The sequence below is a fragment of the Chaetodon trifascialis genome, chromosome 17 (genome assembly GCF_039877785.1).
Source record: "Chaetodon trifascialis isolate fChaTrf1 chromosome 17, fChaTrf1.hap1, whole genome shotgun sequence".
In the NCBI taxonomy this organism is placed as follows: Eukaryota; Metazoa; Chordata; class Actinopteri; order Chaetodontiformes; family Chaetodontidae; genus Chaetodon; species Chaetodon trifascialis.
This window is the reverse complement of record NC_092072.1, coordinates 24,461,438-24,713,773: the sequence shown is the minus strand read 5'-3', so window position 1 is coordinate 24,713,773 and position 252,336 is coordinate 24,461,438. Positions and strand designations below refer to the sequence as shown.

The window sequence follows — 252,336 nt, the reverse complement described above, 5'->3', positions numbered from 1 at the left end:
CACCATTGGCACCGAAGGCATGGTGGAGGACACGCCACCAGCGCCCACAGCAGGATTCAACCCGGGAGCTTCTAGCTGTGAGGCTACCACTTGTTCCACCGTGCCACCCATTCATGCATTTATTAATCTTGAATCGCTGTATTGATTGTGTTAGTTCATAATTATTCATTGATTTGTATAGTAATAGTTGTTAGTTGTGTGTGTAATCAGTAAAGAAACCTTCCATTTATAAAGAACTGGTTATATGAGTATTATGGTCACTACAGGAGTCAAGAACTTTTTCATTTATTTATTTTATTTTAACTCAATGACATTGAGATAGAGACCTTATTTACAATATAGTAAGGTGAAAAATTAAGAGAAAGTCCATTCTTGGTACCAAGGAACACAAAACTTTGATAAAAATAAAAGTAATTCAATAAAAAGTAAATAACAGCCAAATTAGTAAAATAATAAAACCATAAGAATACATAATGCAATGAAAATGTAAAGCAAATTAATCAATTAAAACAAGTGCAGCTTGAAATAAAAATGAATTCAATTCAATTCAATATTCCTTTATTAGTCCCACGAGGGGAAATTCCAATTTACAGCAGCATCAATAATGTGTATAGAGTATTAGAACAAGTGCAATGCAAATTCAAAAAAGTATATGTACAAAAGAGTGGGATAAAAGAATAACGTCATCCTTAGAAATTCTAAATAGTATTTAATAATATGTATACCATAGTATACATATTATTATACTGATTACTTGGAGCAGTTTCTGTTGTACAGTCTGACGGCTGCAGGAAGGAATGACCTGCGATACCGCTCCTTCACACACTTTGGCTGTAGCATCCTATCACTAATGGAGCTCCTCAGTGCAGTGAGTGTGTGTTGGAGGGGGTGTGAGTCATTGTCTGTCATGGAGGACAGTTTGGCTGTCATCCTCCTCTCCCCCACCTCCTCCACCTGTTCCAGAGGGCATCCCAGGACAGAGCTGGCCTTTCTGATGAGTTCGTCCAGCCTCTTCCTGTCAGCTGCTGTGATGCTGCTCCCCCAGCAGACTACTCCGCAGAATAAGGCAGAGGCCACAACAGAGTCATAAAAGACCTCAGCCTCCTGAGCAGATAGAGTCTGCTCTTTTTATAAAGTGCAGTGGTGTTATGAGTCCAGTCTAGTTTGTTGTTCAGATGAACACCCAGGTACTTATAAGATGTGACCATCTCAATGTCCCTTCCCTGGATGTTCACTGGTGATGGGGGAGAGTGCGGGCGGCGGCAGCGGAAGTCCACAACCAGCTCCTTGGTTTTATCCGCATTAATCAGCAGGTGGTTCTGCTGACACCAGTCCACAAAATCCTGAATGAGTCCTCTGTATGACCTATCGTCCCCATCTGTGATGAGGCCGACAATGGCAGAGTCATCAGAGAACTTCTGCAGGTGGCAAGTGAGTGACAGGTGGGAAAAGTCAGCTGTGTAAAGGGTGAAGAGGAACGGTGCCAGCACCGTTCTTTGGGGGGCCCCCACACTGCAGAGGACAGTCCCTGACACACAGTCCCATGTCCTCACATACTGTGGGCGGTTGGAAAGGTAGTCCACTATCCAGCATGTGAGGTGTTGTTCCACTCCTGAAAGCTCCAGCTTGTTTCTCAGGATGGCTGGCCTGATGGTGTACTGCTGAGATCCAGGAAAAGGACCCGAACAGAGCTCCCCAGCAACTCCAGGTGAGACAGCGCTCGATGGAGGAGGAAGATGAGGGCATCGTCCACTCCGATGCCAGGCTGGTACGCGAACTGCAGCGGGTCCATGGACGAGCTCACCAGGGGACACAGGTGGGTAAGGACCAGGGCCTTCATGAGGTGCAATGTTAGTGCTACCAGCCTATAGCAGCTAGGGTCCTTGGGATGTGGGGTCTTTGGCTCAGGTACCACGCAGGACGTCTTCCAGAGTCGCGGCACCTTTCCCAGTCTCAGACTCAGGTTGAACAGATGTCCAATAATCCCGCTCAGCTGATCAGAGCAGGATCTGAGGAGTCTGGGACTGAGGCCGTCTGGTCCTGCAGCCTTCCTGGTCTTTAACCTCCTCAGCTGATTTCTCACCTGGAGAGGTGTGAGAGACAAGTTGGAGCATGGGGGCTGAGTGTCATGTGAAGTGGACGGGGGGCTGGGAGGAACAGTGGGGGTGGCGTTGGAGGTGGTGAGCTGAATACTGCGGGGGGGGGGGGGGGGGGGGGGGGGGGGGGGGGGGGGGGGGGGGGTACTTGGGCCGAGTGCTGGCAGAACAAAGGAGGGCTGCTGCAGTGCTGGTACAGCTGGGGGAGAGGCAGATGTTTCCTCAAACCTGCAGAAGTAGGTGTTCAGTTCATCTGCCCACTTTGAATCCCCGGCTGCCTGAGAGTTTGGCTTCTGGTGGCCTGAAATGGTTTTCTGGCCTCTCCAGACTCCCCTGGTGTTGTTCTCCTGCAGCTGTTCCTCTGTTCTCCTCCTGTATCTGTCCTTCCCCTCCCTGATTTTCCTTCTGAGCTCCCTCTGAACAGTTTTCAGCTCCTCTTTGTTTCCTGACTTGAAGGCCCTCTTCTCCTTTAAAAGAGCCTTAATGTCAGGATTAATCCAGGGTTTGTTGTTGCCGTACAGTTCTGGTGGGTACAGTGGTCTCCACACAAAAGTTTATGTAGTCCGTGATGTTGTCTGTCAGACTGTCGATGTCCTCCTCATGAGAGTCACAGAATATATCCCACACGGTTGTCTCGAAGCAGTCCTTCAGAGCCTCTTCAGGCTCCTCAGACCACCTCTTCACTCTGCACAGCTGGTTGCCTGTTAACAAGGGGCTTGTAGACAGGCAGGAGATGAACCAGGTTGTTATCAGCTCTTCCCTGAGGAGGGAGGGGTGATGATTCGTATGCCTCCTTGGTGTTGGCATAGAATAAGTCCAATGTTTTATTGTCTCTGGTGGCACGTGACATACTGGATGAATTTGGGCAGAGTGGAGGACAGAGAGGCATGATTAAAATCCCTAGAGAACAGTAAGAGAGCCTGTGGTTTCTGAGTCTGCAGCCTGCTGATCACTGAGTTGCTGACGTCACAGGCTGCTTTGGCGTTAGCAGAGGGAGGAATATACACAGCCACCCCTATGGCGTGTGAGAACTCCCGCGGCAGATAATATGGCCTCAGTCTATCGTTCACAAACACTGCCAGCCCTCCTCCTTTCCTCTTACTGCTCTTGTAGCGTCTGTGTGCTGCATTCCCAGCCAAGTCTCTGTGAACAGTGGCAAACTGCACCGTCGGTAATCCTGTTCATGTTGGGTCAGTGCTGCCAGCTCATCCATCTTGTTGGGGAGAGATCGTATGTTCACCATGATGATGGATGGGAGAGTCGGTCTGTAAGCTCTCCTCCTGACGCGACGTTTAATCCCTGCGCGGCACCCCTGCATCCTCCTCCGTGAGAGACAATGGGAGCCATTGTCTCTCACAGACCCACAGACGCGGCGAAAGTTGCACAGGTTGTAAAAGTGGTCTCAAAGTAGCGCCAGAGTTGCCGTGTTTAGCGTCTCTGATGCGCCAGATATTTACAAACACGTAGAACTAAAAGAATAAAAAAAGACGCACAAGAAAAACAGAAACATAAGAAAAACTCCTAAGAGTCTAGTGAGCTGCTGTAAAAGGCTGCCGCTTGTACGGCGCCGGAAGTTAAGGTAAGGTAAGTTTAAGACTGTTCTGCATGTTATTCCAGGTTCCAGGTATTTTTGTGCACTGCGCCGCCACTGGCGCATCTCCTCCCCCTTCTTATCTCAGTCCCACCCAGCGGTGCAACTCGGAAAGAGGGAGGGGAGAAGGCGTGGAGTGGGTTTGACACAGCTGAGTCAAATTTTCACCAGTCATAGCAGCTCCTCGCCTCACCTTTAAGAACGCTGCTGCCAAGGTGCATGGCAAGTTTCGAGGATGACTGAGACCGCACAGGAAAGTGTGATCCGTTTGTATTACTTTGCACATGCATTTGTATATACTGTTTATTTTTTCTCAGTATATATATATTGTTTTATATTCTGTTCTATATTTTGTGGTCTATTTTGTTTATATATACAGTTGTGTTCAAAAAAAGGTGAGTAAACGTCAAAATTCTTCAAATAAATTGTATTTTAATGAACACAAATGCGTTGGGGACCCTACACATTCTATTTCAAAGCAAGAAAACTGGAAAAAGTAATTGAATTTGATAATATTTTACAGAAAGTCAAGAAATATAATGTTCAAAAAAATAGCAGTGTTGACATCTGTCTTTACAAACTCAAAAATATACTGTATAAACTAAGAAATGCTTGAAGATTCAACTTTCCTGAGAATCATAAATTAATATTGAGTTGCATAACCACAGTTCCTGATAACTGCTTCACATCCGTGGTGCATGGAGTCGACCAACTTCTGGCACAGGTATTGCAGCTCAGGACAATTGTACTACATTCCACAATTCCTCTGCATTTCTTGGTTTTGCCTCATGAACAGCATTTTTTATGTCAGCCCACAAGTTTTCTATGGGATTAAGGTCCGGGGATTGTGCTGGCCACTCCATTACTTGAATGCTGTTTGTCTGGAACCATGATTTTGCTCGCTTGCTGGTGTGTTTAGGGTCATTGTCTTGTTGAAACATCCATTTCAAAGGCATTTCCTGTTCAGCATACGGCAACATGACTTCTTCCAGTATTCTGATGTCCTTAGATCTTCTTTGATCCTCCTGGAGCTGATCATTGGCTGAGCCTTTGCCAGTTTGGTTATTCTCCGATCCGATTCTTAATCAAAGAACGCTCTCTTCTGAACAGTGTCTTGAATGACCCATTTTACTCTGTTTTTCAAGGACAAATGCACAGCCAGCATATGCAGCTTCAGTTGCCTTGATCCTTAAATAAGGGCCACCTGTTTAACACCTATTTTTTTCACAGAATCAATGACCTCATTAAGTGAACTCAGCACTGCTATTTTTTTGAACATGCCCCTTTCAGTTAATGATTCAGTTTCACAGAATCAGCAGCATGCACATCATGCCTGTTGGGTCTGTTGGTTTTCTATACCTTTACTAAACCTTCTAGAAACTTACTTGCAGTGTAGAAGTTGAAATTCTAACAAAAACAGTGATTTATCTTTCTAGTGATGTGGGACTGCTATTATTTTGAACACAACTGTATATTCGCAATATAAATATTTTGTTTTTGAAAGAAAGAAAGAAAGAAAGAAAGAAAGAAAGAAAGAAAGAAAGAAAGAAAGAAAGAAAGAAAGAAAGAAAGAAACGTACTTTATTGATCACATCACACAGTGAGTTAGTTGCACACTCCACCCCATGCTTCTCGTGAAATTATATATCTGCATTTGACCCATCCTTGGACTGTCGGATCCTCCGCGGCAGACCAGGAGCGGTGGGCTGCCAGCTGCCAGCCGATGCCGGTGCCCCGGGGACCCATCTTTTTTCGTCACCATTGGTCAGGTGGTGATCTCCTTGCATGTTTTTTTAGTGGGGGTTATTACGGAGGAAACCCCGGGTGAACACGGGGAGAACATGCAAACTCCACACAGAAAGGCCCCCTTTATTCCTCGAGCAGCAGCACCAGAGGCATGGTGGAGGACATGCCACCAGCGCCACAGCGGGAATCGAACCGGGGACCTTCTAGCTGTGAATTGTGGCTGTTGCTAATTATTGATCGCAGTGTGCGTTCGATGACTGACCAAGCACTGCTGAAAACACCGTTAAAACCACGCTGCGGTCTTGTTGACAGTGTGATATATGGCGTCATCAACCATGTTTTCAGTGGATAGCCGTTATTACCTAGCAGCCACCCATCAAGAGGGGTGTCCCCCTGAAAGACTGTAGGGATGCTAGAATTCGCCAGGATGAACGAGTCATGTGCTGACCCGGGGACACAGATCACCAGACATCCCTGTTTCACCTGTGTACATTTGGTTAGATTGAGTGACCATTATGCGCACCGAACATGTTTGCAATGTGGTCAGATGAGATATGGATCAAAATATATAAATTTAGGTCTGACTGTATGTGCTGACTCAGATAGTTGCATTGAATCATGGCTGTTGCTACTTATTGATCGCCAGTGAAATGCCAGACACTGTGGAAACCTGACTGTGAGGTGTTGGTGATGTGAGCACACGAATTCGCCGGTTTATGAAAATCCAGTTGCCCGGCGGTGCGCCGCTGGCGTACAGAGTTGACCAGGTCTGGGGTGGCGAGCATTCAGCGCATTTTTACAGCGCCGGCGCAGACCGAAATGGTCAAAAATCCCAATGCGCTTGTGATTATGCCGACACCTCCCCCCTATTGCGCCGCAACGCCCATCCTGGCGCACCTCTGTACACCTCGGTTTACCAAAATACCAAGTGCGCCGTGTGCCTGCCTGTGCTGCTCGAAAATACCACTGCGCCAGCGGCGCAGCCTGCGCCGTGCCAGCAGCAGAGTCGAAAATAGAGCCCATTGTGTCTGACAATTAACTTTCGACTGACACTTCTGATGCCTCTGAAGTAGAGGTAAGTATTCTTTGATCCATCATTTCCGAAACAATGTGGACATGTTGTAAACTTGTTAGGGCCACGGGGCAATCGCACTGAGGTCTGTGCTGTAAGGGCTTTGCCCCGAGCCCTATTGTTGTACTGTGTGTTTTTTCTTTATTATTATTATTAGGGCCACGAGGTGGAGCCTCGAGCCCTATTGTTATACTGCGTGTTTTTTCTTATTAGGGCCACAAGGTGAAGCCTCGAGCCCTATTGTTATACTGGGTGTTTTTTTCTTTTTATTCGGGCCACAAGGTGAAGCCTCGAGCCCTATTGTTATACTGCATGTTTTTTCTTTTTATTAGGGCCACGGGGCAATCGCACTGAGCCCTGTGCCAGTGCTAGGGGCATTGCTAGGGGCAATAGGGCTTGGGGCAAATTGAGATCGGGGCAAATTGACATCTTTTCAATGTGTTATTTGACATGCTAATGTTAACCTGAGGTCCTATGAAGTTGTTGGTGCATACAGGTTTGACTCTTGATATCAGGTTGCTGTGTTAATATGCTAATGATTAGCATGCTAATGTTAACATGCTAACCTACGGTAAAATGATTCTTAAATGCATTCTAATGGTGTTTCAGATCTTTTTCATGTGTTATTTGACATGCTAATGTTAGCTTGGCATTAGCCGCTGTTAGCATTGTCATAATGTACACACTCTGGCTGTAGCCCCCATGGCCCTTTCAAAATTTCCCCAGGGGAAATTGTCTAGTTTCAATCTGCAATAAGCATATGTCCTCCTGAAACTGTCCTGGGGCCCGTTGCACAAAAGTAGGATTAAGACATCCAGGATAAGTGACTGAGCTGAGTTCAACCAATCCAAAACATGAGCATCCAGGCTTAATCGGTTGCACAAAGACCAAGCCAGGATGAGCAGACACGGATTCAGCAAGCCAGGTGAAACCTATCCTGGATAAGTATGTGCACGCGGCTTCCTTAAATAGACCCCGCCATTGCAACCATGGCACCATGGCAAGTGGAGTGGCGTACTTTTCCCCGTCTGAGGCAGAAGTCCTCATGGAGGCTTACGAGGAGGTGAAGGACCAAATTAAAAAGAAAGGCAACACCGCCACAGTTATAAAACAACGAGAGAAAACGTGGCAAAGTATTGCAGACTGCCTTAATGTGTAAGTAGCACATAAATACCCACTCACTGCTCCGCTGAAACCATCACAATTACAATCCAAATAGTTGATTAACATCTCTGAAAACATAGTTGTACTCTGATTATGAATCAGTTGAAATTGTAAGTAAAATTGTGTAAATGTAACTCCATCAGACTGTGTAACTCCTTGTTATACCATGGTCTGGGTGAATACTCGATTCTGATTGGCTGCAGGGTGTCCGTTAAAAAGTGTTATAGGACACCTATAAAAAAGTTCCGGTCAAATAGCCTGATTGTTCTAAATTATTGCGCTGACTCAAATGCTAGTCGGTAACCGTGGCAACAGACACTCAGAACATATGTTAACATATGTTATTTCACAGTTTATTTATCACAATGGAAAGACATTCATGATCAACGGCAATGTTGCATTTAATTTTAAATAGTTTGTTGCCTGTCTTTCTGTCTTGCTTATTTTACTTACTTGCTTGATACAGATTGAATGGTGGATAATATTTATAAAAACAATTTAGGATAGACATACTTGCTTGATACACATTTAATGATCAGAGTCAATGGTGGATAATATTTCTTGCAATAAAAACGATTTAGGAAACTATCTGTGGACTTTGATTCTTTGAAACAAAATTTCACATCATCCTATGGACACACACAAGTGGTCAGAGGTGTGTTCTGGTGTGCCAATAGATTTCCCTGCCTAAACTAGCATAAGCATTCAAATGAACAGTTGGAAAATGACTACAGTTCCACAATAATAATTTAATTTCACAATTTTCAGTTTTACAGAAAAAGTAACAACAGTAACAATACAATCAAGGGATGAATTCACAACAAGGGTATGATTTCAGCTGAATCTATACAAATCAACAGTGTGAGTGAGTGAGTGAGTGAGTGAGTGAGTGAGTGAGTGAGTGAGTGAGTGAGTGAGTGGAGGGGGGAAGTGTCTAAGGTGAGTGTGGGTTGAGTTATTATATGAAGAGACAATGAAACAACATTTCCTATTAAAATGTAACATATACAAATAATTGAGAACCAAGTTCAAAAATTAAACCTAAACAGATGATTTTAATACCCTCTCCAATCAAGAAAAATGCAACATTTACTTGGAGAAAACAGCATCACTGCCATAGAAGCAACAAAATTTGTCATTGCATGTCACAGCCTAAGAGAAACAACAAAGCAGTCTCCACAACTATATTATTATTATATATAATACTATGTATGTAATAATAATATCACCTTGTGTTGGAACTGGTGCTAGAGTGTGGCATCCACTCCCTCTGGCCATACTTTTGCAGTTTTCACTGACAACTTCACATGTTTGATTTGAGTTTGAGTCGTGTGTACTTGGGGAGTAAGAACAATGAGAGGTGATCAGAATATCCCAGGTGGAGGAGGGGGGTGGCTTTATCAGCCTCAGGAATGTTTGGATAGACATGGTCCAGGGTTTTGTCTCCTCTGGTGGGGCAGGAGACATTCTGGTGAAATTTGGAGAGAACAGTCCTCAACTTGGAGTGGTTGAAGTCTCCAGCAACAATAAAGGTTCAACAATCAAGGTGTGCAGTTTGTTGTTAATGGATAGCAGCAGATAGATGTGGTGGCATTTGCATTTCCTATGCAGTGGTCTGCTGGGGTTGTGGGACCTCTGAGAGGGACAGAAAAGGACTGAACAAACTGGTGTTGAGAGTTGGCTGTGTCCTTGATTGTCCTCTAGACACAATCAAGGAGGTGGGTGAGAGCATGGATAACCCCTTTCACCCCCGGCATGAGATGGTTGGGGCTTCAAGCAGCTCTTTAGCTCTCTAGCTATCATTTAATCTGTTTCCAGGGAGATGCCAATCCTTTCTTCCAGATCCATACCAGATAAAGGTGTTAAAACATCAGGATTGACAATTAACAGGTCTCAAGAGGTCAAGAGCTCAAGAACCAGATAACACTAACAAGTTGTAAATCAGACATTCTTGTAGCAAACTGTTTTGTGTGTCTGTGTTTCTTCTTTTCTACCACATCAGATTAATACATATATATACATATATTTTTTCCCACTCTTTTTTTAGTTTTCTGTTCTGTCTTTTTAGTTCTTCTTTCAGTCTTCTTGTAACTTCATTTTCATTTCCACCTATTGGTCACGTTATTGTAATCTTTTGTCTACTTTTACTTGCCTGAACTCTTCTTTTCTCTAACCATTAAGGCAATCACGTAATAATATTTTTGTAGATATTTTCGATATTGGAAATATTTTCTACTTTATTAGTAACCACAAAGTTTTGCTATACGATCATAAACCTCTTTTGACCAAAATCCTGCAGCCTGCCTCAACCTATCTGTCTAGGTCAAATAGTCACAGAAAGAGCTGCTCCTCTTCTGTTACCAGTACCAAAGAACCAGCCCCTGAAACATCTCTGTCCAATATTGGCTCAGTGCAGATCAGAGCAACCAGTGACAGCAGGGGTCCATTAGGGTCAGTTTGGGACAGTCTGTCATTGGAGTGCCGCTGCCACAGAAGTAGGCATCCTCCATGCTGCATTTGATACGAGTTGGTGTCATAGGCTATAACAATCTCAATTCTCATTAGACTCGCTTAGTCATTTATTCAGGAAATTAACACTACATTCGTGTCCTCATTCTCTTCAAAACTACTTCTCACTATCACCAAACTCATTCATTGTATTATTCTTCTGTAGCTTCTTAATTCAGTTGTTTGTATTACATCATATAATCCATAACATTCATCATATCATTCTTTATAAATATCCATTCTCATTATTGTGCCAAATAAATAATACTTTTCACTTAAGTTGTTGTCAGACAGTGTCCTTTTGAGCTGGAGATAGTAATAATAATTTATTAATTATTACTAAATAAGCAGAAAAAAAGAATCAATAAAATCCTTCTGATCTGACGAAGGTTGGTGCCCCTTTCTATATTAACAAGTGTAATATTTTGCATGATATCCATATATGTGTTGTCAAGATTGTTAATTTCATTAACATGCAACGCTATGAGGAAAGATGGTCAACAACCTTTTCCATGACAAGATGGCATGTATGTCATTAAACACCAGCGGTGACTGTATCAACATGCAATATTGTTGCTGAAAAAAAATTATAGTAGTGTATCTGGAAAAATAATAAAAAGGCGGAGATACAATATTATAGACCTCTGTATAGCCGGCTAAACCTTTTTACATGATTGGCGCCAATCATGGCCGCCGTTTCGCTGAGCGCCCACGTCAACCCCTCGTAGATACCCTTCCCAGTCGCTCACCACCAAGTTTGTCACCTTTACCGACTTTTTCTATTTTTGACAAATTTCCACTCACCCACTGGGAACGACACATCTGGGAGGGTGGGTTTTGGGAGGAACCCGACATTGGCCCTTTATTCAAATTAGCCATGCGATCGGGAAAACATGGTGCCCTTTCCCCTCTCTGTCCTGTCTGCAGGTTCTTTGTTGTAATTTATTTGACTGACTGAACGCAAATAAATACATGTATAAATAAATGAACAATGAGTGAATAAATGACTTTCTTGGGTTTTGAAAAGGTTTTAATCACAATGACTGACTTTTCTGTTTTTAAAAGGCTTTTGAACATTCAAACATTTTTAACAAACATTCAAACACTTTAAACAAACATTCAAACATTTTAAACACTCAAACATTTTAGTCCCACATACACACACACAGTCACTCCTTCTCATCCTCTTTCTCCTCCTCATCCTCCTGTTTTTGTCTCTTCTCTGCCAGCCACAGATCAATGGTCTTACCCTCATAGAGAGCACAAATGCTCTTCTTTTTGTGAGGACTTCTGAGCTGGCTGTGGCCATAGTCCTTTTGTGCTGGCTGACCACAGCGGTGGCAGATCCTCAACTTGTGAGGCTTCCGCTTTTTTGGCTTCTCTCCGCCGCCACCGCTGCCACCCTCCTCCTCCTCCTTCTCATGCTTCCTCTTCATCCTCCACACAGTCGTTTGAGGTATGACCTCTTTGGGCCTGAGCTCCTTCATCCACTGGTGCAGTGTTTGTCCACCAGGCCCGTCGTCCAGGGAACAGAAAAATTGTGCTCTGTAAAATGCGTGCCCGCTGTCCAGATGTCTGGGTCCACCGCAGATGTCACAGGGGTCCCCGGGCTTCCCCTGCATGCTGCCCTGTGCCTTGGACAGGACTTCCCTGTCTTTCTACTCCCTCTTCTTCCTTCTGTACACCGTGCACCTGGTCGGTCCTGTGAACGCACTGGAGGTGGAGGCAGAAGTGGAGGCAGAGGTGGTAGTAGAAATGGAGGAGGGCAGCGTTTCAGTTTTGGCCTCCTTCTCCAGGTGCCTACTTTTGGCCTTTGCCTTTTTGTGCTCCATCCTGCACAGAAAGAAAGAGACACAAGCAAAAATCAACTTTCAGTTTCAGTCAGAGTGTACAGTAAAATACAGCACAGTGACACTGAGAGAAAGTCTGGCATCAAACACTAACCTTAGAAAAGATGATGTTGGTTGTGCTGTAGATCTCTGTGACAATGAAGAAGTCCAGACATCAGGCCGCTTCTTTATAGCTGATGTTTGATGTCACCAGTTTTAACCAGCACAAGGCCCCGGTGAGAACAGTGAAGAGATGCTACCTAACTTCTGAAGTGGCTGCAAATTTTATTGACATTTTACAGAGTACTCCTGCTGAAATTTTACCTGCATCCCGTGATTTTAACCTTGATATTTTTAACAGCAAACTGAATTCCAATCTCGACTCAGTAGCTCCACTTTTAACCAAAACAATCACAAGAAAACCTACACCCCCGTGGAGAAAAAAGGACGAAATACACAAACTGAAAAGACAATGCAGGAGTACTGAGAGGAGATGAAGGAAGTCTAAATTAACAGTCCAACTCGAAGCTCTACAGCAACAATTAAAAATCTACAATAAAGCAGTTAAACAGGCAAGAATTTCTCATTTTTCACAACTCATCATAGAACACAAAAACAACCCCTGGTTCCTCTTCTCCACCTTTGATATTTAAACTAGCACAGATTTTAATAAACTTCTTAACATGCCATCTGACACTCTTTGTGAGAACTTTGCAGACCACTTCAGAACCAAGATCAAGGACATCAGATCCAGCCTTTTATCCCTACAAGTTTTATCTGTTAACACACTGGAATTGTTGTCCTTGCCTGAGGAAACAGTGGAGAGTTTTGCCCTGGTTGATGCGAGGACACTTGGTGGAGTATTCTCCAAAGTAAACCCAACAACCATCCTCTTCGAGGAACAGCTTGAATTGCTCTCTGCAGACGAGCATCTTCCCCACCGCTTTTAAAACAGCTGTGGTGAAGCCCCTAAGCCCCTAAGGTCTAAGCCACTTTAGACCCCAACGTTCGTAATAACTACTGCCCTGTATCCAACTTACCCTTTTTAAGTAAAATTTTAAAAACTGGTTTTTAACCAACTCAGTGACTTTTTAAACAGAAACAATATCTTTGAGAGACATCAGTCTGGCTTTAGAATGAACCACAGCCCTGAGACAGCACTTTTAAAAATTTTGAACGACATCAGGTGGAACTTAGATAACAAGAAACTTACAGTATTGGTTCAACTGGATCTTTGATCTTTGATACAGTAGACCATCACATTTTATTAAATAGATTCAGACACCTGGTTGGCCTCTCTGGTACTGTTTTTAAATGGTTCCACTCCTATCTCACAGACAGATGTTTTTATGTAAGTATGGATACTTGTTCCTCAGGAACCCATGAAATTAGGTGTAGGCTCAATTTTAGGTCCAATTCTTTTTTTTTCTTTACATGCTTCCTCTTAGAGACGTCATCAGGAGACATGGCATTAGTTTCCATAGCTACGCTGATGATGCATAGCTTTACATTGCCATGTCTCCTGATGACATAGGGCCTATCGATACCCTTTTAAACTGTATTTTAGACATTAAGTCATGGATGGCAGAGAACTTCCTACAGCTCAACCAGGACAGTTATTGGTTATTGGTTAGTTATTGGTCCTGAAGGCATGAGAGAGAAACTTTTACCAAAACTACAAGGTTTTACACCCTCACAATCTGTTAAGAACCTGGATGTCATTTTTGACTCTGAGCTTAGTTTTATTCCTCATATTAAGAATGCAACAAAGAGGTTTTTACCATCTTAAAAATATAGCCAGAGTCCACCCGTTTCTCTCCCAGGCTAACACAGAGGTACTGATGCATGCATTTATCTCCTGCCATCTAGATCAGTGGTTTTCAAAGTGGGCCCCCCTGGGGGGCCACCAGGGGGCGCTAGGAGGGCCTCAGAAAATTGGAGGGAAGCTAAGAAAGAAAAGCAAAAAAGCAAAAAGCAAAACATGTTAGTTAATAATATTCTTATGCTAAACAAGAGGTTTGATTTCTTTTGTTTGATTTCTTGTCTGTCAACTGTTTGTTGAAAAGTTCATTATTCAGTGGGAATATAATACAGTATTGAAAACATGTTCATTAATATTCTTATGCTAAACAAATGTAATAATTATTGAATAGTGAATAGAAGTAGCAAAATCATTCTAAAAGTTGATGTTTCTTTACATATTTTGTAGCATTGTCGGTGGGTTTGCAAAGGGGGTCCCCGGCCACAAGCTAATGCTATTTGGGGGGCCATGGCATGGAAAAGTTTGGGAACCCCTGGTCTAGATTATTGTAATGCCCTGCTCTCTGGTCTTCCCAAAAAGACTATATCTTACAATTACTCCAGGACTCAGCCGCATGTGTGCTGACAAGGACCAGAGGGCGGGAGCACATTACATCAGTTTTAGAAACCCCGTGTGTTTCAGGATCGACTTTAAGGTGCTTTTATTAGTTTTATTAGTGTCTTAACGGTCTTGGGCCATCTTATTTATCTGACCTGTTTTTATGTTATCAGCCCTCATGGATCCTGAGGTCCTCTCACTGCATGAAAAACCACATTTTCGACCCGTAAATCCCCGCGAAGTTCGTTGATTTACGGCGATTTACGGCAAGTTTACGGGGAACTTCGCCGGCTCCGAATATCCTTGGAAACGAACCATCTGTCGGCGGGTTAATCGTGCCTTCATGAAGGTGCAAATAGCTCTAATTAGCACATGAATGCTACCAACATTGATCTACTCAGGCTGGCCTGCTGACTTCACAAACAACCATTGGATGATTCCACAGGCATTTTAAATGGACACCATCATGTGATTGGATAGCAACTCCAATCACATGAGTGAACGATCATGTGATTGGATGACAACTCTGCTGCTATTGGTCACCTGTGCGCCACAAATAATAATAATAAATACATATTAAATTAAATACTATATAATAAATTAATGTATTAAAAATCATTATTATATTGTTATATTTATGTATATATAAAATATAGATGATATATATATTTTATTTGATTGATGATTCATTGATTTATTTGGCAATCCACCCTCTACACTACCACACAGTAGAACACAAAGAACACACTTGACAGAAACATTTTGAAAAAAGTCTTTAATGAAACTGTGCCAGACACATTAACAAGGGAAGGAAAAAAAAGAAAGGAAATGTGGGGGTTCACACAGTCTCTGGGTTGGGCCATGCCACTGTTCTACGGTGCATGCCAAAGGCCTCTGAAAATGCCTTTTTGCTGCCTCTGGGTCATACACAGTTGGTGCCGGTCACTTTGATGGGGACTCAATGCAAAGCCTCTTGCGGTGTGTCGCCACATATTTTGCGTCGCTCTCCAGCCGCTCTTGAAGTGTCTGGCAGAGTCGGGAGAGCCTCTGACTGCGGAAAGATGGAGGCTTTATGACCCACCCAGCTTCCCCTTCCAAGGTGTCATCCTCCTCATCAGACATCATGTCAACAGTGACCCCCTGCCAAAAATCTATTTCCTGCTGGGTGGACACTCCTTCTTGCTTCCAGAAGCTGTAAATACAGGTATTAATATAATATTAGTACAGCAAAGAAACAATAACATGTGATAACATATGTGACAATGTTTCTCAAAAACAATGCAGCTAATAAATAAAATTCAGCCCATTTATACATTGTTGTGAAAATAAAGTGGCATTCATGTAACTCTTACCTGCTTCCCTCTTTGTCTGCTGCAAGCTGAAATCTTCACATCTGCTGTCTGACCTGTAAGAGCTGGCTGGGCATACCTGAAGCTCCTCCGCACTGTCTCATAATATGTCTTACAGGCCGCTGGAAGAAAATATATATTGTTTGAAATAATTAAGACTGGCTTCAGGAAAGTAAAAACAACAACAACAACAACAACAACAACAACAAGAAACAACAGAAAGGAGTTAAATAATAATAAAAAAAAACTTCCATCAAATATGACGTCACCGTTTCGTTGTGGGGCGAGTTTAGTCTGTAAAACACAAAAAGTACAAACAGGTCATGCAACGTTTACATTTACTTATATTCTGCAGAATATTTCCTGTGTATTTAATTAATTTACCCATGCTCAGGTTCATATCGCCTGTTGTTTCCGTCACTAAGGTGCAGATGTCGCACCTTTTTCTTTAAAATACAAAATACATTGTAATGTTAAATGTAACGTGAACGGTTACCAAACATTTGGAACGTAGTACAATAAGAATAATAAAGGTTTGGCGCCCTAAAAACTGCACAATGTAGTACTAAATGCTGATGTTACTTACTGCAACTTATGCACCCATCTCTTTGTCTCCACAGCTGCAGTTCGGTCGGGGCTGCTCCTCCAGAGTGAGCAGTCTGGCTTTTATCTTGGTCATTCTCCTCACCAATTGTGCGATCAGCTGTGTTAGCAGCCGAGACAATCCACTGAAGGCGCTCAGCAGTTTCTTCTCTAAATTGTTTGGACTTTCTGGATATGGTCGCTCCACAGCCAGGCCGTCCACTCGTCGCAGAGGAGTACCTTCTGGTGTGAACTGTCGACGACGTCCGGCCATTGTATGAACAGTTAAAGTCGATTCGCGTTCACAGACGCGCCAAGGTCGTTTTCTGAGAGTCAGGACACTTATCCTGTATGTACCCTATAAAATTATTTGCACACACTTTTAAATCCTCATGAAAAAAAAATAAATCTTTGTATTCTGTAGGCACAGAACACACACACACACACACACACACACACACACACAATCCCAATTTGCATTTGTATAGCTTGCAGCATTCACATTTGCATTTTAACACCTCATGGTCACAGGGGCTGAGAGAGAACTTCCACGGCAATGTACAGTGACGGAAATGTTGCTTTTCATGCAGTGTCTGGCACCAGCCTTTTGATTGTTCCAAGGGTTCGGACCAAAGCCCATGGGGAGGCGGCATTCAGCCATTATGGTCCAAAGCTTTGGAACAGCCTGCCAGTGTGCATCAGGACCGCCACAGAGACCGTTGGTGTTTTTGAAAGGAGGCTCAAGACTCACCTTTTTAGTTTGGCTTTCAATTGATTTCTTATTCTCTTTTAATTCAGACATGTTTTACCCTAGCCCATTGTCTTTTAGCTTTTAGGTTCTTTTATTTTATTCAATTTTAGGTTTTAGGTCTTGTATTCTATTGTCTTTTAGGTTTTAGGTCTTTTTATTTTATTGCCTTTTAGGTTTTAGTTCCAATGTTTCCTCATGGGGGGCCTCCACGCTGGGAGGTGTGTCTGCCCGCTGGGGCATCGTCCTGGGGACTGCCCTGTGTGTGGAGTCCACCCTGGTCTGCCCGGGTCAGGGGACTGGGGGGTCCACACCAGTTTATTAGGGTCATGGGTCTCTGTTGCGGCGGTGCTCTCTGTGGCTATGGGCCATGATCCATCGCAGTGTGGATGAGCTCCCCATAGGTGGTTTTCTTTTTCTTTTTCCTCTCATGATTCCTCAGTGCCCTGCCATGTTATTACACCGACAGTTTCGTTGGGGTGGGTGTGTGTGGGTATGTGTGTGTGGTTGTGTGTGGATGTGTATGTGGGTGTGTGCATGATGTAGTTCTGCGGGTGTGATGGGGGGGGTGCTATTATATTACTATTTTATTTGTGTTGCATTTTTATGTATGAAAGGTGCTATAATAAAGTTTGATTAATTGAAAAAAGACACACACACACACACACACACACACACACACACACACACACACACACACACACACACACACACACACACACACACAGCATTCCCACCACTGACCAAATGCCAAGTGTTTCACATTTTCCTGTCTTTTACAATAAAATGTGCAAATGCTTTGTTTGTTATCATGTGATCATCATGACATCAGAATGTGGAGATTCATCCAGAGACAAAGTTGACAGTTTGGAACAGGCAGCCTGGTTTTATTTTAAGAATCTAAAGCTCATCAGTCCCTACAGGCTGGGACAGTCAGAGCAACAATATTTACAATATTTATTGATACATTTATAATATTTACATAATAAAATATATGAAAATTCTTAATATATGTAGTACTATATATATATATATATATATATATATATATATATATATATATATATATATATATATATATATATATATATATATATATAATGAGTATATATTAATATTACAATTATTGCTTGCTGGCAGGCTGTTTGGCAGGCTGTGGGGCAGGCCGTGGGGCAGGCTGTGGAGCAGGCTGAGGCACAGGCCGAGGGACAGGCCATGTGGCAGGCTGAGGGAAGGGCCGAGCGACAGGCTGAGGGAAGGGCTGTGGGGCAGGCTGACGGACAGCCTGAGGGACAGGCTGTGGAACAAGCCGTGTGGCAGGCTGAGGGATAGGCCGAGCGACAGGCTGAGGGAAGAGCCGTGTGGCAGGCTGAGGGACAGCCTGAGGGACAGGCTGTGGGGCAGGCTGTGGGGTAGGCAGGATGGCAGCCTGGGTGGTGGCTTGAGTCTGCAGAGTAAGACACGGCTGTCAGAAACAGGTGACCTCTCAAATGTAACAGAAACACACAACAGCAATCATGTTATCACAGTGACATTAAATTGATGTGTGAAACATGACATGAGGTCACTGACCTTTTGGGGTCCTTCTCTCTCTTCTCTGCCAGCCACTCCTCCACCGAGCGGCCCTTGCCCTGGGAGCAGAAGTGCTCTCCTCTGTAGCGGCTGTGGCCAAATTCTTTAGTCTTTGGCTGGCCACAGCACTTGCACAAGAAGTGCTCAAAAGTCTTCCTTGTGGGTCTCTGGAGAGCACCCAACTCCTGGGTCTGTCGCTGCTGCACCTCCCTGAGCTTCCTCTGCCAGGCTGTGGAGCGGGGCACATTGGGGCTGGCATAGTGGGGGTGGAGGAGGAGGAGGAGGAGGAGGAAGAGGAGGAGCCTGTAGCGGCACTGGTGGTGGCAATTCTGTACAGGCCTGGTGCCAGGGGTCCACAGTGAGTGACAGCCAGACCGGAGGCATCCCCAGGGACAGGGAATGTAAAATGCTGGTCAGGCCGCAAATGCTCCTTCCACAGAGCCCTGGCTGTTGGCAGCGGCTCTGCTGTGGTCTGCTCAGTGCTGGTCCCCGGCACCTTCAGGCATGGGCTGCTCATCAGCATCGCCTTGCTCCTCTGGTTGTGCCTGGTGGCCGGAGATTGACAGATCAATGTCACGCTGTTAAAAATCCACTGCTGTAGTATAATTTTTTTTTCTACGCAGACATTTGATGACTGAACACAAGAAGATTTTTTCTGAACAACTGAACACGGTTGAAACTTTGATTTTGGTTTCAATACACCACACTGTCCACCGCTGACATTCTTACAGTCACTGCATTACATGACATGAAACACAGAGTCTTACCACTGCAGGAGGGTTCGTCGGTTGATGCTGTACAGCTGCAGGGGGGCAGCTGCCATGAGGTCCTTGCAGTTGTACACGTTATCTTGAATTTGGCTGTAGTCCCTCATGACAGACCCCCAGCAGCTGATCCGGACCCTGGCGATGGCACGGCCCTCATAGTGAATGCAGCACAGCTCCAAAAATATGGCCTCCACCATCGTGCTGGCTTTAGGAGAATGTGCCACACCTGCACCCTACCCAAGGAAAAAACTGCACAGAAACAGACAGCATCAGGACTGGAAGACATCTGGCTTGTCGATCTCAAACTACACAGAGCAACAGCAAGTGACAGATTGTGTCAGGAGAGGAACTCACAGCTCACACAAAGAAGAATGCATCTGACATGTCAGCGCACACACCACACTTACCACTTCACACTGTCCATGCCTGGTGTGTGGGCACATCTGGGGTAGCTGGCCTTACAGTAGCCCTTGACCAAATGCTGCTGATGGCGCGGGGGGAAGGAGATAGATGCCTTGTCCTTGTCTGACAGCTTCTGCCAGAGTGTGGCTAGCTCCCTCACCTGCTTCTGCGTCACAAAGGCACGGTGACACAGTTCTACGAGGGCCAGGGCCAGATTGACCGCGTGCCAGTGCAATCTCTGACCGTCTGGTGCATGTATGTCCTGACAAGGAGAGGAGAGGGAAGGAGGGAGGTCTTCATTACACAAAGCAGCTCCCCAGGGAGTCTTCGCAGCGAGCGCGCACGCTTACCTCTTCCTCCTCCTCCTCCTCCTCCTCAACCTCCACAGGCTCCACTGAGGCCGGGCCCGGCTTGGAAGACGAGGTGGTGGCGACACTGGCGGTGACGGTGGATGCGGCGGCAGGTTGAGGCTGCGTGGAACGGAGGAGACTGTTGAGGTCATGGGCAAACCTCATGTCTGCCAGCCCCTCCTGGAACCCCTCATCGTCGTCGCTGCCATCCTCTCCTTCTCTGCACTCAGCTTCCACCCCGTCTGTCCCATCCGGAGTGTCAGGATCCCGGCCGAGATCCTGCTGCAGCACAGCGCCTGTCTGGGAGTACAGGGACTCCACCCCGATGAGCTCCCCTGAACAAAGCGTACGAAAAAAAAATGCGATGACTGAGTTCGGCATTTGTGGTCGTCCACCAGCCTGCACACATGAGCTCTTCCCTGACAGCTTACCTGTGTACTCCCCAGGCTGGGCGTAATTTTCAACCAGCGTCAGACTCAGGATCTCTTGGGTGAGCTGGTTGAAGCTGTGCTGCAGCTGGGCACTGTAGCACAGCAGTGTCTTCCCCTGGCTGTCCTCCACTGCTGCCCTAGCCCGGTTTTCATTCCACCTCACCAGGCCATCCAGCAGGTACACCTGGAAGTGGAGGGCGCTGGCATGTGCCTGTGGCAGAAAATACAGGGATGGGAAGCATGAGCTGAAGACACGCACACACACACTCACTCACACACAAACACACACGCACACACATACACACACCCCTCAGGCTGAACACACTTGTGTACATTTATACTCTGACCATCACTTCATTTGGAAAGTAACAGAAGAAAACCAAATCAAACAACAAAAACAACAATATAGCTCACCTGGAATGAAGCGGCACTGGTGGAGGTGGAACGACTCCAGGGATGTGGAGCCTCTGGCACAGCAGAAGACGGGGAGTCTGACCCCACCCTGGGTCACCTCCCAGGGTGTTGAGCTCCGCTCCCGGCGGGTCCTGAATGCAGTGGAGGTGACGACGCTGGGTGCTCCAAATCTCCTCCATCCTGGTGTGGTAGATGAGCTGGACGCCCGTGGTGTCCACCGCCTCTCAAAAGGAGCCCAACACCTCCTGGATGAGCCACTCCATCTCCTGCTGGCCTCGGGTGTGACGGCGGCAGTGACGGGCAAGCTCCCTGGCAGACAGCTCAATGCCGACGTCCCTCCCCTCCTCGGACTGTTTGGCCTCCGTCAGCCTATCCATGTCGCTGCATCCCCACTTGAAAATGGACAGCCTTGCCATGAAGTGGCCGTACAGCTGGTGAGTGTCGGTGGTGACGCCCATAGTGAAGCATCGCATGAGGTGCCACATGTCCAGGCGCACCACCAGCTGCTCCCACTCACCGAACATGGTGGCAACCTGATGAGAGAATTTCAATTCAATTCAATTCAATTCAATTCAATTCAATTCAATTCAATTCAATTCAATTCAATTCAATTCAATTTTATTTGTATAGCGCCAAATCACAACAGAAGTTGTCTCAGGACACTTTCCATATAGAGCTGGTACAGACCAAGCTCTTTTATCTACAAAGAAACCAATAATTCCCCCATGAGCAAGCACTTGGCGACAGTGGCAAGGAAAAACTTCCTTTTAACAGGCAGAAACCTCGGGCAGAACCAGACTCTGGGTGGGCGGCCATCTGCCTCGACCGGTTGGGTAAGAGAGGAAGAGCAAGAGAGGGAGAGGGAGACAGACAGACAGACAGACAGACAGACAGACAGACAGACAGACAGACAGACATAAATGCAGTCAGAGAGAGACAGAGAGACAGACATGCAATCACAGTAACAGTGACAGTGGATGTAATAACAGTAGTAGCAGTTGCAGTGGATGTCAGGCAGGGCCAAGGCAGGAGACGCAGCTGCAATCCACAATCCAGATTCAGCCACTGTCCATGGGAACCTGCAAGACGACAAAGCACAGAGACTCCGGGGAAGGAGCTAAGTTAGTAACACGCCGAAGTAGGACATGAAAGTGTGCGGATGGAGAGGGACAGAAGGACAGAGGAGCTCGGTGTATCTTTGGATATCCCCCGACAGTCTAATCCTATAGCAGCATAACTAGGGGCTGGTCCAGGACAAGCCTGAGCCAGCCCTAACTATAAGCTTTATCAAAAAGGAAAGTTTAAAGCCTACTCTTAAATGTAGAGACAGTGTCTGCCTCCCGGACAAAGACTGGAAGATGGTTCCACAGGAGAGGTGCTTGAAAGCTAAATGCTCTGACTCCTGTTCTGCTTTTTGAGACTTTAGGAACCATAAGTAGACCTGCATTCTGGGAATGCAGTGTTCGAGTGGGGCAATAAGGTACTATGAGCTCTTTAAGATAAGAAGGTGCCTGGCCATTTATGGCTTTGTAAGTAAGGAGGAGAATTTTAAACTCTATTCTAAACTTTACAGGGAGCCAGTGCAAAGTGGCGAGTATTGGAGAAATATGATCTTGCTTCCTGGTTTTTGTCAGGACACGTGCTGCAGCGTTCTGGAGCAACTGGAGAATATTCAGCAACGAATTTGGGCAGCCTGATAGTAAGGAATTGCAATAATCCAGCCTGGAAGTTACGAATGCATGGACTAGTTTTTCTGCATCATTTTGAGACAAAATATGCCTGATTTTTGCGATATTACGTAGGTGAAAAAAGGCAGACCTCGAAATTTGTTTTAGATCGGAGTGAAAGAACATGTCTTGGTTAAAGATGACTCCCAGATTCTTTACAGTGGTGCTGGAGGCCAGCGCAATGCCATCCATAGCTGCTATGTCATCAGAAAGTGACTTTCTAAGATGTTTAGGGCCTACTACTATAACTTCAGTTTTGTCTGAGTTTAGCATCAGAAAATTGCAGGTCATCCAGGTCTTTATGTCATGAAGACATGCTTGTGGTCTAGTTAACTGACTGGTTTCTTCCGGCTTCATTGATAAATATAGCTGGGTATCATCTGCATAGCAATGAAAATTTATTGAGTGCTTCCTGATAATCTTACCTAAAGGAAGCATATATAAGGTGAATAGAATTGGTCCAAGCACAGAACCCTGCGGAACTCCATAGCTGACTTCAGTGAGCACAGAGGAGTCATCATTAACGCGTACAGAATGAAACACATCTCTATAATCCACCTCCACTATCCAAGCGGGAATGAAAGAATGTGTTTTGAATTGACACGCAGTACTGTACCTTGTACTGTCTGGTGATGGCACAGCAGTCCCGGTCCACGTACAAAACCTGAAGGTCTTTCCAGCGTCTCTGTACTGCTGCATCAGTCCAGCCGCCATGGGCAACAGTCCGTCCCCCTCGGAGTCAGTGAGGATGGACATGAGCACCTGCCCATGTTCCATGTTGCCCACATTGGTGACCCAGGCGGCTGAGCCGGCAGCATCTCCTGTATCTGTACAGGAAAAGAAAGACACGTGACACAATCAAAACAACAATGAAAACAACAATCACATGGCATTGTCAGGCTCGCTATCATTTACGCAGAACAATGACAAAAGCTTTCCTTCTTTGTGGAGTCCATCTTCAAGATGTCCCCAAAGATGGATGTGACCCTGGCTTTGTCTCCGCCAGCTGAGGGAGGGCCTCCCTCACATAGACCAACAGCAGCCAGGGAATGCTGGGGACCGGGTGCATGGGTGGGATGGACACCTGCCCCTGCTGTGCCACACCCAGTGCACAAAGCTTGCGAACCACAGAGAGGTAGCTCATCGACCGCACCATCCATTCTCTGGTGTGCTGCTCCACCATTGCAAATAAAGATTCAAACTGACGTTGTGTGCTCTGTTTTAGATTAAGGTAGTACATTAGTATGACGTAGAAGGAGTTAATGAGGCTGAAATGCCTGTCATGAACTAACTATCCATGTAACCTGACAGTGACTTTGTGTTATGAACTCTGTCCTTGTAACCTCACTGTGATCTTGATGTAATCCTAAGCACACTTGTATAAAACTATTATTTTTAAAAAATATCATAAGCAACAGCCAAGAAATAATGGTGTCTGGAACTAGGAATAACTTGCTAAGGTCAGCCTCAGCAATGGCTGTCTGTCGTCATGAATTTCATGCTAATATTGGTTAGCAAAATGCTGCTTTACTCACCTTTGCTTCTCCATTGAAAGATGCATGAAATGTCAGGAGTCGTGATGCCTGAGGGTCCAATAAAGAGCAAGAGGTTGAAAGTAGAAAGAAGAAGAAAGAAAATTGTGAGCCACTGATTGGACCTTGGCCAAAGTAAGACAGGCCAATGAGGAGCCGTAGAAAGTAGGACGAAAGTAGGACAGCGATCAGCGAGGAAAGTTCATTGCTGGGACTCGGTGAGTGTATGTTTGTGCATGTTTCAGCTAGATCACAAGTTCATTTAAAGCAGCAGTTGGAGCTTCAGTCTAAAACCAGCGAGCTAACTTGCTAAAAGCCACATGAACGGCCTTTTGATCATAAACAACAACCTTGTCTGCACCTAACACCTGAGTAGCTATCTTATTAACTAAATGTATTTTGTCATATGTTTGTTGACATGAAATGCTGTGTTTATTTGTTTGTCACATTACCATCAAAATATATTTGATCTGGAATCAAAATTAATCTGGATGTTTTAGTTAAATTGATACCATTAGACCACAAAACCAGACACTTGCATTCTTCAACATGGAGTTAGATAAAAGGCTTTAGCTAGATGACTGAAATTGACTGAAATTATTAATATAATCTGATGACTACAGAAAGACAAACATTTGAACAGTTTTCATTGAATAAAAAGATACTAAATAAAAGAATACAATTTTTTGTGTATATGATGATATATGATACTACTGTTAATTTTTATCATTAGGGTGCAAAAGAAATTACATTAAATGTCAATGGATATATTACTAGAACAACATTACACCACTGAAATGTTATGTCCAACCAAACAATAAAATACATTTCTATAGATGACTCTTTGTAGCCTGTGACTACAACTGACAATCAATTATACAACCCTCCTCTGTATAATCGTAATAGACATAACCAGAAAAGAGGACAAAATTCAGACAATTACTAAAAAGTCTACAGACACTAGGACAGGTGCAACAAGTATTATAAAGCCACATAGTCTGCCACATCAAGATAAAATGCAACCAGAGCAGACAACACAGATATATATAAATATAAAAGAAACAGCGATTTTGGGCAACAAACACAGGGTTTTTGATGTCATCTTGTGATAAAAATAGTGCTGTTAATTGATTCAAATATTAATCACGATTAATCTCATGGGGCTGCACAGTGGCATAGCAGGTAGTGCGCATGCCTCACAGCAACAAGGTCGCCGGTTCGGATTCCCGTGCATCCTGCATGCATGTACTCCGGCTTCCTCCCACAGACCAAAAACATGCTCATTAGGTTGACTAGTGACTCTAAATTGCCCCTAGGTGTGAGTGTGAGTGTAAATGGTTGCGTGTTTGTGCCCTGCGATCGGCTGGTGACCGGTCCAGGGTGTACCCCCTGGTGCACCCCGCCTCCCGCCCGTTGACAGCTGAGATAGGATGGATGGATTCATGAGATTAATCCATCCATCTTCTATGCTGCTTATCCCTTTTGGGGTCGCGGGGGGGCTGGAGCCTAGCACTTGGCGACAGCAGCGAGGAAAAACTTCCTATTAACAGGCAGAAACATCAGGAAGAACCAGGCTCTGGGTGGGCGGCCATCTGCCTCGAGAGCAAGAGAGAGTGAGACAGACAGAGAGAGACAGACAGAATACAGAGACTCCAGGGAAGGAGCTAAATTAGTAACACACCGTGGTAGGACATGAAAACGTGCAGATGGAGAGGGAGAGAAGGACAGAGGAGCTCGGTGTATCTTTGGAGGTCCCCCGACAGTCTAATGTTATAGCAGCATAACTAGGGGCTGGTCCAGGATGAGCCTGAGCCAACCCTAACTATAAGCTTTATGAAAAAGGAAAGTTTTAAGCCTACTCTTAAATGTAGAGACAGTGTCTGCCGCCCGGACAAAGACTGGAAGATGGTTCCAGAGGAGAGGAGCTTGATAGCTAAATGCTCTGGCTCCTGGTTCTGTTTTTGGAGACTTTAGGAACCATGAGTAGGGCTGCATTCTGGGAACGCAGTGTTCGAGTCGGGTAAGAAGGTACTATGAGCTCTTTAAGATAAGAAGGTGCCTGACCATTTATGGCTTTGTAAGTAAGGAGGAGAATTTTAAATTCTATTCTAAACTTTACAGGGAGCCAGAGTGGCTAATATTGGAGAAATATGATCTCTCTTCCTGGTTTTTGTCAGAACACGTGCTGCAGCGTTCTGAATCAACTGGAGAATATTCCTCAAATCCTCAAATAAACTATTTTTGTGTAGAAAGTCACACAGCTGATTAGGAACTGCTTTCTCAAGAGTTTTTGAGAGAAAGGGAAGGTTGGATACTGTATTGGTCTATAGTTGGCTAAAACCCCTGGATTAAGAGTAGGCTTTTTAAGTAGAGGTTTTATTACAGCTACTTTAAAGGACTCTGGTACATAGCCTGTTGATAAAGACAGATTGATCATGTCTAATACGGAGTCAATTAAAGGTAGAACTTCTTCAAGCAGCTTGGTTGGGATGGGGTCTAAAATACAGGTTGATGATTTTGATGATGAAATTATAGGGAGGGACTAAGGTTAGCGTAGGAAAATCTAATGTAGCCTGCTGTGTTCACTGTATAGCATGTATATGGGCACTTGAGGGTGACTGGCAACATACCATCAACATGTTAAGATATCTATGTTTCAGTGCTCTGAGATAATACCCCATTCATTCCAATAAAAACTGTTCAAATAGCACATCTGACATCTGTGTTTTGTGGGCCAATAAAACATTAACATTAAAGTCCTTCCTGCTGACTCTGCAAAACATTAAGGGCATTGAACTAATACATCTCTCAAAGACTTCTCAAATTTTACTGGACCAAATAAATGACATTCTGATTATGGATTACTCATTTGTGTTTGTGATGCTCTGCATCATTCACAGTCCTTTTAAAAATGTGATTGTGTACAGTAAAATGTCTTTTTGGGCTCTGGTGCATCTCGTGAACCTGCAATAGTAATTGTGCCGACTATGCCAAAATCACTGTCATCCCTAGTGTTGTGCTGACTGACATGATACGAACACACTTGAGTGTTTGAATGACCAAGAGCAGTTGTGTTAGACAAAGATAGATAGAGATAAACAATTACATATTTTCCCATAAAGCTGCCTGACATATTTTGTGACTTTTGGATCTACACTACAACTTTAGACAAAATTCTGTGAAATTTTACTATGCTTGGCAGCACAGCATGAGTTATCATGTTGTTTAACCAAGCATGTTGCTTCAGTCCAGTTACTGAAATCTTTTTCTTGCTCCCTTCAACACCAGACATCATCATCTACGCAAACACAAACTGGTCTACAGACTGGAGGTACACTGTAGTGAGGGGAGGGAGACATATGGTGGGGTGTTGGTGTTGGATTGTAGTGTTCTCTCTGCTCTCCTCTGGGGAGATACTGTGCTCCATGCTGTCACTTCACCTCAGCAGACAATCTGGCTCAGCACCTGCTCTGCACACTTGGGGGAGGGGGAGGCTGATAGTGTTAGGGGGGATGCAAGGGCAAAGGGTAGCCTTTTGTGTGGTGATGGGGGAAGGAATGTCTGTATGAATATGTGAGGAGATCTGACTGTACAGACTGTTGATGCAGGGAGTGTTGTACTGAACAGACTGCTTCTCATACAAAAGCACAAAAAGTGGCTTAGATATGCCAATTATAGCCATGCTGGTGTAACCATAGGTACCCACTTCATATATCTGTGTACTGATTTGCGACTTGGCTGGTAGTTGTTGGCAAGGATGAAAAGGAAGGGTCTTTTCCATTTTGTGTGCGTATATAAATTGATAATAATTTACTTACATAAGATTTTTTTGTCTTAAAACAAGACTTTTCAAGAACTTCTGAAAATAAAAAACATAGTCTTCTCAAAACACTTTCTTCCAACTGTAAATGAAAAGTTAATTTATAAGGACTAAAACACCCCCTTGCTGAATTGAATACACTTTAGGGTGTCACAGCCACAGCCTTACTTTGTCTGGTATAACCAAAAGCTGATGGTGGCTAATGTTAGCAAACTTAAAATTCCCCATTGGCCACTGTTCAGCAAAAGTTACATTGGCCATTAGTTTTGTGCACATCTCCAGTAATTGCTGTTAGTGGCCAAAGGTTTTGGTTTCCTACAGGTAATACCAAACATTAACAAACTTACTATGATGAAAAGTCTTCAGGAAGCTGTGCACAGTCTCTACACCTAACTGTTGTCTAACAAAAAATAGCTCCAGATAACTGCCCCTTAAGCGACAGTGGCGAGGAAAAACTTCCTTTTAACAGGCAGAAACCTCGGGCAGAACCAGACTCTGGGTGGGCGCCCATCTGCCTCGACCGGTTGGGTGAGAGAGGAAGAGCAAGAGAGGGAGAGTGAGACAGACAGACAGACAGACAGACAGACAGACAGACAGACAGACAGACAGAAATGCAGTCAGAGAGAGAGAGAGAGAGAGACAGAGAGACAGAGAGACAGAGAGACAGACATGCAGAGACAGAGAGACAGACATGCAAACTACAGACAAACTAGCCACAAACTATTGTCTTCTGTTCTTTTTGGGTATGCAATAAACACATGAGATACATGTAAATAATGAGCTTTAGAGGTGTTGGTTGGTGTATATTTTAACTTTGGATGGAGCCAGGCTTCCAATCTTTGCACTAAGCTAGGCCAACAATGCACTAATTCCAGGTCCGTACAAACACACATACATGAAACAAATCATTTTTTCATCTCACTCTCAGAAAGAAAGCAAATAAACACATTTCACAAAATGAAAATCAAAACTATTCTTTTAAGAATTTTAATAATTTCCACCTCTGCAGTATGTTGTGTATTGTGTTGTAACTGTAAGCAAGAGCCTCTCCGGCTCTTTACAATTATGAAAATCATCCATCCATCCATTATCTATACCGCCTATCCCTTTCGGGGTTGCGGGGGGCTGGAGCCTATCCCAGCTACAATGGGCGAGAGACGGGGTACACCCTGAACCGGTCGCCAGCCGATTGCAGGGCCATTATGAAGATCACTTTATTGTTATTTAGTATATAGAGGAGTAATGCCAGATCTGATCAAAGTACCTTGTTTCAAATGCACCCAGAATGTAGGCCTACTACAGTGTATTATGTAACAAATAGTGTCCAGACACGTGTGGGATTGTATCTACAATCCTCTCAGCACTCTGTACTTGCTGTTAGAAAAGAAAATGTCTGAATGCACATTTTTATTAATTAATTCAAATAACCTCAGCCAAAATGCTCTCCTCTTTCACTGATACATTATTTCCAATTGCTTAGTGAAAATGAATTCATTGATTTTTATGGCATTTGAAACCTTGGTTACTGATGCCAGAGCTCTGCCATGAACAGCAGCTCTGAGAGCTATGATAGGAGCAGGCTGATCCCAGCATTGCTGCCATTGGCTGCCTCCACAAATATACTTGCCTCATTACATACAAAAGTCCACCCTCCTGTGCAAAGGAGGGGGAGCCAAAGGGTGATAGGTAGGTGTAAGCCCTATGTTCTGTCTTACAGGATGGATGTTTCAATGAGTCTGTTCAGCCTGGTTATTTTGTTTCCTTTAGAGCTGCCTTTTATATTTTGATATACATAAACATAAATATTTTGATATACATACATGTAAAATATATGTGTGCAGACTGACAGTGAGGTGGTGTCAGACACAGACACTGATGCCCAAGCCTTGTGGACATCAAACTGGGGAACAGGTGAAACATTTTCAGTGTATGCATAGTGGTGGAGCAGCTTTTTTAATGATAAATGGATCATGTTTTGATGTATAATATAATATATCCATGCGAAGCTATACACTTAAGTTTACAGTTTACGTGAAAACTTATTTGATTCTAGAAGTATACTAGCAGCCTACAATGGTAAAATACTAAGCTAATAATCTTACCATAATATATGTGTTGTACATTACTATAATGCTAACCAGTAAGAGGTCATTTGAAGGGTCAGTGCAAAGAATTTGGGTGAAAAACGAAGTATCATATGTTTGAAAGTTCCTGATGTAAATAATCTATATAATCTATACAGTGATCTACATACATATGTGTATATGTTGGGATCTTGTAGGAGTGGATTTCTTTATTAGCAGGTATTAAGCGTAGATATTGATACCTATAGCTTCATCAATATCAATTACATTCTACTTACAAATGACTAATAATGGGCATCACCCTGAGATCAGAAACCAATAACCAAACAGCGGATACAGTCTCATGAAAGCGCTGCTTACTTAAAATGCCAATATTTGAAATATCATTGCATCAGGTGAATAATGAAGGGTTGAAATTGAACACAGACACTCACAACTAGCTGTTGCCACAACAAATATACACAAATAATCACAGACAACTGCTTTTTAAATGTAGAATAGAGTTTATTTAACTCCAGCAATATGAATAACAATCATTCAATCAATAAGCATCCATTGTCCATCTACAACTATAACAGGGATAGCCATAATACACCTACATTAACAAGCGTAAAGGCAACAAGCAAGCATGTTGCACACCACATCAGTGGCTTCATCATGCAAGGTTCGAGACCATCAAGTTTGACAAAAATATATGAGAAATACAATGATGGACATGTTGACATGCCTCTAACAACAAGATGGCGGTAAGTCCATCTGAGTTATGCTACCGCTATCTACACCTTTAAGGATGCATGTGAAAGCCTGTAAAGGCACGTGAATGTGTGCATGATTAGTAAAAGAGAGAGGGAAATACACACAAAGCAAAGCAGATTGAATCCTAATTGCCACGGAGAGAGCCTGGCACTGGTCTTTGGGTCTTTGATAAAGTGCGGTTTACTGGCTTTACTGCAGTGGCAGAAAACTATCACCATATAAAGCAAATGACGACGTGGAACACTTAACTAGTGTAACATGCTTAACACATAGACACAAGCAGCAAGCAAAATGATTGAGGTACCTCAAACAGCAACAAGAGGACTCGGTGGTCAGTTAATTTCAAAACAATACAGTATAGCTAACAATGAAGACAGTAACACATTAAGCTGTCTCCCAGACAATAGTATCTTGCTTGATATCACTTCAAGACTGATTAACTCAAGTTTCAGTCCATCTGGTGTATCTAGAAGCATTTCTTCAATCTCAGATGGTGACAGGTTTTTCTATCCCCCTTTTTTTTTTTTTTAGCAGTTTACAGCAGATGAACCAGGGGAGAGTCAAATGAACTTGAAGTAACATAAATCTGAAACTTCCCTCTGCAGATAACATATGTGAGATTGCTGGCAACACAAAGCTGATCTTTTGAGGATCCAAACAGGTTCAGTAAATAGTTTAATTATCCATCCATCCATTATCTATACCGCCTATCCCTTTCGGGGTTGCGGGGGGCTGGAGCCTATCCCAGCTACAATGGGCGAGAGGCGGGGTACACCCTGAGCCGGTCGCCAGCCGATTGCAGGGCCACATGCAAGGACAAACAAACATTCACACTCACACTCACACCTACGGACAATTTAGAGTCACCAATTAACCTAATGAGCATGTTTTTGGTCTGTGGGAGGAAGCCGGAGTACCCGGAGAGAACCCACACATGCACGGGAAGAACATGCAAACTTCACACAGAAAGGCCCCACCTGACCCGGGGATCGAACCGGCAACCTTCTTGCTGTGAGGCACGCGCACTACCTGCTGCGCCACCGTGCAGCCCTAGTTTAATTATGATAATCTAAAATATTAAAAGCCAAGACTTGATTTAATTTTTAAGTGACATGCTGCTCACAGGTCTCCAAATTGAGGACAGCCATCTAAAAGTCATAATGTAATGGAATATAATTTAAGAGGAAACATAATCGAACGCCTGAGTAATGACAAAACCAAAACATTTTTTTCTTATTCAAATTAAATTTAAGATTCCATTTTAATTTGAAATATACAGTATAATGGAATAAGATTATTGAATGACAAATTTAATTCTTATATCTTTATTTAACATTTCTTAATGTGTCAATGTCAAATGTAAATGTAATGTATCCATTTAAAACAGACTTTTCAATTACAATCCATTTGTTTTTTCTAATTAACAAAAGGCACGTCTGAAAGTTCAGCTAATTCTTGGCCTTGAAATTAGTATAACAAAATAAACAAATAATAATAATCAGAACAATTATAAGAAGAATAAGAATAAAAATAATTTAAAGTTTTTTTTTGTAATGCTTTTAACCGTTCATAGTCTTATCCCATCTGAAGAAGAAAACGGCATACACAAATGTCTAAGGAGGCATCATACATGTGTCGCCACTTCTGCCTGTCAGACAACACCGAGGGAACACTAGACCCAGCGCCATTTGCTACTGGTACCTAAATACATTGTTAACAGTCGGTTGATAACGCTCATGGATTACCACTTTGTTTATCTGATACTTGTGAGGAAAAGTCACCGGTGAGCATCAACTTTAACACAGAATATTTTATTCTGCTGGATTGTCTGAACAGAGCGAGGTGAGTGATTTTCATGTCATCTCATTGTGCGTTGATGAGAAAGAATTTGTTAACATTTTTTCACATTCAGCGCCATTTGCAGACAGGTATTCCTAGCGCCCCCCTTATTATTCCCACTTTCAAACGCAGTGGTTTCGATAGGAAAGAACGTTGCAGGAAAGCCGGGAATTTTGTGAATAGAGTGTTTGAATTAATCTTTCTTGCTTAAATGTAATGCTGTGAATAAACGGACGCTGCAATGTGAACCAGAGCACATGCGATGTAAACAGCGATAAATTACGTATTTTTTGTTACAGAATTAACGTATTGAAAAGATAACATGTACCGACTTCTGTAAATGATTTGGTCTTTTAGTCATCCAAATCATCACCGCGTTTTCATAATGCCCGTAGCGGCCGTAATCAGTCTCCATGTTATGCAGCAATGATACAGTAGGAGCACTCGTGAGTCGGTTTCATCTGTTTTTCCAGAAGGCTATGGCACTAGCATTGAGAATCTTAATTTTGTACAACAAGCAGGGGCGGTTCTAGGGTCAGAGGAGATCTGGGGCTTTGTCCAGAAACCTGAAGCATGCATCATGCTTTGATCGATAAAAAGGCGTATTGCAAAGCAGATAAGATGTTATGTGTGTAACAAAAAAAAAAAATAAATATAAGTATATATATATATATATATATATATATATATATATATATATATATATATATATATATATATATATACACACACACACACACACACACACACACACACACACACACTCACTTATATATATATAAGTGAGTGTGTGTGTGTGTGTGTGTGTGTGTGTGTGTGTGTGTGTGTGCAAACAAAACAGGAAAAGAAGAGAAACAGGCTAACAAGCAAGCCACCAAAATAGGCTCAGGTCTAAACTAATCAGAGGCCTGTGCTGTCAAGCAGGATTTGGAGTTAGAGAGGTAACTTCAGCTTACCCCTGTGTTTTCAGAGTTACAACGCTGGTTCACCTCTTACCGGGGTACATCACCTTGGTAACTTATGCTGCACACGGAACCTGCTCCTGAGCAGGTTATGTTTGAGATAACAGATCAAAGTGTATAAAAGCACATTATTGACCTATCAGTTCTCTTGGACAATTACATCACCATTCATAGAATATCCAGTGGAACTTGGTGTGTGGATTGTGTGAGGGTCTCTCGGGAGGGCAAGCATGTTCAGAAACTGGAATTGCCCTTTGGCTTTCCCTGCTGATTTTTTATTACAGATATAGCTTTTGTGAACTACAAGTCACTCAGAATTGCTGCCCCCAGCTGGAGGTTTTTTGGCTGTCAGTTGGCTGGGATTCAGTTCCCAGAGTCCACTCTCCTCCACCTCCTGCAAAAAATCTAGATTCCACTGTAAACACGTAAAATTCATCCAGTTGCGAGGTGTCACCATGATATGGCACTTTCATCACAAAAACACATTCACACATACGTCTGAGGCTCATAGTACACTGCAGAATTACGTTTCTTTATTTCGGCCATGATTTGGACAGTATGTCTCCCAAACTTGCAATAGGTGCTGGAACTTTAGTACAGTTTTCTACCCGCCTAGCAGTCAATAGTTATTATTGATATTTAATAGCACAAACCCTGAAATTTGCCCTCATATCTTCACCTTAATGACTGTGAAGTTCAGGATATCATTTTAGACACACATCCCCAAAATGCAGCAATATTACTCTCAATATATTCCCAACTACCAGTATTCATTTATCATCACATTGTTGTAGTTGTTGTTGTTTTCAATAATACTGTATCAACAATGACAGTGAAATGGGTTTAGATTCTCCATTCACAAAACACAATTTTTCTGAAGTGGGTTTGTGTTAGGTTTGGGAGTTGTGGAGGAGGGGAACCTGTCAAAATGACACAACACCCATTAAGTGCAAACAAAAAGTGCTAATATGTTTGGGAATGTGAGAAATAACAGGCAAATTAAGTAAGACTATTTTTTAATCTTACTTTTACCAACATGCTGTTTACTGGCAATTCAGGAAAATGGATGCTCTCTTCCTTGGAGCGTGTTGACTTGAAGTCAGATGTACTAGCACACAGCAAATAATCCAGTCCAGTTTTATATTTTGCTCCCAAGTCCAGTTGACACTGTCAGGGTTGCAGCGCAAAGAATAAAGCTTAAATTGTCATACACGCCAGAAGAATACATCGAAGCAACACATTGATTTAATGGAACACACAATAGTGATCATGGTCAGATGTACCTGTGCCCTAAACAATTGATAGTGATATTATAAGCCTATTAAATTACACATTCACACAGTTGCCGGCTTTTTTTTCCAGCTGTCCTTCCTGCAGTTGGCAGCAGCAACTTTGTTGCTTTTAGCCTGGACTATGTGTTTAATTTATTCGTACTTGTCTATTGTACTTTGCTCTTCATTTGTAAAATATGCTACTCTGCTGCCCGTACACCTATCCCTGTTTGTAATTACTGCAAATACTGCCCCTTTAATTGAACACGCTCTTGGCTATACTGGGTAAACCTGGCTTTACTTACCAAGTTGATAAACACCGTCATTTGACCACTTGTTGTGATTGATGTTGTAGGTTTAGTGAAGCCAGTTAATGACAAGAGTATATTGAACTTGTTTCAACAGTCCAGAGGTGCAAGAAGTTTCCCGATCCTCCCTCCAACACCGCCCAGTAGCTCCTAAGACAGGAAGCAAGCAGAGGGCAGAGAGAAGGATGTCTAAAAATGTAAAAATATTACAACAGTTTAACTGTTGAGGATACAATTCTGATAAAAGATCTATCAACCTGCTTTTTTTGAATGCATTGTCAAATGTTTGTGAAATTTGTGTAAAATTAAATGAAGTACAAAATATTGTGCATACAGTACAAATTACTGCAAGATATCATCGCGGCCAGCGGGTGATATCTAGCCAACCACAGTCCCATTAGGCCGCAGAATATTAATGAATTCGGAAAATGCGCATTGCTTGTTACTCTATATACTACCACATGGAAAGTGAAAAGTGACAACTTTTGCCAACCCCTAGCTACGAGCCAAAAATCTGTATTTCAAAATTCCTCCACTTTAGGGATAATCACAGAGAATCACAAAGCTTGTCTATTAGACGCAAGAGACATTACTTGGGTTTATTTTCTGTTGTTCTGTTGTAAACTGTTGTATTGAGTCTCAAAGTATTTTTGTTGCATCCTGGGATGCTGAAGAGGAGTTTTTGTTGAGATAAGGACTCATTCAGTGGTAGCTGAATTGTGGGTTTATGTATTGAGAAACGTTCCCAATTAATAGCTCCTGTTCTACAGAAATGGATACTCACAGAGAATCACAAAGCATGTCTGTTAGATGCAAGAGGACTCCCCTGGTGGATTGTTTTTTGTTGAGATAAGGATTTATTTGTAGTTGAAATGTCGGTTTTTTACTGAGCAATGAGTGCATCCTTGGCATAACATTAATTTCAAAAGAAATTGGAATTATTAAACAGCAATAGGCTAATTAGCCCTATTTAAAAAAAAAAAAAAAAAAAAGTCTGGCCCCCATAGAAAAACTCTTGCCCTTCGACAAGTAGTTGAGGACCCCTGTCATACCTTGCGTTATGAAAAGGCTACAATATCTTGTAATACGAAGCGTAGCACATATAACATGCACACCCCCTCCAACTCAATGCCTTCGTGGCTCCCACCCCCCTCCCTCTCTTTGTCGCAGTGTAGCATGGAGGGTTGTTGCGAAGTGCCCAAATGTGGCTGCATGCACCCCCCCCCCAGTGTCTGTGCTGCAACACCTCCCCTCCCCAACTCCCCCCCCCAACACATGTGCAAGTCTTCGAGTTTTGTTGTAATGTCTTATTATGTTGCTTGTGTGCTTTTTTTCCCCTCTTCCTTCCTCTTGTTCTCCTTTATTCTCATCTAAGTAAACGGGGCGCTGCTTGTGTGAGATTTGTGCGACCCACAGTTCTCCCGCTCCTGTCCTCCCCATGTTATGTGTCACTATCTTTTTTATGTTTCTTGGATGGGATGTAACTGAAAGGCAATTTTCTCTCCGGGGGACCAATAAAGGCATTCATCAATAAATTGTTTGTGACATTAAATATAAAGTGTAGCTGGAGATCATTCCCAGTAATCCTGTCCCCAGATCAATGTGGTTTTATTATTAGCTTGTTGCCATATTGTTGACATCGTTGTCATGGTGACTAGGGATGCAGCGATCCGCTTTTTTCACCTCCAATACTGATACCAATATGTGAGCACTTAATTACCTAACAAATGGTATCTGTCATTGTGTGGAAAAGACTGGGATCATTCTTTTGTGCATCAGACTTGACTTAAACATTTCTTTCCTATTTTTTAAACAGGGAGGGGGGTCTGATCTCATAAATAACACATAAATTCGTACAAATAAAAATATTTATTTTTTTCAGTATTTCTTAGTGCAGGTGTGTGTGTGCGTGTGTGTGTGTGTGCATGCGTGTGTACGCGCGTTGTGTCTGTAACCCCCACCCCTCCCCCTCCTGCTCAGTACGTACACACAGAAGCCGTCACACATGTAGTTGACCAGACGTGTGGCTTGAACAGAAAAAAAGTTGAGAAAAAAAATTATAAAAAAAGTAAAAAACAAAGCGACTCCCTCTGGCTCCCAGACAGGAGCCGGCTCTGATTGTTCACTACAAAGAGCAGGCTCTAAGAGCAGTTTCATCTGCGACCGACACATCACTAATTCCTCTACCTGTTCCACTGTTATAAAAAATAGCGGCACAACTTGGTGGCCGTTATCCTGGTAATTTCTCTGCCTGAGAAATCCAAGGTGTGGCGTGTGAGCGGGTTGAAATGTGTGTGTCTCACGCCTAATGCGTGAGGCTTGAGAGCTTTGTGGTTGTGTTATAATTTGACATTTTACCATCACCTCTCAGAACATTTACTGCGCAGGTATTGCAAGTAGCCGTCGAGTTTGTAGGCTGAGATAGTGAGAAAAAGTTCCAGATAGCCGATCCTTTCGCTCGCTTCACTTTGAAAACAATGTGGTCCACATCATGTGCGCTTCAGCACTGCTTGTTATTTGTGCATGACACCACTCACAGCACCTATAGTATAGCGTTAGACTGAATAGATCGGCCCCTTTGTATCGGACCCATTGTCACTGTTACCCGATCTAGAATTTTCTTCAATATCGGGCCCGATACAGATACCAATATTGGATCGGTGCATCCCTAATGGTGACGTTAACTGCTGGAGTGCAGAGTGTTATGTGTTGTTGCTGTTACATTAGCATTACACTGGGGAATTTGCTGTCAGCAATAAATAGTGTTAATGTAGCTGTAAGAATATGTGAGAAAGTCAGAAATAAATATGGACTAACTGCAGAAGCCTTGTTTGCCTTGGTTTTTTCCTGGCCCAATCGCAAGACATGATGCTAATTAATTTATTAGATATTATTTGGTTATCACCAATCATATTGTACGTCTGACCTTGAATCAAACCCAGAGGCAGACTTTTGAGTAAGAAGTTTGAGAACCGCTGATCTAGAGTGTCTGTCAATTCTAGATGATATGATGATATGAATGAAGACTTGTTGAGATATAGATGTTAATAGACTTACAATGACAGACTTCTGAACTGACCATAGGTTGCTGTCAGGTAAACTTCTGTCAAAATTTGTTGGATGTGCTGAAAAAGTTTCAGCTCTGTGGGGTGTAAATTCGGAATGTGAAATATCTAGAAATTTAGAGCCACACCCACTTTAGTCTGTTATTACCAAACTTTATGCATGGACTGAGTCATGTCCCTAGATTGTACAAACCAATTTTCGTATGTTATGGACATTCATTTTCCTCTCAGAATGAATTGCAATAAACTTGTGATGCCCTGACTTTTGACGTTGGGCCACCATTAGGTCAGCATTTCAATTTGTCCAATACTTTGTTTTATGACCAGTACCTGCAAAACTAGTGACATTCCCATCAGTCTCAGCTGCACTAAAAAAGCTATGCCTAAATACAGACACAGAGTTGCTAACAAGGCTGTAGATGCTAAGTCATGTTTGATATGGCATATGTTTTGTTATAATTATTATTTTTTTAAGAGTAGCTCATGAAGTAAAGTACCATGACTTTTCAACACATTATAGATTTGCAGCAAGAACACACAACAGGTGTACATATCAACTCTGAACATCCTTGGAAATGTGATGAAATTAGGAAATAAGACTTTCGAAATTACAAATTTTGGTATTCTCTTCATGACATGGCTGCAATCAGCCAGTCAATGTGGATGTTTGTCATTACAATACTTTAATGCTGATTTAGATACAAATTAAAAATTGGAATACTTTTCATAATGAAAAGAACACATTCCGAGGATAGTGCAGCCTCTAAAAAGTGCTTTGTAGTTAACTGTGGCAAATGCGATTGTTGTAGTATTTTTTTCTGTCCAATTTCAAAATGTAAGCCTCAACTGTAATTGTATTTTTTCTTTAATTTGCTATATCTCAAACACACGCTGTCTGCTGTGTAGTGTCTTGACATTGCCTCCATCACTATCACAAATGCCTCACTGACTCCAGCATCAGTATCTGTCAAGCCTAGTTAGCATTGTGACCCTTTACTGGCTGCTCCCCACACAGATGCTCTGTTAGGGTTCAGCTGTGTTTAAGGTTTTTGTTTCTTCACTAATGTCTTTCAACAAATATTCCCTGCCTCTGATTTAATCTAGGCCAGGCAGACTGGCTCAGGCGGGATTGTTTCCAGAGCTTGTGCCAGCTGACCGGCCCTGGTTTTAATCCCACACAGGCCCGATTAATTTTAAAGCCGCTTTCAGTCCTTAAGCTCACTTTCACCGCTGTGACACACACTACCACGCAGTCAGAAAAACAGATACCTTTAAGTATGTTTTTGCTGTTACTTTTCACAAATGCTTTTCAGTTTAACCTTTGAACCATACCATTCTGTGTCCAAATCTTAAATCTATTGTGTCTTGCTACCACACACATACAAAGTGTGAAATAAGACCGTCCATGCTTTTTTGAGTGAGATACAGATTTCTGAAAGCACCCTGCCTGCAGCTTCCAAACAAGCCGATTGAATTCGGGGAGTACTGTTACGTAACAAGCCCGGGCCTTTGCTTGCTCCCACCTACCAGCCACCACCCCCTACTCCTCTCCCTGGTGTCTCTCCACCCACCAGATACAACGCTACCTTCTCAGCGATCCGCCACTTCGCTATCGAAAGCGAAGGAATCATCATGTCGAGCCGCCATACCCAGTGTTCTGTTGTTGGCTGTAAATACGAGCACAAATTGCTCCATCGGCTCCCACCTGCAGAAGACAGAAGAGCGGTGTGAATTGAATTTTTGAAGGCAACGGCCCTGCTACAGTTGGCAAAAACCTGTTGGTGTGTGCTAACCACTTCGAGGTTGTTTCTCCAACCTTGGTCAGTACGAGGCAGGATTAGCCAGGAGACTTTCTCTAAAGGAGGGCTCACCTCCAGCTTTGTGTGGAATACGTGCAGATGAGGGACATGTAAGTATACAAATAATTAGCTGTGTGTTTCTTTTGTAGATTAGCGCAAAGTCTTGCGTGTTGTAGCGTGTATATTTTGCCATTGGGAACGATGTGAGGCTAACCACTAGCTTCGAGACTACAACTTCAGCCATCAAAGGTTAGCTCACTGCTACCGTAGCTTTTGGTGCGTCACATCATGTTTCTGGTTTTGCAAATGATTTATTACATGGTTGAGGTAGATACCAGCATTCACAAATATTAAACTGTGTTCATTTTGCAGTTTTAAAACGAACTAAGCAAGAAGTGTCTTACGACATAGCACAAGCTAACACTAACCGCTAGCTTCTAGTTAGCAATCAGCATGGTCTCCATATGCAAACCCAGCGACACGGTCGGTCAACTGATACATACACAGACGCTCTGCAGGGTCTAAGCTTTGGGAATTTGAGAAAATAATTCATTTGGAAACATTTCCAAACTGGAGTATGTTAGAAAAGCCCAGGGCAAACGAGTGTATGGTTGAGACTGCTACATCACAGCACAATTTACACTCCAAGTGTTTTTTCTCTGGAGTGTATTTATGAGTGATTCTTTTTTATGCTGTATGTAGCGGTTAGCATAGCTATATATGTAAGATAAAGTTGATGTCACTTCTCTCTTTTTATATAGGCCAGTGCATCACAGCTACCTGCTGTTGATCAAGTGTAGCAGTGAGCTGTTGCAGGCTTTAGTGCTTGAATTTACACTGTAACAGTATTGTCATGTTTTACTCCTAAGTACGCCCTGTTATCATAACAATATACTTTTGTTACAGCTGTCCAGGCTACTGTGTCCTGCAAGGACTACTTTTGTTATGCACTGCATTACAACGAGAATGCTGATAGAGGACAAGCCACCGCATCATCAAGGGATCCTCTTTTCAAACTGAGCTTTCCACAGTTCATGAAGGGAGAGTGCAGAGCCAAACCAATGAAGACTGAGGGCACACTTGTAAGTGTTAACTTCTTTTTTCCACTCAAAAAACTAAAATTTACAGTGTTTCCTTTAGGATTTTTTTCAGCGGTGTGGGCAGGCTCTCCAGGGAGCTGTGGTGGTGTAAACAAATGACACTTGACCAGATTTTATTTTTACAACCTATTTATTGAATGGCCAGTTGAAAATTGCTTTTTAAAGGGTGAATGTGTCTGTGTGTGTGTGCGCGCCTGCGTGTGCTATGTCTGTAACCCCTGCTCCTCTTCCTCCTGCTCAGTGCGTACACACTGAAGCCACCACACATCATGTAGTTGACCAATCACATGCGGCTTGAATGGAAAAAAAGTTGAGAAAAAAAAAACAAAGCAGCTCCCACTCCAGCTCCCAGGCAGGAGCCAGCTCCGACCGTTCACTTCAAGAGCCGTTTCGTTCACAACGGACACATCACTACTGACTAGCATCATCTTCGTCAGCTGTCTTTTTATTCTTAGAGAAATATTTGAACATGCTCATCTGAAAATGCAGTCAGCAGTTACATCATGGCGTGTAGATATTAGATTAATGCTATCAATTAGTAACAGTGTAATGAGTAACAGTGACACTGAGTTGGCACCGGGCCCAATTAACCTAAGCCTAAGCTACCCATATGTTACGTAAATTACCTGGCCATCAATATTTTGCGAAAGTCTATTTAACTATATAACTAACTTATAACTAAAATCTATTATGAGTTATCTTAAGCTAATAAGTCAATCTTTTCTCCAGTAAGTCGCTGCCCTATTTTCCAAGACGACACTCCTCTGACTCTCTGACCTGGTGGCTGGGTGCTTGACGTGATGTCACTTTCAAGGCCGCGCTCTCATGAGTAATTAACGTCGGACACTGCTGTGAAGGTGGAGACATGCGGTGGTGGTGTATTTGCAACCAAAAAAAAAAAAAAGAAATTTGAAGGAGTGGCGGCTAGGATTTAGCAATGGCGGCCCGCCACTCCTAAATTAATGTGGAGGAAACACTGATTTATATTGTACATGACACAAAGTACCACAACTCGGTACTTTCAACCCAATAAATAACCAAAAATATAAACACTTAAATACCTGAGAAACTACAGAATTCAAAGTGAAAAATGTCACTATATTAACAGTTGAATAATATAGTAAATGATACTAATGAGTCACTTTTTTCTGTGTGTCGGTGTATTGCACAGGGTCGTGTCTTCATAATAGATAAGGAGTAGGTCATCGCCAGCTACGAGTCAAGATTAAATTGGGGGGGGGGGGTCTTCCCTGGCCGTCAGAAAACTCACAACGTATCTGAAGTACTACGCAGGATGGGATGACTACATGAATCTTCTGAGTTCCAGTACATTATGTTAGTCAACAGGTTCTATAATGTCAAAATCTGTATTCACATTTTTCTAATAAGGATTCAGTGAATCCTTCACTTGTACTATATTTCCATTCATGACTGCAGTCAATAAATATTTATTGTATATCTGTAAAATGTTTCATGTGAATATATGTGTCATATACAGTATTTGCTAAGGAAAAACTTGGCTATATGTTCAAGAAAAAAATATGACTGACTTTATTTTGTTTATTATGGTGTGTGAACAGTGAAGTTGGTTATTATAGATGAAACTCACTGCTCTGTCCCCCATAGCTGTAAAGGACCGTAGTCAGCCCTGTAAGTGTTGTATGCTCGTTTAGGCAAACAGGTTCTAAACATGGATGGTCGATCATGCATGTAGGCCTTTCATCCAGCTGCTGCAGCCGTCTTGCAACCTATTACGCATAACATAAGGTGAGTATCTGCAGTGGTATGTTATCTGCAATCATACACTGCGATCATCCTGTAAGTGTAGGTAAAGATAATGTGACCCGTGGCACCTCCTGGCAGCATATGTTCTCAGGCTCTGACTGCATTGTTGCACAATTTCCACATGTGCACTAATACAAACAATTAAAAAAATGCACATATAAAGCTAAAGAAATAAGAAACCTTGCAAAGCAGCATTTTCAACCCATAACAGCACCCATGTTTTACATTTGAATGTGTGTGCTCTAGCTAGCTACTTTTCCTCAGCCTGAGGTGAATGGTCAGTAGTCCTGGTCAGCAGTGTCGTCTGTGTGCTCTGCCTATTCATGTGTAAATGATGAGGAGCGCTGAAACTAACAGCACAGTTAGAATGTCATCAATGTCTCAGCAACCCAGTGATTGCTAGAAACCCCCTCCTCTTTATGTAAACAACCAGGACCTTCAGACGCTCTGCTTTCATATGATACCAGGCTTGTGTGGTTTGCATGCCGTGGTGAAATCAGCAGACGCGCTTAAGTGGACATACGCTATTTCCGTGTTTTCGTGACATGTGCATATAATTTCTTGGGGTATGAATTATGTTTCATTTGGGTGGCAATGCTTGGTATAGGCTTTTATCTGAGTTGCTCCCCATCATTCTGGTATTCTACAAGTTAGGATTGGTGCTTCCTAGCCTGAGCATTGACTGTCTGAACTGCGGGCCTCTCATGCTGCCCCCTGTACAGTGAGCGAGTGGAGGGGGGAAGCGTCTAAGGTGAGAGTGGGTTGAGTTATTATATGAAGAGAGAATGAAACAGAAGAATTGAGAACCGAGTTCAAAAATTAAACATAAACAGATGATTTTAATACCCTCTCTAATCAAGAAAAAATGCAACATTTACTTGGAGAAAACAGCATCAGTGCCATAGAAGCAGCAAAATTTGTCATTGCATGTCACAGCCTGAGAGAAACAACAAAGCAGTCTGCACAACTATATTATTATTACATACGTTTTTTATCTACCTCTTCATTGTGCCTTCTTACAGCAATACAGTGCCCATCATCTAGCTGCGTTGCTATGCTAATTTTTCCGAACACAGCTAGCTTTACGCAGTTTTCCATGCAAACTTTGGATCTCTCATGTTTCTTGATCCGTTCGGAGAGGTGCTCTAAGTTAGTTAGTCCAGTCTTTGTCCAAGTTGAATCACATTTGTCACTTCTGAAGAGGATACAGGGGAAACAGAAAAGTGCATAGGCTGCACCACAACCTGCCAGCCACGTCTTATGCTTGAACCAGCTCTGACAAAAACTCTGTTTGTACAATTTATCTTTCTCCTTGGTTTGCTGGGAAATGTTGATTTCAGGCTTGTCAGGTCCCAGCTCCTTAACAAGAAGTTTTTCCTCCGTCGTCCGTCTGCAAATGGGTACATTAATAATGTATGAAATTTGGTGGTGGAAGCTGCTCTTGAACTCCAGTTGGTAGCGCCATCACCATCGCCATCATCTCTCTTCCTCGTCGCCGGATTTTTTTTCCCACCGTAGGACTAGGAAAAAAAGCCTATTGCTGGCTCCTCACGTAGCTCTAGCAATCCTAAACCTTCACACATTTTACGTAGCAGACGTCAATAGGCCAATTATTCATAATTTTTCCTTAGCAACCATAACCAGATTGGCTATTTAGCTGCAAGTCAGGGGTGCTTTGCCGAGCGCCCCATGAGACAATGATAGTGTCAGTTGGTGGAAATGTTGTTTAATGGTTTAAATTGCATGTAGGCACACACACAGACGCACACACACGCACGCACTATTAAGTAAAACTGACATTGATTGAACACAGCTGGTGGGGCGGAGCCCCAGCGCCCCCTGTGGGCCAGCCGCTGCTGGTTGAACTACTGAAGAACTCCGTCTGTTCACTGCCACCATGTCCGCTACTTTCACACGGGTAGTGCTATGTAAATCTAAGCTCTCCCCGTTACCACGGTAACATGGGTGGGACAGCAGCAACTCATTTGCATTTAAAGCTACAGACACCAGAAACAGCACATTCTGAAAGGGACTGAAACAGAGGGAAAGAGAGGGGGGCGAGAATCTTTTCCTGAAAGCTATTTCCAGCAAACAGCTTCAAAAACATGTTTTATGGAAATCATAGACCTATGTAACTTATTGAACAAGCTTCATAATATGTCACCTTTAAAACTGGTTGCCCTACATCAAAGAATTTATTTACATCATTCCTTTATTTTGACCCCAGAAATCAAGTCAAGGTTTTGGATGTCTTGGTGCTCAGTGTTGAATGATATTTTCCATCACTTGAACTTCAGAAAAGTCTGAATATTAATAGTATGTTGGTTTCTTTGTAGATAAAAGAGCTTGGTCTGTACCAGCTCTATATGGAAAGTGTCTTGAGACAACTTCTGTTGTGATTTGGCGCTATACAAATAAAATTGAAATTGAAATTGAAATTGAAATTGAATTGAAATTGTATGGTCTTTGGTGTGTGAAGGTCATGTGCTCTGGTAGATGGGTAGAATCTTTAATGTTCTGACCAGACAGCAGCAGCATAAAGATATTTTTGACCTTTTGATTGTTCTGTATAGTGGAGCAGCAGGCTGCTAACCATTCTTGGCAATGAAATACAAATGAGGATTTGTATCTACTAACAACAGAGTCTCTGAATCAAAATCAGAATCAACTTTATTGCCCAAGTATCTGTTCACATACACACACAAGGAATTTATATGTTATTTGTAATTTCTGTCCAAAAACATAGTTGGTCAGTTTCTGTCTTTCTTTATCTCCAGATATCTGGACAAGATTCCTAGATTGCCATGTAATTTGGCTATGAATTGATGGTCCCCAGAGGAGAGTTACTTTGATTTTGGTTACTCATTTTCCTCTAGACTAAGAATAGCAAAGTTGTCAGTATGCTGTGTGTTACACATTTATATGTTGTGTAGTGTTGTTATGATACTGGAATTTCTGTTCCAATCTTATTTTTGATATCATAGGGAAAAGTTGACACAAAATTGTGGGAAAAAGAGACTTTTATTTACCGATAAATATGATACATTGTCAGCCCTGTAAGTAATTTTGTAACACATTGAAACCCCATATTTAATTAATATCAGAAAGACAACATATGTTGCAGGGCTCTCAAGTTTTGAACTGAGTTCAGAGTGAGATTTTGGCAGTGGCGGGGGTGGGGGCTGGGTTGGGGACGACACATAAATTCATACAAATACAAATATTTATTTAATTCACCATTTCTTGCAAGTGTGTGTGTGTGTGTGTGTGTGTGTACGTGTGCGCACTGTCTGTAACCCCCACCCCTCCTGCTCAGTGCGTACACACAGAAGCCACCACACATCATGTAGTTGGAACAGAACAGAAAAAAAGTTGAGAAACCCCCCCCCCCCCCAGAATAAAAAACAAAGCGGCTCCCACTCCGGCTCCCAGGCAGGAGTTGACTCCAGTCATTCACTTTCCAGTTCACAGCTCACAGCTGGCTCTAAGAGCCGTTTTGTTCGCGACTGACACATCACTAAATCCTCTACCTGTTCCATCCATCCATCCATCCATTATCTATACCGCCTATCCCTTTCGGGGTTGCGGGGGGCTGGAGCCTATCCCAGCTACAATGGGCGAGAGGCGGGGTACACCCTGAACCGGTCGCCAGCCGATTGCAGGGCCACATGCAAAGACAGACAAACATTCACACTCACACTCACACCTACGGACAATTTTTTAGAGTCATCAATTAACCTAATGAGCATGTTTTTGGTCTGTGGGAGGAAGCCGGAGTACCCGGAGAGAACCCACGCATGCACGGGAAGAACATGCAAACTTCACACAGAAAGGCCCCGCCTGACCCGGGGATCGAACCGGCAACCTTCTTGCTGTGAGGCACACGCACTACCTGCTGCGCCACCGTGCAGCCTACCTGTTCCACTGTTATGGAAAATAGTGGCACAACTTGTTGGGCGTTATCCTGGTAATTTTTCTGCATGAGCAATACAAGGTGTGGCGTGTGAGCGTGTGAACGGGTTGAAATGCTTTTTTCAACATAAACATGTTTTTTAAAAGATCTGTGTAGCTACACATACAACAGAAACAAATGTCCTGTACTGTGTTGTTGAGGTATTCATTTGTATCAGCTACATTTCCTTTTTAATCAATGAAAATGACGTTGTGTACAGAGTTTCCAATTGGTGCTGGTCCATGTGTCCTGGAAGATTTCAACGTCACGGACTAAAGGAAGAAACTGCTCTCAAATATTATCTGTTTGTGTCTGTGGATGTCCAATGTAAGCAACACTTTTTGAGATTGGTCCAGTATTGAATGAGAATGCTGCAGTCAGGATGAAATGAATTACAATGTGTGTCTGTACATGTTCAATGTACTTCCACTAAAAGTGCTTGTTTTTTGCCACTGACAGGCTCAGATTGGCTCTGACAACATTGTGGAGATGATCCCTACAGAGATATACCTTTTTATTTATCCAAAAACAGCAGCTGTACTGCTCTCAACGAAGCCACCAGACGAAACACACTTGTAAAACACACTTCATTCTGAGATTGAAATATGCTTGAGTCTTTGATCAAGTAAAATAGTTGTTGTCAGTGCCCTAACTGTACTAATTAGTGCATCCTTAAAAGTTAGAGAGGCAGTTTACTTGTCATAAGCAGCACTAAAGTTGTAAAGAAAATATATACATGTACAATTTCTCTGGATGAAGCTTGTAGGGGGCCTGAGAGAATAACTGAAGTCATATCATCAGCGTTATTTCTGCTTTGGCTTGGAGAATTCAGATTTTTAATCAGTAGAATGTGTTTACAAACTGGGGTCATGGACTTGGATATCTGCTGCTTCCACTTTGACATTTTTTTTTTCTAAATCTGTCTTGTATGAATCCTCCAACTTCATGAAAGTATAATATTAATGGACTGGAGTACACCTTTAAAACAATTGAAAGCTTAAAATTAAAATGTCAGACTCAAAAAGACAGTTCAGTTGAAAATATGGTTTCATGTTCAGTTTTCAGATTCAACATTGTTGCTCACTTGACTAGACTATGTTTTATTAATATCTTTCCAGACTCCAAGCTTGGGCAGACAGACCAATAACAATAAACCAATAATACAACTAATAATGAAACCAATAATAAACAAATTAATATAGCAGTCAAAGACCCAATTTTCACCTGTTATTAATGTGATCTGATTCTGTCCTCTATCGCCACAGCTGTTGCCATGACAACAGACGAGGCAGAGAGTCACCAGACAAAGGCGAAACAACAGGAGGAAGCCGATCAGGACGGCAGGACACCCTCGCCAGAGGAGGAGCAGCTCCAGCCTCACAACCGAAATTCTGCTGGCCGTGGCCTCTCCCGTCTCTTCTCCTTCCTGAAGAGGCGCTCACAGTGTGAGAGTGAGGCTGGAGACAAGGAGGAAAAGGAAGAAGATGAGGCTAAAGCCCCCATTGCTGACCCTGAGCCTGAACTGAGGACAGAGGGAGAGGTCGCCCTGGATCAACACTCAGTAAGCAGTACCGAGGTACAGGTCAGCCTGCATGCTGCATAGTTGTGCCGACAGTGAATCAACACACTTTTTAGACATGGGATAAAATACATTGTTGAAGTTGTTGAAGTAATGACTACTTGTCATTAAGTCCAGGGAGCCCATATCAGACAGCTATCCTTACATCTGGAAAGCCTAAACTACCCCCTAACATTTGTGAGCTACAAAGCTGCATGGCTTCACTCTTAGAAAAAAAAAAACTATCCTTTTCTATACTCTGCATGGTCACTCAGTAGCTTTATCAATTTGGGAGTCTGTCTGGGGAGTAATAAATCATTCCTTTTATGTCAACATCTTGCCTCATGGTTACAGCTAGGGGTTCCAGAGCCAAGCCAAATTACTATGGGCCTAGTACCCTGTTCAATACTAAGATTACTTGAACCTTTATTAATTATAGTGAAGAGACACCCCCAGTCCAAATTTATGAAGCATTGGATAAAGGTACGGCCATTCCAGCCAATAAAAAGCTTTCTCTGCATCAAGAGAAACCACCAAAGCCTTGAAACTGTTGACTTAGGAATGCTGAATGGCAGTGAGTAGTCTTACATTGTAAGAAAGATACCACTCTCAAATAAAGAACATCCTTCTTGCAATTTAGAAATGGAGGGAGGGCTTGTACCAGGATTGCAGCATTTTAAATAATGAGTTTGATTAGAATGGTGTCAAACTTCTTCTTAAGATTCTACATTGAAACCATCAGGGCATGGTGTTTTGTTCTTAGGGAGTAATTTGAACAGCTCACTATGAGTTAATGGCCCACATAAGATTCTCTCTGCTCTTCTCCTCTTTTCTCTCAATGTGTCCTTGGAATTTGAGAGTGTGACTCTTGTAATGGACTAATGGAGGACCCAATTGCAGTGCCGGCTGATATACTGAGAACACGGAACAACGGATAACCAGAGCAACACTGTGCTGTAATGAGCAGAGAGCCGGCTCAGAAGGAGTTAGTGTGAGAAGAGTGGATCGAGCACGGAAATCATTGACAGATTTCGGCGAGGTCGAAAACACTCTCGGAGGAGGAACGTGTTCTTTGTAACCACTGAGGCGGTAAGATCTGCACACCCGCAGACACAGGGCTAGGATGGAAAGGAGTAGTCGGGAACAGGCAAGGTCGGATACCGAAGATCAATCTGGAGAATACCACTGGAGAGTCTAGCATGACGCAAAGACAATCTGGCAACTGGGAAGAATGACAGCGTGGCTTAAATACCCTCCAGATGAACCTAATAGGCTAGGTGTGTAGATGGGCAGGTATGGGGCGTGGCTGGAGAGCTGCAGCACAGGTAAGTGCTAAGAAGGACTGTGACAGAACCCCCCCCCCCCAAGGGACGGCTCCTGACGTCCCAAACACAGACCAGGGTGGGGGCTCAGACCTCCTCAGACACCATCCCATTGTCCTCCTCGAGCAGGTGGTGGGTGGGTGGGGGATTGGATGGAGAGGGGTTCACCAGGTCTGCTTCTTCACTGTCTGATGGTTCTGGGGACTGCACTCTTCTGCCTCTCCTCCGGATCCCAGAAATGGAGGGTTGATCAGGGTGGCGTGGGTGGAAGTCCTTGATGAGGTCGGGATCCAGACTCCTCGACCTTGTAGGCGAGAGCGCAGTAGTCTTTTGACTGTGTAGGCTGGACTTTCTTCAATGATGTGCGGTGGTGGTGGAGCAGGTGTTGCAGGGGCCAAGGGACTGTTCTTACATGGTCTCAGGTGAGAGACATGGAATGTGGGGTGAATGCGCATGGACTGGGGTAGGTTGAGTCGTACTGCAGTGGGGTTGATGACCCGTTGGATGGAAAAAGGTCCGATGAATCATGGTGCCAGCTTGTGAGACTCAACCAGGAGGGGTAGGTCCTTGGTCGACAGCCAGACCTTCTGCCCCACCTGGTACTCTGGTGCAGAGGAGCGACAGCGGTTGGCGTGGACAGAGTAACGCTCAACAGCTTGAAGCAGGGCATTGCGGGCCTGGGATCAGATACGTTTGCAGCGCTGGACGAATGACTGGGCTGATGGGCAGCAGGCCTCCCGTTCTTCACTGGGGAACAACGGAGGCCGATAGCCATAGACACACTGGAAAGGGGACATCCTGGTGGCCAAGCTGACCAGGGAGTTGTGCGCATACTCCACCCACAGGATTTTTTGGGACCATGATGAAGGGTTGAGAGACGCCACACAGCGAAGAGCCTCCTCCATCTCTTGGTTGATGCGCTCTGATTGGCTGTTGGTCTGGGGGTGGAACCCGGAGGAGAGGCTGGCCGTCGCTCCCAACAGGTTGCAGAATTCCGTCCAGAAAATGGAGCTGAACTGGGGGCCCTGGTTCGACACCACATCCCTGGGGAGACCGTGTAGGCGGAAGACATGGTGCAGCATCAGCTCAGCGGTCTCCTTGGCCGATGGGTACTTGGCCAAGGGGACGAAGTGTGCCATCTTGCTGAATCCGTCCACCACCGTCAGCACTACTGTGTTGCCACTGGAGGGGGGCAATCCTGTGACAAAGTCTAAAGAGACGTGGGACCAGGGTTGATGAGGAATGGGGAGAGGACGGAGGTGGCCAGAAGGTGCCTGATGCAAAGGTTTGTTCTGATTGCATGCCTGGACATACTGACGAGTGTCCTGCTCCAGAGTAGGCCACCAAAACCTTAAACGGACTGCCTCACATGTCCTGTAAGCTCCTGGGTGGCAAGACAGATTAGAGGCGTGGCCCTACTGTAGTACTTCTGGCTTCAGCACGGGGGGAACGAACAGGAGCCCAGGAGGGCAAGTACTAGGACCTGGCTGGTCTTCGCTGGTGGCCCGAACTCTTGAGGTGGACCGGTTTTTCAGGGTCTGGAATGCCTTAGCCGCCTCTGGAGTCCGCTGGAACCCCACCTTCACCGACATCAGGGCAATCAGGGAAGCTGCCACGGAGCTGTAGTTCCTGATGAACCGGCGGTAGAAATTGGCAAAGCCCAGGAAACGTTGTAGCTCCTTACAAGAGGTGGGGACAGGCCAGGACGTCACGGCAGAGACTTTAGCAGGATCCATCTGGATGCTCCCAGGGGAAATGATGTACCCCAGGAAGGTGACAGGGTGAGTGGAACTCACATTTCTCAGCCTTGACAAAGAGCGAGTTCTCCAGCAGGCGTTGGGGAACCACTCGGACGTGGTGCACATGCTCATCGCGGGTCCGGGAGAAGATGAGAATGTCATCCAAATAAACAAAGACGAATCTGTTCAGCATGTCTCTCAGAACGTCATTGACAAGGGCTTGGAAAGCAGCCGGGGCGTTAAGCAAATCAAATCAAATCAAACTTTATTTATATGGCACTTTTCATACATAATAAAATGCAACACAAAGTGCTTCACAGGAGTTAAAAAACAATATAAATCAATATAAAGCGACAATAAAAACCCATCCCTCCCACCCTCCGTATAACACCCACCCTCAACTACATGCATACACACATGCACACGTGCGCGCACACACACACACACACACGCACGCACGCACGCACGCACGCACGCACGCACGCACACACACACACACACACACACACACACACACACACACACATTCTTACTGCAGACAATAGCAGGGGTAACGAGACATGGCAGGGCACTAAGAATCTAAGAAGAAAAGTTCATAAGATAATAAGCAAAGTAAATAAAATAGGGTACAATAATACAACATATAAAACATGAGCATTGAATGAAATGAGATGAGTGAACGAAATAAATAGTAAATAAACTATAAATGAAAATGATAGATAAACTATAAATAAAATTAGTAAATGAAATAAATAGTAAATAAACATGTCATTAAAACATACAGCTAAAATATGATAAGATAAGAAGCCTGATTAAAGGAATTAGATAAATCAAACATATCATTGAAAGCCTGATTAAAAAAGTGAGTCTTGAGCATCTTTTTAAAAACATCAACAGTCTCTGCGACCCTGAGGTTCTCCGGCAGGCTGTTCCACAGTCGGGGGACATAATGACTAAAAGTCGCCTCCCCGTGTGTTTTGGTTCTTACTTTTGGTATGGTTAAGAGGCCAGAGCCGGAGGACCTCAGGGTCCGTGAGGGTTGATATGATAAAAGAAGGTCAGATAAAAAAGAAGGCCCGAGACCATTAAGATATTTGAAAACTAATAAAAGAACCTTAAAGTGAGGCCAAATGCCATCACTAGGTACTCGTAGTGCCCCGTGGGTGTGTTGAAGGCTGTTTTCATCATTCATCTCCCTCCCGGATCCTGACAGGTGGTAGGCGTTGCAGAGATCCAGCTTGGTGGACATGGCGGCCCCCTGCAAGACTTCGAAGGCTGATGAGATCAAAGGAAGGGGGTACTGGTTCTTTACTGTTTTCTCATTGAGTCCACGGAAGTCGATGCAGGGTCTCAGGGAACCATCCTTCTTGCCCACAAAGAAGATCCACGCCCCCGCCGGTGAAGACGATGGCCGAATGACCCCTGCCCCCAAGGAGTCATTGATGTAGGCCTCCATGGCCTCCCTCTCAGGGCCGGACAGGAAGTACAGCTTACCCTTGGGTGGGGCTGTGCCTGGGCGTAACTCAATAGCACATTCGTATGGGCGGTGCGGCGGCAGGGAGGTGGCTTTGGCCTTACTGAACACTTCTCTTAAGTCGTGATACTCAGCTGGGACGTTCGAGATGCCCAGGGCTTCAGGTGGGGGTGAGGCTCCCTGCAGAAAGCTGGCTTCCTTTAAACAGACCTGGTGACAGACCCGTCTCCCAGTCAGTATGGGGGTTATGTCTTTTGAGCCAGGGGTAACCTACAATAAGGGGAATCTATGGTGAGGACAGGATGTGAAACTGTAGTGTTTCATGATGGTTACCTGAAAGCAAGATATGTAAAGGTATTGTTTGATGGGTTACTTGCCCAAGTATGTGGCCATCCAAGGCACTGGCAGTGATGGCTTTGGCTAGAGGCTTGAGCTCCACCCATGTCCATCAGGCTGGCGTCAGCCCCAGAGTCCACGAATGTAGCCAAAGTGTGGCTGGAGCCTGGCAGCAGGAGTCGCGTCTGGAGCAGTGGCCGTGACGAAAAGGAGGAGGATGATGCAGAGGCGCGGCTCACCAGTACTGCCCCCTCTACTGGTGAGCCCTGTCTTTTGCTGGGCATCGGGCTACAAAATGTCCTGCCTCCCCACAGTACAAGCAGAGGTACCCCTGGCGACGACGCTGTCTCTCCTCAGCTGCATAGGCTCTGGAAGGGGGACGGCGAAGTGACGAAAGTGGAAGTGGGGGCAGAGCTGGCGGACCCTCCCCCGGAGCACGGAGGGCTGCAGTGCGTCGCGGCAGTCTGGCGTCTCTCCTGACGACGAGCCTGAACTCTGTTGTCAATCCGAGCCGGCAGTTCGATGATGCCATCAAGAGTCGCTGGCAGGTCATAGGAGATGAGCTCATCCGCTGTACTCTGCTAACCCATGAAGGAAAGCATCCCATAAGGCCGCCGGATTCCAGTCACTCAGACGACCCTGAGTGCGGAAGTCGATGGAGTAGTCGGCAACGGATTGTGCGCCCTGGCGCAAATTTAGGAGCGTGGGAACTGTGTCGGCGGAGCGGGACCCCTGGCCGAACACTTTGCGTAGCTTGTCAGCGAAGGCTTGGAAAGACTCGCAGGCAGGTGTGTTCCGCTCCCACTCTGCTGTACCCCATAGACGCGCCCTCCCGGTCAGCTGATTCACCACGAACGCCACCCGGGTCCGTTCGGCGGCAACTGTCTGAGGCTGCAGCGAGAAGAAAATCGAGCAACTGGTGATGACGGCATTGCAGGTCTCAGGATCCCCGTCATAACGCTCAGGAGGGTTAACTCTGGGCTCGAGACCGACAGTCACAGCGGCAGCAGCGGTGGCCCGCAACAATGCCCCCGTCATCGCCAGGCGCTCAAGCACTTCCACCAGCCACTGAATCTGGGCCACGAAGACCCCCATCGTCTGCTCATGTGACGCAGAGGTGGCTGCCATCATGGCCTCGTGCCGCTGGATTGCGCTCTCTATCCAATCCAAGCGGCTTTCAGTAGGGACCGATTGTGCTGGGTCCATGTCTGGCCAGATTGACCCAATTGCAGTGCCGGCCGATATACTGAGAACATGGAACAACGGACAACTGGAGCAACACTGCCGTACTGAGCAGAGAGTTAGTGTGAGAAGAGCGGATCGAGCGCGGAAATCACTGACAGATTTCGGCGAGGTCGAAAACACTCTCAGAGGAGGGACCTGCTTTTTGTAACCACCGAGGCGGTAAGATCTGCACACCCGCAGACACAGGGCTAGGACGGAAGGAGTAGTCGGATACAGGTGAGGTCGGATACTGGAGATCAATCTGGAGAATACCACTGGAGAGTCTGGAGGTAATCTGTGTCAAGTGCAGCTATTTTGGAAGAAGGAACCTCTAATTTCTTAAAAACTCTGTCAATCTTTTTGTTGAAGGAGGCTTCAACAACTCTGATTATTTCAGTTAATTAGCTATTCTTTTGACCAAACAGTCAGCCTCCACATGACTCAGAAGTGGAGGTATCTTGTCCATCATGCTGGCTTGACTGTTTTGGAGGGAATTAACTTCTCCAGCCATAGCAGACTTCATTGTGTGGGTGATCTTTCTCTGAGTGCTTGGCATTATCCTTCTTCTGTGTGCTTCTGGCCCCTGATTCCTGTTCCCCTATGCTGTCCTATGTCTGATAAAAAGACCAAAAACAGTAGGGCCCGGACGACAAGTTACTCAAACGTTTGTATCACATGACTCCCATCAATTTCACTCGTTTGACGTTATTAGAGCACAAACCACTGAATGACAGGATGTTAAGATGGGACTCTCGTAGGCCACTGAGCACTCAGGTCTCCAAGGCCAGTGTCTGGCACATAAGGTCCAAGGAACTTATTGTTTTTGTAGAGATTATTATTATGTTTCTGCTGTGGAAATATATTTTCAGGTAGTTGAGATGTTTGAAAATGCACGAAACTTGGCACACACATCAGAATTGGTGAAAATGAAAAAGTTCTGCAGTGACTGGGCTTAAGCATGGCCAGCGGGCTCCACAGTGCCCCCAGCTGCACACCAGGGTTGGGATAAAGTTACTTTGATGGGATTTGGTGGAATAATTGCTCTCATCATTATGAAGGTAAAGTAAAGGTTTCAATTTGATAGTGTAATTGGGCTTGGACATGTCACTGCACTGTAGCATCCTCTAATGTCTTTCAATCTTCAAACACTCTCAACCTCATGAAACTTGGCACACATGTCAGAAACTGTAAACAAGAATGAGAATGTTTGTAAGAACATACAGCAGTTGGTCATGTGAGTGTTTAGCAGGCTCCATAACGCCCCTAATCCATGGCAGGCCATCATTAGAAAAAAAGTTGCTTTGATATTCACCAAATTTGGTACACACATTACTCTCATCATTATGCTTACTTGCGAAGCTTTTAAGCTTTCCTGGAATGTTGATGATGTTTTGCATGGAAACAAGATGCTGTTGTAGCTTCACTGTACATTGTCCAATATCCAAACTTAACCTATTTTGTAGTCCAGGCCTTATACATGTCAGTATCGAGTCATATTCATAGTGCAACCTGCTGATAACAGGAAACAGCCATATGTGAAAAACATTATTTGATCTACAGTTGAGGTCAAAATTATTAGCTCCCCATGAAATCTGAAGTTTCTTCAAGATTTTCCCATGTACTTTTTTAACAGAGCAAGGAATTTTCAACGTGGCATTTCTGAACATACCAGTTTTCTTTAGAAGGTGCAAATTATTTATATTTGCACACCAAAAGAGAATTATTTAAGAAAAAACTAAAATGACCAGGGGCATTATTATTAGCCCCCTTTAAGAAATGACCATTTATTCAGTCATTGCTCAAACCACTTTTGTGCAATGATGTGCTTCAACTTCACAGGTGATGGGCTTAAAGGTGATCAGGTGAATCAGGTGATTTCACTCAACAATTAAGTTGAAACGTGGTATAAAAGCCTCAGTATGGGTCATTGAGCTGTCAGTTCAGAAAGCACCATGCCGAAAACTAAAGAAATCAGTTTGGACTTCAGAAAAAGAATAATTGATGCACAAGCAGGAGAAGAATATACAAAGCTATCCAAGCATTTCCAAGTGTCAGGAAGTGGAGTGAGAAGTATAATCCAGAAATTCAAAGACAGCCACACAGTACAAAACAAGGCTGGCAGAGGTAGGAAGTGAAAGATTTTAAAGACCCTGGAAGAAAATTAGTCAGAGATGTGTTTAAAGACCCCAGAACAACTGCCAAGACACTGGTGAATGACTTGGCTACATCAGAAATTGTAGTCTCTAAGAAGACAATCATTAGTGCTCTGTACAAGAATGGACTGCGAGGTTGCAGACCAAGAAAAACTCCACTTTTGAAGAAGAGACACCTTCAAGCCAGACTTAAGTGTGCTCAGGACAACCTGAAGAAAGATTTTACATACTGGAAGCGTGTCCTATGGTCTGATGAGACTAGAGCTCTTTGGCCATTGAGACAATGCTTATGTTTGGAGAAATAAAGGAAAGGCATATAACCCAAAGAACACCCTCCCCACAATGAAACACGGTAGTGGGAGTATTATGCTGTGGGGATGCCTCAGTGCATCTGGAATTGCAAATCTTGTCAAAGTGGAAGGAATCATGAACAAAGAAAGATATGTGGAGATTTTGAAAGAAAACCTTAAGCAGTCAGCAGTAAAACTGGGTCTGGGTCGTTCATCTTCCAACATGACAGCGATCCAAAACATATGTCTCCCTTGGTGAAGAACTATCTCCAGAAGACCAAAGTGAATGTAATTGAGTGGCCTGCACAAAGCCCTGACCTAAATCCCATTGAAAATATGTGGGGTGACCTAAAGTCGAACGTCCAAGCCAGAAGGCCATCAAATCTGGAGGAGCTTGAGAAATATGGCAAAGAAGAATGGGCTGGGATTCCTCAAAAGAAGTGTCAGAGACTTGTTGAAAACTATAACACAAAAACTACTACAACTACAAAACTACAAGGACTGCAGGCTGTTATCCAGCAAAAAGGATACACAATTGACTATTAAGATCCGGGGGGCTAATAATTTTGACCCTGGTAGTTTTTGTTTTTTGTGGAATATTTTAATTTCTGTGTGCAAACTAAAATGTAAGCATCCAAAATAAAACTAGGATGTCTAAAAAAGCTGTGTTAAAAATGTGTTGCTCTGCTTAAAAGCACTTGGGAAATACTTTTAAAACAATGACATTTCTGTAGGGGGGCTAATCATTTTGTCTTCAACTGCACATTAAATGTATATTGTGTGGTCTAAACTATATATGCAGCCCCTCTTTTCACCACATCACCCCCCTCCTTCTGCAACTCCAAATTCAGCATTGAATTCAATATCCTCTGTGTGCATTCAAAGCCATCCACAACCTCGCCCCTCCCTATCTGTCAGATCTCCTCCATGTCGCCATCCCCTCCCGCTCCCTCAGGTCCACCTTACTGTGCTCCCTGCCTGCCTCAGCACCATGGGCTCAGCTCTGCTCCCCAACTCTGGAACTCATCGGACATCTGTAACTTCGACTCTCTTCCTCACTTCAAATGCAGACTCAAAACCTACCTGTTCAAGAAAGCATACTCTCTCTGATTGCACTGTCCAAATATTAGCTTTTAATTTCTATTTGCTGACCTACAAATTGAATAAATGTAGGAAGAGATTGTTGTCAGAATATTACAAGGGTAAAAATCAATGGGTTTATTTATTGCTATTTTATTTGTTTATTGAACTGATTCTATTGTCTTTACTATAAATTAAGATATTAGAGATAAGGCAGTAAGATAAGTCAGAGATTTCTCACTCTTTCTCTCTGCATGTTGTTGTTGTGCAGTTTTTATGTTAATCAGATGCCATTCAATTCAGACAATTGCCACATTGAAAGTGGTATGGAAATGTTTTAAGTCCAACCTAATAAAACTGCCTTTATGAATTTAATGTGACAGTCACCAGGGGGATTATTTAGATATTGAGATTTTTAGATAGATAATGGCAAGTTAAATTGCCATCAGGTTTATGCAAAGAATGAACGTCTGAGAGGAGCTTTACTTTATTAACCAGAAGTGATGACATGAAGATATCTGTGGCTTTGTGGTGTATTGGAACCGAAGTCCCAAGCCACATGGACCAAAATCAAAAGTTTCAGCTGTGTTCAATTGTTCAGAAAAATCTTCTTGATGATGTTCAGTAACATCAGCAGGAGTCAGGATTCTGGATAGTGAAGACTTTAGCGCCAGGCAAGAAAGGAGAACCTGCTCAAAATGCACACAAAGGCAAACCAGAAGAGTTTTGATTCAAAATGGCTGGTTGTCTGTCTTTTATACAATTTGGAACTGGTTTTCCACACCTCTAGAACCTCCCCGAAGTGTTTTCCAAAGTCCTTGATGCAATACAACATTTGGTTATTTCTTGGCCGCTGTTCTTCTTTGGTTTTCCCCTATTTTCCCTGTCTGATGCTTTATCAGCATGAGGTCATCCTTGGGGCATGCCCTTTTTTATTTTCTCACTTTCTGTTTCAAATTACACCATTATTTCGTAGCCATTGTCTGTGATGTTTTTTTTTTTAAGAATAATAAAAGCATAATAAGAATAATATTTTCATTAAGTGCACTCTAGGATTACATTATGGTTATTGTGAGGTTATGTGAACAATCAGTTCATTGATAGTTATAGTTAAACACATGATTATTAGTTGTAAAAGAATACATGATTGTGAGTTGTTGTTTCAAACAGTGCTCAACATATGACCAGTGTATATATTTTCACAGGAAATTTCTTCATTTTCATCACATATCTGCTAGAAAAATTATACTACAGCTTCAGCTCATTAAATCCAGTTGGTGCATGATGTCAGTAATTTGTTCTTCCAATGCAGTATTTCATTGTATCTGCAATCACTTGGTTGTACTGGTCAGGTAGATATACATTCGATGGTTAAAAAAAAAAACAACGACATGTCGACAGCACAGTGGAGGCAGTTTCAGTCCTACTGTTAGTGTCACACTGGATGCATTCAGTCTCCTGTGGAAACAAGGTATAAGGGAAACACTGCAGAGGTTGAGGCGTCTTTAGGATGGTTGATGCAGCACCTGTTGCATCAAGATACTTATGCGGCATTCACAAAATTGTTTCCATTTGATTTCGGCTCACGATATTTACATATCCTTAACCCTAATATCCTTTGTTAAAATGGTATACATATCTATGCGTTTACCTATGCCACTGGAACTATTTAACTTGATTGTAAATAGATAGATGTCTTTAGTTAAGATGAAGTTTGCTGCAAGGACATATAAAGGGAGTGTAGATCACATTGTAATTGTCTTTGTCAGGCTGTCCAGGTACAGAAGAAAGAAGCTGAGGTGGAGGAGGCTGGAAACGGCAAAGAGAACAACAAGAAGAGAGGGGAGCAGGCTGCCCTGGAAAAAGAGGAGAAGGAGGAGCTGAAGGAGTCTGGTCTTGAAGAAGGCAGTAAGGAAGACAAGGTGGAGAAAATGGCCGAGGAGGAGGCAAAAGCTCCTAGAGCTCCACGCCGACCCAAGACCATGCAGATCAAAGTCAGCTTGCTGGATAACACTCTATATGAGTGTGAGCTGGATGTAAGAGCCTTTTTCATTTTAATTTCTTCATCCATCATGCGCACCCAAAATGAAAATTACATTTCATTGGGTTAAATTATTTCATTTTAATACAGGCAGCCAGGCTTCTGTTGAAAGTATCAGAGCATAACCATTTAAAAGTATTAACGTGTCATAAATACTGTTATATACAGACTATAAAGCAATTATTGTCGTATTAGACTTATTTTCAAGTACGTTTCATTTTTATTGGAGCTGCAGGTTTTGATTATTTTCGTTATTTATTCAATTCAATTCAATTTTATTTGTATGGTACCAAATCACAACAGAAGTTATCTCAGGACACTTTCCATATTGAGTTGGTACAGGGCGAGCTCTTTTATCTACAGAGATCCAACAATTCCCTAATGAGCAAGAACTTGGTGACAGTGGCAAGGAAAAACTTCCTTTTAACAGGCAGAAACCTCAGGCAGAACCAGGCTCTGGGTGGACTGCCATCTGCCTCAACCGAGACAGAATCAGAGAGGGAGAGAGAGCAAGAGAGAGAGAGTGGGACAGACAGACAGAGAGAGACTGATAGAAATGCAATCACAGTAACAGTGACAGTGGATGTAATAATCGTAGTAGCAGTTGCAGTGGATGTCAGGCAGGGCCATGGTGGGAGACATAGCTGTAATCTACAATCCAGATTCAGCCACTATCCATGGGAACCTGCGAGACGACAAAGCACAGAGACTCCAGGAAAGAAGCTAAGTTAGTAACATGCCGTGGTAAGACATGAAAGTGTGCAGATGGAGAGGGAGAGAAGGACAGAGGTGCTCGGTGTATCTTTGGAGGTCCCACGACAGTCTAATGCTATAGCAGCATAACTAAGGGCTGGTCCAGGATGAGCCTGAGCCAGCCCTAACTATAAACTTTATCAAAAAGGAAAGTTTTAAGCCTACTCTTACATGTAGAGACAGTGTCTGCCTCCTGGACAAGGACTGGAAGATGATTCCGCAGGAGAGGAGCTCGATCGCTAAATGCTCTGGCTCCTGTTCTGCTTTTGGAGACTTTAGGAACCATAAGTAAGCCTGTATTCTGGGAACGCAGTGTTCTAGTGGGGTAATAAGGTACTATGAGTTCTTTAAGATAAGCTTTATGGCTTTGTAAGTCAGGAGGAAGATTTTAAATTCTATTTTGATTTTACCAGGACCCAGTGCAGAGTGGTTAATATCGGAGAAATATGATCTCTCTTCTTCGTTTTTGTCAGAACATGTGCTGCAGCATTCTGGAGCAACTAGAGAATATTCAGCAACGAATTTGGGCAGCCTGATATTAAGGAATTGCAATTGCAAGAATTATCCAACCTGGAAATTACGAATGCTTGGACTAATTTTTCTGCATCATTTTGAGACAGGATGTGCCTGATTTTTGCAATGTTACATAGGTGAAAAAAGGCAGTTGTTGAAATTTCTTTTACATGGGAGTGAAAGGACATGTTCTGATCAACGATAACTCCCAGATTCTTTACAGCGGCGCTGGAGGCCAGCGCAATGCCATCCATATCTGCTATGTCATCAGAAAGTGAGTTCTAAGGTGTAGATGGCCTAGTACTATAACTATATATAACTATATGTAACTATAACAGTTTTGTCCGAGTTTAGCATCAGAAAATTGCAGGTCATCCAGGCCTTTATGTCCTGAAGACACACTTGTAGTCTAATTAACTGATTAGTTTCTTCTGGTTTCATTGATATGTATGTATATATATAGCTGGGTATCATCTGCATAGCAATGAAAATTTATTGAGTGCTTCCTGATAATGTTCCCTAAAGGAAGCATATATAAGGTGAATAGAATTGGTCCAAGCTCAGAACCCTGCAGTACTCCGTAGCTGACTTTAGCGAGCACAGTGGAGTCATCATTAACGTGTACAAACTGAGAGCAATCTGAAAAGTAGGATTTAAACCAGTTTAGCGCAGTTCCCTTGGTCACCATGGTCAATGGTGTCAAGTGCAGCACTAAGATCTAATAAGACTAGTACAGAGACAAGTCTTTTATCTGATGCAATTAGAAGGTCATTTGAAACTTTAACCAGTGCTGTCTCTGTGCTATGATGCACCCTAAATCCTGGCTGGAAATCCTCAAGAAAACTATTGTTGTGTCGAAAGTCACATAGCCGATTAGCAACTTAACTAATTGACTTGTTAATGGATTATTTGTTTAGTCTACAAAATTGTTAATATATAGTCTAAAATATCACACTTGAGAAGCTGGAACCCAAATGTACACTTTTAATTCCCATTAATTAATTTACCTGGTTTGCGAGGGTTCAGAATTTTATCACCAATGGTTGAATTCTTGTCAATGTTTTGTAAAAAAGGGGACTGCCTCTCCATCCTTGCCTCTTCCCACATCATTTGAAGTGTCACACAGAGTCAAAGTAACAAAGACATCAGGGATTTGCTTACCCTGAGTTCAATCCATCCAGTTACTGCTAGCATAGACATTGATTATTTTAACATAAAAAATTATTTAACAGTTTCTAAACATCCTCCACCAAACTAATGAGAGCAAATTTCACAAGTTCATTTAAACAAGAGACAGCAAAATAACATGTTTGGTTGGGGGATTAATAAAGTGTTATCTTAAATCAGAATCTTGGAAAATTAATACATTATATTCCTCAAAACAGTCATTTGATTTTGTACAGACTGGTTCTCTGTTCAAATTGGTACAGTGGTTTGAAGACTATTGATATACACATGTCCACCTCTTAAAGTGAATACCTAGAATAGACCTTCAGAAGTGAAAATGTGTGCAGTTTAGAACAATTTGAATAACAAACCAACTTAAAGATCTGTTAAAATGGCACAGTTAAAAAACTCTTTTATCAGTTATTAAGTTGAAAAAACATTATAAACTTTATGAAATGACATTCAGTATGTTATTAATGATGTGTGCCTTCTTGTTAAATCATCAAATGTAATATGCGAGTAATAAGACATTGTCCAACTGCATGTAGGTTATTCCATGTGTAGTTGTGTTCAAAATAATAGCAGTCCCACATCACTAGAAAGATAAATCACTGTTTTTGTTAGAATTTCAACTTCTACACTGCAAGTAAGTTTCTAGAAGGTTTAGTAAAGGTATAGAAAACCAACAGACCCAACAGGCATGACGTGCATGCTGCTGATTCTGTGAAACTGAATCATTAACTGAAAGGGGCATGTTCAAAAAAATAGCAGTGCTGAGTTCACTTAGTGAGGTCATTGATTCTGTGAAAAAACAGGTGGCCCTTATTTAAGGATCAAGGCAACTGACGCTGCATATGCTGGCTGTGCATTTGTCCTTGAAAAACAGAGTAAAATGGGTCGTTCAAGACACTGTTCAGAAGAAGAGCGTTCTTTGATTAAGAAATTAATAAAAGAGGGGAAAACCTATAAAGAAGTGCAGAAAATGATAGGCTGTTCAGCTAAAATGATATCAAACGCTTTAAAATGGCAGCCAAAACCGGAAAAACGGCTATTCGAATGGATCGGAGAATGACCAAACTGGCAAAGGCTCAGCCAATGATCAGCTCCATGAGGATCAAAGAAGATCTAAGGTTGCCTGTGAGTACTGTTACAATCAGATGACGTCTATGTGAAGCCAAGCTACCAGCAAGAAGTCCCAAAGTTAATAAAAAGACATGTGCTGAAGCAGTTACAATTTGCCAAAGAACACATTGACTGGCCTAAAAAGAAATGGCGTAATATTTTGTGGACTGATGAGAGTAAGATTGTTCCTTTGGGGTCTAAGGGCCACAGACAGTTTGTCAGACGTCCTGCAAACACTGAATTCAAGCCACAGTACACAGTGAAGACAGTGAAGCATGGTGGTGCAAGCATCATGATATGGGGATGTTTCTCATACTGTGGTGTTGGTCCTATTTATCGCAAACCAGGGATCATGGATCAGTTTGAGTACATCAGAATACTGGAAGAAGTCATGTTGCCATATGCTGAAGAGGAAATGCCTTTGAAATGGGTGTTTCAAGAAGACAATGACCCCAAACACACCAGCAAGCAAGCAAAATCATGGTTCCAGACAAACAGCATTCAAGTAATGGAGTGGCAAGCACAATCCCCGGACCTTAATCCCATAGAAAACTTGCGGGCTGACATAAAAAATGCTGTTCATGAGGCAAAACCAAGAAATGCAGAGGAATTGTGGAATGTAGTACAATTGTCCTGGGCTGCAATACCTGTTGACCGGTGCCAGAAGTTGGTCGACTCCATGCACCACAGATGTGAAGCAGTTATCAAGAACTGTGGTTATGCAACTAAATATTAATTAATGATTCTCAGGAAAGTTGAATCTTCAAGCATTTCTTAGTTTATACAGTATATTTTTGAGTTTGTAAAGACAGATGTCAACACTGCTATTTTTTTGAACATTATATTTCTTGACTTTCTGTAAAATATTATCAAATTCAATTACTTTTTCCAGTTTTCTTGCTTTGAAATAGAATGTGTAGGGTCCCCAATGCATTTGTGTTCATTAAAATACAATTTATTTGAAGAATTTTGAAGTTTACTCACCTTTTTAAACACATGCTATTATTTTGAACACAACTGTATATATAAATGATATGCCTTGGTGAAAGCACATAAAGTCAGCTACACAGATACTTGCAGGGTGCACACTTACTTATTTCTTGCACTAAATCCTTGCCCCACTATATTTATGTACTTTTGTGAAATAACTAATCTATTGAAAAATAAGGTATAATCACCATATCCCCAATGTCAAACAAGAAGCCTTCCATACAGAATCAGACAATAGCACTGCTAGCACTGCAAGGTAAGTGTGAAACTACTGGAATTCAATTGATTCGTTGAAGATATCCTGTGACTGACTGCATAGTTCAGGAAAGGTTTATTGTTGTTCAGATCTCATTTCAGATCACCCCCTGCTCTGTTGAGTCCCTGCTTCAGTTTGAACCTGAAAGCTGTTAAACAGTCCTGTCGCAGAAGCGACTGCTCTCTCTGAGTCTCTGCACTATTCTCACTATCTGCTGAGTCATGTTCAGCACATTACTGAATACATTGTCTTGTATGTGATGTCAGGTCTGTTACATTAGAAGGTAAATGTTTAGTTGTGTCTTGTTCCCTTTGTGTATGTGTATGTGTATGTGTATGTGTATGTGTGTGTATCAGAAACATGCTAAAGGTCAGGAGCTGTTCATGAAGGTGTGTGACCACCTCAACCTTCTGGAGAAGGACTACTATGCCCTGGCCATCTGGGAGACGCCCACCATGAAGGTGAGTCACTGACTGTAACTAGTTAGTGTCAATCCAACAATCCCCGCCTCAGTATTCCATAAAACAAGAAAAACGATGTAAATGTAATCATGGTTAGATTAACCTGTTACCCTCAGTGCTTAAGGATTAAATGATATCAAACATCATGATACATCCCTCATTTTCTTTATCAGACTTGGATGAACCTAACCAAGGAGATCCGCAGGCAGGTAGAAGGTGAGCAGTACACCTTCTGTTATCATTTTCTTTTGTAACATGTTTCTGATACATGCTCACAGTTATTTCATCTTAGTCTCGTTTTCATTCTTAAGGTGCCAACTATAATTTCACCTTCAATGTGAAATTCTATCCACCGGACCCGGCCCAGCTGTCTGAAGACATAACAAGGTACTGTGTGGATTCCAGGGATTTGTTAACTGCTTCCTACAAAGCTTCAGGGCATTCAATCAATCGCAACTGGACTTTGTCAGTTTGTCTTGGAAGATGTTTCACCTCTCATCCGAGCAGGCTTCATCATTTATGCGCACCAGACTAGATAGGACAGCTCTAGTCTAATGAAATGGTGTTAGGTTCAAGTATTTATCCTCTGAGTGAGGCCAACCCCCAAAAACCAAGGATGGTATCACTCTATTGTGAGGCAAACGATCCCCCATTAAGGCGGGGTAGGGTGCGACCCTTGGGTGTCAACGACAGTCATCTGCCTCGTTAGTGTCCCATTCTTGAAATTGGGAGGCTCCTTGAGCCATGTGTGAAACAACAATGTCTTTGTTGTTTATTTTCAGAGGCTAAGTTTTTTAATCTCTTTGGAAGAGATGAAAGGACAGCATTGTATGTGGGAGATAGGTGGTGTCTCAGACCTCCCCCTCTGTTCAGAGATGGTTTTTCAACCTTGACATGGATGGCTTCTCTCAATATGACACCCAAAATCAAACACAACTTTAAAATGTCAAAAAAAGTCCAAGATCCTTGACCTGTAAAGAATTAAGATGCAGATGATGAAGATGTCCAATTATATTACCAGCAATATCATAACTGCCAGAATTGTCATGAATAAAGTCAACCATTAAAACAATAGATGTGTGCAATTCATGCAACACATAAGCTGGTATGGATGGTAAGCTTATACTTTCATGCCTGTTGCCATAATTTGACCATCTTTTTAAAATATGATTTATAGTTATTGCATATTATTTTGTTATGTAAAAGTAACTTATTCCAATTCCTGGCACCAGAGCCCAGAAGGAACAAGTTCCCATCTTGGTGTTAAACCTCTACAAGCTTTGGGCATCTGGTGGGCATGAGATGAAATACAGTGTATCTAGAGCAGTTAATTAATGTGGACAGGCTCCTCCAGGTTAAAGAAAGTTAAAAAATTAAATAGAAAATAAGCTTTATGAATCAAACATATTGTGATCGCTGTCTGGGCCTTGCAGGTACTACTTGTGTCTCCAGCTGCGGAAGGACATCCTGCAGGGCCGACTTCCCTGTTCCTTCGTCACCCTGGCCCTGCTGGGCTCCTACGCCCTGCAGTCGGAGCTGGGTGAGTACGACCCTGAGGTGCACGGCAATGATTACGCTAAGGACATGAAAATGGCCCAGGGTCAGACCAAGGAGCTGGAGGACAAAATGATGGAGCTGCACCATACGTACAGGTCAGAACACTGCCTCAATCAACCAGTGGTGGAAGAAGTGTTCACATTCATTACATAAATGAAATTGTCAGTTGGGGATATCAGTTTCAGTTAAATTTGCTTTCAATAGCCCAGCACCCATTAACCAGTAACTGGTTAAATTTGAGCTGAGGAGCACACTGGACTCTACCCAGTCAGGGTTTCTGTGAGAAACAATTGGTTCTGGTCAAGTGTCCCGGATGAATAGGAGAAATTCCAGTCATATATCATTATGTGTTTATGGACACGCTTTTCCCATTTTTCCATGTTTTTTGTCCAAGTGACTATGGGGATACAATTTTAAAACTGGTCCAGCAAGAGCACTGGATTTGGCAGCTGCAAAACATGCTGCAATGTATTTCCACTGTGCGTTTGCGCACCGTACATCTACTAAAATTGCTTGGTTGTGCCACAGGCTCAGATTGTTGTCTGACAACATCATGGAAATCCCTAAAGTGACAGACCTTTTTGTTAAAAAGTAAGATCCTTTTGTTTAACCAGCAACAGCTGCTATATCTGTCTTGTCAAAGCGTCCAGACTCCATTTACAGAAACAGTGATTTTCTCATAATGAAACCATAGACTGTATTAAGCATGGATGTAGTCTCCATGACATCACTCATAGGTTTCTGAAGAGCCATCTTGAATCTCAGTGTGGTGGCTTGCTGTCCAACCTACTCTAAAACCCACAAAGTTGTGACATTTTGACCAAACTTGTACAGTATCACCTCAGTAATGCCAGTAACACCTCCTGATTGTAGTTGTTTCACCTTGTGTGTAACAGTTATCCTACTGCCCCTGAAAAGAGTGCAATACACTCTGGGAAAGGTGAGGCACTGGGACAGTTTAGAAAGAGGCGGCGGGGGGAACAGATAAACCATGGTCAGATGGTTGGGGAATTGGAAACAGGACACAGGCGGAGTGAAGTTAGCTGCAAATGGGCATTTATTGATACTTTCAAGTTTATTTTCTTTACTGTTCAGTGGACAGGAAATTAGTTTGCAGGTATGTGTGTGTGGTTTCAAAGACGCATGCAGGATTATATCCGCAGGCCAGGATATAGGAGAAGTGTTGGGGTCTCAGGCAAACTGTCTGGATGCAAAAACGTGGCGCATTGCACCCAGGAATGTTATATGCGTCTCTAATCAGCTGATCATCATCAGGTGTGTGCATTACACTGTGAGAGTGATGGTCTGGTTGCATGAGTGTGTGTGGTTCTAAGACGTTTTGCCCCTTATCCAAAAGGCTTCTTCAGTTCTAACTGACTGGATAGGAGTCTCAGGTATTTATCCTCTTGCAGGATCACACCTCCATGCAACATCATGCAAGCCGTTAGAGTCACATGAGTCAGGGTGTGGCTGACACAATAAGTGTTGATGGGTGATAATGGTTGGGTCATTCACCCATCATGTGGCGCAATAGGGTCATGTGAGTCTTGGTGGGAATGGTTGTTGTGGTGCCTGGGGAGAGATCTCAGGACTGCATTGTAGATGGCTGATAAGTAGTGTCGTAGCCCACGTCCTGGTCTTTCCAGTTTGACATGGATGGCTTCTTTCACCCCTCTTTCAAACCATTTGTCTTCTCTGCCCAAAATATGTAAGTTATGATCCTCAAAGGAATGTCCCTTGTCCTTGAGATGTAGGTGACTGCTAGGACTGCTAAGAGGCGAAACGTTTTCTAGAACCACAAACAAGACCAGTTGCCTTTGGAAGCACATATTAATCTATTCTGATCTAATTTATCTTGACATGCACTTTGCCACAGGTCCCAGCAATCTCCACCTTGCACTTGAACTGGGTGTAAACATTTATCTCAAACTGAATGTTTCGCTTACAGCCTGCATGTGAGTACAAACATGTTAAAAATGATCACGACACAAGATCTACAACATGAACATTTGGATGATTTATTGATGTTTGAAGCATTTTCAACAACACTGTCACTCTCTATAATCCTAAAATTGTGCACAAACTAGATTCCGAAGAATATACATAAATAAACAGTACAGTACATACAGTAACTTCTATAGATGTTTTTGAGGGGGATTTTTTTTTACATCTGCATCAAACAAGACGGGGAATATCCATCCATCCATTATCTATACCACCTATCCCTTTCGGGGTTGCGGGGGGCTGGAGCTTATCCCAGCTACAATGGGCGAGAGGCGGGGTACACCCTGAACCGGTTGCCAGCCGATTGCAGGACCACATTCAAGGACAAACAAACATTCACACTCACACTCACACTCACACTCACACTCACACTCACACTCACACTCACACCCACACCTACGGACAATTTAGAGTCATCAATTAACCTAATGAGCATGTTTTTGGTCTGTGGGAGGAAGCCGGAGTACCCGGAGAGAACCCACGCATGCACGGGAAGAACATGCAAACTTCACACAGAAAGGCCCCGCCTGACCCGGGGATCTAACCGGCAACCTTCTTACTGTGAGGCACGCGCACTACCTGCTGCGCCACCGTGCAGCCTCAAGACAGGGAATATCACCAGTTAATTCAAACTGCAATTAATCGGTTCATGTTGCTTTACACCAGGGCTGTCATGGGTCTCAGGATGCAAGGAGGCAAATACAGCCAGTATTTGTACAATATGTTGGAAAGCTTTATATTGTATGGTTACAATATATACCACAATTCACTCCTGTTCAGGTTTGACAATTGTGAACCATTTACCAATGTGACTCCTCTCTTTCCTTGATTTCTTTGTGGCATACTTGTGAGTGTATCAGCAGAAACCATGCAGTTAGCATTTATGTGCAATTTTGGCCACTAGTTTGAAAAGTGGCGCTGCTGAGCCAAACACACACATGGCATTTGGTAGCGCCGAAGAAGAAGGAGTTTTTGTGAATTTGTGAATATTCTTTTGCATTAATTCAAATGATGATTTATAAAACACAAATTAAGAGGTCTTTGCATGTGGATAGTAAAAATATTTGTGGATTATACTTTTTGTGTTTGTTTATTTTTGATAGAAATCTATCTCCATAAGTAAGTGTCACATTTTTGAAATATTTGTGGATTATAACTTTTTGTGTTTGTTTATTTTGTGTGCCCCATATACTGAGGCTGTCAGTCCACTGCAGTAGCTGCAGGTTGGGTGCCCACCTGGGGCTCATTTGCTGCACATCGTCCCCTCTTCCCTGTCATGTCTTCAGCTGTCTTTGTCACAATAAAGGCAAAAAGCCCATGAAGTAATCTTTAAAAAAAAAAAAAAAAAAGAAGAAGAAAAGAAGCATGAGAAAATATAAAATAATTAGTATAATTACAGTATATTAAATATACTTAAAATTGTCCCATTTTAGCACAGTTAAGTATACTTGATGCAACTTCTGTTGGACTCTTGTACAACTTAAATACTATGTAAGTGTAGTGAGTACAAAATTAGTTGTTCCAATTTAACCCACTTTAAGTGCACAGTTTAATAGTCTGGATGCTAGTACACTTTAGTATGCTCATTATACTAATATTTAAGATTTTTTTTTTCTTTTTTTTCACTAGCATGGCCATTTTGTTATTGGGGTCTGTGGTGATTGACTTGCTTTTGGAAGCAGCTTCAAGCAGCCATTTAAGGAACTGCAGATTTGGCACTTCAGCCTTGTTGGCTTCATTTTGCAGACCCAGAGGTTGTGTATGCATAAACTAAACAAGTAGTAACTAAAGATTTTGTTCAATTCCTGCTGTGGTGTTGTGGCAGGTCAATGAGTCCAGCCCAAGCAGACCTAATGTTCCTGGAGAATGCCAAGAAACTCTCGATGTACGGAGTGGACCTCCACCAGGCCAAGGTGAGCACGGGAGGAGTCATCCTTGTTGTCCATGGTGACTTTTGATCCAAGTATCCTTCATACAGCAAATAAAACCTGCAACACACTTGCAACCTGGGTCTCAGTGTGATTTAGCGCATCAGTGCTTTATGAAAACAAACAGAACAGATATAAAGAGAAAAAAAAAAGACACATTGTGTTTGCAGCTTTGTCTGTTAGTATTTTTAATATTATGCATCACAAAAGCATGCATGCCAAGCCTGAACCACAGAGAGAACATGTAACATGTCAGGTTTTACTCCAGAAATCAGAAAAAGAGATGGACTTTTAGAACACTGTACTACCACCCTGTGGATGATGGTGAGCAGTGCTACTGCAAATACAGTAGAATACATTTTTTCTACTTACATGGATCATCATTGGTAGGAGTACATACAATAGTAGACATTTCAAACAGAATGTGTATGCTAGAAATCATGATCAATAAAACTCTGAGAAAGTCTTATAGGATAAAGAATAAACTGCTCAAATGTAGAATGAATAGATAAAGAATAAGCAGCAGTTTTAATATGCACTGTAATCACAACTGGAAAAGTATTAAAATTTGCATCGTACACTCCTAGGGAAGGAATTTTATAGCATTTTATAGAAATTATATCAAGTATCAAATCAGGTACTGGATGTAGAAATTGATTTTGATTTCAAAGGAATCAAAACCCCTTTAAAACCTGTAACCGATCTGACACCATTTGCAGGTGACAAAACTGAACTAAAATTGTAAATCAATTAATTCCCACAAACACACATTAAGTGCCTCATTAAGATGGAAGAAGTTTTAAAGGTACAGTGGTGAGGTCCTACCTATCAACATTGAGATTTAAAAATAGTAATAAATAAGAAAATTTTCAGTGGCCCACTCTGGGTAGTCTCATTACACTTACGACTATCCACCTTCGTTACATTTAGACAAATGTACACACAGTGAAACCTAAAATCACCACTAGGCAAACAGTTCCTTTAAAATATGAGAGCAACAAGGATTAGGTTAAATAGTTCCTACTTTAAGTAAGTTGCTACAATGAGGTGGTCAGAATCAGATACCTGTTTGATACTGCATATAAATTCAGCACAAAGGCTACTGGCAAGTGAGACAATTGGTAGGAGAGGTTGCATGATTATCATCAGTGTTCTTCATTATGTGTGGGTAAGCCTCCTCCCAGTGGGTGAGATACATGCACAAGCTTTTAGCCTTTTTAGCAGGTTCTCTATCCCCCACATGTTGATCCTTTCTGTTCTTTTTCTTCTTCTTGTTTTATTGGCAGTTGCCTTTTTAGTGAATGACTTCTCATTTCTAGATGTTACAGCAAATGTTCTACATACTGTCTGTATTTGCCACATCCAATATTTGAATGTGGCAAATACATCAAATAGGTGATTATGCCTCCCAACAATGTTACAGCTCACCTTTTTATTTATGGGAAAACATTTAAATGAGAAGCCAGCAGGAGAAAATGGTAAAATATAGGACAATCCCAGGAAAAATGGGAAGGTTGGCAGGTCTGAGCCAGGAAGTGCCGATCGAGGGAGAAATTGTGAAAAAAATGTTATTTTTCTGATGTCAACCTGTGATGACATGTACAGAGCTATCTGCCACCATGATCAAAACATTATTTAGAGCAACACTGGTTATCGCTCCAATGTACTTCTAGACACTGAAGACTGACTGAAGTTGTTTTGGCTTGTTAACACGTTAAGAAACTTCCTTTCATCTGTGACTCATTTACTATCTTTCTTATCTTTGCTGTTCACTCCAGGTTCCTTAGCTCTCTGAACTTTGCATATCCTGTTGACAGTTAATGGAAATCTTTTTGTCTCTCTGGATGTCTCTGCCAGGATCTGGATGGTGTCGACATTATGTTGGGGGTTTGCTCCAGTGGTCTGATGGTTTACAAAGACAAACTGAGGATCAACCGTTTCCCCTGGCCCAAAGTCCTCAAAGTCTCATACAAACATAGCAGCTTCTTCATCAAAATAAGACCATCTGAGGTTGAGTATTTTCATATAAACACACATTCATCAACCTGTAAAATCTGTTGTTTCTTGTTTATCACTGAACTCTAACCATGAATGAAACCATAATGCTAACTTTATTACATTAGTCTTGTTCTTAGCAGATTTGGATATCTTGTTTAAACAGGTGGAACAGTATGAGAGTGCAATTGGCTTCAAATTACCCAACTACAAGGCAGCTAAGAAACTGTGGAAAGTGTGTGTAGAACATCACACCTTCTTCAGGTAGGGTATCACATTCTTTAAGGCGGTTTGCCTACATGGCATGCCTACATGCAGTGGACATACTAAATATGCTTGCTAGCCACCAGACCCAGGGTCAGTTCAGAATGTCCGTATCAATGTTTTTTGTGGTTAGGCTGACCTCCACTGAGATGGCCACCACTCCTAGGAAGTTCTTGGCGTTGGGCTCTAAGTTTCGCTACAGTGGTCGGACTCAGGCTCAGACCAGACAGGCAAGCTCTCTGATTGACAGACCAGCTCCTCTGTTCCAGCGCTCCTCTAGCAAGAGGAACTCACGCAGCCTGGATGGAGGTACTGTACCATAGGGTGTGTGTGTGTGTGTGTGTGTGTGTGTGTGTGTGTGTGTGTGTGTGTGTGTGTGTGTGAGTGAGTGAGTGAGTGCACATGCATGTGCGCATTTGTCATACCCATACACAATGTCACCTAGTACAATGCTGGTTACTGAGGTCTGAAAGTAAGAGTGCTGGTATTCTTGCTTTTAACTATAATGCACATAATGGCTACCCTTTGTATCTTGTGCATGTCCTCAGAAATTGATGCTCCATGTCTGCAGTCAAATGACATGTAGGTTTATAGTGGGTGTTAAATTTTGTCAGCAAACCTACATGCAAATACAAGGATGAATCCCTTTGCCACAAGGAAATACTGTGGAAATAGGAGGATGGTGTTTTTTTTGGAAAAAACTCAATTTGTAAACTCCACTGCCCTGGATATTTATTAAGGTAAACATGCATTATATGTGGAACTGATAATGAGGTTATGAAGCATTACCAATATCCGACGATTTCAAAATGTTTGAATGCATGGGTCAGAGTTTCCACTAGTGCACAATGTTACATCAAGTCTGTTTTTAGAAATTCCATTTTCCCATAGAAATTAATAAATCAAAATGGAAATTGATAAATAAATGCCCTGATTTGTGTGCATTGTTACAAAAGAGGACCCAGGTAATTTGGCAAGATGGGAATGTCTGATTGCATGTTTTGAACGTTTGGAGAATGGCAAGGAATGGAAAGATAAGACTGAAGGCAGGGACAATGACACATGTATGACGACGTAATACGTCATACAACGTCACATGCAACTCATGGTGGGATCATGATGTGCTTGGCTTCACAGACTCAGATTTCATCAAAAATTTCAGGATGTCAATGCTATTTTTTAGCTACATCTGTCAGCTTCTCTCTACAAGAAATAAACAGACAAGCCATTAAAATGTCCAAGGTTTGTGAAAAAGGCAAACATTGATTATTTAGTGTTGGCCTGTGCTGTGGTTGTATGTGCTACTGTATCTGTGTATCTGACTGTGCTATCTGTATTCTGAAAGGTGATGATAAGAGATAAGATAGGACTTTACTGATCCCACACTGGGGAAATAGGGTCCAGGGGGCATCCGATAAAGATGCCCGAGCCACCTCAGCTGACTCCTCTCGATGTGGAGGAGCAGCCACTCTACTCTGAGCTCCTGCCGGGTGACAGAGCTCCTCACCCTATCTCTAAGGGAGCGCCCTGCCACCGTGCGGAGGAAACTCATTTCAGCCACTGGTATCCGGGACCTTGTTCTTTCGGTCATGACCCAAAGTTCATGACCATAGGTGAGGGTAGGAATGTAGATTGACCGGTAAATCGAGAGCTTCGCCTTTCGGCTCAGCTCCTTCTTCACCACGACAGACCAGTACAGTGACCACATTACTGCAGCCGCTGCACCGATCCGCCTGTCAATCTCACGCTCCATCCTTCCCTCACTCGTGAACAGGATCCCAAGATACTTAAACTCCTCCACTTGAGGCAGGAACTCTCCCCCAACCTGAAGGGAGCAAGCCACCTTTTTCCAGTCGAGAACCATGGCCTCGGACTTGGAGGTGCTGACTCTCATCCCAGCTGCTTCACACTCGGCTGCGAACCGCCCCAGTGCATGCTGAAGGTCCTGGCTCGAGGGAGCCAACAAGACAACATCATCTGCAAAAAGCAGAGACGAAATCTGGCGGCTCCCGAACCGAACCCCCTCCGGCCCCTGGCTGCGCCTAGAAATTCTGTCCATAAAAATGATGAACAGAACCGGTGACAAAGGGCAGCCCTGCTGGAGTCCAACATGCACCGGGAACAGGTCCGACTTACTGCCGGCAATGCGGACCAAGCGCCTGCTCCGGTTGTACAGGGACTGTACAGCCCTCAATAGAGGGCCTCCAACCCCATACTCCCGGAGCACCTCCCACAGAATGACGTGAGGGACACGGTCGAATGCCTTCTCCAAGTCCACAAAACACATGTGGACTGTTTGGGCAAACTCCCATGAACCCTCAAGCACCCTGTGGAGGGTATAGAGCTGGTCCAGTGTTCCACGGCCAGGACGAAAACCGCATTGTTCCTCCTGAATCCGAGGTTCGACTATCGGCCGGATTCTCTTCTCCAGTACCCTGGAATAGACTTTCCCAGGGAGGCTGAGGAGTGTGATCCCCCGATAGTTGGAACACACCCTCCGGTCCCCCTCTTTAAAAAGAGGGACCACCACCCCAGTCTGCCAGTCCAGAGGCACTGTCCCCATCTGCCACGCGATATTGCAGAGGCGTGTCAACCAAGACAAGCCTACAACATCCAGAGACTTGAGGTACTCAGGGCGGATCTCATCCACCCCTGGTGCTTTGCCACTGAGGAGCTTGCGAACTACCTCAGTGACTTCAGCCCCAGTGATGGACAAATCGACCTCCAAGTCCCCAGTCTCTGCTTCCTCTACGGAAGACATGACAGTGGGATTGAGGAGATCCTCGAAGTATTTCTTCCACCGCCCGACAATATCCCCAGTCGAGGTCAACAGCTCCCCATCTCCACTGTAAACAGTGTTGACAGAAAGCTGCTTCCCCTTCCTGAGGCGCCGAATGGTTGGCCAGAATTTCCTCAAGGCCGACCGGTAGTCCTCCTCCATGGCCTCCTGAACTCCTCCCAGACCCGAGTTTTTGCTTCTAAAACCGCCCGAGCTGCCGCGCGCTTGGCCTGCCGGTACCCATCAGCTGCCTCAGGAGTCCTATGAGCCAGCCAGGCCCGATAGGACTCCTTCTTCAGCTTGAAGGCATCCCTTACTTCCGGTGTCCACCACCAGGTTTGGGGGTTGCTGCCACGACAGGCTCCGCCGACTTTACGGCCACAGCTACGGACGGCTGCATCAACAACGGAAGTGGAGAACATTCGGACTCAATGTCTCCAACCTCCCTCGGAATCTGGTCAAAGCTCTCCCGGAGGTGGGAGTTGAAAACCTCCCTGACAGCGGGTTCCGCCAGACGTTCCCAACAGACCCTCACGGTACGTTTTGGTCTGCCAAGTCTGTCCCGCTTCCTCCTCTGCCAGCGAATCCAACTCACCACCAGGTGGTGATTAGTTGACAGCTCAGCCCCTCTCTTTACCAGAGTGTCCAAGACATACTGCCGAAGGTCAGATGATACGACTACAAAGTCGATCACTGACCTCCGGCCTAGGGTGTCCTGGTGCCACGTGCACTGATGGGCACCCTTATGCTTGAACATGGTGTTTGTTATGGACAAACTGTGACCACCACAGAAATCCAATAACAGAACACCGCTCGGGTTCAGATCGGGGAGGCCGTTCCTCCCAATCACACCCCTTCAGGTATCACTGTTGCTACCCATGTGAGCATTGAAGTCCCCCAGCAGAACAATGGAGTCCCCGGTTGGAGCACTTTCCAGTACCCCTCCCAGGGACTCCAAGAAGGCCAGGTACTCTGCACTGCTGTTCGGCCCATAGGCCGAAACAACAGTGAGAGATCTATCCTCAACCCGAAGGCGCAGGGAAGTGACCCTCTCGCTCAGTGACCCTCTCGCTCAGAACTCCAACACAGGGCGGCTGAGCTGGGGGGCTATAAGCAAGCCCACACCAGCTCGCCGCCTCTCACCGTGGGCAACTCCAGAGTAGAAGAGAGTCCAGCCTCTCTCAAGGAGTTGGGTTCCAGAGCGCAGACTGTGCGTGGAGGTGAGCCCGACTATCCCTAGTCGGTACCGCTCAACCTCCCGCACTAGCTCAGGCTCTTTCCCCCACGGTGAGGTGACATTCCATGTCCCCATAGCCAGAGTCTCTGTCCAGGGTTTGGGTCATCGGGGCCCCCGCCCACGACTGCCACCCATATCACATAGCACCGGCCCCTTCTGATCCTTCCTGCGGGTGATGGGCCTACGGGAAGGCGGGCCCACGTCGCTCCTTTGGGCTGTGCCCGGCCGGGACCCGGCCACCAGGCGCTTGCCAGCGAGCCCCAACCCCAGGCCTGGCTCCAGGGTGGGGCCCCGGTGATGCCAATCCGGGTGACGTACGCTTCCTTTGTTTTTTCTCTGTCATAAGGGGCTTTTGAACCGCTCTTAGTCTGACCCGTCACCTTTTGCCTTGGGAGACCCTACCAGGGGCATTAAGCCCCGGACAACATAGCCTCTAGGATCATTCGGGTGATCAAACTCCTCCACCACGATAAGGTGTCGGTTCAAGGAGGAGAGATATGAACTAAGCATTACAAAATAATTCATTGATACAATACCTCTCTGCTGTCAAGTAACCACCATTATCTACTCTATAGTCCTCAAGTCACAGTTTTTCAGAAATCCTCATTAAAGATTAATTAATTATCAGATTGTTCCTGATTCATTCCTCACTCATTTCTTTCTACTTACATTTTTGTGTATTGTATTGAAAAAAGAGATGTGCACCTTTCGCGTGTCTTGGAAATGTTAATTGCTGCGCCTAGGGAAGGTCTCGGACAGACACGATGTAAACTATCCAACAAACTGTCAAGCTTTGGTTTACAGAAGCATTGATTGTGGCTGCAGGAGTTTGTTTTCCCTCAAAAGACTGGTTTGTCATCTCTTGTCTGTTTCACATTTCCACAGCACGGTATAAAAATCATTCCCATAATTATTTCTGTTTCCATTTCTTTTCACTCTGTATGCCTCAGCCTCTCAATATGATTCTGACATGGACAAGAAGGGTGAGATTCACAAGGCTAAAACTATCATTGGTCAAAACATGAAGATGTTTGAATCAGAGAGTAGCAGGAGGTCACTTAACAAACTGCTCTCCATCAAGGACAGTTCATCCCACCCACTCCATGACACAGTACAGAGACTCATCAGAGCTCATTTTCCAACAGACTCCTTCAGTCGCCATGACTTCACTGGGCACTGCCGAGTCACCTGGAGAGTTGGAAGAACTGCTAAAAATAGCACACAAAAAGATTGCTGACCTTCTGGAAGACAAAAAACAAATATTGGGCGAGCTGCTGAGGAAGGATTCCCTGCTGTCCACTCTCGGGTCTCGTCTCCCGGTGGTGACCAGCTGGCTAGCGTCCACACAGACCAGTGAGTCTGCGCCGAAAAACGCCACCTCTGCTCTTGGTCACACAGTTCTCTGGGAACCGTCCTCCTCCTGTCATTGACCCGTCTGCTCCACTCCAAGCAAGATGACCCCCTGAACCGAAGTGGTCGTCCGAAGGCGGAAGAGGGCTCCGAGCGGGACCCATGGCGGGGCTCCTTCTCCCCCGAGCCTGCCGCTCTCCAATAAGCATGCGGCCTTATCTGTGAGCGAGAAGCCGGCGGCCCGGGACTGGCACCAGGAAACTGCACCTGTTTCTGTGGCCTCTGCCATCATGCCCCCGTTGACGGACACCATAGCCTTCCCTCCACTCACGGCTAGCCCTGTCCAGCAGAGGGGTGCCCTGCATCAGGTAGATGTCCAACAAGGGGCCGTTTGCCTCCACTGTCCCACTCCTCATCCTCATCCCAGCGCAGGCGGCTGGTTAAGGACACGGTGCGCTGGCTCCTCACGTTCCCCCCAGGTGAGAGATCACACCCGGGGTCCTGGTGTGGGTGGATGGCTGAGCTGGCTTGCGCCCCTGAAGATCAAGCGGACGCTCCTACAACCCTCGTCATCGGGACTGCATTGTGAGGCATGTCCGCATGAGGGGGGCGTCCACCCTGTCATTCCCAGCGCCACCATTATGGACATAATGGGGAAAATCCCGGACATCCTCAGCTCGCATCCGCGGGCGAAAAGGATTATTATCCACGCAGGAGTGAACGACATCGCCAAGCAGCAGTCCGAACTTATAAAGCGGGACTTCACCCACCTTTTCAACACCATGTCACAGTCCCAGGTGAGTGTTTTCATCTCCAGCCCTACCCCCACCTGTGGCAGAGGGATAGGCAGCTTCAGCAGGCTGCCTGCACACCTGGCTCTCCTCTACCTGTAACTCTCACCATGTTGGCTTCATTGATAACTTTGATGTCTTTTCGGAGAGACGGCATCTCTTCGGTCCAGACGGACTCCACCTGAACACAGCAGGTGCCCGCATGCTGTCTGCCAACCTGGCATATGGTGTGCAGCATGCCAGTCTCCCCAAACCAACACCAGCTGTTCTATCCACGGTACAATCACACCTACGTGATTGACTGCCTGCACGTCACACACACACACCCCACACCCCCCCTCAGCCCACAGAAGTACCGGACAGCACCATCCACACCATTACCATCATCTTCCACAGAACACACAAACCAAGGAATGTTTTCAGACCACATACACAGACTATCATTCAATCGTTTCACTACGATGAGCGCACATTTGGCACAAACATTAATGTGGCAATGCTGAACGTGCGCTCTCTTTTAAACAAGACCTTTTTAATGAATGATGTGATTTTAGATTATAAGTTAGACTGCCTTCTTTTAACATGGCTTGGCACTGACGCACCTGTTGTTCTCACCAAGGCTTCCCCACCAAATTTTAACTTTTCATTTTCTAAAAAAGGGGTAGAAAAGGAGGTGGAACTGCGTCAATCGTAAATAACGCACTGACTTCTACTGCAGTGTCTTTTAACAGTTTCACATCATTTGAGCACCACTCCACTCTCGACTCGGTAGCTCCACTTTTAACTAAAACAGTCACAAGAAAACCTACACCTGTGGAGAAACAACGATGAAATACATAAACTGAAAAGACAATGCAGGAGTACCGAGAGGAGATGGAGGAAGTCTAAACTAACAGTCCACCTCGAGACTCGACGGCAACAACTCAAAACCAACAATAATGCAGTTAAACAGGCAAGAATTTCTCATTTTTCACATCTTATCATAGACCACAGAAATAATCCCTGGTTCCTCTTCTCCATCTTTGATATTTTAACTAGCACAAATTTTAATAAACTTTTAACATGCCATCTGATGTTCATTGTGAGAACTTTGCAGACCACTTCAAAACTAAAATCAAGGACATCAGATCCAGCCTTTTATCCCAACAAGTTTTATCTGTTAAGACGCTGGAATTACTTTTAAAATCATTTTATGGATTCTTTGAGGAACAGTTTTTAAACATTATGAATTGCTCCCTTCAGACGGGTGTCTTCCCCACCGCTTTTAAAACAGCTGTGGTGAAGCCCCTTCTGAAGAAGAGCACTTTAGACCCCAACGTTCTTAATAACTACCGACCTGTATCTGACTTACCCTTTTTGACACGTCTCCTCAACATTGCATGGAAGTCTGGGACAGTGCCTTGGGAGTGGCAAATTGGGGTGGTGGTCCCCTTGTATAAAAAATGGGGACCAGAGAGTGTGTGCCAATTATAGGGGTATCACATTACTCAGCCTCCCTGCTAAAGTCTACTCCAAGGTGTTGGAAAGGAGGGTTTGGCCGATAGTTGAACCTCAGATTGAAGAGGAACAATGAGGATTCCATCCTGGCCGTGGAACAATGGACCAGGGGTCTCATTTATAAAACATTGCGTGGAATCCATACTAAAAGTGTGCGTACGCCCAAAAGTTGGAAATGGCGTACGCCAAAAAAATACTTGGATTTATAAAACCGTGCATACTCACACCTGCACACAATTTTCCCTTTATAAATCACACTCCACCTGGAAGATTGCGCAGGTGGATTCATCTCACATCCCGCCCCCAACAGACCCACATTTTACCATGAATGGTCAATGCAAAGTACCTCATAAATGTCTTTGCATATAAATATGCCTGCTGATCAATGGCACTTTACGTTCGATCATGGCAGAAAAAAGAAAAAGAAATTTTATGGAGGGTGAAATCGAGGTGCTTGTGGGTGAGGTGGAGAAAAGATATTTTGTTTGGTGGTCACAGTAGTCACGTCACGAATAAAATAAAAATAAATAAAATTAAAAAGAAGTGGTCGGATTTGAAGGTGGAGGCCAAGAAGAAAGTGGCATGGCACCGTCGAAGCGCATCTGCTACTGGTGGGGGCAAGGGCGCACCCGCTGGACACCAAGATAGCCTCGATCCTTGGTACAGCCAGCGTGTATGGCATAGTGTCAGAGAAGGAAGGAGACACCGATTTGGCAGAGACCACAGAGGAGACTGGTAAAGTACAGTTTTATCTGTTTATTAAAGTAAATATTTTAAGACTTGTGAAAAGGTAGTTGACTTCTTTGTGTCCCCAGTCATTGTGCAGTTGGAAGCGATGGGTGATGAGGAGGTTCCAGGCACGGCGTGTCCTGGCACCGTGGCTGAAGGCCTGGCTGTCCCCAGCACCTAGAAGTGGTCGGATCCTGACAGACGCTGTCCTTCAAACACAAAGGGACACCATCAGTGCCATTAATGAAGTCCGTGACGAGCTCCAGCAAATACGCACAGTGATGGGCAACATGTGTGAGGTCATGTCTGACATTGCCAGCTCCATTAAAGATCTTGTTAAAAAATGAAACATATTTGCCGTCTTATTTAAAACGCCGCATGACACCTTCACGGAGCCTTGCTCCCTGCTGAAATTCCTCATGTCGGGGAGGTGGTTGTGGATCCGGGTCCTCGTGGTGTGGGGGAGGGAGGCCACGCGGGAGGGGAACAGCATTCCCCAGTGCCACATTGTGCAGAACTCCACAAGCCATTATTATTTTACAAACTTCTCTCCATCCTGATCCTACCATTTGCGTGATCTTCCAGCAGTGGCTTCAATTCACCACCTCACCATCTGCACCGCCAGTTCCCCCCGTCTCCAAAATGTTCGTAAGCAAGCATCAAAGTTGGCGTACTGGTGCGCACATTCTCATGCTAAGTTTATTTTTATAAATCACAACCTTCGCGTAGGAAGTTGTGTACGCAACTTTTATGCCCCGTTTTGTGCATAAGCAAGTTTTATAAATGAGACCCCAGCTCTTTACTCTCACAAGGATCCTGGAGGGGTCCTGGGAGTACGCCCATCCGGTCTACATGTGTTTTGTGGACTTGGAGAAGGCATATGACCTGTTCCACCAGGAGATCTTGTGGGAGGTGCTTGCGGGCGTATGGGGTGAGGGGGCCACTTCTCAGGGCCATCCAATCTTTATATGCCCAAAGCAAGAGCTGTGTTCGGGTACTTGACAGTAAGTTGGGCTTGTTTCTGGTGGGGGTTGGCCTCCGCCAGGGCTGTAGGGAATGAGTCCTTGCCCCAAGTGAAGGAGTTCAAGTACCTCGGGGTCTTGTTCATGAGTGAGGGGACAACGGAACGTGAGATTGGTCAGAGAACGGGAGCAGCGGGGACGGTATTGCGTTTGCTCTACTGCACCGTTGTGGTGAAAAGAGAGCTGAGCCAGAAGGCAAAGCTCTTGATCTACCGGTCAATCTTCGTTCTGCCTCACCTATGGTCATGAGGGCTGGATCATGACCGACAGAACTAGATCGCGGGTACAAGCTGTCAAAATGGGTTTCCTCAGAAGGGTGGCTGGCGTCTCCTTTAGAGATAGGGTGAGAAGCTCAGTCATTTGGAGGGACTAGGAGTAGAGCCGCAACTCCTTTATGTTGAAAGGAGCCAGTTGAGGTGGTTTGGGCATCTGGTAAGGATGCCCCCTGGGTACCATCCGTAGGGATGTGTCTCCCAGCTGGGAGGAGACCACGGGGAAGACCCAGGACTCGGTGGAGAGATTATATCTCCACACTGGCCTGGGAATGCCTCGGGATCCCCCAGTTCAAAGCTGGTTAATGTGGCCTGGGAAAGGGAAGTTTGGGGTCCCCTGCTGGAGCTGTTGCCCCCGCGACCCGACTCCAGATAAGCGATGGAAGATGAGTGATTAGTGAGTGAGTGAAAACTGGTTTTGTAACCGTCGATGACTTTTTAAACAGAAACAACATCTTTGAGAGACATCAGTCTGGTTTTAGGATGAACCACAGTACAGAGACAGCACATTTAAAGATTTTAAATGACAGTGGACAGGTGGAACTTAGATAACAAGAAACTCACAGTCTTGGTTCTACTGGATCTAAGCGCCGCTCGATACAGTAGACCATCACATTTTATTAAATAGACTCAGACACCTGGTTGGCCTCTGTGGTACTGTATTTAAATGGTTCTACTCCTATCTCACAGACCGGTGTTTTTATGTAAGTATGTATAATTGTTCCTCAGGAACCCATGAAATTAAGTGTGGGGTTCCCCAAGGCTCAATTTTAGCTCCAATTCTTTTTAATCTTTACATGCTTCCTCTTGGAGATGTCATCAGGAGACACAGCATCAGTTTCCATAACTATGCTGATGATACACAGCTGTATATTGCCATATCTCCTGATGACACAGGGCCAATTAATACCCTTTTTAACAGCATTTTAGATATCAAGTAATGGATGGCAGGAATTTCCTACAGCTCAACCAGGACAAAACAGAGGTTTTAGTTATAGGTCCTGAATGGCAGACTGATAAACTTTTGCCAAAACTACAAGATTTTAAACCAACACAATCTGTAAAAAACCTGGGTGTGATTTTTGACTCTGAGCTGACTTTTATCCCACATATCAAAAATATAACAAAAATAGGCTTTTATCATCTTAAGAACATAGCCAGAGTCCACCGTTTCTCTCTCAGGCCAGCACAGAAATGCCCCCGATGCTGTGAATGCTTTGGACATATGTCACTTTGGATAAAAGTGTCTGCCAAATGACTAATTGTAATTGTAATTGTAATCTTCAGCCTGAGGCTCAGGGTGGCTCAGGCGAGTTCCAGTCATGTGAAAAATGTCTGGTCTAGTTCCAGTTCCAAAGACTGTGACCCAGAGATCCCAACCACTTCAGGCCAGTAGCCTTAAATTCTCACCTGATGAAGACCATGGAGAGGCAGCGTTATGAACAAGTGTGCATAAGACTGTTACAAACATATTTTGACACTATGCTGGCAACTGCAGTTTTCTGTGCAGTGTTCTGCTGGGGCTGTGGGAGCTCTGTGGGAGGACAGAAAAAGGCTCAACAAACAGGTCAGGAGAGCTTCCTCTGTCCTGGACTCCTCTCTGGACTGCTGCGTCCACTGTGTAAGAAGGACAGCTACTGCAGGTCTTTCATTCTTGCGGTTGTTTTACTCCAACATGTATATTTAACTACCAACATCATTTAACATAGCACATGACAAACCTACTGTCTGCACTACTGTTATTTATGTTCAACATTAGTTAATATACATTTCATCTGTGCAAATATCTTGTACAATATTACATATTTTTTACATGACTTATTCTTTTTCCTCTGTGTTACATATTACTGTATTTTATTGTTCGTGTCTTACCATGTGCAATTCAAATACCATGTACAATGCAAATATTCAAGGCAATATTGTTTTCATACTCTTTTGTATATATTGTACATATATATATATAATTGATTTTTTGTTCAATCAATAACGATATATCTTATCATATCTTATCATGAGCAGCATGTACAGCCAGAATATTTTCTCACACAACTCACACGACTTATTTTCATTATGACCAGAGAGACTTAAACATGTCAGACCTCAACAGATTTTCTGCATTATGAAAAAAAGAAATTACAATTTGAATGTGTATTTGAATCTATTGGATTTTATTAGGTAGAAGGATACTCCCTTCAAGATGGCGGTGCATGCACAATGCAAGGCTCAGCGTCTCACTAGAATTCACAATATAGTTATTATTTTCCTACTGGTTTCAAGCCTGTTCGCTTATTACAGCTTTGTGAACACTTCCTACACCACACAACAACTTTTTTATTTAAGATTTAGATGCACAAGCAGTGTATTCGACAAACTTCAGCTCCCCCAAGAGATGGCCAGGACAGTGAGACCGAGCGACTCAGCTTTGCCGACAGGAAGCGACTTACTCCAGTAAGACCAGAAGCGGAGGACTGTGTATTTACGTGAACAAAACTTGGTGTACAGACTCTGTTATCACTGGGAGCCACTGTTCTGCTAATGTGGAATATCTGATGATCAAGTGGGATCAAGCAGCAGTCCCCACATGCCTCAAGACCACAACCATCATGCCGGTACCAAAGCAGTCAGCTGCAGTGGGCCTTAATAACTTTCACCCCGTTGCACTCACCCCCATCATCACTAAGTGCTTCAAGAGGCTGGTCTTGGCCCACCTCAAATGCTGTCTTCCCCCCACACTGGACCCCATGGAGGATGCCATCTCCACGGCACTGCACTCCACCCTGACGCACTTGGACAACAACAACACCTACGCAAAGATGTTGTTCATTGACTTTGTCTCAGCATTCAGTCATCCCCTCCAAGCTGGTCAACAAATTCAGTGACCTTGGCATCAGAACCTTCCTCTGTAACTGGACCCTGGACTTCCTGACCAACAGACCCCAGTCTGTTAGGTTAGACAACCACACCTCCGCCACCCTGACTGTGGACACCGGCGTCCCACAGGGCTGTGTGCTGAGCCCTCTCCTCTACTCCCTCTTCTTGCCTGACTGTGCATTGCTCCAACTCCATCATCAGGTTCGCAGACAACACCATGGTGATAGGCCTGATCAACAACAATGATGAGTCAGCCTACAGGATGAGATTCAGTAGCTGGTGATGTGGTGCGCCGACAACAACCTGACCCCCAACACCAAGAAGACCAAGGAGCTCATTGTGGACTACAGGAAAACTAAAGACTGCAGACTGCAGTCACACCCCCCATTCACATCGATAAGGCTGAGGTTGAACGTGTCTCCAACTTCAAGTTCCTGGGCGTCCATATCTCTGAGGACCTCTCTTGGTCCCTCAATTCCTCCACCTTGATAAAGAAAGCCCAGCATTGCCTCTACTTCCTGAGGAGACTGAGAAAAGTTAACCTGGCTTGTCAGATCCTGGTCAACTTCTGCACTATTGAAAGCATCCTGATCAACTGCATCTTAGTATGGTACAGCAGCTTTACAGCCTCCAAGCGGAAGGCCCTGCAACAGGTGGTGAAAACCGCCTAGTACATCACCGGTGCTCAGCTCACTGCCATTGAGGACCTCCAGTGCAAACTGTCTAAGAAGGGCACACAGCATCAGCAGTAACAGCTTCCAACCCAACCATGGACTGTATGTCCCCCTACCATCTGGTAGGAGGTTCAGGAGCCTCTGTTCCCACACATCAGCTGGCACAGGAACAGCTTCTTCCCCCCAGATGTTACCCTGCTGAACTCTGTCCAACAGCAGAGTCAAAAATGTTACACCCACTGCAGGTCACTAGCACCAGAAATGACGATCAGCCATGAGGTACGAAAAAGTATTCATTTATTACCAGGAAACTCGGCTTTACAATTATATTCAATAAGCCATTATCCCACTTAACCTCCTTGCGGTTAACCTCCAGTCAGACTAACCCGGGCAGGGGCTGGAATATGTGAAAACACACCATTTCACTCTGTTAACAAGACTTTTACACAAAGTAAATACACTCCAATCCTAAGCTGAAAATCGAAGATTTACACACGTGCAAGAAAAACAGTTACACTGCAAAAGGGTAAACACACCTTAAGCCTGCCGCGACCACCTGACTGGGATCGACCTATTGAGGATAAATGTTTGAATGGGGGAAACAAGCCGAACAAAACAAATCAGACAAACAAACAAAAAACAAAGAAAAAATAAAGAGCTAGTCCGCCCCAGGGGCAATACCCAGCTCTTTTGCCCACTACCGGCACACTTGCCGAGGCAGACTAGACAGAACAAAAAACCCCCCAAAAAGAAAATGAAAATAACAAAAACCGTCTCACAGCAAGAGCAGCAAGTGGACCACTGATGCCCTGAAAACATCACAAACAAAAATCACCAATCAACAATTTATTAACAAGACAAAAATACATATTTAATTTCGACCATGTGTTAAAAACTATAACTAAAATTTTAAAATACCTGGTATGTCGATCTCTTTCAACATCCACTACCAGCCGCCTTTAACCCAGCAGGGATTGAAACAGTTCTGAAATACACAGACACAGTAAATACAACACATGTTCAAGCTAAACAATATAAGACCTATAAAAAACACAGAAAGAAAAGCCTACCACTTATTCCTGCACGCCCGCTTTCCCTGCATACCGGCGTGGAATGAGGTGTGCACCAGCCTCACTCCACCAGCCTGAACACCTGCTGCCACCTGTGTTCCTCCTGCAGATATATCCTATATCCCTGGCGTGACTAATTGGCACACCTCCCCCTTTCCTACTCTGTGCCACCCACCACACCAAAGAGAAATTATGTAAGGGATAATGCCCGACGAGGTGTCCATTATCAGAAATGAATGGACGACGCGGAGGCGTGAACCGTCCAACGCGAAGCTCCGCTTATACCATGGTCACTTACGAAAGAAATAAATATTAAATTAGTAATTAATACGTTAATGTTGTTTTTTACCGTTAAAATCGTAAGTTTTTCCACAAGAAGTGGACTATTTAATATCACTCGTTGTGACGCGTTGCCAAGGTTACCGGCTCTGGCCACAGAACCTGCAGCTCGGTTGGCCGCAGCTGTTATATTAGGCCTAATCAGTGGAGGGAAGTGAGATGATTGCTTAACGTTATTGTGCAGTGAGTGTTTTGGGTGTAATGTGCTCTTTAGAGTGACGTAACGTTTGTATTGCATACTGGGAGATAAATAAAGAAACGCGCCAGATCAGCTACAGAGTCGGAGTCCATGTGCCCAGTGTATTTTGAGACAAACTAACATTACAGTAATATAACAGTTATGTTACGTGATACAAAGTATCATTTCAGAGGGCAAGTGCACCTCTTACCACTTGTGTGTGTCCAGATGATGCGAAATTTTGTTTCAAAGAATCAAAGTCCACAAATAGTTTCCTAAATCATTTTTATTGCAAGAAATATCCACCATCGACTGTGATCATTAAATGTGTATCAAGCAAGTAAGTCTATCCTAAATCGTTTTTCTAAATATTATCCACCATTCACTCTGTATAAAGCAATTAAGTAAGTAAGATAAGCAAGACAGTTTCTGTTGCCACGGTTACCAACTAGCGTTTGAGCCAGCGCAATAATTTAGAACAATCCGGCTATTTGACTGGAACTTTTTTATAGGTGTCCACAACACTTTTTAACGGACACCCTGCAGCCAATCAGAATCGACTTGTTATACCATGGTCACCCAGACCATGGTATAACAAGGAGTTATACAGTCTGACGGAGTTACATTTACACAATTTCACTTACGATTTCAACCGATTCATCTACGTTGTCGGAGATGTTAATCAACTATTTGGATTGTAATTGTGATGGTTTCAGCAGAGCAGTGAGTGGGTATTTGTGCACTACTTATGCATTCAGGCAGTCTGCAATACTTTGCCACGCTTTCTCTCGTTGTTTTATAACTGTGGCGGTGTTGCCTTTCTTTTTAATTTGGTCCTTCACCTCCTCGTAAGCCTCCATGAGGACTTTTGCCTCCGACGTGGGAAAGTATGCCGCTCTCGTTGCCATGGTAAATCGGTGAATCTGTGATTGATGGTGGGGTCTACTTTAGGAAGCCGCGTGCACATACTTATCCAGGATAGGTTTCACCTGGCTTGTTGAATCCGTGTCTGCTCATCCTGGCTTGGTCTTTGTGCAACCGATTAAGCCTGGATGCTCATGTTTTGGATTGGTTGAACTCAGCTCAATCACTTATCATGGATCGCTTAATCCTAGTTTTGTGCAACGGCCCAGTGGCGTTAGTAAATCATTCCCCCAAAACAATGACCATTTAAGCATTGCATTCATCCTTTTTCCTACGCTTTATACCATACCATAAATTCCTCAGGCACAATGAATTGCATCCTAAATTGTCCCCCTTATCCTGTTTCCCTCATCGAATGTCCTTCTGTCCTCTCCTTCACCTTAAAAAGTATGTTAAAATATGTTAAAATAAACAGCAGAATAATTATGGTATACAGTATGTAAAATAACAGTGTGTAGAATAAACAGTTGGAATTTACATTATGTTAAAAAATAGCAAGCAAGTAGGTGAATAAAAAAAAGCAGCACAAATATATATTGAGTTAATTTTAAAGTGCATTTGAGAAGAATGAACTGAGGTGTCAACAGTGGTGCAAAAGATACTCATTTAGAGTTCAGCAGTCTGATGGCCTGGGGGAAAAAGCTGTTACAGAACCTGGTAGTCCTGCACCAGATGCTGCAGAACCTCTTTCCAGAGTCCAGCAGGGAGAACAGACCGTGAAATTATTTGCTCTCATTCATTTCACCACATAAAGCTGTATTTTCAACTCATGCATGACCATGCAAGAGCCCTGTTGGACTCAAAAATTGGAATTTGGAATTTCCCCTTGTGGGACTAATAAAGGTATATTGAATTGAATTGAAAAATCTATCTGCAATTTGTGATTGAAAATCATATGAATCAGGAGAGATCAGTAAAGGAAGTGAAGACGGATGAGGTGTGATAATTAGTCTTTGGCACTTGGATTCCGCAGGGATACTATTTAATCGAGGGCCATTTGCCCTGAACCCCAGCACAAATGTACAAAGGCAGAGAGAGAATCACATTTCAAAATGCTATTGATTGATGTGACCAGATGATGAACACAGCTGATACCTCAAGAGACAGCCCCAGACAATGACAGCAAGGAAATTATGAGTGATCATGTGTGAGAGGAGTGAATGACGATATGGGAAACACATAATACAGGCCTGTGCTTGCAAAAGAATTTCATCTGGACTGAATTTTTGCTAGAGTGTCTGTGAAACATGGCACTGCCATTTGCGATCTGCATGCAGGCAATGCTTATAATCAATTTTGTGAAAAGGTCCCTGGAGGACATGGCTGGTGAGAGGGACATCTGGGCTACCTTGTGTACAGTGGCCCAGAAACAGATAAGTGGCAGAAACTTAATGGATGAATGAAAATATATCAACATCATGATCAGTCGATAGTGTTTAGAGAGGGCATGCTGGAAAATACAGAGGCCAAACATACATAATGGAGTTAACTTATTGAGTTTAACCTTTAGGTTAAACCTTTTTACCTAAAGGTTAAACTCCAATATTTATAAAACATTGTGGATACCACATTAACACACAAGTTTTCATTTGTTTTATATTGTTTTTAAAGTAATGCCATTGTCTCCTCTCTGTTTCTACAGCCACGGTATCCACACCTGACAATAAATCCACTCGTCCGGTCAGTGCCCCTATTATGTTGCCATTATCTCCTGGGGAGGCAACCCCGTCACTGCTGCTACCCACCCTGCCTCACTCTGACCATCATGACGACTCTGCACCTGAAGGCCACTGCTGTTTTGACAGGAAGACAGAGGTAAAGACGGAGAGTAAGCCAGCTGAGTACACAAAGAGCCACAGCCCCAGACCAGAGTCCACTTCGGAAATCAAGGTAGTGGATACTGTCCTTTACATCACCATATTTGTTTTAGATACCATCCAGCAGTCACTCTGTTCATTATTGAACAAAAAAGGGAGGTTTTAGGGCACCTACAATCAAAGGTCACGGAAGAGGAAGCCATAGAGAAGTGGTTACTCATAAAGAAATATTATGACTTTTTTTGTAGATAGTTCCACTGGTCACATTAGCAGGTGATGAAAGATGTACAATAATCCTTTGAATGCCCATTGTATGAGTAACATACTGTACATGCACAGTAATTTTGAAGAAGCGTAAATGGCACTACTAGAGTGACTGAGTTAGTAAAACCTTCATAATTATAACAATGTTAAGGCTCAATACATCAGTAGTCACTGATCAGTCCTCAGAGCTACTGACTCTGAGGAATGGATGTGAATTCTTAGATGAAATGTACTATATACAATAAGTTAAATAAACTTCACAATAAGGAGTAGTATGATAACAGCAAAAAAGTCATAAACGCCATGAGAGGGAAATTTTGTGATTTTGCCTGTGTAAAGTAAAGCTACTATTTAAGCCACTTTTAAGTGTTTGTTTTAGCTGTTTATGGAAGAAGAAGGTGTTTAGCCTTGGTTGTGCTTGGAAATGATCCTGATGCGTGAGCTTTGTCTGTGCTACCAGACAATGGCCAGGAGAGAACGGAGGCACTCTCCCTCTGTGACCACCACGAATGGGGAAAGAGACAAAAAGAGCCAGGTTTGTTTGCTTGATGCATGAACAGACTGAACCGGTGTTGGAACCAGTTGAAACAGTATGTAAATAAGGAAATTTAAAATCTGTATGTGAATATATGCGCTTTGTACAATATTAAAAAAAAAAAAAAATTGAGTAATGTGGAGAAAAATATAGGTAGAATGTAGTGAGCAAGGATATTTGGCAAAATATGGATACAAAACAGCAAGCACTGTTCATCTTTGATGATAGACAAGAAGAAAAGAGAAAAACTATATTCATTCATTGTTCATTATTCATATGTTCATAAGAATATTGGCAATAGTATTTTTATGGGCAGTAGTATTTTAATGCCATTTAGTATTTTTCTAATCTGTACATAATGAGCATATACATATTTGATTTTTTATTTTATAGCCTTTTTAACAACTTAATTTCCCCAGTGTGGGGTCAATACAGTCTGATCTTATCTTAACATAAACTATGTATATGTATCATAAATTTTGACACTGTGGCCATTATTTAATCAAATGCAGAAACAGGCCTTTATTTGAAAAAGCTATGGGAAATATAAGAAATAGGCCATTTACTGTTTAGAAAATATAAAATATATTGTTCGCTGATATATTTTCATCATATCATAGTTTAGTAAGAAGTCTCTGTTCTGATCTACCACTGTTTTAATTTGCTGTTGATGCAAAATCAACACTTCTTCCATGTTTACTTCTTGTGTTGATAAGTTCAGTCTACGTCTTCACAGCAGCAATTCCAAAAGTACAACAGAACCTGTCATACGTAGATCATTTCCAGTTGCTTTTATTTTCCTGGATTTTTTAAATAGCTGTTAAGATACCATCTTTTTTTTTTTTTTTTCACATTAAAAGCCTTCCAGTGGCTCAAAGGGCATAAATTGTCCCTGCAGAGTCAGCAATATGAATATAATCCTCTCTTACTGTTGTGCTCTTGGCTAATCCAGCAAATTTCATACCTGAAGAATGAAAGTGCTAACTTGCAGTTATATAAAAAAGCTGAATATAAATATCTTGTATTGCCAAAAATCTCTCCTGATTATCAATTAGCATTACTGTAATTGTAGAAAACAGACAAATGTATAGTATCTCATGGCAGCAGAAAATTTTTAATGTGAAACATCTGCAGGAAGCGAGTTTCATTGACAGTATCTTCACACCAATCGAAAAAATGAAATAGTAGAAGTTACCAGAATTAATTTGTGACTTGAACCAGTATTTTAAACCAGTAAAGAGAAAGGTGTTACAGTACATATGATTCTGAAAAAGTTGGGACACTGTGTAAAATGTTAACAAAAACAGAATGTAATTAGTTGCAAATGAACTGTGTTCACTGACAATGGTTTTACCAAGTGTCCTGGAACCCATGAAGTAATATCATGTATGTAATCATGTTTCACAAGGTGGTGAACCTCGCCCCATCCTTGCTTGTGAATGACTGAGCCTTTCGAAGATGCCTCTTTCATACTCAATCATGATGCTATCACCTGTTACCAATAAAACCTGTTTACCTGTGGAATGTTCCAAACAGGTATTTTTGGAGCATTCCACAACTTTCCCAGTCTTTTGTTGCTCCTGTACCAACTTGTTTGAAACACTGTAGTTTTGTACTGTATCACAAATGAGGACTTTAACATATCGTTACTATGTCTTTCCTTTGATGGGGGAGCAGCACTCTCCTCGGGCCAAAACAAAGACGGAGATAGTGCGAGTGAGGAAGGTTAGCATGTTTGATGAGTGTTAGCATGAGTTTGTTCCTCCTCACTAACCAATCTCATCCTTACATTAGTTAAACATTAATTTGCTTTTCTGTTGTCTGACAATGCTATTTTGTGTCAGAGTGCTTTAATCTCTTGATTGTTTTATCATTTTTTATCTTATTGTCTTTCTTTGAGGGCTTGTACATGTCCTCTCAGCTGCACAAGAACTTGTTGGAACAAGAAGCAATCAATCCAGCGTGCAAGCTATTATTTAGTGTGCAGCTGTTTGATAAAAAGGTTTTTTTCTTGTATAAAACTTAGTTCTTAGCTCTTCATCCAGAAATAAACATGCAGGCATAGTGGTTTATAAAAAAATGTTTGTTAGAGGACACCTTTGGTTGTTACACATACTCAAATGTACATTTCTATTTAGTAAAAGCATGATTGATTGATTGATTGATTCACTCCATCCAGCATTTCACATAGCTTTCACTAACCTCCTGACATCGCCCACAGAGCTGTTTGTCTGAGCGGCAGCCAGCAGCATGAGCGGAGGGAGGGGGCGGTTTGGAGCGTGTGATGCAATTGTAAGTGTGTGAGAGTAGTGATTGACAGATGTCAGACACTCCCTCAGACACTCTTCTGGCTCCGATCAATTGTTTTGTATCAGGCACAGTGGATTCTTGCAAATTGCAATAGGAGCACTACAGATGCAGCAGCCTCGAAATTCCCCTCCAAGCCAGAGGCCATCCAGCTCCAAGCCGGCTCCCAGCCGGCTACCAGTCCCCCCCTCCTCTTGGGGGTGTGCCCAGAATCCACTATAAACACGCCTCTTCATTCAATTGCAGGGTGTCACCAGGAGATGGCGTGTCCCTCACAGGAACACATCTCAAGGGCAAAGATTTTTACTCCACTACATTCATCTGCTTTATTAGGCTTATTTGTAGTTAGGCAGTCACAGTTACTCAACTATTTTACGTTGATTATTTAAATCAACTTAGAAAAATATTTCTCGCACAAAGTCTTAAAAAAGTCATAAATGTGTGTTTCCATCAGCCTGTTTTAATGCATATTTTCGATTTGCAAACAGGAAATTCCTAAGTTTTTCTCTTACAATATACTGTATGAATTTTTTTGTGATTGTTGCGATCAAAAAAAAACAAACTCGTGTAAAAAAGTTGTATATAATCACTTCCTATATGATAATAACCATACTTCACATTACAGAACCAGTCGAAAAGATTCAGTTCCCATCTTTAAAAAAAAAAACAAAAAAAAAACAGTTTTAACTTGAGAATGAGAAGCATTAGCTCAAAATTACAAAATCACATGGTGGATATTTGGTGCAGTTGGTAGAGCGTCTGCCCCATGTATGAAGTTCTCTGCAGCGGCTATGGGTTCGATTCCAGCTTTCAGCACTTTGTTGCATATTATCTTCTTCGGAAAAAAAAAGTTACAAAATCATTCCTGAGTCATAAAAGTGATGTAGCTTTACAAAACAGCCTGTGACTCCAAGAATAAACAGGCTCCATCTGTTTACATAGAGTTTGCTTTTGATAATTAGCAACAAAAATGATGACCTAATTTTATTTTACATGCGCTGGAACAGAGACAGAGCTGCAGGAGCAGAGCGCGTTATCTGGAGATTCCAGGGCTGCCTATGTTTTCCGCAACAGGCGCGCGGCTCTCGGCAAAAATAGACCAGGAAGCGGCTAGTAGACAGTCATATTAGTATTGGTTGAATATGCGCTAATTTTTGCGATCGCAAGATTTCCTGGTCGGACTGATAATATAGCTAGTCTGTGGGACAGTGGGGGCTGGGAGCCTGTTTGGCTGGCGACCATCCATTGAGTTAGAACAAAGGATACACTGTAATGCATGACTTTTCAGCCAACAACGCGGCCGGCTCGACACTACACATGCCTGACAGAGTGACAGACAGGAGAACATCATGACGCCCGTGGTGATGATGCGCGATGTGTCAGTGAAACTACAGGTTTACTCAGCTCTGAAACGTGCCGGGAGTTAATCGCTTCAAATGCACAAATGCAGTGAAGTTCACAAACCACCAACAGTTTATAGAATAGGATGGACTGTCTATCAGTGGCCATTAGAGCAGCTCTCTAATAATTAAAATAGATGTCACACTGTGCGGAAGAGCTTAATAAGTTAACAAGAGATTTGGCCACGACAGCTGAAACAATGAAACAATTGGATTTATACTTTATCCAAAATCGGGGTGAAATATTGCATGCCACGGATTAGATAGATACAGAAATCATCATCTGAGAAATACTCATGATACTGATTTCACTGTTTATTGGCCGTTTTCATGTGTGTGTGTTAACTGATTGGCCAATAAAAACAAGTAGATTGGCCCATCTACATCGGCCCATTGGCCCTTTATGCCCCACAACATTGTTTTTTTTCATTGGTCTGATTGGCCCATTAGGATTATTCATGATTGAATGTAGGTGTCCGGCGGGGGATGAGGCTCGCTGGCTGCGGAGGGAGAGTTGATGTTGTAGTAAGAACCTGTCTGCCTGGTCTAACATGATGAAATCATGTTGAACATTTCCGTTTCCCAAAAAAACATTTATTTGAGGTGCAGCGGCACAATATTAATATCAAACACGCGCACAACGCCTGACGTAAAAAATGCATTCTTGGTGTGCTTCTGAGTACTATGTTTACCCGTGACTTTTTTTTTAATAGTTACTGTTTATATTCATTGCGTGAACAGTCTGAAAAAAGAGACAGAGACACAGAGAGGAGGACACAGACAGTCACACAGACAGAGTGATGAAAAAGATCAGTGATAATTAACTACAGTATATTAAGCCTATGATGTTGAACTTCGCATTGCGCAGTGCGAGCCGTCTGCGGCGCTCCGCAGCCGCCTGTGAAGGCGAACAAAATCTGGAACCTTTCAGCTCAATGACGTGACTTGTTTTAACGAATTTCGTTAGATTAAAATATGTAGAACTGTAAAATATCACTTCCATGAGGCTGTTCAGTCAGACATTAACAGATCACAGGCTGAAATTGGCATTTCATCCTCCCGTCCCTCCCTCTTCAGCGCACTGTAAATGATTTCTGTCCAGTAATATACTGTACACACACATACAGGACTCTGCGTATTGCTGGTCACCGCATCAAATAGCAACCCGCAAATCTAAAATGCGCTACAAACAGGAAACCCACCAACTGAAAAGCAGTGTGGCTCCGTGAATCAGGCAGAGTATTAAACATTTAACTGTTTAGCAGTTCAGAATGCTAGAAAAATGCGACGCACAACTTCTGTTATTCATGATTAATTTTCTGGGCACAAATCACTCGGCACGCGGAGATGCGCTGGGAGCCTCTCCAAAGGTGGAGAGAGATGTGGAGGACAACGCAGGATGGGCAGATGAGCAGATCCAAGAAGTTTGTGAACGAGCACTAGAATAATGTGGATGATTAAGCATAATTATACTTAAAAAACTGCACAGGGTGCTCTACTAGACAAGCAGTTTTTCTTACAGCAGTGGAGGCTAGGTGCAGATCTAATGAACGACTCAGCAAAGCTGACACGGTAATAATTACTGCTCCTCCTGGTGGACTGATCGAGCGAGTGCAGGTAGTTTCCGCAAATGGAGCTTAGGGGCGTTACGAGTTGGCCCCGCACCGATGATGTCATCGCGGGGGATCTCATTACAGTCACGAACCCGCCTACTGCAGAGCAGGGACCTTTCACGGACCCGCCAGGGCCCCAGCATGAAATTAGGGGAATTTCGAGGCCGCTACATCTGTAGGTGGGACCAATGGGGCCATTTTTTTTTCACAGATTACAAGTTTCATGTACTGCTGTCTGGGCATACGGACAGTTTTAGCAAATATGACAAAAAAAATAACTTTTATATAAGTTACCTACTGCAGCTTTAAAGTGTGAAGTAGTTTGTGGCTTTGTGGGGAAATCAAAGAAAAAAATTGCAAAAAAAAAAAAAAAATCCAATAAAACTAGAAGACAAGGCAATAACTGATTTGCTTGTAAGTATGACACAAAGTAAACAAACTCAGTAGTAATATGCAAGAATTTTTAATTCTGGTAACAATATATCCATGGATGTTTTTTTTCTAACATAAACCCAAAAATAAATCAGGTTTTTGAAGTTGAAGTTTGAAGTTTTGAAGTGTTGGTTCGTATGTTGTAGTTTATGTACTGGAAATGTATTGTCCTTTATACAGTTAACTATTTACAGATTTTGTTGTTTGCACAGTTATTATTTACATATTAACATGTTTAAATCTTCTGATGTTTAACTCAGTCAGTGTGAGTCAGAACAAGGAAATGCTGTGAAGCTGATTGTGTAGAACAGTAAAGTGCTGCTTATCCATTTCCATCCTTCTGCTTCTTCTTGTTAAGAGAATCCTCCATCCACCACATGTTAAACACTCACATTGCATAAATATGATAAGGAACCCTTAAATTTTATTATTTGGCTTTATTTAGTTATTTTAATTAAAATATGTCTTGGGCAAGGCATTTTACAGTTGAAAAATAAATTAATTAGTGCTCTCTAGTAGACACGCTCATCAACATATACAACATAACAAGAATAAAATTATTTTCAAAATAACTGACAAAATATTAAGAGTTTGTGTTAATTTTGTGTCATAGTAAATAGATGACCTGATTTCACTGCACAGATTGTAGAAAATTGAATAAAACCACAGAGATAATGTGTAAGTCTGTAACTAGATGTGTTCCAGAGCAGTGTCTGTTCTCTATCGTATCAAGATCTCTCCACCTATTATATATTCATATGTATGGGGAATTGACCTACTGGATCGTGTAATGTGGGTACTCTAATCACACTGCTTATGGAGGATGGGCACGACAAGTGCATGGCATGTCTGGGTTTCCAGCATGACCAGTCCCTGGCTGCCCTTGTGGTCACCAAAGGGGTCAGCTTTAGGACCAACCAGCAAGAACTGTAGGACAGTTGATGGTGTTTTGCTTAGAACACACAGTGCAGTGGCAGTTCAGACAAAACTAGCCAACACTACAGCTATCCTTTCACTCTACCTGCAACATCTCTCTTGTGTGGCAGGGACCACAATAGAGGAAATGCAGCTCATCTCCTCTCTCCTTTCACTAGCTGTAAAGGAGCAGGCTGTAGCAGCAGGAAAGGTGATTGCTTCACTTTGGGTGGCAAGAAGGTAGCTGTACCTGTAGCTGGCACAGTCCCGCTTCCAGCCAGCTGACCGTAGCTCTCTCACAGGGCTGGCAATTGAACCTGCTGCCGTGTATGGGTCAGGGGCATCAACAATGCTTCAACAGGCCCAGTAAGTCAGGCGCTGTGCCAGTGAGCTCTCAAGCCGATTAGTCTGCTTGCAAAGGAGCCATTGCCCTCGGGCCCCTTTACATCAAGCATTGCCACCACAGCCTGGTTGGGGCCCAGGAGACCTTAGGCAGCAGCCGGTTTGCCGATGTAAACATGCATTCCAGCAACAGGGCAGCGAGCCCCTGCTTCCCAGGCCCCCATTCAAAGCCTGGGCAGCAGTAGGGGCCAACCCATGGGTCTTTTCCACCATGACCCAAGGGTACCGACTGCAATTTTTCCACAAACCTGCACTGTCAACATCCTGTCCTCAGCCCTCAGTACAAGACGAGCGGCACAGAAAGATACTGGAGGAAGAGGTAGTAACACTCCTCTCCCAAGGCACCATCAGGGAAGTGGAGAAGGCCAACCATCAGGCAGGCTTCTTCTCACACTATTTTCTGAGTCTTAAACTTAAGAGGCCTGAACCAGTATCTGCGACCCCTCCGGTGCAAAATGCTCACAGTCCCAAGAGTACGCCAGGCCATAATTCAAGGCAACTGGTTTGCCACAGTTGAGCTCGAAGATGGCAACTTTCAAATACCAATTTGGAGAGGGCATTGGCGCTTCCTTCGGTTCCAATCTGGGGGCAATACCTCCGAGTTCATTGTCATCCTTTTCAGAATCTCTCCGGCACCCCACACATTCATAAGGTACATGGATGCGGTTCTCGGACCCCTTTGTCGACAAGGCCTCAGGGTCCTCAATTATCTGGACGACTGGTTGGTATGTGTGCAGACACAACAGATGTGCCACGACCATGTTTCCAGGCTGCTGCACATCAAGAATTTGGGGCCACAGATAAACAAGAAGAAGAGCAAACTGGAACCATCACAGGTCACTCAGTTCCTGGGTATGACTCTGGACTCCAGTACAGCATCAATTTCCCTGACCACACAGCGGAAAGAGCTGCAGGCTGTGTCTAACTGGGCAGTGCCTGATGACAGCCACTGTCCAGTTAGTCCCACTCAGCCTTTTGCACATGCGACCAGTGCAGCAATGTCTGCTGAGCCTGGGTTTTAGCCCCCAGACTCCTCTGTCGACCAAACATTGCGTGACACGACGATTTGCCTCATAGGTAGGTTGGGGAGCTGTATATGCAGGCCTAGGTGTCCGAGCTGCCTGGACCGGCAGACAGTTGAACCTACATATCAATGCTCTCGAGCCCTGGGCAATTCACCTTGCACTTCTACAATTCCTCCCATGCCTGCAGGGTGGACTGGGCTCTCCCCACTTAGGGCAGCTGGCCCACGAATTATGGACATGGGTATATCCATGGTTCGTCTTTCTGAGAGCTACCTACCTGCCGGGCCTTCTGAACACCGCTTGAACTTGTTGTTCAGGGGAGGCCCTCAGCCTGGAGAGTGGAGGCTCCATCCAGAGGTTGTTGCGCAGATCAGGCACCGCTTTGGGATGGCAGTAGCCGATCTGTTTTCCTCCAAGGAGACGGCTCATAGTCAGATGTACTTCTCCCTGAGGAGGGACAACCCACCACTGGGGATGGATGCTCTGGCTCACCAGTGGCCTCAAGGCCTGCTGTATGCCTTTCCCTGGCTCGAATGTGATTGTGACCCTGGTGGCCCCAAATTGGCCCCACATGTCATGGTTCTCAGAGATCGCATCACTCCTGAACAGAACTTTTTTGGTGCCTGTTCAGAGAGACCTATTGTTGCAGGCACGAGGTGCCTTGTTTCACCCCTTTCAGGGAATGCTGGAGTTACCCTGCGGCCTAATCCTGCCTTCCTTCTAAAAGTATTCTCCAACGCCAACCTGAACCAAACCATCAAGCTCCACCCATCGCCTCCCACTCAGGAGGATGATGGAACTGTGCATCAGGCCTCTGCCCTATGCCCTGTCAGAGCACTGTTGTCTTATTTGAAGCTCACAAACTCAGTGCGCAAGACAGACCAGCTGTTTGTATGTTTTAAGACATAGCACTTAGGCGAAGCACTGTCAAAGTCAAGACTGTTCAGATGGGTTGTAGAGGCCACCCAACAGGCCTACACAGAGACAGACCAGCCAACGCTACCAGGGCTCCGTGCTCACTCAACAAGGGGCATGGCAACCTCATGAGCGCTTTGGCGAGGTGCTTCCTTAAGGGAGATCTGTGAAGCAGCCACTTGGTCAATGCCCTTGATCTTCGCAAAATATTACTCTCTTAATATAGCAGCTAGGCCTTCTTTTGGAGAGCGGGTGCTAGCTGCACCCTGGCCCTGAAATGGAGCCTTACTTTTTTGTTACTCTTGCTCCCAACACTGAAGCCCAAGGGGCTTTCAGTTCATCCCTTGTTTCAACTCAACTAGCCTTGCATCTGACAGGCAGGTCTGAGTCTCCCTCAACCCCCTGCTACTCCCTTGCGGGGTTGGCAGGCCCGGGTTAGCGACTGGCAACTGAGCCGGAGGTTGTTTTACCTTGCCTTCTAAACACTGAGGCCCAAAGGGCTCTCAGTTAATCTTTTGTTCAACTCATGCAGACTTGCATCTGGCAGGCAGATCTGAGTTTCTTTCACCCCTCCTCTAAACTCTTGCATCTTGCGGGGTTGGTGGGCCCAGTTTGGCGACTTGCCACTGGGCTTAAGGCAGGAGGACTTGGACTGGCAGTGCCATCAGGCCTGGGGGTTTGTAAATAGTATAAATAGTTCATTTATCTATCTAACTAGCTGTCTATTTGCACTTGTGCTTGGTCCACACGGTCTCCTCACAAGGTGTCTTGCAGAGGTTCCCCATACATATGGAATATGTAATGAGTAGAGAGAAAGTCTTGATACAATAGAGAACATTCAGTTATGGGTGTAACCTTTGTTCTCTGAGTGAAGAGAATATCTCTCCACTCTGAGACATGTGTTTTTTGTTTTGTTTTTTTGCCAGACAGCTGAGCCAAAGAGCTCACAGACACAAACTCATGTTCATTGCACCAGAAAATATTAGAACTCAGCAGACTTCAAGACTCTCTGGACATGCTATGAAAGACAGTCAAACTGACTCATAGTAGCAATCTGTGCATTGAGTGACCATAAATGCTCTGTTGTCAAAGTATAACATACACACTTCTCTAAATATAACAAGAATTTACCGTACATAATTCTTATAATATCAGGTCTTTTTGTTATAAAATCACAACTTTTTTTTTTGTTTTGTTTTTCTGAAATTATTCTAACTTAATTCTCATAATCCAAGATTTTTGCAAATGTTTTACATTCACCAGGTGGCTAGAAACACATCTCCAAATGAATGCTGATGTTGCTCTGTAACTGCTGGATGTGTAAATAAGAGACTTGAGTTGAGCCAAATTTGCCATATCAACTTAAAAGATGATCATTCCCCAATGTTCTGTCCATAACTGGAATCTGCTGCCCCTAGGTGGGCACTGGTGACAATTTTAAATTATTATCAACCATATTGGTCAGGCTTTATACGAAACCCACTAAAAAGTGCACAGCCCACTACCAATCACATTACTTTGCTCACTAGTTGTAGATGAAGATGTATCTGAGGATGTGATGAATGAAGATGAACTAAGATTTAGTCAAGGGTAATCCGTGTGGTTTTTTTAGGTTGTAGTCTTACCATTTTGGCTGTCCATACACCCAATTTGAATTTGTTTGCTGCCAGCCAGCCAGAGTGAGGGATGCATTGAACGTCCTCCTCCTGCACATGGCATTGTACTGCAGCCGCCTTTGCATGCACAGCATGTGACTTCTACTCCAAGCTGTGAGTGAGTGGCGTCTCATACACACAATTGATGTGTGTGTAACTGAATTCTTCACACGTTCTCCACTGGGCTGGACTCAATGAGAACTGCAACACATGCTCTGTGTTTCTGCAACCCCATAGCACTTTTATTTTTTTTATTCATGTCATCACCTTGGTCAGTGCTGCTCATTGAATTCCATTGCAAATCAAATATTGAAATGTTTGAATGAATTCTGCATTATTTCCAACTCGGTCTTCCTTTTTCCTTATTTTCCACAGAAAAGAGCTAAGAAACTTGAGGGTGAAACTATTTATATCAGACATAGCAATTTAATGTTGGAGGTTTGTATCTTCAGTCTTCAGACATCTGTCTTGGCTGATTGCTGTCACGTTTCTCTGTCTGCATGGACATGTTGATTTTCTTTTTTGCTTTGACACCCCTGTTTCTCTTACTTTTTTTTTTTGCCTTGTTTTCAGCTTAACCCAAAAGGCTTGGCATGTACAATTTTCCTCTCTGACTCTCATGCAAGTAGCTTCACTTCACTTTGTCATTGTCTTTGTCATTTCACATTTTAATTTCTATGAAATATATGATTGGGAAAAGTCTTTAATTTAAACTACCACTGCAACTTGACCTTTGTTGCTGAAACAAACAACACACAAATTAAATTATGTGAGACACAATATATCATTTTATTGACTCAACTTGCACTTGTTGAAGTCAAAGAGGTATGTCTGTTAAAGACGTGGATCTTCAAGAAAAACAGATATGAGAAAAAAAAATACTTTTTTTGTTTTTTTCCCAGTCATATACAGTATGTCTCAGTGATGTCACTCACAGATTCTGGACACAGCTGTGTTTCTGATGGTTACTGAAGACTTCCAGTCTCTTTTCATTTTATTAATGAACTACTGTACATGCTATGGCCCTAACTCCCTGGCAATACACTGTACAGTCTGTGAACTTCTGTTGCACTTGATTACTGTGATCAGAGGGGTGACATGTTACATTACTGCAACGTGGAAACACTAATGTTGGTGAATTCCCATTAATTAATATATAATATATTCCATAATATTAATATTCCACTAATTTAACATTCCATTAACATCTAAGTAATGTTAACATGTTATCACATTAACATTTCGTTAATATATTTTAAATTGTCATCAAATCAAAAAACTACATGTAGTATAAAAACTGACAGATAATTAGTAATCTCTGCAGATGTACTAGTTTTTTGGCCTCTTCAAGCTCAGAGTTTTGTTTTGTACAGCCTTACCAAACCTGGGTTCTAGGTACAACCTCAATCTGCTACTAGTGTGACATGTCACACCTGTCTTCATGTGACATCACTTGTGTTTGCATCTCTGATTCAGCCTGCCACCTATTCAGCATGCCGTCATTTAAATATGCAGTAAATCTATCGACTTCTTGGTGGCCACTATCATACTGTCATTTCACATGGCTGTACATGATTAAAGAAGCAGTCGGACATTTTGAGAAATGGTTTGTTAACCATCAAACCCTGAAGAGCAGAAAAGTTTTGTCTCTACACTAGCTCTATACTAGTCGTGCTTCCAAGCTTAAAGACTGCAAGTGGAGCATTTAATATTTGTTCAGCTATTTGATCTTGAAGGAACGTCCTGAACAAGGCAGTTGTCTTAACAGTATATATACTGTTAATTCATGACCCTGGAAAAAAACAGTTTGTAGAAAATTTGTACAGTGTTTTTCTACATTAATAGTCTAAGGTCTAAGCCACTAAATTTCTTTCACTCTTTCGTAATTTTTTTTTTTTTGGGGGGGGGGGGGGGGGGGGGGGCTTGCAGTATTCAGTGTATGGAGTACCTCTCCTTTTCTTTTGTATGCTGCCTTTGTCCTACAGTTGTACCCAACTGAGATTGGATGTGCACATCATTCATTTTGCTTAGCTTCTATCAGACCTGCTCTCCATATGCAGTTTTGCCACAAACATAACACCTCCTATGTTATTTGTCGTTATATATATTCTCTTGCTGGCACTGATGAAAGCCGTGGTCTGCAAACCATTAATCATGAGTCATACTCTGCACATCTGCTGCTTTATTTTTGTTATTGTGACCCACATGAGGGAGTCTAGAAATGGCTGTAAACTTTATGTCTTAGTGACTGCTGCTGGGCTGAAATATGGATCACGAATCACTGGAGAGATGACTCTTGACTCTGAATGCAGTCTGCATATCTTCTCCCATAAGCTCAACATGTTACTGGGAAAAGGCAGGCTCAATCCAAGTATCTTTTTTTTTTTGAAAAAGCCAAACTGAATCAAGGAATAATTTATAGCTTTTTTTTTCCCAATCTGAGTGATTCATTATTTTTGTCTATTTGTCTCCTCTCTCCACTCATCTAAACATTTATTTTACATACATTGTATGTTCTTTTCACTTCAGTCACTGTTCATTGTTTCCCTTGCATCTATCTATTCTGACATTTACGTTCTTATTGAAGGATGTGGATAAGACCCAAACTGAGATCATGCGTCACCACACTAGCATCAGTGAGCTGAAGAGGAGTTTCATGGAGTCTGTACCGGAGCCTCGGCCCAGTGAGTGGGACAAGCGTCTTTCCACCAACTCACCATTCCGCACAGCAAGCATAAACGGCCAGCTGCAGCCAGCGGTGAGTCCAGCAATCTGGGCCGAGACACACTGTAGACACAATGTAGATTATTCTCAAGGAGACATAATTTCATCCACAGTGTCAGATCATCCATACAGATTTTCTCAGTATAAAGCTTGCAAGTTGATACAATTTGTGGTTGTTGTTTTTTTTGTTTAGTTTTTTTTTTTTTCATGTGATGTCACTGTTGTAGCAGCTTCCCCTGCTTGGGCTAAGCTAAAGACATCCCAGTTTAATCTCTGTACTGGCCCACAAAGCGATGGCATTCTTCCATTTCACTCTTGGGAATGTGTCAAATAAGACAATCTTTCTAAAACATATCTTTACTGCATAACTGTCTGAGTTGTACCTTGAGTAACAGATAGCTCAGTAAACCTGAACAAATGTTTAACTTTGTTTGCTAGCTAACTAATTGGCAGGCTATTCACTCCTATTGGTAGCTTCAGCTGTATTTTCAGGATAAAAAAACACTTGGAGTAGGGCAGTGATTAATTTAGATCAAGCCCATAGTATGAGCCAGTGCCAATTTTTGAAAAAATATATACGTTTGACACCCATTATTAGTCTGTGCTTTTAGTTTATAATTATAATTCTTGACTTTTATGTCTATCCTCTGCTAAACTGTGAGGTCAGTTTAGAAGTCCTTTTGCATGGTTGCTCACTGTAATCTTCTTCACAGTAAAATTCAGTTACCTGTGCTCAGAGCCCCCCCCCCCCCCCCCCCCCCCCCCCCTTTTTTTTTAAATCCCGGTGGCCATAGCATCTGCTTGATAAGATAAATGCCTGGTGATTGATAATTTAAGAAATGAATCTAATGTATTTCCATTAGACCATAACATGTACATCTTGGAAATACTTTCTCAGTGATCTTTATCTTATTTTTAAAAGAAAAGGGAAGCCGAGCTCAGTGACTTATTAGATTACAATTATCTGATGTTTTTTTTCCAAAGCAACTTGCAGTGAGGTCATTTCGACTCAACAGGAACAAGAGCCTGATTTTGTGGTAGTTGCCAGAAAATATGAAGTGCAAATCTTAATATACAGGAGAAGCAGACACAGACTGTAGTCTGATTTACACTTCTGTGTTAAATCTATGGGCTTGGAATTGTGTAGCCACATACCCCATAACATAGCCTACACCATAGAGGACTGGTTATAATGGGACAGAGGGGCTGAGAGGCTTGGTCATTGTGTGAAAGAGAGGCTTAGAGGACTGATTATAATGGGACAGAGTGGCTGAGTGTACTGGCTTTATTATGAAGTGGTCAAACACAGAAGTTGAACCAAGAGCAGATTGTTGAGGGCTTTGCAGATGCACAAGGCTCACAGAATGACATTCAGACAGGTGAGTACAAATACAGAGACATCAACAACTACTGCTGTGTATCAACATAACATTGTGTCTACTTGGTATGTGGTGTGTAACAACTGTACAGCTATCTTTGCTTTAACCCCCCTGCTGTCTTTGTGGTCAGATTTGACGATTGACAATTTTTCTCTCTAAATTATGTAGTTAATTTCATGTTTGTCATAAGATTACTTGACTTTGTTCACACATGGCATCTGAACACACAAAATGAATTTTGAGATTTTTTTTTTGATTTTTATTTTATTTAACTTATGTTCCCGGTCAGAAATTACTTGTCATTAAAAATGAATTTGTAAGATTACAATTAGTGTATAAAATAGAGTTTCCCCACAAGTGACAAAAACACAAAGTGTGTGTGTGTGTGTGTGTGTGTGTGTGTGTGTGTGTGTGTTCTGGTATTTATCACATTCTAGGGACAAAAATCTGTTTAAACAGTCACATTGTGGGGACTCACCTGCCTTATGGGGACAAAATGCAGACTGACTGAGGATAGGGTTACGGGTTAGGTAAGGTTAGGTTAGGTATAGGGTTAGGAATAGGCAAATAGTGGTTATGGTTAGGGTTAGGGTAAGGCTCCAGGAAATGAATGTAAGTCTATGTAATGTCCCCACAAGTCATAAAAACACTACGTGTGTGTGTGTGTGTGTGTGTGTGTGTGTGTGTGTGTGTGTGTGTGTGTGTGTGTGTGTGTGTGTGTGTGTGCGTGCGTGTGTGTGCGTGTGTGTGTAAATTTCTGTGGCAGCACAATGGCTGAGGCTTCAGATTATTTCTTTGACAATGACACTGATGAGGAGGGGAGAGGGGAGGAAAATGACATTGAAGATGCTTCTGAAGAGGAGGTGACAGAAGATGAGGATGACATAGAATATGATCCAGACAAAGAGACCACTGATAGGGAACAATCCAGTGATGAAGAGGATGCTCCTTCTGTGGTTGCATTCCAGAAAGGGACTTTGTCCTGGTGTTCATCCCCACCTGAGAGGAGAGGTCAGCTGTCAGCAGAAAATGTCATCAAGAAGACTCCAGGGTCAAGGTATGTCATATCCTGGGTGGATGACATAAAGTCCTGCTTCAGACTGTTCCAGACAGAGGAACTCCAAACAATAGTCATGAACAAGACCAACTTGGAGGAGAGATGGGTGTGCAAAGACGCCTGGGAGGAGGTAGACCAAATGGAAATTTAAGCCTACGTAGGTATCTTGATTCTGTCCAGTGTCTACGGAACCAAGAATGAATCCACTGTCAGCCAATGGCATAAAGAATCTGTAAGTAGGAGTCTGCAATCTTTTGAGCCACAATGCCCCTGAAGACTTTTCACTGTCCCGGGTGTTGCATTTCAATGACCGGGACACAAGAGAGTGAGAAATGTTCAAGCATCAGAAGCAAGCGCCACCGGGAAGAGGAAGAGGTGCAAAATGTGTGCACCAAGAGATGTCAAAACCAGCCTTGTGTGCCACAAATGTGGTGCATTTATTTGCAAGGCAAACGCCAAAATGACAGATTGTAAAGATTTTTTGTAATTATCTTGTTTTTGCTTTTCATTTTTTCAAAAGGACCCAGAGAAACAGAGAATATTTGTTTTTTGTTCAGGCTTGATTTCGTTCATATGCTTTTGTTCTTTACTACATAAATCATACGAGTTAGTTTTGATTGGGAACATGGTATTTTATGTTACTATTGTCACAGTCTGCTCTCCCCCTCTCCTGCTCTGCTGCTCAGCCACACCCCTCATCAGCTTTACTGCTTCCACCTGCTGCTGTCACCTGCTCATCATCTCCAATCAAGCCAGTTTATATGCAGCTTCACTCCACTCACTCTTTGCCAGATTGTCTTCGTTGTCATGCCTGACTCTCCAGCACTTGTTCCCAGACTGCTTACCTGGTATCAACCTGACTCGCCTCCGACCTTTGCTTCACGTCTCAGCCCTGGTAAATACACCAGCCTTCTGTCCCTGACTACGAGTATTGCCTACCTGCTTTCTGTTCCTCGTGTGCCTGTGGCTGGTTGGCACTCAGCCTGTTCCTGCTCAGCCTGTACACCCACTGCGTCAGCTTCACCTCACCAGTCCCTCTCCTCTGGTGCCATCTCATCTGAACCACCTTCCAGGAAAATATCCTACTGCAGTGAGTTTGTGCTATTTTGCCCTGAGCCTTTTGAGAACTGTGAACAATTACCTGCTCACGAGTCCCTCTGCATTCCCTGCCTGCCCTGTTGATCTAGTGGTAACTTGACTGCCCGCTACATGGAAGACCTGGGTTTGAATCCTGCCATACCTGCCTGCTCTATGCTCTTATGCATCTTGTGGTTAACTGTGTCCTGCATTTACCTGCTTAATAAAGACTGTTAATACTACTACCTGGTTCATTTGTGCTGCAATTGGGTTCACTCTACACCCGTTACAACTATCTAATCATTTTCAATGATTTCAAAACAAAAGTCCTTGTTAGACATTGAAACTGGGTAATCTGTGAAAAATAGCACAATATGTCTAATCTAATATATATATATATATATATACAGTATAATACTCATTTACCACAAATTGGCGTGGGTGGGTGGGCGTGGTGGGTCAATGTCAGGCCATAAATAGCAATTTATGGCCGATATGGCCGATTTTGAACTTCGATGAAACACAAAATTAGGTGATAATAAATAAATATATATATATATATATATATATACATATGGCTAGAAGGGAATGGTCCAGGAAGACAAAAATAGTTAACAGAAAACAAAGACAACAGGAGGGTTATTACATGTGTTTGTGTCTGCAGCCACTGTGGAGTTTATATTCTTTACACATCTCTGTGTTGTCTGCTTTAGTGGTGTTTTCTATTAAGGGGCACTTATTTCATTTATGTAACCTAAAATTGCTTGCTGCAACTGCCCTTGGTATTCATAGCTCTTTTTATTTATTGTTGCACATTTATGTTTAATTTTGTCCTCTTTTCTAGTAAACGCTAGTGTAACTATACAGACAAAGGCACTTGTATATTTATAATTAATAATCAGTTGTATACACGGGATGCAACATTTATATATAATTGGAAGTTATTGTTGGTTTGGCCATTGTGGCACAGTAGTGTGATGTGATGTTGTTCCAATAGTGTTATTGGGTTGACATTGAATTTCAATTTCAAAAATGTAACACAGTAACATTTACATTTTAACTGATGTATATTTTTACGGGCCACGACATTAACTTGAGTAAAATATTCTAGTAGCCGACTTTTCCTCGTCTCTGTCTAAAAGTAATTTGAAAAGGATAGCGAAGACATCAAATGAAAATCACTGCATTGCCTAAAGACTAGCCCCCTTAAAAAAACATTGACAGGGGAGTAATTCTTTGAGGACTGTGGCTGGATGGGGGACAGAATTTTTTCTTTACTCTCTCATGGGAGTGGATCAACTGTATCAAAGGCAGCACTGAGATCTAATAATACTAAGACTGAGGTTTTGGAAGCATCATTGAGTACAGTCTCAGTGCTGTGGTGTGGACAAAATCCAGACTGAAATGCATTGAAGAGATTGTTCTGCACCATGAAAGCATGCGTTTGTTGAAAAACAACCCTTTCAATAATTTTTCCTAGAAAGGGAAGATTTGATATTGGCCTGTAGTTACTTATTACTGAAGCATCCAGATTAGTCTTTTTTAGGAGAGGTTTTATTACTGCAGTTTTCAAGGCCTGGGGAAACTGACTGGACTGAAGAGAATTATTTATTATCTGCAACACATCTGGAGCTATGCAATTAAATTTTTTTTTAAAAGGTTTGTTGGCAGAGTATCAAGGCAGCATGTTGTGGATTTTAACTGTGATACAGTTTCTGTCAGCCTTGTATGATCTAGAAGGTTAAAATGTGCTAGATTAACTGGAGAACAAGAAGGCACAGATGGACTTATCATTTTGCCTGAGTTGGAGCTGCACACTGTTTGTCTTATCCTTGAAATTTTATCTGTAAAAAAGGCTGAAAAATCATTGCATGACTTGTTGGACAGCAGCTCAGGAGGGACTGATGCTGTGGGGTTTGTCAGTCTGCCCACAACAGAAAATAAAGTGCGGGCATTATTACAGTTTCTGTTGATAATCTCTGAGAAGAATGCTTGCCTTACCTTCTTTAATTCATGGTTATAGGTGTGGAGACTATTTTTGTAAATTTCATAATGAACCTGGAGTTTGGTTTTTCGCCACCTGCGTTCTGCCTGTCTGCAGACTCTTTTCTGGACTTTGACCAGTGTGGTGTTTCTCCAAGGTGCCTTTTTCCTTCCTGACAAAACTTTGGTCTTAATTGGAGCGATGGAGTCAATAATAGTCATAACTTTGGAACTGAAATCATTTACAAGGTCATCAGTTGACGCTGAAGGCAGTGTTGTTGATGGTGTAAAAGACTGAGTGAAGACTGCACAGGTGTTATCATTAATATAATGCTTTTTGATTACCTCTGTTCCACTTTTGTTACGAATAGCAGGTGTGGCCATTTTAAATGACACACAGTAATGATCAGAAAGAGCAACATCCGTCACCATAACCTCAGAGATATTAAGCCCTTTGGAGATAACCAAATCTAATATATGCCCTTTGTTATGTGTTGAATGTGTTACGTGCTGAGATAGGCCAAAATGATCCAGGATGTTTAGAAGTTCTTTAGCACATCCATCTTTGAGATTATCAACATGAATGTTGAAGTCACCCACTAACACAACACAGTCAAAATCAATACAAACAACAGACAGTAGATTGGCAAACTCATCAGAAAACTTTGCATTGTATTTTGGGGGCTTGTAGATGGTTATGAAGACTGATCGACAGGGAGACTTTGATTGAGTGGCAACATATTCAAAAGATTCAAAATGACCATAAGAGACTCTCTTGCATTGAATGCTATCATTAAACAAAATGGCGACTCCACCTCCTCTCTTATGCATTCTTACTTCACTTATGAAACTGAAATTCGGAGGGGCTGACTCATTGAGAACTGCTGTGGTGTTATCTTGTCCTAACCAAGTTTCAGTTAAAAACATAAAATCAAGCTTATGCTTGATGATAAAGTCATTGATTAAGAATGATTCGCCTGCCAAAGACCTAACATTTAAAAGAGCTAAGTTAAATGTGCTAAAAAGTCCAACATCCCCATGTTTTAGAACATACTGTGGCTGACATGGAATACATGTTAAATTCGATGATGTGATGTTTCTGGAGAGATGGACCGATCTTCTCCTCCTACCTAAGGAGACATGAATCAATGAAGCTTCCGGCACAATGGGCCCTGGCTTTTCCTTGGAAAAGTCAGGCATAACATTTGCCTTAAAAGCTGGACCCAGAACACATCAGTTACCAACACAAATAGGTGGCTGTGCTGGGCTCTTACTAGGGGACTGGAGTAGGTTCAGATCAAGCCGTGGAAGGGGTGGAGGTGGTGCCCGTCAGCGCTGTGGTGGTGGAGGGGGACAGGGTGGTTGTAGGGGGCAGGGTGGAATTTGGGGGGACAGGATCCCAGATGGGCGAGGAGTAAGCCTCATACCAGCACTGACAAGTTTGTTCATTTGGTCAGTAAACTCCAGTAGGGGGGAGGAGGGTGATGGGATACCCAGTGAAGATGATGAGTTGGATGGAGTTTGGGCAGTTGGAGATGGTGACCTCGGTGGAGTTTTAGTGGTTGGAGTCAATGAATCCTCACGAGCAGTGGCCTCTGGTGGAGGACATGAGACATCTGCTTTTTTGCTCCAGCATCCCTCATGGTTAGAGCACACAGACGGGGGGAGAGTTGGTTCTCCTTCATGTTTTGGTGTTTGCTGCTTTTGTTTGGATTCCTCTTGTCTCTTGTCCTTGGGAGTGGGAACAGTGTGACACAGGAAGAAAGATAGGTTGGAGGCAAAAAGTTTTACTCCTGACTTGTTAAGGGAAAGTCCGTCTCCTTTGAAAAAATGTCTGCGGCCCCAGAAAAAGTTGAAATTGTCAGTAAAATGCGTGGACATCACATGCAGTTGAAAGCCATCTGTTTACTGCCAACAATCTGCTGAATCTCTCTCCTCCTCCTCTGACTGGTGGTAAAGGCCCACTGAAGAAGACTTCAGCATTCAGAGAGCTCACTGCATTTAGCAGTTTACCTAAATCTCATTTGAGCTCTTCAGATTGTCGTTTCACAATATCATTTGCCCCTGTGTGCAGTACAAGGTATTTCAGAGTTGGAATTTCTGCAACAATACTGAGGATTTTGTCGGTCATGTTGGAGACTGTATCATCAGGAAAGCACAACACTTTTGTGTTTCTGCTGTACATTCTTCCCACATCTTTAATAGCAGAATCACCAACAATCAGAGTCTCAGGACCAGTCAGTAGCTTTCCTTGTAGCTTTCTAGCTTCTGACTTCCTGTCGGGCCTTACCCTTCTCAGTGAGTCCGAGAAGTTATCCAGGTTTTCAGTTGGAGATCCAGGGTCCTGCAGTAGTGGAGCAAACCGATTTTGTAACTGCACACTAGCTGGTTTGGGAGCTTTGTTGCTCATCTTCCCTTTAGCTTTTATCCACGGCTGTGTCTTACTTTGCACAGGTGTTGAGTAGGATGATAACGCAGGCCAGCCTGTCGCATCACAGATCTCTGGGCGCTGGGTTCTGCCTGTTGGACGTCTCCCCATATCAGCTGATTTACTCTTGGGCTTTGCCCCGAGAGCATTCCAGGGAGGTCTAATACTGGCAGATTTATCACCTGGTACACAGCCCTTTAGTTTTCGAGGGAGCTGTATCAGAGCTAATTAGCTGGATGTTAGCATTCTCCAGTCCGCTGTTTTGAGTCAGTGGCAAAGTGCTGTCATTTCCACAAGGTCCGTTTACTTCTGCGTTTATTTCCAGACGCTGGACTTTAGTTTCCAACACTGCAACCTGCGGCAGAAGTTTGTAGAGGTCATCTGTGGAGAAAAGAGGCACATCCATGGAGAAAAGAGGCATCTTGGTGCTAATTAGCTTTAGCTGCCAGCAGGCTTTTTCTGTTGGTAGGCCGAAGCAGGCTTTTTCTGTCAGTAGGCCAGTGCAGAGTGTATCCGTGAAATATCAGAGGTCGCAAAGGTCATCCACAACTTTTAAATGTTTTTTCATAAAATATGTCTTTAGATGTCCATTTCAACCAAAAACTTAAACTTTCAAGTTTAAGGAAAATTAAAATAAATGCAGAAAACAAGATGGGAAATCACGAGCCCAGCCAGAAACCAGCTACTGTACCAGAGGAGGAGGAGGAGTACTCTAGATGCTGTACTTTAGTTTCCAACACTACAACCTGCTGCAGAAGTTTGTAGAGGTCATCTGTGGAGAAAGGAGGCATCTTGGTGCTAATTAGCTTTAGCTGCCAGCAGGCTTTTTCTGTTGGTAACCCAAAGCAGGCCTTTTCTGTCTATCAGAGGTCGCAAGGGTCATCCACAACTTTTAAATGTTTGTCCATAAAATATGTCTTTAGATGTCCAATTCAGCCAAAAATTTAAACTTTCAAGTTTAAGGAAAATTAAAATAAATACAGAAAACAAGATGGGAAATCATGAGCCCAGCCAGAAACCAGCTACCAGAGGAGGAGGAGGAGCCCACTATAAGCACACCTTGGCTGTATCATCAGAGAACTTCTGGATATGACAGCTGTCTGTGTTGTGTCTGAAGTCCAATGTGTAGAAGGTAAAGGGGAAAGGAGAGAGCACTGTGCCATGTGGAGCCCAGGTGCTGTAAACTGCCACATCAGACACACAGTTGCAAACCCTCACCTTCTGTGGTCTGTTGTTGAGGTAGTTGATGGTCCACACAGCCAGATCCCCTGAGCAGTGATAGCTGGATTGTTTTCAAAGCACTGGAGAAATTAAAAAAAGAAAAAAAAAGAACCTCACTGTGCTCCCAGTGTTCCCCAGGTTTGAAAAAGATATGTGAAGCAAGAAGGTGACTGTGTCTTCTGAATCTGCTGAAAAACAGATTTAGTTCATTTGTTCATTCCCGGTCTCCAGATTCTGGGCTCATCCCACTGTCACTGGTGTGGCCAGAGATGGCTTTCAGGCGCCCCCAGAACTATCTGGCATTGTTCCCCTGAGGGCGCTCCTTCTGCTTCTTTGCCTCTCCTTATTTCCCTTTTCAGCTCCCTCTGCACCCTCCTCAGCTCATTTTTGCACCCAGATCTAAAAACCCTCTTCTTCTCATTCAGTAAGTCTAGGGTTTGTTGTTTGGTATAAAGAACACTTTCCCGGTAGCACAGTGTATTCCACACAGAAATTAATGTATTCCTAATGGAGGTTGTTAAACTGTTGATGTGCAACCTGTGTGGACTGCGCAACACTTCCCAGTCAGTGGTATAAAAGCAGTTCCTCATTGCAATACTTTTAATAATAAAGCTTTATTTATATAGTGCCTTTCATACAGGGATTGCAGTTCAAAGTGCTTTACATAGCATCGAAGGACATCTGAAACTATCAATCTGATAGGCCTCGTTTCCCTGGATTACTGTTACGATCCCAGCTTCCTGTCTCTCCCTGTGTGTCTCCTCTCCCTTTTCCCTGTGTGTGTGTCTGTCTGTCTACCCCTGGATCCATGGCTGGTCAGCCCCTCACCTGCTGCCAGCTCCTCCCACTGCTACTCACCTGCAGTCACTCTCCCTGATCAGGGAGAGTATTTAAGGCATGGACCTGCTCCTCTCCTTTGCCGGATTATTCCTCATTCCCATGTCGAGTTCTGGTTGTTGGTCCTGCCTGTCTGCCGCTTCCACGCGTGCCTCGATCCATACCCGCTTCGTCGGTGCTCCCTTAGTTCATCCACTCCGTTTGAGTGCGTCTTTTGTTTGCTTCATCTCCCACTCCGTTTGAGTGCGCCTTTTGTTTGTTTATTATTCTGCTCGTTGAGTGCGTTTTCTGTTCTTTGTTTTGTTAATAAATTTATTACTTGGTTTCATACAATCCCTGCCTCTGGTTTCTGCATCTCTGGGTCCAATTACTCGGCGGCTGTACAGCCTTAACAATTACATTCAGAACAGTGTAGAGAAGAGTTAAAAAACAGTAAACACAAGCACAATATATGGATTAAAAACAAGTAAAAGAATGAATTTTGAAATAAACCAATCAATAAAAAAAACAAACAAACAAAACAGCAGTGGTAAAATCTGTGCAAGTAAAAGAACAAAAGTAATGAAGAATGGTGCAAGATACCATGTAAGTGCAATGCATTTAGAGGGTATTATTCCCTGATCTCAATGAATAAATAAAAAGATTTTTAAGCTGCCTTTTGAAAATATCTACCAAGTTTGCTTCCCTGATGTTTTTGGGCAGTGTGCTCCATAGTTTTGGGGCATAATTAACAAAGGCTGCATCGTCATTTTCTTCTGGCTGTTTCTGGGAGCCTCCAACAACCCATCAGTTGATGAACACAGCGTTCTTGTTGGGATGTAATTTTTTAAAGAATTGGTGATGTAGCTAGGTCCCTGTCCATTTAGGGCTTTGTATGTAAGAAGGAGGACCTTAAAGTCAATTCTATAGATTACAGGGAGCCAGTGCAGAGTAGCTAGGACTGAACTAATGTACTCTGTTCTTTTGGTGTTTGTTAACTGGGCTGCAGAGTTTTGGATAAGCTGAAGTCTGTCTGTGGTTTTCTTAGTTAGAACTGTAAAGAGTGCATTACAGTCTGCAGTCTAGCCGGCTAGATATGAAGGCATGAATTAATTTCTCAGCATCATTTTGATTTATGAATGGTCGTACCTTTGCTATATTTCTGAGATGAAAACATGATGATGATGAGAATGATGAGAATTAAAATTCAATTCTGAGTCTATGATAACCCCAAGACTTGTGACCTAAGACTTGATCCAAGGAGTCAATCCTCCCAGGTTTTCAATTAACTTTTTGTTTTTGGGGCCAATCACTTTAATTCCAATTTTATTCATATTAAATCCTATGGATTAAGAATGGGATGCCACTTAAGTTCAAATGTGAGTCAAGGCAAGTGAGCCGGCTTGTGTGGATTCGCCGCTAGCCTAGCCCGGATACCACCGCGCTTTTCCCGCTTTCCCTCGCACCGCCTGTGGTGCTTCCTCTGCAAGTGTGCTGCAGTAGTGGGGGTCGGTGTCGAAACGGGCCGCCGGTGTGTGCCAGGTTTAATTTGCAGATTGCCGTGTTGCCTATGTCAAAAAGAGTCCCACGGCTGTATGTGCGCCTTGGGACAGCGCAACGAAAACATAAAATCACTCGAACACACCGACGAAGACAAACATGTAGACACCACATTACTGATGTCGGCATAACCAGAAGCTGCATAAGTAGCCATGTGGTTCCCTTTTAACGTGCAGCTGATTGGCCGAAAAAGGCCAATCAGCTGCACATCCAGGAGATGTTTCTGAATCAGAACTAAGGGAGCACCGACGAAGCGGGTATGGATCGAGGCACGCGTGGAAGCGGCAGACAGGCAGGACCAACAACCAGAACTCGACATGGGAATGAGGAATAATCCGGCAAAGGAGAGGAGCAGGTCCATGCCTTAAATACTCTCCCTGATCAGGGAGAGTGACTGCAGGTGAGTAGCAGTGGGAGGAGCTGGCAGCAGGTGAGGGGCTGACCAGCCATGGATCCAGGGGTAGACAGACAGACACACAACACAGACAGCTGCCGATTGAATGGCCCTCTTCTTGGCCGCCCCTGTAACGCCCAGCCGTCCAAGGACTTTGCAGAGTGAGCGTCCTGCAAAGCCTCTGCAGCAAACTTCTACAGGCTCGTAGATTGTCCTCCAGCCCTGCACTCCTCCACCAGCTCCTGGTACTTCTCACGCTTCCTCTCGTTGGCTTCTTCAATCCGGTCTTCCCAGGGCACAGTTAATTCCAGCATGATCAGGTGTTTTGAAGCCTCAGATGTAATAATCATGTCTGGTCGGAGGGATGTTGGTGCAATGTGCTGTGGGAGCCTCAGCTGTTTTCCCAGGTCAACCTGCAGCTGCCAATCGGTGGCTGTGTGGAGGAGGCCTGTTGTTGCTTGTGGTTGTACCCGAGGTCTCTCTCTGGCCTTGATGAAGGGGGCTGTCTTAGGAGCATGATGGTGTCTGCTGGTACTGATGGCTGAGGCTATACTCTCAGCAACTGCTTTGAGCACCTGGTCATGGCGCCAACGGTAGCGACCATCAGCCAGGGCTTTGGAGCAGCTGCTGAGGAGATGTTCTAGAGAGCCTCTTCTGGAGCAAAGAGGGCAGGAAGGTGCCTCGCTCTTCCCCCAGGTGTGAAGGTTTGCTGGACTTGGGAGGGCATCATAGACTGCCTGTACCAGGAACCGGACGCGATGGAAGTCTGCCTGCATAATGTTTGACCAGGTGACTTTGCGCTGCAATGTGTTCTCCCACCTTGTCCATGCTCCCTGCTGCCGGAGTCCCACTGCCCTACTCACTCTCTCTTCCTCCAGGCCTGCTCGGACCTCCTCTTGGAGTAGCAGGTGTCTCTCCTTGCCCTGGGCCTTGCTGACCTGGGTCTTTGGGAAGTAGCCCAAGCCTGCTCTTCCAGTTGCCAAGACCCCCACCAGGGCCTTCTGCCTTAGGCCTGACTCTGCCACCTCCACTGCCTTCTCTGCCCTCCATTTCCTTCCTGTCCTCACTTCATTCCCAGCTGATGACACCTTGTAGTCCCTGGAGTCTCTGTACTGTAGGGCTTCTCTTGTGCGTGCCACCTTGAACTCCTCAGCGAGTCCGCTGAAGGGCAGCTGCAGGGTGTTACTCGTCCCATACAAGGCAGCGCTGGTGAGGCTATGTGGAAGGCCCAGCCACTTCCGAAGAAAGCCACTGATCTTCCTTTCGAGCGATTCCACTGTTGTTATGGGGACTGCGTAGACGAGGAGAGGCCACAGGACTCGGGGCAGGATGGAGTGCTGGTAGATCCAGGCTTTAAATCTACCAGGCAAGCCTGACTTGTCCACCTTGGTGAGCCAGGCTCCAAGCTCTTCACTTGACTTCTGGATGGCAGCAGTGTCTTTCAGGGTGAAGTCAAAGAGCTTTCCCAAGCTCTTGACTGGTTGTTCAGTAATAGATGGGATTGCTGTTCCTGACATGGAAAAACGAAATTTGTCAACCACCTTCCCCCTCTTCAACACCATGGACCTTGATTTGGAGGGCTTGAAATTCATCCTTGCCCATGTGATGAGTCTCTCCAGACCTTGCAAGATCTACCTGCTCCCTGGGACTGATGTTGTCGTGATGGTGAGGTCGTCCATATGTGCTCTTATAGGGGGCTGTCAGACACCTGACTTGGACAGGGGCCCTCTGCATTCCACCTCAGCAGCCTTGACCACCATGTTCATCGTGGGCAAATGGTGCCGGTAAAGTAAACACAAGATAGATTTTGTGTTTGAGTCTCTATGTCAGTTACTGAAAGTAGCCTAAACCAATGTTCTCATCAGTGGAGAGCAAATATGATACAATCTAACATACTTCAGATTCAGGTTTAAATTAACCAAATTAAGAAAAAAATCTTTCAAACCTAGACAGCTTCCGATAACCATCTATAACCATCAGGTCTCAAGTTTGACTTGAAAGACCAGTAACAATGAAGACATTTTCCAAGCATTTCTGTGTGGTGTGGAGGCTGTAGTGCTGCTGACTGGAAGAACGTGAGGAGAGTGGTGAGGACAGCAGAGAAAATCAATGGGACTTCTCTCCTCCTCCTCCTTCTCTCGCCCCTTGCACCTAAACGCTGCATGTCCCATGCCGTTAACATCATCAGGGACTCTTCACATCCCCACCATGGTCTGTTCTCTCTGCTGGCCTCTGGAAAGAGGCTCTGCAGCATTTGGTGCAGGACCACCAGGTTATGCAACAGCTTTTTCCCTCAGGCCATCAGACTGCTGAACTCTAAATGAGCATCTTTTGCACCACTGTTGTCACCTCAGGTCATTCTCTCAAATGCACTTTAAAATTACTTAATTATATGTTTGTGCTGCTTGTTTTTTCACTGTTTCTTCTCTTACCGCACATCCCTGTTGCTATTTTTTAACTCAACCTATATTCTACTGTTTATTGAACTTCAATGAACAGCAAAGGAGAAGTACTCACTAACACAGATTTAGACAGATTTGTGAACAATATTTGAGAGAAATGGATCTTTTGTGTATATAGAAAATATTTTAGATCTTTGAGTTCAGCTCATGAAAAATGGGAGCAAAAACAAAAGTGTTGCATTTAGATTTTTGTTTAGTGTATATAGGTTTGTCTCATGAATATGCTCTACAGCACCTGTTAACCTTCCTCTTGTGTTAGCTTTCTGTGACCATCTCTTGTGTTAACGGGTCGGTTTTGACCTGTGTCTTCAATCAGCTGTAAAATACACTAAAAACAATTATCTTTCATCCAATTTGTTTCTCATCTATTCAGTTCAATTCAATTTTATTTGTATGGCGCCAAATCACAACAGAAGTTGTCTCAGGACACTTTCCATATAGAGCTGGTGCAGACCAAGCTCTTTTATCTACAGAGAACCAACAACCAACAATCTCTTGGTTACCTTGTTAGGCTTCCTTATCCATGAGAATATTGGTTTTAAAATTTTTGGTGAGGGCCTCTGTGTCAGGCCCGAACTCAAAACAGGACTCAGGAGCAGAGAATGACAGTGAGCAGACTTTTATTGAGTCAAGACAACCTCAATGCAGAGCAAACAAAGGGGCTATGAAACCTGATCTATGAGAATACTCGACTACTCTAGTGAAAACAAAAAACACTCCAAAGGAGGAAAATATCTCAAACACGGATCTATAAAAATTATCAAAATCAAAATCACTCACAGAGAGGAAAATCAAAAGGCAACAAAACTTTAAACTAAAGTCTCTCCGAATGGAGAAAGAGCTAACAAAGAAACAGAAAGAACAGGACAGAAACAAAAAACTCTCCTAAAAGATGGAGGCTAGACTCACTACAACTATGAACTATATGAACTAAAAATCACTCCAAAGGGAGGCAAACCAAGAAAGCAAATTACTCAAAAGACTATAAATGCTAAACTAAACTACAGAAGTTACAACAAAAAATCACTCTGACGAGGAAACAAGACTTACAAGTACAGACTGTGGCTGTGAGCTATGATGCAGGCTTTGGTGATCGGACATAAGACGAAACACTTCGGCACAGGACAAAGGGAGACGCAGACTATTTAAACACATGAGGGTAATGGGGAACAGGTGGACACAATCAGGAATCAGGGATGACGAACAGGTGACACAAGAGGAAGGGCAAGTGATCTGAAACGAGAGGAGAGTTAGACTTTCAAAATAAAACAGGAAATGACAAGACAATAACCCAAGACAGGACGACCTCACCGCAGTGTGACACTCTGGGCCTTTTTTGTCAGTATATCCCTCGATTTCAATTTTAAAAAAATGGTTAAATTAACCTCAAGAGAATCATATTAATAAATGAAAGGTTGTTGTGTTACCTGGCTATTACTGAGGGGTTTTAGCACATTTAACACATTTCTTAAATTTGTTTTATTTATTTTTTCATTTTAATATTATTAGCTATAGTAACATCTATGGTGTTACGTGGTGTTACTTTAAGAAAAAGGCAAAAAAGTCTTTTTTTCAGCAATAGAACTGTAGTATTATTATAAAATGAAAAACTCAACAAATATATATAGCGTAAATGTAAAGAAATATAGATTTGCAAGGTCAAACAAACAACAACCAATCAATCAAATCAAACCAGTAGAAATCTATTACTAATTCCAAAACAGAAAGTAAAAGTCTGTATACGAGAACATGTGTGTGTGTGTGTGTGTGTGTGTGTGTGTGTGTGTGTGTGTGTGTGTGTGTGTGTGTGTGTGTGTGTGTGTGTTTAGATACATGTATGGCAAAAAGTGACACTTTCAGTGTGTTCTTTGCGGAGATATTTCTTGCAATTGAAGCACAATATGTTTGTCTTTCTGTCTTTACTGTTTGGGCAGACCTGACACCTCTTTCCCTTAGAATCAGGTGGCCTGAGTGGGGTTGTAGTTGAGTCAGGGCTGGTTGATGTTGAGGCAGGACTGGCTGATTTGACTGTTATATGATATGTTCTTGGTTGCACCAATAGAATACTTCTGCCATTTGTGATTTTTTTGGTAAACACATTTTGCTTCTTATGGTAAATATTGCATCTTATCTTCACCAAACTTAGATGACTCTAAACAAAACCTGAGTTGGAGTTGTTTTTGGGTATCATTTACTACTTGTACCACTTGTCTGTAATTGGTAACCAAAGTTTTGAAGGTATAGCCTGATGCACTTAGTGGGCCGACTGAATTTGCAACCAGATTTAGAAACGTTGTACATATTGCACAAGTGTGCTGCATTTCATACAATTTACCCACAGAAGGCACTACAGTAACAGTAAAACATGATATCTCTACAATTCTGCTGACTTTATCAAAATGAAACTTGGTAAACAAGTTCTTCATGAGGAGGTACCTGATATATTGAAGCATGTGGCCATTGCTAAAACACCAACTTACTACTTATTGGTTGCTGTATCGGTTTCATGTCTATTTCATGGTAACAAAATTCAACAAGGTACTACATATGGGGATGCTGAAAAAGGTCTGTAGAATATGATTAAATTGTCATGTGCACTTGAGCATTAAGAATTAAATTTCACCTTTAGGTGGCACTAAAAATTTTTAGAGATTGGTGCTATAGTAGTAGCTTGCAGCTGGCAGGAGCTAGCCATAGCTGCGGCTTGGTCCACTTAGTTTACAGTCTCAGGGTGATGGACTTGGGATGAAACCCTCCATGCATTGTGAGAAGCTTCCTTGTCTTGATATCAGTGGTTTCTATCTCCTTCTCTGGCCAGCTGATCATACCAGCTTATCTGATGACTGGCAGTGCGTATGTATTGATTACCCAGACCTTGTTCTTTCCATTTAGCCAACACTTCAGGACCTGCCTTATTTGTTGTAGGTATTTGGCTGTGGCTGACTTCCTTCACTTTCTCCACAGCCCCATTGAGTTCCTGATGAAGGCTCTAGTGTCTTGATGATGTTAATGAATCACAAGCATTCCAGGATCCATGTGTGTGACATTGAGTCATAGGCTTTCTTATAGTCAATCCAGGCAGTGCACTTGCAGTCTTGCAGTCTTGGGTGACTGCTCTATCAATCAGTAGCTGGCTCCTCTGGTATTGATACCAATCCCTTTCTGGACCCCACTCATCTTAACTGCTATGATGCCTGAGAGGAGATTCCATGTTGGGCCGAGGCAGGTTAATGGCCCTTCAAGATCAGGACTGTCCTTGGGTCAGCCATTTTCCATTCATCAGTAGTTGATTCACATGTACTGCCAGGCGCTCATGGAGTGTAGTTTGCTTCTTTAGCCAGTTGGTGTGGGTCATATCCAGGCCCAGTGCTGTCCAGCTCTTCATATCTGACACTCTGTCTGTCACTGTGATGTTTACTGGTTCTTATTCTGGGAGATTGCTGTGGTCTGTTCTTAGATCCACTGTCTACTGAGCATCAGTGTTATGTGATGCCTCTTTTTCCCATATGTTCTTAAAGTACCTAGTTCAGTCTCAGCTCTGGTAAGGAGAGTTGGTGGTACTTCCCTTTCTTTCCCAGAGAGTTGACTAATTTTTGTCCATGTTGCCTTGATCTTGGCCTCTGGCGTCCTTCTCCTCGTGGCTGTTCATGCTGTTCATCTTACATCTTGCACATACAAACTTATAGCCAAGCATCTCTAAAATCACTGTTGCTGTGGTATACATTAGCTGATTAATCTCTGTATTGCAGAGTCTGTAATTGTCCTAGTAGGGACCATGCAGATGCAGTGCAGTTTCAATTTTAGCCACTGAGCTATCCAGCCACTATATAAATATAAATGTACCATGCAGATGTGCAGTTTCAGTGTAGAATACTTTCCCCACATGAAGATGCTGTCAGCATCTTGGCATGCTGTGATCTAGGCACTATCATAACTGCCATCTTTATCTTGAATGGAAAAGGCTTTACCATCATTTAACTGAAATTGTTAAAGTTCCCTTTCAGACGTGCTATAAGTCATATGTTTGGGGGGTTTTTCCCACAAAAATGACAAATTATTTGAAAAATCTAGTGATCTGGATTACAGACTACAGGAGCACCGCAGGGGACCGTGCTCTCTCCAGTCCTGTTCACCCCGTACACATCAGACTTCCAATACAACTCAGAGTCTGCCATGTGCAAAAGTTCGCAGACAACACTGCTATTGTGGGCTGTATGAGGAACAGATAGGAAGAGGAGTACAGGACACTGATCCAGGACTTTGTCACATGGTGCGACTCCAACCACCTGCACCTCAACACCATCAAGACCAGGGAGATGGTGGTGGACTTCAGGAGGCCCAGGCCTCATCTGGAGCCTGTGACCATCAAAGGGGACTGTGTGGAGATTGTACGGACCTACAAATACCTGGGAGTGCAGCTTGGTGACCAATCCATTTTGGGTTGGACTGCCAACACAGATGCTCTGTGCAGGAGAGGACAGAGCCAACTGTACTTCCTCAGAAGGCTGGCATCCTTCAACATCTGCAAAAAGATGCTGCAGATGTTCTACCAGACTGTGGTAGCAAGTGCCCACTTCTATGCAGCAGTGTGCTGGGGAGACAGCATCAAAAAGAGGGATGCTACACGTCTGGACAAACTGGTGAGGAAGGTGGTCTCTGTTGTGGGCACAGAGCTGGACAGCCTGACATCTGTGGCAGAGCGACGGGTGTTGAGCAGGCTCCTGTCAATCATGGACAATCCACTGCATCCGCTGCACAGTGTCATTTCCAGGCAGAGGAGCAGCTTCAGTGACAGACTGCTGTCACTGTCCTGCTCCACTGACAGACTGAGGAAGTTGTTCCTCTCCCACGCCATGTGGCTCAATGTTCTGAATGGAATCTGTACAACACTCTGTTCAACATGCACCTTAACTTGCACTGGACATTTAAACTCTGGACATCTCATTTAAACACTTGACATTTAAACTTGCTTTCTGTTGCACTGGACACTTTTACTTTTACTTCTGTTTGGACATTTTTACCTTTAATTCTGTTTGCACTGGACATCTTTACTTTTAATTCTGTTTGCACTGGACATCTGTACTTTGACTGTACTTTTTTTCTATCTATCTATCTATCTATCTATCTATCTATCTATCTATCTATCTATCTATCTATCTATCTATCTATCTATCTATCTATCTATCTAATCCTCTCCTCTCCATCATTGAACAACACAGACACAAGATGCCTCCTATTTCACTGAGAAGTCTGTTCTGTGTATGTTCCACATCACACTTTGTAAGTTGCATGCTTTATGAAGACTGGCTTCCACACTAGTAGTGATATCTCAAAAATACATCAAACAAACATGTCTTAAGGTAAACACAGAAATTTCCTTCAACCTTCTCCAGCAGATGAATTTGATAACAGCCCTCATGTCAAAAGCTGTCCATTAGGACAGTTTCAGGCTGAGTTGGTAGTTTCAGGAAAATAGGTAATGTTGCCATCTAGTGTTGTTTGTTTTATGCAGGAGTTTGGTTTTCACCCTCTGACCACCTGTCTCACCTGAACACTGAAGAGCTACAGATAAAAAAATAAGAAAATTACGTGTATGTGATGCTTATACTGATGCTCCTCAGTAAAACCTCAGCTGAACTGAGGACAGCTTGTTACAGCCCTAGCAACCTACCCCTGACCTTACCCCTATGCCCCGGTAATGGTAAGTCATGGCTACTAATTTGCGCACCGCCCTCTATCATGATCAGATCATGATTAATCCCATGCAACAAGCCCTCTCTCTTTCTTATTTAGCTGACACAACAAAGATTACAGCAGACACTTCCTCATGCTGATGGCTTCATATGAACATAACACAATGATGATGACAATAATCAAACTGACTGTTCTGTATAAACACACTTGAAAAGAATCTGTGTGTGACATAAACCGCAACTCATTCTATGTAGTCCATCAAAGAGCTAAAGTTATGAAGGTTATTTCATGAGTACAGTAGCAGTCAGTATTAATACATTTACATTCTTGCAGGTCAAGGAGTAGTATGTTTTCAGTCTAGAAATATGGTGACAATTAAATGCTGTGATGTCAACTGCAGGACCTCAAGCTAACCTTACTCCTTAATGGTTGCAAAGGATCATTGTGTTTTAATTTCTTGCTATTGAGTGGTTTGATAGTTAATATGTGACAGTTGTTTTGTATTGATAGAGTCTTCAAAGAGTTTGTTGCTGACTCTTGATGTGATCCCTCCAGTCTCCCGTGCTAAAGACCCAGACAATCACCATCTCTGATGTCACAAACTCCCTGAGAGGAAGTGTGACCTACAAGGACATACCCTTAGTTCACACTGAGACCAAGACCATCACATATGAGTCAGCACAGGTGAGGGAAATTCTGGGAACTGCACACAAAAAAGAACATTTCACAAAGTATCTGTAGGTCTTGATAAAATACAATTATGGGTCTTAATTGTCTCACCTTGTATGCAATGGGATATTTTTAATGCTGGACTAGTACATACACTACTCATAAAAAGTTAGGGATATTCGACTTTCGGGTGAAATTTAAGGATGAACTTAAAATGCACTATAATCTTTACAGGTGAACTTAATATGACCTTGTCTAAACTTTTGAATGCACATGTCCAACTGTTGAATGCACATGTACTTTCCAGTACTTTTTGCACAACATGCTGATCTCTAACAAGGAGCTGAACGGCAAAATTCACAACAGGTGTTGCATCCATGAATCAACCATTTCCTGGTTCAATTAGAATTGGTATTTAAACAGTCCTCTTCATCATGCTGTTCACATTTTGACATAGTGAGACCAAGACGACACTGAACAATTGATCAACAGTACTGTACCTCGCCATTGCCAGGCTTCAAAGGATGTTCTCAGAGGGAAGTGGCCACTGAGCTTAGAGTGTCACAGAGTGTCATCAGCAGGTTGCAACAGAGATACAGAGAGATGGGAAGAGTCACAGAAAGGCATAGAAGTGGACACGCTTTGGCCACATCCCACACCGATGACCACTTCACCACTAATGATGTTGGAGATGTCAAGGAGAGCGCTATGCATCTGCCACTGTTGTCATCAGACAAGCCTTTGGTGGTAGTGGTGTTACAGTGTGGGCAGGTGTGTCTAGTCAATACAGAACTGCTCTACACTTTGTGAATGGTACAGTGACAAGCCCATACTACCTGAATAACATCATTAATCCAGTAATTGTGCCCCTGTATGAACAACACAGGCCTAATTTTATCTTCATGGACGACAATGCTCCAGCTCATCAAGGGTGCATCATTAGCGAATGACTGCTGGAGACTGGAGTACCTCAAATGGAGTGGCCTGCATTTTCTCCAGACCTGAATCCCATAGAAAACCTGTGGGATCAGCTGAGTTTCTGTTTAGAGGCTGAACCCCAGAACCTCAATGACCTGAGGAGCCGCCCTTCAAGAAGAGTGGGATGCCATGCCTCAGCAGACAATAAGGCAACTTGTGAACAGCATGAGATGTTGCTGCCAAGCTGTAGTTGATGCTCAAGTGCACATGACAAGTTATTGAGACATTGACATTTTTTGTTGTGGTGTACCCACCACTATTGTTGGCTTTTGTTTCAATTAAGTGTTTGAGATGAAGAAATCACCATTGCATACTTTTACTTAAATGCCCTACTTTCGTGATATAATATCACTGTAGCATGAACTTTTTACATAAATTTCACCTGAATGCCAAATATCCCTAACTTTTTGTGAGTAGTGAATGTTGACATACAAGGTATATTCACTATAGAGGACTGGTCCATTGTGAAATTTTGGCCCTTGTCTGACCTCTGTCAATATGTTGAAATCAGGCTAAACTCACAAGGCAAGGACACTGCACTTTTTTCATCCATGGCACATTTCAAGTTAGTATAAATGGTCATAGCATGTCCAAAGATTAACCCATTCTTGGGCCCCGAGGCTATAGTTGGAATGCTGTTGGCAGCTGTTGCTCAGAGGGTAGAGTAGGTCAATCACTAAGTGTTTGGTTTGGTCCCCAGCTCCTCCTATTCACGTCAAAGTGTATTTGGGCAAGACACTGAACCACAAATTGCACCTCACATTGCAGCTCACTGCCATCGGTGTGTGACTGTGAATGGGTGAATGAGGGGCAAATTGTAAAATGCTTTGGATAAACGAGCTAAATAAAGCCATTTACCATTTTACCATTTACAGTAAAGCTGGAGCCTTTCGGTGTCCTGAAGTTCAGGAGACTAGCTCTCTTGCCCTATTTGCCCAGTTGGTATCTAATTCCCCATTAACTTTTCAGTACTAATACTGATACAGTACCTGAGTGCCATTACCAAAAAAAGTACATTTTTTTGATACTTTGAGAAATATAAATGTGTTTTTCTGCAAAAGCCAAATTTCTTAAATATTCAAGAAGTCTAAATACAAGAACTTAATCTGAATGAAATGGCCTGTAGTTGCAAACTTTTGAATTAAATCAGAAAATCGAAGTTATAAGAGATAATTGAGTATGTTTAAATGGATTCATTTGAGGTTCTTGTGTAACATTTCAAAGGTGTCTCTCCTACAGCCGGTGGACAGCCTAGCAGAGAGGGACTCAGGAGTGCTGCTGAGTGCCCAGACCATCACTTCGGAGACCATCAGCACCACCACCACAACCCAGATCACAAAGGTCTGCTCACTTTACAAACATCCCCACAGTCAGTCAATACAAATCAATACAAAAATTAATTACCACACTGTCATGGATGCCTACTTTCAGTCACTTGTGCCACTCTTATTGATCTTTCACAACATACTACACTGAAAAAAATTTGGAGTGGGAAATCCTGGGAAAGTTTTTGCACTTCGAAATTGTAAGTAAATTCGACAAGGGCAATCATCAGGTAAACTTTACTTGCGGATATAAGTTTCTTTTACTAGCAAACCTCAGATAATTTACTGATGATTATTAATATGGTCATTGAATTTTACACTTTCCTTCTTTCTAAGTTTTACTTAGAAATCTCCCCTGAAATCAATGGCTTTTCAAGATAATTTTTGAATACTTTTTCTAACTTTTATTTATGGACTATATTTAAGCAACATTTACACAAAATTTTACATAATTTTTCTGCAGTTTAAATTGCATTAATTTGTTCTTAATGTTTTTGTTAACGAGACAATGAATTAAAAAATGGGGCAAATGTTTAATTTAATCTAACCTTTTTTTCTTTAAAGTGAAAAAATATTTTTTTCAATAAAACTTTTCCAGCAAGTTTGCATGGCAAAACAACAACAAGGTATAGTTCACCCTAAGATGAAATTTTTGTTATTATTTACTCACCCCTTTGTCGATAGGATTGGTGAAGTTTTGTTAACATCCGTGTTCTTCTGTGAGTTTGAGAGATGTTTTTTCCAGTCAACTACAGTGAGCAGCAAATACGGCAAAGCCAAAATACAATTTTGTGATGTTTTTTTTTTTTTTTTTTTTTCCAAAACATCTAGGAATGTGTAAGCTGCAGGACACTTGGATTACTTCAGATGAGCAGTATGGAGACATTTTTATGATTCATGACATATTTTTTGGATGTTTAAACCCAAGTTGCCGTTCACTGCAGTTTTGTGAGAAACAAACATCTCGGAAACTCCCAGAAGAGCATGAATGTTGACAAAACTTCAGTCCTTCTATTAGTATTGAGGCGTGTAAATGATGACAGAAATTTCATCTCAGGGTGCCTAAAATGGGTCTGAGGTAGCTTGTTAAAGGCACAAGGACAAGTTCAAGAACTGTTTGCAAAGGGCATACGTAGCCTGAAGAGCAGGAGAACTTTCCCGGTGGAGGCTGTAAAATACAAAAAATCTAATCATTAATGCATCATACTCAAAATTACTTTAATGCCAGGGATAATGGAGAAGCAGCATTTTTTGGGCTATATTTGTATCACTAGATTAGATATAACATCAGATCATCCTTTCAACTTTTGTATATATCACATTTTATGCGGCACAACACATAACTTCAAAATTCAAAATATATATTCTGTGATGATGGTAAACCTCTTACAACTTATGAAGTGCACTACACAATTTTTTTTTTTTACCTGAATAGCCAGATGGCTTTGCTTGTGACACAGCTTGCTGTAGTTGCTGCTTGAGAGGGCAGAAAGTTGTTGCTTTGGGCTTAAGGACAAAAACTCAATGACAAAATAATACATTAAAACTACACAATACTACAAGAAATACTACATTAAAACTACAGAATCATGTAACCAAGATAAACTGTACCACTGTTAAACCAATGTATTTTTGATAATATGCTGTCAAAATATTTAAAAATAGCGCTCTGATTTAAAAAAAATACACATCTTTCATACAGAATCGGAACCATTACCAAATATGTTCAATCTATATCAAGAAAATAATAATGCAGAATAATGCAGAATCAAAATTTAAACAGTGTAAACGGAATCAGAATAGAGAACAATGAGGCTTCATATCCAAAGATATGAAAGAGACATATAAAAAGAGGTTAGCTGGTTAGCTAGCAGCCCCTCCTCCTGCTGTCTCTCTCCCGTGCAGGCGGATGTACACACACACAAACACCAGTGCATGGACAGGTCCCGCTGGACCGCTAATAAGGTTCATGTGCAATGGCTATGAAACCTTTGAATATTCTGTGAAAATACATAGTAAAACTTACTGTTCCCATACAGTTTATTTATTACATGAATGACATATACAGTTTTTACTTGAATAATTCCAGTTCTCACTCATACTTATAATTAGAAAGTAAAAATTGTGACAGTTAACCTAATAGATACTACTATAGTACACAACAAAATCTTTTTTTCAGTGTATTTAAGTGCCTGCTGAAGAGTGACTAAGGAGACTGTAAGCGGCAAAAAAACAAATTTTTGTCTCCCTCTGACATCAACAGAATGTCAAAGTCGTGCCCACTCCACACTGAAAAAATGTTTTGTTGAATGAACATAATATTCATATGTCAAGTGGATGCACAAAATAATTTTATCGAAGATAGATATTTTTATTATTTTGACTGAACTAATAATATTTAAGTAAATTCAAATAAATTACATTATATTACTCCTCAAATATTTTGAGTAGATTTTACTCAAATTCTCCTTACTATTTTTATTAAGTTGATTCTAATGAAATTTTTTATAGCTGTCATACATCACACAGAATCACAAAATGGTTTTAGACAACCAACTTTAATATAATACAAATACTTCTTAACATCTCACATCAGAGCAGTCTAATGACCCAAAACTATTTTTCTAAGATGAACAGTGCATAGATAGCAACGCTGTTAACTTTAACAGATACATTAATCTGTTTGCAAATAAAAAAACATGTTGCTCTGATTGTGTAAAAAGCCATTAATAAAGAATAAACAGGCAATGTTTGCTCTCAAGATGTACAATACTTCTTATAAGACAAGAACCTGTGAAGCCTTACCTTTTAATAGCCTCTACTAAAGAGATCAAAAACAAGAAAGCAGAAACCCGCTGTTCAGATACTGTCAACCATAATCATAACTATAAGGATGGAATGAACAATATAAACTCTGTCACTTTTGTGTAGTGTCCTGACCAGAAACTAGGCAGCAGAATAGTTCTTTCCCTGTTACATGTAAAGTGGTGGTTACCCTTTATAGAGCTTACTTAACAGCTTTTTTGCAAAAAATATACCTATACCTTTAATTGAGAACATTACCAGGAGAAAAAAAAAAAAGTTTCAGCAACATTCAAAACCCAAACCATACAGAGTGGGCCTCATCTGGAAAACAAACACGGGTTGCCTGACTCTGAAATGACAATATTATCGAAAGGCAATGTTTCATTGAGGCAATTGAACTGATAATAAAACAAGTGGCTCTGTTGAATATCATAAGTGAATATCCTGTCACTCTTTTGGATGTTGGCCTGAAACAGACAAGAGGCGATCCATCATTACTGCCCTAACACATATAACTACAAGTAAGTTAGTTTGTTTGTTGTAATGTCCTCACCACTGACTGCGTGAATACTTCTGTCCTGTACAAAAGCATTTCTCATCTGTGTGGAACACTTAGTAATGCTATATTTGAGATCACATTAACCATTCATTCCACAATTCACAAAAACAAGAAAGCATCACATACACTACATAACTGTGGCTGAGGAATTTCAACAGTCCAACAGTGATTTTGTTCTTTAGTCCAAGGACTTTGGGGGAAAGCTTTTCCCCATCCATTCCCATGAGAACTTTTTGAATGAATTCGTAATAGTGTCTCAGTTCCTTGGGGTAGACCAGGTTCAGTGCGTAGATCACTCCAAGCATCACTGCGCAAGCCTTCCAATGTCATCATAATGTCCAGGATCTCCAATCTCCTTGCCGATGACGTAAATGCCCATGGCCCACTTCTGCATGTCTGTTAGAATGGCATTTCCTTTGATGATGGAGAAAAGGGAAACATTAAAATGGTTTGCCACTAATAAACATTATTTTTACCATACATTGTACATCTGCACGACAAATATTTTCAAATTTCAATCAGGGCACTGTCCATTTTTGCATCAAGTGTTTTATGGGCACTGTGTGTTCCAAGGTGTTTTGTGCTTCGACTCTATGCCTGGCTCTATCATATAAGCAACAGGAACAAAACATTTTACTATACTGAATTTGACAGGTAAAGCAGCACTAGAAACTAGAGTTGTCCTGATCTGATCACGTGACTGCAGACTCGATCGGATCGGACATTATGTCCCGATCAAGTATCGGATAAATAATATATACATATGTATATTTATTGTTATTTTTAATCACATTTACAATATATGGGCTAGTGATTAAAAATAAATGAGAATAAAATAGTATTTATTAACTACCAACATTTACAGGCTGGGTCTGTGTCTGTGACAGATGCCACTGAAGCGCGCATGCGCGGAACACGGCAGCACGCAGCAGTTTGTTTTGAAGCTGAGGTGCATGATATGCTGCTACTATGTCTGCTGTGTGGAAATATTTGTGAACGACGAGAACAATTGCGCTGGCTCGAACGTTAGTTGGTAAGCATGGCAACAGAAACTCAGAACATACGTTAACATATGTTGTTTCACAGTTTATTTATCACAACGGCAAAACAGTAGAGGACACACACAAGAGGTGAGACGTGCACTTGCCCTCTGAAATGATACTTTGTATCATGTAGCATAGCGTTAAGCAATCATCTCACTGATTAGGCCTATTATAACAGCTGCAGCCTACTCAGCTGAAGGTTCTGTGACCAGAGCCGGTTACCTTGGCAACGCGTCACAACGAGAGATATTAAATAGTCCACTCAGCCACTTCTTGTGAAAAACTTGCAATTTTAATGAAAAAACTAAACAAAAACAACGTTAATGTTTTAATAATTTATTTAACATTTATTTCTTTCATAAGTGACCATGGTATAAGCGGGATAAGCAATAAGCAATAAGTGAGATCGGTCGCAAACTGGATGCGATTCTTGATCAAAATCGCTAGCTGGTTGCGAATTCTGAACTCCTTCACAGGGTGGATTCCAACTTGGAGAAGTTGTCAGCTCAGCTCGGATCAAATTGACCACCGAATTTGGATATATTTGAATTACAGCCACCGGGAGACTCAGCAAGACTCAAGGCAGCAATAAATATTTTGTTAATTAAGTTTAAAGACACACCACTATTAGTGGGAGGTGACTTTAATCTAGTGAGCAATGCAGTGTTGGATCGCTCAAGTTCTCCTTTACCAACTGATAAATCTCTCTCCCGAGCCTTTAAAGAACTACTGCAGACACACTCTATAACTGATGTGTGGCGCCTTCTCAACATAAATGCAAGAGAATATACATTTTATTCAAAGAGGCATAACTCTTATTCCCGTATTGACTATCTCCTTATGTCAAATGATCTATTGGAAAATGTTTTAGACTCTACAATTTATAGCTTCCTCCTCTCAGATCATGCTCCTATTTCAGTAACATTCTATCCTTCCAGTGAAAAGAAATCAAAGCATAAACAGTGGAGTTTTAAGAACTCTCTTTTAAGAGATGATGCATTTGTTAGGCTGATTAAGAAATATATTAAAGAATTTGTGGAAATTAATATGAATCCATCAACCCCTATTTCAATAGTTTGGGAAGCATTTAAAGTAACCTGTAGGGGCTGGATTATTAGCTATGCATCATATAAAAATAAGGAGAAACAGAGGAGGAAAACTGAATTGCTATCTAAACTTAAAGATCTTGAGTCGAAACATATGAGGGATCCAATGAACACTTCTTTAAATGTTATCTGGAACCAGGTGCGGGGGGTGCTTGTTTTCTTCACAAAGGATGTTTTAAAGGTCCCTAAAAATTGGCAAAGATCCCTGTATTCCTTTTCCAGGGTGCTCTATGTTTTGTTTACTCTGAAATCAGTCATGCATTGTAAACCCCCCCCCACCCCACCCCCCGCAATACGTTGTGACATATCAATGTTTTGTGGTTGTTATCGTTGTTGTGTGGCTTGTTCTGTTTGTTTTTTGTCTGGTATTATTGTTAAAATATAAATTAAAAAAAAAAAAAAAAAAAAAGAAAGACTCAAGGCAGACGAAAATGTCACTGTTGGCCTAACCTAAACAAATTGTTATCTTCATTGGCTCCCCGAGATAACTGGCCTTCTCAAGGTGGGCATCTCTCCACTCTCCTGGATGTTATGCAGACAGCACGCTCTGGCCCTATCTCCTCCCCCAAACATCCTCTACTCCCGTGAACTTTGTTTCTGGATCAGAACTCTCCAAGGTCGTCTCCATGGCTACGGCTGTGTCTTCGTCATCAGTCATCAGACGGAAGAGACAATGGGTTGGGACTGAGCAGAGATGATGTACATGGGCTTACACATACACACACACGAAGACACATATAACACACACACCCCCCTCAAACTCAGCGCCTTCGTGGCTCCCTCCCCCCTCCTTTCCTTGTCGTAGTATAGCAGGGAGGGTTGCTGCGAGGCGCCGTAATGTGGCTGCGTGCATGCCCCCTCTGTGTCTGTGCTGCAAACCCCCCCCCCCCCCCGAAAACCCTCACCCGCTCCCACATGTGCAAGTCTTTGAGTTTTGTTGTAATGTCTTATTATGTTACTTGTGTGCTGCGGTGTTTTTTTCCTAATCCCACACTTTGCCCCCCCCCCCCCCCCCCCCCCCCCCCCCCCCCCACACACACACACACACACACACACACACACACACACACACACACACATACATACACACACAGGAGTCTAGTTTGGGATTTGCTTTTTTTGCCTCTTCCTCCCTCTTGTTCTCCTTTTTCTTATCTAAGTAAACGGGGTGCTGATCGCTGGATTGTGCAGACCCACAGTTCTCCTGTTCCTGTACTCCCCATGTTATGTGTCATTGTTTTTTTCATGTTTCTTGGACGGGATGTAACTGAAATGAAATTTCCCCTCCGGGGGACTAATAAAGGCTTTCTGATTCTGATTCTGATTCTGATAATGCCCTTCGAGGTGTCCATTATCAGAAATGAAAGCGAAGTCCATTCATTCGTGTCAGACGGTTCACGTCTCCGCGTTGTCCATTCATTTCTGATAATGGACACCTCGTCGGGCATTATCCCTTACTTAATGTTGCACTATTCCTAATGTGAAGAAAATTTTATTTTAGTTCTGTGTTCTGTTCTGACTTGAGACTGTAATTCAAGCTACCTCATAGAAGTTGACAATACACTGCACTGCATGCATGCACAACTGTGCATAAGCAGGGGCGGACTGGGACAAAAAATCGGCCCTGGCATTTTGGATCAGACCGGCCCACCACATTTGATAAACACACCTTTTCGGTCTTTTCTGTCTCTTGAATGTGTATACCAATTGTGCAACTCTTTAAAACCTTAAGCCATGCAATGAGTTAACAGGAATCAGTGAAAATGGACACATTAATTACTTCCAAAAAGTCTAATTTATTAACACTACAAAAACGTATACTCCACCACTCCATGACAGTAATAGATCTTTAAGCAGAATTCATCCTATTGGGTGTACCTATGTGTTTCAGGGAGGAAGAAAAAAGAATAGAGATGAGAAATGATGGATCAGATGTTAACTCTCCCAAGAGTAGTACTCAATAAATTGTGAAGTGACCCAGTCCAAAAGGATGAATGTAGCTGAACTCCTGAATGAACTTTGAACTCTGTGTATGTTTGTATGAGAGAGAAAGAGAAAGAGAGATTTAATTATTGGTCAATCTTCAAGATAAAAATAGCAGTGTAGAAACTGAAAACTTAACAAGGATGATGACACGTGAATGAGTGAGAGGGCTACACACAAAATGTCTTAAAAAAAAACTTACTTATACAGGTATTACAAACTAACTGGAATACAAACTAACCTGGCCATAGAACATTAGCCAAATATATGTTATTGACATTTTATTATTGTCAAGTGTTCTGATAGCAGTCCATCTTACTGCAGGTTTTACTGCATGTCCCTGTGCAATGTCGCCACCACCACCACTGTCATCAGCCACGGGAGCTGATGAAGGCCCTGCCTTTTTGTGCATTTTGCAAATGCCCGGTATGCCAGATGGTCAGTCCGTCCCTGTGCATAAGTGTTACATGTTAATATAAGAGCCATTGGTAAAAAAAAAAAAAAATAAATAAAAAATAAGGAACATCCTGGATCTTATTCTTTGCTCTTAGTTCGTTTCATAATGTTTTATAGAAGTATCGGATCGGGATTCGGTATCCGCAGATACTCAAAATCAAATGGCTCGGACTCGGTAGCAAAAAAATGTGATCGGGACATCCCTACTAGAAACATCACTACATGTCAAATATTCTATAATGGTGCATTGTACTTTTCAACCCACAGTTATACAATAATTATAACCTTATTCCTTTGGTTACAAAATACTTGTGGTGTGGTTACAATATGTGACATGTATGGATGCATAGGATGAAAGCGCTGTGCTAAGCATTGTCAGAAATCTTGCTCAGTGCAGGTGGTGTACATTAACTGTCCCACCACAGAAAACAGGGCTGGTTTAGCTACCATATAATGTAAACATGTAAAATATTTCTTTGGAAATGTGTCTTACGGTAATGATCCATGCTTTACTGAATGAGAATATATTAAAGCACACATATAGACAACAATGAATGAACAGTTACCTCTTATAAGATTTGCAGATGTTTGGCTAGTTTCTGGCCAGTGACATCTCCCCTCTTCTGGAAAACTGATGTCAGCTGAGGCTGAAGATTGTCCATCCGTGCCATGAAGGTCGTCTCAAGTGGGTGTGTTGTAATTCGCTGATATTCAGCATTAATCTGTTGCACATAAAAAAAGTGGCGGGAGACAAAGAACAGTGCTCAGTTATTTACGTAATGGTGATTCTTGTAATACACATAGTGAAATCATAACACATAGTGAAAATGCACAATGAAAAGAGGCACACTGGAGGGAAGCAAGCATGTATTTACCTCATTAATATGAAAAAGTGCAGGCCACCTCACTTTATTCTCTCCAGCACCTGGTGTTCTATGCACCACTTCTTTTCTTTGGTAGGAGAAAGTTTTAGACATCTTCTCTCTTACATCTGATGCCCCATTTCTTTGTCTGACATCGTTCAAAAGTTCAACTCTCAAGTTTTCCAGACTGTCATCTGTTTCGCCAGTGGGGTGTGAAGGACAATAGTTGACCTCTGCCTTTTTAGCTTTCTTTACATTTTTGGCTGGGAAGCAGTCCTCTCTTGATTTATTTTTCAATGCATTAACAGTCACTTCAAGACATCCAATATTCCGTACCTACAATAAACAACACTAAACATTATCTCTCTCTCTCTCTCTGTCACACACACACACACACACACACACACACACACACACACACACACACACACCTGCACTAAGAATTGCTGAATTTAATTAATGTTTTTATTTGGACGAATTTATGTGTCATTTATCAGATCAGACCCCCGTTCCCACCCAAACCCCCACCTCCGCCACCGCCACCAAAATGTCACTCTGAACTCAGTTCAAAACTTGAGAGCCCTGCACACCACTCAAGTCCCTTAACTGAGTCAAAGTCCGATCAAGTCAAATTAAACTTAACTCACCATTTCCGATAGTCTGCCTGGAGTCGAGTTGATTTGTGTTTAACCACATGGACAATCTAATATCAGGAGCATTAACAAGCTAACACATCCACACGTGGCTAGCTAATTAAATAGGTCCATAGCTGTAACTACTTGATTGTAAATCAAAACATTTGAAAAAGTAAATAGGGTTTACACCGTGGTGAAAGTTAAACTACGACATATCAATGATTATTAAAGACTTACTTATTCAGCCTATAATGAGAGCAACGTGCACCTGCAGGGTGTCCAGACTCCAGAGTGAGTTACTGACGTGCGCCCCAAGATCCTAAAATGGCAGCATGTGCTTGCACATGCGCAAAGTCCAAAATCAAAACTGGATGGTATGCGCAATTTTGATTAACTTAATTTTTCGAGCTACATTTAATTAAATAAAATATGATTTGACAATATATGTTGAAATTACTTATATTTTATAAGTGGAGTTAAATAACACAACTATTAAAACTGTAACATTTACTAGGAGTTAAAATCAGGTATACCTGGCTACTGTTTGTTCCATTGGTCTCAATTGCATCTGATCTGATCATCTGCTACTGCTCTTCTCATGTTAACAACTGTATACAGATCTTGGTATTTTCAGTTCATTTACATCAATGGACAGACAGAAACTAATTAATAATTTAGGGATGAGGTTTGTCATTCATTGTATATTCACGTATGTGCACACATACAAGGAATTGTTTTCGTAGCTCTCAGTGTATTTACACACAGTTCCAAGAACAATTTGCAGGAAGATAGACATAGGCATACAGTTAAAAACAGGGAGCTGTATAAAAATAAACAGAGCTATTATGCAGTATCGCTTTTCTACTTCTGAAAAATTGGATGATATATAAGGCATAATTACAACCCTGTGTACTAACACAGTTAGGTAACAAGTGGCATGTTACAGAGGAAAGGGGCCTTTCTGTTTGGAGTTTGCATGTTCTCCCCGTGCTCTCCTGGGGTATCCTCCATAAAAAAACCCCAACTGAAAACATGCAAGAAGATCAGCTCGGCTGGCAGCCCACCATTCCTGGCCTGCCGCGGAGGAAGGGCTTGCGGGGATGGGCTAAAAGCGGAGAAAATAATTTCACTTAAGCAGGGCGTGTGCAGTTTCCCCTGTAACTCTGCATGTTATGTTGTGATTAATAAAGTGATGTCTTCTTCTTCTTCTTCTTCTTCTTCTTCTTCTTCTTCTTCTTCTTCTTCTTCTTCTTCTTATAATCTTGTCAGTGTAATTTAATAAAACCACCAGAGGAATACTGTTCATCTCTGCAGTATGTTTCATCATGACATGCTGCCAGTCTACTTAGTTGTTTTTATTTAAATGCATGTACGCTTGCAAAATCTGAAATAAGATGCAATGCAGTTTATGCATGTCTTGCATACCTCCATGTTCCATTGTGTATACTCCAAGGAAGTGACACCAGACTTGTCTTACAGGGTGATGAACCTACAAGTCTTGCCTGGCTTCCTTGCCATTGTGGATTATTTTGTCATCCAAAATTCTACAGATATAGATGGATTTTGGTTATGCATGTTTTCCCTAGCTTGTATTTTAGCTTGTTTGATGTTTCTGTTGTAGACAGTGAAAGGAGGGATCTCTGAGACTCGCATTGAGAAGAGAATTGTCATCACTGGAGACACTGAAATTGATCATGATAAGGTGAGAAAATGGTGGAAGAAGAGTTTCTGATGCACAAAAAACGTGATAATGTTGATAATGTTGTTATCCTCAAAGTTCTGCAGTAAGCACGTGGTTTAATCATGTTCCCACAGATTCCTGCCTGAAATGCATTATGTACCTGATAGGTGAAGCTGGAGTTATTTGTATTCTTAATTTGCCTTTTAGACCAATTGTGTTCAAATTTGTTCTGCATGAAGGTCATTGATTATGGTCTACTTAACAAGCCTAACTGTTGTTCTTCATTCACTCTTCAGGCTTTGGCTCAGGCCATTAAAGAGGCAAAAGAGCAGCACCCAGACATGTCTGTTACCAAAGTGGTTGTACACCAGGAAACAGAGATCGCTCCAGAATAAGACAGACTGATCCTTTGGGAGGTTAGTGTCCAACCTGAATGCACTGTCAACCACCCCTAACCAGCCATTCTCTGGTCTGACTGGAACTTACTTACCGTAAAAGGATAATATACCAAGGCCTAAAGTCCAGAATAAGGAGAAAATAGCACCATTCAGAAAATTGGAACTATGAAAAGTGAATCTTAAGCCAGCATTGTCTCATAAAAGGAATATGTGTCCCCTAACCTCCCTACTCCACCCTACTATTTTTGATCTAGGTTTAATAACAGCGAAGAGTCAATGACAGAACTTGGTGGCATTTGTAATTTTGGATGAAATGTCTAATTCAAAAGAGTTGGAGGACATGCAACTATTAAGAGAAGACTAAATAATTTCAACCAGACCAGGAAAATCATTGTTGTAAAAATTCTTATTGTTTGAATGCCCTGGTTATACCATGTCCAGAAAGCTGGATCTGATAAAGAGGCACAAACACATAGCTAGTTAAACGCTAGTGCTAAAATACTAAAGTTATTAGAATTATCATTAATGGATGATGGAGATCTGTGATTGGGCAGATAATTGAAATTCTCTCACTTTGACTTTCGGCCACAAACAAATTTGATTAATGTTTCATGTTCACTATTGGTGAATATGATTGAGCAATCTTTAGGAAATTTAAGAATTGGTTTCCTCATATATTGCCCCAAAATAAAGATTGCAACAACTGATCCAGTAGTGTTTTCTAATAAAGACTGGTATGTGTGGGGAAATCTTCAGGACCACTACTCGCCATCTTGATCAAATTCATGCAACCCCTGATTAATGATGAGTGTTTTTTAGCAATAATCTAACTAGCATGCAAACTCTGCATACAACAAGGGAAGGTAGTCCAGCCGAAGTTAATCCCCATTTTTCATACAGACCAAATATCATATTGTTATTGAGATTACAACACAAATGATTAATTAAAAAAAAGAGGTCAGTTGAATGAGAGGGAAAGACACATCCAATCACTGCAGACTCTGGATGGGAATGAACTGTGTGTGCATGGTGTGTCACTTGAAGCTTGTCAGCCCAACAATGTGCGACGCAGCACCCAGAACATTACAGTGGAAATTTTACACAACACTCTCTAATTAAAAGGAAAAGCAACATGCAAATCTGGGATTACTTAAAAAAAAAGGTGACTTCTGTGGAATGTTCCACTCACTTAACATGAAGCAGATTATCTTCCTAGCTGCTATGATATATGTTGTTGTCCAGTCTTCCAAATGCAAGAGACAAGTAGAAGAAAACAAGAGAAAGTAGAGTGGTTGTCCACTTTTCAAAAGGTTGGAGGTTCGATCCCTGGCCTCGGCAGTCTACATGTCAAAGTATCCTTGGACAAGATACTGAACCCTAATATGCTCCTGATGCTGTGCCATTGGCGTGTGAATGGTTTAAGCTCACAATGAGCAGATTGCCCAGCCGCCATTGTATGAATGTGAGTGGGTGAATGCAGACTTTGAGTGGTCGTCAGACTAGAAAAGTGTTATGTAAATACAGCCCACTTCACTGAAAAATGTAAAGTTGGATTCTGTTCTGGTCTGGGGTTTTTTTTGTTTGTTTATTTTTTTAGTGACTTGTTAACAAGTAGTTTCCAATTTGCATGATATCATATCTATTCAAACATGCCCCTGTGTGAATAACAGCTTTAACTCCAGGCTCTCACACTCAGGACAATACAGTGATAGAGAATTGAAGATGAAATTTGGAAATGATCATTGGACCAATGCAATTATATTCTGAAAGTCGATTGGGTCGGTAGAACATCCTCCATCGTAACATCATTTTATGTGTTTTGGCCAATAACAAATTAGTATTAAAGATTCAATTAAAAATTGAAGCACATTTTTTGGGGTGGCTGTGGGTCAGGTGAAAGAGTGATCATCCACCTATCAGAAGGTTGGTGGTTCAATCCCTCGCATGAAAAGATGGACCACTGATACAGAGCTGCAACTACAGACCTGCTTTGACTGATTCTAATTAAGGCTGCTGAAACAGATTTGGATAAATTCACTGACATTGTGGCATCTTACACTAGTTTTTGTGAGGATCTGTGTGCCCATGAACCCTTTTGCACATACAACAACAATTAACCATGGTTCTCAGCTAAACTCAGACAGCTTCGCCAGGCTATGGAGGAAGCCTACAGAAGCAGGGACCAAAGTCCTGTATAGACAAGCCAGAAACACACCGACAAAGGAGATTAAAGTAGTTAAGAAGTGCTACACCAAAAAGCTGGAGGACAGCTTTTCAGCAAACAAACCTCCGTCAGTGTGGAGAAAACTGAAAAAACATTACCAATTAGAGGAGACCATCCCCCCACACAGCTGAGAACCAACAACTGGCCGATGACCTGAATACATAATACTGCAGGTTTGATAGGTCCACATCACTCAACACTCATTACCCATTGGACTGAATTACATCCTACAACCTTGACAGCCAGCTCTCATTTGAGGCTCACATCAAGCATGTCACCAAAGTCTCTTTTTTCCATCTGAGGAACATTGCTCAGATTCGCTGCTTTCTCTCACAACCTGCCGCAGAGCGCCTCATCCATGCTTTCATATCCTCCTGGTTGGACTACTGCAACGCCCTTCTTGTGGGGGCGACGTACAAGACCATCAATCTGCTGCAGTACGTCCAAAATTGTGCTGCAAGGCTTCTCACTCACACCTCTCCCCATGAGCATATCTCCCTTTTGCTCTTCAACCCTCACTGGCTCCCCATCCGCCAACGAATTAACTACAAGGTCCATGTTCTCACTTACAAAGCCATCCACTCCACCAGTCCTTCCTACATATCAGAACTCATCACTGTATCCCGACCCACATGCACCCTTCGCTCCTCCAGCTCCACCACCCTTCTACAGCCTTGCTACAGACTGGTCACCACGGGAGGTCGGGCCTTCAGCTGCGCTGCACTCGGAATAATCTCCTCACCTCCGTTAGAGAGGCCAAGTCCATTTCCTCCTTCAAGTTGCTCCTCAAAGCCCACATTTTTAAAATCGCCTACAAGGACTTCGTATGAGTTTTTTCCCCCCTTTTTATGAGCTCTTTTACTTTTATTTTTTTACTTTTTTTCCTCTTCTTTGTTGTTAAGCACATTGGGTCCTAGAAATGTTCTATACAAGACTGTTTTTATTATTACCTCGGCCAAACTCTGAATCAGTACTTATTACCTGGCCCCACCCTGGGGGCTTTCTTGGTGGGTGTCTTACTGAGATTCCGGGAGCATCCTATCGCAGTAAGTGGAGACATCAAGGGGATGTTTCATCAGGTCCGCCTCCTTCCCGAAGACCGTCCCTTATTGTGGTTCCTGTGGCGGGACTTGAAGGTGGATGAGCCCCCAAAGGTATTTGAGTGGCAAGTCCTGCCTTTTGGGACAACCTGTAGCCCCTGTTGCGCTACCTATGCGCTGCAGCGCCATGTTGCCGATCATTGCCAGCCTGACGACATCCTGAGGTTCTCTATCAAACGTTGTTTCTACATTGATAACTGCCTCCAGAGTGTGCATACTCCAGAGGAGGCTAAGCAGCTGGTTAATCGCCTCAGGGATCTTCTGTCCTCAGCAGGTTTCGAGCTGTGACAGTGGGCCTGCAATGAGCCAAGTGTTCTGGCTCATTTACCCAAAGATGCTAGATCTCAGAGCCTCGACTTGTGGTTGGCACAAGACAGGGTCAACCCCCAGGAATCCATCCTTGGTCTCAGTTGGAACTGGGAGCGAGACTCCCTGAGCTACAAGCACAGGCCAGTGTCTTACAATGCCCCAACCTTGAGGAACATCTACAAGGTCCTGGCTTCCCAGTATGACCCTTTAGGTTACCTCTTACCATTCTCCATCAGAGCAAAGCTCATCATCCGGGAACTGTGGGATAAGCAGCGAGGTTGGGATGACCCAAACTTACCTGCCACGCTGCTTCAAGCCTGGTCCAACTGGGAGGATGAGCTTCAGTTCTTGCCTCTCCTTAACTTTCCATGAGCCTATATGCCCACTGATCTTGACCTTGAGGCTGTCATTCTTGAAGTGCACTTCTTTGCAGACGCCTCAGAACAGGCTCATGGAGCTGTAGCCTACCTGAAGGCGGAAACAAAGGAGGGCCAAATCTACCTTTCATTCCTCCTTGCTCGTTCCAGAGTAGCCCCCAAATGCGTGCATTCCATTCCACGCCTGGAGCTGTGTGCAGCTCTTGTAGCAGCCCAACTAGCCAGCCTCCTCTCGAAGGAACTTACCTTGGGTGTGGCCCCTACCACTCTATGGTCTGACTCCACTACAGTGCTCACCTGGCTCCATTCCCAGTCCTGCCACTTCAAGGTGTTTGTTGGAGCGAGAGTGGTGGAAATCCAGGAACTGACAGAGAATTGCACCTGGCGCTATGTGGACTCAGACCAAAATCCTGCGGATGACTTGACTAGAGGCAAAACTCTAGAAGAGCTCAAGGATCCAAACCGGTGGTCCCAGGGGCCCCCCTTCCTTCTGAAAGGCCCAGACAACTGGCCAGCCTATCCCGGAACCACCAGAGGATCAAGCCGAGCTCCGGAAGACTGCCTTTTGTGGAGTTACAGTCACTGCACCTGCAGGTGATGCCTCAAACAAGAAAGGATTTAGTACCTGGCAAGAACTCATGGATGCCACTGTCAAAGAACTTCAGGGAGCAACCTCCTCTCATCTCCCCCACACAGCTGAACAGTATCAGCAAGCTGAATCCAAAGTCTTGCAGCTAGCTCAGAAACAGTCCTTTCCTGAGGACTACAAGCTCCTTGCTGCAGGAAAATCAGTGTCGCCCTCCAGTCGTCTACTCACCTTATCCCCTGTCCTTGACTCAACCTCTGGCCTAATAAGAGTGGGTGGTGGGCTCAGGCGGTTGGAAGCCTTAGACCGGCCTCTACATCCTGTTGCTCCAGATGCATCTCATCATGTCACCCATCTTCTCATCCAGAGATACGATAGTGATTTGCACCACCCTGGTCCAGAGCGAGTTTTTTTCTCCCAGAAAAACATTAAAAAGACATCCCAGAAAATGTTATTATTCATTGAACATTATTTATGAATATTTCTCGGTTTTATTTTGAAATAGCTAAGTATGAAATGAGTAATTCTGAATTAATACTAATTGTTTGTAAGATATTTTTACATGATTTTCTGGGAGAAAATGGTTGTGAAAGATCAGTGCCGACCTTCCAAACAGATGAGAAGTAGATAGTAGGTATAGTAGGTATTGATAGGTTGAAATTTCAGAGAGCTATTTCAAAATAAAACCGACAAATATTCATAATTAATATTCAATGAATACTAATAGTTTCTGGGATATATTTAATTGTTTTCCCGGGAGAAGATGGTTGTGAAAGATCAGTACCGACCTTCCAAACAGATGAGAAGTAGATTGGTGTTACTAGGTTGAAATTTCAGACAGCGATTTCAAAATAAAACCGACAAATATTCATAATTAATGTTCAATGAATGCTAAAAGTTTCTGGGATATATTTAATTGTTTTTCTGGGAGAAGACTGTTGTGAAAGATCAGTACCGACCTTCCAAACAGTTGAGAAGTAGATTGGTGTTGGTAGGTTGAAATTTCAGAGAGCTATTTCAAAATAAAACTGAGAAATATTCATAAATAATGTTCAATGAATAGTAATTGTTGCTGTGATATATTTAAAAGTTTTGGTGGTGGGGATAATGGCTGTGAAAGCTCTATAAAGAGCGTAAAAACAGATGAGAAGTAGATTGGTGTTGGTAGGTTGAAATTTCTGTAAGCTATTTCAACATAAAATTGAGAAACATTCATATATACACTGAAAAAAATTTGGAGTGAAATTTACTTGAGAAAACCTAGGAAAGTTTTTGCACTTAGAAATTGTAAGTAAATTCAATGAGGGCAATCATCAAGTAAATTTTACTTGATGATATAAGTTTCTTTTACTAGCAAACCTCAGATAATTTCCTGATGATTATTAATATGGTCATTGAATTTTACTCTCTCCTTCTTTGTAAGTTTTACTTAGAAATCTCACCTAAAATCAAAGGCTTTTCAGTGTAATTTTTAAATACTTTTTCTAACGTTTATTTATGGACTATATTTAAGCAACATTTTCTGCAGTTTAAATTGCCTAAATTTCTTCTTAATGTTTTTGTTTATTGAAACAATGACTTAAAAAAAATGAGGCAAATGTTTAATTAAACAACACCTTTATTTTTCTTAAGTGAGTTAATAAAACATTTTCCAAGTTTGCATAACAAAACAACAGCAAGGTATAGTTCACCCTATAGATGAAATTTTTGTTATTATTTACTCACCCCTTTGTCAATAGGATTGGTGAAGTTTTGTTAACATCCGTGTTCTTCTGTGAGTTTGAGAGACATTTTTTCCACTTAGCTTCAAATCAAATACAGCAAACAAAGCCAAAATACAATTCTGATATGTTTTTATCAGAGCATCTAGGAATGCGTGAACTGCAGGACACTTGGATTACTTCAGATGAGCAGTATGGAGACATTTTTTTGATTCATGACGTATTTTTGGGACGTTTGAAGCCCAGTTGCCGTTTTGTGAAAAAAAGGCAAACTCCCAGGAGAGCATGAACGTTGACAAAACTTCAGTCCTTCTATCAGTATTGAGGCGAGTAGATGATGACAGAAATTTCACCTTAGGGTGGTTAAAATGGGTCTGAGGTAGCTTGTTAAAGGCACAAGGATAAGTTCAGGAACTGTTTGCATACGTAGCCTGAAGAGCAGGAGGACTTTCCTGGTGGAGGCTGTAAAATACAAAGAAATCCAATCAATAATGCATCATACTCAAAGTTACTTTAATGCCAGGGATAATGGAGAAGCAGCATTTCTTGGGCTATGTTCCTATCACTAGAATAGATATAACATCAGATTGTCCTTTCAGCTTTTGTATATATCACATTTTATGCGAACGTATAACTTCAAAATGCAAAATATATATTCTGTGATGATGGTAAACCTCTTACAACTTAAGAAGTGCAAAGCACTACACAATGTTTTTTTTTTAACTGAATAGCCAGTTGGCTTTGCTTGTGACACAGCTTGCTGTAGTTGCTGAGAGGACACATCATTGAGAGACAGCTGTAATGATACAGAATCAAAATTTAAACAGTGTAAACGGAATCAGAATAGGGAACAATGAGACTTCAGATCTAAAGATATAAAACGGATATATAAAAAGACGTTAGCTGGTTAGCTAGCAGCCCCTCCTCCTGCTATCTCTCTCCCGTGTGGGCGGACGTACACACACACAAACACCGGTATATGGACACGTCACGCAACTCGCGCTGGGCCGCTCATAAATACTAAATGCGCTAAATTGCGCGACTGGTACAGTATTCAAATTACCGCAATCCGTTACATATACAAGAAAAACCCTGAATGACTTACCTTCAAGATGATTTAGTCGCTCCTTCCTCCTTTGAACCTGACTGCCGTTGTCGTCTTCTTGTATTTTGGCGGGCAACGAAGCGCATGCGTCCTTTATGCGCATCACAAGGCACATGCGCGAATTCAAAATACGCAACACTAGTAAAACTTACTTGGTATTTCTAGGTTCATGTGCAATGGCTATGAAACCTTTGAATATTATGTGAAAATACATAGTAAAACTTACTGTTCTCACACAGTTTATTTATCATATGAATGACATATGTAGTTTTTACTTGAATAATTCTGGTTCTCACTGATACTTACAATTAGAAAGTAAAAACTGTGACAGTTAACCTAATAAATATTACTACACCACAAAATAATTTTTTTCAGTGTATTGCTCACTGAACACTAATTGTTTCTGGGAATTTTTTAAAATGTATTTCTCGAAGATGGTGGGATAATGTTTGTGAAAGCTCTATGAAGAGCATAAAAACAGATTAGACGTAATTTGGTGTTGATAGGTTGAAATTCCAGTGAGCTATTTCAAAATTTCAGTATTTGTGTGTTGTTGTCATTATTTTTTTGATTGTGAAAAATCAGAGATTACAATTTTACGACAGTCCCTAAGCACTCCGGTTGCCGCACAGTACTCGGAAGGATATTCAGCATCGTTCGTTTGAGTTTTCGCCACAACCACTGAGGTTGGTGAGTTGATGAGACCTGTGAAATGTCTGGCTTAGTTATGTCTACAAAATAATACCAACCTGGATGGAATTGGTGCGGTTTTCATGACGCTATTAAAGTTAGAAACAGAAAAAACAAGCGAATGTTGAATATAAAACCAAATTCACCTCTGTCCCAAACATTGTCAGTATTAGCAAGGACACTTTCCTTGTTGTGGGGTAATGATATTGGTTAACATGGTTAGCCAATAGTTCTCTCTCTCACCAAAAGTTCTCTGCACCCTCAGACTGCAAGTGCTGTTTTCAAGCAAAGGAGGATTGCATATGAACCACTTGAAAGATGCTCTCATCAATAGAAGACATTACCTCTTTTGCTTTTGCACAGAAGTCTGCTTCAGGTTTGATAGAAAAGGGGTCAAGAGCAAAGTGCAATACTTCAATGGGAATGTTGAACCCTTGGAATCTCTCCGTAAAGTTTTCAGTCAGTTTTGTCATGAAATCTGTCATGATGGATGTTATCCCTGCCTCGGGTGCTGTGTTCATGAATGCACACAGTCGTGGAAAGTGCAGCAATCCTGTTGCAGTTGCAGGTTTGCTGTGAAAATTGTTTGCTTTGTCTTGAAAGCACAAAGCTTCTCAACCAAATCAGCAATAAACTTTTCTCGTCCTTTCTCAGTTCAAGATTCAGAGTGTTCAAGTGTCTAAAAATGTCACACAGAAAGTACACTTCTGCCATGAACTGTTCATCCAGCATGCGCTCCAGGAGGTTTGCTGTGTTTACAGACACGAAGGAAAGACACAATCTCCTCGTGGACCTCACAGAAACGGTCCAACTTGCTTAGCCACCTGACATCGTTATGAACAAGCAAGTCCGTGTGTTCCGCAAACATGTTGGCAAGCATCATACGGAAAAGGCGGTGTTGTAGGCTGGAGGTTGAGCGGATGAAATTCACAATGTTCGTGACGGTATCCATGGTGTTTTTCAGATCACCGCTCAGCTTTGCACACAACACAGACTGATGAATGATGCAGTGTAAAAACTGCATATGTGAGGCTACAGTTGACAGCCTCGCCACCAGCCCTTGTAATCTACCGATCATGGCTGGAGCGCCATCGGGAACCAAAAGGCAAACTTTCTGTAAATTCAGCTCATGCTCGTTATAAAATGCAACAATCTTTTGAAACATCATCTCACCTGTGGTGTGTCTCTCCAATGGAATAAGCCCCAAAAATTCTTCTCTAAAGCGCACTCCGTCGTGAAATCTGACATAGATGCATAGCTAAGCCATGTCAGTACAGTCAGTTGATTAATCCACAGCAATAGACATAACATCGGCTTTTTTCAGGTTTTCCAAAATCTTCCTTGAGACATCCTTTGTGAGTAATTCCACCCTGCTAAGAGTTGATGTGTCCAAGAGAGGCACTTTTTTAATGGATGAGGTGACGCTGTCCCTTACTTTTTCATCAGTGACCACTTCATCAATGACAGCAATGACATCTCCGCCTCAGTAAAAGGCCTCTTCTGTCTGGTGAGTGTCCAGACTACACGAAGGGATGCTATCATAGCCCTCTCTTGTTCCGTGCAAAAACGACCGAAGGCAGCTTGACACTGTTGAAAAGATGCTAGCAAACGCTGTACTTTGCCTCTCCGTTCCTCCGAGCCCTCTTGAAAACTGGCAGAAAACGAGCTGTGATTTGACTTGTAGTGTCTCTTCACGTTGTATTCTTTCATTACAGATATGCATTTGTTGTACAATAAACACACCAGTTTATTACTTGTCATGGCAGGCAAAACAAATAAATATTTGTCCATCCATTCACTCTGGAACTGGAGGTTTTCCAAATCAATTTTTCATTTTTTTGGGTTTTGAGAGCGACATGTCGTAAAGCGGTGTTAGCTTAGCTGACTCTGACCTCTTCACCTCTCATGCGCGAGCTGAGTGCAAGTGCAGAGCAAGTTTAGCAACCAATCACAGCGCATGCCTGTCTGGCACGGAGGTGTGTAGTATAACGTGACGGATCGGAACTGTTGTTGAACTGTGCGAACTTGAAATGCGAGGCCCTGCTCTTTGACATGGATGCGCAATTGCGCATGAATAACAGTCACACAGACACAGCTCTTCTAGTTCTACTGCACGCATAATGTCACTGCAATGCATTTTTATCAAGTAGAATAATACAGCATAATCATACACATAGTCTCAGCTATGACTTTTTGCTATTTATTTCAAAGTAGGGAAAATTAACTGTGTAATGCATGGCTTTACGTCAAGTCAGCTAAGTCACTTTATTTTGGCATCTTGACATTTGAAAGAACTAGGTCAGGACACTTTTCATTCATAATATACATTCATGTTCATTACAACTATACACAACATATTTACTGTACAGTAACTCCAACAAATAAGACTCATCATGCATAAATTGTGCAGAAACTGATCATGTCAGAGTCATTTTCCTTGCCTTCTTGGCCACGAAATCAGCAATAAGATCTTTATAATCCAGCTTGGATGCAATGTCTTTTTCAATGTCTTTTTTTAATTGATAGCAGGGCAAGCCCACACAGTCTGTCCTGACGTGGAGGTGCGCAAATAGTTTTTAATTAGTTTCAACTTTGAAAAGCTTCGCCCGCCCAATGCCACCGTTACTGGAAAAGTCCTGAGCATCATCTCACAGTCAGGGAAACTTCCTTCAATCCCTTTGAGGTAACAAAGTGTTTCAAGTGTTGTAGTAGTTGTTCCATTTTACCTCTCGAAGAGGTCCGGTACATCCTGAGATTCAGACATGCTCAGATGTGCTTCAGTGAGGCCTAATGACATAGCAACAATGAAAAACCCACTCAATTTGTTGGATTTGTTTTTTATTTATTTGCTTGTTTTGAATGTGACCTTGACAGAGACAGACAACTAGTCGAATAGGCCCGATGTAGGAAAATGAGTTGATGTTGCTGATGATGGGTCTGAGTGCGGCACCTTCCTTTTGTACCTTGGGGAGTCCATAAACGCAAGGAGTGGCTGTCCCGGGGTAAAAGACGGTAAAACAGTGGTCGGTCAATGGCTTTGTCCTTTTCCAGTAACTGTAAGCAGTTGATTAGTTTCTTCTGCTGGTAGGATCTCGCGTCAATGTCACTGAGTAGACTGGTCACCTTGACATGGTAGCCAGCTGTGTCTTAATATCAGTTTTTCTTTCTTCTTAGGTCTGTTCTTGTGGACTTGTGTAATGTCATATGTCAGTTGCGGTTCCAAGTCCACATTTATCCAAGAACAGTCCAATGATAAAAGGATTCTTGCTCTGCATATACTCTGTATTGAGATTCCAATTTGTTTTGCAGAACAAACTCAGTTAGTAAGCCAGAGCTTCTGTAAAGTAAGCACAGGCTGGTGAAATTTATTAAAATAATTTTTTACCAGAATACAGTTTGCACACAGACAGTGTAATTACTTAGCTAAATCCTGGCGAACAGCTTCATCTCCCCACTATAACCATCACATCTTTTCTCAGAATCAGAATTTTTGGCCAAGCTTTTTTGGCCATGGATGTGTACACATACAAGGAATGTGGCTCAGTTTTTTTTTTTTTTTTTAAATCAGAATTGAAGTCCTCTATACTCCACTGCTCTGGGACAGCAATGTTTATTACTGTATTTTCTCTCTCCGGAGTATAAGTCGCATCAGTCAAAATTGCATCATGAAGAGGAAAAAAAGTTTTGCATTTTGAGTTATTCACAGATTCTGAAAGTATAGTGTTTAAGCTTTCCAATGATGTCTAACACATGGAAATCTGAAAATATTTCAGGAAGATGTGGCCATTTGAATGTAGGCATAGAAAACCAGCCTGAAAGATTCTCGCCTGAAAGATTCTCGCAATCGCCCGAGGCCTATTGCCCCCTACAGCTATTTCATAGCTATTTCATTTCATAGCTGTAGGGCAGCTAATAGCGAAGCCCCGAGCCCTATTGTTATTCTGCGTGTTTTTTCTTCATATTCTTCCTCTTCCGTGTCAAATTTCGATTCGCTACTAGTCCTAGAGTTTTGAGAGCACCCAGGCGAATTATATATCAAAACGTGCGGCTCAATCGGGATCGGCATGCTATTATTTTTCTCGGCAAAATTCGTCACCATGGCAACCGCTGGAGATTTCAATGGGTGTGTATTGCACGGAATGTTCGCGCTAGAGTGGAGGGGATTAACTGCCAGAGTGGAGAGACGCTCTGAAAAGTGTCTGATTTTTTTTCTTTCCACGCTCCTCCAAAACACAAATTTCACTCTACACGTTTGAAATTTTCCAGACTTGTAGTGCCGCTTGTTCTGATTCTCACGATGTGCCTGGCTAAGCGATAGGACTCACGATTTTGAGTTCTCAGCCTCTGAGCGAGGAGAGCGCCTCTGACCTGGCCCATAAGGTCCAATACAAATCAAAAACAGGAGAGACAGAAGTCAGCCATTTTTTAAACTCGTTCTAAAATACGCTTTTTGACCCCAGCAAAAAAAGAAAGTGATCAGCGTGTACAGTAAAGCCTTGTAGCTCTGATGGTGAAGAAAATTTGGCAATAGGACTTTCGGTCTTCGTGTGAGAAGCGTTTGTTCAAGAGGTGCGCAGAGGCTAAATTCAGATGTTTCTGTCTCTGCTCCTCATTGCCTCCAATGCAATGCATGTGTGTCTGCACCTGTGTCTGAGTGGGTGACATCATTGATCACCACCTCAAGTTTCCATGGCAACCACTGAGCCTCAGTACTTCTCTGAGCACTCCTCTCCCACATACACACACATATCGTCGCTGTCCGATAAAAAACACGTATCTCCACTTTTAATGATTCTGACTTTCCATTGGCTAAGGAATATTCACATTCTCCCCCAGCAACAGGTAGCTTTGGGGATCCAAGTGACCAATGGAAAGACGTTTTATTACATCATATATTTAACACGTATCTCCATTGGGTGTCAGAAGTGTCCATCAATGCGCGTATCTCCCGCCTCTGGTGTTGCCTGTATATCAGATGATTTGTCATGTCCCTAAACACAGACTGTATACCGTCAGTACTTGGCAGACTTATTATAGCATCTAACGCTAGGCTAATGTTGTCCTTGCATCGAGCAATGCTGTTCAAAAACTTTTTATAACCATGACAGTGTTGTTTACGTTAGATTACTGACCGAGATGTATTCATTGACGTCTGATGTGTCTGTTATGTGCACTGTTTTCTCCTTTTCAGGCTAGACATGTCTCTCACATTAGAGGAGCTATGTGCAATAGCAAAAGTAAAATACAGTAGAGCAATTGAGGCAGAGAGGAGGGTCAGCAGCAGCGAAGCGATAGACGATAAACTCTGTGATTTCCTTGAACCGAGTCAGACTGATGCATGTGCGTTAATACAATATTAGATGACTCTTCGCCTATATGGACTAATCTGATTTCAACACAAAATACCAAAAAAATCTTAGATTACGGTAATGTGCTATGTGGAAATGTAGGATAGCCTGCTATCAATAGTTTACGGGTTTAGTGGGACATGAACGGGAGACTCGAGGCTCGTAAATGACCGGACATCATTGGAACGCATTATTTAAAAAACACGTATGTCCAATGTCACTCACAACAAAATACTAAATGGGTTGCTAATCACCGTGTAACTATAGGTTTTCATTTCGAGTCCTAAGTGTGTCTAATTACTGTGTTTTGGGTTTAATTTGTAAGTTAATTGACGAGTAAAACACTTTTTTCATGCTCCTGAAAAAAACGAGTTTTGGAGATACGTGCTTTTTATCGGACAGCGACGATATATAGTTTCAGCTGCAGCTATGCAGTGGCTTGACAATGAGCCACAGCCCAGCCTATTACTGCCTATTACTGGTGAGTTGTAAATGTTAGTTCAATTTTCAATTCAATTCAATTCAATTTTATTTGTATAGCGCCAAATCACAACAGAAGTTGTCTCAGGACACTTTCCATATAGAGCTGGTACAGACCAAGCTCTTTTATCTACAAAGAAACCAACAATTCCCCCATGAGCAAGCACTTGGCGACAGTGGCGAGGAAAAACTTCCTTTTAACAGGCAGAAACCTCGAGCAGAACCAGACTCTGGGTGGGCGGCCATCTGCCTCGACCGGTTGGGTGAGAGAGGAAGAGCAAGAGAGGGAGAGTGAGACAGACAGACAGACAGACAGACAGACAGACAGACAGACAGACAGACAGACAGACAGACAGACAGAAAAGCAGTCAGAGAGAGAGAGAGAGAGACAGAGAGAGACAGAGACAGACATGCAGTCACAGTAACAGTGACAGTGGATGTAATAACAGCAGTAGCAGTTTCAGTGGATGTCAGGCAGGGCCAAGGCAGGAGATGCAGCTGAAATCCACAATCCAGATTCAGCCACTGTCCATGGGAACCTGCAAGACGACAAAGCACAGAGACTCCGGGGAAGGAGCTAAGTTAGTAACACGCCGTGGTAGGACATGAGAGCGTGCGGATGGAAAAGTTAGTGTTAGTTAGTGAGGTAATGAGTGATGTTGGCCTGTTAGCATTAGCCACAATGCTAATATGCTAATGCTAATATGCTAACCTATGTTAAAATGATTCTACAATGCGTTCTGATGATGGTTCAGATGTTTTTAATGTGTTATTTGACATGGTAATGTTAGCATGCTAATGCTAACATGCTAACCTTGGCTAAAATGATTGTTAAAGGCATTCTAATGATGGTTCAGATGTTTTTAATGTGTTATTTGACATGCTAATGTTAGCCTAGCATGCTAATGCTAACATGCTAACCTTGGCTAAAATGATTGTTAAAGGCATTCTAATGGTGGTTCAGATGTTTTTAATGTTTTATTTGACATGCTAATGTTAGCTTAGCATTGGCATCTCTTATAACGTGCACCGGCAGTAGCCCCCGTGGCCCTTTCATAATTTCCCAGGGGGAAATTGTCTAGTTCAAACTATTGTAGTATTTTGAACAACAGTTATCAAATGGAAATTCTTTTGTTACAAAAAGCCCCTGAATAAAAATGAAAAACAAGAACGGTAATATAACGGTAAGAGTTAGAAGGAGCAAATGTAGATACTTATTTCTAATATTAAATAAAATAAAATAAATTCTGTCACTCTGTGGTGCAGTGGGATGGATCAGTCTGCTGCTGAATGAGCTCCTGTGGCTGATCAGCACATTGATATCTTATGCTCCAGCTCCTCAGCTACGAGGCTGAGGGATTCTCAAGTCAAGTCAAGTCAACTTTATTGATAAGATAAGATTTTTACTTTATTAAAAACTGCACACACATGCTACAGAGAGAAGACTGCACACACGCCATGCTTTGTGAAATTATTTTTCACCGCGTTTGACCCATCCTGGTCTGTCGTTCCTCCACAGCAGACCAGGAGCGGTGGGCTGCCAACAGCTGGGGACCCATCCTTCTTTGTCACCATTGGTCAGGTGGTGATCTTCTTTCATGTTTTTAGTGGGGGTTATTAAGGAGGAAACCCTGGGTGAGCACGGGGAGAACATGTAAACTCCACACAGAAACACACACAGAAGCAGCAAGCACTGCAGACATGGTGGAGGACATGCCACACAGCGGGATTCAAACCGGGGACCTTCTAGCTGTGAGGCGACAGTGTTACCACTTGTGCCACCGTGCTACCCGTTGTCAATGCTGCTATATGTACAGGACATTAACAGAGGCCGGCACTTGATGACAATAAACTCCACGAGGGGTGAACAGTGTCTACAAATCACTACAGCACCACAGGCCTTACCTCCCTCAATGAGGGCTCTGTCTGATCGGTAGCACATTAGCCAGTCCAGCTGGATGGCGGAGTCCGGTATGCTGTTTTTGAGCCATGTTTCCGTAAAAACGGATACACAGCACTCTCTCACGGTCTGCCGGGTCTATCTCAGAAGGTGTATATAGTCCAGTTTGTTGTCCAAGGAGCGTACATTGGCGAGTATGATAGATGGTATAGCTGGCTTGTGTGGATTTGCCGCTAGCCCAGCCCAGATACCCCTGCGCTTTCCCTTCTTCCGCCTCCCCTCGCACTGCCTGCGGCGCCTTTTGGGGGTTGGTGTCAAAACGGGCCTTAGCATGTTCCGGGTTTAATTTGCAGATTGCTGTGTGCACGGGACGAAAACATAAAATCACTCGAACACAACGATGAAGACAAACATGTAGACACCACATCACCGGCGTCAGCCTAACCAGAAGCTGTGTAAGTAGCTATGTGGTTCCCTTTTAACGTGCAGCTGATTGGCCGCAAAAAGAACAGAAGCACGTGAATAGCTGAAGAAAGCCAGTATGCTAATTTACTGTTGAAACACCACACCCCCTGCTAGGACTGTGAATTTCCACTAAAACAACCCAAACCAACCCAATACCCCAAAATACAAAGTTTATGGTTTTAAGGCCCCCAATACTGTTATTTAAAACATGTTGTGGCTTCTTCATGATTTTAACTTACATATTCTGCAAAAAAAAAAAAAGAAAATCACTAATTTTTTTTTTAAAAAATCGATTTTTTGGTTTACTCAAGTTGCGCTGGGCCAACTTGTTGCTGGTTTTCTCGTGGTGGGTCACATTTGATCTGGAAAGGCAAGTTATTCAACTACTCAACAGCACACAGAACAACAGGCTGAATAGGTGTCTGGTATGTTAACATAACAAATTAACAGGTATTCAGCTACACAGTAGCATAAAGAACATACCTGGGAGGCTGACTAGGCAAAATTAATACAACAAGCCAGCAAGTCCAACAAGCAAATTACCGGTAAGCAAGTTCACCAAGCTCCCGATCTCATTCCACATCACTGAATCCACTGAATTCTTCATCCTTGGTGTCACTTCTGAACATCTCCGCCAACTCTGGAGAAAGATGAATTGCCGTCTGCCCTTATGTGCGGCTGTCGCCAGACTCAGCATTCAGCATTCAGTTAATTTTTTCAGTGGTACAGGAGCAGCATTTAGTTGTCACAAGCCTAGAACGCCCTCTTGTGGCTGTAGATGGTAATGTTTACTTCTTGTTAATGTCAGTCAGTATGAATTAACATTTAAAAACATTGACCAAAAAACAACTTGACCTTACATTTTTTAAATGTTTGTTTCCAGATACCATAACTTCTCAGTTAGTGGCAGACCTCAAGTGTAGAGAGAACCCGCCCCTTATTCCTTTTAGCTTGTTTTTAAATTGATTTGTTTTTAATTATTGTGCTCTTATTTATTCTGTGTATTTTTGCTTGTGTTTTTATCCTCTCTGTAAAGTGTCCTTGAGTGTTTTGAAAGGCGCTTCTAAATAAAATGTATTATTATTATTATTATTATTATTATTTGGAACAGTCTTATATTAAAGATGGGACTAATTTTCTTTGTTTTTATAAGTGTGTTTTAGAATATTTTCATAAGAAACATTAATCTTGCTGATCTGCTCCTATTCTAGTTTGCTGTCAATGCAAACTCAGCACATACTCCATGTTTACATGTTGTCCTGATAAATTCAGTGTAATGTGCTAATGTAATTTCCTCAGCTCTAATTCCATCAATGTGACAACAGAGTCATGTTATATTCCCCACTCCGCTGAAAACACTGTATGATCTCACAGAAGTATTGCTTTCAGTCATTAACTTTTTCTGTCGTCTTCCGCTTTGTTTTTTTGTTTGTTTTTTTTCTGGCTGTTAAACTGCTGTCAGTGTAACTCAGTGCTTCCCCTAGAAATAGCTTTAAAACATAACATGCAAGAGCTGAGTTTCATTAAGACTATCTTGACAGTGGTTGAAATACAAAAGTGGAAGTAAATACCTAGTTTTAATTCAAGAATTCACTCCAACCATCATCATAATTTACACTATTGTCATTTCAATATCAAATTTCCTTAATCAACTTTATCCTTATATGTAACATTTATTATGGCTTGATTAGCCAAACTAGGGTAAAATGCTTTGTTTCACTCTGGGTGTTACTGTTGTTTTTCCTTCTGTGCTCACAAATCTGATTGCAGGGGTATTCATGTGTTGACATCTGAAGTACTGAGATTTGGCTATCAAAATTCACTAAAGATATCTTTCTGTTTTTTCTCTGGCCATCTGTTCATCTGTCTTTCAATCTACCAGTCCTCAAACCATATCTTAGATCTGTCAGCTGCTCCCACTCTTCCCTCTTACTTGTGTCTCCATCACACCATTTTACCGCAGCTATCACACCTAACTGCACGAGACTCTGAACCACCAGACCAAATCAGAAGGAACAAGTTCAACATTGAACTAATACCTTTAACCTCCACGAACCTGGAGTTTACCCTGAAGGAGACGGAGTCACCAGAACATTCCGAAGAACCCTCCCAGTATTCCTTGCAGTCCCCCCTTGTTCTACTTTCTGCCAATATGTCAATCACTGGACTGATCAAAAATATCTTTTTTTAAAGAGAAAAAGAGAAAATGAAGTTTAGCATTTGTGGATTTATAAATCTCCTATTTGTCTGGAGATTTTTTTAAAAAATTCAAGGGCATTTGGTCTTTTAATGTTGAGATTACTGGTACTTTATTTTTCTACAGCTTTTCTTACCATCAGAATTGGTTATCAATAACTTGGAGATCAAGTGTTTTTTTAACAGTTTGTTCCAAACAGCATTAACAAAGGGATTTTGGGTGATTTTTTTGTGGGATTGTACACATTGGGAACTGAGGATGCCTCTCAAATCTGAGCATGAGTTTGGTGTCATTTGTTGTACAGTAAATATTTTATTTACCCCTTAATGTGAAAAAATATTTTTTCAATTTATGTATAAAAAAGATTGATTTTATCAGACCATGGGGGCAATTACTCCTTTCATCTTATTTAAAGTTATGACTTAATTATTTGTTGAATGATATTCACATCTTTTGGTTTTAATTTTCCTTGTTTTTGTAGTGCTTGTGTCACTGGAATGGAGTTTTTATCAGGACCAAGGAGACAGCAGTGTACTGAAATTACCTTTCCTTTATTTATTTATTACCCCATCTTCTTTTTGTGTGTTTTGCCTTTTATATCTACTCAATGCACTTGTATGTCTCTTCCTAATTTTGTATTGAGAGCATTCCAATCATCAGATACAATTTTACTAATTTCTATGTCAACATATTCAGTATTTCAGCATGCATTTCACACTTATACTTTTCTACCAAATGGACAGTTTGTATTCATCCAGAAATAGGAAATTCAAATGACATTGAAGTCAAACATGGATGAGGTTAATTGGAATCAAAGTGTACCATCTGCTTGATTGTTGTTGAGGCAGTTAAAAACTGACAAGATGAGCACAGGATGATGCCTCATTAAACTGCAAATGCTTTGATTTACATGGATCTTGCTATGTCAGTCTTAACATTTATGTTTGTAATTTTATTAGAATCTGATTTAAAGCAATATTCCAATTATTTGAACGTCAACACATTTTAAAGTCTTTCTGGTTAAAGTTTTTAATTACACTCAAGAATTTCACCAGTTCCTAAAATACAGCAAGCAAGAGAACTTACATGTCTCCACTGAGTATAAAGGATAATTCCAGTTTAACTTGGGTCTTATTCAGGTCTAAACACTGACTGGAGTGAAGGCCCTATTGTAATGCAATTATTTCTTCTTATCATTACTATTATTATGAGGGCCTGAGCACTTACCATTGCAAGTTTTGGCATATATTATTCAATGCCAAAGTGAATCACATTTTGAATTATTTATTTTTTTCACATATACGTGCCAAAATGGTTCAATAGCGCCCCTCAAAATTTCAACAATATACAGGTACATACAGGAAGTCAGCAATTTCAAGTTTACTGTACAAATTTTACACAGTTTTTGACATTTATATTGGTCATACTTCAAAAGCCTCTAAGAACTTGGTCAGGGTTAGGGAGCTTTTGACTTTGTGTCAAACGACGAAGCCGTGGCAAGGTGTAGAATTGACCTATATCACCATGAAACAGGAAATGGATTGTAATTCTACTGCACATGGTCAAAGCTTTACCAAACTTTTTTGATAAGAGTCCTTGCCTGATGATCTCTCCATGCCAAGACTGATTTATGCTCCTAGTGGCACTTACGGGTAACATGAAATGACATTTTTATACTTTGATGTACTCCTTACATGGTGACCACACATCTTGAGTGTACTTGTACCAATTAGGCCCAAATTTCACAAAGTTGATTTAAGTCCTAGACTGACATCATCTACTGTCACAATCACCTTCATTGTGCCACCTCGTGGCAACAGGATGTATGCTTTGTGTGACGAATATCATTTGATTTAAATGAAAATTTTATAATGTGTACACTTGATAGACGAGAACATAACGTGTAATTAGTGGCTGTTCTCTATTGCCACATAGTGGACAAAGGAAGTGACACTGAACTTTCTGCAGTGTCCAAAACACATAAAAATTCAGATCCATGTGAACCAGTAAGTGTCCAGAAATGTGTCCGTGGCTGGCATAAGGCATGCGAGGGCCCATTCATCGCTGCTTGCTGCTTTAATTTTATATTGCATTTCACAAAATAATGCATGATACAATAAAATGACAAATGTTATGCCAATACCATTTGATGTAAGGATCAACTGTCATTGGTAAGATGATGTAATCAGATATTTTCTGCAAACTCTAAAATACATAATTACTGAAGCATGTACTTTCAGTTGAGTTTAATGTATTTTTTAGCCCTATAAAACATTTATATGTAGAAATTGTGTTCAAACTTATGATGGTGCAGTGACTTTCTATTTACATAGTTTTTGACTGGATAAGATTGATGGTTGCTGACAAACTATTTAAAAATTCTACAGTCTTTAACAGCTATGATATTCCTGAAGTTTTAATGGTGCAATCTGCAATCACAAAAACTATCTAGTAGGTGTACACAAAATTAGAGATGCATGTCTGAATAGTTTGTGAAACCCAATCCTGTTGAGTGTTCAGGAATTGCCAACATGGTGACCCAAGTTGTAATAAACTTGAATTATCCTTTAACAAACTGTCCTGATAGACACCATCCATTATAGTTTTTTTTTTTGTTTGTTTGTTTTTTTTGTTTTTTTTTTGCAACTTTGTCTTTGAAAGTAAATGATAATCAGTTTTGATCAAATACTCCCAGGAACTAAACTCAGGAATCAACTCAGAACTACACATTTTCACTCACTGACACTTTCTGTCAGTGTGGATGTCATTAGTTGAAACTGCTGACTGCAGTTTATTTTTTCACTCACTTAGAATGCTATATGATAGGAGTGAATGTAAGTAAGTATAACCTGGTCATGCAGCACAAAGCTTGTACAGTCAACATAATGGCTGCACAAACCGCAGCATAGCTAGTGATAATGGAAAGATTTTCAAGGTTACAACTAATAGATTTTGTCAATGCAGAAACAGAAATACCCTCCATTTTGCTTTTCTTTTTTGTGGTGCCAGTACGTTTTATCCCATTTCTATAAATTGAGGTTGCAAGGTTATTGTTGAAGTGGTTTGTTAGTTAACCTATCATTTAAACAGTCACATTAAGTTCTCATGAAGATTCTTTTGTCTACAAGTGTAATAAGACTCTTTAACTTCAAGCAAATATTGAAAACTAGTTAAGAGATAAGCATGCAACATATACAACAAAATCATTAGTATAGAAATGTACATTAATATGTGGAGTGGCAGACATTATATAATTTTTACAAATAGTGAACAGAAGAAGACCCAGGTTAAACCCATGTGGGTCACCAATATTATCTAAAGGTAATATTTATTTAAATCTCAAATATAGTTTCAGCTGAACGTAATTATGTAGCAGTGTAAAATGCATTCAATAGATCAATAACAAATGCAGCACAATGCTGAAGATTATGCAGGCCATTACCATTCAAATTTGTTAATGTATGAAGCAGGCATACCATCATTCCAACTATTACCTTAACCTGAAAATTGGAATAGTGGATGCAAACATTATATTGTTAATATTATAACAGTATATAAGTCTAGGAGGCCAAAGTTGACCAAAGTTGAAATTCATCCTTAGTGCACACTACACATTCAAATCAGATACATATTTAATATGGCATCTGTAGTTTATATTTTGTCCATTTTCAAAAATGATTTTTTGTACCCAATATTCTGTACAGTACTTCCAACACGTACTTATTTCACTGTTTCATCATCTTCTTCATGGCACTCCCTTTTCCCCTTGGAAAAAGCAAGCCGATATTTTTAAGTTCTTTCTCAATTATGAACCCTCACTTTTCCATTATAGGAAGACATGTAATAAAAGAGCACCACGAATAAACACAACATTGTACTTTATTTTGTTCTGTGTCTAGATATTGTTCTTATTTTTGATTATGATTTAATTTTTTCTGTTTGTCTTGTTCAGGATAAAATTTTTGATCATGTAGATAATGTTCTCAAATAAAGAAGTGGTAATTAGCAAAAGCTAATGTAACTTTTATACTGAAATTCCAGATAATCTAAAAATCACAAATCTGGCAAGAGTTACCATTAATAAGATGCATTCGTGGCTCTTAGAAAGCCAAAAAAAACCACCAACAAACCATTCAGTATGAGTCGCAACATTCAAATTTTGAATGGAACAAACACAGCAGTGGGGCAGTGGAGCTTAAAAAGTTTGATCTCAGGATGTCACTACAGAGTTAATTAGTTGTAGTAGTAGTTATTAGTATTTCTTTTCCACAAAATGGCAGGATCCTTCTTAAGTTAAAAAGATGTACCAACATGAATCAGGTCATCATTTGTGTGTGTGTGTGTGTGTGTGTGTGTGTGTGTGTGTGTGTGTGTGTGTGTGTGTGTGTGTGTGTGTGTGTGTGTGTGTGTGTGTGGAGGATTTCCCTTCTATTTCTAAATATTTTAGATTAATTTGTGTTATTCTTTGTTATTGTCAAATTGTCAGACAGATGCCTTCTGGAAAGACAAACAACACATCAAACTAGACCTCCAAGCAGGTATTAATGGAGTCCAAGCTCGTTGTGAAAATTAAACTTGGTGGAATGATTGCAGCCTGTGGAAGCAATGCAAATCAGACCTGCAGACCAACAGGTGTGGTGGATGTCTCACATTTCTACAGGAAATAATAAAATAAATTGAGGCTCCTTGAACAAGAATGTAATTTTCATTGAAGGTCTGTAACATTGAAGATCTAGATGTACACATAACATAACTGAAACAAGATCACAGGACGCTGAATCCTGATGTCATTTTTATAACATAAGCATGGTTGCAACACAATGCATCACATAATCATATTTTAATGCCAGAATGGACATTTCACCAGAAAATAAGGTGAGTTTTTATTGCTATGTCTACTATATGAATGAAGAGACTGCTATCATGTGACCATTTAACTTTAACTTTGCATGTTGTTACTTAATATCACAATAACTTAAAATTATCATATTCATCTTTTTGTAAAACATAGAAAAAAACATTAGTAATTATGCATTCTTTTTACTGCCTGAAGAGTTCCAAGTTATTTCATGGAAGTGCATAAAAAATGCATGTAAGTGGGAAAAGAATAATTTAGTAGTAGTCGGTCGGTCATGCGGACATATGGATGTACAACTGGTGAAACTAGTTCTACTTTATGGACTACTTTCATCAACTTCAGGAGATCCACCAAACATCAGGTCCATTGTTTACACTGGTCAAAGCTGAGAGTGAAGGAGATCGGCAAGAGGAAAAGGTGGGGGCATAGCGATATTTGTGAACAATAGATAGTGAAACTCAGGGCACATTAGCATAAAAAAGCAGCACTGCACTAGAGACATTGATCTGTTAGCTTTTAGCGTCCAGCCATATTACTTCCTGAGGGAGTTCTCGCATGTTATTGTGATAACTGTGTACATCCCCCCCTGTCGGACAATGCTGCAGCCCCATGCAAGCTTCTGCACACAGTAGTCTCACAGCTGCAGACATTGCACCCCCAGGCCTTCCTCCTCATTGCTGGAGACTTCAATCATGCTTCCCTGTCCATTCTCTCCACTTTCACACAGATGTAAAATGCCAAACCAAGAGACAATAGAACGTTGGACTTACTGCATGCAAACACAAAGGATGCTTAAAGCTCATCACCTCTCCCCCTGCTGGGCTGTTTCAATCACAATCTGGTTTATCTGCTCCCTGCATACATACCTTTGGTGAATAAACAACCACCATCCATCAGGTTTATGAGAAGAGATGGTCAGAGGAATCCAGCATGGCACTGAGGGACTGCTTTGATGCCACCTGCTGGGGTGTGTTGTGCTGTCCACAATGTTGAGGACATTGACATTTTAACATCCTGCATTACAGACTATGTTAACTTCTGTGTGGAAAACATTATCAGTGAATATGTTTCTTATGTTACGGACACAGGTTAGGTCTTTCTTTCCTTTCTATTTTTTTGTTGGTTGTATTTACATGTGATGCGCAGCTGTTACCATGGATACTGTGACATCACCTCCGGTCAAGTCAGTTGGTGTGAGCTGGTGATTGCTTATGTGACACACCTGGAAGACACTGCTGGAGAGACTGAGTCGCCACACACCCAACAGATGTCAGAGCTTAGCACACTTGGTGGCCCCTGAACAATCAGAATCAGAATCAGAAAGAATAAGTAGCTTCTCTGAAGCGTTTTCCACTGTGAAAACACTCGTTTAGCTTTTAAGTTTAGAAGCACCATGGACACCTCACCACCTTCTTCCACGGATCCATCTCTCTCTCTCTCACCCTGAACTCCTGACTCTGTCAGCACGACGGGGCTGGTCCGCTCAGGAGAGTGGAGCGTGGGCTGTTCGAAAACCCAGAGAGGATGCTATAGCAAAGGCCGAGCAGCTGGAACCACCATCAGACCGGTAGGCACAGCTGTTCCCCTCACTCACCTCTGTTTACCGGCCAGTTTCTGACATAAATACCAGACGGGGGTTGAACGGGGGTCAGGCGTGAGACTATCTACCCCTTTTAGTCTCGACGGGCCCTCTAGTGGGTTATTCTCCTCCACTGACATTCTGGTAAAGGCCAATCCCACCGCTGACAACAGTGTAATCAACCTTGTAAACCAGTAAGGTTTTAGTCAGAGGAATTGAATAAATCCACACAGGACGGACAACCAAAGTGTATAAAATATGTACTTATTAATATGATATAATGATTAATAAATTAGGGCACAGGTATATGGTGGCTATACAAAATACAGAAAGGCAAGAAGCAGCCGGAGGGGAGAATTACAAGTCAGGCTACAGAGCTCATCCCACACCTTAAAGAGCTAGATAGAAACTGGACTAGCATTAAACACACAGCACTCCGGTTTAAATCACAGCACGCCACTGCACGCTTCAGTTACACAGCACACAATGCATGCTGGAGCTACTGCCCATATTAATCCCCACAAGCTTGTCATCCACCCTGTTCAGCCTGCCGGCCCCCCACGCAATTTTAAATGAATTAACAACACAAATAAACCAACATAACCTGACATAAGACACAGTTACAATAATAGGACACGGACACAAAATACAAATGAACACTTAACTCGCCCATTGGCCCTCGGTGTATTGGTGCACGTTGTTTTGTTTTGTTTTGTGTTTTAATTCTGTTTTTTGCGATGCTACCCGGAGCTCTTTCACCAGAGAAGAGCTCATGAACATCAGGGTAACAACACCAGAGGATTTATTTCCTAATTTTCTGCTCCCAACATTGGAAATTTTGGACATCTTGGTCAAAGTTGTGGTCACCGTTGTTCACGCAGCGAAACGCCAGAGGAGAGGAAAACGGGCCTGTGCACTCACGTGGATTACAGGAAGAACTCAGCCTCACCTGCCCCCATCACCCTCTGTGACTACACTATTGACACTGTGGAGTCTTTCCGCTTCCTGGGAACTGTCATCTCACAGGACCTCAAGTGGGACCCAAACATCAGCTCCCTCATCAAGAATGCACAGCAGAGGATGTACTTCCTACAGCAACTGAAGAAAGTCAATCTGCCAAAGACAATGATGGTGCACTTCTACACAGCCATCATTGAGTCCATCCTCACCTCCTCCATCACCATCTGGTACACTGCTGCCACCGCCAAGGACAAGGACAGGCTGCAGCGTGTCATTCGGTCTGCAGAGAAGGTAATTGGCTGCAGTCTCCCATCTCTTCAGGACCTGTACACCTCCAGGACCCTGAGGCGTGCAGGAAAGATTGTGTCTGATCCCTCTCAGCCTGGACACAAACTCTTTGAGACACTCCCCTCTGGCAGGAGGCTGCGGTCCATCAGGACCAAAACCTCACGCCACAAGAACAGTTTTTTCCCATCTGCTGTCAGCCTTATCAACAAGGCCCGGAACGCCCCCCCCCCCCCCCCCCCCCCCCCGACACTCTTCAGACTCCACCTCTGCCTCTACTTGTCACATTGACATTGCCATAACTATATGCATTACATTAACGCTCAGCTTGGATTTCTTTCTGAAAAAACAAACAACCAAACAAACTGTGTTTCTTACTTGTGTATATATATATTTATATTGTTATGTTTTTTACTTTTTAATAGTATTTTTTAGTGGATGTGTCATGCACCAACCAACACCAAAGCAAATTCCTCCTATGTGTAAAATCGTACTTGGCAATAAAGTTTTTTCTGATTCTGATTCTGATTTGCAGAAGGCAATAAAGTTCTGGTATTGTTGCCCATGAATCTGCCTAAGTTGGGGCTAAAGTTCTGTGGACTTTATGTTGTAGTCAAGCGTGTGGGTGAGTCCAACTATGTTGTCAGCAACCCAGAGCATAGACAGAAAATAAGGTTGTGTCACATAAATCTGCTCAAACCTTACATCAAGGATGATGATGAGAGCCCTGTGTGTCTAGCAACCGCGGAGAGTAGTGTGGCAGGACGGCACAGCCCGTCTCCACTCATGTTGTGTATGTGGTGGGTCAGGTGGATAGCTGTGTAGGCTTGCCCCTTTGCTCCCCACCCATTGAGTGACACTGGGCTGGGAGCAATTATCCAATTTCACCAGTGTACTGGGTGAGGCCAGCCAAAGCTACAGATGTGCATCCTCCCACCTCATCCGGACACCTGAGCGTGTGTGTCGGCAGTGTGTTTTGGCGTGGCAGAGTTGTATGCGTGATTGTTTCCATCCATCTAATTGCAATTCACGTATTAATTTTAGTGTGTATCACAGCAGGTGACTCCTCCTCTGACGTGGGCCGCTGCGCTGCTGCTGCTGTTCTGTCCACCTGTTCTGTCTCAGGTTCACCTCAGCAAGCTTATTATTCTCGTACATTTGTGTTTATTGTTTTTCGTTGTTTTGGTTTTTTTTGACATCATCATTGTGTGTGTGCGCGGGTGCTTGAAGTTTCGCACGCCCGTAAAAAGTCAATCTGGATGAAACTCAAGTGTTGGCTGCACTGTATGCAGTGCTGCTCATGTGGAGGAAATGAATGCAGCATAGGACTTAAAGCTGCACCAATTATTGTTTCTTTGTATTGTAATTAGATAATTATTTTGATCATTGGTGAATCTTGTGACCGTTGTTGTTTTCTATAGATTTTTTTGTGTTCAATCATCCAGTTATTTTTGCATAGATTTTGGTTTCCTATTTTTTTTGTTTATTATTTGTTTGTTATATCAATAAAAGTACAATTGACTTTGGTGGAGACCTCCTGGGCCCAGCCTAGTGTGGTGTCAGGGCAGTTTCTGGCTTGGTTTTGTTTTTTTCTTGCCCCTTGCCTTGACTAATATCTGCCTCTTTTGTTGGACAGGAGCTGTTGGGCTGGTGTGGCGAGCGACTGGCTGATCCCTGCGGTGGCGGTCCCCTCACTCCCTGTACAGTAGTGCACTTGGGTGTCAGTTGATGGTGTGTGGTTTCTTTTTTTCTTCACGTGTGGTGTGCCTCATCAGGACCCTTCCCCTCCCCCTCAGTCATCTCCGCCTGGTGAGCCCTCGTTACACAGCAAAGGCACTTTTTTTTGGCAAACTTAACCAACCTGTCAAGAGGCCCCAGAGGATTGTGCAATAATTTGCCCCTTATTATTATTATTATTATTGTAATCTTGCGTGCATCATCACTGAGATTGGTTCAGCATTTTAAACTTTGAAATATTGTTAATAAACTTTTTTCTTTTATATTTTATTTTGGAATCCGTCAGTCTCTGTGTCTCTCGTACCTGTGTGACCTTGTTTACCATATTAGAGAGGCGTTTCCCCTCTGAAATATTTCCTGGGGGTGAAATTCCCCTAGGTGGCGTTGTCGGACACTTATTAACAGAAGTAAATAAATTCAACCCTCATAGCATTGCCACAGTAGCAAGCCTAAAGGGGGGCAGGATTGTCCTGAAACCCCAGAACCGGTATCTGCTCGCTTACCCAACTCAGGAATGCTAGTCAATCTTAGCCAGCATTTAGAATATCTACAGTCTGAGGGTCATGGCGGAGTGAAGACGCAAACTCTCATGCTCCTCACTTGTTTCGAAATTTACTCACTTAAATCATTAAGTTATCTGAATGACACACACATTTTCTTGTGTGTAAGACTTGGCAGACAGCAGGACCTCATAATGAGCGAAAAGCCCAGCACGAGAACAGCCAATTCAAGCAAGACTGCAGCCAGTGATAGCCATTCCAGCAAAGCTACAGAAGCTAAAGCTAACACCAGCCCTAACCTGCAACTCACCCATGAAGATTTGAGGGAGATACTCAACAACATGCAAGATGAAAACCTATCGGAGCTTCGTTGTAGGGTTGCCACACTGCAGTCCACAGTCTTATCTCATGTCATAAAAATCCAGGAGGTGGAAGAATGTTTAAACAATGTGGATGGCAGGGTCGCCCCCCTGGAGTGCTCATACGCTGATCTGAAGGCTGAGAGTGAAAAACTCTGCACTCGTGTAGATGACCAGGAAAACAGATCACGAAGGCAGAACATTAGAGTTGTCAGTCTCCCAGAAAAAATTGAAGGCGGCAATCCTATCACCTTCATGGAAACTTTCCTGGTGGAGGTAGTCAGGGAGGACAGCTTCCCTCATAAACCAGCAGTTGCCTGCGCTCACCGCGCCCTCAGACTGCCACAGCAAAACGGGCCCCCACGAGCCATGATTGCACGTCTGCATCACTACCAGACGAAAGAATTGATTCTACGCTTTTCTTGGGAGCAGGCTGGGCAGCTGATATACCGGGGGCAGAAGATGAGCTTTTACCCAGACCTCAGCATTGACCTGGTTCAAAGGAGAGCTGCTTTCAACCCAGTAAAGAAACAACTTCAGCTGGCTGGTGTGAAATACTTGCCCATCTATCCTGCAACGCTCCGGTTCACACATGAGTTCAAGTCACTGCAGGATGCATCTGCCTTTGTCAAAGCACAGTGGTCACAGGGAGTGGTGATTTGCCCGCATTGGAGGACTAACCGGCTGGTTTCCTCATTTGGCAGCAGAGCACAGTGTGCGCTACTGGACAATATCCCCTCTGATCACAGTCTGTAAGTGGTGCTGTGTTCACTGTCTGTGTCAAACTGCTGTGATATTATAATGTAGTTTTAGACAGAGACCAGTTTAATTTCACTCTTTTTTGTGTGTTTGAAAAAACAACAACCTAAGGCTACCACTTTGAGTATGTGGTGAGTTTGTTATTCATGCCGGACCGCCGCCGACGTTAGACATATTCCTCCTTCAGGAGGGTGATGATGATGCTAGCAGTAACAATGATGTTATTTATTTTATTTTATTTCCTTGTTTGTTTTTGTCACTGCTTAGCAAACAGCTCATATGGGGTTGTTGACTTCAAGATGACATAAATTGCCACCTCCAACATTGGAGTTTGGTGAGGAGTGCTGAGATGCATGTGTTTTAATGCATCTTAGAAGGTTTTGTAGTATTTGGGTAGGCACAGCACTTGGTTTAGGTAAATGCTGTGGGGGTGGTAGGGTTGGAGTCATATCCTGTCATTTGTGGGTTTTCGTTTTTTTTTTTTTGTTTTTTTTCCATTTCTTCAAGTTGTCTTGCTTTGCACCTTCCAAAGTTTTTCACCATTATAACACCAGCATTTAATTCCCTGCATTTAACTTATACCAATAGCCAATGACTGGGTGTTAGGCAGAGTGCCACTAACTAGTGGGACCCAAAATTGCAGACCCGGAGACAGGACTTATGAAAGTAAAACACGGTTTATTAACAAACAGCAAACAAAAGGCGCACTCGAACAAGTGGACAAAAATACCTAAAGACGCACTCAAAAGGAGTGGATGAACCAAAGGACCTCCGACGAGGCGGGTATAGATACAACAGGCACGCTTGGAAGGGGCGGGTAGGCACTGAAATAAACGAAAAAACAAGCACACTATAAGTGGCTGAGACAAACAGTGGAACATTAACTATTTCTCAGGAGGAGAGGAGGACAAAAGACACAGCACTTACGACCAGTAAACCAGACACCGTCATGGGAGGACGAAGGAATAATCTAGCAAAGAGGAGAAGACTGCATGCTTCTTAAATACTCCACACAATGAGGTAGTGTGCTCCCAGGTAAGTGCAGGGGGCGGAGCTGGCTGCAGGTAAGGGGATGCCCAGCCACGCCAACAGGGGTGAACAGACAGACACACACACAGGGGGTGCTTTTCATTACGTTGAATTGTGCCTCCTCGTCTCCTCTCTCCTTCGTCGACCCGGAAGTCGTTTCCCCTCCGCCATGATGAAGGATCTTCCAATTGCTTAAATGCACCTGAAGGAGATGAGGAGCGAGGAGAGAGGAGGCTTCTGAAGGAGATCAGAGTGAGGATACACCGGTGTAGCCTACGCGGAAGTCTTTTATTATTTAAGGGGCGTGTTGTATGTGGTTTGAATCATGGCGGGAGCAGGTCTTCACAAATGTAATCTTGATTCTTGTTTCAACTGTGTCCTTTTAACAATTGTATCTGTCACCAAGAAATTAATGAAAATTCTTGGTATATTACGATTTTTTAAAGCAAGGCTACAAGGCTGTTGGTTTAATCTACCACACACCCGTCCTCTGTTATGCCTCTAACGGCATATAATTGAAACCTCATCAATAGCAATCAGGAGTAGAACAGTCTGACTGCAGATCTGACCATAATATCACGTTTTACAGCTTTTACAGCTGTGCAAACGTCATCAGTAATTGACGTCGCTTCGGACTGATGCTGTGGAGCGAGGATTTTTCATTTCGGAGTTTCGTTTCCTCTGTCCTCACGTCCCTTCCTCGCATCCCTCTTTCATGTCCTCGCTGGGCGGAGCTAAGACGCGAGGAGAGGAAGCGAGTGGAGGAGACGAGGAGACCAATTTATGTAATGAAAAGCACCCAGGGAAAAAGGGCAAGAAGACACAAAAGGAGAGACAGGAAGGCAGGATCCTAACACTGGGTTCAGTAGTAGAAAGCTACACTTGATCTCTTGGAATGTAAAGGGTTTAAACCACCCAGTAAAAAGGAATAGATTACTGGCTCACCTCTTTCAGCTGTACGTGGTCACAGCGTTTCTCCAGGAAACACACTTGCGCAACGCTGATGTTCATAGAATTCATAGAAGCTGGGTTGGGGAGGTTTTTCACTCAAGATTCAATTCTAAGGCCAGCGGTACTGCTATACTTATTCACAAAGATATTTCATTTGTAACTGAGAAAATTGTGGCCAACCCAAGCGGTAGATATCTGATAGTCACTGGTAAACTCCTAAATAAACCTGTAATTTTAGCAAACATATTTGCACTGAACTGGGATGATGAGGCCTTTATTAAATCATTTTTTTCAGCCCTGCCCAATGTTGACATTCATAATATAATCACTGGTTGAGACTTTAATTGCACCGTGAGTCCTGAGCTAGACCACTCCACTGACCGACCTGGACCACTATCCAAGACTGCCAAAGTCATCCATAATTACATAGAACGATATGGGTTGTTCAAATCCAAATTGTCTTTCCCTGCACGCAGAGCATGGCACTTACTTTTACTCTCAGACTCTAAGTTTATTAAATTTGTGAGTACCCAGATAAAGTTCTTTATTGAAACAAACTCTACACCAGATATCTCTCCTGCTACTCTCTGGGAGACTTTGAAAGCCTTCCTGCGCGGCCAGATCTTTAGTTTCACCTCACACAATAAAAAAGAAAATATGGTAACGCTTCCTTTTACGGTACTGTAATTACCATGTATTTACATGGTAATTACAAGGTAAGTACCATGTAATAAGGAGTATTAAAATATTAAAATACCATGTAATTACAAGGTAACTATATAGGTAATTACCTTGTACTTTTAAAGTAATTACCAAATCAATTCCAGGCAAATACCAAGTAACTACCTGGTAATAAGTATTAATTACTGGGTAATTATAATGTAATTATATACTAACTATTTTGTTAATTGCCAAGTACTTACTAGGTAATTGCCAAGCAATTTCTTAAGAAGTACCTGGTAACAGCCAGGTAATAAGAAGTAATTACTCAGTAATTATAAAGTATTTATATGGTAACTATGTGATTAATTACTAGGTACTCACTAAGCTATTATTATATTATTTCCTAACAACTACATATAATAATTAGTAATTACTGGGTGTTTCTTAAAGTAATTCCAAGGTAACTGCATAGTAATTAATAATGTACTTATTTCATGAGTACCAAGTAATTTTCTGACAACTACCAAGCAACTACAAGGTCATAAATAGCAATTACTGAGTAATTACTAAGTAATACATGGTAAAAACCTTATTATTTACACTGTACTTACTTAGTAAATATATAATACTTACCTAATAACTACTCATCAAGCACCATGTAATAATAATAATAACTACTAGGTATTTATTTAACAATTACAATCTTAATAGCTTGATAATTGCCAATTACTTACTTACTCAGTAATTAGTATTTTCCTAATAACTACATGGAAACTACAATGTATTTTAAAGTACTTATCAGCCACTTACCAAATAGGTACCTGGTAACTACCAGATAATATACCCAGCAATAACTGCAAAATTACCATGTGAACTACCATGTAATTATCAGGTTATTGATTGTATTTATTTTGTAACCACACAGTAACTACCCTTTAATTGTACCTGACAACTACTGAGGAAGGCTATGTATTGTATTTGTAAATACACAGTAAGTACTGTGAAATTTACAAAGAAATTATTATGACACTACCAATTACTTTCCTATTGGCTACCAGGTGTAATTACCAAGACATTATAAGTTTCTACTAGATACTTACCGTGTAATTACTGGGAAATGAAGAGTATTTACTAGGTACTACTAGGTATTTACGCCATGTATTTCCCTAGCAGTCAACTGGTTTTTACTACTTACCTGGTAACTTCTTAGTATTTACCCAGTAACTACAACATTTACCTGGTAATTACAGTTGAACTGTACTGCAAAAGGAAGTGAGGCCTGTTTCCATGCTATTACCTGGTAATTACTCATTCGTTACCCAGGAACTAGAAAAATACCTACCTACAAAGTACCTAGTTATTACAGTGGAATTGTACTGCAAAGGGAAGTGAGGTCTGTTTCCATGCTATTACCTGGTGATTACTCATTTGTTACCCAGTAAATAGAAAATATCTACCTGGAAATTACATAGTTATTAAAGTGCAACTGTACTGTAAAAGGAAGTGAGGTCTGTTTCCATCTTATTCCCTGGTAATTACTCAGTATTTAGCCCGTAACTAGGAAACTATCACATTACCCAAGACACTTGGACCGAAAATGCTGCAAAACCAACCAGTGTCTATGATACAGTGTCAGAGTACACTGATACAGATACAGAGTCTGATTCTCCCCCTGAACAGCACACTGTATCTGTCAGGAGATTAAGAGTTCCCATCAAAAACCACCATCACCAGCCATCAAATTACATTAAGATGAATGCATTATTTTTACACTTCCTCACTCAAAACACCTCGCTGTGACAGATATGCAAAAACAAGTGAGCTGCCAAAGATAAACATTTTAATCCAATGGATTTCAAATTCTTATAAAACAATTTCAAAAACAGTGCAAATTTTTAACAGTCAGGCACTTTTTTAAAAAATCAGAATAGACTTCTTTTTCAAAAAATAAATACAAATAACAGTGATAAATAACTATAAATAATAATTACTAAGTAAACAGTCCCAGTCTTGGTAATTCACATCATCATGTGTTTTCTGCAGACCGGTCTGGCCCCAAGCACTGGGTGGGCATTCCACTTTTTGGTCTCTGAAAAGTGAAAACACCCACCTAGTGCAAGCACCCACATGGGCCAGACCGGTCTGCAGTAGACACATGATAATGTGATATCACATGGCTGGTGCTTCACCAGGCCCCCTCATTTTGGCTTCCACTTTGTGACATGCTCTTATATCTTTAAACAAGCGGCCTAAGATGCCCTCCCTGTGCTCTTTCCCCAGCCACTGGTTCCATTCAATGAACTTCAAGTTCATCTTGAGAGCACTTTCTGATAGGTTCCCCCTGTAGCGGTATATGCTCTCCTTACAGCTCCTCCATGCACGCTCAATGTGTTGTGTATGAGCACCATTCCCAGGGTGAACAAAGTACCGCCGATGATTCACCTGGTAGTGAATATATCCATCCCTGGCCAACCCGTCGTATGCACGCCAACAATCACTGATTATTTGGCTTCCAGGTCTAACGTATTTGAGAATTATCGGGTGCAAGATTCTCTTCGATCGGTTTTCTACAAGTTTCAGCACCGGGCGTCTACGGGACCCCTTGACCTCCATCATCCCGAATACCCAGGATCGCCGTCGCCAGGTGTTGCCACGTCGTCCACGTCCATACTGAAAATAATACATAAAAATACATAAATAAAATACATTTATTTGGGGACTTTTCAACAATTTCGAGGGTCTTCTATTCAAATTAACTTCCCCCACATGGCATAGTTTGAGACATGGATCAAGAGGTGGTATATGAATGTAGTCATGGGTAATGTCAAAGAAAGCCAATAATGGCACTGATTTCTATATCTCACACGCCCAGTACCTGCAAGACTTGAAGACAATGAACAACAGACTCACTGTTCTTCACACAACATTTTAGCAGCTACATTGAAGCACTTTAAAGGATCCATTTATATTTTCATAATGTTCTGGCAGTTACATCACCATGGAGATTAACCTTTTATTGGTCGTAGCTGTTTTGTTGTGTTTTTTTTTTCTTCTTTTTAAGATTTGTTGTTGGGCATTTTTGCCTTTATTGGATAGGATAGTAGTCTGACAGGAAAGGGGGAGAGAGATGGGGGAGAAGTGCGGCAAATGTCTGGCTCAGGAATCGAACCAGTGATGCCGCCTGGGCATCACAGCCCATATAGAATGCGCCTGGACCAGTAACCCAGCAGGCACCCCCCCAGTCCAACCCTGCTGAGTGCCTGTGTTTAAAACCTATTGTCCCTGTTTTAGTAGCCTATAAAAGCTTACTTTTCTTTTGTGTCGAAACTTGCTCTCGTCTATTGCGACGAATGCTGTTCTCCCTCTGATCCTCATCTTCCAGTTTCTCTCCATCCGCCTCACTGCTTTACAGCATATTTCACGGAGTAGGGTTGTTACCCTAGTGAGAGACTTGGGGCTTCCACACACACCATCTTCTATCATGTCCACATGTCTTTGCCTCAATCCCTGTGCCAAGCTGAGCCAAAAAAGGAGGACAACTGCTATCAACATATTAGCTCCAGGGATAGGATAATTTTGTAGACAGGGAGGGGTCCTTATATAAATAGGTTGTTGCTACAATATCCATTGTGCATATTGTAAATGTTGGGATGGATGAACGTGCATGATTTCTTGAATTTCTTTAGAATGTGTACTCTATGTCAGTGGTTCCAAAACATTGGGTCAGGACCCATTTGTGGGTCACAAATAAATACATGGGCCCCCTAATTATTATTATTATTTCAAAACCTTTTCAAAAACATTCTTCAAAAAAGCATATGTAAGTTTTCATGATTTTAAAAAACAAACAAGCACTGATTTCTCATTAACTTCCTTAATACATGAAAGAGAACTAAGATTCCATAAATTAGATAACCAATAGAAGTAGTAAAAATAGCTGATCTACAAGTTCACATTGCGGTGCGAACACATTCAGAGCTTGTAAATCTGCTATGTTCATCAGTTTGCGATCTGGGCAAACATAATTTGGCTTTTGGATTTTGCAATACAAGGTTTGGGGACCACTGCTCTATGTAATATGTCAGTATGCATTTGGCTATTCATGTTAAGAGACACTGTTTACATGTGGTATTTGCATGTACTGTATTAGGTCTACCTAATTGGAATGGTCAAAGCTAAAATGAAATGCACAAAATAATTAATTATTGTGTAACAAAATACAATTACACAGTTTATGAGAGAATGAGAGACCATTTAAATTGAAGTGAGAGAGAGAAACATCCAACCTGTGCATAATCTGCATCCATGATTGTAATGTGATGTGTGATCCAGAGAAAATGGATCCATCTCTGATGGACCTTGTTACTGCCCTGCCCCCGTGTGATGACCACCTGCAGCTCCTGTAACATAACATACCACACCTGTAAATATAATTTAATTAATTAACAATAAAGACATAATGATAAGATAATGATAATGCAATGATAATGCTTCATCACTTACCACCGATATCCATCTTTGGTTGTGTTTGTTTTTTTGAACTTCATTTGCCTGTGGTAAACTGGGCATCTTTTTTTACTGGCCAACAGCCTCTCCCTCTGAAGCCACTGTATCAGAGATTTTCCTCCTTGTGCTGTATTTTGCAAGAGTTTTCTTATTAAAGTCATGGTTGACTTTTTTTTGAAGAAATTACCTTCTTCTTGGTTAAAAAAGGATCTCAATTGAAACAAATAAGCTCAGGCTTAATAGTGTAATCTCCTTCTTAGTTGACCTTTTCCCTATGCAAACTCATAATAAACCTTTCAATCAATTAATCAATCAATCAATAAATCATTGCCTAGTCTGCCTACACACCATACCTAAACAGTAAGAAGCTTGAACTGCTCGTGGCGCTTTTTTGCTGGAGCTCCTATTTTCGCGGGCGATTTTGGCTATTGAACGTCTCCAGAGCGTAATGACGTATGCACATGCGTATGCAACGTCACCAACGTGAAGGGGAAACACGGAACCACGAGTTGTAATCAAACAGCCGGTGACAAGCTGTGTGCGACTGTTTATTTCTCCTCCACTCCTTTCAACCGCGCTACTCGAGGCGTCACAGAAACCCACATTCTCCCGGTGTGTGCTCCACTTTCCCAACCACGGAAGAAATACACCTTGGTAAGTGACACATTTACCCGAGAAATAACTGTAACATTAACAGTTAATATAAGCTGACTGTGGTTTGCATGCATAAATAAACATTTACTAACAACCTTTGAAAGTGGAAATGTACACAAGCTTTACGCACTATACGGCATGTGCTCAGTGCGCATTTCCTGTGCGCACATATGTTTTTTACTGCATTTACTGTTGTTTATGGTAAACAGAAGTTATTAGGCTATTTGTTTTATATACAGCAAATTTTGCGGGTCATAGTTTCGCAGTGTTTGTGGTGGGAGGGGAGAGATTTGGAGAGAGAGGTTAGTGAGTTTGAGAGTGGTGAGTTTTATTGATAGCGAGAGTTAGACAGACAAACAAAAAGTTATTTTCAGAACTTAGAAGTAAATTCTGTGACATTCAATTTCCATTTTATTTTTTCTTTTGTTTTTATACTCATAACTATTGATCCATTCATGTGGCATCATTTTAGCACACATATTATTATTGCCCAGGTTGTCCTGAAAAAAAAAAAAAGATGTTCATTACTCGACTGTGCATGAAAGGGTTGAGATTATACATGCATTAATAGACAGAGAGGCCAGGCTGACAAAAATAGCAATAAATGGCTTGGTTTTAGAAGGGTTAATGAACACATCAAATGTTACCCCATTGCACAGTGAGTTTGGTTAAGCACTACCAAGCTTTACTTTGTTTAGCTTTGAACGTGTTAGCCACTTAAACCCTCAACATTTAGATCAGTATTTGTGTCATTTGAATGCTATTTTATGCATAGTACTGTGTTCTTTCTGTATGTTTCTCAATGTTATGAGTTTAAAAAAATGTCAATTGAAACAAGCTCAGGCTTTCTTGTGTAATCTCCTTTTAGTTGACCTTGTACCAGTGGGTCTGTACTGTGACGAAACTGTACCTTTTTCTCAATAAACTTTTCAATCAATCAAACAATCAATTAATCAAGTGGTTCTCAACCTGTGAATCGGACCCCCAGGGGGTTCTCAAAAGAGCTTGGGAGATTTAAGTTAAATGTTAAACATTGTTATTTCACCCGATTTATTTATTTCTGCGGTTATTACTTCAGTCTATATTAATGCCTATTACATATTTTTTGTTTATTGTATTTGAATTGAAGTTCATAATGTTAGCATAAGAATAAAGTTTAATTTAAAAATGAATAAATGTAAATTTTCCCGATTCCAATTCAAAAATAGTAAAAAGAAAATAATTCAGGATTCAAATTAAAAAATGTCAAAAGAAAAAGCTGATCTACAATGCATTTGAGTGACTGAAAATATTCATGTTGTTAATGTAGAAAAAATGACAAATATTTGCTGGCCCCCCTGTAGTAACTGTGACGGACCCCTAGGGTTCCCAGACCACTTTATGAGCCATAAATCAGCTCAGGGTTGATTTATATATCATACTGTATAACAGATACAGCTTTGTTAAATTATCTTAATTAGGTTATTTTTAGAAGAAAACAAGAAGACTTTGCCAGTCGAAAACAACTTGGAGGAGGTGGAGTCAGATATCGGAGGTAAGAATTTTACTCAATCATGGTTATACATAGAGTGGTCTCGTATAGCACAAGGTTGTCTGGTGGGGTTCCCCCACCACCACCACAATCATTCCATACCAAGGTGTGTGTGTGTGTGTGTGTGTGTGTGTGTGTGTGTGTGTGTGTGTGTGTGTGTGTGTGTGTGTGTGTGTGCGTGCGTGTGTGTGCGTGCGTGCGCGTGCAAACACACACGCCTTGGTATTCTGTGCACCTACAAAGTGGCTAGTCCGCACTCAGACTGGGAGGTTGATGTTCGACCCGTGGTCAGGACATAACAAATAAAAATCCTGGCACTCTGCATCCCGGGTTGGATATAGATTGAGTCCCTGCGACATACTAGCATCATGTCCAGGGGGTGGACTTATAATGTACACAAAGCTGCCTCATGCTAAAGAAACAGGAAATAGGCTCCTGCCCTATGGGCCTCGTGGCTTGGCAAGGCTTAGTTACAAGGCTTTGTCTAACTGAAATAGAACAGCCTATGACTGTTAACATGTTGAAGCAAATACAATCCTAAGTATTTAATACATCTTTGCGCATCTTTTTCAGTTGAAGAGGTTCGAGGTGGTTCCTGTGGAACAATGGAAAAATTCAAGTCGGACTTGAACCAGCTAAAGGGAGAGAACCGGCTCCTCAAAGAGGAGATTCGTCTCCTTAAGGAAGAGAACAGACTACTAAAACAGGAGCGGGATCTCCTAAAGGAGAAGTCTCTTTCCTCTGAGGCCGGTTCAAAAGGTAACTAGACTGTTCCTCCCAAAACCTACATGTCAGACTCAAACTACCATCTAAAGCAGGGATTTTCAGCTGATTTTGACCCAGGGACCACCATTCTGACTAGGAGCAACCAGGGGACCACTACTCTTGTCAGGTGGGTCCATCATAGACCCATCCAACAATATATTGTCCGTTCTCAAAGCATTTTATTACCAGAAAAGAGCAGTTATATCATTCTATCAAGTATTTTTTTCCCCTAAAAATATTTTTATTCACCTGCAAACAAGAAAAAAAGAGTAGCAAATTGAACTAAAAGGAAAATTTAAAAAGGAAAAGTAACTTTTCTTTTCAGTGAATGCATGGCCAGGGACCACCTCCAATGCCTCACCAGTTGAAAACCCATGATGTAAAGCAATGGTTCCCAAACTGTTAAGCCTGTGACAAAAAAAGAGGTATGTTACATTTGCCTGGGACACAAAAATAGTGAAAACAGCAGACCTACAAACTCACAATGTGTCATTTCACACCGTGTTGTGAGCTTGTATATAGGCCTTTTACTTTCTAATTTATGGAATTTCTCGATTTTCTCATATTTGTTCATGAAATAAAATTGCAATCACTGCATTCTTATTTTTATTTTTTTGCTCTTTGGTTCTCTATATATTTGCTGACTTTAAGGTTCACAGAAAAGAAGCCATGACCTTGGTGAGTCCTCCGACTCCTCTGAGCGTGAGTCCTCCTTTGAAACAAAGAAGGCTGCCAAGAAGAGAAGAAGGAAGCCAGCATCGTCATCATCATCAGATGAGGACTCCCCAAAGAAAAAGCCAAAGAAGGCTTCATTTGGAAAGCGAGGTATCTGGGAAAATAAAGATTTTCATATTGCTTCTGTAATAATGCACACACAAACAGTGCTTTTGCTTACATTAGTGGTTATCAAAGTGGATTTCAGGGACTCTGGGTTTACCTTAAGCGCTCTAAATCGACCCCTGAGAGTATGTAACTCTTGACACAAAACTCTGATGTACAGATGGAACCAAACCTTGAATTTTAAAATTTTACATCACACTGCAGCATGAAAATGCACTAATTTATTAAGTGACCCCAAAATTTGGTAAATGCACCCCTTTTTTATTGACTACATTGGGGAGCCTTCAGACTCCGTTCACCTTAGCAAGGCCTATGGAAGATTTTCGTCTTAGTAGGAGCATCTCTGCTAAGAGTACTCTCCCTTCCACCCACACACAATCTCTTGACGGCAACATTTAGCATAGTCAGGCAGGCCCTATTATGAAACTGTTATGTATAGACTATCAATTAAACCCTGAAGTGAAAAAGAATAGTTTAAGTACTGATCATCATGTATACTCGGATTGTACAATATATTTGTAATTATGAGTGTTTTTTTCCCTTTCTTTTTTTTTTTTTTCTTTTTCTTTGATGTGTCTTGTAGTCAGTAGCCCAGAGGATGTGGTCCACCGCTATAAGAAGTTGGTGAGGATGTACAAGAGGACCAGGAGCATCCCAGAAACCTGTAGGGCCTTTGACTTGGACCGCAACACCATCACGGGGACTGCGGTCATCGCAGATGTCCTCATTGCTGGAGAGGGTGGGGATTTTGGAGAGCTGCCCATAATTGCTGAAAAGCAGAGTTTGGCTAGCTTTGCCAAAGTATGCAAGGCATTTTTGGATGCAAACCCGACCCTAAAGGAGAAAGTGGATAAGATGAGGAAGGCCAATGAGCTGCTCACCATCAAATACAAATTTCAGAAATGAGGGGGCCTGGTGAAGCACCAGCCATGTGATATCACATTATCATGTGTCTTCTGCAGACCGGTCTGGCCCATGTGGGTGCTTGTGCTAGGTGGGTGTTTTCAGAAACCAAAAAGTGAAGAATCAACCAATGTCTGCACTGTCTTAAAGTCCTGACAGACACATCACTTTTTGGTTTCTGAAAAACGCCCACCCAGTGCTTGGGGCCAGACCAGTCTGCAGGAAACACATGATGATGTGAATTCACACACAGACGCGCACACACACACACACACACACACACACACACACACACACACACACACAGTTGGAGTTAATACGTTGTTTTCACTAGTTTTGTGACCCGGGCAAATGCCAAATACCTGTTCTTTTTATCATAAGGTTTAACCGTTTGGGAACCATTGCTTTACAGGAGGGATTTTAAAGGTTTTACAATGATTTTTTGCACTATTCTTCTCATCATCATGTGTCTACTGCAGACCGGTCTGGCCCATGTGGGTGCTTGCACTAGGTGGGTGTTTTCACTTTTCAGAGACCAAAAAGTGGAATGCCCACCCAGTGCTTGGGGCCAGACCGGTCTGCAGAAAACACATGATGATGTGAATTACCAAGACTGGGACTGTTTACTTAGTAATTATTATTTATAGTTATTTATCACTGTTATTTGTATTTATTTTTTGAAAAAGAAGTCTATTCTGATTTTTAAAAAAAGTACCTGACTTAAAAATTTGCACTGTTTTTGAAATTGTTTTATAAGAATTTGAAATCCATTGGATTAAAATGTTTATCTTTGGCAGCTCACTTGTTTTTGCATATCTGTCACAGCGAGGTGTTTTGAGTGAGGAAGTGTAAAAATAATGCATTCATCTTAATGTAATTTGATGGCTGGTGATGGTGGTTTTTGATGGGAACTCTTAATCTCCTGACAGATACAGTGTGCTGTTCAGGGGGAGAATCAGACTCTGTATCTGTATCAGTGTACTCTGACACTGTATCATAGACACTGGTTGGTTTTGCAGCATTTTCGGTCCAAGTGTCTTGGGTAATGTGATAGTTTCCTAGTTACGGGCTAAATACTGAGTAATTACCAGGGAATAAGATGGAAACAGACCTCACTTCCTTTTACAGTACAGTTGCACTTTAATAACTATGTAATTTCCAGGTAGATATTTTCTATTTACTGGGTAACAAATGAGTAATCACCAGGTAATAGCATGGAAACAGACCTCACTTCCCTTTGCAGTACAATTCCACTGTAATAACTAGGTACTTTGTAGGTAGGTATTTTTCTAGTTCCTGGGTAACGAATGAGTAATTACCAGGTAATAGCATGGAAACAGGCCTCACTTCCTTTTGCAGTACAGTTCAACTGTAATTACCAGGTAAATGTTGTAGTTACTGGGTAAATACTAAGAAGTTACCAGGTAAGTAGTAAAAACCAGTTGACTGCTAGGGAAATACATGGCGTAAATACCTAGTAGTACCTAGTAAATACTCTTCATTTCCCAGTAATTACACGGTAAGTTGTTGGTTCATTGTATTTATTGCCCTACTCGAACACTGCGTTCCCAGAATGCAGGTCTACTAATGGTTCCTAAAGTCTCAAAAAGCAGAACAGGAGTCAGAGCATTTAGCTATCAAGCTCCTCTCCTGTGGAACCATCTTCCAGTCTTTGTCCGGGAGGCAGACACTGTCTCTACATTTAAGAGTAGGCTTAAAACTTTCCTTTTTGATAAAGCTTATAGTTAGGGCTGGCTCAGGCTTGTCCTGGACCAGCCCCTAGTTATGCTGCTATAGGATTAGACTGTCGGGGGACATCCAAAGATACACCGAGCTCCTCCATCCTTCTGTCCCTCTCCATCCGCACGCTCTCATGTCCTACCACAGCGTGTTACTAACTTAGCTCCTTCCCCGGAGTCTCTGTGCTTTGTCGTCTTGCAGGTTCCCATGGACAGTGGCTGAATCTGGATTGTGGATTTCAGCTGCATCTCCTGCCTTGGCCCTGCCTGACATCCACTGAAACTGCTACTTGCTGTTATTACATCCACTGTCACTGTTACTGTGACTGCATGTCTGTCTCTCTGTCTCTGTCTCTCTCTGTCTCTCTCTGTCTCTCTCTCTCTCTCTCTGACTGCTTTTCTTTCTGTCTGTCTGTCTGTCTGTCTGTCTGTCTGTCTGTCTGTCTGTCTGTCTGTCTGTCTCTCTTGCTCTTCCTCTCTCACCCAACCGGTCGAGGCAGATGGCCGCCCTCCCAGAGTCTGGTTCTGCTCGAGGTTTCTGCCTGTTAAAAGGAAGTTTTTCCTCGCCACTGTCGCCAAGTGCTTGCTCATGGGGGAATTGTTGGTTTCTTTGTAGATAAAAGAGCTTGGTCTGTACCAGCTCTATATGGAAAGTGTCCTGAGACAACTTCTGTTGTGATTTGGCGCTATACAAATAAAATTGAAATTGAAATTGAAGTATCTAGTAGAAACTTATAATGTCTTGGTAATTACACCTGGTAGCCAATAGGAAAGTAACTGGTAGTGTCTAATAATTTCTTTGTAAATTTCACAGTACTTACTGTGTATTTACCAATACAATACATAGCCTTCCTCAGTAGTTGTCAGGTACAATTAAAGGGTAGTTACTGTGTGGTTACAAAATAAATACAATCAATAACCTGATAATTACATGGTAGTTCACATGGTAATTTTGCAGTTATTGCTGGGTATATTATCTGGTAGTTACCAGGTACCTATTTGGTAAGTGGCTGATAAGTACTTTAAAATACATTGTAGTTTCCATGTAGTTATTAGGAAAATACTAATTACTGAGTAAGTAAGTAATTGGACCTAGTAGTTATTATTATTATTACATGGTGTTTGATGAGTAGTTATTAGGTAAGTACTATATATTTACTAAGTAAGTACAGTGTAAATAATAAGGTTTTTACCATGTATTACTTAGTAATTACTCAGTAATTGCTATTTATGACCTTGTAGTTGCTTGGTAGTTGTCAGAAAATTACTTGGTACTCATGAAATAAGTACATTATTAATTACTATGCAGTTACCTTGGAATTACTTTAAGAAACACCCAGTAATTACTAATTATTATATGTAGTTGTTAGGAAATAATATAATAATAGCTTAGTGAGTACCTAGTAATTAATCACATAGTTACCATATAAATACTTTATAATTACTGAGTAATTACTTCTTATTACCTGGCTGTTACCAGGTACTTCTTAAGAAATTGCTTGGCAATTACCTAGTAAGTACTTGGCAATTAACAAAATAGTTAGTATATAATTACATTATAATTACCCAGTAATTAATACTTATTGCCAGGTAGTTACTTGGTATTTGCCTGGAATTGATTTGGTAATTACTTTAAAAGTACAAGGTAATTACCTATATAGTTACCTTGTAATTACATGGTAATTTTACAGTAACTACTCCTTATTACATGGTACTTACCTTGTAATTACATGTAAATACATGGTAATTACAGTACCGTAAAAGGAAGCGTTACCGAAAATATCTCTAAATTAAAAGAGCTCAGTGATAATGTAGCCCAGTTAGATGCACAGTATGCAACTTCACCCCCTTCTGAACTGAAGAAGAGGATCCGTCTTCAGACTGAGTTTGATCTAGCCTCAACTACTAAGGCTGAGCACCTGCTTCTCAGGGCCATTCATGTTGCGTCAAATAACTCAAATACAGACCACTTCAGGTTCCACGGTTACTGACCACAAACAAATCAATGACACATTTCTTGAATACCATGGTAAATTATATACATCTGAGTGCAACACCGGCTCTGTGGAAGCAGACTCCTATCAGGAACTGAATCTACCTAGATTGGATGATACTTGCCGGTCTACTCATTAACAGTTGAGAAGTTCGGGAAGCCATTAACTGCTTGCAGTCTGGGAAAACACCTGGGCCCCATAGGTTCCCAGTGGAATTTTTTCAGAGATTCTCTAGCAAGCTTTCCCCATTACTTTATGTATAATGAAGCCCTGTTGCACGGCCAGCTGCCACAAACACTGAGGCAAGCCTCAATATGTCTAATTCCCAAAAAAGACAAAGACCCCCTTTGCTGTGAGTAGAGTAGTAGTAGTCACTGTGTCTGCCTGGAATAGTGAACATACACAAACAGCTAAGCTAATGTTAGCATTGTATTTAGCTCAACGGTAGTTCCGAAACGCTGCCTAGAGCTGTTATCTCATTGGTTGCGCTTTGAAAGGTCAGCGGCAAACAAGGTCAAAGTTCAAGTAATCTGAACTTTGAGCACAGCGGTAACCGGCAGATCCGAGCGGTGCGCCACGCCGAGGGTGCCGCTTAGTTGGGCGCCCTCTCCACAGGAACACAATGGGACAGCCGACGCAAAGTGTTTTTACCGCTGATCATGTGTAGGGGCCTTTAGTCTACTGAATGTGGATTGCAAGATTCTAGCGAAGTGCCTAGCCAAGCGCCTTGAAAGGGTTCTTCCAGCCCTCATTTCACCAGATCAAACAGGATTTATTCAGGGACGACACTCTTCTTGAACAACCAGAGGCTCCTTGACATAATGTACACCCAGTCAGAGTCTTGTTCACCTGAAATTATTGTTGCCTTAGACACAGAAAAGGCTTTTGATTGGGTGGTGTGGGGCTTCCTTTTTGACACCCTTTCAAAATTGGGCTTTGGACCCACTTTTACTTCCTGGGTCAAATTACTTTACAGCGGCCCCTTAGCCTCAGTTCAAACAAATGAGGTACACTCAAGCTACATCCCTGTGTACAGGGGAACAAGACAAGGATGCCCCTTATCTCCACTGCTTTTTGACTTAGTGATTGAGCCACTTGCAGTTTCCTTAAGACATTGTCACTCCTTCGAGAGGATAATCCGTGGTGACAGGGTGTACAAGGTGTATGTTACTAACCCTGCAATGCCCCTTCCATCCATTCTATCTAGGCTAGAAGCATTTGGGAAGCTCTCCATCTGCAAGGTCAATACGCAAAAATCTGTTTTCCCTTTGAATCCCACTGCTCTTAATATCCCTGCCTCTATGTTCCCCTTCAAGAGAGTGACATCCTACTTTAAATACCTTGGGATTACTGTCCCTCGCTTTTTTCAGCTATTATACAAACTTAATTTCTCTCCTCTAATTGACAAATGCAAACGAGACTTGGAACGTTGGTGCATGCTACCATTATCATTTGCCAGGCCTATTAACCTGCTCCAAATGGATATAACTCCTAAATTCTTATATCTTTTCCAGAATATCCCTGTATTTATTTCCAAAAAGAAGTTTAATTCTCCTGATAGGATATTCTCTAATTTCATCTGGGATGGCAGACAGCCTCAGATTAGTAAGGCCATTTTACAACTACCCAAAACATTGGGTGGGATGTCCATGCCCAACCTTCAATTCAATTCAATTCATCCATCCATCCATCCATTTTCTATGCCGCTTATCCCTTTCGGGGTCGCGGGGGGCCCGGAGCCTATCTCGGCTTTCAACGGGCGAGAGGCGGGGTACACTCTGGACAGTCGCCAGCCTATCGCAGGGCACATACCACAACCAACACTCACACCTAGGGGCAATTTAGAGTCACCAATCAACCTAATGAGCATGTTTTTGGTCTGTGGGAGGAAGCCGGAGAACCCACGCATGCACGGGAAGAACAGGCCCGACCCAGGAATTGAACCGGCAACCTTCTTGCTGTGAGGCAAGCGCACTACCTGCTGCGCCACCGTGCAGCCTCAATTCAATTCAATTCAATTCAATTCAATTCAATTCAATTCAATTCAATTCAATTCAATTCAATTCAATTCAATTCAATTCAATTCAATATTCCTTTATTCGTCCCTTGAGGGGAAATTCCAAATTTCACAGCAGCATCAATAACAGAATAGAATATTAAAAGACAAAGTGCATGCAGTTAACACAAAGTATATCCAAAAGGGTGTACCGGGAATAGTATTTACAGACTTTTATGTCCTAAAATATTGCACCGTTTACAGAGAAATATTGCACAGATTACAAGCTTTTATGTACTGATATATTGCACAGATTATTGCCCAGGTTATTGCACAGATTGTTTCCCAAAAAATTTTTCAGTTCAGTTAATGCACAGAATGTTATGCAGATTATTGTACCGCCTACTTGAAGCAGTTTCTATTGTAAAGTCTGATGGCTTCAGGAAGGAAAGACCCGCAATACCACTCCTTCACACACTTTGGATGTAGCATCCTGTCACTGATGGAGCTCCTCAGTGCAGTGAGTGTGTGTTGGAGGGGGTGGGAGTCCTCCACCTGTTCCAGAGGGCATCCCAGGACAGAGCTGGCCTTCTTGTTGAGTTTGTCCAGCCTCTTCCTGTCAGCTGTTGTGATGCTGCTCCCCCAGCAGACTACACCATAGAACAAGGCAGAGGCCACAGCAGAGTCATAGAAGGTCTTCAGGAGTGCCCCACGCACCCCAAAAGACCTCAGCCTCCTGAGCAGGTAGAGTCTGCTCTGTCCTTTTTTATAAAGTGCAGTGGTGTTGTGAGTCCAGTCCATTTTGTTGTTCAGATGAACACCCAGGTACTTATAAGATGTCACCATCTCAATGTCCCTTCCCTGGATGTTCACTGGTGGTGGGGGAGAGTGCGGGCGCTGACGGAAGTCCACAACCAGCTCCTTGGTTTTATCCGCATTGATCAGCAGGTGGTTCTGCTGACACCAGTCCACAAAATCCTGAATGAGTCCTCTGTATGACCTATCTACCTATGACAATGGCAGAGTCATCAGAGAACTTCTGCAGGTGGCAGGTGGGTGACAGGTGGGAAAAGTCCGCTGTATAAAGGGTGAAGAGGAACGGTGCCAGCACAGTGCCCTGGGGGGCCCCCACACTGCAGAGGACAGTCCCTGACACACAGTCCCGTGACCTCACAGACTGTCGGCGGTTGGAGAGGTAATCCACTATCCAGCATGTGAGGTGTTGGTCTACTCCTGAAAGCTCCAGCTTGTATCTCAGGATGTCTGGCCTGATGGTGTTGAAAGCACTGCTGAGGTCCAGGAAAAGGACCCGAACAGAGCTCCCTGGCAGCTCCAGGTGAGACAGGGCTTGATGGAGGAGGAAGATGAGGGCATCGTCCACTCCGATGCCAGGCTGGTACGCGAACTGCAGCGGGTCCATGGACGAGCTCACCAGGGGGCGCAGGTGGGCAAGGACCAGCCGCTCCAAGGCCTTCATGAGGTGCGATGTTAGTGCCACCGGCCTGTAGCAGCTAGAGTCCTTAGGATGTGGGGTCTTTGGCACAGGTACCACGCGGCACCCTTCCCAGCCTCAGACTCAGGTTGAACAGATGTCCAATGATCCCGCTCAGCTGATCAGAGCAGGATCTGAGGAGTCTGGGACTGAGGCTGTCTGGTCCTGCAGCCTTCCTGGTCTTTAACCTCCTCAGCTGATTTCTCACCTGGAGAGGTGTGAGAGATAAGTTGGAGCAGGGGGGCTGAGTGTCTTGTGAAGTGGCTGGGGGGCTGGGAGGAACAATGGGGGTTGGCATTGGTGGTGGTGAGCTGTGGGAGGGGGGGTCAGAGGGGTACTTGGGCAGAGTGCTGGCAGAACAAAGGAGGGCTGCTGCAGGGCTGGTACAGCTGGGGGAGGGGCAGATGCTTCCTCACCTCAAACCTGCAGAAGTAGCTGTTCAGCTCATCTGCCCACTTTGAATCCCCAGCTGCCTGGGAGTTTGGCTTGGCTTCTCCAGACTCCTCTGGTGTTGTTCTCCTGCAGCTGTTCCTCCATTCTCTCCCTGTATTTGTAGGCCCTCTTCTTCTCCTTTAAAAGAGCCTTAATGTCAGGATTAATCCAGGGTTTGTTGTTAGAGTGAGTACAGTCCTGGTGGGTACAGTGTTCTCCACACAAAAGTTTATGTAGTCCGTGATGCTGTCTGTCAAGCCGTCGATGTCCTCCTCGTGAGAGTCACTGAATATGTCCCACATGGTTGTCTCGAAGCAGTCCTTCAGAGCCTCTTCAGCCTCCACAGACCACCTCTTCACTGTGCGGGACACAGCTGGTTGCCTGTTGACAAGGGGCTTGTAGACAGGCAGGAGATGAATCTGGGGAAATGGTTGTGATCAGCTCTTCCCAGAGGAGGGAGGGGTGATGATTCGTATGCCTCCTTAGTGTTGGCATAGAATAAGTCCAGTGTTTTATTGTCTCTGGTGGCACATGTGACATACTGGATGAATTTTGGCAGAGTGGAGGACAGAGAAGCATGATTAAAATCCCCAGAGATCAGTAAGAAGGCCTTTGGTTTCTGAGTCTGCAGCCTGCTGATCATGGTGTTGATGACGTCACAGGCTGTGTCGGCGTTAGCAGAGGGGGGAATATACACAGCCACCACTATGGTGTGCGAGAACTCCTGTGGCAGATAATATGGCCTCAGACTAACAGCCAACAGTTCAATGTCCGGGCAGCAGGTCTGCTCCTTGATAGTGATGTGCCTGGAGTTACACCATCTATTGTTCATAAACACTGCCAGCCCTCCTCCTTTCCTCTTACCTCTCTTCTCTGTCCGGTCCGCTCGAACGAGTGAAAATCCATCCAGCGCCATAGTCGCGTCCGTGTGCTGCATTCTCAGCCAAGTCTCCGTGAACAGTAGCAAACTTCACCGCCGGTAGTCCTGCTCATGTCGCTTCAGCACTGCCAGCTCATCCATCTTGTTGGGGAGAGATCTTACATTCCCCATGATGACGGACGGGAGAGTCGGTCTGTAAGCTCTGCACCCCGCATCCTCCTCCTTAACTTGCGGGGGACATCAGGTCGCTCCTCCAGCCGCACAGCTGTGTTATGCAGGGCCAGCAGCTGATCCCTACTGTAAACAATGCGAGCCATTGTCTCTCATGGACCCACAGACGCGGAGAAAGTGTGCGGGTTGTAAAAGTGATTACGAAGTAGCGCCAGAGTTACTGTGTTTAATGTCTCTGATGCGCCAGATTTTAACGAACACGTAGATTAAAAAGAATAAAAGAAGACGCACAAGAAAAGCAGAAAAAGATAAGAAAAACTCTTAAAGTCTAGTGAGCTGCTGTAAAAGGCTGCCGCTCGTACGGCGCCGGAAGTGAACTTCTCTATTATTACTGGGCTAGCAACATTCAGAAAGTTATCACACATGTCCAAAGCAATCCTCTTGAGCATGCACCCAAACAGGGAAAGATGGAAGCACAAGGCCTTCCTTTTCACTCTTTGGTTACTTCCCCATTACCTCTGGCAGTTTGTACACCATAAATAAATCTGGTCATTGCTCACACACTTAAAACTTGGTCACAGTTTAGGAAGCAATTCGGCCTGTTAAAAGCCTCCTTAATGGCACCCATTGTGTCAAACCACCTCTTTACACCAGCCCAGCTAGATCTGTCTTTTTGTGCATGGCACGGGAACAGACTATGAGTTGTTTAAGATCTGTATATTGAGGGGGTATCTGCATCATTCAGAATCAGAATCAGAGAAAGCTTTATTGCCAAGTACGATTTTATCTCACAAATCCTCAGCCCACTGCCAATGTCAGGACTCTCTGGGAGGAAGATCTCGGCACACCTCTCTCTGATGATCTGTGGAAGTCAGTTTTAGAGCAAGTACACTCATTTTCCTCATGTAGTAGATATGGCCTTATACAATTTAAAATTGTTCACCGTGTTCACATAACCAAGGCCAAACTGGCTAAGATTTACCCCAGTATCGATCCTACATGTGACCAGTACAAACATGCACCAGCAACCTTAATGCATATGTTTTGGACATGTCCCACTCTTTGCACATTCTGGGTTGCAATACTTAACTCCTTGAGTGACATTTTTAGTATGGTTATTGATCCACACCCTTGATAACTTTACTTAGTGTTAGACCTGGGGACTGTATAGTTAGGGCTGGCTCAGGCTTGTCCTGGACCAGCCCCTAGTTATGTTGCTATAGGATTAGGCTGTCGGGGGACCTCCAATGACACACCGAGCTCCTCTGTCTTTCTCTCCCTCTCCATCTGTACGCTTTCATGTGCTACCACGGCGTGTTACTGACTTAGCTCCTTCCCCGGAGTCTCTGTGCTTTGTCGTCTCGCAGGTTCCCATGGACAGTGGCTGAATCTGGATTGTGGATTTCAGCTGCGTCTCCTGCCATGGCTCTGCCTGACATCCACTGCAACTACTGTTATTACATCCACTGTTACTGTGACTGCATGTCTGTCTGTCTCTCTCTTGCTGTCTCTTTCTCTCTCTGACTGCATTTCTGTCTGTCTTTCTCTGTCTGTCTCACTCTCTCTCTCTTGCTCTCCCTCTCTAACTCAACCGGTCGAGGCAGATGGCGGTCCACCCAGAGCCTGGTTCTGCCTGAGGTTTCTCTCTGTTAAAAGGAAGTTTTTCCTCGCCACTGTCACCAAGTGCTTGCTCATGAGGGAATTGTTGGGTCTCTGTAGCTAAAAGAGCTCGGCCTGTACCAGCTCTGTATGGAAAGTGTCCTGAGACAACTTTTGTTGTGATTTGGCACTATACAAATAAAATTGAATTGAATTGAATTGTGTCTGGCCATTAAATATGTACAATGTTGTGGCCTTCACTACCTTACTTGCCTGTCGCCAAATACTATGAAATTGGAAGAGCCCTAAACCCCAATCCCATGTCAGGTGGATCAGAGACATTATGTTTCATCTTAAGTTGGAGAAAATCAAATTCACTCTGAGAGGTAATAAGGACAAATGTAACCAGGTTTGGATGCCTTTTCTGACTTACTTCGACAATATTACTGATGTGACAAACTGGGACTAGTAGATAATATTTTTACATATTATGTGAAGACTGGTCACCCTGACTGTTTTTTTTGTTTGTTTGTTTGTTTTTTAATTTATCTATTTTTGTTAATACCATTATCATTCTGTTGAGTTATTTTAGCTTGTTCTATTTCTTTGTATTACAATACTTTCTTTTTTGTATTTTCATTTCTTTTAGAGGATTTGGGAACATGGGGTGGTGAGGGATGGAATGGGGGAATTTAATATGTACACTTCTTCGACTTGTGATTTGTACATAGGCTCAACTAAAAATGCCAAATAAACAGATTTTTCAAAAGAAAAAATGAAGAGACTTTCACACCAAAAAAAGGAAAAAAAAAAACCAAAACAAAAACCAAAAAAAAAAAAAAACCCAGAATATCTACCGCCTGAACAAGCACAAGACATTGCAGAGCTTATAAAGAAGTACCCAAGCTTATTCAGGGACACGCTTGGTCTTACGGACTTGGTCTCGTATGATATAGATACAGGGGAGGCTGCCCCAATTAAGCAGCACCCATATCGAATTCCACCTTACAGACAAGAGGCTATTAATGCTGAGTTGCTGTATCCGCTAGAGATCAATGTTATTGAGAAGGGTACTAGTGAATGGAATTCTCCTTTAGTACCAATTCTGAAAGTCAATAGTGTAACAGAATCAGATGCTTATCACACCCTTTGGTTGGAGGGATGGGATCTATTGATTGAAATGGTCAGGCTAACTTTGTATCCATGTTTGATCTTTCAAAAGGATACTGGCAGGTGCCATTAACTCACCGAGCGAAGCAGGTGTCAGCCGTTTGTACTGCTGATCACTTATACCTGTGTCAAGTGTTGCCTTTCCAGCATGAAAAACGCCCCAGCAACCTTCCAAAGGTTGATGAGCACCATGTGAGCACCATCACAGCAGTGTTAGCCAATGCCATAACGTATATTGATGATGTTGTTGTGTTTAGCTTGTCGTGGACGGATCACATTGTTCACATTAATCAGCTATTTGAGAGATTGGAAGCTGCTGGTCTGGTTGTGAATATCCCTAAGTGCAAGTTTGGGAAGGGCCAAGTTACCTACCTAGGACACTCAGTAGGGAGAGGATCAGTTAGACCTAGACAAGCTAAGGTACAGGCAATTGCAGATCTTCCCACTCCTACACCAAAGAGGCAGTTAATGCACTTACTCAGGACATGGTTACTGTGACATCTCCTCCTATCAAGTCGGTTGGCGCAAGCTGGTGATTGCTTATGTGACACAGCTGGAAGACACTGCTGGAGAGATTGAACCACCACACACCCAACAGACATCAGAGTTCGGCACACTTCTGGTGTTTGCTGAACAAGTAGCTTCTCCAAAGTGTTTTCCACTCTGAAGATAGTCATTTAGCTTTAAGTTTAGAAGCACCATGGACACCTTACTACCTGCTTCCACGGATCCATCTCTCTCTCTTTCACCCTGAACTCCTGACTCTGTCAGTGCGACGGGGCTGGTCTGCTCAGGAGAGCAGAGCATGGGCTGTTCAAAGACCGAGAGAGGACGCTGTCACGAAGGCCGAGAAGCTGGAACCACCCTCAGACCGGTAGGCATATCTGCTCCCCTCACTCACTTCTGTTTACCAGCCAGCTCTGTGTTTACTTTTCTTTTCCTTTTCTTCACGTTGTGGTGTGACAGGTTTTACAACTTGTAGTCTTCTCCCATGACACTTATATAATATAGAATTATCATGTTACTAAATGATGTTTCATAACTTAATCATTTCATGTACAACCAACATTTATATAGTAAATAAAGCTTTGTAGCACCTTTTTAAACACAGGTTACAAGGTGCTTTACATTGTAGGGGAATGAGGTCATTAAACCTTTGGGTTTAATGTTTGCACTCGTTAATATAAAAAGGGACACCAAACTTCCTCAGATCAGAAGGATTTTATTTATTCTTTTCTTTTAATGCTGATTTAATAATAATTTATTAATTAACGGTAGATCAGTCTCATCATCTGAAGTGTAAGCTCTCGATACAGTGATCATCTGTTTCCAGCTCAAAAGGACACTGTCTGACAAGCACTTAAATGATAAGTATAATGGGTATGAATAATGAATGTTATGACAAATAATATGGATTATATGATGTAACACAAACAACTGGATGAAGATGCTAGCAAAATAATAAAGAGAGTTTGGTAATAGTGAGAAGTAGTTTTGAAAAAAAATGAGGACATGAATGTAGTGTTAATTTCTTGAATGAATGACTCAGTTGAATGACTTTGAAAATTGAGGTGGTTATAGCCTACAACACCAACTTTTATTCAGTACAATCAGTGTGTTCTGGTGCTGATGTGCTGAGGTAAGCGCATTGTCTCACTTCCTGTTTCCGGTTGCTGCGTGAGTAGCAGCGTGTTTTTGTCGCTCTTGCTCCTCTGAGTGTAATTTGCTCTGTGTTTTGTTACAGCGGCCTATTATCCGCTCTCTAAAGTAACATTAGTTTTGCTCAAGCACCAATAAGTCTGTTTATTCAGCAACCGTTTTATATTTTATTTGTCTACGCGCTTGACTGCTCTGCTAGCTACACCAGCTTAGCCACACCCGCTGAGAAACCAACTCTGATTATTGGCAGCTCCATTTTGAGAAACGTGAAGTTAGCGACACCAGCGACCATGGTCAAATGCCTGCTGGGGGCCAGAGCGGGTAACATCTAATCAAATTTGAAACTGCTGGCTAAGGATAAGCGTAAATACAGTAAGACTGTTCTTCACGTCGGTGGTAATGACACCCGGTTATGCCAATTGGAGGCCACTAAAATTAATGTGGAATCGGTGTGTACATATGCAGAAATGATGTTGGACTCCGTAGTTTTCTCTGGACCCCTGCCAAATCTGACCAGTGAAGTTTAGCCGCATGTCATCATTCAGTCGCCTGCCATCATTCAGTCGCCTGCTTTCGAGGTGGTGTCCAGCAAACGGTGTGGGCTTCATTGATAATTGGCAGACTTTCTGGGGAAGACCTGGTCTGATTAGGAGAGACGGCATCCATCCCACTTTGGAGGGAGCAGCCCTCATCTCTAGAAATCTGACCGATTTTATTTATGAACCTAACCCCTGACAACTCAGAGTTGAGACCGGGAGGCAGAGCTGCAGTCCTACATGCTTCTCTGCGCCTCCATCTGAGCAGTTACCCACCCAACACTCTATAGAGACTGTGTCTGCCCCCCAACCACATAAACTAAGTAATCCAAAAGTACAGAGAAGAAGAGTTAAACATAAAAATCTAATTAAAATTAAAACAACCACTGTAATAGTACAACAAGATAGGAAAATTAAATGTGGACTCCTTAATATCAGATCTCTGTCCTCTAAAGCTGTTTTAGTAAATGAGTTAATATCAGACCATAATATTGATTTATTTTGTCTGACTGAAACCTGGCTGTGTCCTGAAGAGTATATGAGCCTAAATGAAGCTACTCCTCCGAGCCATATTAATACTCACATTCCTCGATGCAGCAGCAGAGGAGGTGGAGTTGCAGCCATTTTTGACTCAAGCCTTTTAATCAACCCTAAACCTAAACTCGACTATAACTCATTTGAAAGCCTTGTTCTCACTCTTTCGCATGAAAGTATACCGCTCTTCTGGTCCTTACTCCGAATTTATCGAGTTCTCTGATTTTCTATCAGGTTTAGTCCTTAAAGCAGATAAAGTAATTATTGTAGGTGACTTTAATGTACATGTCGATGTTGATAATGACAGCCTTAGCAGTGCGTTTATCTCAGTCTTAGACTCAGTTGGCCTCCATCAGAATGTACATGAACCAACTCACTGTTTTAACCACACCCTCGACCTTGTTCTGACGTATGGCATTGAAATCGACTGTGAATGTGACTCCTCACAGAATCCTCTTTTATCGGACCATCATTTAATAAGTTTTGAATTCATATTACCAGACTACCAGCCAGTAGGCAAAATTTCTTATACCAGACTCCTGTCTGATAGTGCTGTAGCTAAATTTGAGGATATGATCCCATCAGCATTTAATTCAATGCCATGTCTCAATGCAACAGAGGATTCCTATGCTAACCTTAGTCCCTCCCAGATTGACTACCTGGTTGATCGTGCTACAAGTTCATTGCGTATGACACTTGACTCTGTTTCTCCCCTAAAAAAGAAGATAATTAAACAGAGGAGGTTAGCTCCATGGTGTACTCCTCAAACCTGCAAATTAAAGCAAACTTCATGGAAAATAGAAAGGAAATGGCGTTCTACCAATCTGGAAGAATTTCGGTCCGCCTGGCAAGACAATCTTAAAATATACAGGAAAACCATCCGCAGTGCCAGGGCAGCCTATTAATCTGCACTAATAGAGGAAAATAAGAACAATCCCAGGTTTCTCTTCAGCACTGTAGCCAGGCTGACAGAGAGCCATAATTCTGTTGAACCATGTATTCCTTTAGCTCTGAACAGTAATGACTTCATGAGCTTCTTTAATGATAAAATTCTAACTATTAGAGACAGAATTCATCAGCTCTTGCCGTCAACAGGCACTGTTTTGTTTTCAAACAGAAACGGTAGAAACTGTTACCTTCACCAACTAATTTCAATTATTTCATCATCAAAATCATCAACCTGTATTTTAGATCCCATACCGACTAAGCTGTTTAAAGAAGTATTACCTTTAATTGACTCTTCAGTATTAGACATGATCAATCTGTCTTTATCAATAGGCTACGTACCACAGTCCTTTAAAGCAGCTGTGATAAAAACCGCTACTTAAAAAGCCTACTCTAGACCCAGGGGTTTTAGCCAACTATAGACCGATATCCAACCTTCCCTTTCTCTTAGAAACTCTTGAGAAAGCAGTTGCTAATCAGCTGTGCAACTTTCTACACAAAAATAGTTTATTTGAGGATTTCCAGTCAGGATTTAGAGTGCATCATAGCACAGAGACAGCACTGGTTAAAGTTACAAATGACCTTCTAATTGCATCTGATAAAGGACTTGTCTCCGTACTAGTCTTATTGGATCTTAGTGTTGCATTTGACACCACTGACCATGGTATCCTACTGCAGACACTGGAACACTTCTTTGGCATTAAGGGAACTGCACTAAGCTGGTTTAAATCCAACTTGTCAGATCGCTCTCAGTTTGTACACATTAATGACGACTCCTCTGTGCTCGCTAAAGTCAGCTATGGAGTTCCGCAGGGTTCTGTGCTTGGATCAGTTCTATTCACCTTATATATGCCTCCTTTAGGTAAGATTATCAGGAAGCATTCAATAAATTTTCATTGCTATGCAGATGACACCCAGCTATATTTATCAATGAAGCCAGAAGAAACCAGTCAGTTAACTAGACTACAAGCATGTCTTCAGGACATAAAGACCTGGATGACCTGCAATTTTCTGATGCTAAACTCGGACAAAACTGAAGTTATAGTAGTAGGCCCTAAACATCTTAGAAAGACACTTTCTGATGACATAGCAGTTATGGATGGCATTGCGCTGGCCTCCAGCACCACTGTAAAGAATCTTGGAGTTATCTTTAACCAGGACATGTCCTTTCACTCCCATGTAAAACAAATTTCAAGGACTGCCTTTTTTCACCTATGTAATATTGCAAAAATCAGGCATATTTTGTCTCAAAATGATGCAGAAAAACTAGTCCATGCATTCATAACTTCCAGGCTGGATTATTGCAATTGCTTACTATCAGGTTGCCCAAATTTGTTGCTGAATATTCTCCAGTTGCTCCAGAACGCTGCAGCACGTGTTCTGACAAAAACCAGGAAGAGAGATCATATTTCTCCAATTATATTATATTATAATTATATTTATCCATAATTCTCTATTAGCCACTCTGCACTGGCTCCCTGTAAAGTTTAGAATAGAATTTAAAATTCTCCTCCTTACTTACAAAGCCATAAATGGCCAGGCACCTTCTTATCTTAAAGAGCTCATAGTACCTTATTACCCCACTCGAACACTGCGTTCCCAGAATGCAGGCCTACTTTTGGTTCCTAAAGTCTCCAAATCAGAACAGGAGCCAGAGCATTTAGCTATCAAGCTCCTCTCCTCTGGAACCATCTTCCAGTCTTTGTCCCCGCGGCAGACACTTTAAGAAACGTACTTTATTGATCACATCACACAGTGAGTTAATTAGTTAAGAGCAGGCTTAAAACTTTCCTTTTTGATAAAGCTTTTAGTTAGGGCTGGCTCAGGCTTGTCCTGGACCAGCCCCTAGTTATGCTGCTATAGGATTATCTTTATCAATCTATATTTTTAAAGATTGAAGAAGAAGAAGATTAGACTGTCGGGGGACCTCCAAACATACACCGAGCTCCTCTGTCTTTCTTTCCCTCTCCATCTGCCTGCTTTCATGTCCTACCACGATGTATTACTGACTTAGCTCCTTCCCCGGAGTCTCTGTGCTTTGTCGTTTCGCAGGCTCCCATGGACAGTGACTGAATCTGGATTGTGGATTACAGCTGCGTCTCCTGCCGTGGCCCTGCCTGACATCCACTGCAATTGCTACTACTGTTATTACATCCACTGTCACTGTTACTCTGTCTGTCTGTCTGTCTGTCCGTCCCTCTCTTTCTCTCTCTCTCTCTGACTGCATTTCTGTCTGTCTCTCTCTCTCTGTCTCACTCTCTCTCTCTTGCTCTCCCTCTCTGTAATTCACTTTTTCACTGCTTTTTAGCAACACAACAAAGACCAACATACATAACATAACATGACCAACAGGAATACAAGCCATGTCAAGAACATAACATAACATAGGAAACAATCAACAAATTTAAAAAAAAAAAAGGGGGGGGGGGGGGGGGGGCCTACATAGACATAGACATACAAAACGTTTCATACAATATATTCACAAACATTGGGTTAACACCTCTAGCATCTTTCCTGTCTCTCCCACACTCACAATCACCTCCCCACAGTGTATCATACTTTTGTCACATTTAAGACACAGCTCCCATCCACAAAGACAGTTCATCAGTTCATGTAGGGACCCCACAGTGTTATGAATATCTCCTCTTTGTTGTTCAGTCTATAAATCAGTTGTTCATAACTGGCTATTTTATTAATTTCTTCCGGTCATTCACTAAATTGTAAGGTATTTTTTGATTTCCAGTGTCTTAGAGCAATCCTGCATCCTGTAGTAAGGGCTAATCTACACCACAGTGTTTGCTGGCATGATAACCCTACATCCTCTGTCACTATGCCCAGAATACATAGGGCAGGGCTCTGACATAGCTCTATGCTAAATATCTTGTTAATAAATAATATTATATTTTTCCATAGCCTTTTCACATTCATATAACATGTGTAAGAGTGTTCCCCTACTCTTCTCCTCTCTCAGCACAGCTCAGATTCACAGAGCTTTAATCTCGCCATTTTACAGGGAGTCCAATACAGTCTGTGTATTATTTTATATGTAATGAGATGGGTCTGTATTTCTCTAGATGTCTTATACTAGGACCTGGTTATTTCCTCCCATTGTTCCCCAGGTATCTCACACTGTAGTTCTTCGTCCCATGCTCTCTTGAGATCCCTGAGTATTGGTGGGTGAGATTGTCTCATAAGGCTATAGAATTTTGATGCACCCCCCCAGCCCCTTGGTTGCCCTGTACTAGTTTTTGTAACTCTGAGGTAATAGTGAAGATTTTCGTTCTGCAGACAGTATAAAGCTCCTTGATTGTAAATATTTCCAAAAGTCTTGTTTAGGGATACTGTATTTCGATATAATTTGTGTAAAAGACATAAGATCGTCTCCCTCAAAAACATCTCCAATATAGAAAATCCGAGCTTCAACCCATGATTTCCAATAAAGAGCTTTTTTGCCCACTTTCAGTAGTTTGTTATGCCATAAGGATGACTTTTTAGTAAAGAAAGGGTTTGAGCCAATAAGACAGTGTGATGCTTGCCAGGTTTCTCTTGAAAACAGCAACAACGGATTCTTAGATGGGATTTCTCCCCCAGTTTGTGAAATAAAAGCCTGTAATGGGATTGGTTCTGTAAGTTCCTTTTCGATCAAGACCCAGCCTGGAACTTGGTCCTCTGTGATATATATTTTGGCCAGCTGATTAAGAGAAAATGCATATTGATACCAGTCCACTCTTGGCAAGTTGAGGCCTCCATCTTCCTTTGCAGCACACATTTTAATTCTGTTTAAGCGAGGTCTTTTACCTCCCCATAAAAAGGTATTTACCGCTCTATTAAATCTTTTAAGCAGCGAAAGAGGGAAGCTCATAGGTAGCAGGTATATGATATAGTTAATTTGTGGGACAATCATCATTTTAAGAATATTTATTTTCCCCAGCAGAGACAGCCCTAATGTTACACCGGTCACTATAGACTGGACCCCGACGCAGACAAAAGGGGTTTGCAAAAAGGTAACAAAGTTTATTAATTCAACAGAAACAAAAAACAAAGACTTTAGAGCAGGCCGGCTCTCTGACAGCACGATGAGGCAACCAAGGTACTGTGGAAAAACAAGAAAGAAAAAAACCAAGTTAACAAAGTAACAAAGGAAATCTCTTACGTGCAGCGAAAGAGAAAGTCTCGAGGAATAATCTCACAAAACAGCTAGGAAGCTCTACCGAACGTGTCGGAATAATCTGGCACTGGAGTAGTGAAAATGCCGGGTTTTTATGGAGGAGATGATGAATGAATGGGAGTCAGGTGTGCCTCATCAACTGCCAGAGAGCCAGGACCAGCCACGCCCCCTTGCCACACACATGCACTGTAGAGAGGGGAGAAACAGAAAGAGGGAGGGAGAACAACAAAAAACAACAAACTAGAACCCAAAACACAACAGAACCTAACACCTAATTTGCCCCAGTTTTGTAAAGTGCTCTCGATTTTCAAAAGTAAGGGAAGAATATTTTCTGTCATTATATCCTGGTGTAAGCTTTATCCCCAAATACACTAGACCCGAGGGAAGTCGTTTAAACTGCCAATTTTGTCTTATACTGGGTGGGCATATTCTGGACAGGGGCATTGCTTCTGATTTCCCCCAGTTTATCTTGTAACCTGAGATATGAGAAAATGTATCAATCAAAAAGAGAATCTGAGGGACAGCTATTTCTGGATTTGTGGACAGTAACAAAATATCATCTGCATACAAAAGTAATTTATGTTCCATCCTTCCAGCTTGAATACCTTTAATATTTGTGCTGTCTCTAATGGCAGCTGCTAAGGGTTCCAAGGCCAGCGCAAAGAGCAAGGGGCTCAGGGGGCAGCCTTGCCTTGTGACCCGGTAAAGGGTGAAATGTGGTGACACATTTCCATTTGTTAACACTGAGGCCTTGGGATTACAATATAAAAGTTTAATCCATTTTATAAATGAGGTGCCTAATCCGAATCTGGATAGAGTCCTGAACAAATATCCCCACTCTACTCTATCAAACGCTTTCTCAGCGTCCAGAGAGAAAGCGACCACAGATTCAGGACTATTTCTTACTTGCCAAATTAAATGAAGTAACCTGCGAACATTGCCTCAGTGCCAATATCTTGGCTAATATTTTAGCATCTACATTTATTAGGGATACCGGGCGATAGCTTCCACATTTCTGTGCATCCTTGCCTTTTTTATGTATCAGGGTAATTACTGCTGATTACATGCTTTCCGGCATAGTGCCCTTTCCAATTGCATCCATGAATACTGCCAATAACCTTGGTGCTATTAAGTCCACAAATTCTTTATAAAAATCTGCTGGTAACCCATCATCACCGGGGGATTTCCCAGAACTCATTTTTTTTATAGCTTGTCGAACCTCCTCCAAAGTTATATCCCCCCCCTATTTCTTTTTTGTTTTTCTTCAGAGAGGGCTGGTAGGTTTACCTGAGATAAGAATTTATCTATATCCTCCTGGTCAGTTGAGCCTTGTGATGAGTATATTTTTTGGTAAAATACCCTATATGCTTCATTGATCTCCCCCCTGTCTGTCACCAATGTCCCTTTTTCATTTTCAACAGAGGTTATTAAAGTGCGATTATACTGTTGTTTAACTCTCTGTGCAAGAAACCTCCTGGCTGCTTCACCTTGCTCGTAGTATTTTTGTCTACACTGAAACAGTGCATACTCTGCCTTCTTTTGTAGGATAGAGTTCAGTTCCAGCTTCATTTTGTTTAGCCTTGTAAACACTACTGAATCTAATTGGGAGGTATATATTTTTTCAAGGTCTTTAATTTCAATTCAATTCAATTCAATTCAATTCAATTCAATTCAATTCAGTTCAATTCAATTCAATTCAATTCAATTCAATTCAATGTCTCAGGACACTTTCCATATAGAGCTGGTACAGACCAAGCTCTGCAGAAAACCAACAATTCCCCCATGAGCAAGCACTTGGCAACAGTGGCGAGGAAAAACTTCCTTTTAACAGGCAGAAACCTTGGGCAGAACCAGACTCTGGGTGGGCGGCCATCTGCCTCGACCGGTTGGGTGAGAGAGGGAGAGCAAGAGAGGGAGAGTGAGACAGACAGACAGACAGACAGACAGACAGACAGACAGACAGACAGACAGACAGACAGAAATGCAGTCAGAGAGAGAGAGAGAGAGAGAGAGAGAGAGAGAGAGAGAGAGAGAGACAGAGAGACAGAAATGCAATCACAGTAACAGTGACAGTGGATGTAATAATAGCAGTAGCAGTTGCAGTAGATGTCAGGCAGGGCCAAGGCAGGAGACGCAGCTGCAATCCACAATCCAGATTCAGCCACTGTGGAACCTGCAAGACGACAAAGCACAGAGACTCCAGGGAAGGAGCTAAGTTAGTAACATGCCGTGGTAGGACATGAAAGCGTGCAGATGGAGAGGGACAGAAGGACAGAGGAGCTCGGTGTATCTTTGGAGGTCCCCCGACAGTCTAATCCTATAGCAGCATAACTAGGGGCTGGTCCAGGACAAGCCTGAGCCAGCCCTAACTATAAGCCTTATCAAAAAGGAAAGTTTTAAGCCTACTCTTAAATGTAGAGACAGTGTCCGCCTCCCGGACAAAGAGTGGAAGATGGTTCCACAGGAGAGGAACTTGATAGCTAAATGCTCTGACTCCTGTTCTGCTTTTTGAGACTTTAGGAACCATAAGTAGACCTGCATTCTGGGAACGCAGTGTTCGAGTGGGGCAGTAAGGTACTATGAGCTCTTTAAGATAAGAAGGTGCCTGGCCATTTATGGCTTTGTAAGTAAGGAGGAGAATTTTAAACTCTATTCTAAACTTTACAGGGAGCCAGTGCAGAGTGGCTAGTATTGCAGAAATATGATCTCTCTTCCTGGTTTTTGTCAGAACACGTGCTGCAGCGTTCTGGAGCAACTGAAGAATATTCAGCAACGAATTTTGGAAGCCTGATAGTAAAGAATTGCAATAATCCAGCCTGGAAGTTACGAATGCATGGACTAGTTTTTCTGCATCATTTTGAGACAAAATATGCCTGATTTTTGCGATATTACGTAGGTGAAAAAAGGCAGTTCTTGAAATTTGTTTTACATGGGAGTGAAAGGACACGTCTTGGTCAAAGATAACTCCCAAATTCTTTACAGTGGTGCTGGAGGCCAGTGCAAAGCCATCCATAACTGCTATGTCATCAGAAAGTGACTTTCTAAGATGTTTAGGGCCTACTACTATATTTTCAGTTTTGTCTGAGTTTAGCATCAAAAAATTGCAGGTCATCCAGGTCTTTATGTCATGAAGACATGCTTGTAGTCTAGTTAACTGACTGGTTTCTTCTGGCTTCATTGATAAATATAGCTGGGTATCATCTGCATAGCAATGAAAATTTATTGAGTGCTTCCTGATAATCTTACCTAAAGGAAGCATATATAAGGTGAATAGAATTGGTCCAAGCACAGAACCCCGCGGAACTCCATAGCTGACTTTAGTGAGCACAGAGGAGTTGTCATTATCACGTACTAACTGAGAGCGATCTGACAAGTAGGATTTAAACTAGCTTAGCGCAGTTCCCTTAATGCCAATGAAGTGTTCCAGTGTCTGCAATAGGATGCCATGGTCAATGGTGTCAAATGCAGCACTAAGATCCAATAAGACTAGTCCAGAGACAAATCCTTTATCAGATGCAATTAGAAGGTCATTTGTAACTTTAACCAGTGCTGTCTCTGTGCTATGATATACTCTAAATCCTGACTGGAAATTCTCAAATAAACTATTATTGTTTAGAAAGTCGCACAGCTGATTGGCAACTGCTTTCTAAAGAGTTTTTGAGAGAAAGGGAAGGTTGGATATCGGTCTATAGTTGGCTAAAACCCCTGGATCAAGAGTAGGCTTTTTCAGTAGCGGTTTTATCACAGCTACTTTAAAGGACTGTGGTACGTAGCCTGTTGATAAAGACAGATTGATCATGTCTAATACTGAAGAGTCAATTAGAGGTAATACTTCTTTAAACAGCTTAGTCGGGATTGGATCTAAAATACAGGTTGATGATTTTGATGATGAAATTATTGAAATTAGTTGGTGAAGGTCGACAGGAGTAAAATAGTCTAAAACTGCGACAGACTGAGTAACAGTTTCTACAGTTTCTGTGTTTGAAGACAAAACAGTACCTGTTGGCGGCAGGAGCCGATGAATTCTGTCTCTAATAGTTAGAATTTTATCATTAAAGAAGCTCATGAAGTCATTACTGTTCAGAGCTAAAGGAATACATGGTTCAACAGAATTATGGCGCTCTGTCAGCCTGGCTACAGTGCTGAAGAGAAACCTGGGATTGTTCTTATTTTCCTCTATTAGTGCAGAGTAATAGGCTGCCCTGGCACTGCGGAGGGCTTTCCTGTATATTTTAAGACTGTCTTGCCAGGCGGCCCGAAATTCTTCCAAATTGGTAGAACGCCATTTCCTTTCTATTTTCCATGAATTTTGCTTTAATTTGCGGGTTTGAGGAGTATACCATGGAGCTAACCTCCTCTGTTTAATTATCTTCTTTTTTAGGGGAGCAAAAGAGTCAAGTGTCACACGCAATGAACCTGTAGCATGATCAATCAGGTAGTCTGGGAGGGACTAACGTTAGCATAGGAATCCTTTGTTGTATTGAAAAATAGCATTGAATTAAATACTGATGGGATCATATCCTTAAATTTAGCTACAGCACTATCAGACAGGAGTCTGGTATAAGAATTTTTGCCTACTGGATGGTAGTCTGGTAATATGAATTCAAAAGTTATTAAATGATGGTCCGATAAAAGAGGATTCTGTGAGGAGACTATTAAGTCTTCGATTTCAATGCCATATATCAGAACAAGTTTGAGGGTGTGGTTAAAACAGTGAGTCGGTTCATGTACATTCTGATGGAAGCCAACTGAGTCTAATACTGAGATAAACGCACTGCTAAGGCTGTCATTATTAACATCGACATGTACATTAAAGTCACCTGCAATAATTACTTTATCTGCTTTAAGGACTAAGCCTGATAGAAACTCAGAGAACTCAGCTATAAATTCGGAGTAAGGACCAGGAGAGCGGTATACTATAACAAATAAAACTGGCTGCACTGTTTTCCATTTTTCATGAGAAAGAGTGAGAACAAGGTTTTCAAATGAGTTATAGTCGAGTTTAGGTTTAGGGTTGATCAAAAGGCTTGAGTCAAAAATGGCTGCAACTCCACCTCCTCTGCCGCTGCCTCAAGGAATGTGAGTATTAATATGGCTTGGAGGAGTAGCTTCATTTAGGTTCACATACTCTTCAGGACACAGCCAGGTTTCAGTCAGACAAAATAAATCAATATTTTGGTCTGATATTAACTCATTTACTAGAACAGCTTTAGAGGACAGAGATCTGATGTTAAGGAATCCACATTTAATTCTCCTATCTTGTTGTACTATTGCAGAGGTTGTTTTAATTTTAATTAGATTCTTATGTTTAACTCCTCTTCTCTGTACTTTTGGTTTACTTAGTTTACGTGGTCGGGGGGCAGACACAGTCTCTATGGAGTGTTGGGTGGATAACTGCTCAGATGGAGGCGCAGAGAAGCGTGTAGGACTGCAGCTCTGCCTCCTGGTCTCAACTCTGAGTTGTCAGGGGTTAGGTTCATAAATAAAATCGGTCAGATTTCTAGAGATGAGAGCTGCTCCCTCCAAAGTGGGATGGATGCCGTCTCTCCTAATCGGGACCAGGTCTTCCCCAGAAAGTCTGCCAATTATCAATGAAGCCCACACCGTTTGCTGGACACCACCTTGAAAGCAAGCGACTGAATGATGACATGCGGCGAAACATATCATCACTGGTCAGATTTGGCAGGGGTCCAGAGAAAACTATGGAGTCCAACATCGTTTTAGCATATGTACACACCGATTCCACATTAATTTTAGTGACTTCCGATTGGCGTAACCGGGTGTTATTACCGCCGACGTGAATAACAATCTTACGGTATTTACGCTTATCCTTAGCCAGCAGTTTCAAATTTGATTCGACATCGCCCGCTCTGGCCCCCGGCAGGCATTTGACTATGGTCGCTGGTGTCGCTAACTTCACGTTTCTCAAAATGGAGCTGCCAATGATCAGAGTTGGTTTCTCAGCGGGTGTGTCGCCGAGTGGGGAGAACCTGTTAGAAACATGAAGCAGTTGGTGGTGACCCGTGGGCTTCAGCTTGGGACTATGCTTCCTTCGAACAGTCACCCAGCCTCCCTGGTTTCCCGGCTGCTCGGGAGCTATTGAGGGACGGCTAGAAGGAGCTGCACTTGGTCGGTCCGCATCGGCTACGGGGGCCTGGTTAACTACAGCTAATGGTTTGGTTTCCATGGTGCGGAGCCGAGCTTCCAATTCACTAAGCCTCGCCTCCAACTCACCAAATAAACTACATTTATTACATGTACCAGTATCACTAAAGGAGGCAGAGGAGTGGCTAAACGTGACACACCAAGCAGGAGAGAGCTGGAGAGGGAAGCCATTGCTAGCTGCTAGGCTAAGCTGGTGTAGCTAGCAGAGCAGACAAGCGTGTAGACAAATGAAATTGACGGTCGCTAGATAAACAGACTTATGGGTGCTTGAGCAGATTTAATGTTACTTTAGAGCGCGGACAAAAGGCCGCTGTAACAAAACACAGAGCAAATTACACTCAGAGGAACAAGAGCGACAAACGCACGCTACTCCTAAGGCAGCAACCAGAAACAGGAAGTGAGACGATACGCTTACCTCAGCACGTCAGCATGTCAGTTGACATTTCTAATTTCTTTCTCCAATTCAGTTAATCTAATAGTGGTTTGTTTTTTCAAATAGGAACTGTGTTGTATTAAACGACCCCCCATGCAGGCTTTAAACGCATCCCATTCTCGACCTGGGTTAGAAGTTGTTCCTTCATTGCATTCCCAATACTCAAAAATTTCCTTTCTAATAAAGTTGCAGGATTTTTCGTTTTGAAGTAGAGAGGTGTTGAGTCTCCATCGACCTCTAGGGGTTTCAAATGAGGATCCAGAACTTAACAAAATTTTGACTGGAGCATGATCGGATAACACAATATTACCAATTGAGGTATTGACAATAACACTCACCAATTGTTTAGATATTAGGAAATAATCTCTCCGAGAGTATAAAGAATGCGGATTTGAGTAGAAGGTGTACTCTCTGTCTTGTGGGTGCAGGGTCCTCCAGATGTCAACCAGACCCAGCTCTTCTTCTAGAACCTCCACCGCTATTTGGGATTCACGTACTACCCTCGCATTAGCATTATTTGACTTATCTAGGGTCAGGTCTCTAACCTGACCTAACCTGATCTCCCCCAATGATAATAGATGAATTCCCCATTAATTTCACCACCTTACATACTTCTGCAAAGAAATCTGGAGTATCTATATTTGGAGCATAGATATTAATAAGGGAGCATCTTCTACCATAAAGGTCTATACTGATAGCAACCCGTCTTCCTTCTTTGTCCGAGAGTTGTTTGTGAATAGTGATGTTTAGATTTTTACGAAGTAATATACAAACGCCTCGCTGGCTAGATGAGTAAGCGCTATAGAATATTTTACCAACCCAATCCCTTTGTAACTTGGTTGATTCTTCGTTATTCAAATGAGTTTCCTGCAAAAAGCAGATGTCTACTTTCTTTTGTTTTAGATATAGAAGGAGTTTCTTCCTCTTAATAGCAAGATTTGCCCCTTTGATATTCCATGATAAAAATTTAAGCATGTCTGCCATACTGGCTTTGGGGCTCGCCGGCGAGCGCCTGGTGGCCAGGTCTTTGCCCACGGGACCCGGCCGGGCACAGCCCGAAGGAGCGACGTGGGCCCGCCTTCCCGTAGGCCCACCACCCGCAGGAAGGATCAGAAGGGGCCGGTGCTATGCGATATGGGTGGCAGTCATGGGCAGGGGCCCCGACGACCCAAACCTTGGACGACTCTGGCTATGGGGACATGGAATGTCACCTCACTGTGGGGGAAAGAGCCTGAGCTAGTGCGGGAGGTTGAGCGGTACCGGCTAGAGATAGTCGGGCTCACCTTCACACACAGTCTGGGCTCTGGAACTCAACTTCTTGAAAGAGGCTGGACTCTCTTCTACTCTGGAGTTACCTGCGGTGGGAGGCGGCGAGCTGGTGTGAGCTTGCTTATAGCCCCCCAGCTCAGCCACCATGTGTTGGAGTTCTCCTTGCTGAGCGAGAGGGTCGCTTCCCTGCGCCTTCGGGTCGGGGATAGGTCTCTCACTGTTGTCTCGGCCTATGGGCCGAACAGCAGTGCAGAATACCCGGCCTTCTTGGAGTCCCTGGGAGGGGTACTGGAAAGTGCTCCAACCGGGGAATTGTTCTGCTGGTGGACTTCAGTGCTCACGTGGGTAGCGACAGTGATACCTGGAGGGGTGTGATTGGGAGGAACGGCCTCCCCGATCTGAACCCAAGTAGTGTTCTGTTATTGGATTTCTGTGCTAGTTACAGTTTGTCCATAACGAACACCATGTTCAAGCATAAGGGTGCCCATCAGTGCACGTGGCACCAGAACACCCTAGGCCGGAGGTCAATGATCGACTTTGTAGTCGTATCATCTGACCTTCGGCGGTATGTCTTGGACACTCGGGTAAAGAGAGGGGCTGAGCTGTCAACTGATCACCACCTGGTGGTGAGTTGGATTCGCTGGCAGGGGAGAAAGCGGGACAGACTTGGCAGAACCAAACGTACCATGAGGGTCTGTTGGGAACGTCTGGTGGAACCCGCTGTCAGGGAGGTTTTCAACTCCCACCACCGGGAGAGCTTCGACCAGATTCCGAGGGAGGTGGGAGACATTGAGTCCGAATGGACCATGTTCTCCACTTCCATTGTTGATGCAGCCGTCCGTAGCTGTGGCTGTAAAGTCGGCGGTGCCTGTCGTGGCGGCAACCTCCGAACCCGGTGGTGGACACCGGAAGTAAGGGATGCCGTCAAGCTGAAGAAGGAGTCCTATCGGGCCTGGCTGGCTCATAGGACTCCTGAGGCAGCTGACGGGTACCGGCAGGCCAAGCGCGCAGCAGCTCGGGCGGTTGTAGAAGCAAAAACTCGGGTCTGGGAGGAGTTCGGGGAGGCCATGGAGGAGGACTACCGGTTGGCCTCGAGGAAATTCTGGCAAACCATTCGGCGCCTCAGGAAGGGGAAACAGCTTTCTGTCAACACTGTTTACAGTGGAGATGGGGAGCTGTTGACCTCGACTGGGGATATTGTCGGCCGGTGGAAGGAATACTTCGAGGATCTCCTCAATCCCACTGTCATGTCTTCCGTAGAGGAAGCAGAGACTGGGGACTTGGAGGTCGATTTGTCCATCACCGGGGCTGAAGTCACTGAGGTAGTTCGCAAGCTCCTCGGTGGCAAAGCACCGGGGGTGGATGAGATCCGCCCTGAGTACCTCAAGTCTCCGGATGTTGTAGGTTTGTCTTGGTTGACACGCCTCTGCAACATCGCGTGGCAGACAGGGACAGTGCCTCTGGATTGGCAGACTGGATTTGACGCCTCCCTAGGGAGGTGTTCCAGGCATGTCCCACTGGGAGGAGACCCCGGGGAAGACCCAGGACACGCTGGGGTGACTATGTCACTCGGCTGGCCTGGGAACGCCTCGGGACCCCCCGGAAGAGCTGGGGGAAGTGTCCGGGGAGAGGGAAGTCTGGGCGTCCCTGCTCAGACTGCTCCCCCTGCGATCCAGCCCCGGGAGAAGCGGGAGAAAATGGATGGATGGATGGATGGATGGATGGATGGATGGATGGATGGATGGATGTCTGCCATACTAATGCAACACTTTTGTTATTTTGTCTTCAACCATACTGTCAAGCTCCGAGATATATGCCAGTGAAGGTGGTAACATGTGAGGAATAACGTGGATTTGATGTCTTCCTGTGTTAAAAATGTGCACATGTATGAAACAGAGGAAAAACAAAGAAAGAGAGAGAAAAAAAAAGGAACACAAAAAACTGAAAATCCCCTTGAGAACCTTGAAAGAACAGGATACTCCTCCATAAACCTTTAAACCAAAACAATGGAATAATACGTCCATGAAGCCCTAAGTCCTGGCCCTCCCCCCACCACCCCCTCCACATTCATGAAAATGAACCAACATTATTTTATCTGAACGTAACTCAGCATGTATTAAGTTCAACCAACTGAATGAGTCCAAAACCTGTCATATAAAGAGCAGGAATTCAAAGTCCTTCACTTAGGCATATCTAAAATCTAAGAAAAGAAGAAAAAAAGAGGAGGAAATAGGTCACTAATTGTGACTGAACTACTCCAAAATAAAACCTGCTATTATTGACTTTTTTCATATCTTTTTTTCTTTTTTCTTTTCCCTCTTTTCCTTCCTCTTCCCTTTCCCTTTCCTTTTCCTTTGCTAAGTAAAAGGGAACAAATGTAATAATATCACAATTATTTAACTTCTTTATGCCCCGGTGAATACAGACATACTCAAACCGTAGATATAACTATGTGATGTACCTGGGCATCAGTAGGTCACTCACAATTCACCTACAGATGCAGCAGCCTCGAAATTCCCCTCCAAGCCAGAGGCCATTCAGCTCCCAGCCGGCTGGGAGCTGGCTGCCAGCCAGCTACCAGTCCCCCCCTCCTCTTGGGGGTGTGCCCAGAATCCACTATAAACACGCTTCTTCATTCAATTGCAGGGTGTCACCAGGAGATGGCGTGTCCCTCACAGGAACACATCTCAAGGGCAAAGATTTTTACTCCACTACATTCATCTGCTTTAGTAGGCTTATTTGTAGTTAGGCAGTCACAGTTACTCAACTATTTTATGTTGATTATTTAAATCAACTTAGAAAAATATTTCTCGCACAAAGTCTTAAAAAAGTCATAAATGTGTGTTTCCATCAGCCTGTTTTAATGCATATTTTCGATTTGCAAACAGGAAATTCCTAAGTTTTTCTCTTACAATATACTGTATGAATTTTTTTGTGATTGTTGCGATCAAAAAAAATAAACTTGCGTAAAAAAGTTGTATATAATCACTTCCTATATGATAATAACCATACTTCACATTACAGAACCAGTCGAAAAGATTCAGTTCCCACCTTAAAAAAAAAAAAAAGTTTTAACTTGAGAATGAGAAGCATCAGCTCAAAGTTATGATATCATCTGGCGGAGGTTTGGCGCAGTTGGTAGAGCGTCCTCCCCATGTATGAAGTTCTCTGCAGCGGCTACGGGTTCGATTCCCTCATTCAGCCCTTTGCTGCATGTCATCTTCCCTCTCCTAAACCACTTTTATGGCTGCTCCTCCGCTGTCCTATACACTAAAGGCCAAAAAGCCCAAAACATAACTTTGAAAAAAAAAAAAGTTACAAAATCATTCCTGAGTCATAAAAGTGATGTAGCTGTACAAAACAGCCTGTGACTCCAAAAATAAACAGGCTCCATCTGTTTACATAGAGTTTGCTTTTGATAATTATCAACAAAAATGCTGACCTAATTTTACTTTACATGCGCTGGAACAGAGACAGAGCTGCAGGAGCAGAGCGCGTCATCTGAAGATTCCAGGGCTCGCCTATGTTTTCCGCAACAGGCGCGCGGCTCTCTGCAAAAATAGACCAGGAAGCGGCCAGTAGACAGTCATATTAGTATTGGTTGAATATGTACTAATTTTTGCGATCGCAAGATTTCCTGGTCGGACTGATAATATACATTTTGATGCATGAGGGAGGTGGGAAAGTTGGCTTATCCATAAATGTAATTAAGTGTAATGGAAACATTTAGTGAAGTCTATAAAGTAGCCAGCGACACAATATTAATATCTGTGGCACAAATTGATTTTTAATTACTGGAGGTACGCGCTCCCCTCAGCCCTCCACCTATTTTACTGGCCATAGCTAGTCTGTGGGACAGTGGGGGCTGGGAGCCTGTTTGGCTGGCGACCATCCATTGAGTTAGAACAAAGGATACACTGTAATGCAAATAATGACTTTTCAGCCAACAACGCGGCCGGCTCGACACTACACATGCCTGACAGAGTGACAGACAGGAGAACATCATGACGCCCGTGGTGATGATGCGCGATGTGTCAGTGAAACTACAGGTTTACTCAGCTCTGAAATGTGCCGGGAGTTAATCGCTTCAAATGCACAAATGCAGTGAAGTTCACAAACCACCAACAGTTTATAGAATAGGATGGACTGTCTATCAGTGGCCATTAGAGCAGCTCTCTAATAATTAAAATAGATGTCACACTGTGCGGAAGAGCTTAATAAGTTAACAAGAGATTTGGCCACGACAGCTGAAACAATGAAACAATTGGATTTATACTTTAACATTGCATGCCACGGATTAGATAGATACAGAAATCATCATCTGAGAAATACTCATGATACTGATTTCACTGTTTATTGGCCGTTTTCATGTGTGTGTTAACTGATTGGCCAATAAAAACAAGTAGATTGATCCATCTACATCGGCCCATTGGCCCTGTATGCCCCACAACACTGTTTTTTTTCATTGGTCTGATTGGCCCATTAGGATTATTCATGATTGAATGTCGGTGTCGTGCGGGGGGTGAGGCTCGCTGGCTGTGGAGGGAGAGTTGATGTTGTAGTAAGAACCTGTCTGCCTGGTCTAACATGATGAAGTCATGTTGAACATTTCCATTTCCCAAAAAAAACATTTATTTGAGGTGCAGCGGCACAATATTAATATCAAACACGCGTCCACAACGCCTGACGTAAAAAATGCATTCTTGGTGTGCTTCTGAGTACTATGTTTACCCGCGACTATAACTTTTTTTCAATAGTTACTGTTTACATTCATTGCGTGAACAGTCTGAAAAAAGAGACAGAGACACAGAGAGGAGGACACAGACAGTCACACAGACAGAGTGATGAAAAAGATCAGTGATAATTAACTACAGTATATTAAGCCTATGATGTTGAACATCGCAGTGCGCAGTGCGAGCCGTCTGCGGCGCTCCGCAGCCGCCTGTGAAGGCGAACGAAATCTGGAACCTTTCAGCTCAATGACATGACTTTGAAAGCACCAAGTGACTTGTTTTAACGAATTTCGTTAGATTAAAATATGTAGAACTGTAAAATATCACTTCCATGAGGCTGTTCAGTCAGACATTAACAGATCACAGGCTGAAATTGGCATTTCATCCTCCCATCCCTCCCTCTTCAGCGCACTGTAAATGATTTCTGTCCAGTAATATACATTACACACACATACAGGACTCTGTGTATTGCTGGTAACCGCATCAAATAGCGACCCGCAAATCTAAAATGCGCTACAAACAGGAAACCCACCAACTGAAAAGCAGAGTCGCTCCGCGAATCAGGCAGAGTAATAAACATTTAACTGTTTAGCAGTTCAGAATGCTAGAAAAACGCGACGCACAACTTCTGTTATTCATGATTAATTTTCTGGGCACAAATCACTCGGCACGCAGAGATGCGCTGGGAGCCCCTCCAAAGGTGGAGAGAGATGTGGAGGAAAAGGCAGGATGGGCAGATGAGCAGATCCAAGAAGTTTGTGAACGAGCACTACAATAATGTGGATGATTAAGCATAATTATATTTAAAAAACTGCACAGGGTGCTCTACTAGACAAGCAGTTTTTCTTACAGCAGTGGAGGCTATGTGCAGATCTAATGAACGACTCCGCAAAGCTGACATGGTAACCAATTATAATGACTGCTCCTCCTGGTGGACTGATTGAGCGAGTGCAGGTAGTTTTCGCAAATGGAGCTTAGGGGCGTTATGAGTTGGCCCCGCGCCGATGACGTCATTGCGGGGGATCTCATTACAGTCACGAACCCGCCTACTGCAGAGCAGGGACCGGTCACGGACCCGCCAGGGCCCCAGCATGAAATTAGGGGAATTTCGAGGCCGCTACATCTGTAAATGGAGCCTGGAGCGGCTCCTCCGATATCTGCAGTCATCAATAATCTCCTCTGTGTCGCTACAGGATCTTCATGAAGATCTCCCAGAAATGAAGCTCCTCGCCTCCTCTGGGGAAGCGAAGGTGTATCGGATGTTATCAGCCACCACTCTCAGCATAGCTGGGCATAACATGGTGTACCGATATCCCTTCTCCTGCAGCTGCTTCTTCACTCCGTCAAATTTCTTGCGCCTCTGAATGATGTTCTGTGAGAGATCTTGAAAGAAAGATGCTCGCTTGCCTCTCCATTCCACACGCTCCTTCTCCCGGGCCGCTCGCAGCACTGCCTCTCTGGCTCCAAACCTCAGGAAACGCACCAGGAGATGTCGGTCTCTGTTGCCCCGCTGACCGGCTCAATGGGCGCGTTCGATTTCAAAGTCCGGGCCCATTTCAATGTGCAATGTTTCCTCCAGAAATATCCGGACAAACTGTTGCATGTCTCGTCCTTCGGCGCCCTCTGCTAACCCAACTATACGGACGTTGTTACGACCGGTGTCCTCTAAGTACGTTACTTTCTCTTGAAGCAGTGTGATGGTTTTGGTAGCCATTTCCACCATAACACCCCTGCTTTGGTCTTTATCTTCCAGGGCCGAAATACGTGTCTCTGCCTCCGACATTCGAGCTCCAAGTTTCTCCACCACCGTGTGAACTGCATCCATGCTCGTTTTTAACCCAGTCATATTGGAAGCGATGTTCTGTAATAGCGTTTTGATGCTCGTTAGCTCGGCCGCCGTGTCCATCTGCGGTGTGTCTGGTGCGGCCGCCATGTGCTCGTCTGTGCCCTCCTGGGTCTGTCAAGTTACACTTCTTAAACCGTGCTGCGAGTTTTCTGGACTTGTTGCATATTAATATAAAGTTGCGGTCCCCTACACGCTTCTTAAAATCTGTCAATCATTAAATAAAGGAGGGGGTATGGTGAACGGCTTCGCTGCTGTTCCTCTACGCGGCCATCTTAGTTGCTCCAGGTGAAGCCTCTGGTATTGCTCTCCCTCTCTGACCCAACCGGTCGAGGCAGATGGCCACCCACTCAAAGCCAAGTGCTTGCTTGAGGAAATTGTTGGGTCTCTGTAGATAAAAGAGCTTGGCCTGTACCAGCTCTATATGGAAAGTGTCCTGAGACAACTTTTTTTGTGATTTGGTGCTTTACAAATAAAATTACATAATGCTATGTTTTCAAGATATGAAAAAGTGCTTGAATTGAATAGTTAAATGTGTACGAATCCTGTAAATAACCCTGACTTAATTCAATAGCCTATTAAGATGTTGTGTTATTAAACATCAGAACCATATTGAGAAGCCAAAGTGTAATAGATGGAGAAATGAAGTGAAATGAATGATTGGTCTAAGCTTTAACATTCATTAGAGTTGTCATATCAACTAAAATTCAGTTGCTCTTGTTTAATCCTCCTGTTCTTACCCTCCTTTCTCCATTCAGGCAAGGGCAATGCACTGCTGCAAAAACATCAGTGTTCCTGTTCTGCTATTATTTTTCAACAATCATGACACCAGACAAGATTTTAGGCTAAGCAGAGAGTCCCTGGCGGTGCTGCTGGAGCTTCTCCACCAGGAAAGGCGACATGGATGGGGTGCCATAATAGAGACCTTGGTCTGTCTCTTCTGGCTGGTGAGTGGGACATTCTCCAGTCGTGGTGGCAACGGTGTTTGGGATGCCTTGCTCCACTGTTCACCGCATTGTCCATCGAGTTACTGAGGAGGTGGTGGCCATTCGCCACAGGGTCATCTACCTCCCTAAGACCACAGAGGATCTGGCGGCAGTAACTCAGGGGTTTGCAGGGCTGGCAAGACACAGAGCTTTTCAAAAAACTGCTGGAGCAATCCACGGTTGCCATGTGAGGATCAAGCCTCCAAGCGGTCCTGATGGTCACTGTTATCGGAACAGGAAACTGTTTGCTTCAATAATCTTGCAGCACCACCAGGGACTCCTGCTCAGCCTCAACTGTATATATGTTCTCTGTAAATCTGCAAATTTCTGTAAATAGTCATTTGTGCTGATCTTTTGTAAATTGTTGTACATTTTATATTGTAAATAAGAAATGGAATAGATAATGTAACACAATATTTGTAATTAACAATTTAAATCTAACAACACAGAACGTAATCAAACAGAAAAAAAAAACTTTAAAAAAAACAGCACCTGTCAATCATTTTTTGTCAATCCCATTTTTTGCAGGATTGTCCTAAACATTAGTGAAACATGACAAAAGGTAAACACACAAGATCACATTATCACAGATATGTACAGATTCAGGACAGACATAAAATTCCCACCCCCACCCAAAAACAACATTCATTTGATGTGATCCAAAGATTATATTTGTACTTTGGTCTTTGTACAGGATTTGGGTTCCTTTATGTAACTTTCACATACAAATACAGTATGTATAGAGAACAAATGGGCTATTAATTTATGCCTCAACAGTTCCCTCCATCTGAGTGTGGCCATTTTTTTGGCTCCTGTAAACAGGTGGTCGTTTTGCCCACGGAATTTAATAAATTCCTCCGTCTGCTCCTTGCTCACAAAATGATATGTAAAGCATATTTTCTGTTATGTCAACAGACAAAATTATTGTTCGATATAATAACGACAATAACAATTATAATGGTGCTGCTGGTGCTGTTGCCCAATCGGTGCACAACGCATCTTGGGATATGGCTGGCCACGAAGGATAGTAGTGATGCGTCCTCCGAAAACAGGGAAAAGGAGGACGCATTTGTTGGCTGCATTTGGAGGATCCTTCGAATTTGGGCGAATTGGGACAGTCTTCGTGCAGCGCTATGACGTAATCGGCCTTCAAATGCATCCTCCGAAGGATGCAGCCCCTGAATTGGGACACAGCCATAGACTTACATTCATTTCCTGGAGCCTTACCCTATCTAAACCTAACCATAACCACTATTTGCCTATTCCTAACCCTGGAAACAATGTGACTACATTATTTTGTCTTAGATCTACGAATACATATTGAAGTCTTATTGTCAACATTATTCAGTAATTTTAAGCACAATAAACAAATCTTTTAAAACATTTGTTATTGTATATTTTAACTACATATTTGATGTCATTATAGACTCATTTTCATTTTTGTTTCAAGCATAAATATACATTACTCACAAAAAGTTATTATTAAGAATATTCTACTTTTCAATTTCAGGATGAACCTAAAATGCACCATAACCTTTACAGGTGAACTTAATTTGACCTTCTCTAAACTTTTGAATGCTCACATCCAACTGTTCAATGTTTCAGTACTTACTGTTCTCTCACAAGGAGCTGAAGGGCAAAATTCACAACAGGTGTTTCATCCATGAATCAACCAATAAATTTCTTGTTTCAATTAGAATTGATATTTCAACATTTTGACATCATGAGACCAGGGCGACACCTAACAATTGATTAACAGTACCTCGCCATTGCCAGGCTTCAAACGGGATGTTCTCAGAGGCAAGTGGCCACTGAGCTTAGAGTGTCATCAGCAGGTTGCAACAGAGATACAGAGAGACTGGAAGAGTCACAGAAAGGCATAGAAGTGGACATGCTTTGGCCACACCCCATAGTAATGACCACTTCATTATGAACAGTGCCCTGCAGATGAATGCCACTCAACTCCAGGCACATTTAAGGGAGGTGACAGGCACCCAAGTGTCATGTCAGACCATTCAAAACCATTTACATCAGCATGGTCTGCGTGCTTGATGACCTGTAAGGATACCTGACCACACCACCAGACATAGGCGTCATCATCTTCCATGGAAATGATGGCCGCCAACGATGTTATGCATCAGCCACTATTGTCACCAGACTAGCCTTTGGTATTGGTGGTGTTACAGTGTGGGCTGGTGTGTCTAGTCAATACAGAAGTGCCCTACACTTTGTGTATGGTACAGTGACAAGCTCATACTATCTGAATAACATCATTAATCCAGTCATTGTCTTCATGGATGACAATGCTCCAGTTCATCAAGGTCACTTTCATTAGGGAATGGCTGCTGGAGACTGAGGTACCTCAAATGGAGTGGCCTGCAGACCTGAATCCCATAGAAAACCTATGGGATCATCTGAGTCACTGCGTAGAGGCTTGTAACTCTATACCCCAGAACCTCAATGCCCTCAGGGCCACTCTTCAAGAAGAGTCGGATGCCATGCCTCAGCAGACAATAAGTCGACTTGTGAACAGCCTGAGACGTCAATATTAAGCTGTAATTGATACTCAAGTGCACATGACAAGTTATTGAGACATTGACATTTTTTGCTGTGATACCCACTGTTGTTGACTTTTGTTTTAATAAATTGTTTGAGATGAGGAAATCACAATTAAATGTCCTACTTTCATGATACAGTCATATGAAAAAGTTTGGGCACCTTTCTGAGGCTGCATTATAATTTACTCTGTCTTCACAGAAAATGATCACAGTGACATGTCATTCGTTTTCTAATAAAAGTTGAGTACTGGGGTGTTTTCCAGACAAAGACTTTTAGTGTAGCAATATTAAGTTGTATGAAATTAAATCAGATGTTAAAAATAGGCTGTGCAAAAATTTTGGCACCCTTGTCATTTTGTTGATTTGAATGCCTGTAACTACTTAACACTGATTAATTGGAACATAAAATTGGTTTGATGAGCCCATTAAGCATTGAACTTCATAGACAGGTGCCTCCAATCATGAGAAAAGGTATTTAAGGTGGCCAATTTCGAGTTGGTCTTCTCTTCGACTCTCCTATAAAGAGTGGCAACATGGGGGCCTCAAAACAACTCTCAGATTGATTGCTGAGCATTATGGTTTAGGGGAAGGCTAAAAACTAGCTAAGAGCTTTCAGCTGTCAGTTTCCACTGTGAGGAACATAGTGAGGAAATGGAAGGCTACAGGCACAGTTCTTGTTAAGGCCAGAAGTGGCAGGCAAAGAAAAATATCGGAGAGGCAAAGGTGAGGGATGGTGAGAATGGTCAAAAACAACCCACAGACCACCCCCAAAGAGCTACAAGATCATCTTGCAGCAGATGGTGTCACTGTGCATCCTTCAACAATTCAGCACACTTTGCACAAGGAAAAGTTGTACGGGAGAGTGATGTGGAAGAAGCCTTTTCTGAGCAGACTCCACAAACAGCGTTGCTTGAGATATGCAAAAGCACATTTGGACAAGCCAACTTCATTTTGGAATAAGATACTGTGGACTGATGAAACAAAGATTGAGTTATTTGGGCATAACAAGTGGCATTATGGATGGCGTTGAAAGAACACTGCATTCCAAGAAAAACACTTGCTATCCACAGTAAAATTTGGTGGAGGTTCCATCATGCTGTGGGGCTGTGTGTCCGGTACTGGGAAGCTTTTTGAAGTTGAGGGTCATATGGATTTCACTCAATATCAGCGAATTTTTGAGAATAATGTTCAAGAAACTGTCACAAAGTTGAAGTTACACCAGGACTGGATATTTCAACAAGACAATGACCCAAAACACTGCTCGAAATCTACTCAGGCTTTCATGCAGAGGGACAAGTACAATGTTCTGGAATGGCCATCCCAGTCCCCAGACTTGAATATCATTGAAAATCTATGGGTTGATTTAAAGCGGGCTGTCCATGCTCGGAAACCATCAAACCTAACTGATGTTTTGTCAGGAAGAATGACCCAAAATACCTTTGTCCAGAATCCAGACACTCATTAGGAGCTATAGGAAGTGTCTAGTGGCTGTTATTTTTGCAAAAGGAGGCTAAAATTTGACTCTGTCGAATGATTTTATGTGTTCCTATTCTGTACTTTCTTACTACACTTATGTAACCTAATGAATGTTCTTGTACTGTTCAGAGCTGTCAGATAACATGACTGCTGAAAGCCAGTTTTGATAACAAGAGGCAGATGACACTTTTCTCTTCTCTCTTTTCTGTCAGTGAGGTCTTTTGCATTAGATACAAGCCTAAACAACACTCACACATAGGTTGCTTATCACATTCCAAGGAAAAGATGTGGACAGTAGTTGGGCTGTCCACATCTTGGTAACTGGCCAATTACATTTGGTCGCGTAAGTCCAACTTCTGTACTGGGCTGTCTTAGCCCAGGAAGATAAATGTGAACTTTTATCAGAGATCTGTGCTCATTCTGACGGAGGTCCTGCGTGAACTCTGTCACGTAGCCCAGCGCTACTATACTTTACCTGTGACCTCAATAAATAATTTGGCTGTGAACTGAAGATTTTTCCGGTCTGTTCCTGGGCTTCCAACAAAAGAATCGGGGCTAACAATTTGGTGCCATGACCCGGATTGGCTGACTCTGAGACCGTGTTTGATTGATGACTGCCAGAGTCGATTGGAGGAGAACTTTTTATCAGACAATTCAGGCACCTAAATCAAAGGTATGCAGAAACCTCTTTTCTATCAGAAATTTCTACACATTGGACTTAAAATTGTCTGATTAATGCCATCCTCTGAATGCTAACATCTTAGTAGTTTGATATTAAAAAGTAAATTGATTGTTTATTAATTGAATGGTCACATGTAAAGTATAAACACATAGTCTCACATGAGGGAAAGTAAATAAGTGTCCTAGCTAGGCTAGGCTAAAAGAATCTCTGGCTGGGCTGTTGTGATAAGGATCTCCGACTGGGCTGTTGAGATAAGATTCTCCGGCTGGGCTATTTGAGAATAATAAATAAAAAATATACCTCTGGTAGAGCTGTTTGAGAAGAAAAAAAAAATAAAAAAAAAGGAGAATCTCTAGTTGAGCTGTGAGCTGTTGAGTTAAAGTGTTTATGAGGACGCAGGGATAAGTTTGTTATTTTTCATGCAAATATGGAGTGGTTTCCTACTTGATTGATATTTTTACTGTGTGAGTGCATTGAACAGTTCAGACTGATCAAGAATTCCTGACACAGATCTCAAGTAGTTCTGTAAAAGGGAGGCATTGGAATTGTTTAGAGGGGATTTTTAGTTAAGCTGTTACAGAGGTTGGTGAATTAAAATGAGTGAATAGACTGGGAGAACCCCGAGCGATCAAGCACACAGAGTACTAGGCTCTGTGTAGAAGCTTCTTGATCGGGTCCTCACTCGGGCACTGCAGCATTCACCCTCTCTGAATAACACGTGTAAAATATTTAAAGAATGTCACAGAAAGTTGATAAGTGGAAGCACTGTAAATCTGGCTCCTTGGGGTCAGTATTATTTGAAACACTGACTAGATGGCAGAAGACAGTTCAAAAAAAAAGGAAGAAGAGAAAGGAATGGATAGATTAGTAGAATGGATTAGGAAAATGCAAATAAGGGGAATGTTTGTAGGATGTGAAAGTGGTCCACCAAAGCGGAGTGATTTCAGTATGTTTTGTTGTTTTTTTTTAAGCGAGCCACAGGCAGTTTGGAACAGGCGACAGTGAAGCTGCAGAGGCAGGCAGATTGCAGAAGGGAAAGGCAGCGAAAGAGAAGTTAAAAAAAGGGCAGAAACATTTCTGATAAATTGTCAGTGTTTTTTAGGAGAAGTCAGACACTATTCACATACAGTCCTCTGCACAACCAAAACATCAAATGCCAGTTAAGACCTTGACTCCTCCTGAGACACAATGTACTCAGCCAAAAGATAACACACCCTCGGCAAAACATCAAATGACAAAGCTTTTGTTGATGTTAAAACTGCTCTGTCCACAGCCTGCTCTCTTCATGCTCCAAACTACTCAGAGCCTTTTCATTTGGATGTTGATGAATAGAATGGTTTTGTAAATGCCGTTCTTTTTCAAAAGTGGGAGAGTAGGAGTACAACAGACTGGAAAGTGAACCCTTAAGTTTTAAGTGTTGATGTACTATAGCTCTAAGTTAGAAGATTTGGAAACAGGACACCCAACATGTGTCAGACATGTAGCAGCTATAGGGAAAACAGTACAAAAAACATCTCACATCACCCTGAGTAACCAGACTATTGTGCACGCTACACATGGAATGAGAGCATTTCTTAATTCCAATGCATTCACACTATCAGCACATAGAATAGACTCAGACAAATAGACTCAGACAGCTAAGGTTGGCAAAGGAAGAGGCCTTCAGGAGTGGGGACAAAGACAGATTCAGAGAGGCGAAGTACAGGTTCAGCAAGGCGGTGAAAGAGGCTAAACGGCTGTACTCTGAGAAGCTCCAACACCACTTCTCAGCAAACTACTCTGCGTCTGTCTGGAAAGGGCTTAGGCAAATCACCAACTACAAGCCTAAAGCCCCCCAGTCCATCAACGATCGACGCCTAGCCAACGACCTGAATGAGTTCTACTGCCGCTTTGAAAGGCAAAGGGGCAGTCCAGCAACCATCCCCCATGACACCTCCCAACAGCTCCAGCTCCAGTCACCTCCACCACTTCCCACCTTAAAGGACCCCCCCCCCCCCCCCCACCCACCTCAGTGACGACTCTTTCCATTCATGAGAGAGATGTCAACAAACCCTTCAGGAGACAGAACGCCCAGAAAGCAGCTGGATCAGATTCTGTCTCCCCATCCGCCTTGAAGCACTGTGCTGATCAGCTGTCTCCAGTGTTCACAGACGAACATCAGCTCCCTCATCAAGAAAGCACAGCAGAGGATGTACTTCCTACGGCAGCTGAAGAAATTCAGTCTGCCAAAGACAATGATGGTGCACTTCTACACAGCCATCATTGAGTCCATCCTCAGCTCCTCCATCACCATCTGGTACGCTGCTGCCACTGCCAAGGACAAGGGCAGACTGCAGCGTGTCATTCGATCTGCAGAGAAGGTGATCGGCTGCAATCTCCCGTCTCTCCAGGACCTGTACACCTCCAGAACCCTGAGGCGTGCAGGAAAGATTGTGGCTGATCCCTCCCACCCTGGACATAAACTCTTTGAGACACTCCCCTCTGGCAGGAGGCTGCGGTCCATCAGGACCAAAACCTCACGCCACAAGAACAGTTTTTTCCCGTCCACTGTCAGCCTTATTAACAAGGCCCGGAACCCCCCCTGACACTTCACACTTCACCTCTGACTCTACCTGTCAGTGACATTGCCACAACCATATGAGTTACATTAACGCTCTACTTGGACTCCCTTGAAAAAAGTCTGTGCCTCTGATAAAAAAAAAAAAAAAAGACTTGTGTACATATATTTATATTGTGAGATTTTTTATTTTACTACTGTTACAGTTCTTCTATTGCCGGATTTTTTACTTATTTTCTTATATATTATTTACTTACTGTCATATTTTTAACTTTTTAATTGCTTCTTCTTGATAGATGTGTCATGCACCAACCTCACCAAAGCAAATTCCTCGTATGTGTAAAATCGTACTTGGCAATAAAGCTTTTTCTGATTCTGATTCTGATTCTGAATCCAAGGCCTACAACAGCTGCTTAACAAACTTCACATTCACGTCACTAGCGAGGGAGCTAATATCGCCCTACAGATGGATACCAAACAAGATCTTGACTGTGTAGCAGAAACTAATAAGGAAATGCAACTACACTCCATCTACACAAACAACTAATGGAAAATGCTCAAATGATATAATATTGCGACAGACACAGTCATCATACACAGACGGGCACGTTAGTGACATCATATGCTGTTGTAGAAGAAACATCAGCTGGATTAGAGACAAGACAAGCACAAACAGTCCCTCAACCAGCATCAGCTGAAATGGCGGAATTAGTTGCGATAACAGAAGCATGCAAATTAGCAAAAGGAAAGACTGTAACTTTCTACACTGATTCAGCTTATGCAGTCCAAGCTGTACACATGGACATGTTTCATTGGAGAAGGAAAGGTTTTGTGACTTCAGCTGGCACCCCGTTGAACATTTGAATCAGCTACTTGATGTCTATTTATGCAGTGCATGAACTAAATTAGGTTGCTATAGTCAAGTGCAGAGAACATCAAAAAGGAGATGGCAGAATAGCAATTGGCAATAATGCAGCAGATATAGCAGCAAAAGCAGTGTACAATGTATCTAAACAAATGTCTCAAAAGACACCTGATGACAAACCACACAGGGAATATCAAGGAACTCCAAGCAGCAGCTGCTCCTTCTGAAAAAACAGGCCTGGAAAGAAAAAAGACCCACAAAAGATTCTACAGGGCTCTGGAGAAATCACAATGGCAAAATAGTAGCTCTGGCTGGACTACTAAACTTACTATGCCAAGCACACAGTAGAGGTCACTGTGCTAGCTCAAAAGTAACAGCTCTCATTTCACAACATTGGTGGCATCCCCACCTTAAAGATATCACTAAATATTATATACAGTCATGTGAGATTATGCAATCAATTTAATCCAAAGGTCTCACTCAAGGCTGGATTGGGTAGCTTCCCAGTACCTAATGCCGAGATGAGAGATAGTAATTGACTTTACTGATATGGGAGCAGACCATAGAACCAAAGGTAAAAGATATCTTCTAGTTTGTGTAGATCCATTCTCTAGGTGGGTAAAAGCCACAACTACCAAAACTCTCTGATCTATATAGATGCAATTGGAGTCCCCAGAGGCGTTCCTTGATGAATAGAAATTGGTAAATCAAATTGCAAAGGGATTTGAATCATCCCTATTTTGGTGGGTGACTATGAATAAGAATGTGGACAGAATTAACTATGTTCATTTTAATATCCAAAGACTAAATAACATGACCAGAGATGCCATAGGGGGCCTACACGAAGAATTGGCCGCTGCTTCATTGATGACCAAAACAGAATGGCCTTCGATTTCCTTCTAGCTGAAAGAGGTGGCGTGTGCAATATATTTTCCCAGGACTGTTGTGTTTTCATCCCAAACAATACCGCTCCAGATGGCTCCGTCACCCGAGCTCATGAACACTCAGGGATCAAGAGCCCACTGACTAATTGGCTCGGCAGAACTTTCTGTATTTATCTCACTTATTGCGGCAGTGACTATTTTCACCCTATGTGGTGTGTTCCTGCATACCATGTATCAGGCACCTCTGTCACTATGGCTATTAATGAAAAATTTTCTCCACCACCTCCTTATCAATTAGTACAATACCCTGGTGAGACGATTCCTCTTGTCTCCTTCTATGAGCCCAGAGAGAAAGAGACTGAAACAGAACCCAATATGGAAGACAAAGAAGACCGTTGTATGTATTCCTGAGCCCCTGTATAGACATGCTACTTACAAATGTTTAACACATTTCTACATATAGTTTTTGCATACGCATATGTAGTGGATCTAACTCTGCGTTGTTTTATTTTAATCACTGGCACACTCCTGAATGGTCACAAGTCAGTTTTTATTGCCTGGTTGACACCTGCGTTGTGAAGGACAACATTCACAAATGTTTACGGGTCCTCTAGTACAGGCTCTCTGTGCTCTTTCTTTCAGAGAAAAGTCTGAGCGGAAAGAGCAAATAACATGCACAATAGCATAAACTGATACTTCTAGTTTTCCTGGTTTTTATAATCATTGTAGAATTGTGATCAATTGAGTGATGAAGTTGAAATCCCCTGGGAAAGAGGTTCCTTTCCCATTAATTAATACTCTTGATATAGAAGTAATGCATTATAATTGTTTTATTATTTCCACATGCATGTGCAATGTTTTATTATTTCCACATGCCTGTGCAATGAAGAATTGCTTGCTGCTGATAAATGCAAAGAAGAACAGCTTACACATAGTTGCCCCCATATAGGCTGCTGGACACAATGAAGACCTGCTTACACATAAACATATAGGCTGCTGGACGCAAAGATGTGCTTACGCATAATAGCTGTACATTTAAAATTTTGTTGATATAATAAATGATGTGAAAAGGGGGATATCAAAATCTCCTGTCTGGTTGTGTTGCTTCTTAAGGTAGGTGGTCACTTGCAGTTTAGGGTGCTGCAGAGTCGACTGCCGCCAACAGGGGTAACACAATACAGCATAATACAGTAATGATGTTCCTACCTTATTTAATTTGACATGCTAAAATCATGTCAAAAGGGGGTAATGTAACAATTTGGCTCTGTCTAGTGATTTTATGTGTTCTTATGACTTATGACTGGTGAAAGCCAGTTTTGATGAGGCAGATGACACTTTTCTCTTCTCTCTTTCACTCACATCACATTCTAAGGAAAAGATGTGGACAGTAGTTGGGCTGTCCACATCTTGGTAACTGGCCAATTACATTTAAATGTGAACTTTTATCAGAGATCTGTGCTCATTCTGATGGAGGTCCTGCGAAAACTCTGTCATTCTGAGCCCAGCGCTGCTATACTTTACCTGTGACCTCAACAAATACTTTGGCTGTGAACTGAAGATTTCTCCAGTCTGTTCTTTGGCTTCCTACAAAAGAAATGGGGCTAACACCTTCATCCAGAATCCAGACACTCATTAGAGGCTATAGGAAGCATCTAGTGGCTGTTATTTTTTGCAAAAGGAGGCTCTACTAAATATTGATGTGATTTTTCTCATGGGGTACCCAAATGTATGCACTTGTCTAATTTTGTTTTGACACATATTGCACATATTCTGATAATCCAATAAACCTCATTTCACTACTGAAATATGACTGTGTCCTGTTGTGGTCCTGCTTTTTGTTGTGTTTGCTCCTACTGATTCTCTCTCCCCCTTCCTGCAGTGTGAGTGCCGAGGGGTGGGGCGATCTCCTGAAGCACTGGTCTCCTGGCACACCTGCAGCTAGTTCTGCCTAATCAGCTGGCTTCATAAACCACCCTCTCTTTGTCTCCAGTGCCGGATTATCCTCACTGCTTCCTACAAGATATTGCACTGCCTGAGATCTTCTGCCCCTCGCCACGAGTTAATTCCTCCAGTGTTTGTATCTTGAGTTAGTAAGCTTTTGGTGCTTTGCCACCTTTTTGTGTTGTACTTTGTTCCTGACTTTTCTCCCTGACTAAGGTGATTTTCTGTTTCTATTTTCTGTTCGGAGTTTTAGTTGATACTTTCCACCAGTGAGTATTTCTGTTGATACTTTGTTCATACTGTCGTTCCTAAGAACTGAATTTTTGTTGATACTTTGCCAATAAATCTTTTTGTGCCACTCTCTGCATCTGGGTCCTGGGGGGTATTCCAGAAAGCGGGTTATGTGAAAACTCAGAGTAAGTTAACCCTGAGATGAGGGAAACTCTGAGTTTTCGTTCCAGAAGGAGAGGTAACTGAAACTCTGAGTCAGTCACCATGGTAACAGACTCTGTAAAAATAACCTGTTTGCTGGCAGGTTTACTTAAAGAAACCCTGAGTTTCTACCTGTCTCCTCCCACATGAAGAAAGCTGGTAGACATGGATTGCCCGTTCATTCCCAATCCAATTGATATCGAAGCCCAACTGATTCGAAACGCTTTACGTCGCGAGAGAATCTTCCAACCCAGATTAGATGTCCCGTCATTTCCAGAGGAATATCTATTCAAATGCTACCGCTTTTCATCAAACGGTAGAATTTATCTCGATGACATTCTCCGGCCATACATCACCAACCTCACACACCGCGGACCGCGGGCGTGTGTCATATCACAGCAAAATTTATGCATAGCGCTACGTTTTTCTTTTTGCAAACGGTAGTTTTTTGTACAATAATGAGGATGCAGAGCACTTCGGAAAGACAACAGTGTGTAGAGCTGTGAGGAAAGGGATCCTCACACTGAAACGCCTGTTACCAATGATGGTAGTGACTGGTGACTGATGTAGAAATCATATATTCTTTCATTTTAAATTATGATATACATTCTGCTGCGACCTCAGAGTGGGTTCAGTAGCTTAACTAGCTGTCATTTTGCAGGGCTTCCAAATGTGATACAATGCATAGATGGGACACAAATTCCTGTTACTGCGCCTGCAGAAAACGAAGGGGACTATGTGAATAGAAAATCCTTTCAGAGCATGGAATACCCCCCTGGTGTCCTTAGTCTGGCCATAACATGTCCATCAGTTATTTGATAGATCAAAATGAAATTGCTGATACAAACACCCAATGATTTATAAATTAAAATAATGGAAATTGTCAGGGCTGCCCAAACTTTTTCATATGACTGTATAATATCACAAATATAGATTTCCTGCTCTATATACAAAATAGTTGTAATTTTTACATTACTATTACTACTACCATCCATCCATCCATTTTCTATGCCGCTTATCCCTTTCGGGGTCGCAGGGGGGCCGGAGCCTATCCCGGCTGTCAACGGGCGAGAGGCAGGGTACACCCTGGACCGGTCACAGCCGATCGCAGGGCACATACACACAACCATTCACACTCACACTCACACCTAGGGGCAATTTAGAGAATCAATCTAATGAATCTAATGTAATCAATCTAATGAGCATGTTTTTGGTCTGTGGGAGGAAGCCGGAGTGCCCAGAGAGAACCCACGCATGCACGGGAAGAACATGCAAACTTCACACAGAAAGGCCCGACCCGGGAATCGAACCTGTGACCTTCTTGCTGTGGGGCACGTGCACTACCTGCTGCGCCACCGTGCAGCCCATTACTACTACCATTGAGGTTTAATGAAAATACAAAAGATTTGTATTTGGGACCTAAAATCTGCCCCAGAGAGGGCATTTGACATCATTGTGGCATGTGTTGTTCTCCATAATATTGCAACTATCAGAGGAGAGCAACACCCTGCTGTACAAATGAATGACCCTGAGGATGACCATCCCATCCACCCTGCAGACATCCAGGATGGAAGGGCTGTAAGGGACCTAAACAGCAGAAACTACTTTTGATTAAAACAGTCAAATAATGACAAATTCACATGTGGTTTGGTCTTCTTTATTCCCTAAAAGTACAAAAGCAGCAGTTAGGATTTGTAATATAGTTCCATCCATTAACATATTTCACCTGTGAAGTGCACCCACCTCAACCGGTATCCCAGTAATAGAATTTCAAGGTCTGTTTTTCTAATCTGGCGATCCAGATAGACCATTTCCTTTTCACTTTTCTCTATACTCTTCATGAAGTGGACTCTATACAACTCCTTCACTGGTAACTGGGAAACTTATGGATGACATTTAAATCCTACAGTTCTACATACAGATTTAACATGGTATTGACCAAAAATCTGACTGTCTCAAGCTGCGCTGTGGAAGTTGATGGACCCTCCTCCTGGTGATGGCCAGTTGTTCTGTTGAAGGACAAGAATGTGCTGGTTGTTTATACATTATCTATGCTCATCAGTGTACATGTCAAACTCCAAATTCCACTCCAGAATGTAAAGGAATGTGAATGGGCAGAGCACTGCCAGTAGCTCTACATAATATTAAGACACACTTCAGTAGGCCTCTCTGGATTGCTCCCTGTGGCAGCAGACAGTGTTTCATCATCATCATCATCATTATCATCATCATCATCCTCCTGTGATGAAGGAAAATATACTGTTTCAGAATACTTTGGTGGTGGATGTGGCCCTCCACCCGTTTTTCGGGCCTCTGCCATCTCTCTGTTGGCTGAGCAGAACTCAAATTGTAATCTTTTTTAAATTAGTATCTTATTGAGTGTTCGTGGACACATCATCACATTTTAGATGACCTCAATACCTATAAAATAAAAATGTGTAAACATTGTATCAAGTGTTAATCTACTAAGTGGGATATTAAGTGAGATGACATGTTAAAACAACATGTTGTTAGGGGTTTAAATTACTACTTGAAGTCGCCACTGAATTAATATTCACTTTGTTTAATAGCCTAAGTCAATTAAAAAATAAAATTAAAATCAAAGTGAGGTACAATCAGAGCCTAGCAAAATATGCCTTACCTTTTTGAATGATGGTTTTATATTTCATTTTTCGCTGCTTCTTTCTCTGCTGTTGGATTGCATTTAAATGAAAATCAGATTTTATTCCTACTTACATTCATAACTGTATGCTACGATCTTAAGTACGGTTAAATGTTAAGTCAATGTAGTACATTCAAACTTACGCGTTGTCTTGGGTAGCAGTTTTCTCCCATGCCGTTTCTCTCTCCCTCGCTGCTGCAGCGCTGATATATTTACGCCGAAATATGTGCTCATACTCAGGGGAAAATAACTTGATCTTTCTTTCTTTTCTTTTTTTTCAGTTGTCATGGTGACTCGTGGTATCGGGGCTCTATTGATGATGGCTTTTTATAGTGGTTGTGCACACGCGCAACTCAAGGTTAACATACTCAGAGTTTGTTGAACCTCCTACCTGGAATACACCCCAGGTGATTTGAGTTAGTTCAATCAACTCAGAGTAGGTTAACTCAGAGATAAGCGCGTGCACCAGGGGCCCGTTTCACAAAGGTGGTTCAACAAACTCTGAGTCTAATCCTGAACCTCGAGTTGATCTAGCCTGAGACAGGAAACTCAGAGTTTCCAGTTTCAGAACAGGTGATTTGGGTTAGTTCAATCAACTCAGAGTAAGTTAACTCAGAGTTAAGCGCGTGCACCACGACTATAAAAAGCCAACATCAATGGAGCCCCGATTCGACGAGTCACCATGGCAACGGGGAAGAGGAGGGCTGCGTTTTTTACCGCTCTGGAGCTAGAAATCTTAATGCGCTCATATAGCGAGTTTCAACACGTTTTTAGAAAAAAGTGCAACACCGCTGCAACCGCAAAAGAGAGAGAGACGGCGTGGGAAAACTTTGCTGCTCGGGTCAGTGCCTGAGTTTAAATGCAGTCCTTTGCAATCACACTAATATTACAGGGGAAAACTGCTTGAATGGTAGCTCATTAATTTATTTCATGGAGGTGCAATCCTGCGGGGGAGAAGCGCACTTGGCAGCAGCTTAAGATGAAATATAAAAAAATTGTTCAAACAGGTAAGACCTCGGCATAATTAAATAGGGGTACCTCATTTTGATCATGTTTTACATTGTAAAGTAAATATTAAGTGGCTGTTGTTTTATCCCCAACATAATGCTGTTTTCACACACATAAATGTCTTCTCATCTATATCATATTCTGTTAAATAATTAAGCCTATTTAAACTAACACAGACTTCTGCTCAGCCAACAGAAAGAAGGCAGATGCCCGCAAAACGGGTGGCGGCCCAGCACCGCCACCTCTAACGGAGGCAGAGGAGCTGGCCCTAAGCCACAATTTAGGAAGGCCAGTGGCTGAGGGAATCCCTGGAGGGAGCTCATCTTCAGAGCTTACCCCCCAAGACACAAGTGCCTTTATAAAATGTAATATGCCTAGGCCTATATATCTCTTTTAAGCCTATTCATAAAAATATTTATTTCCCCCCTTTTTTTTTTTTTTTGCCCCAACAGATTCTGATGGTGCTATCTGCCTGGTGGAGCCATCTAATGCCACAACAGACCTTGTGACTTTAAGTAGGCAATACTCCAAAGATTTTGCCAAGTGGTAGTTTAAGTATACTGAAACATATCACTCATCTAGGATGAAGAGCACGAGGGAACCGTGTCTGCTGCCTTTACAGAGGGGGATCCAGAAAGGCCTATGGAGGTAACATCTTGATATGTTACTGATAGTTCTCTTCCCATTTACATTTCTTAACATTCTGGTGGAATATAGAGTGTGACATTTAGCCTACACTGAAGCATTAACACATTCTTATCCTCTTTAACAGGGCATGGCTGGGCAGCAGCAGGAGAGTCCCTCAACTTCCACTGCACAGATTGACACAGTGAGATGGATGTTCAGTAAACACCAGAGGTTCATTCTGTGGAATTCATGTGCAACTGTATAATTTAATGTCCTCCTTATGTATTCCCAGTTACCAGTAAAAGAGATTTATAAAATTCACCTGCTGAAAAAAATCCAAAAAACCAACAAAGAAATGCAATACTTGGACCGCCAGATTAGGAGGGCAGATTTAGAAATTGAAATACTGGAACACAAATTAGAGGTGGGTGCATGGTCACAGGTGAATTATGTTAATTATGTTAACTATTGGAACATTAACTAATCTAGCTCTTTTATTTGTAGGAAATAAAGAAGACCAAATGAAGTGTGTATTGTGTCTTTATTTGACTGCTGTGGTGGTGGTGGTGGTGACTCAATCTCTGAAATGACTATGGCATATGGTGTCTCTGACTGCTCTGCTGTCCTGCATAGCTGGCAGGTGGATGGGGTCATCATCAGGGTCTTCAATTTGTAGGGCAGGGTGTCGCTCTCCTCTAATAGTGGCAATATTATGAAGAACAACACATGCCACAATGATATCACAGGCCCTCTCAGGGGTCACCCTGAGGTGACGTAGGCACTGGAAACGGGCTTTCAGCAGGCCTATGGTCATCTCCACCCGGGCTCTTGTCCTGCAGTGAGCCCGGTTGAAGTTCTGTTGGGGGCCTGGTTCAGGGTCAGGGTAAGGAGTCAGCAGCCTGGGTTGGCATGGGTCACCTCTGTCACCCAGCAGAAGGCCATCAAACTCTCCTGTAATGTGTAGGGGACACATAAGAGTATATTAAAGGAGGGAGACAGGTGAATTATATTGTGCAAATCTTTAGGCTGCTTACCACGTTGCAGTCTGTTGCTCAGGTTAGACTCATGATGAATCCTTGAGTCATGAACAGACCCAGGCCACTTGGCCTCCACATTGGAAATTAAGTATGCAGCATCACATACGATCTTGACAGTGCAGAGAATGACAGATGTTGAATTATGATGCAGTCTTTAACATTTTGAAACAGTAGTCAATCTACATGTACCTGCACATTTATGCTGTGAATGGACTTCCTATTCACATAATCTGCTTCATTATGCAAGGGAGCTGTGATGGGGATGTGTGTGCCATCTATGCAGCCAATCACACTGGGGAATCCTGAAAGAAATTAAAATTACTAATCCCATTCTGAGATTGCAGCACAATGTCATTAATGGAATATAATTTAAAATTCATTTGGATCTCTGCATCATTCACCTGCAATCCTGTGGAACTCCTCCTTGATGACTCTGACAGGTTTATGTCCAGGGAAAACCACGAAGATGGGTAATAGCCGTTTCACGGCGAGGCAAACTTTTCTGACCACCCTGCATACAGTTGCCTTACTTAAGTGCTCTGCATCTCCGATGTTATACAAAAAACTCCCATTTGCAAAGAAACGCAGCGCAACACACAATATCTGCTGGGATGTGAGAGCATGACTACGGCTGGTAATGTTGCAGATATAAGGACGGATTAGGTTGTGGATGTAGGTGATGGACTGCGACGTGAAACGGTACCGTTCAAAAAGATAATTGTCTGGAAATGCCAGAACATCTATGCGTGGTCTGATAACCATCTCCCGACGAATATTTAATTCCCTGCGCAGTAATGCTGCACCTTCATCCACGGGATCGTTGTCAAAAGGACATGCCATGGTGGAAAAGTGGACTTCTCATATACGCCGACTGGCTGATTTTTTTTTTTAAATAACAGACGGCAGAACTATGTTATGCCAAAACTCGCCTGCTGACTGAATGAATGAGGAAATCAAAAAACGTGTGGCTGACAGAGGGCGGAGACAGAGAGAAACTCGAGGTTCATTGAGAAAAACCTGGTCCCGACCAGGTTAGGTTCATAGAGTCTGTTACCATGGTAACTGACCGAGAGTTTAAGTTACCTCTCTCTGTGAAACAGCCGAGAGTTACCCCTCCTCCTCTGGTTTGAGTTACCTCCCTTTGTGAAACGGAAAACTCCGAGTTTCCTTCATTTCAGGCTTAACAAACTCAGAGTTTTCACTAAACCAGCTTTGTGAAACGGGCCCCAGGACTATAAAAAGCCAACATCAATGGAGCCCTGATTCGACGAGTCACCATGGCAACGGGAAAGAGGAGGGCTGCGTTTTTTTTTTTTTTTTTTTTTTTATCGCACTAGAGCTGGAAGTCTTAATGCGCTCATTTGAACACGTTTTTAGAAAAAAGTGCAACACCGCTGCAGCTGCAAAAGAGAGAGAGAGACGGCGTGGGAGAACATTGCTGCTCGGGTCAATGCGTAAGTTTAAATGCAGTCCTTTGCAATCATAATAATATTACAGGAGAAAACTGGTTGAATGGTAGCTCATTAATTTATTTCATGTAGGTGCAATCCCGCGGGGGAGAAGCGCACTTGGCAGCAGCTTAAGATGAAATATAAAAACATTGTTCAAACATGTAAGACCTCGGCATAATTTAATAGGGGTACCTCATTTTGATCATGTTTTACATTGTAAGGTAAATATTAAGTGGCTGTTGTTTTATCCTAATGCTGTTTTCACACACATAAATGTCTTCTCATCTATATCATATTCCGTTAAATAATTAAGCCTATTTAAACCAACACAGACATCTGCTCAGCCAACAGAAAGAAGGCAGATGCCCGCAAAAACGGGTGGTGGCCCAGCACCGCCACCTCTAACGGAGGCAGAGGAGCTGGCCCTAAGCCAGAATTTCGGAAGGCCAGTGGCTGAGGGAATCCCTGGAGGGAGCTCATCTTCAGAGCACACCCCCCAAGACACAAGTGCCTTTATAAAATGTAATATGCCTAGGCCTATATATCTTTTTTAAGCCTATTCATAAAAATATTTATTTCCCTTTCATGTCTTTTTTTTTTTTTTTTTTGTCCCAACAGATTCTGATGGTGCTATCTGCCTGGTGGAGCCCTCTCACGCCACAACAGACCTTGTGACTGTAAGTAGGCGATACTCCAAAGATTTTGCCAAATGGTAGTTTAAGTATACTGAAACATATCACTCATCTAGGATGAAGAGCACAAGGGAACCTTGTCTGCTGCCTTTACAGAGGGGGATCCAGAAAGGCCTATAGAGGTAACATCTTGATATGTTACTGATAGTTCTCTTCCCATTTACATTTCTTAACATTCTGGTGTGAATGTGTGACATTTAGCTTATACTGAAGTATTAACACATTCTCATCCTTTTTAACAGGGCATGGCTGGGCAGCAGCAGGAGAGTCCCTCAACTTCCACTGCACAGATTGACACAGTAAGATGGATGTCCAGTAAACACCAGAGGTTGATTCTGTGGAATTCATGTGCAACTGTATAATTTAATGTCCTCCTTATTTATTCCCAGTTACCAGTAAAAGAGATTTATAAAATTCACCTGCTGAAAAAAATCCAAAAAAACCAACAAAGAAATGCAATACTTGGACCGCCAGATTAGGAGGGCAGATCTAGAAGTTGAAATACTGGAGCACAAATTAGAGGTGGGTGCATGGTCACAGGTGAATTATGTTAATTATGTTAATGTCATGCGAATAATGATGGATCCTGGGTTTCCGTTTTATCCAGCTTTGATACACGGGCACTCAATCAGTACATCCATACAGCACAGCTAACATCACGACAAGCTAACAGTCATACGCCTTACGAACTCTTGTGACGTCATTACCTAGCGCCGTCGCTCGCTACGGTGGCTTGTAGGAACAATCGTATGGGACCTCACAACATCTCCCCTCTTTTAGAAGAAAAATACATATCTTAAACAAGCACAGAAATTATTATTGTATTGTATTAAATGTATTCTATCTCCCTCTTACATCTGACTTACTCCTTATTGGGCAGACAACATGGGTAACTACAACACTGTAAATAATAAACGGTGCATAATGCAAAACAGATCTGGTTCGATTCGCATCAAACGTTCAACATAACCTTTTTTTTTTTCCTCTTTTTTTTTCCCGAGAACAGTCACACACTCTCTTCCCGCTGAACACTGGACATCATCGGGGTAGACTACCCTCAGTCCTGAAAAGGGATTATTCTGCCCTTATGGAAGAGGAAAGTCTCTCTGTCTGTGTAACTGAAAACGAACACTACACAGGGTTTTGAGAGAACTTCAGAGTCAATGTCTCTATCAGTCTCTAAATCTGAAGGGCAATTTGACTTTTCGGCCCCTCGAGGTCGGTCTCTTGGGAGTGGTGGACCAGAGACGAGACCGCTGTGTCGACCCTGATGATGGTGGGCTCTGCGGCAGGTCATGTGGAGCCACTGCCACCATCACCGGGGAACTGCAGTCCTGTTGAGGGACAGAGGCAGAACCCTGCTGATGTGCCACAGGACTGGCACTCTCCGGGACAGCTTGAAGATGCCGTCTGTTGTGATGAGTCACAATGCCGTTGTCCATTTCCACCACATAGGATTTCAGCTCCTGAGACCTACTGATGACTGTAGCCGGTGTCTTCCATCCTCTTTCCCCGTCGAGCTTCACTCTGACATTTTGACCTGGGTGCAGCTCAGGGAGAGGACGGACTGAATGTCTGCGGTTGTAAAAGTACCTGTAGGCTTCCTTAGCTGCGGTGTCTTTCTGGTAGACAAGGTCCCAGTTGGCTAGCTTTGGCTTCAATAGTTTCTCCAACACAGGGACTGTTGTGCGAATCTGGCGTCCAGTCATCAACTGAGTGGGACTCGCTCTGGTTGCGGTGATGGGTGTAGAGTGATAACTCATTAAAGCTAGACAGGGGTCCGGCTGTTTAAGAATGTGTTTAGTTGTTTGGACAGCTCTCTCAGCTGCCCCATTGCCTTGAGGGTAATGGGGACTGGAGGTTATATGGGTGAAACCACAGCTCTGTTTGAACTCCTGAAACTGATGAAGCTGATGTGACTGAGTGGCATTGTCACTAACTAGCTCTAATGGGATTCCCCACCTCACAAACATGTTTTTGAGTTTGCCAATTACTTGTCCGCTTGTTGTAGCTGTGAGAAGAGCGATTTTGATGTCTCGTGAAAAATAGTCAACTACAATGAGGTAGTTCTTACCCTCCAGAGCGCACAGGTCAGCTGCAATCCTTTGCCACGGGCCTCCAGGCAGCGGAGTCGCTACCAGTGGTTCACGTCTCTGTGTAGGTTTGTGTTCTGCACAGAAGTCACATGACTTCACTTTCTTGGTGATGTGGGCCCCGATGCCAGGCCACCAGACTGTTAACCGGGCTCGTTCACGACACTTGGTGAGGCCCAGTGTTAGAGTCTGGCTCGACAATGACGGTTGGCTTTGTCTGTGTGACAGGTCCAAGGAAAAGTCCTCCTATGAAAAACGAATCCTCCTCTGAATCCTCCACAGCCTCTGTCCTGACTTCCTTTAGCATTCTGGTTTTGCAAACAACTTGGAAATGGCCCATCTTGTTACACTTTCTGCATCTTTTATTGCGAGCTGGACAGCTCTCTTTCTTATTGTGCATTCTATTACACCGCTGACAGTTTTGTTTATTGTCACTGTATTTTGGTCCATGTGGTTGTCGAGCTTTATCATGTCCCTTTCTCGTGTTGCCGTGCTGTTTGTGTCTCACCTCGTTTACAGCGGTTTCCACACGCTTCGCACTCTGCTGCTTGACCTGCTCGCTCTGGCACGCGAGCTGGATCGCCCTCTCCAGCGTCAAATCCACCACGATGTTGAAGTCGAACTCTGGGTGTGGAGTGGCCTCCGTGGCAGCAGGAAACACGAACGAGCTGTAGATGGGCTCCGCATCTCTTCCCATTGAATAAAGGAATGAATTCACTTGAACCTCACCGCTCTCTTTGTCCAGCTTCGATGTGACTCTGAAGCGGGAAAACCTCTGCCTCCACACCGGCCATTCTGCCAGGCGGGAGAATTCGAACGGCTCCGGTGGACCAAACTTAGCCATCTCCTCGATTCTGACACCATGTCATGTGAAGAATGATGGATCCTGGGTTTCCGTTTTATCCAACTTTATTACACGGGCACTCAATCAGTACATCCGTGCAGCACAGCTAACATCACGACAAGCTAACAGTTGTATGCCTTACAAACTCTTGTGACGTCATTACCTAATGCCGTCGCTCGCTACAGTGGCTTGTAGGAACAATCTTATGGGAACAACAAGCGACCTCACAACAGTTAAATATTGGAACATTAACTAATCTAGCTCTTGTATTTGTAGGAAATAAAGAAGACCAACTGAAGTGTGTATTGTGTCTTTATTTGTCTGCTGTGGTGGTGGTGGTGATGGTGATAATGGTGACTCAATCTCTGAAGTGACTATGGCATACAGATGTAGCGGCCTCGAAATTCCCCTAATCTCGTGCTGGGGCCCTGGCGGGTCCATGACCGGTCCCTGCTCTGCAGTAGGCGGGTTCGTGACTGTAATGAGATCCCCCGCGATGACGTCATCGGCGCGGGGCCAACTCATAACGCCCCTAAGCTCCATTTGCGAAAACTACCTGCACTCGCTCGATCAGTCCACCAGGAGGAGCAGTCATTATAATTGGTTACTGTGTCAGCTTTGCGGAGTCGTTCATTAGATCTGCACCTATCCTCCACTGCTGTAAGAAAAACTGCTTGTCTAGTAGAGCACCCTGTGCAGTTTTTTAAATATAATTATGCTTAATCATCCATATTATTGTAGTGCTCGTTCACAAACTTCTTGGATCTGCTCATCTGCCCATCCTGCCTTTTCCTCCACATCTCTCCCCACCTTTGGAGAGGCTCCCAGCGCATCTCCGCGTGCCGAGTGATTTGTGCCCAGAAAATTAATCATGAATAACAGAAGTTGTGCGTCGCGTTTTTCCAGCATTTTGAACTGCTAAACAGTTAAATGTTTAATACTCTGCCTGATTCACGGAGCCACTCTGCTTTTCAGTTGGTGGGTTTCCTGTTTGTAGCGCATTTTAGATTTGCGGGTCGCTATTTGATGCGGCGACCAGCAATACGCAGAGTCCTGTATGTGTGTGTACTGTGTATTACTGGACAGAAATCATTTACAGTGCGCCAAAGAGGGAGGGACAGGAGGATGAATTGCCAATTTCCGCCTGTGATCTGTAAATGTCTGACTGAACAGCCTCATGGAAGTGATATTTTACAGTTCTACATATTTTAATCTAACGAAATTCGTTAAAACAAGTCACTTGGTGCTTTCAAAGTCATGTCATTGAGCTGAAAGGTTCCAGATTTCGTTCGCCTTCACAGACGGCTGCGGAGCGCAGCAGACGGCTCACACTGCGCACTGCGATGTTCAACATCATAGGCTTAATATACTGTGGTTAATTATCACTGATCTTTTTCATCGCTCTGTCTGTGTGACTGTCTGTGTCCTCCTCTCTGTGTCTCTGTCTCTTTTTTCAGACGCAATGAATATAAACAGTAACTATTAAAAAAAGTTATAGTCGCGGGAAAACATAGTACTCAGAAGCACACCAAGAATGCATTTTTTTACGTCAGGTGTTGTGCACGCGTGTTTGAAATTAATATTGTGCCGCTGCACCTCAAATAAATGTTTTTTTGGGATACGGAAGTGTTCAACATGACTTCATCATGTTCATGACATTAGACATTGAAAAGTTTGTGATCCTTCTCTAGGCTGTGATATTTTGTTGATTCTTCATAATTTCCGGAGTACAAAATGCATTCTTGATGTGCTTCTGAGTACAAAGAAGATGCACATAATTTAAAACGCTTCACACTTAGACATCAGAAGCAAACACAGTTTTGCATCACAGAAGTTTACATTTCAGCTGTCGTGGCCAAATCTCTTGTTAACTTATTAAGCTCTTCCGCACAGTGTGACATCTATTAGAGAGCTGCTCTAATGGCCACTGATAGACAGTCCATCCTATTCTATAAACTGTTGGTGGTTTGTGAACTTCACTGCATTTGTGCATTTGAAGCGATTAACTCCTGGCACATTTCAGAGCTGAGGAAACCTGTAGTTTCACTGACACATCGCGCATCATCACCTCGGGCGTCATGATGTTCTCCTGTCTGTCACTCTGTCAGGCATGTGTAGTGTCGAGCCGGCCGCGTTGTTGGCTGAAAAGTCATTATTTGCATTACAGTGTATCCTTTGTTCTAACTCAATGGATGGTCGCCAGCCAAACAGGCTCCCAGCCCCCACTGTCCCACAGAATAGCTATGTCCAGTAAAATAGGTGGAGGGCTGAGGGGAGCGCTTACCTCCAGTAATTAAAAATCAATTTGTGCCACAGATATTAATATTGTGTCGCTGGCTACTTTATAGACTTCACTAAATGTTTCCATTACACTTAATTACATTTATGGATAAGCCAACTTTCCCACCTCCCTCATGCATCAAAATGTATATTATCAGTCCGACCAGGAAATCTTGCGATCGCAAAAATTAGCGCATATTCAACCAATACTAATATGACTGTCTACTGGCCGCTTCCTGGTCTATTTTTGCCGAGAGCCGTGCGCCTGTTGCGGAAAACATAGGCGAGCCCTGGAATCTCCAGATGACGTGCTCTGCTCCTGCGGCTCTGTCTCTGTTCCAGCGCATGTAAAGTAAAATTAGGTCAGCATTTTTGTTGATAATTATCAAAAGCAAACTCTATGTAAACAGATGGAGCCTGTTTATTCTTTGAGTCACAGGCTGTTTTGTAAAGCTACATCACTTTTATGACTCAGGAATGATTTTGTAACTTTTTTTTTTTCCGAAGTTATGTTTTGGGCTTTTTGGCCTTTAGTGTATAGGACAGCTGAGGAGCAGCCATAAAAGTGGTTCAAGAGAGGGAAGATGACATGCAGCAAAGGGCTGAAAGCGGGAATCGAACCTGTAGCCACTGCAGAGAACTTCATACATGGGGCAGATGCTCTACCAACTGCGCCAAATCTCCTCCATGTGATTTCGGAACTTTGAGCTGATGCTTCTCATTCTCAAGTTAAAACTTTTTTTTTTTTTTTTTTAGGATGAGAACTGAATCTTTTCGACTGTTCTTGTAATGTGAAGTATGCTTATTATCATATAGTAAGTGATTATATACAATAGAGTTAGTTTTTTTTGATCGCAACAATCACAAAAAAATTCATACAGTATATTGTAAGAGAAAAACTTAGGAATTTCCTGTTTGCAAATCGAAAATATGCATTAAAACAGGCTGATGGAAACACACATTTATGACTTTTTTAAGACTTTGTGCAAGAAATATTTTTCTAAGTTGATTTAAATAATCAACGTAAAATAGTTGAGTAACTGTGACTGCCTAACTACAAATAAGCCTACCAAAGCAGATGAATGTAGTGGAGTAAAAATCTTTGCCCTTGAGATGTGTTCCTGTGAGGGACACGCCATCTCTTGGTGACACCCTGCAATTGAATGAAGAGGCGTGTTTATAGTGGATTCTGGGCACACCCCCAAGAGGAGGGGGGGGACTGGGAGCCGGCTGGGAGCTGGATGGCCTCTGGCTGGGAGGGGAATTTCGAGGCAGCTGCATCTGTATGGTGTCTCTGACTGCTCTGCCGTCCTGCATAGCTGGCAGGTGGGTGGGGTCATCATCAGGGTCTTCAATTTGTAGGGCAGGGTGTTGCTCTCCTCTAATAGTGGCAATATTATGAAGAACAACACATGCCACAGTAATATCACAGGCCCTCTCAGGGGTCACCCTGAGGTGACGTAGGCACTGGAAATGGGCTTTAAGCAGGCCTATGGTCATCTCCACCCGGGCTCTTGTCCTGCAGTGAGCCTGGTTGAAGCTCTGTTGGGGGCCTGGTTCAGGGTCAGGGTAAGGGGTCAGCAGCCTAGGTTGGCATGGGTAACCTCTGTCACCCAGCAGAAGGCCATCAAACTCTCCTGTAATGTGCAGTGGACACATCAGAGTATATTAAAGGAGGGAGACAAGTGAATTATATTGTGCAAATCTTTAGGCTGCTTACCACGTTGCAGTCTGTTGCTCAGGTTAGACTCATGATAAATCCTTGAGTCATGAACAGACCCAGGCCTCCACATTGGAAATTAGGTATGCAGCATCACATACGATCTTGATAGTGCAGAGAATGACAGATGTTGAATTATGATGCAGTCTTTAACATTTTGAAACAGTAGTCAATCTACATGTACCTTCACATTTATGCTGTGAATGGACTTCCTATTCACATAATCTGCTTCATTATGCGAGGGAGCTGTGATAGGGATGTGTATGCCATCTATGCAGCCAATCACACTGGGAAATCCTAAAAGAAATTCAAATTACTAATCCCAGGCTGAGGTTGCAGCACAATGTCATTAATGGAATATAATTTAAAATTCAATTAGATCTCTACATCATTCACCTGCAATCCTGTGAAACTCCACCTTGAAAACTACAAAGATGGGTAATAGCCGTTTCAGGGCGAGGCACTCTTTTCTGACCGCCCTGTATACAATTGCCTTACTTAAGTGCTCTGCATCTCCGATATTATACAAAAAAACTCCCATTTGCAAAGAAACGCGGTGCAACACACAATATCTGCTGGGATGTGAGAGCATGACTACGGCTGGTGATGTTGCAAATGTAAGGACGGATTAGGTTGTGTATGAAGATGATGGACTGTGACGTGAAACGGTACCGTTCAAAAAGATAACTGACTGGAAATGCCAGAACATCTATGTGCAGTCTGATAACCATCTCCTGACGAATATTTAATTCCCTGCGCAGTGTAGCAGAACTAGCCTCTAACTGACCTTCTCTTACCCTCTCTGACTTCTCATGAGAAACGGAGTTGTAAACCAGTCTAACTGATTGAACTATAGACCATCTAGAATGCTCATAATGAAGTGTGATTTCGAAGAGAAACAGGATGTCCCATGTCAATGCTAATGGTCCCCCAATAGCCCTAAGGAAGTAAAGCCGGCTGGGAAGAACAAAGGCCAGGTTTCAACTGAATCCACAAACAGAGTCTGCTGATGGGTTGCAAAGTAGCCAACCTTAAAATGAACTGTTTGTAAGCCGGAGGACTTTGTTTCTTGGTATACCTGACAATTGCATCTCTGTACGACTCAACACTGGATATACAGTATGCACATGACTAACCCATGATCTGTATGATGCCCATGTTCTCTCATGTCCCATGACAAGCTGTGAATCTAACTTTGTTTTAAGATTTGCCTGAGGCTCTGCCATGGAGCCTTCCTATTATCTAATGGTTCGTAGGGTTTGAAGTTGACTGTGCTTTATAAGACCTTTATTAAGGAATAATCATAAGGATGATAATCATTTTGGCAAATATCGTCTGCATTTCTTTATTTCTTTATTCTTATTTCTTTCTTTATCTCTTTCTATTTCTTTTATTTTTGTATTAGTTATACATTGAGTAATTATTCATGTTGGGATGAAACTGTACCAAGATTATCATTTAATGTTGTCACCCAACCATAGGAAGTGCCTGATGCATGCTGTAAACAATGTTGAAATGTCATTGAAAATTTGTTATTGAAATTATATGTGATTGACCATAGTGAGAAGCAGATGAGCCCCTCGTGTGAGTCATTGATTAATTCAGCTCCTTGAGGCGATTGCGCGTCACAAGGCGTCTCACATGTTCGACGGCCTGCCCATTAGACACGCCTCTGGAGCGAGGTTTAAATGTCTGCAGCCGCAGCATGAATTCAGTGCGTGTGCTCGTTACTCACGGTGCGCGCGTTACTCAGAGTGCGCGTTACTCAGTTATGTTTAGTTTTGTCTTTTAGTTCTTTGTCTTAAGTTTTGCACAGTCGTTTTTGCTCTTTAAGTTTTTCCCGTCTTCGAGCTACTCAAAAGCCATACCGAGTAGCGTGATTTATTCTTCAGAAGACGTGTTTCTATAATTTGCCGCAAGTTTTCAAGTTAACCTTTTTGTGTAGCCAAACGTTTTGTTTTAACATCAGTAAATTTAGTTGAATAATAATAATAATTTTGTAGCCCTTTTGACCGGCCATCGAAGAGACTCTTAATTTGTACTGTCAGTCTAAAATAATCCGTCATGGACTCAACCGAACCAAACCCTGCAGCCAGCTGTTGATCCTTGGTCCGACTAACGACCATCAGGAGCCGCCCCTCATCTGTAACCGACACCGAAGTACCAGTTCCAGAGACGTCACCGTCCAACATCAGCTCGCTACCTTGGTGCGCTTGGGCCTTCACCAGACCACTGAGTAGATCGAGCCAAGGACGACCATCTGGGCATCTTCGAGTTAGTTCGGAGCAGAGCACAACGGGACGCCATCAGTCAAGTAGGCATGCTAAGTGGGTTTGAATAAGAGTTGGTCCGTGAGGTTAAGATACTGCTAATTCGTCCAAATTCTCTCCATTAATCGTTAATTCCCTAACTTTACGTTTGCGTCCTTATTATCCCCTTACAACTACTTCTCACTATCGCCAATTTATTTACCATTATGTTGCCATAAGTTTCTTGTGTGTTCTGTCATATCACCTCCCATCTTCTGTCTTAGTATCCCTGATACATCACTCATTATTCCTAATTCTGCTTAAATGATATTTTGATATAAGTCCTGGTTAGACGGTGTCCTTTTGAACTGAATATATATGATTCCTGTATCCAGAGTTTACACTTCAGATTATCAGACTGATATATTGTTAAGTTCATTCGTTAGTATTCAGCGTTATAGCAGTTAATTTCTGCAGTCCTTCTTAGCTGAGGAAGGTGGTGCCCCGTTATTTTATCAACGAATGCAACATCAAATTAAGGTAGTCCCCTAGTAACACTACAGCAGTAATGCTGCACCTTCATCGGATCGTTGTCAAAAAGACATGCCATGTTAGTGAAAAAAGTGGACTATATAGGCCTACTGACTGATTTTTTCAAATAACAGACGGCAGAACTATGTTATGCCAAAACTCGCCTGCTGCCTAAATGAATGAGGAAATCAAATACCGTGTGTGGCTGACAGAGGGCAGAGACAGAGAGAAACTCGAGGTTCATTGAGAAAAACCTGGTCCCGACCAGGTTAGGTTCATAGAGTCTGTTACCATGGTAACTGAACGAGAGCTTAAGTTACCTCTCTCTGTGAAACAGGCTAGAGTTACCCCTCTTTCTCTGGTTTGAGTTACCTCCCTTTGTGAAATGGAAAACTCAGAGTTTCCTTCATTTCAGGCTTAACAAACTCAGAGTTTTCACTAAACCTGCTTTGTGAAACGGGCCCCTGGTGTGATGCATTCATTTCAGTGTGAGTTTTTCCCTGTGATTCAGTGATTTTGTACTTTGCTTTAGTTTCCTTACACTTTGTTATGAGACTCCCTTGGTTTGGATTTTGTTGCCTCTTTGGATTTTTATTTATTTTTTGTTACTGGACTTTTACTGGGTTTATTTTCCCATTCATTGGACTCATGCTCCTTTGGTGGATTTATTTGACTAAATGAACTCTTTACTGTGGTTTTCATCCCCACTTGCCACCTTGCTTGATGTGAGGGACTGAGCAGACAGGCATGAGGAGTCCAGGTGTATTTTCACAAAAAGACATTCATTTGCACAAAAATGAGTCAATACATAAAAATTCTGGCCCCATAAAAGAGGTCAACTAAACAGAACTTGACTCAGGCTATTATAACTTAAACAGAATGTAACTGAACTGACCAAAGACAAAAACAAACTTAACAAAAACTAAACCCGGGGCCCTCAATTAGCGGACCACAGTCCATGACCAGACCACGGCACACCTCTCTGCGGACCCAGGGCAAATGGCACTTTTCAAAAGAAAAAACAAACAAACAAACAAACTTTTTTTTAACATATATTTGTATTAATTGCTGATCTATCGCTATGCGCTACTATTCTATCGCTAAATTCTGTTTCATTTTTAGTCAAATATCTCCCATGTTCCCACTTCTGTTGTATTCAATCACTGCATGCGCTCTGCGCTCTGCGTGCTGTGTGTGTGTGCGTGTATGCATGTGTGTGTGTGTGAGAAAGTGTGTGCTTTGGGAGACAGCGCTGATTGGCTGTTGCCTGGGTGACAGGGTATTATGGGCTGTCATCTCTATGACAACGATGCGCTGATTGGCTGAGAGAGCGTGCATGCTTCTAGCTAGACTGGACAGACCGCAGCAGTGTGAAACACGAGTACCCGGCACTTTGCAATCTGTTGGTTTACATGCCACCAGTAGAAGACCGAGGGGGTATTCCAGGTAGGAGGTTCAACAAACTCTGAGTTTATCTCTGAACTCTGAGTTGACTTACTCTGAGATGGGAAACTCTGAGTATCCGGTTCCAGAACAGCTGATCTGAGTTAGTTCAATCAACCCTGAGTATGTTAACATTGAGTTGCGCGCGTGCACAACCACTATAAAAAGCCATCATCAATAGAGCCCCGATACCACGAGTCACCATGACAACTGAAAAAGAAAGAAAAAGAAAGAAAGATCAAGTTATTTTACCCCGATGGAGTTGGAGGTCTTATTGCAGGCCAATGTGGAGTATGAGCACATATTTCGGCGTAAATATATCAGCGCTGCAGCAGCGAAGGAGAGAGAAACGGCATGGGAGAAAACTGCTACCCGAGACAACGTGTAAGTTTGAATGTACTATTCCATTGACTTAACATTTAACTGTACTTAAGATCGTAGCATACAGTTATGAATGTAAGTAGGAATAAAATCTGATTTTCATTTAGGTGCAATCCAACAGCGGAGAGAGAAGCAGCGAAAAATGAAATATAAAAACATCATTCAAAAAGGTAAGGCATATTTTGCTAGGCTATGATTGTACCTCACTTTGATTTTAATTTTATTTTTTAATTGACTTAGGCTATTAAACAAAGTGAATATTAATTCAGTGGCAACTTCAAGTAGTAATTTAAACCCCTAACAACATGTTGTTTTAACATGTCATCTCACTTAATATCCCACTTAGTAGATTAACACTTGATACAATGGGTAACACTTTACTTGAAGGTACCGTCATAAGAGTGACATGACATTGTCATAAGAGTGACATGACACAGTCATAAATGTAGCAGAACTAGCCTCCAACTGACCCCTTCTTTCCCTCCTTTTCTGGCGATACTCAAGAGAAATGGAGGTGTAAACCCGCCAACTGATTGAATTGTAGACCATCTGGTTTACCTATAATGCAATCTGATTTCGAAGAGAGACAGGATGTCTGGCTCAGTAAACTACTCTTCTCACATGTTGAAAAAAGAGAGCCAAAAGGTCAACACCTATCTCCTACCCAGGATGTCCCACTCAATGCTGATTACTCCCCCAATAGCCCTAAGGACTCAATACAGTAAAGCCGGCTGGGAAGAACAAAGGCCAGGTTTCAACTGAATCCACAAACCAAGTCTGCTGATGGGTTGCAAATTAGCCAACCTTGAAATGAACTGTTTGTAAGCCAGAGGATTTTGTTTCTTGGTATACCTGACAACTGCATCTCTGTATGACTCAACGCTGGATATATTCACATGACTAAACCCATGATCTGTATGATGCTCATGTTCTCTCATGTCCCATGACAAAGCTGTGAATCTAACCTTGTTTTAAGATTTGCCTGAGGCTCTGCCATGGAGCCTTCCTACCATCTAAGGGTTCGTAGGGTTTGAAGTTGATTGTGCTTTATGAGACTTTTATTAAGGAATAATCATAAGGATGATAATCATTTTGGCAAATATAGTCTGCCTTTCTTTATTTCTTTATCTTTATTTTTGTATTAGTTATACATTGAGTCATTATACATGTTGGGATGAAACTGTACCAGGATTATCATTTAATGTTGTCACCCAACCATAGGAAGTGCCTAATGCATCCTGTGAACAATGTTGAAATGTCATTGAAAATTTGTCATTGAAATTATATGTGATTGACCATAGTGAGAAGCCCCTCGTATGAATCATTGGTTAATTCCAGCTCCATGAGGCGAGATTACATTGTGCGTCACAAACCGTCTCACGTGTGTGACGGCCTGCCCATTAGACACGCCCCGGAGCGAGATTTAAATGTCTGCAGCCACAGCATGAATTCAGTGCGCGTTACTCAGTCTTGTCTTAAGTTATGTTTTAGTTTGTTTTAGTTTTGTTTGTTACTTCTTAGTTGTCTTAGTTTTGTACAGTCGTTTTGCTCTTTAAGTTTTTCCCGTCTTCGAGCTACACAAAAGCCATACCGAGTAGCGTGATTTAATTTTCCGAAGACGTGTTTCTATAGTTTTGCCGTAAACTTTTATTTTTCTAAGCCACACGTTTTGTTTTAGTCTGTAAAATTTTAGTCAAATAATAATAATTTTGTAGACCCTTTTCGATCGGCCATCGAAGAGACTATTGATTTTGTTACTATCAGTCTAAAATAATCCTTCACGGACTCAACCGAACCAAAACCCTGCAGCCAGCTGTTGATCCTTGGTCTGGGTTAACAACCATCCGGAGCCGTCCCTTATCTGTAACCGACACCGTAGAACCCAGTTCGAGAGACATCACCGTCCAACATCAGCTCTTCGCCTTGGTGTGCCTGGGCCTTTCACCGGACCACCGAGCAGATCGAGCCACAGACGAGCACCTGGGCATCTTCGAGTTAGTTCGGAGCAGAACTCACCGGGACGCCAGCAATCCAGTAGGCATGCTCAGCGGGTTTGAATAAGAGTTGGTCCGTGGGTACTGCTAATTTATCCAAATTCTCTCAACTGCTTGTTTAATCCCTTAACTTTACGTTCGCGTCCCCATTATCCCCTTTACCACTACTTCTCACTATCGCCAAACTTGTTTGTCATCGCGTTGCCATAAGTTTCTTGTGTGTTCTGTCATATCACCTCATATCTTCTGTTGTACTATTCATGATATATCATTCATTATCCATAATTCTGCTTAATAAATGAGATTTTTTATTTAAGTCCTGGTTAAACGGTGTCCTTTTGAGCTGAATATATACGATCCCTGTATCCAGAGTTTACGCTTCAGATTATCAGACTGGTTTACTGTTAGTTCATTCGTTAGTATTTTATCAGCGTTATAGCAGTTAATTTCTTCAGTCCTTCTTAGCTGAGGAAGGTGGTGCCCCGTCATTTTATCAACGAATGCAACATCAAATTAAGGTAGTTCCCCTACATAAACATGTCATAAACATTATGTCAATGTCATTAAACGTTTATGACTGTTGTCATTAAGTGTCATTCGATTTGGTAATGACAAGCTGACATTATTTTGGTTGTCTTCATTATGACAACTTGACATTAATCAAGGTGACATAACCAGAATTTGTCTTTGTCATGACAACTTGACATTAAATTTCTTTGTGATGTCATTATTATGACAACGTGACATTATTCAAAGTGACATTACTAGAAAATGTCTAGTTGTCGACAACCTGACATTAACGAAATATCATGAAGGATAAACTGACTGTCATGACATCATTATGACAATGTAATGAAGAAATTCTTTGACCTAAAGTAAAGTGGTAGCATTTTGATCTGTCATTAACATATCATGAAGGATAAACTGACTGTCATGACATCATTATGACAATGTAGGCTAATGAAGAAATTCTTTGACCTCAATTAAAGTGGTAGCATTTTGTGATCTGTCATTATCATAGCATGATGGATAAACTGACTGTCATGACAGTCAGTTTTTGGTATTCTGTCAAACATCAATGACCAAGTGCTAGAATTGGTCTTTAACCTTGCACAGCATTTTTCTATTTTCTAGTAATGTCACTTTGAATAATGTCACGTTGTCATAATAAGGACATCTCAAGCAAATTTAATGTCAAGTTGTCATGACAGAGACATTTTCTAGTAATGTCACTTTGATTAATGTCACGTTGTCATAATAAGGACATCTCAAACAAATTTAATGTCAAGTTGTCATGACAAAGACAAATTCTGGTTATGTCACCTTGATTAATGTCAAGTTGTCCTAATGAAGACAACCAAAATAATGTCAACTTGTCATTACCAAATCGAATGACACTTAATGACAACAGTCATAAACGTTTAATGACATTGACATAATGTTCATGACATGTTTATGACTGTGTCATGTCACTGTTATGACAATGTCATGTCACTCTTATGATGGTACCTTGAAGTAAAGTGTTACCATACACTGTTTACACATTTTTATTTTATAGGTATTGAGGTCATCTAAAATGTGACGATGTGTCCACGAACACTCAATAAAATACTAATTTAAAAAAGATTAACATTTGAGTTCTGCTCAGCCAACAGAAAGAAGGCAGAGGCCCGAAAAACGGGTGGAGGACCACATCCACCACCATAGTATTCTGAAACAGTATATTTTCCTTCATCACAGGAGGATGATGATGATGATGAAACACTGTCTGCTGCCACAGGGAGTGATCCAGAGAGGCCTACTGAAGTGTGTCTTAATATTATGTAGAGCTACTGGCAGTGCTCTGCCCATTCACATTCCTTTACATTCTGGAGTGGAATTTGGAGTTTGACATGTACACTGATTCGCATTGATAATGTATAAACAACCAGCACATTCTTGTCCTTCAACAGAACAACTGGCCATCACCAGGAGGAAGGTCCATCAACTTCCACAGCGCAGCTTGAGACAGTCAGATTTTTGGTCAATACCGTGTTAAATCTGTATGTAGAACTGTAGGATTTAAATGTTGTCCATAAGTTTCCCAGTTACCAGTGAAGGAGTTGTATAGAGTCCACTTCATGAAGAGTATAGAGAAAAGTGAAAAGGACATGGTCTATCTGGATTGCCAGATTAGAAAAACAGACCTTGAAATTCTATTACTGGGATGCCAGTTGAGGTGGGTGCACTTCACAGGTGAAATATGTTAATGGATGGAACTATATTACAAATCCTGACTGCTGCTTTTGTACTTTTAGGGAATAAAGAAGACCAAACCACATGTGAATTTGTCATTATTGTTTTAATCAAAAGTAGTTTCTGCTGTTTAGGTCCCTCAAAGCCTTTCCATCCTGGACGTCTGCAGGGTGGATGGGATGGTCATCCTCAGGGTCATTCATTTGTACAGCTTGGTCTTTACCTGGGCTCCAGTCCTGCAGTGGGCCACATTAAAACGTTGTTGGGGCCCTGGCTCAGGGTCAGGGTAAGGGGTCAACAGAGTGGGCTGACATGGATAGCCTCGACCCCCCCAGTAGGTAGCCATCAAGCACTCCTGTAATTATAGAGGACACATTTGAGTGCATTAAAAAAGGAGACAAATCTGTTGCTCAGACTACACTCCCAGTACATCTGGGAGTCATGTACAGAGCCAGGCCACCTGGCTTCTACATTTGTAATGATATAAGCATCACATATGATCTTCACAGTGCAGAGAATGATATGAGTTATTGTATTGTAATGTATGCATTTTCATGTACATCATTTTTAAGATGGTAGGTCATAAACCTGGACATTAATGCTCTGAAAGGATTTTCTATTCGCATAGTCCCCTTCGTTTTCTGCAGGCGCAGTAACAGGAATTTGTGTCCCATCTATGCATCCTATCACATTTGAAGCCCTGCAAAATGACAGCTAGTTAAGCTACTGAACCCACTCTGAGGTCGCAGCAGAATGTATATCATAATTTAAAATAAAAGAATATATGATTTCTACATCAGTCACCAGTCTCTACCATCATTGGTAACAGGCCTTTCAGTGTGAGGGTCACTTTCCTCACAGCTCTACACACTGTTGCCTTTCCGAAGTGCTCTGCATCCTCAATATTGTACAAAAAAACTACCGTTTGCAAAAAGAAAAACGTAGCGCTATGCATACATTTTGCTGTGATGTGAGCGCACGTCCGCGGTGTGTGAGGTTGGTGAGAATGTCATCGAGATAAATTCTACCGTTTGATGAAAAGCGGTAGCATTCGAACAGATATTCCTCTGGAAATGACGGGACATCTAATCTGGGTCAGAAGATTCTCTCGCGACGTAAAGCATTTCGAATCAGTTGGGCTTTGATATCAATCGGATTGGGAATGAACGGGCAATCCATGTCTACCAGCTTTCTTCATGTGGGAGGAGACAGGTAGAAACTCAGCGTTTCTTAAAGTAAACCTGCCAGCGAGCAGGTTATGTTCACAGAGTCTGTTACCATGGTGACTGACTCAGAGTTACCTCTCTTTCTAGAACGAAAACTCAGAGTTTCCCTCATCTCAGGGTTAACTTACTCTGAGTTTTCACATAACCCGCTTTCTGGAATACCCCCCGAATCTAACAAAATGGCATGCTCAAAACTGACCAAGAGAAGAAAAGGTGACAGTGAAAATCGCCGTTTCAATGAGGAATGGACTGACAAATATGTGTCCATTTTACCACCTGCAAGTACCAAACCTATGTGCTTAATATGCTTAAAGACGGTTGCTCTGATAAAAAGTGAAAATGTGAAACGCCATTATGTTAAAGAGCGCAGCTCTTTTGAAGAGAAGTTTCCTCCTAAATCAGAACTTTGTATTTTTAATTTAAGTCAAGAAAATGTTTTGTTAATTTATTTTTATTTAATTAGAATGTGCATTGTATTTTTGTTTGGACAAAAGAAAACCACCTTTACCACCTTCGACCTGCCTTGTACTTGACTGACATTAATAAATGGACCCATGCTTGTATGAAAAAAACAATTGTGGACCTTCAAGATTTGTATTTGAGGACCCCTGCTCTAAGCCCTGGTGTTTGTAATTACCTGATCCAGCAATTTTTTCCAAAAGACTTGGAGGATTTAAAGGTCCCATATTATGAAAAACCAACTTTTTCTAGGTTTTGGGGTGTTATTTTGGCTCTCCGGTGCTGCCACACACATACAAAGTGTGAAATAAGACCGTTCGCGCTTTTTCGAGTGAGATACGGATTTCTGAAAACACCCGTCCAAACGA

The 252,336-nt window shown here is 42.5% G+C and overlaps 2 protein-coding genes and 3 pseudogenes across 11 annotated transcripts; 2 read left to right on the top strand and 3 right to left on the bottom strand.

Annotated features, from left to right (window-relative positions):
* Window positions 1-22,251: 22,251 nt before the first annotated feature.
* LOC139345486 (uncharacterized) lies at window positions 22,252-23,890 on the bottom strand (annotated as a pseudogene).
* Window positions 23,891-32,582: 8,692 nt separating this feature from the next.
* On the top strand, window positions 32,583-162,251 carry epb41a (erythrocyte membrane protein band 4.1a). 10 transcript variants are annotated; one of them, XM_070985278.1, is made up of 21 exons: window positions 32,583-32,741; window positions 48,246-48,556; window positions 59,926-60,192; window positions 65,355-65,459; window positions 65,633-65,675; window positions 65,771-65,846; window positions 66,893-67,111; window positions 70,846-70,933; window positions 72,806-72,958; window positions 73,110-73,207; window positions 73,341-73,516; window positions 90,583-90,830; window positions 91,482-91,556; window positions 93,234-93,281; window positions 102,596-102,658; window positions 104,808-104,978; window positions 125,571-125,699; window positions 127,902-128,003; window positions 139,059-139,139; window positions 139,415-139,534; window positions 157,704-162,251. In XM_070985278.1, exons 2-20 carry the CDS (start codon window positions 48,254-48,256, stop codon window positions 139,511-139,513), a joined length of 2,544 nt encoding a protein of 847 aa, XP_070841379.1. In that variant the 5' UTR covers window positions 32,583-32,741; window positions 48,246-48,253; the 3' UTR covers window positions 139,514-139,534; window positions 157,704-162,251. The 10 variants fall into 10 exon arrangements, with proteins under 10 accessions (XP_070841379.1, XP_070841378.1, XP_070841377.1 ...); XM_070985277.1 differs by having other exon boundaries at window positions 32,606-32,741; window positions 48,246-48,562; XM_070985276.1 differs by having other exon boundaries at window positions 32,606-32,741; window positions 48,246-48,562; window positions 127,887-128,003.
* Window positions 61,075-62,552, bottom strand: LOC139346050 (uncharacterized; annotated as a pseudogene).
* Window positions 162,252-196,890: 34,639 nt separating the features above from the next.
* On the top strand, window positions 196,891-198,117 carry LOC139345485 (uncharacterized; annotated as a pseudogene).
* Window positions 198,118-202,577: 4,460 nt separating this feature from the next.
* Window positions 202,578-203,474, bottom strand: LOC139345634 (uncharacterized; the record flags this gene model as incomplete). Its single annotated transcript, XM_070984378.1, has 1 exon — window positions 202,578-203,474. A coding segment is annotated over one exon (897 nt), but the record flags the coding sequence as incomplete, so codon positions are not given.
* Between the last annotated feature and the right edge of the window lie 48,862 nt (window positions 203,475-252,336).

Excerpts from the sequence above, each read along its gene's own strand:
- epb41a (XM_070985276.1), top strand. The coding sequence starts at position 48,254 with ATGACAACAGACGAGGCAGAGAGTCACCAGACAAAGGCGAAACAACAG. Across the intron at positions 48,563-59,925 it reads TAAGCAGTACCGAGGTACAG|GCTGTCCAGGTACAGAAGAA; the intron begins GTCAGCCTGCAT and ends TGTCTTTGTCAG. Across the intron at positions 70,934-72,805 it reads TGGACCTCCACCAGGCCAAG|GATCTGGATGGTGTCGACAT; the intron begins GTGAGCACGGGA and ends TGTCTCTGCCAG.